This window comes from Paralichthys olivaceus, chromosome 20 (assembly GCF_024713975.1).
Source record: "Paralichthys olivaceus isolate ysfri-2021 chromosome 20, ASM2471397v2, whole genome shotgun sequence".
Classification (NCBI taxonomy): domain Eukaryota; kingdom Metazoa; phylum Chordata; class Actinopteri; order Pleuronectiformes; family Paralichthyidae; genus Paralichthys; species Paralichthys olivaceus.
The window spans coordinates 5,236,125-5,521,623 of NC_091112.1; the positions used below are offsets into that span (position 1 = coordinate 5,236,125).

At 42.8% G+C, this 285,499-nt stretch overlaps 16 protein-coding genes, 1 long non-coding RNA gene and 3 other non-coding genes across 28 annotated transcripts in view; 5 read left to right on the forward strand and 15 right to left on the reverse strand.

Annotated features, from left to right (window-relative positions):
* Positions 1-1,488: 1,488 nt before the first annotated feature.
* Positions 1,489-7,230, forward strand: ddah2 (DDAH family member 2, ADMA-independent). 4 transcript variants are annotated; one of them, XM_069515737.1, is made up of 7 exons: positions 1,511-1,630; positions 2,570-2,612; positions 3,264-3,801; positions 4,325-4,513; positions 5,332-5,451; positions 5,844-5,987; positions 6,535-7,230. In XM_069515737.1, the coding sequence occupies exons 3-7, from the start codon at positions 3,502-3,504 to the stop codon at positions 6,652-6,654; spliced, it is 873 nt and encodes a 290-aa protein (XP_069371838.1). In that variant the 5' UTR covers positions 1,511-1,630; positions 2,570-2,612; positions 3,264-3,501; the 3' UTR covers positions 6,655-7,230. The 4 variants fall into 4 exon arrangements, with proteins under 4 accessions (XP_019958050.2, XP_019958051.2, XP_069371838.1 ...); XM_020102493.2 differs by having other exon boundaries at positions 3,294-3,801; XM_020102491.2 differs by lacking the exon at positions 2,570-2,612 and having other exon boundaries at positions 1,489-1,630; positions 3,294-3,801.
* Positions 7,231-7,570: 340 nt separating this feature from the next.
* Positions 7,571-10,268, reverse strand: rps5 (ribosomal protein S5). The gene is made up of 6 exons (XM_020102494.2): positions 10,138-10,268; positions 9,195-9,298; positions 8,718-8,927; positions 8,328-8,456; positions 7,886-7,984; positions 7,571-7,683 (listed from the first exon to the last, which is right to left on the reverse strand). Coding segments are annotated over exons 1-6 (612 nt in total). The 5' UTR covers positions 10,139-10,268; the 3' UTR covers positions 7,571-7,614.
* On the reverse strand, positions 8,060-8,192 carry LOC138405970 (small nucleolar RNA SNORA3/SNORA45 family). Its single transcript, XR_011239641.1, has one exon. It is a non-coding gene; the product is annotated as a small nucleolar RNA SNORA3/SNORA45 family (small nucleolar RNA).
* LOC138405981 (small nucleolar RNA SNORA3/SNORA45 family) lies at positions 9,008-9,140 on the reverse strand. The gene has a single exon (XR_011239652.1). It is a non-coding gene; the product is annotated as a small nucleolar RNA SNORA3/SNORA45 family (small nucleolar RNA).
* Positions 10,269-12,712: 2,444 nt separating the features above from the next.
* On the reverse strand, positions 12,713-18,512 carry ppt2b (palmitoyl-protein thioesterase 2b). The gene is made up of 8 exons (XM_020102507.2): positions 18,023-18,512; positions 16,726-16,879; positions 16,109-16,204; positions 15,883-15,990; positions 15,697-15,780; positions 15,505-15,589; positions 14,982-15,036; positions 12,713-14,745 (listed from the first exon to the last, which is right to left on the reverse strand). Exons 1-8 carry the CDS (start codon positions 18,209-18,211, stop codon positions 14,602-14,604), a joined length of 915 nt encoding a protein of 304 aa, XP_019958066.2. The 5' UTR covers positions 18,212-18,512; the 3' UTR covers positions 12,713-14,601.
* Positions 18,513-19,109: 597 nt separating this feature from the next.
* On the reverse strand, positions 19,110-25,490 carry cratb (carnitine O-acetyltransferase b). The gene is made up of 15 exons (XM_069515742.1): positions 25,146-25,490; positions 24,411-24,632; positions 24,055-24,173; positions 23,311-23,364; positions 22,574-22,739; positions 21,996-22,170; positions 21,738-21,828; positions 21,490-21,577; positions 21,310-21,410; positions 21,101-21,220; positions 20,601-20,723; positions 20,369-20,504; positions 20,218-20,280; positions 19,999-20,136; positions 19,110-19,879 (listed from the first exon to the last, which is right to left on the reverse strand). Exons 1-15 carry the CDS (start codon positions 25,194-25,196, stop codon positions 19,676-19,678), a joined length of 1,851 nt encoding a protein of 616 aa, XP_069371843.1. The 5' UTR covers positions 25,197-25,490; the 3' UTR covers positions 19,110-19,675.
* A 782-nt stretch (positions 25,491-26,272) lies between these two features.
* ppp1r18 (protein phosphatase 1, regulatory subunit 18) lies at positions 26,273-35,966 on the reverse strand. Its single transcript, XM_069515741.1, has 4 exons — positions 35,825-35,966; positions 31,540-35,500; positions 28,283-28,502; positions 26,273-27,310 (listed from the first exon to the last, which is right to left on the reverse strand). Exons 2-4 carry the CDS (start codon positions 35,443-35,445, stop codon positions 27,267-27,269), a joined length of 4,170 nt encoding a protein of 1,389 aa, XP_069371842.1. The 5' UTR covers positions 35,446-35,500; positions 35,825-35,966; the 3' UTR covers positions 26,273-27,266.
* Positions 35,967-36,999: 1,033 nt separating this feature from the next.
* Positions 37,000-40,849, reverse strand: nrm (nurim). Its single transcript, XM_020102419.2, has 4 exons — positions 39,956-40,849; positions 38,941-39,134; positions 38,656-38,832; positions 37,000-38,260 (listed from the first exon to the last, which is right to left on the reverse strand). Exons 1-4 carry the CDS (start codon positions 40,104-40,106, stop codon positions 37,934-37,936), a joined length of 849 nt encoding a protein of 282 aa, XP_019957978.2. The 5' UTR covers positions 40,107-40,849; the 3' UTR covers positions 37,000-37,933.
* trnak-cuu (transfer RNA lysine (anticodon CUU)) lies at positions 39,698-39,770 on the reverse strand. The gene has a single exon. It is a non-coding gene; the product is annotated as a tRNA-Lys (tRNA).
* Positions 40,850-41,604: 755 nt separating the features above from the next.
* limd1b (LIM domains containing 1b) lies at positions 41,605-43,421 on the reverse strand. 2 transcript variants are annotated; one of them, XM_069516666.1, is made up of 7 exons: positions 43,049-43,421; positions 42,821-42,922; positions 42,543-42,610; positions 42,372-42,437; positions 42,156-42,286; positions 41,940-42,030; positions 41,605-41,811 (listed from the first exon to the last, which is right to left on the reverse strand). In XM_069516666.1, exons 1-7 carry the CDS (start codon positions 43,080-43,082, stop codon positions 41,728-41,730), a joined length of 576 nt encoding a protein of 191 aa, XP_069372767.1. In that variant the 5' UTR covers positions 43,083-43,421; the 3' UTR covers positions 41,605-41,727. The 2 variants fall into 2 exon arrangements, with proteins under 2 accessions (XP_069372767.1, XP_019958020.2); XM_020102461.2 differs by having other exon boundaries at positions 41,940-41,991; positions 43,049-43,409.
* A 1,503-nt stretch (positions 43,422-44,924) lies between these two features.
* cdcp1b (CUB domain containing protein 1b) lies at positions 44,925-55,572 on the forward strand. Its single transcript, XM_020102503.2, has 14 exons — positions 44,925-45,081; positions 45,214-45,305; positions 47,704-47,928; positions 48,283-48,621; positions 48,859-49,074; positions 49,471-49,821; positions 50,029-50,244; positions 50,467-50,823; positions 50,949-51,305; positions 51,524-51,718; positions 51,909-52,265; positions 52,602-52,955; positions 53,045-53,126; positions 53,636-55,572. The coding sequence occupies exons 2-14, from the start codon at positions 45,242-45,244 to the stop codon at positions 54,135-54,137; spliced, it is 3,615 nt and encodes a 1,204-aa protein (XP_019958062.2). The 5' UTR covers positions 44,925-45,081; positions 45,214-45,241; the 3' UTR covers positions 54,138-55,572.
* Positions 55,573-55,892: 320 nt separating this feature from the next.
* LOC109639153 (tetranectin-like) lies at positions 55,893-58,592 on the reverse strand. Its single transcript, XM_020102460.2, has 3 exons — positions 58,420-58,592; positions 58,158-58,256; positions 55,893-57,018 (listed from the first exon to the last, which is right to left on the reverse strand). Exons 1-3 carry the CDS (start codon positions 58,514-58,516, stop codon positions 56,612-56,614), a joined length of 603 nt encoding a protein of 200 aa, XP_019958019.1. The 5' UTR covers positions 58,517-58,592; the 3' UTR covers positions 55,893-56,611.
* Positions 58,593-59,924: 1,332 nt separating this feature from the next.
* Positions 59,925-62,710, reverse strand: exosc7 (exosome component 7). Its single transcript, XM_020102447.2, has 8 exons — positions 62,554-62,710; positions 62,289-62,390; positions 61,967-62,061; positions 61,267-61,432; positions 61,080-61,150; positions 60,844-60,967; positions 60,609-60,764; positions 59,925-60,092 (listed from the first exon to the last, which is right to left on the reverse strand). Exons 1-8 carry the CDS (start codon positions 62,608-62,610, stop codon positions 59,988-59,990), a joined length of 876 nt encoding a protein of 291 aa, XP_019958006.1. The 5' UTR covers positions 62,611-62,710; the 3' UTR covers positions 59,925-59,987.
* Positions 62,711-63,623: 913 nt separating this feature from the next.
* Positions 63,624-72,460, forward strand: LOC109639163 (palmitoyltransferase ZDHHC3-like). Its single transcript, XM_020102485.2, has 7 exons — positions 63,624-63,985; positions 67,010-67,341; positions 67,445-67,569; positions 68,162-68,258; positions 68,683-68,764; positions 68,945-69,075; positions 69,963-72,460. Exons 2-7 carry the CDS (start codon positions 67,039-67,041, stop codon positions 70,119-70,121), a joined length of 897 nt encoding a protein of 298 aa, XP_019958044.1. The 5' UTR covers positions 63,624-63,985; positions 67,010-67,038; the 3' UTR covers positions 70,122-72,460.
* Positions 72,461-72,749: 289 nt separating this feature from the next.
* Positions 72,750-77,881, reverse strand: LOC109639164 (transmembrane protein 42). The gene is made up of 3 exons (XM_020102486.2): positions 77,489-77,881; positions 75,885-76,031; positions 72,750-75,802 (listed from the first exon to the last, which is right to left on the reverse strand). The coding sequence occupies exons 1-3, from the start codon at positions 77,663-77,665 to the stop codon at positions 75,656-75,658; spliced, it is 471 nt and encodes a 156-aa protein (XP_019958045.1). The 5' UTR covers positions 77,666-77,881; the 3' UTR covers positions 72,750-75,655.
* Positions 77,882-83,856: 5,975 nt separating this feature from the next.
* On the forward strand, positions 83,857-131,033 carry LOC109639176 (oxysterol-binding protein-related protein 10). Of its 2 annotated transcripts, XM_069516821.1 has the most exons (14): positions 84,262-84,489; positions 85,221-85,287; positions 93,192-93,367; positions 98,923-99,002; positions 100,823-100,891; positions 104,918-105,115; positions 111,433-111,673; positions 115,690-115,820; positions 124,919-125,068; positions 125,146-125,644; positions 126,964-127,150; positions 128,047-128,229; positions 128,318-128,471; positions 129,185-131,033. In XM_069516821.1, exons 3-14 carry the CDS (start codon positions 93,322-93,324, stop codon positions 129,227-129,229), a joined length of 1,983 nt encoding a protein of 660 aa, XP_069372922.1. In that variant the 5' UTR covers positions 84,262-84,489; positions 85,221-85,287; positions 93,192-93,321; the 3' UTR covers positions 129,230-131,033. The 2 variants fall into 2 exon arrangements, with proteins under 2 accessions (XP_019958065.2, XP_069372922.1); XM_020102506.2 differs by lacking the exon at positions 85,221-85,287 and having other exon boundaries at positions 83,857-84,489.
* Positions 131,034-134,393: 3,360 nt separating this feature from the next.
* On the reverse strand, positions 134,394-196,169 carry stt3b (STT3 oligosaccharyltransferase complex catalytic subunit B). The gene is made up of 16 exons (XM_020102484.2): positions 195,598-196,169; positions 168,322-168,430; positions 162,425-162,712; positions 156,014-156,079; positions 150,178-150,277; positions 148,635-148,733; positions 146,890-147,036; positions 143,695-143,743; positions 142,879-143,033; positions 141,031-141,242; positions 139,922-140,109; positions 138,970-139,141; positions 138,288-138,461; positions 137,528-137,641; positions 135,592-135,798; positions 134,394-135,208 (listed from the first exon to the last, which is right to left on the reverse strand). Exons 1-16 carry the CDS (start codon positions 195,855-195,857, stop codon positions 135,134-135,136), a joined length of 2,415 nt encoding a protein of 804 aa, XP_019958043.1. The 5' UTR covers positions 195,858-196,169; the 3' UTR covers positions 134,394-135,133.
* An 11,276-nt stretch (positions 196,170-207,445) lies between these two features.
* LOC109639132 (TGF-beta receptor type-2-like) lies at positions 207,446-236,063 on the reverse strand. Of its 3 annotated transcripts, XM_069516823.1 has the most exons (8): positions 235,923-236,062; positions 229,747-229,905; positions 222,848-222,989; positions 221,888-222,078; positions 217,409-218,181; positions 216,069-216,210; positions 209,210-209,334; positions 207,446-208,547 (listed from the first exon to the last, which is right to left on the reverse strand). In XM_069516823.1, the coding sequence occupies exons 3-8, from the start codon at positions 222,982-222,984 to the stop codon at positions 208,368-208,370; spliced, it is 1,548 nt and encodes a 515-aa protein (XP_069372924.1). In that variant the 5' UTR covers positions 222,985-222,989; positions 229,747-229,905; positions 235,923-236,062; the 3' UTR covers positions 207,446-208,367. The 3 variants fall into 3 exon arrangements, with proteins under 3 accessions (XP_069372924.1, XP_069372925.1, XP_069372923.1); XM_069516824.1 differs by lacking the exon at positions 229,747-229,905 and having other exon boundaries at positions 235,923-236,063; XM_069516822.1 differs by lacking the exons at positions 229,747-229,905; positions 235,923-236,062 and adding an exon at positions 226,198-226,658.
* LOC138405948 (uncharacterized) lies at positions 212,447-215,056 on the forward strand. The gene is made up of 2 exons (XR_011239611.1): positions 212,447-213,342; positions 214,456-215,056. It is a non-coding gene; the product is annotated as an uncharacterized lncRNA (long non-coding RNA).
* Positions 236,064-253,110: 17,047 nt separating the features above from the next.
* The window catches only part of rbms3 (RNA binding motif, single stranded interacting protein), a 239,469-nt gene continuing 207,080 nt past the window's right edge, over positions 253,111-285,499 (reverse strand). For both annotated transcript variants that reach the window (XM_069516825.1, XM_069516826.1), the window contains 7 exons: positions 281,181-281,224; positions 278,987-279,083; positions 274,714-274,764; positions 262,077-262,187; positions 255,778-255,867; positions 254,064-254,188; positions 253,111-253,495 (listed from right to left, as the gene is read on the reverse strand). In XM_069516825.1, coding sequence (XP_069372926.1) covers positions 253,492-253,495; positions 254,064-254,188; positions 255,778-255,867; positions 262,077-262,187; positions 274,714-274,764; positions 278,987-279,083; positions 281,181-281,224 — 522 coding nt within the window. In that variant the 3' untranslated portion in view covers positions 253,111-253,491. The remainder of the gene's footprint in view (positions 253,496-254,063; positions 254,189-255,777; positions 255,868-262,076; positions 262,188-274,713; positions 274,765-278,986; positions 279,084-281,180; positions 281,225-285,499) is intronic.

Sequence of the window (285,499 nt, forward strand, 5' to 3'; positions counted from 1 at the left end):
AAATGTACAAATATCACATTTGCCATAAACAGGTCTGCAGGTTCATCAGACGGCACAACAAACAGCAGAGCTTCTCCTCTGGGGTCCGACGAGGGAACCTGTTTAATCTCAGTCTCTGCTGAGTCCAACGTCATGTGACCCGCATTTCCAGGAAAGCCAGATTATAATTTTTTTTGGCCATGTCACACAGACAAAAACAGACAGCGAGGGATCAGTAATACAGAGTACAGGCCTTAATCTATGATGAGTTTTATCAGAGGGAGAGGAGAAGGATGAGTGAAGGAGACAAGCTTCAAATTATTTATTCACACAGGTCAAATAAATCAACTGTGACCTGGTAAATTAACAATTTATTTAAAAACTACAATCTGTCATTAATGCAGTATTTTAACACAAGGTAAAGAGTAAAGAGAAGGAGTCAAAGTAAAGATGTTCAGAGTGGGGCCCTGTTCTTTTTATATCATAATCATGTTAAATTAACCCGGTCTCTTTTTTTACCTCAAATGGTTTCATGATTTTCTTGTTAATAACTCGTGGGTTTTCGGTCAAACATGGTAACAATGGTCAAAGCCAGGCACAATTCAAAGTTCTAACGTGTTGATGTTAACATGTTAACATGTTAACAGCCTTGTGTGTTACTTCACACTATCAAAGTTCAATAAAGTCCAATTCTAGACACAGTAAAGTCACAATACAGATTTAGATTTGTTTGAAATCAACTAAAGATAAAAGTTTCCTCTCATGTTCATCTGAAAGTGTTTTAGTAAAGTTATTGATTTTAAAGTGCTTGGTTGTGTTTGTTTTGATTAAATAAATGAAATCAGACAGTTTTGGTAAAGCTGACTGTGGAGGACACAACTCAAATCAACGTTGATTGGATCCGGACAGGACGTGTGGGGGATGGGGGGTGAGGGGGGTGAGGGGGGGGACTGTTGGGGAGAGATTTGTCAAATTCACTATTAATACACGAACAGGACCGGAAGCTGAACCATTCTATTTTACAAAATAAGAGCATCGTGTGATTCTGTGTTTTTACTTCACATCACAGTCATGATTAAATTCAAACAATCAGGAGTGGAGGAAACATCAGAAAAACACGGTGTAGTATTATTCTATATGCTTCTGTTGATGATTGTTTGAAATGTTTAACAAGAAGCAAACATGTCACAATTTAATGTATGACATCAAAAAATGTATTTTATAAACGTTTATGTATGTATGTGTATTTTTGCAGTAAAGTGTTGACACAATGTGTCAAGTTCATTAAGAGGAAAATACTTAAAGTAAAGTAGTCAAAGTAGGTCAAATATGCACTTAGGTACAGTTCTTGTACTAGAATGTACTAGATGCTTTTCAATATTGGACAAATGTTTATTTTTTTATATTTTATCCCCTTACATTGTAAGAATTGCATCATTATTATTATTATAAATATTATTATTATTATTATTATTATTACTTTACTGGTTCTTTTATTTTATTCCTGCTGTGACCGGAAGCACTCGGCTCCACGGCGGCCATCTTGACAGGTGTGTGGGGGCGCCCGGACTAACGGAGCGGGGTCTGTCAGGAAATTAAATCACTCCGGAGGGAAACGAGGTCGAGCGGCAGGAATCGAACTTTAAACCGGGTGAGCGACCGACACACCTTGAACTCGTCGTCATGTCAGTGACTCGTGTGAATGTTGAGCCCAGTTTGCTGCTGTTTTGTCGGGAGGAGACGGAGTTGGTCGGCGGGGCGGTGCTCCGCTGCTCCTCCGCTCCTCCAGATGCGTTTTGTTCTGGCTGATGTTCACCTCGGTTTCTGCAGCTGCACAAAACAAACACACCCTTTTTTCCCCCTCCAGAACCCAACGTGCTGCTGCTGAAGGAAAATCCCTTCTAAGTTTTTAAAACTCATTTTTAAAGTGTTTAAAAGTTAAAGAGGTCTTTTTTCCAGGAAACATCCTGTGTGGAAGTGTCTCAGTGGGAGTCTGGAGGTTTACAGGAACTTGATGAAAGAGTGATTGTCCCACACGTGAACCAGAGTCCAGAAGAGGAAAAGATCCGCAGCAGATTGTTGGAATAATGTTTCTTTATAATCTGAGTCTGCACAATGATCCTGTTGTTCAGGTTCAGCTCAGTTATCTGTCTCTGGTGTTTCAGCTGCACTGGGATGGTTTTATTATAATAATAGATTTTATTTAGCACCTTTCAAGACATGAAATCGTTTGGGTAAAAAGCATAAAACTAGTAAAAGGTATGAAATAAAGACAATGGTGTTTTTAAAGTGAATTAAAAGCAGGATCGTAGAAAAAGGTCTTGAGTTGTTTGTTATCGACAGAAGTGTCTTGTCTGATGTGTGGTGGGAGTTTCCTCCAAACCTTCGGTGCATTACATCAGAAAACTGCTTCCAGAAACCTGTTGTAGTTCATTTTTGTGACATTTAGCAAGAAGAGCTGAGGGGACGGTCAGACATGCATGAGAGTGCTGCACCATTAAGAGACTGAGGGTCAGTGTAAAGACACTAAAACCAGAGTAATGTGATGTTCTTTTCTTTGTCTCGTTAAAACCCTGGCTGCTGACTTTAGTACAAACTGGAGCTGATCACTGGATTTGTTTTCAGTAGTCCAGGTGAGAAAGTATAAAAGCGTGTTGTGAGTGATAAATGATAAAAGGCAAATCTTGTGTGAAATGTTAATGTGTGGATTCATATCTAGTTCTGAGTCAAGTGTAACATCCAGGGTCTTAACTTTAGATTTGTTTCCATGGATTTAATTAACTAAGTCTTAAAAGTAAATTTCTTCCACGTAATCTTCAATCTTACCACAGAAGAAGAAGCCTTTAGCTTATTAAATAAGTGTTTTGTTTTATAATGAATAGAATTTACATTGAAAACTTTCTTGAAATGCAGGTTTAGATGAAACTTTAAATTAGTTGATCAAACGTGCACAGAACAGCAACACGACCACATGTAAACACGTCTGGTGTCAGAGGTGAACGACATAAAACCACAACACAAAGCCAGCAGAGCAGGAGTGGAGGAGATGAGTCGACTGCTCTTTACGTCGAGTGGAGACGTTCACCCCAAATGTCTGAATCAGGACAAAACATGTGTCTCTTGAACACAAACAATTGGTGGATGCTAGCAGTTACTAGATATGAGTACTACTACTGACTTAATCAACAAGGTAATCATGGTGGTTAAAGACTGAGACGGAAAAACTGTCGGGAGTCATTGTGTTTGGCTGTTTCCTTGATGTGTCTGTTTTCCTCTCTCTAAAGCTGAGATCATCTACTTCCATCTCTCTGCAGACGGAGGAGCAGCCGGTGAAGTGGTGCGATGAAAGAGGAAGCACAGAGACGTAGATGCTCTCCGCTCCCCTCTGGACCTCCTGATTCATCCGATTAGCTTCAGCTACAGCTCGTCTCCCTTCATACACAGTCACATCTATCTCACTGGCTCATTTTGGCTGAACACTAACACTCGCTACCACTTTACAAACAGCCCCTCTGTAAAAACATGGCCAACATGTGCCCATATGGCCGTTTCACCCACGCCGTGGTGCGGAGCGTCCCAGAGACCTTTGGGAAGGCCGCGGCAGACGCCCGTGAGAACGGAGAGGCCTTGGTGGACCTGGCCAAAGCTCAGCGTCAGTTCGGCTGCCTGACGGGAGCCCTGAGGCAGAAGGTGGGCCTGCAGCTCATCGAGATCCCCCCCGACCTGGACCTCCCAGAGAGCTGGAGGATAGAGGATGTGGCGGTCATCCAGGGTGACACGGCGCTCATCACCAGGCCCTTCAAACAGCAGAGACGCAGCGAGGTAACACCGGGAGGGGAAAGAAAATGCTTTTAGTGAGCCGCTTCCTCTAATCTTCTGATAAAGCACTTAATCTTGCTTTGTGAGATAAACAGGCAGCGAGGAGAAGCCTTTTGTTTATGTTCCAGTATGAAGATGAACTGGCGATGAATTATCTTTCAAAGTTCCAGTATTGACACATAATTAAAAAGAGGAATGGGTGGATTTAGTTTCCTTTGATACTTGAGAGGAAAATGCAGAAAACAACCTGTTAAATACGACAGATTCATTATTGTGACACATTATTCAAAAGCTGTTAATCAGTGTGTTGGTTGTAGGAAATAATGGACCAACTACATAAAACATTAATAAAATATGAAAGCTTATTTAACACTAATATTTTGGACAAAACAGCAACAATTAACTTTGGGAAAAAAGCTCAAAAGCCCCAAAAACTTGAATTAATTGTTCAGCTATTATTGGCGATTGTCTTTTTTAATGTACGTTTTGATTATTTGCTTTGTTGTCCCTCTCTCCGTGTCTCCAGGCGGAGGCGGTTAGGAGGGTGATGTCGGAGCTGAACCTGACCGTGGTAGAGATGGGGAACGAGGAGGGCGACTCCGGAGGAGCCACGCTGGAGGGCAGCGACATCCTCTTCACGGGGAGGGAGTTCTTTGTTGGCATCTCGTCCCACACCAACCGCAGAGGAGCCGAGGTGCTGGCAGACACTTTCAGGGTAAGAGGTGGATGCATGAATGTGAATGGGTGAATGGCTTAGAGTCCGACCTCTGGCTGCGTCTGTGAAAACATCAGACAAAAGCTTCTCAATAAACCGAGAAACAACCAGTGGAGTTTCGGTTTGTCGTCAATGCAACACAGATGGTAGCCGTGCCAAGATTCGTGTCACAAGATGAAGCCCTACTGCCAAAGTGAGCAGGTGGCCACTTGCTGCAATGCATTAGGGGAATTATAGTCTGTAAACAGTGATGAATGAGGTTGTTCCATTGTCCAAATAATGGAGCTCACACAGAGGGACCCTGGGGCCCGACACGACCCACACATCAGTATTGATTCCCTCACTTCTCTTAAGTGCATGTCACACACTTCTGTTTTCAACACACACACTTTTCAGGAGTGTGTGTTGGGTGGGGGTTTGTGTGGGTGTTGTCAGTCTGGTATAAATCTGTGTGTGTGTGTGTGTGAGGTTTCATGTGGTCAGATCAGGAGGGAGGAGGTGACGAGGAGGAGCAGCAGATTGAACAGATCATGTTTCAGTTGTTGTCAGTTTTTCACAGGCTCGCTACATTTTCATTAATTAAGTGTCGGATTCTTCATGGATCTTAATTTTTTTAAATCAGGCACATGTTGGTGAGCGTTTCCAGTTTGGTGCATGTTCAAGTAAAAATCTGAATTGAACCATTCTAGTTATTATTGTTGAGGAATTAAAATTTGGTGGAAACAATGAACACGTGGCTACAAGTGGTGAACTGGGGGGAAAGCCTGTGCTCACAACCTGCGTGTGTGTGTTTGACCTTTCAATCTCCAACTGCTCAGGACTTTGCCGTGTCCACTGTCCCCGTCTGTGGTGGAGCCCGACTGAAGAACATCTGCTCCATGGGAGGACCAGACACGATCATCATCAGCAACAGTGACGGGGCCAAGAAGACACTCCGGGTATAATCATGCATGATACATACTGTATATCCTTTAGTATGGGGCAGAAACAAATACTGTGTGTATTTATTTGTGAATAGTGATTTAGAATACTGACAGTGCAGTAGTTTGTTTTGGAGATTAATTGTATTGATGACATTATTGAAAATCACAAGCAGTTAAATAAAATAACGAGTCATTATTTATGATTTTTTCATTTCATGAACTATTTCTCTGAGTATTAGAAAATCATTCACAAGCCAGACTCTGTTCTCCTCTCTGTCCTAATGTGAACCACACTCATCATCAGAACGCTGCTGATGTCATATTATTGATGGTGTTGTCCTCGAGTGTGTGTGTAATGCAGGGTGTGGTCTTCTGCAATAAGTGTGTGTGTGTGTCTCCGTCTCCAGATGATGGAACAGCTGACTGACCACCACTATGAAATCCTGACGGTCCCAGAGGAAGCAGCCGCAAACTGCGTCTACATCAAAGGTCCATCGAAACGTGACTTCCTGCTGCACCGGCCTGCAGAGGAGTGTCCTGAGAGCGTCTCTGTGAGTTCACACACATATTCAAATTAAAGGATTTTCATCTTCACTTCATTCTGCCCAACGATTATAGCTGCATTTCCACAGCTGCAACTTTCCCCAGGAACTAGGAACCTTTGCAGGAACTTTGTGTTTCCATCGCAGGCACCAGGAAAATCTAAAAATATAACATTCAAACACTACAGGTTATAATTTGACTACGAGGACAGATGTGTCGTCGGAGTATTTGTACAGTAGGAAAATGTGACGGAAACGGGAATTATCATTAAACGATTAGAAAAAGCTGAGTAGGTGTTATTGTTGCTCTTTGCAAAGTTTCTATTTACAGTCATCTTACTTTGACTCATGAAGAAGAAAAGGGGAAACAAAGGATTTACCGTCTATCGCTAAAGTCATGGTGTGATTTCTTCCTGATGCATCCTCCAATTCTAGCCAGTGAAGCATTTTTTCCTTCTTTTGCTGGACTTCCTTCTTTAAATCTGTTCTTCCAGCTTAGTGTGTTCCACAGCAGATGAGTGTGCGTCTGGATGAGTAACGTGTTTCCTCTCCGCAGGCGTTCCAGAAGCTGCAGGACTACACCCTCCTGCCTACGGCCTGCAGCGAGGCCTCCAAACTGGGGGCGTCTCTGTCGTCGCTCTGCCTCCTCATCAACAGAAAACACACGTATTTCTGAAAGGTTCAGAAGCTAAGTACATTGCACAGCATTTAACCTGCACGTGTTCATGTAGCAGTGGAGGCCTCACACACTTTCCACTCATCAAAATTCTTGTCTATTTATTGTTAAAGGAAACACTGACATGCAGTATTTGTATGAAGGAGAGTATGATCCAACTGTCGCTGTGGTAAACAAGCTGATTGTTGCCTCAGCTGCCCCCTGTTGGACAAAGTGAGGTCCGTTAGTCTTAAGACCACTCGATGAAACCACTGAACTCATCTGTAGTTTCTCACTGTTTCACTCACTTTGTAGAAACTGACTAGTGTGTAAAATAAAAACATTTTAATTTTGACTTTTTAATATCCCACTGCCCTTTTCATTTTGATGAATCTAAACTTGATGCTTTACGCTGTTTATAACCTTGTGGTACCCAAGTAAAATCAGTTTATAGCTTTAACATTATAATAGTTTGGTATTAATTTCATTAAAAATGACATGTAGCTGCCAAGTACAGGTTGCTTTTTAATCTGCTTTAACTTTCAATGTATGAATTTGTAGCTGCTGTAGATGTCAATAAAATTCAACTGCTAACCAGATACGCTCTTCATCTTGCTCCTGTTTAGTTTACTTGGAACATGTGACTAAAACAGTATAAATACAGATGTGCAGTTAATCCTGTTAAGTCTGAAGCGCTCATTCATCATAGCAGTGATTGAAGGCTGCAGTTTGCGTTTCTGTTTAAAAGTATTGCATTTTACCAATAGATGTTTATATTTGTCCCATTATTAATGAAGGTAGGCTAAATAAACACCTGTATAACACCACAAATAACTATATCCTTAAACTAGAAAACCCTACAATCAACATCCTCATTTCAATAGTTTGAGATTTTACTCCCTGTCAAAACATTTGAGTAAAAACCTGGAGCCAAACAGAAGTTTCTTCAAATTTATTTGTTTTGTTAGAAAGGAAACATGTTTAACGGTTGGATTTGGCGACTCTCTCCAACTCGTCCTTCTTCTTGATGGCGTAGGAGTTAGATGAACCCTGAAACGACAGATTCAAAGTTTAAAATACATCACAAGTCATGTTTATCAGACCTGATGTCATCTCTCACCACTTGTCATTGGGGACAACGAGGAAGACAAATACAGAATTTAAAACAAGGTTTGATGGAAAACGATGAGCCAGTAGGAATACGTTTACTCTTGTTGCACAGTGCTCATGCTGTAAGTGAATAAACATTCACCTTAGCTGCGTTGATCAGCTCATCAGCCAGACACTCGGCGATGGTCTTGATGTTCCTGAAAGCAGCTTCTCTTGCTCCTGTGCACAGCAGCCAGATGGCCTGAGACAAAAAACAAGAGGAGGTGAAACAATCTGACAAATCCACATCAGAGAAATAAAACACAGATTGTTGGTGAAATGTATCTGAGCTGGTGATTGACTGGGCCACATGAGACTACAGCCAATGAATAAGCAAAGACACGTTCCTCTGCGAGCACTCTAGCACACCAGAACAACGGGTTGTATCCAGGCGTGACTCTAGCCTCGCTTAGTGCACAAAGTAGTAAACAGATAAATGCGCATTGTAAAAATAAAGCAGCGAATAGAAGATTTTAATTTTAATTCCACATATTTGAAAAAAAGGAAAAAGCAGCTTTCAAAGTAAACAGGTGTGGTCATATCACCTGGTTGACTCTGCGGAGGGGCGACACGTCCACAGCCTGCCTCCTGACGGTACCGGCACGACCGATACGGGTGGAGTCCTCACGGGGTCCACTGTTGATGATGGCGTTCACCAAGACCTGAAGGGGATTCTGGGAAGGACATTTTAAATAGTATTTAGAAATTTCCAAATCAATACACAACATGTTGCAACACTGACACCATGTCTGTATTCTGCTTAATGTGGTGTTTCGCCAACAGTGATATTATTCAGTATTGCTCTCACACCAGAACAGCTTGTGGCTCCTGTTTACTCGTTACACTTTGACAACAGACTTCCTCGTGTCGTCTTCATCGTGCCTAACATAGTGATCAACAAAGAATGGAAGGTGTTGACCATTTGCCGTGTGTACCTCTCCGGTCAGCAGGTGGATGATCTCGAAGGCGTGCTTGACGATGCGCACGGTCATCAGCTTCTTGCCGTTGTTGCGGCCGTGCATCATCATGGAGTTGGTCAGACGCTCCACAATGGGGCACTGGGCCTTACGGAAACGTTTGGCGGCATAACGGCCTCCAGAGTGTGGCAGGTACTTGGCGTACTTCTCTTTCACTGCAATGTAATCCTGCAGAGACGAGGGGGCAGATTAAGTGATGTGGTTCATACAGGTTTGATTTGAGAATATTTTAGTACAATATGGAGACATCATGTATCTGAGCTGGTGATTGACTGGGCCACATGAGACTACAGCCAATGAATAAGCAAAGATGTTTTCCTCTGCGAGCACTCTAGCACACCTGAACAACGGGTCGTATCCAGGCGTGACTCTAGCCTCGCTTTGAACGATCAAATCAAAAAAATAACAATCAGCTGAAGCAGAGGGAAAGCTCACCTGCAGGGAGATGTCATTGATCTGGACATCATCGGTGCTCCACTTGCCAAAGAGCTTGATCTCCGGGGTCTCAGCCACGGCTGGGGCAGTCTCCCACTCAGTCACTGAAGATAAAGAGACAAAATGGATAATTAATGATTGGTAACAACATCCAGGCATGAGTCAGAAGAATGGCTCAATGACAAACAACTTCTGAATTCATGTTATAAATAACTGTACTTATACACAGAACAAGGTCTGAGGAGTAGCTCACCTCATCATTTATATCAAATACATCAACCGATATAAGATGACTTAGTGTCCCACAGGCAAAACAGTGTGTTTCACTTAATTAAACCAATTTAATCATATTTCAGGAATTAATAGTTATACATCTACGTGGATGAAAGCAGGAAGTGCAGCCTCACAACATGAAACAAAGTTACCAAATCAAGTAAAACCGTGAGTTCGATTTATCGTTGTGCTGCAGACAACATCTCAAACTTTACGACAAAGCAGAAAACAGTGAACGTGAGATCAGAGCAGGTAGAAGTCTGTGTCACAGCAGGGCCGGAGCCTGATTCCAACATGGAGGCTGATAAACCAGCGTTATAATGACGATATAGAGCATCTTTAACCGGCGGTGTGTTTTCATACACTGACTTTATCACAATACGGATCCAAACGAACAAGACTTTTTCGGCAATAAGCCTCTGGAGGTGAAATCTAACGACTTCTATCCCGCGCTGGTCGACATGCCGCATCCACACGTGCTAACCAGCTAGCCTCATGCTAACGCTAAGCGCCGTTGAGGCATTTAGAGGAAAATAAAACCTCGTTTCCGCTGAACTAACTCTTCCGCCTGTTTCTACTCGAACACCGGGATCGTTACGAAGCTTCTTCCACACGATCGCATTCGTTTCGGAGACGAATAAACCGAGTAAAAGGAGATTTTCTCACTCACTCGTGTCTGTCGCTCTGTACGACGCTGCTCACAGACGGGAAAGGGCCTCTGGCAGCGCCGCGGACTCATATCCGGTGGACTGGCCGGGCACTTCCGGCGAGCAAGGCATGCATGGAAATGTAGTCCTGGAGTTCAACGGGCCGGTAAATAACAAGGAAGATGAAATGCTGCTGGTGTTGTCCTTCAAAATTGAGCTCCCGAGCACTGACAGTATTATTGTGATTATTATTATTATTATTGTTAAACTCAATTGAAAATTCAAAAGTGGTGGAAATGTGTGGTTTCTGGAGTATTTTAAAATGGCAAAAATAGCGCCCCCTAGGATGATTCAAGATTCAATCACAGCACAACACATACAAATAAAACATAACATATATCTGTGGATCTAAAATACATAAACACAGAATCAATTTAAAAGCATTAAAAACTAATGTAACTAGCATCCTCCTGTTATTTATGACTGGGGGGGTTCAGTGCATTTATTCTCAATAAGTACAATTGTGTGGTACTTGTACTGCGTCAGAATAAAACGCACAAGCCTATTTGTGCTTTCAGAATTTGACTCCAGCATCTGTTGGTTTCATGCAACAGAGAGAATGTTCAGGAAGATTAACATGAGTTCATAATCCTGGTAAATATTTATCCACTATGTGACGACCCCCTCCACCCTCACCTGGACACTAGGTGTCGCTGTTCTTGTTTCGCCTGAGCCGTGGGTGGAGGTGACATCAGCTACAATCAGAGCACACCTGGGCCCGGTGTGCTCTGTCCTTTAAAAGGCCTCTTCTATGTTTGTCTCTTGTTGTCTGTGAGGGACAAGGTTGTCGGTCCCTGACGGCAGCAGCCCTTAGTTTGTGGACGCACATTGTGTTATGGTTCCTGTCTTGTTTCTTGTTTTGCTTTAATAAATGTCTGTAAATATCCGTCAACATGTGTCCTCGTCCTCCTTGTCACGGTCTTGTGAGCTCTGGTGAGTAGGCTGACGTGTGTCTCTGGAGCGTGTGTGCAGTGGTTGTGAGTCTGTGTGTTGCTGTACGGGTGATTCCTGGTGGCATTTATCTCGAGTGTGTATACCGTCGTAAGTTGCTGCTGTTCTGTCCCGGTTAGGCTGAAGAGCGGATTCCCTTTGGAGTTCGCTGGGGTTGGGTAGTGCGGTGTGAACGTGGTTGGAGCAGTTGTCTCGGGAGCACGTCCGAGGCTGCAGGTGGAGTCGCCAGTTTGGTTGCTTCACCGGGCCTGCGGGTTTTAGTGCATAAATACCCACCACAACTAGCACCTGAAGACTAGGGGGGAGCTTTAGTCAGGTTCTGGTCAGGCAGTCAGCGGGACAGCGCTGCAGGGACGTGTTGCTGTATGAGAGTGGCCGCAGGATTCAGTCCCAACCAGCTTGTGTTTGGTCAAACGGTGCGTGGGTCTTTAACATGGCTGCATGATGAAGTGGTGTTCTCTGAATCTGCTCGTTCAAGTGAATGGTTTTCGGCACAGGCTGTACCTGGCTGGGAAGAAGGCCAGGGGAAATTTTGCATCTGCTCAGAAGATGACAAATCATTATGACCGACCGTGGGTCAAAGACAAGTTCAGACCAGGAGACCAGGTTCTAGTTTCCATTAGTGTGTTCACACTTTCAGCCCAAGTTCCACGGCCAAGTGTCTGAGCAGAGTTACCTGCTCTCTACACCAAAACGTAGAAAGTCAACTCAGCTCTGCCATGTGAATCTGTTCAAGCTTTATTATACTCGTGAATCGCCATTTTGTGAAATTGGGGTGTGCCACAGCAGACTGAGGCCTGGGTTGGTGATGGACACTATGATGGAACTCCCACTTGCTGCTGATGTGTCTGTTCATGAGGAAGAGGTGGTTTCACATGATGGAAGCCTGCGCTGTGGGTGTTTGACAAATTCTGTGTCATTGTGTGATTTTAAAATCTGTGTTTGACCGGTGTGATGAACTGATCTGTTTTGGTCAACAATAATTTGTTTGTTTAATGATGTTTCAACTCTTGCACACTTGTTGGAGCATGACATTGATGTAGGTGATGCACAACGAGGTTTTCTCAGGCAAAATGTGAGGTAATGGGAAAAATAAATAAAATACATGCTAGACAACCACATGGCTGAACCGTCAGCTTCCAGTGAACTTGGCAAAGTGTGAGTTTGCCATGTTCACCGTTACCTGTCTGGCTAAGGTTGTGGGGAAAGGGCAAATGACACTCATGTTTTTTGGGTTTGGTGGGATACTACTGCAATTTTAGCAGGAACTTGACAAATATGTTGAAGGCTAGATTTTGCCTGATTAATTAGCTGTTCTACATAAGTACTTTTACTGTATCTTTATACAATGACATTACTGAGAGGAATGTACCTTTTACTCCCCTCTTTTATTTGAAAGCTGAGGTATGATCAGAATATTTGTCATGTTTCTGCTGCATTTTCTTTTTACTCATAACATAAGAAAATGTCTGACTGCATGATTCTTGCTACTGTATCAGTCTGTGTTAGTTTGGTTCATTTAAGGTATTCTGTGTCGTGAGCTGACCAGACTGTGACAGTTGAAATAAAAGAAACCTGGAGCAGATGTTCAAAAACAGCCTTTTATTGAGGACTTGACAAAATTTGACACATTTTCATTTTAAGATCAAATACTGTAGAAACTGTGGGATAATGTCAAAATAGCAATTTCTGTTTGAGTTTTAAAAAAGTTGTTATATCCACATTTAATACCTGCAAGAAGACTGAGCTGAGAGGACGTCCCTTAAATCCTTAATCCATATGCAGTGGCTGAGGGTCAATTCATTTTTAACAAGCATAGAATTACAATAATTCAAATTTAGAAACTTTAAATACTTAAAATCCCTCTTTATCGTTTCCCTTCATCTGGCTGAACATTGTGCAACAGTAGTTCACTTCTTTTGTTTTAAAAATCACATATTAGATATTTGAATTTCTTCTTTGACAAATATCTGCAAATACAACAGGCAGTAAATATAACATCCAACAAAATGCAAAGTTACAAGAAACAAATCCCTTTTTCTAACAGAGACAAACGTTGCTCAAACGCCTGAGATATATTAACGCGATGGGAGGTAAAGAGCGACACGTACAATAGTCTGGTGGCCACGTTAACACTGACACACCACTGCCGCTCTCCAGCCACTCCACGTCTCCATCATTATAAACACCGACACGAGGCAGTGGGTCGTAGCACTTCGGTAATGGACATGAAACACTGAGGCATGGGGGGGGGGAATATTAAGGCTTGATCTATGAAAGTGATATAGTACAGCTCCGAAGCACTGCATGATAATAACATCAAGATGTACACACTAAAAAAAAAAAAGGATTAAAAAGACAAATTCGTAAGATGAGTCTGTACATGTGGATGACAGTACGTTGCTCAGGCACTGTTGTGGGGGTGTTTCTGAGGTATGTGTGAGGAAACACACGGACACATGGGTAACTATGAGGGCTCGGTATTTGATAGTAAGAAACTCACTTCTATATAAATTAAAAGGGCACTCCACCAATTTTTTAGGTATTGTTTGAAAACGGGGATAGTGTCGCCCGTCTCTCCCGAAAGACATTCATTTTGTCGCATTTGTGTTCATATCAAAACTGATGGAGAAAATCGTGTAAGGAATAAAAAAGGAGAGCTATCGAAAGAAGCCTTCCAAGCATTAGACAGGTACAGTAGAGACACTTCTAGAATAGAAGTCTCTGCTCCGTGGATTTTTAGATCTTTATCTTTTTCATCTGTTTCTTCCTGAAAATGCAAATCCACAGAATGCTCCTTTAATGTCGGCTATGCTTTCCCTTTGCCGAATGTGATAATATGATCAAAGTCAAACCTTTACCAGGTTTATAAAAGTATTTTCATCTGTGTTCGATTTGACTGACATGGTCTTAAATTTAAATGATCGTGTTTTTGGTCTCAGAGTTGGATGAGAAGGTTGATATCGCTCATGTTAATGAAGTAATAATGAACCCACAGTACATACAACAGCTGGTTAGCTTAGCTTAGCACAAAGACTGGAAAAAGGGAGGTAACTGTTAACTTGGCCCTGTCCACCTAGAAAAATCCAAGTGTTAGCTTCATATCTATTTTACAGTTATGAGAGTGGCACCGACCTTCTCATCAAACTGCAAGAAACCAAGTATCGCACTTTCCAAAATGTCAAACTATTCATTTTAAAGTAACCCCGTAGACAACAGGATGAACATAAGAACAAAATGAATCTTGAAAAACATAAACAAGGATAAAAAATAGGAACGTTTGATTGACAGGAGATCTCTGTGAAGTGTAATCCAAAGTGTGTTAACGTCCTTAAAACTCACAAATGTTTGTGAGGATACTACAAAATGATTTCCAGACCCGAGTTTCATACAGGTGGAAAGTTTAGAGCTTATAAATCTGCAAACTGTGTACCTCTTTGTGTGCGTGTGTGTGTGCGTGTGCGCTGGAGTTTTGTTCACACCAGCCACTTCTCCATACACGTGTGGAACACAGTCTCGTTTGAGTGCCACAAAGTGTGCACGACGCCGGGAACAGAACAGATGATCAGATCCCCACGAGCCGCCAGCGTCTTCAGACCAAAAACATCTCTCAAGTACAACTGGAACGAGACGAACAAAACCCACAGTTAGTTTAGTTCGCAGGCTCCATCGAAGCTTTAAATTGAATATTGTCGGTCTCTGTTTCCAGTGGACTCATGATTGTACAGACTGACCAAAACTTTAAAACTGGGATGATTTCGAACCATGTTCCACACTTACAGTATATATTATATTAAGAATGTAAGAATCAGTCAGTGTTGTGTACATGTGTGTCTGTTGCATGGTGCACACTCACATCTTGCTGCTGCATTTCCACAACGGTCTCATTGTCGTCGTAAAATCCAAACTGACTGTAAAATCCGAGACAGGAGGAAATAATGTGTGAGAATCACATGAGAGTCATCAGATCATAAAAAAACAATCTTCCTAATGTGTGAACAGAAAGTGGAAAAAACAGACGACAACCACCAAACTGTTCTGTTTTCCTGTGGGAACCATGAGTACGGGCAACATTCAGTGAAATCCATTAACCCTGGTTTCTTAAGAGGTATTTAAGCATCATGTTCAATTCAATGCAACCGGCAACTTAATTCTATAGAGTAGAAAACAACTTTCATTTTGTCAAAGCGTGAAAATAATGAGCCACTATGTTGATTCTTTACAACTTAATCACATGTGCAGTGTTTTCACAGATTACTGGGAAACAGATTGGTCTGTAAGAAAGATCCAAACATGAATTCACAAAGTTAGTCAGGTTTAAAATCAATGAGAGCAAAACAAGTTTGCAGGAAACTAAACAGGAGAGAGGATGAACTCACCTCGACTGCCAGGGAGTGATGACGCCGTCGTCTGGTCCACCGATCAACACCAGCTTACTGATCTTGAGGAAGTTTTTCTTCCACTCTGAGATTTAGAAGTGAAACACCGAATAGATAAATGTACTGTTGCTGAAAATTACATGTGTTTGGTTTACTCTCAGGAATAATCTCCTACTAAACAAATGCGCTGACCTGTTGAATTTGGATTAGTTCTCTCGCTGTTGAGCAGAGCCAAATAATCACTGCTGTTCACATACAGGTCTCTGTGGTGAGGGTCTGGAGAGGGAGAGATGACAAACAACCAGTACGTCATCCTGTGACTCACAGGGCTTTACAGGCTCACTCAGTCTGTGTGTGAGATGTTCCAGATGGTCTCACCGTTCCAGTAGTTGCAGATGGATATTCTCTGACCGAACGCAGTGTAGCAGAGGTGGAAGAGGTTGGACTTGACAAACTGAGGGAAGAGGTACTTTAAGTAGTCTGTGTCTGAAAGGGAAACAAGAGACGAGATCAGGAGCTGGAGAGAAGAACTCAGTCCAGAAACAAGTTGACATGTCGTCACACAGAAAGTCAAAATCTCTTCAGCTAGTGAAGTTGAACACACCTCCATATTGCCCGGCCTGAGGCGAGGACAGAGAGATGAAGGAGTGGACGTTGTGGTTGGGCAGAGTGGAGAGGATTCCTCTGCAAACCAGCCCACCTGTAAAAACAAACACAGAATATTTCCCATCGGGCTTTGAGCATGCAAATAGGACACTGCAAAGTCCAAATGTCACCACGTCATGTACTTCTCTGTTCTATGCGTACGACAATTCAGTGTTTGAATCTAGTGAGTGTATGTTGTCTTTGTTAATCAACTTGTTTTTCCCACTTTTGATTATATTAAATACATGTAATGTTATTTTACACATTAATGTACCTGAAAATACAGGACTTTTTCACCAGGAAATTCATTTGAAATCCAAACTTCTTTGAAGAAACAAAGAAATCTCCTTTGTGCAAACATTTTGTTCCCCTGGTTTTTACAAACAGGAACATTTAGAGCTGCTGGCTGGGAATTTCCAACTTCTGACGAAAGTAGAAATCATAAAAATGTGTCATAAAAAAACCTTATAACAAAGAAAGACAAAAACAAGAATGAAGTACTTTAGAGTCTTAAGTGTCGTTCTGAGGTCAGAATAAAGTAATAAATTAAAAACCTGCACGAACACATTCACAGACCTTGAGAGTAGCAAATGAAATGGACGCCGTCTGCTGCGTTTTGCATTATTGGATAAATAGCTGCCTTGAATCCCTCCACCTGCTTCCACATGGGCTGCAGGCTGGCACTTCTGTCAAACAAGTCGATGATGGTCACATTTGTTCCAGGGTGAGACTGCAGGAGAGAGCAGGAGTGGAAGTTAATCCTCAGGTAGAATAAAAACACGAGCCTTAGCTTTTAAACACTTTCCCCACTGAGCATTTGTATTTTCAAAGATCCTCGGGGAACATTTGGCTTCTGGTTAACCAGGATGTGCTTTAAATATCAGTGATTCACAGACGGCAGGAGCGCAAACCAACTGAAGCAGAAAGAGCGAGGTCTGAATTTGCACTTTTTTTCTTCTTACAACTTTCTAATACAGCGGGGGTGTAAAAACAGGAACTGAAACTAGATTCAGCTTCATTGACCTTGTCATTGTCCTCGGAATTAAACCTCCTGCAGCGAAACATCACCACCCATTCATCTGAACCAGGCTATTCCCACCCAAACTGAGTTTCAGTGAGTTTCAAAAGGTGTGGGGGGGACGTGTATGTGTATTAAAGTACGTATCTGTCTCCCACTGTGGACGTTCTCAGATCATTGGTGGTTTTAATTTAGGTTTATACTGCAGAACTGCAACAGGTAATGAATTAGTTATATCAACAGGAAAAAGCCTCTGAAATTCTCAGTTTCATCGCATATTTAACTTTTATTTTTTCCTGTTGATGATAGTTTGGACTCTGAGAAAGCCTGATGGACATTTTTCCAATATTTCTTTCAACATTTTAAAAACAAATCAATGAGTTGAGTCAAGTATCAGCCGATTAGTCAGTGACAAAAAAAATACTTGTTGGCTGCGGCTCTACTGGGAAACTTGTGAGTTCCAATAAAAAGATGAACACATTCTGATTTTAACCTATAATAATACAGGATCATCTATTTGTGAGTGGAATGTTGTCATTTTAAAACTGCAAAGTAACTGTAGTCTTCAAACACCTGTGGAGTAAAAGTACATCTGCCTCTGCGAAGGCGAATTAAATGGAAATACTCAAGTAGAGAACCTAAATATTGTACTCGAACAAGGTACTTGAGTAAATGTGCAGGACTGTCTCCATTGCAGACCCATGGCTCCACCATCACAGTGGCGAGAACACAGTGTCTCTGAGGTGGTGATGTAAGGCCTGTGTTGTTGTTGTTGTGAGGAGAAACTGGACCATTACACACGTTTCTGCAACGAACCCCCCACAGGAGAAGCTCGTCTCTCCTCTGCCCACTCACCTCGTTGATGAACCGCTGTAAGTTTTTAAAATCCCCGGAGCTGTCGAACAAACCGTGGACGATGATCACCGGCTTGTATCCGACCACCGCAGCCCAGAGACACGCACCCAGCAGCGGGTACAGGAGCCCGGCCGCCCCGCTGCTGCTTCTCCTCCTCCGGCTCGACATGACTGAGTGTGAGCCCCTCATTTAGACTCAAAGTGATGATTTAAAAAATAAATAAAATTTAAAAAAAAAACCCGTCAAGGTTTAGGAAATAAAAAATAGAATAGGTGTTAAAATAAAATTAAAAAACATGAAATCCTGATGTTTGGCTAATGTTGTGCTAACATCTTCAGGTTGTTTCTCCAGCTGCAGAACTCATGAACTCTCACACACAAACACACACTCACACACACACACTCACTGTGAACAGTTTAATATTTAATCTGAGCTCTTCACGCGCAGCTCATCTGCTCCTGCTGCCTTTTTGTTTGTTCCGGTTTCTCACGACATGACGTCACATCCTGCCCAGGCTCGTCCAGTCGGCGTGGAGAGCGAACCTCCTCGTTTCCATTTCTCAAAGATTTAAATATTAAATATTTGATTCTTCTCTTTGGTGTTTTATCATCAATTTTAAATCAATTCAATGTCTTCGTTAATGTTTCAGTGATAAATGTGTGGATGAGCAGAAAAAGGAAAATATAAATATGTTTTATCTTTAACACAGTAGTTTTTTTGGTAGTAAATTATTATTATTTTTATTTGTATGTATATTGTATGTAAAGCTCTTGTATGAGAGGTGGTATACACCTAAAGTTCATTATTCTTATTTTTACATTCATTATATATATTTATCAGCCATTTTATTATTGTTATGTTGAACAATATATAAATCTGATTTCTAAATCTAATGACATATGAACATGTGGTGTCTGGGGCCTGAGGAAGTTGTCCGTTTCCTCTGGTTCTGCTGTAGTGAACGACAGTGACTTGTGGTTTTTCTGAATGGCTGACATAGCTCTGATTTTCATTGTGAATAAAAAGTCAACACAAAACACACACAACTCTAATATCACACACATACACAACAGGGTTTCAATGAGGATCAATGTGATAAAAGGCTTTATTAACCAGTCGTGCAGCCTCGTCACATACAACATACAGTAAATACAGTTTCTCTGTACCGTCACCGACAACAACCTGCTTTCTGACTTTTGGTCCTTTTCAAGAAAACTTGTTGATCCAACAAAATCATGGGGATTATTAATATTATTATCGCTGACGGCAGCGCAGCACATTTAGTCTCTGTAGAGGGAACTAGAAAGTATACGGGTCATTACATGACTCGGAAAAAGGAGTGCGGTAAGTTTCTACAAACACTTTGGCTTGATCTGATTAATGCTGGAGTGTCGGGTTGGCTTTACTTTTGCTTTGGATTCATCCACTGTAGCAAATATATAATGCTCCTTGCTTGTTGCGCTCTTGCTAGAAAAAATATCTACTGTTTCATCAAAAGCTTAAAAAAAAGCACCTAAGTCTGATTTCAGTGGAGTTCACAAGAAAACATCCATGTCAAGCGTCACCCAGAACTGAAGGGATATAAAGAGGTTTATTTCCAGGTGTAGGCGAGTGGGTTGATCCTGTTGGACATGTTGTGTGGATGGAGCAGCTCTACACAGTAGGCTGCAGCAGCTCCTGTAGCTGACACAACGTGTCCTTCAGCGTGAGCGCTAACGTTTCAGCGTGCGTCTCCTCGCAGCAGTTGAAGGCCGTGATGGAGAAGTGGACGTGGTCTTCCTGAGGGTTGTAACAAATCGCGTAACCGTCGGGAACAAGGGGCCCGAAACACATCACGCTGTCAGTGTTCGCAGGCACCTGAAGGGACACGAGAGGAGAATGTGACTGTTAAACCTGCACAGGTGTGACGGTGAAACCCAGAGTGAGGGTGGAGCGGTTAATGAACTTCTGTTTATCGGACAAACACAGGAACACACCTGCCCTGTTCGTAGTTTCCAGTGCGTCGCCAGCCCGTACGCCGTGTCCATGAAGATCTTGGGGATGGTCAGTCCTTTCTCGATAGACTGCAGCTTGAGCCCCAGCAGGTGTCGGTCGATGCCGAGTCCGTTAAGAGTCTGAACAGAGCAGTGGAAACAATAAGCGTCGTTCATGTTTGTACACAGTCTCTGGTCTGAGCTTGTTCACTCAGTATTTACCAGATTGGTCAGAGCGGTGTAGGCCTCAACAGCTTCTCTGAACAGTTGTAGTTTCGCTTCCCGCTGCAACACAAAAATAAAACACGATCACAAACCTCAGTCACGTTTCCCTCCTGTTAAATCACCTGACTGTCAGAACTGTTTGTCTCACCGACACAGTTGGATCGTCGAAGGCCAGAATGAACTTCAGCGTCTGGTTCGTTGGCGAGCGAATAAATTCCGTCCTTCCTCCTCGAAACATCCGCTGAGATGCGATGTCACAGGCCGGACACACCTCGTTGTGAACTCTTAAAAAATAAAAAAAGAGTGCAACATAAAAACTGCCTCTTTGTCAAGTCAACAACACACCTGACAAGGATCTACATCTTTCGATAATCTCTGACCTGTAGTAGGCAAGCTGCAGGGCCACCTGGATGAAGGAGTTCGGACTCAGGTTGTGCTTCTTGGGAAGCTCCTTACCGAACCTCTTGAAGTTGAACACGTTGACGTCGAGGTCGTTGATCAATCTGCAGGAAATTTGAAACATTTGAAACATTATCCTAAACTCACTGGCTCTCTCTAGAACGTCTGGTCAAAGCTCAAGGTCGTGGTCGTGTGATAACAGAAGCTGATGGACTCCTCCATTAACCTCTAAAACCTTCAAAATATAAAATCACATTTGTACAACCTGACATCTTGTGAACTCGGTGGAACAAGTTCTTTATTTTACTCAAGGTCACGTTAACGCAGAGGAGATAAATGTGTTTACCCTCCTGTGGCTTTTCTTTCAGTTCACTTCAGCTTTGTCAGGTTTGAAGAGCAAACATCCAGCTCACCCTGAGCAGCGAGTTTTCTTTACGTTTAAACACTCGCTCCACCCTGAGCGGGGAGACGAAGAGCTTACATGTCGAGGTTCTGCTTGGCGTGCTCGATGTCCCTCTTGATTTCCCGGTCGATGTGAAAGTAAAGCTTCTTAGGCATCGGCAGAGGGACCAGCGGCGCTCTCTTCGGGTCTGGTTTCTCACTGCAGACAAGAAAAACACGTCCAAACCCAACCCACCACAAAACATGAGGAAACAACAACCTGGCTCTGAATGAACCCGTCTGTCTCACCAGTACTGCAGGATGTGATCCAGCAGCGTCGCGATGGGCGGACCCTCAGCTGTGGCCTGTTCGTACAGCAGACCCCACGATCCGTCCTCGCCCACCACGAACTGTCCATACAAACAGACCGGAGTTACTCCGACTGCCAAACTTCTACGTAACCTGACATTTCCTCGTCAAACTGCTCACCTGCAGCGTTTTGTCGAACCAGCGGTTTCCACTGTTGGAGAACGTCCCGCCTCCGTGCAGGATCTGAGCTGCTTTGCGGCTGGCGTACCTGTCAGTCAAAGTTGGAACAAACGGGAACAAAATACAGATGGCACGATGATATCTGAACACACAGACACTATTCTCTCCACCCTCCACAATCTACACTCTGGTATTTCTGTGTTTGCTGTACGTTGTGTAATCCTGTGTGTCTGTGTGTGTGTACATACTTCTCATCTGATATCCTCATCACCGGAGAGTCCAGACACAAAGAGAAAAGTCCCGTCTCTATCATCCGCACTGACTCTTTGTTCAGTTTATCTGAGGCAAACACAGACGATAGAAACACACGTCTGACGTAACAGTTTCCCTTTTTTCATAACAGTGATCGATGAATCTGCTTTCTTTTTTTTCTGGTGAAGTATTGCAGAGAATCTGGGGACAAAATTCCCAGATTTGATGGGAGTGTATTCTGTCGTGGTGTCTACCTCTCAGCAGGCGGTTGTAGGCCTGTCCCCAGGTGTGGCGGTGCTCGCTGGTCAGGATGCCCATCGGCTCCTTGTCCGTCTTCCAGGACTGAGACCGGATCCTCAGCAGCTGGCTGTGGATCTGACTCTCCGTCAGTCGAGAGCCGTCACTGTTGTAAACCTCCAGCTGGAAGAACTAGGGACAGAAAGACATCAGGAGACAATCAACAACTCTGTGTTTCCAAAATACACACAAAGAAACCTGAAATGACCACGAGAAGAAAGTCTGGGACAGGTCACATAATCTTATGAGGACAAGAGAAGTTAATAAATCTCCAGCAGGATTATCTTAATTTAAGGGGACTGAGATCAGAATTTTTTCTCAAAATCTCCGATCCCACTGGACGACCTGCTGCCAAACCTCTGTCCAATCACAGAGCTCCTGGTGAGGCCATGTGACTGGTGCTTACAAGGTGTGACAGCACAAGACCCGACACGACTGCTGAGTCGTAGAACTTGAAACAGGCTGATAAATGATGCTGAGTCGGCAATAACAGAACAAAAGAGAGAAAGTGAATCTGGCTGCTGGCTCGTCCCACCTGGTAGTTCCTGACGACCGTGATGTGCGTGGGGAAGCGGCGCGAGCGGCCATAGTGGGCGATGTGGTCGTGTTTGGGACCAGGGATCCTGCAGGAGGAGAAGAGGAGCGGGTACAGCTCCATGCACAGAGGCTTCCCTCGCATGTACTCCACTGGCAGCTGGCCGCTGACAGAGAGAAGTTTAATAGTTATTACTCTGCACTGGGCGTGTGTAAAAAACCTTTGTGGGAATATTACTTAGGAGGATTTCTGCAAAAACCTTGATCTTAAAATATTGTGGGTTCTGTGACATTTATTTTTGGGATGGTAAAAAAAATGGCCCTAAAAATAACAACATTAGGACCTTTGAATTTGTTGAGGTTGAAAACGTTACACATCACCGGGTGTATTTACCGCTCTCTGCCTTCGCAGGGCAGCAGACTGTTACAGACTGTTAAACACCATTTGATGATGATACTGACACTGAAATCTGTGTGCAGCTTAAATTTCACTCATCGGGTCAAAGAGTTTTCATGACAAGTTGTGTTCCAGCGGCGAGCAGCTGTAGACTCAGCAACGATACAGTTACTGACAGTGTGTGCAAATAAATTTAGACAGAGATAAACTCAATACAGCAGAGAAATACGAGGCCATGCCAGTCGGGGTGAAGTTGAAAGACTTAAATAGAAGCCAGGCGGGCGACAGAGATTTAACAAAATAAATATAGAGATATTATTTGATTTATTTATAAAACTTACGTTTTGAGTTTGGCCTTGAAGTCCAGAACTGCGGCTATAAGTTTGGATGCAAACCTACGGAGATAAACATGAGGTCAGTTTTCTATTATCTCATTCAGTAAAATGTGCAAAAGGTTTCAAATAAATCATTTAGAAATCATTAATAAATAAGTAAACAGGATTAAAAAAAGGTTTTTATGTTTCTTCAGGTGGAAATTTGCAAGAATTAACCAAAGAACCAAATTTTAAACTCGACATAATGAAGTTTAAAGGTTGATTATTCTGCACACAGAGGGACAGATAGACGTGACGCAGCCTCTTTATGGGAACAGCTATAAACAAAATAAACAGGTGTTTGTATCATAGCAACACAGGCCGAGAACCTTGACTGCAAACACAGCAACGACCCTGTAACACAACACTTAAGTGAACTTGTTTTAATCTGCTCTCACTGTTCAAAACAAATATAACTGAAGTGGCTAATCAATTGATTTATTGGAAATATATGTATCTGACTATTAACAAACTCTTAAATCATTGAAACAAAGCAGATTTTAAAATATTTAATGTACTAACAGAATGAGCTGCTTTCCAAATCAAGGTTTATACAATATACACAAAGAAAATGAACTATCCAGTCAAAATGTCTCGGTCTAGTATTCAGTTTTCTCAGTAGGAACATGGTCTCTCTGTGTTGAAACAATCTTTAAACAGATTTAAATTGTGTCTTCTCTGCTGTGTCATTGTCAGTATTTGCTGACTCACACTAGCTGGCTCCTCCAGTCGTTATAATCTCTCCTGGGCAGAGAGATAGCCGGGTTTGAGTGCACGGGCAGAGGCTGTCTGCTCTCCAGGTACGCCCACTGCACCCACCAGTCTGAGATCTGCAGAGAGGACAGATATATCTTTTCCGAGGAAAATGTGTTTTCAGATTATCTGTCCTAATTTTCTTGCACCGTCACTTTGGGGGTTGGGGGCTGAAAGGGGGGGGTTATAGTAAATATCTAAATAATATCACAGCCTCCGACACACCACAGCAGCTGTATCAACATTTGAAAACACTCCCACATCCATCGCCAACACGTGTCCCGCTTCCCACACTGACGCAGGACAAAACAAACCCAGTTCTTGTGTCTCGCTCTCCTCTCCAGCCCCTCCTGCAGCTGAGCGCCCAGGCCACCCGGCCGGCCGAACTCCTGCACCATCCTGCGGGTGTGGCTCAGCTCCTCGGGGGGCAGCAGGGGCTCCAGGGCCCTCAGGTACCCCTGCAAGGTGTGGGCCAGCGGGGGCACCGGCTGGGGGGGCACGGAGGAGGAGTAACACAGCTCCTGCCTCAGTGAAACCTGGAATGAGGGGAAGAAGATTAAAGGCTGGACGATATGGCAAAAAACATTGAGATGAAAATGTACATATCATGCATTAGGGTGTAAACTGTATTTGTGCATTAGTATGTGGAGATAATAAAATAAGACCAATCCATATGCATAGATAGATAGAGAGATAGATAGAAATGGGTATAAATCACCCATAGTATGAAAACTTTAATTATTTGTAAAGTTTTATTTCTCAGTCCTGCAGAAGTTTACATGTTTTCTGCAGGTACACTCATGTTGCACAGTGAAAACCCATCTAAAGTGTACTGACAGAACAGTAAGTGTGTGTATCAGCACAGTGCATTGACAGAGTGTGGGCAAATGCCAGTGACAGGCAGGGCACTCCCAGGGCGGACCACGGGGAGGAAGTGCACGAACACGAATAGCTGCGTCCTCTGAGCTTCACGGGCCTGCAGCTGCGACACTAACACTGTTCGTGAGGAAGCGAGGTGTCAACAAGTCGAGCAGCTGAAAACAACTCACCCGGGACAGCCATGCTCTGCAGGATCCGGGCTGGATCCTCGTGAAAATCATGTTTGCTTAGATCACTCGTCCTGTGCACAGTTTCCTCCGGGTCTGATCGTCTAGGAGAAGCTCAGCCCTCCTCCTCATACTTCTCCTGATCCTCGGTGGCTCCGGATGAGAGTCCTCGGTGTTTTGTTTTGTTTTTTAGATCCTGGTTTGAAAAGACATGTGCACGAAGCAGAGAAGGAGGAACTCCCCCTTGTTTCTTCCTCCAAGCTGCGAACATGCAGAGATTCACGTAGCGAGCGGAGCTGCAGTGAAGGAGGATACAAGCCTCCACACGTGTTGACGTAAAAATATTTCCGTAAACAGCTACGTGACTCCCAACTTTGCCTGCAGTACCGCGTGTGGCCGCAGAGGGGCGCTGTTTCACCTCAGGATGCTGCAGTGTGACCCCCCCCCCCTTCTGACAAAGTCTGGTACATATACTGCAGGTACTTGTGAAATACTACTACTATTCTGTGAAGGTTGTAGTGGAAGAAAACAACAGTAGAGGGAACAAAGGTTTAAAAACTGGCTTCAGCAAAAATGGGCTTTTTAGGCAAATTTACTCAAATATTCACTCGTGCAAACCTTGAGAAATGCTGATGCCAAGATATAGAGAGAATGGTTCCTTGAGTTTTAAAAGCTACAGACAAAAAGCTGGAATGTGTTGAACTGAGAAGTGTTTGTATTTTAATGCAAAAACAACAGCACACAAAGAATTCTCATCACATTTCTGAATCTAAATAATCGTTATCATGGAAATAATGATTGGTCAATGACTGACCTTGTTTGATACAGTAAGGGACAGTGGATGATATTTTATCAAACTAAAGATTCACACATTACCGGGTCTAGAACTTTAAAAGTCAAGTAGCCCAGAAAGCTCATTTCTTCCTGTTACTTATAAAATACTTATAATTTACCAGTTTGAAGTCACTTAGCAGAGGAGGAACAGGCCTATAACTTATTATTATATTATATTATAAGAGTTTTGTCAGGTGTAATCTGCTCATTTTTAAATCAATATATCAATGTGTGTGATAACATGTTTGTGTATATCTGTTTTATATGATATCAACAAATGAAAGAAAACAGAAAAACCTTTTTCAGAATTATTTATTAGATTTTTTTTCTCTTGAAGCCAGCTTCTCTTATCCTTCATATGGGAACAATTCATCGTCAAAGACCGTGCACATACTTTATATAACACACATCTTCTTTTACCAATTAAATTATTCATTCACAAACAAGACATATTTGTACAGATTACACTAACAACATTATACAGCCAAAAGTCAGATCAGTTGTAATATGATGTCTATCCAGTTACAAAGACTTCCACTCACACAAGCCTCTCCACTTCCACAAAAATAACAAAACCTTTATTTAAATCCACACGCTTTAACCGTTTCTTGTTTATTGAACATTAAGGCTCAATTAAACCCCACGCGAGACAAAGACCCCACACATTGCACCGACACCCATCCCTGCAACGTTCCACGCGACCCCCCGCCGAGAGGAGGTTTTTCTGAAAGGCTTCAGACGTCTTCAGGAACTCATCTTTCATATCATCTGTACGAGCAAATCCAGCAGGCACATGAAAACAGATGATACGAGCGTCACCCTTCTGTGCGGAGGCAGTGCTGATTTCAATTTAGAACATAACCAACAGACAAGAAGCTATCGAATATATTAACTAAAAAATAAAATCTTATGAGTATTTCTGTATATTGCATAGACAAGCGACCCACCATCGCCCCTCAGTGCACACCTGAGGGACTTATTAAATATTACAAATAGGTTTTGTGATATTTTTGCAATATGTACCATTCTTATACATTCACATATATGCCCCCCCCCCCCCCCCCCCCCCCGCATTTCCCTGAAAATAAACCAGGTCATATTTTACCCAGTAGACACAAATATGTATTTGTTTTTACATCTGGAAAAATCAACTTTACATTTCTCACTCAACAGTCTTTCATTTTGATGTCATAGCCAGTAACAATGGAAAAGAAACACCATTACAAAACAGCCAATTATTCAAATGAAACGACACATGATAAAAATCACATAAAAATGTTGGTGACCTCATCACAAGGGCAATTTTGGCGAAGATGACCGAGCGCAAGACTCATCTGGAAGACAGAGAGATGGAGATGGGGGGTGAATAAGGTGAATCTAGGATTTCATTTTTCAATTATGAATCTGATTGGATCCCATTCACCAACATTTAGGGTTTTGTGTGAACCATAAATGCAACATGAGACCGTTCCATTTGTTCTCCAAAAATCATTATTTTATTTCTATTTTTATTTGCTGCTTTTTTTTAATATGCATTTCCTCACTACGCTGAGCTTGCCCACACTGCTACATGAAGAAAAGTCTGAACACTGGTCAGCTCATCTGGTTAAAGGACAAGGCTGGTGTTATTCCAAATGTTTCTTTTTTACCAACAAACCCCATGATTTCAATGTTTCACCTTTTATTTAACCTTCTCTGACAGAGTATAGCAAACAGTTTGCACTTATTCAAAATAGGCTTTGTATTTTAAATAAGCACAGTACAGAGAAAATAAAAGGTTTGCAGCATTTTTCCATTAACATGCTACTTTCTGAATTCACAATCCTGTCTGCATCAGTCCCAAGGTAATTGAAAACTTTAAACAAGTCACAAATATATTGTTTAATAGTTTAACAAATCTCAATATATGTTTTATTTTGACTGTTGTTGCCTGTCCCATGAGTAAATAGCACATTTATTAAGGACTTTACAGCCACAATTAGCAGTATCCTTGAGTTAGAACATAACAGACTGCTCAAATGAAAGAACATGTGGTTCGGCTTATTTATCTTTACTGGAGTCTTATGGCACAAAGGAATAAGCTATGTTAGCTTTTGGATACAGACGCAAATCTTGTTAGTTGGATGAATTCATTGTTGGTTTAGGGCTTTTCATGGGAGTTTGCAGAAAAATATAAAACACTGCCATCCTCATCCTTTAAGGAAAGTCTATGAGGACTTTCACAGCAGAGCACAGAAGACTGTAAGAAATGTTGACGAGCAAAAATCGTTACACGCTATGTTTTTTGAGAAGAGGGTGACACTGACCCACTCTTAGACCCCGTCCTGTTGCAGTCCCAACATTCCTTGTACTTTTGGTCACGATCGCTTCTCCGTCCACGTCGGCTTCCTTCTCCTGTGCCTCGTCTCCCTGCAGCTTCTCCGTCCTCCCCAGGTCGTAAGGATGCGGGACACACGCCATCAAGGAGGTCTCTGACGGGTACTCACAGACCTGCTCCAGCCGATCCTCGTTGAAACACACATTCCCCTGGAAAAAACGAGGAGGGGAAATGATCAATGGCCTGCGCTTTGACATGTGGACTGGAGGAGCGTGGACTCAAACCACCCACCGAGCTGAGAGTTTGTCTTTAGCTGCAGTCAACTACGTTCTTTTCATTTGTTTATATCATTGTGAACAAATCTGCTGCCACGTGTGAATCACTTTGGCTTCATTCTTATAGTGACATGGATGGAAAACCAACCAAAAGATCTTAAAATCAAGATCGAAGAATAAAAATAAGAATTTACAGGCGAGCGTGTCTGTTTCTAAAACGTGTGTACTGTGCAGTCATTGTACAGTTATTTACTTTAGAAATCAAAACCAAACATTGCGTGCAAGTAGCAAAGTAAATTAGAAAAACTCAAAGTCAAAATGATAAAATTGCTATACCGACACATTTTTCCACCATCCATGCTTACATGGGGAATTGTAAACAGTCTGGAGGCCCTGAGGAGTGCTTACGCTGTCAGTGTAATGTTAACTGACAGCAGGAGGCTTAACACAGCAGAAATACTCCCCCTGTGAGAGTGTTTACTGACGGAACACTTCATGCACTGAGTTATTAATCACTCAGGGAAATAATATCATATGGAGAGAGTATGTGACACGTGTTCAGTTGCAGAAGCAGAAACACAAGGTCTGTTTGCGGCTTCTCCTAAAGTGTTGAAAAGGAAAACGACTGGTTCGGCTCGTCTTTGCCTGCACTGGCAGATGCTTACGTGGAGTTTGTTTACTCAAAGGTCAACATGGAGCAAACTGACAAACAGGAAACAGCAGCTCAGCTCTGAGGCCTCGACTTGTGAAAACCCCCGGATGTACAGACACGGTCTGGAGCCTGAAACCCGCAGACACCAGACTGCACACGCTCTACAAGTTACTTCACCCTGTAGCCGTCTGCAGAGTAGTGCAGATAATAGCTCTGCATTAGAGAGGCTAGGCAAATCATGCTCAGGCACAGGAGGCTAATCCTCCCTCCCTGAACCTGATTAACCCAGGCAGCACAGCAGGACAGCAGAGGCGACCCGCGAGGCGCAGAAACTGAAACAGTAGAAGAGACGGAAAGAGGGAAGTTTGAAGCTGTATTCTAGAGCTGCATTAAAGTTTCTCTCTGAGTTCAGAGTAGTTTGTCACCTATCAAAATGTAAGAATCTATAACAGAAGAAGACACACTATCATTCCTTTCAACATGCACATGTGAATATTTAGAAAAAACTAATCTATAGATGGATTTGGACAGAAAATGCAGGATAATTTCAGGATTTGATGCCTGGATGTCCGAGATAAAAAGCACCATATGAAGGGAAACTTAAGAGAAAAAGAGGATGACAAGGGCGGGGAGGAAGCAGGTGAACTCTCCCCCTCACCTCCCATGATACCGTGGTTCGGTGGGGGGAGGAAAGGCCACCTGACGTCAAACAGTCTGAAGGGCACCGATGTGAGAGTGACAGGTGGTCAGGGAATCACCGAGTGGTCAAAGAGGAATTACCTGACTGTGTTCCTGAAACTAAAAAACAAACGGACTAAAATAAATGTTTAGTTATTTCATCGGGAGTCACTGCAGATAACCTACAACTGAAGAAGTTAATTTACACTGAATCCTTCTCACCACTAGTTTCTCTTTCTCTCTTGTAGTCAAGTCTTTTTAACCCTGATAAGAAGGCACAGATTTAAAAAAAAAGGAGACCACGTCACTTCCCTATGTTGATCTTTGTCTCTTGTTAGGAGGAAATGCAGAAGTTTTAAAGAGGAAGTGAGCAGAAACATGCATTGAACAGTGGGTTTCTGTTCAAACAAGCCTTTAATCGCCTTTAATCCTCTCAGTATGTCAGACCGTCAAACTGTCATTTTTCTCTGCCCTGCCTCTCCTGGCAGGTCAGACCTCCATCCTGCTTTTTCCTCACGTCTCTCTGCAGCACCGTTCTGTCTTCATTCTCTTTTCACTTCACCCGCGTCAAACTGAGTTGGCGGCCCGCTGTCAGAAACACTCAGCCGTGCAGGGAAAGGTCAGCGTGGTCAAAAAGTGTCTGCCAAGACTCCAGTCTAACAAACCAAGCCCCTGCTGAACAGCCAGGAAGATACAAAGACAGATTTGTCTGAGGGGCAGGGAGGGCTGACTCTGCAGAAAATGGCAGAATTGGGGTGAGGGAACGAGGAAGCAGCCTGAAACGCACTCACATGCAGACTGAGGGGAAAGTTTGACAACTCCCACTGTAGGAAAATGGTACGAAAAAAACAATGCAATTCTTCTAACAGGCGGTCGGGTGCAGTAAAAATAGTCAAGATAACTCCCACTCTTCCAAACACAAAGTTTGAAAGAATCACTTGCAGTTTCAGCTGCAAGGTCTCAGAGGGAATTTGTGTAAATCCAAGTGAGGTTAGGTACATAATGCAAAAAGAAGAGATGGAGGAAGGAGCCGGCTGTCTCTTTCATTGTGGTTTCCTACTCAACTTTTCTGTCTTTGTCTTTGTTTCTGTCTGCAACGTTACTGTGAACTGTCTTTTAAAGACGAAACTGTTTGTTTCATTAGGCCACAAAACAAATAGCTTCACTTACTGCGGACTAAATCTGTTGATGCCACTGATTGGACACGTTGGGGTGAACATGCGTACTGCGGCGAAGCAGTATCAGAGGGTAGAAGTCAAAAGTCTGCAAAGCATTAGACTGCACAACCGAGTGGAAAAGCAGATCACAGCGGGATTTTATGGCTAAGAATCAAGATGTCGTGCTTGATAAGGCTTTAACCGGCTTAGGTCGGTCTCTGTGATCGCACTTCTCAATCAAAAGGGATGTTCTCCCAGTGAAAGGGGATTCCGCTTGACGACCAGGGGCCGTCAGACAGGTGACACAAGGTGATACCGTCTGGACCACCTACGATAAATTGTAGTAGGGGAGCGACCATTTGTTAGAAAATTCTTCCATGGTAGAATTATTGGAGGAGCACCATTTGTTCTCTGCTTTTTGGTGACAGTGTTTGCATCACCAATAGGTCAAAGGTCAAAAAGAAAATGTGCAGTTTCTACTCACCCTTTTCGGGGTCCCTCTGTTTTTAACCAGACAGGACTTCTCCAGATTTAGATATCCACCGATCACCACGATCTGCTCCGCTGTCGGGTATTTCTTCCTTATCGGCTCAGCCGCAGCGGGGGTTGTCTGGGCCTTCTGCGATGGAGTCTTTGCAGGACTTGACCCAGCCGACGTTGATCCCGTTGAGGGTGCGGAGGCCGTCCCTTCGCCTCCTCCTCCAGCACCGACAGGCCTCTTTGGTTTGATTGTAATGGTGGCGCCTCTCTTCACTTGGACCCCAGAGGCACTCCTGATGGAGAAGAGCGTGGGCGACGGGGTGGGTGATGGAGACACACTGGGAGACTGGGAGGGAGACGGGGAGCACGGGGAGGAGGCTGGTGTTGGGGCGCTATCAGAGGGTTTCAGAGAAGTGTCTGGGGATTGGCTCCGGAGAAATGAGGGGTTAACAGTGATGGTTTGTTTGAGCTGAGCTGTCGGAGAACAAACGCGTAGAGACTGATCCTTCTCTTCGTCCTTCACCTGCTGCTTCAACACTGCTCTGGGGCTTTGCTGCCTTTGTGTCTCTTTGTCCCTCAGAAGACTGTTTGTTGACTTCAGGGCTTCCTGCTCCTTCAGCTGAAACTGCTCTATCTGCCGCTGTATCGTCTGAACCCCAGAGACATCTCCACCCGGTAATGTCCTTCCGTCGCCCTGTTGTGAGTTTGATATGCGGGGCGTCACTTTTATAAGATGCACCGATGGACCAGTCCTATCCCTCAGACACAAACCCGATCTTGAGCCAACAGTTTCCAAGTTGTAGATCCGGCTCATGGCTGCGAGGGAGTTGGGATGAGGGGGCGAAGGGGAGAGAGCTTGTGTGGGATCGAGGGGAGTTGTATATTCCTCTACCTCCTCCTCTGACAGCTTTTCCTCCTCCTCTCTCTCCTCTTCTCTGCTCTCTCGTCGGCCCTCGTGGCACCTCAGCTGCTCCTCTTCATGTTTCGGGGTCTCATCTTCATCCTCAGATATCCGAGAGCCGTCGGAGAGAACTTCGGCGGCAGCAGCGTCGCACTCACTTGACACTTCCTCCCCTCCAGCAGCTTGTGAGTGTGGTACAGAAACAGGAAGCTGAGGGCAGGTTTTCAACACTTCCTGCGTGACGTCAAATGCAGCCGTGGATGCCTGCGCTGCTGCGTCTTCCTGTGCCGTATCTGCGTCGACCAGCTTCTTCCGTATATGAGCTGCAGCTTCCCATTCTTGCTCTATTTCAGTTCCCCTCTCATCATACATGTCCCCAGCTGGGGGAGTATCACTGTCCTCTGCAGCCGCGCTCCCCTCTCCATCCCGCATCTGTCTCAGCCTCTCCAGCTCCTTTTGTCTGATTTTCTCTCGCAGGGACTCAATGCGGCTCAGGGGCTTCCCGATCCTCCAGCTGTCCCTCCTCTCGACCCCTTGTCCTCCTTCCCAGTCTCGCCCCTCGTCGCTTTGACCTGCCACCTTTTTTACCTCCACTTCTTCTTCGGCGACATAAAACACAGTCCTGGGGATTTGAATCTCGAGGGGACCTGGAGGCGCGACCCTTTTTGGAGATCTGGGTGTTGCATCCTGGACGAGGCTCTCTGATGCAACATCGCTGTAATGCTGTCCATCCTTCCTGCACTCTTTGGTCAGTTCGTGAACCGCTCTGGAAGGCCTTTCTCCTTTCTCGTTGCCATAAACAGTTGTGTCCCCTATTTTTTCTATTTTACTGATGAGCTCCTCTGTGTGCTGAGACAAAACGGAGTGTGCTAGGTAGGGTCCTCGTGGTCCCGTCCACTCTGCCCCTCGGTGGGGGTCTCTGGCCATGTCTGTGACTGTACACAGCAGACTGGAGCACTCTGTAAATGCTGATTCATGTCTGTAGTGACTCTCCGCACTGAGGCATGGACTCGTCGTGTCTGCTGATGCGGCCATGACGTAACTATGCATGGTTTCAGCTGGGATTGCACTTTCAATTCCATCTCCTCGTAGAAAATCCTTTTTGTCGCTAACCTGTGCCTCATCTCGTTCTTCTGGGTCTTTCTCTACACTCAGCTCTCGTTCTAAACTTTTCTCACCTGCCAGTCGCTTCGCTTCTTTTTCAGCTCTCGCTTTCCCATCCTGCCTGATTGGGACTCTTCTAGCGAATGAGATGCCCTCAGTGTTTTTGACGGATGCAACCGTGAATCCCTCATCTCCATCTCCATTACCTGACCTCTCTGCCGCCCACTTATCAATAGGCTCGACTCTCTTAACTTCACTCCTGTGTTGGATTGAAATGTCGGCGTCAATCCTCCTCAGCATGGATCCTGCTTTTATATCTGTTTTCACACACCCATCCTTGTGCTTTCCCAACCTGTCTTTATCTAACAGATGTGCGCACCCCATTTTGATCTTTGCCGTGGCGTCCCTCCCTAAACCTGCTACATCTACCCATGGTGCCACGATCTTGTCTGAGTGTGTCCTCTCATGCCTTTTCCACTCGTAACACCTTTCGTTATCTAAACCGTTCTCCTTCGCACAGATGACTCGATCAGAGAAGCTAAATGAGCGCTTTGGGATGCCTTTCAACAGCATATTCCTCCCGTCCACCTTCCTCTCCGCAGATTGTTGGTCATCCTCATCTGAGTATTTTCTCCTCCCAGGCCGGAGGAAGTTATCAGAGCTTTTGGATCGAGATGGTGGTTTAGGGAGCTGACCGAATTTGCTCAGCAGCTGGCTGACCCTCCCTCCTCTCTCAACAAACACATTATCCTCCAGGCTTTCCTTCCTGTCTTTAATAACTAACGCCTGGCCCCAGGGTCTTTCTTTCTCCTTCCCAGGCTCTTTCTCTTTTTCTCTCATCCAGGATATGTCTGTCCTGAGCTCCCTACTCTCCCTTCTTGCATCCATGCCGCACTTCATCTCTCCATCCTCTTTCTCTTTTCCTCCTGTACTCCTCTCCTCTGGGGTTGTCGAGGGCTTTATGATCAGAACCTCAGAGGCTCGGATCTCGGTGACGCTCCCTCCTCCGGCAAGGATCTCCCTCAGGTTCATCTTCATCCCTCTATTCCCCTGGTGGTCTTCCTCTGGCCTCTCCCTCTCCGCCTCCCTCCATTTCCCCCTCCTCTCGTCACTACCCTTCCTGTCCTGTTCGATGATGATGATGTTGTCGGCTCGGATGGTTCGCAGACAAGGGACGAGGGGAGAAAATGATCCAGGCGGTGAATCTGTTTCTTTCTCCTCCTCGTCTTTTCTTACTTTGAGGAATTCTCTCTCCCTCGTTACATCTTTAACTGACTCTTTCCATTGGTTTTTATCTTTTTCCCATCTCTCCCTGCTATTATCTCTTTCTCTTCCCTGACTCCTGTCCCTGCTTCTCTCTTTTTCTCGTCCCTCACTTAAATCTCTGAACCTCTCGATTTTCAGCTCTATGTCTCGTCCTCTTCCTGAGTCTCCATCTTGACCCCTGGGGCTGGATTTGTCTTTCTCCCTCTCGGACTCGTTTCCTACATCTGCATCCTTGCCCTTCCTCCATGCAGTCTGCGTGCGGATAAATGGGTTTTCATGGAGCGGCACTATAGTTTCCACAGACACCTGACTCACTGATCTGGGATCTGCATCCAACCATAGCCCCGGATCTGGACTGAGCGACGGTTCACTTCCCAGATTCACCGTTACAGAGCTGTCTGTGTCTGTGTCAGAGGGACATCTGAAATCCACCTGCAGGAAACACATGTCTCTGTCCTTCTCCCTGTCACCAACACTATCCTGCTTTGCCTTCCTCCGCTGGATGATCCCTCGCTTCCAGGCAGGCATGCTGGCAAGCTTCTCCTCCTCTTCTTTTTCTCTCCTTTCCCGCTCCTCCTCCTCTCGCCTCTTTTTCTCCAGCAGGAGTTGCTTCCATTCCGGCAGAGAGGAGACAGACATAACAGAAGATGTGCAGGTTTCTGGGCAAAATAGTCGACACTGGTCCTCGAATGGTCTGCATAAATTGGAAATGATAAAGTAAAATAACATTCATTAACCATGTGCATTAACCACAATAAAACTTTTGGTATATGGAACTGGAAACTTTAAGTATGACATCAAGTAATTGGTATAATTAGCAATGTTTAATAGCATATTGGAAGAGACACATCAATGCACCATCACAAGGTGTTGATACTTCAACAGTCCAACTTTATCTGTTGTCCATTGGGTCTAACTCTCATCTTTTGCACAAGATAATATCACCAACTTCTTCAAATTATCTTGCTGCACATGATGCACATACTCTATTAATAAAAAAACATTCAACGAAACTCACCTAAATCCCAAGTTTTTGCCTGGATGTCACTGCAACCGCTTCGTCTTTACGGTTGTCATCTCCACTCGTGCGTCCTGGCTGTGCGTAATGCGCGCTCCGGTGCTCGATGGAAAATAGTCCTTCTCCAATAACTCTGCGTCTAATCGAAGCTGTCAAAACAAGAGGGTTTAAAAACCTGAGGGCGGTCAAATCACCCCGTGACCCGACTGCGCATCGGAGCATGAAAACACCTCCGTCGTCGGTATAGTAGTAAATATTTGCAGCGTCGGAGCAGCAGCGCAGTAATCCGATAATTACATTAAATTCCGTCAGGAGTGTTTAGTGCCACACACCATATTGTCGGACCTAAGAAGAGGCGTTTAGAGAGCACAGCCGTCTGCCCGGGCACCAACCCCCCACTCTCCTCCTGTCCTCCCCCGTCTCATCCCTCCGTCCTGCGGGGGCTAATTGGAAAAGAGGAGGTGGAGGGAGATGGAGGGAGGTGGAGGGAGGTGTGGCTGTGAGCAGGAGTTTACCTGGAGCTGACCAGACACGAGCAACGCTCATGTTACTGTCTCACTGACTTCAGTCCTGATTGTTTGATTCCTGTCCAGATCTCTTGTATGACACCACGCCGGGGAAAAAGTCTGGTTACAAGTTGAGTTTGCAAAATCGTTCTTAAGTTCATGTGAGCAACATGTTAAAATGGAAGAAATCAAAAATACTCACTTATATTATTAAATATGATGTAATTTGATGATTATTATTACACATCCACAACGTCTTAAATGGTGTTTAATGTTGCAGCAGGTCAGGAATATTCACAAATAACAATTTCAGTACTATTCGTTATCTGTCTCGTGTCTTTTGAACGCGTTCTGCTGCTGCATTTCAAGAGTTTCTCATGATTTGTTCGACTGTTTCTCTCAATGACGGTCGACTCAAAAACAAACAGCAGCAGAACAAACCACGTCCTCTGAAATGAAAGTAGAGCTTAAAGCAGAACTGCACATTAAAGACTCCCAGTGGTTGGATCTATATTGTATCTTAATTTGAGCTCGCTGTATTAAACTGCCAACCCAAAGAACAGCAATGTTCAAAGTTTTCCGTTTGTATTATTTCTGTTGTGTATTTTTTGATGCGGATCAAGAGACAGTATTGATGCCTCTCTGTGTTAAAAGAGGATATATACATTATACCACTTATTACATTTATTCAACATAGTCTTGAAAACAATGAAAGTTAACACATGAAAACAAAGATGTTACTTCACGCAACATGAACTGGGAAACAAAAGAAATACATGAAAACACATGTAGTTCAATTTCCAGTGGCTTTTAACTATTGTGACGTTCCCACAAAATACAGCAAAATACATTCGCAATCTCAGAAATGTGGTTTCCATTACAGCTATAGGTTCGTTATCCAGTGTGAAATCTCAATTTTACATTCTCTTCCGAGGACAATTCAATTCAAAATCAGTGTACTGAAAAATACATTCAAATAAACTGGCACATGGTATTTAACAGCATATAAAACTATACTCTGACAATGACATTCAGTGTTGTAAAATAAAAAAGGTTTCATCGCAAAAAATATTTCAGCTTCAACTGTAAACTTATTATGCATCTTGGTGAAAATTTAAAAATAAATATTTAATGCTATATTTAGTTTTAATGTTAAGGCAAATGTACAAATATTATTTCTACTAATTACTACTAGAATTTAATCTCAGTATCAGCCCCAAACAACTGGTATTAGTGGAGCTATATGATACATGACATAAAATATCCACTTTAATTTAATGTGAAGATAAAATGATTGATAAAAATATAACCACTAGATGAAATTGGCTCAGAAATGTAAAAGCAATAGTGGCCAACCTAAGAACTGATCACCATCATTATTAGTAGAGGAGGTGTTTGTTATAAAACGTTCCCTGTCTGAAACCATTAAAAAGAAAATGTTGAAAAAATACAGTAAAGTAAGGTAAAGTTTTGTTTTTCTTATTCAGCACAGCAGATTTCAAGCTTACAGAGGATCACAGTCTCTGCTGAAGTCAGTTTTATACAAATACTTCTGGTTAGTATTCAGCAGTCAGCGTCACATGTCAGCAGTTACACCTTTGTGTCACTTCTCCTTGTAGTAGTCGTCGGTGGTGTCTGTGGTGTCGGTGCCTTCGGTGGTGCCGCACTGTGGCTTGGCAAGGAGCTGCATCTTGCTCCTAATCTGGACGCAGAGGTACGCTAAATCCTGTTTGTCCAGAGAGTGTGCCAGGGCCAGGTAGGTCGACAGAGTCCCCGCCAGCAGGAGCCGGTCCAGGGACAAGGCCGGCAGGAACCACAGCACGACACCCAGCTCCAGGCACACCGGGTGGCGGAGGTGAGACAGGAAGCGTTGGGCACCGGTGGACTTGTAGGAGAGAGGGTCTCCCAAACCGAGACACTCATAGTACACCTGAGAGAGGAGAGGGAGGAGAGGGAGGAGAGGGAGGGAGGAGAGGGTGAGACAGTGGAACCTAAAATTAGGTTGAGCAACAGCACCAGGAGTAAATCTCTGTTTACATTTGAGAGGTTTACTTTGCCACAGATTACACAGTTACACTTAATTACATCTTTTTATAAATATCTCATGTTGCTGTTTTTAATTTAAATGAGCTCATTAATCCTTTTGGTTGAATGATGTGGATTTTTGAGTTCGCTGCTGAATTAATTGACATGTGTGGGTTAGACAAAAACGAAAAACCTCCCTGTTACCAGAGAGGAGTTGTTTATTTTCACAAAGGTTTGGTGTCGTTAACATGCACGCCATATACTGCATGAACAAAGGTGGTAGTTTGAGTCCCTGGGTACCTGCTTGATGCCCAACAGCTCTGGGTAATCGAAGATCATGAGGATGCTGCAGATGATCGCCCAGCACAGGAAGTGCAGAGTGAAGCAGAGCAGGGGGAACCAGATGCTCCAGGGTGCATGACGCACCGACCACAGACAGGGGGCGCCAGTCACTGGCTGCCAGTACCTCATCAGGATCTAACACAGGAGGAAACAAATATAATGACTGACGCTTATGTGGAGCTATTGTTATTGTTATATATGATATAAATACAACAGCATTGCTGAGAGTGTGTGTTGCTGTACCTGGAGGGCCAGTGCCGTGGTGAAGCAGTATGCCGTCCTGTTCAGGGCCCCCAGCACCGACTGGAGAGCCTGTTTGACGGGCGTCCAGGCCAGCAGACTGTGCTGGGTGGTGAAGAGAGCCAGCAGCCCCATGTCCACGACAAGAGACCAGAGGACAGAGCTGTCCTGCAGCGCCACCGTCCATGGTATGGAGTCTGAGGTTCAGGCAAAGGACGTGAACAGGAATTATGTTTATATTCAACATTCATTACACTACAACTTAATAAGTTAGTTTAAATAATCAGACATTTACTGTACATGTATACACACTGTACTTCAACATACATACAGTAAAAACTGGTTATAATACATTACTTTGACGGTTTGATAGTGTACTTATAACACTGTAGAGTTGTGTACAGTCCATTCACTGCCTGATAACACATGGAGCCGCTGAGAACACACCACTACTGTTCACAAGCACTCAGGCATCAAACGTGCGGCACAATTTACACAATCCTCTAAATACATTTACATCAAAGAGCATTTCCTCTGCTGCACAAACGAACATTTGCTCCAAACAGGAAATTAAACGTAAAGTCAAATTAAATCGAATCAAACTTTTAAAAAAATGTTTGCGTATCCATTCAGGGGGGGTTGAATTCTGGGAAATCTAATTTTACTGTGCTTATCGGTGCGAAACTAAAACTTCTGTGGCCTTGAGGTGAATCGAGACAAATCACTGAAGTTAACTAATCTGGAAAATAAAAAGATTGTGCGCCCAACGTGGGGCTCGAACCCACGACCCTGAGATTAAGAGTCTCATGCTCTACCGACTGAGCTAGCCGGGCTGTGGTGCCATTGATAGGTAGTGGTATTATCAACACCGGGGAAGTTGTGTTTCTATAAATGTTCTTTTCATGGAGCTTTAACTTTGTAAACAACAACAACAACAACAACAACAACAGCAACAGCAGCAGCAGCAGCAGCAGCTGGAGCCGCGGAGGCCTCGTCTCCTCCTCCAGCTGAGTGTTACCTTGACACAGGCTCGTCTCTCCGGTGATGTTGTGGTAAATCGCTCTGAACGACACGAAGCGGATAAAGTCTGCGGCGGAAACGAAGACGAAGGCGAAGTTCAGCAGCGACACCGCGCCGAGGAAGCAGCCACGTCCCGTGAGAGACGCCATGTCAACCCAGGAGTCTTCATGTCCAACACCTCACACGGTGTCTTCCGGGAGCTGGAGGGCAGCACCGCTCACCGACACACGGTGGCGCTGCAGGCAGCAGTGGAGGAGGGGGGGGGGGGGGGGGGGGGGATCTGTGAGTTTGTTCTTCCAGAGTCAAACTTGTTCCAGAGGCAGCTGAGAGCTGATGGGGTCTTTGTTTTCCTGCAGGTGAGGCCTTTGCAGTTTCCCTCTGAAGTGAACTTGATCTACTTCCTGATTTAAAACAAATGAATCTGTATCGTTTGAATCCAGGGAAGTGAAATGCATCCCAGTGAAATACTGTTCTATGTAAAATACAAGGTTCCCCTTCTTCAGCGATGAGTTTTAAATCCTCAGTAGTGACAGCGGGCTGCCGGACTGGTCACACAACATTTATGTTAGTTCACATGTAGAAACTTTTCTTTAACGTTGAATCAACCAACAAATAAACTTTTCATGTTGAATTAACAACATTTGTGTCTGTTAACACACAGAATTACAATATACAGTTGTGAGAAAAGTCTGAATGATACAATAAAGAGTCCAGAGATCCACGAACAGACAAGACAATAATAGATATAATAAATAAATCATTAAATTTCTCAGACATGAGCAGAGTGAACCCTCCTTAAGATACAAAACTAAAAACACAAACTTTTCCTCCACCAGTCAAACTTCTGTCAAAGTAAAGTGACTGTTGTGCGGCCATCCCTCCACAGGGAGGCGCTATGACAACTTCTACCCCATGTTTAAAGGCGGAAAGGGCGGGATCATTCCAACGCAAGCTCCGCCCACTGCCCAATCAATTCCTCTGAAGCATGACCTCATTGGTCTCTGTCATTGTTTTGCATGTGTTTTGTGTATTTCGTGTCTGTTTGTGGTCACTACTCGTCACCTTTGTGTCTCTTGCTTGTGGTTTTGTGCGTCTCTTTGGACACTTTCATCGTTGTGCACATCTCTTTGTGTATTTTCTGTCTCTCCGTGTTCGTTTCACCTGGTTTTTGATCGTTGTGTCTCTTTGTGTTCACTTTGTCTCTCGTTTGGATCATTTTACATCACTTTGTGTCTCTGACGTGAGGTTTATGAAAGTATTAAAATCACTTCCCACAGAGGCCCCGGCCCTGGAGCCCCCTGGACACTTTCACTTGGGCCTTTACCAGTGTCCATCATACAGAAAGACATTCAGGGGTATTTATTGGGGTCTATTAAATCCTTGTCTGACATGGCCTCGTCCGTGGGAAACAACAAAAATCTTTAATGGAAATAATCAAAACAACATCAACATCGGTGATCATTTGTACAAGAATCTCTGTTTTCATGGAGTTGAACTCTCAACAAAAGTCCATTTATTAAACCAGATGTTGAAGTCTTCATCACAATCAAACATAAAGTTTCTCTAGTTTGAAACTCAATCGGACATTTATCATTTTCCACGATGTCCTCACAGATACAGAGAAATAAATGGTACGGGAGCTGTGGGTCTTTTTTCTGGGGATTTTATTTCAGACCAAAAATGGTTTAACCACTAACTGACTGATAAATAAACTATTTACATGTATAAACAAAGAGCAGCAGGGAGATGTGTGTCAGCCTGAGTCTGTCCTCACATGAGGTTCACGTCACCACTGTAACACTCCACATGGTAACTTCTGTTTAATGCCACCACTCGGATAGACTCTGTAGACCCCTGAAATATAAAACAACACATGGAGTGAAACTGTTTCTAATAATTGTCTTTGTTATAGTCTTTCTTTTTCTCTTGCATTAATCAGACACATGCACAAATGCATGAATTGAAATGTAGCTGCAGCTCACCTCAGTCGGCAGTATCGGTGTTCTGCAGGTGGCACAGCAGGGGGCCCGGACCCTGAAACCACGAAGGAGTCTCAATATTAAGTAACAGAAACTGAGAAGTGAAGCAAAACGTGGGTGTGACTCATCTCGTCTGACAGGCTTTTGAATTTAATCTCTTCTCCGGAGCGTGAATCAAAGGGTTTGGCCCTTTGTGTTGAGTCAGTGTAAGAAGGTCACCTGTGGTAGTCGCTGACACAGTAAACCCGGCTGTCTGCGTCCACAGAGAAGGGCTGACCCTCCAGGCCCTGGCTGCAGACGACGCAGCGGAAGCAGGACGGATGGTAGGACTTCCCACGAGCCTGCAGGACCTGACGGTGCAAGATGAGCTCTTCTTTTACACACTGTCACATGCACTCACACATACTGTACTAAATCAAACCAATCATCACTTACCACATTATCCATGATCAAATACCCACAGCTGTTACACATCTCTGCGGTTGGATGAACTCCTGAGTACTACAGTAGATAATATTTGAAGATGGTTGGAGTTTTTCTAAACGTGGATTCAAATTGTCACTTTATAAGCGACTTCACAGCCACGATCAAACAACACACACTCACCAAAAAGTCATTTTCGCAGTAGATTCCTCCCGACACTGTGTAGAACGGTTGACCACTCAGCTTCTTACCTGAACATGGAGCAGAGCACAGGCAAATCTCTCATTTCCCATAATGTGACATTTGATAACATCCTCATAATTCACTTTAATCACTACAATAACAAAAATATATAGAGACATTCAAATTTATTTTTCAGTCAATAAATGCATAAGATTCTAGTATTTTTAGCTGAGAATCCTCAAAGTTATAGAGTAAGAAGAAACACTGAGAGGACTCACTGCAAACGCTGCAGGTGAAACATGCGTCGTGGAATAAATGTCCCATCGCCCGGCAGGCTCTCCCTGCTCCGTACACTGCTTCACTGCATTTTGTACAACTTCCTGTACACAAAACACAAGAAGAAGAAAGAATAGAAAACACACAACAGCGTGGTTACTGCGAATCATCTGTCTTCAACCTACAGAGGGTTGAAAAGATGAAATACGTTCAGTTTATTTCTTCCTTACCAAAGTAAAGACTGGTTCTGTGACTCGGGTCCATCTCCTGCAGTGTTTGTCTCAGCTGTCCTGCTGGAGGCTGCAGTGCGACTGTGTGGGGGTCTAATTTTGTGTGACAGCTGTAAGGGGAGCTCCTATCTCAGTTTATGGGTGATCGGTGCTTTTGGTCTCAAGTGGGGCAACGAGTCTTCAGACGCTCTGACTCCTCTGAGGCCGAGCAGGCGACAACTGGTATTGGTTCACACGTGGAACCTCCATCGACGTTATGAAATCTCCATCCTGAAACTTCTCCAGGTCATAAATGATATTTTACCTTCATATGTAATATTCTAATAAAGCGCTGCAGCTCCAGGTTGCGTTTGGTTGCTGCCCTCACCTAGACTGTTCTTCATTTCACAGCTACAGCACCTCCTGACCTAAAAATCAGACCCGCCCAGATGTCAGTCATGTTGGTATTTGTGTTAACCGACTGTGCCAAGAGAGTGGGGGTGATGTAACCAAGAAGAATTCATAGGGTCTGTTTCGTCTGGTTTGAATTCTTCCACTAACTCAACATTGCATCACAGTTTGTTTTGTTCTTTTTCATTTTTTTATCGTCGTTATTCATAAGAACCAGAGGGAGGCATTAAACGATGAGAAACTCATTCTTACACCGATCACAACGCAGTGTAGAATATTAAATGGTGACATGTGATACACGGACAGCTCACAGTCTAAAGTGCTGCATCGGTTGTCATGACCCTGTGCAGCAAATGTTTGGCCTTCGTGGATCGACAGTAACGTGGGAGGGGAGGGGACGTCTGACAGCTGCTGATTCTTCTCTGAGCTCCTTTGTTGAGACACAGTGTGTGAAGCTTCACCACAACAGCCACTCTGCATGCTGCCAGACTGGTTCAGCAAAAATCACTTAGTGTCACCGGTGTGTGACTGTAAAGGTGTGTGTGTGTGTGTGTGTGTGTGTGTGTGTTTGTGTGTGTTTTGAGGATTAAACAGCTTTTACACAAAGATTAAGTAAAATTAAAGAATCTTAACTTCTTTCCTTCTTCTATGTTTTGTTGCTTAAGTGTAAGATTCAGACGAGAACATCTTACAGTTGAAAAGTTAAACTGAGGTCAATTCAACCATTGTGGATTCAGTTCATATGGAATTGGTGACAAAGATGTTGAATGTGTAAACGTGACAAAGAGTGGAAAGCGTTAGTTTACACATGTGTGTGTTTGTCAGTGGTCGAGCCCTCAGGTATGTTTCTGAGCAGGAATGTCTTGTGCCATGAGGCGTGTGGAGGCAGGTGGGAGCCTCTTCTTCAGGAGTGTTATTCCCAGAGTCTGCGATCACACACACAAACACAGACAATCACAATGATTGTCATCATCATTTTAAAACAGCAGAAACATGTCTGGCACAACCTGGATTTTTTTACATGAACAATTCCCCCATGTAAACTATCACCTGAATTTGGATTTAACCTCGTTTTCTGCTTTTTATCTCCACATTGTGATTCTCAAAGGACAGATTCTTCTATTTATCTGGGTTTTAATGGTGCATATAATACTATAAACTTACATTTGAGAGAAACCTCTGCTTGGAGCTCTGTTTCCACACCCTCCTCTGCCTCATTTGGGGGATACGCAGCCCCATGCAAACAATCCTTGGCATGTTTGAGTCCTAATGGATAAATTATTTTATTTTTATTGATGTTTTAATGCTGCATATAATACAATAAACCTGATGTGGTCAAACACAGAGAAACTTCTGCTTGGGGCTCAGCTTCCACACCCTCCTCTGCCTCATTTTGGGGGATACACAGCCCCATGCCAACAATCCTTGGCATGTTTGGGTCCTAAATAGGACACTCATTGTGGCGCACAGAGTCACACAAGGACTCCTCTCTACACCAGGAGTCCATATTGTGTGTGTGTGTGTGTTAGTCCTGCAGGCTCAGGGGCACCTCGGCAGTCCCTGATCCTCCACCACTAACCTCGTCAAGTTTGGACAGGTAACCGTAAACCACCTATAAGGTCCACGCCCTCCGCTGCGCACAGGTAATGTGGAACAGGAAGTGGCTGCTGTCAATCCCGTCGCTGTGGCTGTAATGTGGATGAAGTGTTTGAGACATAAAACAGCTGCTTTGGAGTTTTTTATTATTTAAAACGTCTTGATTATTTTTAAAACAGGAAGATCCTCGGTTTATTTTAGGAGAAGATGCGGCTCCGTGAGACGCGCGCGTTGCTGGGACTTTTGGTTTTGACAGTGTTCCGGTCCTCAGGTGAGAAGACACAGGGACATATTCCCCCTCAGCAAGAAGCATATGTGCATTTTCTGTTTGGTGAAGCTTTGCTGCTTGTTTTCAGTTTTTAATGTCAGAACTAAAGAACCGAATCATCATCCTGGGTTTGACTTGACAACATTGTGCCAAGTGGGTCAAACTGCATTTCTCTGTTACGCACGCGCTGTTCTGTGGGTTTAAACGTGCTCAGGTGGCGGCTCATGCAGAGACGCACTCCTGAGCAACTCCGTGGGTGTGAAGTGCAGCAGAGGACATTAAGGCAACGTTACATGTGATTGACTGATTGACAGTGGAGAGGAGAAGGCTGCAGCACATTTCCTCAGCCTTGACTTCTAGACCTCCATTTTCAAACGGTTTATGAGGCTTTTATGGAGCTTCCTGGAGGCATAATTTCATCCAGGCGTCATTAATGATTGACCAGCAATCTGCTGAGCTCTGAATCATAATTCTTCTCTCCACCGGCTTCAGTCATTTCTGTTGTGGAAGTCACCGGCAGCCTGGTGGATCCATAATATTTGTGGAAATGTTCTCTGTTGGCATCAGACATGACCCTTCAGAACTCTGTGATGTCCCCAAAACACTGACTGTTTGCTGTCAGGTCAAGAAGAACGTCAGCACACAATCCCTGTCCAGCAGATTTACAGGGATTTTCTAACCCGCACTAAGCAGATGTGTTGGTGTGTAGGTTTTGGTGTTTGTATGTTCGGAGCTGTGCATGTTTGCAATACAGGTATGTGTTTGCACTCAAGGCCATTTACTAAGAGACATGTGTCTGCAGGTATACTCTCATGTTGCTCCTCCTGTTCTGTCTACATCTTGAGATCATTGAACATTGTTAACGTTAGCGATCAGTTGTTTCTATGGTCGATTCGTCTGTCGAGTGTTTTCTTGATCAATCGATCAAAGACAGAAAACATTCACATTTAAGAGGCTGAATTTTTACTTTAAAATACTCAAACCAATTCATCGATCGTGAAAATAGATGGTGATTTATTTAGTTTTTCGATTAGCGATCGAATCATTGTGTCTTTTTCCATGATATACTCAATATTGATTTACATATTAGTTTATATACCAACATCATTCAAATATATGACTATTTAGAAGCCCATTCCCCGGTGGTGTTTCTCTAGAAACAGATTTTTGAGGCTGATACAGATAATATTGTTGAATGATAAAAAAAAAAACATCACGAAATAATAAATATGACCAGAACAACTACATTTAAAAACAAATACAGAAAATTAAAACATGGATAACGTTGAATCAGATGCCTTCAGTTAGTTTTAAATTGTCACCATCATAAACAGGCTATTGATTTTTGATCGCTATTTATTAAAATATGAATTGGTGGACAAACTTAACCTTAAACCTTCTTTTAAAATGTCTGCTCTGCAATTTCTGATTATTATTTTCAGCCAACAAGATACCTATTAACATCCACGTCCAGTAAGTTGTTGGCGTATCAGTGTAGTTCTAGTGTGAAATAGTAAAGACCATGTTTTTTCAGGCTGCAGTGAAACCACAGCTGGGTCTGAAACAGAGACACACATGAAACCAATGGTGCCAGGAAGTGTAGGTTTACATCTGCTGACGTATAAAATTACACAGGAAATAGTTTGATATGACTGTGTAAACGGATGAGGCTTCATATCAACAGGCTCTGAGAAGTTTGTTTTCAGCACAGGAGAATGTGATTTCACAGAAACAGTAGTTAGTAATGACTTTTAAAACTGGTTCCACTCAGACTCAGTATAATGACAATCCCATTCATTTGCTCTGATCTGCCACCACAGAGGATAGGTGTGTCTGGAACCACTGTGTTTACTCAAGCGTGCGTGTTTGTGTGTTTGGTGCCTTTTGTCCTTTTTGAACTGATGCTGTTCCTTCAATCAACATCTGCTTTGTGTGAGCTCACGTGTTCCTTCCTCCTCTGTGATGTTTCAAACATCTGCAACTGATGTGCTCATCATCGTGATACTGTAATGACAGGGAATCGATGATCGTAATTGATCCCAATTAAAAGTCTTATTATTATGGATTGAACAGCTCGTCTTTTCAGCCTCAGCTCTGCAGGTCATTCTGCTCATTTGAATTATATTTTTTATGAGATAGTATAATGAGCCTGTTGGAGTGTTTGATTGTGAAATATCCAAAATTCCAAGAGAAAAAATACGAGAATCTGTCGAAGCATGCACTCAGACATTCTGCTGTGCAGTTGAAACAGGACAGCGCTGGTAATAACGATCCTCTCTCTCATTTTACATTGTTAATATGTTTTAATTTCTTTCCCCAACCTGCTCAGAAAACAGATCAGTGATCCTAAGTTTACGACGTCTGCTCCTCGCAGCTAACTCCCTCTGATCTGTGTCCTCAGAGTGCCTGCAGACGGTGGTCCAGTCCGACAAAGGCTCAACGGTGACGGTGTCCACCGAGCTGCCTCTGGATCAATGTGCCGTGTGCACAGTCAGCGGAGTGAATGACACAGAGACTTCCTGCCACTCCTCTTTCTCCCTGGTACCTGAAGAGGAGGTCAAGCTGCTGTTCAACTGCTCGCAGCCGGTAGAACAGTCTTACACCGTCACAGTAACTCAGACCATCGGTGAGTTTACAGCTGGATCTGATGATACTGACTGTTAAGTCTTTGCAGGTCTGAGTGTTTTTAATTTGAAATATATCTTCTGGCCTCATTTAAAGCTTTTCAGGAATAGTTTTGTTTAAAGAAACACACACACACGATTACTCTGACAATCCCTGAAAAATATGGACAGATATCTGATAAGGAACACCTTCATAAAGAAACACCACTGCTGCACAACCCTGAAAACACCATACCCAAAAATAAGATGCTTACTCTTCAAGAAATCACAGTCGTAGGTTCTTAGGTTGTTTGGGTGCACCCCTTAATTCAGTACTTAAACCAATCTGTAATGTTTCTCCTTTAATTGTAATCCAGAATGTACCAAAGACGCCTGCAGCCCAGCGACAGTAGAAACTCAACCCATCCTCACAGAGCTCAGCAGAAGCTTCAGCTGGGAGCTGAAGGCCCCTGAGAAGACGGTGGTGAGTCTTGACATCCTCGGGGACGGACTGATGGAGACGTCGCAACCGTGCACCGATGGATTTGAGTATGCGGTGAACACGTCCAAAACAGACGGCAAGGGTCGGACTCGGTACTGTCGGGGCGGATCTGTGACTCGTCTAGATCTGGCCAGTGAAGCCGTCGTGTCTCTGACAGTTAAACCAAAGGCTCAGGTGGAATCTGTGTTGTTTCAGGCCTCTGCTGGACCATTAAGTAAGAAACGTTTACTGAATACACACTCCTTTTATTTTTTACAATGCTGTTTTTAGTTGGAGCTGTTCTAAAGTACCCAGGATATAATGGTTACTAAATATTTGCTCAACATATACACACATCACCATAATGGTGTATGCAGTCGGCTTTAAGACTTTACTTTAAAAGTAATTAGTACTTTACAAATAGCTTTTATAACCCTGTCCGTCCGTCTCCCTCTGTTTTCACCTCCTCCAGAGGGCCGAACGATGGTCGTAAGTGTTGACCCCAGCACCACTGCGATCGTCAGCCGGGATCCTGGCGGGACGGAGTGTGAAGTCTGCACCGTTGACGGTTCTGCTCCGAACTGCAGCCCGACAGAAAAGACGCTGACCAACGCTGACAAACTCTCGCTGGAGTTCAGCTGCCCCAAACCTCAGGAGATGTACAGTGTGAGGATGAAGAAGAAAATAGGTGAGAGCTCCGGAGATGTTCGTTTATTTCATCCACCAGCAAACAGTGGGAGTGATGCTTGAAATTTACTTCAAATTAAATGATCATGTATGGGAGACACAAAAAAACCATTCTACTACAAATTTTAGAAAACAACAAATATAAAGATATTTAAATAAATACAATCAGAAATGTAGAAATTTGTAGTTATATTTCAATACAATTTATATATTCATTAACTCAATGTATTTATTTACGCAATTTAGGAATGCAATCTGAAATTATTTATTATTTAAAAATTTACTATTTTCATTATTGCCTTATCTTTCAATTATTTTCCTGATTCAATAATTCTGGTTTTATAAACTGTTCAGAAAAGAAAAGTCTTCACCATTTTCGATTTTTTTCTTTACTCAGAATGTACACAGACCTCCTGCACTCCTGCAGCAGGAGACGTGGATCCCAGCCTCTTCGTGGATTTCAAAAGATCTCTAACGTGGGACATCAAAGTCCCAGAGAGAACCGTGTTGTCTTTGGATTTCCCCGGTGATGGACTGAAGGAGCTTTCTGGAGCAGAAAGCTGCAAAGATGGCTTCCAGTACTCTGTGAGTACAACGAAGAGTGACGGAAGCGTCAAAGCTAAAAGCTTCTGCAGAGGCGGGACAGTGTCTCACCTGGATCTGCTCGGAGCGACGACGGTGACTGTCGAGGTGCCCAAAGAAGAAAAACTGGAGCAGAAGGTTTTCAGTGTCAAAGCAAAACCAAGAGGCAAGAGGCTTTTCCAGCTCTTTGTTCACAAACACGCAATTCAATGTATTTGTACTGTACCAAATCACAACATACTATATCTCAAGGTACTACTACACAACCGCTACCAGTACTTTACGTATAATATTATGATAACACACTATTATACTAAATTGTTGTCTATGGTTCAGATGGGTGTGATCACTTTCTTATCGCGTTTTTCTCCAGGTAGCAGAATGATGTCCGTGACTCCTGACCCCGAAACCATCATCATCATCAGCAGGGTGTCGGACGAGCCCGACTGCAGCGTGTGTGTGAACGAGGCTCCAAAACCGATATGCAACCCGAGACATCTGAGAATCACTGAACCTCGCAACACCTCAGTGGAGTTTACCTGTCCTCAACCTCAGGATGTGTTCAGGGTGGAGATCAACAGAGACATTGGTATGAAGATCAGATTCTCGCCATTTGATAGTTATGTTGTTCAAAAAAATATGTTTCATCGGGATTCAAACGAGTGCTTCAAGGCCACTTTGCAAAAATGTATGATTGACAAATTAAAAATAGACTAAGGGTTCGATTTCCAAGTCTGTAATAATATAGAGTGGTCTTTAAATACTAGTGACTGTAAGTCACCGTCTCTTCCTCTAACTCTATAATCCCCAGACTGCACAGAGACGTCCTGCTCTGGTGACATCGTCCAGGCCGAGTCGTCGCTGTTCCCCGACTTCGACCGCACCTTTACCTGGGACCTGAAAGTTGTCTCCACTCGGGCTTTTCAACTGGACTTCCCAGAGACGGGAATGCGACAGATTCGCAACAAGGAGACGTGTCCGGACAACCACACGTACTCTCTTGTTACGTACCTGCGCACTGGGCTGGCAACCGTTGGGACCTTCTGCAAAGGGGGAAGTGTGAGCACCATCCTGGGTCGATACAAGGGCCGAGTGTCTCTGGAGGTGCCCAGGGACACGAAGCTCAACCCCGTTGACTTCAAACTCAAAGTTGGACCAGAGACCAGCAGTAAGTTGGCGAGTTTTTGTTCATGTTAAACATTTGGTCATGTTTACTGTCAAAGCGTATCTAAAGAGATAAACAGTAGATGTGTGTGTTTCTAACCACAATATTCTCTCGTTGTTTCCCTCCAGTGGTTGCCATAGTGAAAGTAAATCTACCACGAGGTGTATCAGACACAGACTTCATCACAGCCAACTATCCCGCTGATTTCCCCGATGACGAGCAGATGCAGTGGGACTTCACGGTGCCCGGCATGCACAACTACACGATGCATTTTCACGACCACACCGCACCGGAGTGTCTCAAGAGAGAAGTGGAGGTGGAGTACAAGAAAGAGGACAAGACGAACAAGCTGACTCTGACAGACGCTCAGCCGGCGCATCAGCAGGGCAACTTCAACATGGTGCTGAAGAACTGTAAAACCAACAAGACGCTGCAAGGACTCACCCTGAACTACAGCGTTTCTGTCATGAGGAGTGGTCATCCAGGTATAGTGTTCAAGAAACTCAAATTTGGTCATTCGTCCGGTTTGACAGATCGCAAACCAGTTTACATACTGTAGCAGCCTTTTCACTGTAAACCCACAAATACATGCAGTAGGTTTAGGACTAAATTAGACAAAAAGCAATTCCACATTTTTGATTTTGGGAGATAAAGTTGATAAATGATGTTGATGAATGTCGTCCGCGCTGCATTTCCCTCTCAGTTCTGTGCACGGTGGATCTAACCAGTCGACGAGAGTCCCTGCAGATAGAGAAAGTTGGTTCTGATCCGTTCTGTGAGATGAGCATCGACTCCAAGGTTGAAAAGAAGATAAACGTGGCTGCAGGCACAAAGGCCAGTCTGTCCTTCCTCGACTGTCCCAAGGAAGAAGTTCGCCTGACTGCCAGTGAAGTCATCGGTACGACAATTTTATCTTTTTTGCATAGCTACATGATGAAGATTTGAAATTTGTTTTCTCACAGTACATTAACTTTCAGCAAGCGAGTGAATCAGCATATTTCAAAAATGTCGACTTTCATCCTTGTATATTTGTCTGGATTGATCTCTAAGGTTGAAAACCTAATATCTTTCATCTCTTGTAACAACAGGCTGCCAGAATGTGTCGTCGTGCCCTCCGATTGTCCTCAGTGTGCCCAAACTGGTTTCCTGTCTACCGATGCCCCTCCACAGCTTCACCTGGCACGTGGACGTCCCTCAGGACGGCACAGTGAACCTGGTGTCGCCCACAGGGGGCTTCCAGCAGTCCCTGCCGGGCCAGAGGTGTAATCAGTCAGTCCTGTTAAATGTGGCAGAGAGGGACGCGTTTTCTCTCGGAGATTTCTGCTTTAACGGAATCATCCGGGAAATTCAGGCGAGAAACAACATCTCCGTCACGGCTACGGCCCATGACATCAGCAAGACCAGGAAGCCTCTTCTCAACGTCAGCTTCAGTCAGGAGATCCAAGGTAAAACAGGAATGTGCTGCAGCTAATGACTATTTTACTTTTTTCTAAAATACCTGTGGGTTTGATACTTGATACAGTTCAGACCAAACTTTAATAGATGCAAATACTTAATTGGATTATTAAGCAAATAATAATCAGACTAATCAGTGATGCAAATCAAATTATCAGGTTGTAATGTGGAATAAGCCCAGTAAAGCCCAGTAAAATATGTTCTATCTGTTTTACTTTGAAATTCCACCTGGGAGCACTGTTGTACCACAAATGCTGGACACACATTTTAAAAGTTTAGACCAGCAGAGACTCACAGTTCTGAGACTCTTTCCATTCTTTTTTCAGAGACCTTAATTTACAGAGTCAGCCCTGAGACGACGTCCCCGACCCTGCTGGCCACCCCCAACTGGCCCCAGGGTATGAAGCCGTCCTCCACCATGTCCTGGATCGTCACCCTGCCGAGCCAGTACCAGGCGCACTTGAATTTCAACGTCAGCCAACCCAAGTGCCTCTACCGGCACACCGCCGTGACGGTGAAGTTGCTGGGCTACGAGGAGGAGATCATGAGCCGCAGGGAGGACGAGGAGGTGGAGCTCAAGCTGCTGGTGCCTCAGAGTTTCTATATCAACATGTCCAACTGCATACCAGAGGGGGGACAGTTTGGTGCACTCACCGAAATCGTCCTGCAGAAGAAGACCAGTAAGAAAGCACGAGTCTCAGCCTTTCATGTACACAACAATACTTAATTTAAAAACTAAAATAATAATGTTTTCTTCATCCCGCCACAGATCTCCTGGCCATCCTCCTCGGGCTGGCAGGAGCCGTTTTGATTGTGCTGATAGTGCTGACTGTAGTATGTGTCGTCACAAAGTGAGTAAGCCTGTAACAGAATTATAACAATTATAACAACTTTGATTTATTCAGCACCTATCAAGGTACCTGAGGCTTCACAGAGTAAGAAACGAGGACAGATAAATAATAGTGGAAATGCTTACTGGTGGTCAGAAAATAAAAAAAAATGATTGCTGATTTTGTTTATGATGAATTATCTCTTATTTGTTTTCTCTGACGAACCTCGTCTTTTTGTTTGTTGGTTCCATTTCATCCAGTTTCCTACAGGATGAAGTGTCATCAGTCAGTTTATATAAACAGCTTTCATTTATTAAACTTTCTTTGATTGATTGATATTTTACTACATTTTGTCAGTTTTGAGGCTCCATTCTTAAGTCTTGAAGTTTGATGAACATGGACCCTTGTTTCTAAGCAGGTCGACCCTGTCTTATATATAAAGTTATATTTATTTGTTTGTGTTCAGTAACCTGGCAGCTTGTTTGAACTCCCTCTAATCGATTCTGCTCTGCATCATCTTTTCAAAACAGGAAAAAGAAAAATGAAAGAAACAAAGAATCCTCCATCTACATCGGCAAGGGGAATATCTTCCGCCCAAGTGACGGGCATTTCACCAAAAGCCGCTCTGACAACGAGTCCCACGTCTACGCCTCCATCGATGAGACGATGACTTACGGACATCTCCTGAGCAACACCAGCTACGCCGACAGCATGCAAGACCACTACAATGGGATGCAGGTGGACTCTTATCACACGTTTACAGGCCCTGTTGATGCACAGCTGCCGGTTATCAAAGAACCGGATCCGGAGCCCGAGACAGACCAGTACAAGACGTTCCTGGACCCCTCCGAGTCTTTCATCCCATCCCGTCCACGCACCCCCATCGACCGGCAGGACAGCCTCGGCTTCCAGGACCGCAGGATGGTGGATAACGAGCTGTACACGTTCAAGAGCACCGGGGACATAAACACCATCCGGCTCTCTGGTGTTGACCAGGAGCCAGAGCCGCCGATACTTGAGGAATACTTGTAGTTTGTCACAACTGGAGCTGCGTGATGGATGGCTGTTACTCCGTATCTCTGGTCCGTGCTGATGTGAATGTCCCTGCCTCTATCACACAGTGATCCTGAGCTCGATTACGTTTAAATGTGACGCTCTTCGTCGGTTAAATTTTTAAAAGCTTCTAAGCTTCAGGAGCAGAAGCTGTGATTTTCTTCTTTGAAGAAGAATATTTTGGGAGGTACTTTTGCTTTCCTGCAGAGTTAGAGAAAAGCATTGATTCCAAACTCGTCTGTGAAGAAAATATGCAACTCCTGCCAGTAGCTGCTTAGCTTAGCTTAGCATAAAGACTGGAGACAGGATAATAGCTTGACTGGTTCTACTTGAACACACTCACCTACCAGCACCTTGATAAATCGTTTATTTGTATGACGTGCAGCGACTTGTTTGTCATGAGGGAAATATCGATCTTCCCATAGAATTTTCAGCAGGAAAGCAAAAACATTTATATTTCATAAAAAAAGTCAAACTGTTCCTTTTAAAGTTTTGTTATCTCTGACCTTAACTGTGTCGTAAGTCAGGGGCCGCATCCTTTGGAGGCTGCATCTGAAGGCAGATTGCTTCAAAGCGATGTGACCAGGCTGTCCCGTTGCAGAGGCTCCTCCAAACGCAGCCTTTCATCCCTGAGAATCAAAGCCTCCAACGGGTGGATACATTTTCGCTTCGTTGACAAACCGTTTTTTTCAAAGCAGACCTTTCATTTTGGTTCAGCCCACCAAGGAGGAGGTCTTTGTGGGTCCTCCGGCGGATGCAGCCCCTGATTCTTGACGCGGCTCATGTGACATGGACTCAGGAGCAGGAATGTGTTTTTTGAACGTGTTTTTATAATGTTTGATAGTCTCTTTTAAATATTCTGTACTTGTAAATACTGCTGGGGTTTGTTTTTTTTTTTGCAATAAATTCTTGTTAAATGGCATGTTGGGGAAACACTTTGCTTCTTGAGGTAATGGCAGCCATCACACACTAAAGCAGTGAAATTTTATTTTCTCCTCCCAAGGTGAAACACTGAACTTTCGACTTTGGACGGTGAAAACAATTTCAACCACAGGAACTTTAGCCATGAAAAACAAGTGGATGGAGGGTGTGGACGAGTCGACTGCAGAGCTGCAGCCTGTGTTTACTGTGGAGAAGAAGTGTGTTTCACTGGAAACAACACGCGCCTGGTTGACTTAGTTGCTCCACATTTCTGTGAAGAGTCTGCGTTTGTCTCTGATCCTTTGAGACTTTAGGGTGCGACATGTTCAGTGTTAAATCTGCATCAGAATGCATATTAAGATGGATGACATGTCAGTGCTCCAAAAGTGAAGCCAAAGTGTCTTGATCACCCCCTGGTGGCTGTCTGCAGCATAGATCATGAATCCTGCCTCCTCCATGTTAGTGGACCCAATTAAAAAGTGCATGTCATATATTTTTTTCTCAAAGCTGGTTTCTGATTTGATCCAGACCAAATACCAGATGTAGTGAAGAGTACAAGTATCTCAAGTGTTTGGCAGTTTACACTCAGTTTTTAGTTTGAATCCACCAAACCAGATTCATCATATTAATTTGTGAGTTTTCTACTCAGCAGACATGACCAGTGCACAGAGCTGTTTCCAGTGTTTCTGCCAAGTGGAAAACTACAGCAGAGGAGACTGTCGGCTGGTTGTTGGCTGTAACTTCAAAATTGCTTCACATTCATATCCTTTCATATAAAACTCAACAAGAAAACAAAAAGGGTCAACAGAGAAGTATTCTGTTATATTTTATTGATTGTTTTCTTCAGCTTATATCAGGCTTGACATTATAGGAGACTACAAAAACAAGCAAATAATCTGTGTCGGATGTTTGTTTTCTTTATGCATCTTATATATTATTCTGGATCCATGTGAGTCTTGTCCGGAAACTACAGTAGTAATTAGTTGTGAAGGGAGGCCTGAGTTTAAACCAGCGGTTCTCAGCCAGTGAGTTGAGGAGCTTCTTGTAATCGAGATGTGTATTTGTGGAAAAGTGAGGTTACACCCAGTTTTTTAGGACAGTGAAAGGTGCCAGCACCTACAAACCACTTTTATAACAGGAACACTGGCATTTTGAATCAGGGTTTTCTAACAGCCCGCTCATGTTTTGATATAATTGGAGAAAATAGAATTTGCGTTTTTAAATAAATGATAGAAAAAGTATAATTACTGTTAACGAAAAAACTTCTTTGATTTCCTTGGTTTTATTGCGACCACGGAGAATGCTGCAAATTACACCTCACCAGGTCTGTTTTGTGAGATATAACCACTTCATGCCGCAGAATGAGACTTTTTCCGTTTGAATTTGGTTTCAGGTAAAAAAAAAAAAAACCCAGCTGAGAACCACTGGCTTAAAAACTCCTTTTTTAAAGTAGCAGGCAAAGTGGCGTTGCAGCAAGAGTACACAGACAAAGCAGCAATGACCATGCAGAGTCAATCGTGAGATAAATGTGTTCAAACAATGTTGAACTGGCAGACAGACGCCTTCTCGTCACGACAGTTCTCATCAGACCACTTCCCACGGGCGGCCCCAGACAGGCTGGCACAGTTCTGGGACTGGCCACCATCCGGCTGAGGGGACCGGGTGTTGGAGGTGTCCCAGTTTTTGTATGTGATGCTGGAGGCAGTCTGGTCCATCCAGGTGCCCTCGGTGATCATGTCATTGACGCCCAGCCAGACCTGCTCGTCCGGGCCGATGCTTTGGCGGACGTAGTCTCTGAGCTGGTCGTTCTCGTCACTGGATGTGGGCGTGCCGAGGACGCCGCCCATGGCGTTGCAGTCTTCACTGGCAGTGTGATAGCGCTTCTTCACGGGGTCAGCTAAGAAACACTTGCCATGGATCTTTATGCCTTTCAAACAGACTAAAGAGGGACATGAAAGTCACGTTAAGCTAAATTGTTATTCATTGTCACCTTTAATTCTTTCTGTAGAGATGATACAAGTGCTCTGTTTTCTGCTTTGTGATATGAAAGTAGCTCTGTGGTTGTTAAGATGTCCTCAGCACTGAAGATTTTTGGGATGTGCAGGAACAACTGGATGTCATCTATTGTTCCGCACGCTGGCGAAGGTTCACCATGTGCCTTCCACATTAAGAGATGTGGTTCAAACACTACACATGTATCCCATCTGTCTTTATTTTTAAAAGAAGCATAGCCCAGTCTGTTGGATTCAACTTGGAAAAACATCTGCGGTGCTATTGATGTAGCTCATGTCACAGTATTAACGAGCTTAACGATTCTGTTCTTTTTTTATGACTTGAATGTGCCAACAATCTGTTATCTCAACATTATTATCCACCTTGAGATAATTAATAGAACCTAACTAGCACAGATGTGACACATGCAGTTGGAATATAACAGGTGGAATGTGTTAACAGTATATATTCAGCTTACCATCATTTTTAACAGGGTAATCATTTTGTAAATGACATGCTGTGTGGGGTCTATTTTAATGATGTAAGTGTATAGCACATGGTTGTGAGGGAAATAAGGGTCACTGTGCCAGATGCATGATTCAGAAGTGTTGTATTTAGTTTAATTAATTAATTAATTTGGGTGTTTTGGGTGTAATGTGCAATGAAAGTAATATACAGGAACTTGCAGATTGGCCCACTGCATTCCAATATGTCTGCAATTGCTGGTTTTTAAAAATGCCGGGTGTGAAGCGCTGCTGCAGACAATGTACCTGGAAGGTGCATCAGTTCCAGCAGATACATTACGTTGATACTTACTTATACTAACTGCTAAAACCTCTATGCTATGACCGTTAATGATTATGCCTCTTCCTTTTAAAAGAAATTGCACATTTAAAGCATAAGTGGTTTTCATGCAGTTATGCACTTTGCCTGATAAGTAATGCATCTTGGTTATTGATCAGTCTAACACCACTGTTAGTATTCATGATCCTGGTTGTGTGGCACCTTTGGACATTAGATTCCCACTTAGAGGAATTATTTATCCTCTGTTTCTTATTTGATCAGGACCTTCGTGTCTCAGTGTACCTGTCTGCAGCGCCTGTTGCTCCTTCAGGAGGTTGAGCTCCTCGACAATGCTGTTGATCTGTTTCTGCAGCTCCTCGATGGCAGAATCTTTTGGTGTTTCTGAGTCCAACAGCGGCAGAGACACAAGAACATTCAAATCAGTTCTGCACATACAGTATAAGGAAAATCAAGAAAATTCAATTTGACAGCAGCGTCTCAACCAGCCCACAATAACCTTCCATTCTTCATAAAGGCTCTGAAGATCCAGATGTTTTCCATCTACCTTTTTTCACCGGCTTCCTCTTCGGTGGCGTCTGCTGCAGCGAGCAGTTCACCAGCAGCAGCGCTCCCAGCAGCACACACACTCCTCTGAGCTCCATGATCAGACCTCTTGAATGAGAATGTTCCAACGTGGACGTCTGCAATTTATCTCTCTCTCCCACAGTCTTGCTCTTTCCTTCTCACGCCCTCCCTCTCATACCTCATGTCTTTTGCAAGAATAACAACCACAGGAGCCTTAGAGGATGATGTGTGTGTGTGAGAGAGAGCGTGTGAGTGTGTGAGGTATTACTAATGTTGTAAGGACCTAAATCTGTTTACACAGTCACTTTATGAGGACCTGTCTTCCTTGTCTGCTTTTAAAAAAAGAACCCCATAATATAAATTATAAAAAACAAAAATATATTTCAAGGTTAGATTTTGGTTTAGTTTGAGTTTAGGATTATGCAAGTATGTGTGTGAGTGTTCCAGGTTTTACTTATGTTGTGGGGACCTAAATCTGTTTCCACAGTCACATAATGGGGGCTTGTCTTCCATATGGGGGACAAAAAACAAGTCATAGCACAAATTATTACATTTTAAGGTGAAGATATGTTTTTAAGGTTAGGTTTAAGGGGTTATGTAAGTAGTAATTATGTGTGTGTGTGAATGTGTCTCATCTGACTCCAGACACTTAACCAGAGCCAGGTGAGGCCTGCAGGTGGAGACAGGCAAACAGGGCGAGACCGTGTGGAAAAGGTTATGACATAACCTTGTGCAGCTTTCATCAAAGTGTAAGAAACACAAAAAAACACTGACTCATCTGTTGCATAAAAGCCTTAACAGTCGGGGTAGTTTATTTCTTACCTTAAAAAAGAATAAGACTTTCTTTCCAAATATCTGGCCAAGAGGCTCTTTGAAAACTCTAAGTTACCGGCCTTATGTGGAAAAAAATTTGATTTCCAGGTGTTTTTGGCAGCAGTGAAGCACTGAAATCCAAAGTTCTTTAATCATTACATGCAAAGTCTCTTATCATCTTATCAAGACTTTTTATTTTTTGTTTCAAGCTCTGCAATGAGAGCTCTGGCCACAAATATGAATTTGTTTTGGAGCTGTGCGCTGCACAACAGCCTGAGTGGAAACGGTCCAGTCACATCTGGTGTTTCTGTGAAGACTTCAGCTTCACACAATCCTCCACCGACACGTGGCAAAGACAGGAAGACTCAGAGAGGCTGGACTTTTACTGTTGTGGGACAGCACCTATTTCACATCTGAGAACTGCAGCTTAACTGACTCATTATCAGTGATGATAAAATCAATTAGTAGTTGCTGCCTTAAATCAGAGCATTACTAATAACTGGGACCCTGACGTCTTCTCATGTGATGACATATATAAAAGAGCTGCTGCTGCTGAATCTCCAGTTGTTTGAGTACAAACGTATTTGAGGTAAATCACATCTTTTTGTGTTTATTAAAACACTAACACCACACTGTATCCAAGTTTCAGCAAATACAAAAACAAGCAGACTGTACAAATTAAAAGTTTTATTAGAAAACTATGTTTACATGTACATACATCATGCAGAGACAGTATCAACCGAGGAAGCCGACTTTCTGTCCCTTCTTTCCCAAACTCTCCTCCTGCCGCAGCAGCTTCATGAGCGGAGCATGAAGAGACTTACCGACCCGTTTACCGGCCTGGAGACAGAAAAAAAACAAACATAAGTCCTGTTTTAATGTAGAGACGTATTCATGCACAATTAGATTTTTAAAAATGTGATGCAAGTTTCTCTCTGTATTTTTCATATCTTTTGTAACTTGACATCATTTTCTTAAATAACAGCAGAGTGGGGGTTAATGTTAGAGGAGTAGATTCATATTTATTGTATGAAATATTTATAATATCTGAAATAATGTATATAATTACACAAATATTTCTGACAACTACTGTAAAGTATTTAATATCAATAGAAAGTAAAAAGGCAGCTAAATAAATACTTTGACATTTTGGGAAATATACTTATTAAAATACAAATCACGCATCTGATTTTCTTGGTTATTTTAAATAATAATAACCCGGTTATTAGCTCAAGGTCGACTCTCACTGCTTTTGTCATGGTAACGATTTATAATAATATAATAAAAGCAAATTATGCTAATGTGGCAGCAGTGGAGAGAGCGGGCCAGATGGTGGAGGAGGACGGCCGGACTCACCTCTGTCATTTCAAAGATGCTCTCTGGATCCAAGCTGCCTCCGCCCACCTTCCTCGTGCAGGTGACCGCGCCCTTGTGCGTGACAGAGATGATCAGGCTCGCCACCGAACACGCCTTCTCCTGCAGCGTCGCGTCCACCACGTGTCTGTGGCCCACCTGCACATAAACAGTGTGTCTGTGTCATCATTTGTGTGACAGTGGGCTTTATAAATAGAATATCAGTACATGAGCTCACCTTGCACAAGGTCACGATACAGGGGACATTTTCTACATTAAGTCTCACGCAGTCATACGGGTCGTCCGACAGCTCAATTTCCTTCGCCCCTTCCTCATCTGCTGAAATGTGCACTTTGGGAATTCTGTTGGTAATGAGGTCAGAAGACTTTTTATAACTGAACAATATTATAGCGAGAGGGATCTTTAATTAACAATCCAAACTTAAAACAAACAGCATAATGACACTTTACTTACTTTGTGTTGAAGAGCGCTGCTTTGATAGCTACTGAAATGGCATCGTACAAGTTTCCGTCACACTGCAGGAGCTGTAGAAACATACAGGAGTGAAATATTACCCGAACCAAATAAGAAGTTATTTGAGCAAAAACTCTACAAAACTCATTCAAATTAGGATAGACGACGGCAATGTCTGAACACCCACCAGCACGTCCACGTAGAGCACCCAGCAGTGTTCTCCTGCACTGATACACAGACTCTTAAGGTCCACACTGTGTTTGTTGTTGAATACTTTGTAGAGAGTGTTGCTCAGCTCCGTCCCCAGCTCCTCGCCTCCTCTGCCCTCAAATTCAGGGGTTGCATTGGCCGAACTAGTGAGGGGAGGAGAAAACAAGACAATAAGCATGCGCAGTAACAGAATATCTATCCGTCCGAGAGTTTCTGTCCTTTCTTGAGCCCGTGGGAAAGAGGTGAGGAAAAATTAGCCTGCTACACATCTCCACATGAGTGTTGAATGTTTCTTGTAAATAGATTCACACGTCCCCTGGATTTGGTGAAGTTACATTTCACAGAGAACAGACTATACAACTCCTCCTAGTGGCAGAGAATACATTGAAACACTACTTAACCTGTTCACCTACAATTCTAATTGTATGAATTAGGAAATATATATTTTAAAAATAATACTTTTTGAATTTTAAATCTTTATTTTGTGATTTTTAAGACAAACTCTGTTTGTTAAAACAACATAACTCTTTTAGCATTCATTGCTGTCTGAGGACATTTCACTGTTTTGATCTGCTTTCCCATAACACTGAGGGACAATGAATTCATAACTTGAAAACTAAGTCTCATTTTCAAAACGCTTGATTCTTGTTATGCATGACTTTATGCACCACACGTACCAGTCAACAAAGAACTCCAAATAACCTTCATTAGGTACCAGGGGCCTCGGTTTTCCTATGTCAGCCTTAATCCCAACCAGCACTGCTGTGTGGCCCTGACGGAGACACAACATGAAATCATAGACAATCAGTCAGTGAAAATACACACATCCTAAATGAGAGAAGAAATTACATGTGCAGAAACAAGATGTGAGTTAGAGCCTGGAGAAAAAATAATGAATGTTGGACTTGTGCTGCAGATGCTGAGGTACTGTGTGTGTGTGTGTCTCTGTGTGTGTGTGTGTGTGTGTGTGTGTGTGTGTGTGTGTGTGTGTGTGTGTACCAGTGTGACTTTGGCAGATCCGTCAGTGTTGGACACCACGTCAGTCTCGATCTCCATGTGTCTGTAGTCCTCACAGCCTCGTCCATCCACCCTCAGGTCATCCTGGTGTCCACAATCAACATGTCAACAACAACAACACCACCGGCTCTGTTAGCATCGTGCTAACGCAGCTAGCCTTTCCGGGGTCGCACAGCACCAGCCGCTGCTCCACAGAGACATCGTTTAACATGGGGACTTAGGTGCGGACGTGTGAAAACGAACTCACCCGTATTCCGTGTAAAATGTAGACCTTCTCCGCCTCGCTGACTTTTACAGTCGCCATAATGTTGTAAAAACCACCGGCGGCGCGCGTGTGTGTGTGTGTGTGTGTGTCGCTCTTCTTTCTACGTCATCAAAAGACCACGGCAAGAAAAATCACTCTCGCTTGAGTTCGTCTGTTTTGCTCACCTGCGCGTCCCGGACGGAGGGACACCCCGCCCAACACCCTCTGTCACTGAGCATTTATGATGAATACATGCACAAATAAATAAAGATACACACATTTATTCATGTTATATTTGTGACACTGTGCTGGCTGCCTTGAGTCAAATTTAAAATAAATTAAATCCAGGCCTCATGACCAAATAGGTAAAGTGTAAACCTGCTCTAATACCACGCTTTAGTACCACAGAAGTAGAATATGTAGCTATGACCCTGAGTTTGAAGAAGGACCCTGTTCCAAAATGTACTCTAAGACCTCAAGTAAGTGGTTTTCTGTCCAGCTCATTGGCTCGTAAATTGTGTCTCTGTCAAATTTCCTTAATACTTTTCTTTGTGGAAAGTGTCAAACTAAGAAAAACATTGACAAGGTCTAAATAATCCATAATGGAAGTATTTGCCTTCAATAAATAGACGTAATATTTTATTTTCCTTTTTAATAATGAACTTGATTGTTGAAAATTCTTCATTAGGGTTTCATGACATCATGTGAGGAATCCTTGCCATGACACAAAATATATGTTTCAAATGAAAAGTAAGTGGTTGGTCTCTGGCTGCATGAGAAACAGCGACACTGCCATGTGGGGGCCATGTGGGGGCCATGTGGGGGCCCAATGACAGTGACAGTTTGGCCCCAGGGCCTCGGATGATTTTCCTCCTGCCATGTGTTTAAAAGGCTCAAAGTGGGGATGATGTTGAAATGAACAGATTATATTATGTATATTGAATTGTGATGTGAGAGCTTCATCCAGCGGTCTACAGAGAACGGACAGTCTCACTACCGAGGGTTTCATAGAGAGCGACCTGAGCCTGAGAGGAGCCGCTGCCTGTCAGACCGCACTCCGGGCTGCAGTGCCCGCCCACAATCAGGGAGACACTTCCGGGTTGGCTCTGCGGGGTTTTGTTGTCCCTCCGCCCGCAGAGCTGTTCTCTGGACCCGAGGCCTGTTCCGAAGCTCGGCCCTCGGCTGTAGCTTCCACGCGGACCACACAACCACAACCGGCTCGTTGAGACCGAGGCTGCGGCGGCGGCGAAGGCGGCGGCGGCGAGAGGGAGCGGGGGCCGCGGAGAGCAGCTGCCCGGGGATCGGTGAGGCTGGCTCGGGCTGAGCTATCGGGAGGAGACTCCCACTCTCTGGTTGATCTGTTTTAACCTCACAAGCCTCCAACACTACGAGGGCACTGCAGGAAACCTGTGCAGAGCAGCCCGGAGACTGCGAGGTTTGTTTTCTTACGACGCATAAAGCTTCCTGTAATTTAATGAAATGTTCAGGCTGTAGGCTGGATAACACCTGGGAGCACAGAGCTCATGTTCCGGCTGCACACTTACTTCCTGCTCCGGTGTGATTCACCTTCTGGAAGTTCAGTCACTGTGATCCCCGTGATAACTGTGCAATCATAGCAAGAGGTTACATAAGCAGCAGGAGAGCCTCTGCTCAAAGGCACTACAGCAGCTCATTGAAATCTCCTTTATGAAGTTTAACAACGTCGTTCTGTTTCCTTCATCCTCCATTAAATCAAACACAGCAAAACTCCAAAACGTGTGCAAACAAAGATACCATGTGTATTAACTTATCAGTATAATGAGATGGAATTCTGCAAACAATTCATTTTCACTAGCAAAGGATTAGTCGTTCATATGTTTGCTAATTATTCAAAGGTGAAAAACATTTAAAAAAAAGTGTGAAGGCTCTGTAAAGAAGTTCAGCATTAAAAGTTTTTTCAAGTGTGTTTGCTGAATGACAACCAGAACAACCGCAGCAGATGCAAGTGCTTACTCATTCATTTTAAAGGTGAGACAGTGGATGTGATAAAAATAAAAGGCCGCACGCAAAACAGCAGAGAACAGTGTACAATATACATTTTTACACTTCAGATGGTTTTTACAGAGAAACATCAAAAGAAAGAAAGAATGAAGGGCTTTGTTGATTAACCAATAACCATTCTTTACTCAATCATATCAATCAAACTCAAGTCTCCAGGTTGAAGCTTGACACACACAGGTCGCTAGTTTAACTTACGGTGTCACACTAAATTCTGTTCCCCGATTAGGAGTTCCCTCATCACGTACTTTATTTTGAAAGCAGCTGTTTCCTCCCTTTGATAGCTGATGTATTGGTCCATTAACACTTAACTTTCAAATCTGATCTGGTGTTTCTTGTGTATTTACCCGTCCAGTGTCACAGATAATTTCAAATCACAGTTATCAACATGTATGACCCTGTCTGAATACTATGGAGGCACCGTGTTTGGTTACTGCTGGAATAATGTGATGAAGTTGTATAAATACACCTGTGGCGGAAACATTAACGGTTTTCCACTTTTCAGGTCACAAACCTCTGATTTCACAAGCTGCCAAATGAAATTCTCAGTAAACTGACACCTTTAGTTAAACATTTATTTCACCAGGAGGTTTGGTCTATTACCCTCTCATCTCTACATCACACATCTGAATTCTTATCGCCCTCCCTGCCCATGAACAGTCCTGTAAATCGTTGACTGGATATATGACTGTGCTGTGTATACATTTGGAGTTAGCTCCCTGACACAGTGGGCTGTAAATCTGCAGGGACGTCATGATTAGTCTCATTTCAGCAGCTCTCAGATTTGAAACGTTTCTCAGGTTTTGTACAAATGAAGCAGGGCTGCTCTGTGGAGGGTTTCTGTTGCTTTCATCTCATTCAGTCGCTCCCTTAAGTGTAAACACAGTCATTGACTGAAAGAAGAAATCTATAGACTTTCACAAAGGAACCCATTCACTGGTTGTTAATGAACCCTGGTTGTTCAGTTAGTTTCATTCCAGGTCTCTTGTGACTGTGCGTGTTTCTGTCTTGTCTGATCATCTGCATTTTCAGTAAACATCCCTTTCAGGGTCACGTTGTCATCTTTTTTTCTGGTGGAGTGAATTTCTAAACGAGCAGTTTTCAAGGATCCCCCATCCTGGAACCAGTTTTACTTGAAATGGCTCCGCTCCCACCATCTGAATGGGTCTGACACACAGTCACATGGATGACTAACAGTATCCTGACTGATAAAATCAAAACCTGCTTAACAAGGATTTCATCCAAGATTTTGAAATTGTTTTGTCCGTTGGTGAAGTAGACGAGCGAAATTGCCTTGATGAGGTTTTTCTGTGCTGAAACTGGAAAAGAGAAGTTTATGGGTTGAACAGTTAATTCAGCAAAATTCTCCCACTCCATAAAAAATATGAATCGTATGTCTCCAGTAGCCTAAATGTGGCAGACATGTAAAAAAAAGATATAAAATTTAAGTAGAATACAATGGAAAGTAACAAACAAAAACCTTGATTCCAGATAGTAAACAACACATACACATTCTAGGGTCCTTTTTGTTTAATCCAGACCTGTCTTTGATTATTTTAGCTCCCAGCCGTGTTGTTTTCACTCCTGTTCAACTCCTGCCCTCTGCGAACACCGTCCCTGCCAGGACCATTGTCCGGCCCCCAATTGATTCGGACATAAAAGTGAGAGAGGTCTATCGCTCAGTTAAACCTAATGATTACTGTTTAGAACTACGCCGAGGCTCAGACGTCCGCGGGGAAGAAGCAGTATATTCTGTGTATAATAATGAGCCCCATTGTCAGTCTCTTCATCCACACACACTCAGACCGATCGCTTATTCATCAGCCTCGTCTCCAGACAGAACTGGACTCACACTCAGATCCGGTGCAGCTCTGGACTCAACTGTGTTTTAAGACCAAATGTGAATTTCAGCTTCTTGATCCAACACCATCTTCCTTTTGATGTGAGAGGAATCTGGATGGGTGGGTTCTCCTGCAGTGAAAGCCTCCTCCAGAGATTTGTCCTCAACCTCATTTGCTGATTTTCTCCTTTTTAGTCCCCATTCTTCACCATATTCCTCAAGGATGTCCTCATTAGTCTGTTAACACAGACTGTTAATTGTTGAGGGACAGCAATTCTACAGTTTGAATGCAGACGGCTCCTTTCCCATTGCGATGAGAAGAATTTTCTGTTTTCCACGGCGCAGACTCTGACGTATATCTTCATATTTGGGTAGTGGGAGGACGTGGAGATGCGTCGCCAATCTTTATAAACATCTTAATGCGATTAATCAAGAAAATAATCAGAAGATGAATACTCATTATGAAAATAATCAGCAGGAGGCAGCTCAACAATTAAACCACAAACTTAATCCAAATCCCCTGTGTAACTCTGTAATTCTCTTTTTTCTTTTCCTTTCATCTCTCTTCCCCTCTCCGCTCAGTATGCGGTCGGGGCCAAGGGCGTTGTAGGATGAAGAGCCCGGCGCACCGCTCCAGGGACATCGAGCGCCAAGCTGGCTACCTGAAGCCCGAGCACTGTGCCCCTCCCCCGCCACGCAACAGCTCCGACACCATGTGGTTCATCCGCGACGGCTGCGGCATCGTGTGCGGCGTCATCACCTGGCTCCTGGTCTTCTACGCCGAGTTCGTGGTGGGGTTTGTGATGCTGCTGCCCGCCAAGAACATTGCCTACAGCCTCTTCAACGGGTTGCTCTTCAACGGCCTGGCCTTCCTAGCCCTCGCTTCCCACGCCAAGGCCATGTGCACAGACCCGGTCAGTGAGACCATAACCCATAGGAAACGTATCATATGACACCCGACTTAACAGAAACTATAATTTCCTGCCCTGCCATGTCTTTTTCTCCCGTCTCACCCAGGGAGCCGTGCCTAAAGGAAACGCTACCAAAGAATTCATCGAAAGCCTGCAGCTCAAACCGGGACAGGTGGTGTACAAGTGTCCCAAGTGCTGCAGCATCAAGCCTGACAGAGCTCATCACTGCAGGTACGCTGAGTCAACGTGTGAGAAGATTCATTGCAAACCCTGCACCTTGAATGTGAATCTGGGCGTGCAGCGTTCTGCTGATGTGTGCAGCTTCCAGGGGAGAGTCCTGGAGAGACTCTCCCACAGGGACGCCTCTCCTCTGCGTTCCTGCCCCTCCCCCTGCTCCCTTCTGTTTTTTTAAGGGGTAGATATGAAGCGTCCCCCTGTAGACTCTGCAGCTTGATAATAGGGAGTTTCCTCTGTGGCTGCTCAGTGTGCGTCCTGGGATCTGGAGGCATGAAAAGTGCAAAAACACAGCGGAGTAATTGAATTGTAATGAAAGTGAATCAGTTTGGAAGAAGTGGATGATTTTCTTTTGCTTAAATATTGAATCATCTTTGACTGTGGTTCAGATGACACACTTGTCTCTAATGACCCATAACAATCATATATTACACACAGTTTGGGAGCTTTTTAAATGTGTGTGAACAAAGACACAGAGTCAACACTGCTGAGGACGGACTGACAGTCTGTTGTTTAAGTTATATTGATATTTCTCTTGCCTATATTTGTCCCATTTTCTCAGTGTCATGATGAATGTTTGTGTCCACAGTGTGTGTAAACGCTGCATCAAGAAGATGGACCACCACTGTCCCTGGGTGAACAACTGTGTCGGAGAGAACAACCAGAAATACTTTGTGCTCTTCACAGTGAGTCTTTGAGCATGACATGATGCAAAATAATGAAAGATCGCATTAATACTCACATCTTACATTATATATATATCTACTATATTATAATAGTACATATATTTTATAATGTATCTATACAAACAAACGACTCCCCTTTATATATTTTTAATATGAATTATGAGTAAATGAGCTCTGCATGTCAGAAAATTTGTTCTTTTGAATAAATACACATCCTCCAGGGCAGCTGAATGTTTAACTCGGCCTCGATAGCTCAAATTGGGATTTTTACGGCTGCATCTTGCTCGTGTGTGCAGCCGGGCTGACAGCAGGAGTCGTGTTGCTCTCTGGCCGACAGCAGCACCAACTGTGATACCACTTGTAAAAACTAGGAGGGCCTGATTCCACTTTGACATAATGTCTTGGTCTGATTTTGTTTTTTCAGATGTACATTGCACTAATTTCCTTCCACGCACTCATCATGGTGGCTTTTCACTTTGTGCTCTGCTTTGAAGAAGACTGGACAAGTGAGTAACAACTTACCACCTGTGACTGTAGGATTATAATTTTGATTTATTTAAAAATGTTTATTTAGGAAAAGGGCCTGCATCAGGATAGATTACTATATATTGACTGTTTTTAATGTACAACTCAATGTCCAAAGGTTTTAAACAAATGAAATGAAAACTCTTCCTCTTCTTCATCAGAGTGCAGTAACTTCTCTCCACCAGCGACCGTCATCCTCCTCATCCTCCTCTGCTTTGAAGCTCTCCTCTTTTTGATCTTCACTGCAGTCATGTTTGGGACTCAGGTTCACTCCATCTGTAGCGATGAGACGGTGAGTGAAACTGCAGTAATTTCACCCCCTCGTCGCTCCACTCTGACCCTCCTGAAAATGAATTTCAGCCGCACCAGTGTCAGGGATGATGGTTGGGTTCAGGCAGTCGGGTGACAACAGAAGTTGTCAGGATGTACTTTTATTTGAGAGTATCGAGAGGATTATTATGAAACAGACACAGTAAAGTGTCAGAGACTAGATTGTGAGTTAGGCTGCAATTTTCTGTCTGAACCCGACTGAGCCAGAGAGAAAACTAAAAGCATGAACCGAACCTGACGTGCATTTCGTTTGTTTGAACATGACCCAAACCCGACATTTTGTTGATTACAGGCTTTTGCAGCGTGACAGAACTCGACCCAAGCCCAGAATTAATTAAAAATATTTGACCGAACCCGGCTCGATCCATGGAGTTTAGTTAACCAGGCACAGGTGAAGGATTTATTAACAGAAAAACAGTTTGCAGTGGAGCTGCCATCTACACACTGAACCTTTAATGGTTCACACAGTTTGTTTTATCATTACTCGGATGTAAATAACCACAGGTAATTGACAGTCTCCAGGGAGATGAACTCATAACGTATCTGCTCAAAACCCCCATCAGGAGGATGAGTCACACTGTCATAATATTCATCACAGAGATCATCTGTTTCAGTCGACTTCAGTCTAATAGAGCCTGCTGTGTGAGTCACCCAGCTATTAATGTCTGAGCGTTTTAAGCTTCAGTTTCAAATCCCTTTTGTTATTTTCTGTTTGTGCGTTACATTTTAAAGACACAGCTTTATCTTCACAGTTGATACCGTCTGTATTTTGCATCAGCTTTGAATTTGAATCAGTGTTGGAGACTCTTTCTCTCTTCTCAAGTCTTTCATCGTATCTCACTCCTGCAGGGTATCGAGCAGCTGAAGAAGGAGGAGAGACGATGGGCCAAAAAGTCTAAATGGATGAATCTGAAGGTGGTGTTTGGCCATCCCTTCTCCGTAGCCTGGCTGAGCCCATTTGCAAAACCCGACCACGGCAAGGCGGACGTTTACCAGTATATAGTGTGAAAGCCGGAAACGAACTTGAGCTCTGCTGCTGTGGAATTAGACTGATCGGTCCCGGGTCTGACGTCCTATTGGCCGGACCTGAACGAGCATGAACTCCTTTTAACCACGTACACGTTTTCTTTCTTTTATTGAAATTTCAGGGTATTCTATTGTTGTTTTTTTAAATATTGTCACCTTCTTTACATTTTATAGTTTCCATCTTGGTGCTGACTGAGATTATCGAGGTGTAGCTCAAAAGAACCAACTTGAAAAGGAGCACTTAATAAGAGTTTGTGAGAGAGTTCCGCCTTCTCTCGAGTCTATGTTCCTGCATCATTTCCTGCTTCCAATACTAAATGGGAACTGAAGTACAGATGGTTTTTTGCACGGAGCAGCACTGTTAAGGTCACCTGTTTATTTTTTCATCTCTGTGATCCTGTTCTGTTTTTTTCTGTATTTCTCTTGATGCAATAGTCTATAGCTGAATGCTGCGGATCATGTTGCCTTAGAACAGTGCATTAGTGAACGGTGGCATCTATTGTTTTTAAAGAAATGTTATTTTTGCCTTAATGTGACAGTCAGGGTGAGACAGGATCACACCAGTTCATATTATTTAAAATCCCAAGTCCCATTGAAATAAATGGGAAAGTAGTCTTGACCTTTAGTGGATTTGTTCAGGTGATCTTTGTCAATTTATGAAGTTTTCTCTTTTGATTTACTTTGTGGAGTTTTTGTTGGAAGTAAACCTCCGAGAAAGTTACAACAAATCACATGTAAGAGCAATATGAGTATGTTTTTAAACCAAGTGCTGTCAGAGGCTGTAGTAGAGAAGCAGTGGTCTCACAGTGGCCAGTTAAACTCATAATCCTTAAGATTTCAGTCCTGGTTGATTTGGCCACGACCTGCTAGATTATTTACATTGCAACCAATCAAACTCATGCTGCTTTAATTAAGAAGTCGGGCAATAATCAGTAGCTTTACATGATCATTATTAAATTAGATCTGATTCATGCTGCACGAGTTGTTTACCGCTGTAGATTGTTTATAAAGATGAACGACGAGTGTCCACTTCTTCCTGCTATCCAGAAATGAAGCTAAAATATCTCGGATATAAACGGAAAATGTATTTGGTCCATGTCCCATCCACAAACATGGAGAAGGGTGCAAGTGGTCTTACTTAGTCCATGCTGCATGCTTGCCAGTGACAACTCTAGCGACAAATTCATTGTTTCCTTTGATTTCTTCAAAGTCAAAGCGTGTTTGCAAGTTGAGTGCTCTTAATGTGAAGAGTAAAGGAAAAGTGTGTCAGTTAACACTAAATCAACACTAATTCAGCACAGAGTTTAATGGGTTTCCAGAAATTAGTCAGAAGAAAATGTGAAGTGAGTGACCTTTGTCTTATTTAGTTTTTTTCCATACATGAACTTTTCCACCTTAGCCAAGCGTAAAAAACATTTAATTCAAGTTGCTCGTAAAATTACTATTAAATCAATTCAGGAAAAACTTAAGCGTTCCAACTTTAAAATCTGAGACATTGCAGGTGAAGTTTCTGTGGAACGAGCCGTTTTAAACTCCCATCAGGCAGTTTGACCTTTTGATTATTTGACACGTCTGTGCAGTAAATGTAGACGACCTCTTCGTTTTGATCATCATCACAGTCACCAGCTTAGATGGAAAAGTCAGGGAATAAATAAAGACATCGCTCTCTGAATGCACTGACCCTAAGTGTAATTGACACCCTCTCATTTGATGGAATCAGTTTATGGATAATCCAGTTTGTCATACTTGGTAGATGTGAGCCTGACTGATGGCAGTGGTGAAGCCTTACAGGATCAAATTTAGGGGCGAGTGGAAAATGTTTGCCTGAAAGACTGAGTTACCATTTTATTTGTCACAGCTGCGGACATTGCCGGGCCACCCAGTGTGATGAGGAGAATATCACGTGCACAGGAAATGCTCCACTTCCTAACATTTAGCACAAAAAAGAAGGCCTTTGCCCAGATGTGTCTGAAAGCCTTACTACTTCCTGTTTAATAGATGATGAGCAGAATCATGAGAACATAAACCTACATGTTGCCAAATTGAACCCCTTGATAAACGGAGGCAGTGAAGTGACCATTTGAAGTGTAGAGCATGCATTGTCAGGAGTGATGTTTTCTTAGATTTCTAAATCACTTGAGTTTTTTAATAAATGTAAAAAAGTTGCTACACGGTTCACACACAGTAAACCAGCGTTCAACTGTTTCCTGTTCTGTGTCGTCAGGTTCAAAATACTGAGGACCACATTTTGTTTTGGTTTGTTAATTTTGACTGTGGTATGTTTAAATGGGAATGAAATAAAACTATGTGACTGCTTTATAGTTTTAGTGATAGTTGATTGACTCTTATCACTTTGCTTTGGTTGATCATTTCTTGATACTAAAATGTCTGAAACAGAAAAACTAAAAATTGTAAGGAAACCTCTCTTTCTTTAAACATCACTGTGTTTGATCGCAAAGACAAGACAATGAGCTTAATGGGTTCACTTCCTCTTTGCTGCAGGAAAACCACAGACATTCACATCTAATTGTATTTATATGGATGAAGAGTAGCTGCTCTGTGCGGCGCCATCTTCTAAAAGCCAACGCTTGAGTGACGGAAACAGGAAACTTGTTTGTATGATAAGATGTTTATTTAATAATTTAACAGTGTTTCCTCTCTCGGCCGGAGACGACAATTCAAGCATCATCCATTAAGTGTCAACAGAATATATTTACACTTTTACAAACATCTGTAAAACCCATTGTCAGGTTTACATCAGAGCAATCAGTCTCTCCCTCTTATGTATGTTCATATGGAGAGAACCACCAAAGAAGAGCTTCACTTTAAATTCTAAACATCAGGACTGAACTCTGCTGTCAACAGAACGACTTCATATACTTCAAATCTTAATTGATTCGAGGTTTCTGATGCATTTACTTGTTTTCTTGCAGTGCAGCACATGAACTTGTCAGTACACTTTTATAATCTCCGTACGATCATCGACAGTCTATGTGCACATGGACATAAATACATCTCACTCAGGGCCATGCCTCTGTCACAGGGCTTTAAATGTGGCTACTGCAAAGCTCTGATTGGTTATAATACACAGAGTGGGTTCACAGGTCGATGGTTCCCCTCAGGTCACATCATGTCATGCCGTTTGGGTAAAGAAAAAGCCAGGCACCATAGCATTTTCAAAATAAAAGCATAAATTACAGATTAAAGGTACCGTATGTTAACAGAGTTGTTGGACATTTTGGGAAAATGTGCTTGTATTCGTTTTTATTGCCACAATTTAGATGATTAAACTCTTGTGAAGACATCGCAAGGATTATTTTATATTTAATTTCTGCCAATCGATCCCTTTCCCCGTGAATCTTACACACTAGAGCTTCTAATGATGCCCCTTGCAAGGTTTTGTTATCTTTGCACAGACTAGGCTACCTGTTCCCTCTGTTTCTAGTCTTTATGCTGAGCTAGGCTAATTGAGGTCTGGCTCCAGCTACAGACACAAGAGTGGTATCAATATTCTTATCAAACTCAAAAAAAGCAAATAAGCAGAATTTCCCAATTTGTCTGACAACTCTTTAAGTAACTCAACACCCCCAGGATCCCGAAACATGGAGGCACAAAGGACGGCTGAAAAATCCTGCATGGTGAGTAAACAGCCCTGCTACAAACACCACTCAGCTGATCCTTAGTATGAGATATAGTCACATTGTCACTGCAGTCACATTAATAGGGATGCATGTAAATCTCATGATACAATTCCTACACAGCAGCAGTTGGAAGGACGTGGGATATAAATGTTTGTGCGACGCTGCTGTGGGATATTACAGCCAGGTACGATAGCTACCATTATGCAGTTATATTATGATATGTATCCAATCAACAGCAAAGTGTGATTTTCAAAACGTCATTCAATGAGGCAGCCTCAGATGTCATGCGAACACAAACATCCGTCTTGTAGCTTGTATTGCCATTTTCCATGTTCTATTATTAATGCTCAAAGCTTCTTCACTTACACACGTCACAGTGTCATGAGATTTAAAAGAAAGGATGTTATTACACTCTTGCAGAAAACTCTAGGGATGAAGAGGGAATCAAGGATCCTAATAAACCCACAAAGATGACGAGCTATGGATTGGTATTTCCAACGTGCAACAGAATAATACGAGATTGCAAATGCAGGATATACAAATCTTAAGCAGCCAAATAGTCCAGTGTGATGTCTCTGACGCTTGAGAGACAGTTTGGCCTCCTGAGTCACGAGATAAATAAAACGGTGCAGTTCACAAAGGACGTCCCTCCGACGTGAAAATGACGCCGCAGGTTGCTTTGGTGTGATTTGTCACGAGTGCAGGCCTCGCGTAGAAGCATGCACTCGTCCGTCATGAAATAATAGACGAGCCGCTTCTGGATCAAAACACGTGTCATGCTCATATCTTGAGGTTAATATTCAAGCTGCCAAAGTAAAAGTAAAAGAAAGACCCTGGTGCTGGGTGAAACCGTCACACCAGGGACGAGCCTTTCAGCGCTACATTAGTGGGATTATTACTTGTGGAAATACACCTCGTTAGCTTCGTGTATATAAGAACGCTTTGAGCATGCAGACAATGGAATGTGAGTGTAGGATGTTTACAGTGAGTGTCTTAGTAACTTAAGGGAATGTACGTTAGGAAAGCTTCTGTGATGTGACAGCTGCAGTATATAATGCACAGTTCGATAGATGGTAACATGCCCTCTGTCAATATGAGTCCTCAAATTATTTTCAAATTATGTTTTTACTTCCTCCCTGAAATACTAATTATTTTTCCTGCTGAGAGTTAAGTATCAGTACCAGTCTCATGTGTAATTACTAAATATGAGACCACAGCCCAGAGCGGCAGGATTAAGGTGCTTTTCCTTATTTGTCAACAGGGTGACGCAAAAAGAACTGAAGTGATTTGCACCAAACCTGGTGGAAGGATGAGGCAAAGACCAGGAGAGACTCCCAGGCTCCAGAGTGGATCCGGTTAAAGGTTTGGATGCAGAATGTTTTTAATCACGGGCATTTCTCAAATAACAAACCCTCTCTATTCTCAGCAAGAAGACAAACGAAAGTATTTACCAAAATGTAGAATAATTCCTTTTAGTCATTCCCCTTCCTTCACATCTGCTGTCTTAGCCCATGAGTTCTGTTGTTGACTAAATAGTTTCCAAAACATAAAATAAAGCTAATGTAATTTTTGCTTTGTTGTAAGTCTCTGGACGAGGATCATTCAGGGGAAACTGGATGCAGGCGTCTGTTAGCTTGTCTCCACCAGCCACAGTGAGGCTGCAGCGTGGCCCACGGACAGATAGCACCTCCTCTGATTTTAGAACAGCTGAGCGAGCACAGCTTCACAAACTGAAGGAAACATAGATTTAGAATCTATTTAAAATCTAAACTTAATCGGACTGATTTTAAAATCGGAGGAGTTGCCAACTGAAACGCACCATGCTCCACAGCCAGCAGGAGCCAGGCTGAACCGAACTAGTGGAGACCAGACATATTATTCATCCTTCTTGGCGACGGCGCTCTGGTGCCCCTCCTGTGGTGAAACCCTCTGCAGTACCAACAGACCAGAGAAGGTAAGAGAGATCCCAACCCACCACAGAGTTATCTGGGCTTCACCAAAGATCAGCTGGCCGAGGAAAGCCTGCGGAGGAGAAAGTCGGAGGTAAAATACTTAGCTTAGTGTACAAGTAGTAAATAAGAGGACTTGAGAGGCTGCTACTTACGGAAGATATGAAGTTGGAGGCGGTGGTGGTCACAGTGGTTTGGGTGGAGGAGGAGGAGTACCTGAGAGCTTTGGCAAGGAAGGTCCACATCACAGCGTTACAGGTGAACAGGAGTCCGCCACACAGCAGCCTCAGAGGGATGTGGAGCTGGAAAATACAAACACCCGCTCATACAAAGGTTTTCTGTGTGTTCATTATTTGACACAAATTGATAAAACACGTTTCCAGTTAAAGGTTCGATGGTATAGAAAAGTAAAGCCAATGCAGGAGTGCCTGAAACCAGTAATCCCTCGAATTACCAGCAGAGGGCAACTCCAGTAGTTACACGAAAAAAGTTTGTTTCTACTTTATTGTCTCAAACTCTCGTTTCAAGTCTTCTTCAATTCAGCACGATGTTCATTTTGTAAATCACGGTCTCATTTAGAGTCAAACAGACGAGGAAGCGTTGTACGCGTCGGGGCGTGGATACCGTGTGATTGACAGCTAGCACTGTCCAATGGCTGCAGGTTGCAGCTCCTGCTTGATGGTGCGGGACAGACAAATGACAAACTCAAAGACAGAGGGTTGCCACTCGGTTGAAAAAGCAAAGTCGCTTGGTTTGTCCCTTCTGGGCTGCTCTAGAAACATGGCTGCCCCCACGGAAGAGGACACTGGATATAAACGTCCATTCTAGGACAACAAAACCATGATTCCCACAGTTTCACGTGATAATTACAATTTAAAAACATCCCTTTTCAAGCCAAGGACACAAGGACGACACTTAAATTGTGCAAATTTCTAAATTACTTGCGAAAAATCAAATTGTGTTGATAGAAACTGTGCAGAGTGTGAACCTGGGGGGTTGGACGCAGGCAGTTATTTAGTTCTCCTGCAGATTAGAGGTCACTGTTTGACGTCTCCAGTGTTTCATGCTTCAGACCGCTGCCTGCGGAGGGTTGTGACATCACTGTGTGCAGAAAGCATGAAGGTCGTTGAGGAAACGTGACCCCCGTCACCAGCTCCAACACTGGGACCAAGTAACGCGATAACACACACATCACACTGCAATGTCATTCAGCACGAGGACACGGCAGCTGCAGCATGGGGTCTCCTGCATGACGACTGGTGCTGATGCTGAGGGAGTCAGGGAGGAGATGGAGAGGAGAGGAGGGGGAGAGGAGAGGAGGGGGAGAGGAAATGGAAAGGAGATGGAGAGTAAAGGAAGGAAAGGAGAGGAGTCAGGGAGGAGGTGGAGAGTATAGGTAAGGAGAGGAGAGTAGGTGGAGAGTAGAGGGGAGGAAGAGGAGTCAGGCAGGAGGTGGAGAGGAGATGGAGTCAGGGAGGAGGTAGAGAGAGGAGTCAGAGAGGAGGTTGAGAGGAGAAGAGGTGGAGAGAATAGGAGGTGAAGAGGAGTCAAGGAGGAGGTGGAAAGGAGAGGAGATGGAGTCAGGGAGGAGGTGGAGAGGAGAGGCAGGGATCACCAGCACCTCCCGTCCCAACTTCCTCCAGGAGAACCCCCCCCCCCCCCCTTCTCTCGGACACATGCTGCATTATTCACATCACATCACATCCATCCATCCTCATCGCGTGAATAATTCACTGTAACCGCGGCGGTGCCTCCTCACCCGGTCACAGGTGGTGGTCTCGTCCGCTTGTCTGAATCTCCGCTGCTCTCCCCACGTCCGGAGTCCGGTTTCACACACTCCCTTCAGGTAGTCCGCTCCCAGGGACAGTTTGGCCGAGGACGACGCCACGGCCCCGAGGAAACCCGCCAGCAGTGCATAGAAAACTCCCGGGAACATGACGAGGATGATGGCGGCGGCCGAGGCTCATTATTCTCGAACAAACCTCCACATCTCTGCCGCTGGTCCGGATCGAGCTGCCCGCATCGTGCTGCGTGTGAGTCCGTGTGTGGGTCCGTGTGTCACCGAGCACGCTGTCCTGCACTTTCTACCCACAACCGTCCGGTGGCGATCACACAACACATGTTCAACCCGGAGCAGTGCAGTGGTTGGACCGAACCCCCCCCCCCCCCGTGGCATTCTGGGAATTGTAGTTACAACCTTAGATTAAAATTAAATTACTTAGTAACTGCAACTTATTAATATTATTCATAACAACCGAAATATAATAATAACAACAATAATAATAATCATAACACTTTTTAATGACATATTTATTTTTATAACAGTAGTGATAATACTTATATTTATTTATTTGTTAAATTAAAATACTACTTGTGCTACTACTGCTGCTCCTACTACTACTAATTATAATAGGAATACATTTTAATTGTGTATTCATTATTATAATTGTATATTACTTATGTTATGAATAAAACAAAGTCAATAATTAATAGGCCTAATGCTCAAATAAAACATGTAATAATACCTAGATATACTGATTTAATTAATAGATATATAAAAATATAAATATCATTGGTACAGTATTATTGTTTTATATTTGTCGATTATCGTGATTATTACTTTTAAGATACATTCATATTAATTGTTCGCCATGGGACTTTGACTCATAAATTTAGTATTTTTGTAGTATTATATATTATATATTAATATATTTAGTATATATCCCTAATGCAGTCACCTACTCTGGGAATTGTAGTTCAATAATTTCACAACCATGGCTAAATAAAAAATAACTTTGATGCAGTAATTATGTGTCTCCAAACATGCTGGAATCATACTTTTCATACTGACACTATAATAAAAAGAATAATAAGAATAATAATTATCTTTATTATTCTTATAATTAAAAGAGGGAGTGCAGGTATTCAAAAATAGCCTCCGGTTCCTCTGTGTCGTGATTCCGGTGGTAGAAGAGGGCAATCAGTGCTAATGTAATGTCCTTGACTGTAGGAATAACTCTATTTATCCAAACGGCTTGAATCTCAGGGACAGACCTCTGTTCCCTCCAGCATACTGATGAGCTGCATTATAAAGAATCATTATAGCTCACAACGTATAAAGTGAATGCGTGGGAGGTGAGTGTATAGGCAGTAGATGGTTGCACATGTACATCCACACATGATCCTCATTCTCTCTCCTCTGTGCCCTTTACAGAGAGACGAGCTCGTCAGAGAGGACGAACCAGAATATGACTGAATTATTCTTCTCATTAGGGAAGTGAAAGGAGCCATTGTCATGAATGCATGGGCCTGTAGTGGCTGTATTAATCAGGGCGTCACGATAAAGAGTCATCATCTCTTCATCAGACTCGGCAACTGAACATTTGTTCTGGAAATAATAGGATTGCATGTTATTCATTAATGTAATGTTTGCATTATAATGATAATGGGCTGGTGTCACATACCACAACATCTTTTGCTTATGATACTGTTATTTGAAATTCTGAAGATAGGCCTTTACACAAAACTGAAGGGAATATATAAATACAAAACAAGCATATGATACAAAATTACCATTAAATCAATGGCAAACAAGAATGGCTCATACCTCCGCCAAGGTCGAACAATCCTACTAACAATTGTTTAGTTCTTACAGTAGGACTATATTTATAAAAGAAGGGGTCTGAAAACCTAAATTATTTATTTATCAAAAAACATTGTTAAAAATAGTGAAACCCTGTATCCGCCCCGACATCCGCAAATTCACAAAAGAAACAGGTGAAAACACGACTTAAAAACTTTACATTCCAAATTTGGGTTCATTAAAAGTGCTCTGCAATGAAAAAAGTTTACAAAGGGAAAATAATCTATATTAGGAGACAGCTGCACAACTTCAGGGTCCTGAATTAAAAACAGACGGCAGAATAGAATTCAACCAATGTTATTTTTAGAACTATTGAGAAGTTCGCTTTTCCTTCTGTGCCTTCTGTCTTCTGAAAGTCTACCTGGCTCTATTTCAGTGAGGAGGATAGACCATCTAAATGCTCCTGGGAAAAATACATCACACGCTGAAGATGAGCTCATCATTTTCTCCATCAGACTAAATGTAACCAATTTAGTTTTCTTGCCCAGCAGATGTCTCCAGTGTGCTTTTGTAGAGAGACCCCTCCACATTTACCATAACTTGCTGTACATGTGTAAATTTGAGATTGTCACTGGTGAACATTTTGACCATTGTAATCAATAAATTTCCAATTAGTTCATAAAGTGGCGGTTATGGCGTCAGTGCTGCTTTTAATATACCTGCATAAATAAATGTGTCAGATTAATATGAGGTCACTTTGACCTTCGGAATCTAATCAGTCCATCTTTGAGTGACAGATCATCAAAATTTGAAGAAATTCTGTAAAGGCGACTTGAGACTTAAAGTTCAAGAGGCCAAAAAAATGTCTGTGAGGCCACCGTGAGCTTGATCTTTGACCTCTGACCACCCAGATCTAATCAGTTAATTGATGAGTCTAACTAATCGTTTGAGCCAAATTTTAAAATGTTCCCTCGAGGTGTTCCTGAGATATCGCCTTCACAAGGCAAAACATTTGTTTTGTGAAGTCACAGCGACCTTGACCCCCAAAATCGAATTATTTCATCCTTGAGTCCAACTGAAGGTTTGTTACAAATTTGAAGAGATTCCCTCGAAGCTTTCTCAACATATTGCGTTCACAAAAACGGGATGAACGGATGGACAACCAGAGAAAAATAATGCCCCCGGCCACTAACTGTCCCCCAGTGTGGAGGTGTAATAGAACACTGTAGAGCCAAATGCTTCTGTGTGTGTGTTTTCCTGTTGTTTGTGAAAAAAGGATATTAGAGCTGTTGTGACGGAGCAGAGAGTCAGAGGTTGTTGTCTCTGTTACAGTGTCCTCTGTTCTGATCTCTGTGAAACAAGCTTCAGGGGGGCGACCGCCCTCAGTCCGTCACACAGTCATCGTTCTGTCGGCTTCGACTGAAAAGTCTGAAATCAAACTGAGCCATTAGCTGTTGTTGCCAGAAGCTCCTCTGACAAACACAAGTGTCAGGATAGAGCACTAATTGGGATCCTCGTGCTGCTGCTCAATAGAGCGATAATTGAGCCCACAGAGCTTCAGTGACACTTTTACAGAAGGTCTGTCATTGTCCTTCTGTGTCTCTGTCCACATTTGTGCTTTTGGAGCAGTAAGGTGAATTAATTGGGGAAAAAGATCTAAGGTTCATTAGTGTAGGAACTTTTACTATGACCTTTAAGTCAGCTACTTAACGAAAAAAGAAAAATTCAGTGGTTTTAAAATGGACCTCTTATATTTGCAGGGTTTTTCTTTCCATCCATTTACCTAATTATATCTCGACCTGTTCACTTCATCTTGAGATGCATCGAGACTTAGTTCACCACATTTTTTTTGAAAATCACTCAACTAATTTCCATAGCATGGAGCAGCTCACGTTGGAGAGGCTGGAGAGGATGTTCAAGGACAATAATTACCTTATCGGTACAAACCTTTTTTTCTCAAACTGCAATAATCAGGCTTCTTTTGCTAAATTGAGTGTCTAAAACATAAGATAACTTGAATACAATGTTCTTTATCGGTTTATGGACGTACTGGTTCTAATTCTTCCCTCTTTCTTTCAGGTGTAAAGATACTCTGACCTTCAGGGAGATTCCTGAAAACCGAGGGTTCCCAACACAACAACTCAAAAACTGTAAGAATATACAGCCTTCATATTCATCTCTGTTCATCACTGAGCTTCATTCTGTAGCTGATCCAATTAATAGTCATGGCGTCATCTTCCAGCTCTGCATGGAAAGAGGCAGCACACAGAGAGGTACGGTCAAATGTTCAATTACAGGCCAGGCACACGTCCTTGAACTATAAAATCTCTCGCTCCTGCTATCAGCTACACACACACACACACACACACACACACACACACACACACACACACACACACACACACACTGCTGACCTTGTCAACATGCAGGGTCAATAGCCCCCCTCCAGTCCATTAAGTAGTTATTGGCGAGGTTGCTGCTCTTTGTCAGTAATGCAGGCTGTTGTGCAAACAGATCCAAGTTTTTGGCAAGTCAAGCATCCCCACACGTCGCTTATTCTTCCCACCGAACTGAGGCAGAAATGAAATCAGCCGAAACACAGTTATACCCCAGGTCAAATCAAAGTAAGAGCCCAGAGAGAAAGTTAAGCTTGTTTCGGCTTCTTCTCCAGACAGTTCGTGGAGCCATGTTGGCGGGCTGCAGAGTTCACATCGAGCAGATAGAATGTTCCCAAAACAAACAGACTCCAGATAACGTCCGTTCCTGCTGTTGCCAGGAACAATTAGAGCAGGTGAGATGCTAATCTGATCCAGCTGTTCTTTGGTAATGCAGCATAAGCAGAACGCTGAAACAATCCAAGGTCGGCCGTAGCTGTCTGCATGTTATTGTTGAGTTTCGTTTTGGACTCTCGGAAACTAGAGGACGTGGATTATGTTTATTTCTACTTAATGGGATGGACAGCAGCAGTGTGCAGATATCTGTCAGGGCCAAGGACAGCGAAGCTCACACGGCCAAACACTGAAGAGACTTCTGATGAAATACACCCATCCTTATTCAAATTCTGACAGCCTGCTCTAAAATGAACCTCTGCTACCAGGAGTTTCCAATAACCTTTGAAAATGTGCACCGACTGCACAACGATCGTCTTTCTGACAAACAGTATCAACAATTAAAACTCACTGTCCTGCCACTCACAGCGGATGTGCTGGAAATGCCAGGATCCATTAAAAACTGTGAAATATCATGTTGTGGATGCATTGGAAGTAAGAGATGGAGATGTGTGCTGAGGGAGAACTTTTTCACACAACTTTATCTTTAACGCTGAGTCTCTAGCTTTTTAGCTTTGTGATCAATCATCAATTATTTTCTTAAAGGCTGTCAGACGTCTAAATGTCAAACATGCTGGACAGCGGCTCGCTTTGATCAAGTAAAGTTTCGCTTGCTTTAAGTTTTGCTTGCTTTAAGTTTCGCTGCGGCGACATGCTGACATATTCTGAAACAAACTTCTTCTCAATGCTACTTCTTGTGGGCTGCACACGCAGACGGTTATGCACACATCACTGTGGATCGTAAACTAGTTAGCCGAGCATGCTAATGTTGACTGCTTGCTTTAGAGCAGATAAACTCACAGTTTAATCATTGGCTGCATATGTTTTATACATTTGCAATCAAACTATACATTGACTATGTGAAGGAAGGGTTTACCAAATGCTAATTTACTTTTTGTTGAAAAATGGACCTGATAAATTTAAATCTGATGACAAAGACCTCTGAGTGAAACTGCCATGACCGCTCATGGTGAAATGCAGCTGACCTTTGCTTGACTCTCAAGCACTTAACAAACCACTAACTCTCGGTTGCACAGGGATTTTTTTCTCCCTTGTATTGATCTTTGCTTTGTGGCTGCCTCAGCTGACAAGCAGCAGGAACCCAGCCGTGCTCTTCTAAGTGTCCTTTGGATATTCACGCCTTCGATTTGCTCAGCGCAAGATGAGGTGAGGATATTCAGCTGCTGCATTCGACTTCACCACTAGATGTCACTAAACTCTACGCCCTGAACCTTTAACGTGTCCTTTTCGTTCTGATTGTCAGGGTCATTTTGTTTGTTAGTGTGTAATAATAATAATATAAATGTGTAACATTTATATATCACAAAGACAAATGTATAGCCTGTATTGACAAATCGTGTCATTGGGCTTAACAAGACTAACATGTCCTAAACCCTCAACAAGAGTAAAGAAAAACTACTAAAAACTGGTAACAGGTAAAACAAACAACAACAAAAGAAAATGATTTTATCATAATGGAAAAGTGTGTCAAGTCTTTATTCACAAGAAATTGTCTGATAGAGATGAAGGGAGCGGGAATGATAATTGAAATGGAGGAGTTATTGTCAGTAATGGTAGAATATGTGTGTTGGCACTTTGTTTATGAAGCAGTCTTCTTCTGATCATGATGATGTCTCTTCTGGTGTGATGATCATGGACTGTCAATAAAGAGGTGATGATGTGTCCATCAGGACCGTAGCATCCGGGGGTGGGTCCACAGTGGAGTGGGCGTGTCTGCGCTTGCTACCAGGAAAACGCTGGAGGAGAACCGGACACACACACACACACACTGCAGAGGAGCGAGCGGGACACCAGGAGGAACATGTCCGCCTCCTCACGCACCGAGGGACGGTCACACCACCGGAGCAGCGCGGTCAAAGCTCGCCCTCCTCCTCTGCTGTAGCTGAGCAGACACACACCGCCTGGTTCCACACTTATGTTCTGAAGGCTTCTCTGCTGCTGCTGGTCCTTCCTCCTCCTCCTCCTCTTCCTCCTTCCTCCTCCTCCTCCTCCTCCTCCTCCTGCTGCTGCTGTTCACCGTCCCGTCGCCAGGATGGACAAGTCTCTCTGCAGTCCGCATCACGGGACCAACAAAACAAACTCTCCCTCCACGGACCGGGGGAGCTCAGCGAGGAAGCCCGGCGGCCGGACCGGGACGCACAGCCCCGGCTCCAGCTCCGGCTCCGGCTCTGGCTCCGGCTCCGGCTCTGGCTCCCTGGGCGGCCCGGCCGGAGCAGGAGGCAGCCGGGAAACGGTGCTGGGGAACAGTATGAATGTGCAGCAGAGGAGGAGGCAGCTGGAGGGAGTGTTGAGCAAATACACCAACCTGATCCAAGGCTGGCAGAACAGGTAAGAGCATGGATGGAGTTCAGGTGGAGGGAGGAGGTGTGGGGAGGTGTGGGGAGGCTTCATGTGTCTGTGGCTTCATGTTGTTTTGGCTCCGTCCACGTTGCACTTTTACCTCCACGTCACTGTGTGTGTGTGTGTGTGTGTGTGTGTGTGTGTGTGTGTGTGTGTGTGTGTGTGTGTGGGTGTGTGGGTGTGTGTGTTGTCCACCCACACACACAGGCCTAATGGTGAACTGTTATACCGATAACTATCACTAATACCTTCATATATGAAGTATTTACAAGTGAGTAAAGTCTAACTTCATTCTACATTGATCGGATCAGCAGAGTTGATAATTAACTTTACTTCTTTGATTAAAAACTATTAGATATCAATTAGTTTCAACTTTTTAACATGTAGATATTTGCTGCTTGTCTTTGGCATCAATAACAGTAATAGAAGAATATCTATTTGGAAAAATGAGATTTTCACTATTTTGACAATTCATAGACAGTGAGAATATTAAACACAGACTAACTGATAATGAAAGTAATCACCAGTTGCAGTAGTTGTATTGGATTGCATTTTCTCATATTAAGTTGCCTCATGTATGTATAGTGTAAAATGTGTTTATTCATTCCTATTGATTTATTAGATGATTATAAGTCTCTGATCTAAACATCATGTCTTATTGACGCCAATAGCATGAATATTAATTTAAAAGTAGTCATTGACATTTCTCCTTATGGCAGAATTATTTGTAACAATGGAGAAACATCACCATCCATGTGGAGTCGTGTTTCTGGCCACCTGATGAGTGTAAGTCCAACACTGACCCTCTCTTAAGTCTGTGTTTGCTTTCTCTGGCTCTTTAGCCGCTGAACACTTGAGTATGTTCACCATCTAATCCCTTGACTGTGTGTGTGTGTCTGCTGTTTGCTGCTGAGCAGGTAAAGCACAGTGGGGTTTTTAGAGCCTCTCCTCTGAAGACAGGTGCCTGCTGCGGCTGAAAATCACTCAGTAAGAGCAGCGAGTGTGAACCAGAACAGAGAAACTATGAGTCGGGAGTACAAAGGAGCTGCAGACGGCTTTCACATCGTCAAACTTCAGTGTGTTTCAACTTTAAAAATACAGATCATGGTCGCTTTAAGGGATGTTTATGTTCTGTATTTATTTAAAAAGATATGATGTCTCAATCATTTTCATCGAAAATGAATTGTAAGTAGAGCTGAACAAAGTCTGTATGTCGGAATGTGTATGAGTGTGAGTGTCTGAGGCTAACTGATTAATTGACTAACTACTGCAGATTGAGTTTTGATATTCATAAAGATAGAACTTATTCAAGTGCTGTTGCATTGGATTGGTCAGGTGTACCTAATAATATGGTAACATTAAAATGTATAGATCTGTTCATTCTGCTGTGTGCTTCCTGTGTTCCTGTTGTTGATAATATGACATATTGGTTTATTTTGCTTCTTCAGACACGTTTCCTGTGGTTGTGTAATATTCTGTTGCTCATGAAGAACAGAATATCTCGGTGCTTTGTTGTGCGACTGAATGTCATGTAGCATTTATGGGTTTCCTCCCTGATTTACTCAACTCCCACGCCGGAAACCAAGTTTTTATGAGAGGCTGTGAGTGAGCTTTTAATTGGAAAACATCACTGCGGCCTGCACTTGTTGCTGTGAGCAACACATGAAACATCTGGCTGCTGTTCAGGATTTTATTGTAATTGAAAGCCTTTTCTTGCAAATTTCCTGTGCACTGCTGAACACCTGTACAGTTGGTGCAGAATGCAGGATTTCTGCTCTGCATCTGTATTATTTGTGAATGGAACATCTTCTTCTTCTTTTTACCCGTATGCACACAAAAATAGCTAATGTACGGTGCTTTGCTGTAGTGGTGCTGCGGAGGAGACGGAAGCAGAGGCTGTATATGATTTGGGCTGGAAGCCAGTGAGTGTGAGAGGTGTGGGGATATATACGGAGGTGGAGGTGGAGAGAACGAACGGCTGCTCCCTGCTCTCCTATTAAACTGACAGATAGATGATGCACTGAACTGGATCACGATCTACACCCCCTGGGATACCTGGGTAAAAAAATATGTTCTTTTGAAAGAGGAAACAGCGAGGTGGCGTTGATCAAAAGAAAATTATGTCTGCGATGTTCATGTGGGATTTGTCGTCTGTTGATTGAACACACACGCAGCATGTGTGTAAACACACATGCTGTGCAGGCTGTTTTCTGCAGGGTTAGGATACTTCCTTTGAGATGTTGCCTTGTTCTGTTTCAGTGTCACAGAGCCTGAAGGTAAAGGTCTCACTTTCAAGGAATGATTTCTTTCAGTTCATTGACCAGAGCCTCGGCCCGGAGCTCCGCTAACTGCGGACATACAGATTGTGAGCATCGACCAAAGGATCCTGAATATGTAGCCTGAAGCTGAAAATGCCATCAGATCAAATGTTTGCACGAACCCTGATTTACTGCAGTACTAACCCACTACGACTGCTCCTGGTTAGAACTATGATGACTTGTACTTGTGAAGATTAATGATTATAACCGAGACTCTTGTTATCTCATCAGGAAGCAGTTTTGATCTCTCAAAGAGCAGCACACAATGACGGAGCAATCACGGTGTCATTTGAATGCAAATTTATGAAATGAAATTGACTTAGTTTGGTCTTTAGAAGGAAGGAAACGCTTCTTATTCATATTTTGTTGAAAGCTGCTGTTCCAAACATCCAATGCAAGTGTTGTTTACGTGTATCTGAATTGAAGATGAGTTAATTCCACAGTGCGGGAATTGAAATGACTCCCAGGGGAATGTTATTATTATGTTCTATAAAGCCATTATGTCATTCGCTGAAAGGAGCTGTAATTTGCAAAAGCAGAGATGTCCTCGAGATTCTAATCAGCAGCTTGAAATATGATGATGGCCACAAATAAATGGCCCAGGATGAATTCACTTTTGTCTTTGATCACACTGTTTTCAGAACTTGCCTCCAGACAAATGTCAGAGATATTGGGTCTGGACATTTTCTGGACTTTCACAAATAAAGGACACAGCAGGAGATTGTCCAAGTTCGGAAAAAAACCCAAAACGAAACATTCAGGCGAGGGGTGGTGTCTGGGTGGAGCATGCAGGACATGACCTATAAATTATTTTGCAATAATCACATGTTTTTGTTACAGCACATTGAAGATTGTGGGAGAAGAAGCTAATGACTCAGCAATAATTTTTGCATTTACAACAATATACGAGAACTGTAGCTGCAAAAATACATTTCAGGAAAATGTCTGGACTTCAGTGCAGATTCTTGTTCTGCCTCGTGGGATGACTTCGGTTCTCAGAAGCCTTTAAATAAAGAAACGTTTGAAGCAGGAGAGACTGCAGAGGTGCTGGAGTAATAGCAGTCGTCAGTCACGTTCTCAGTATTCGTCACGTGGAGGGACTCGTAGTGTGTGTGTTTGGCTGGAGGTGTCGTGGTGGGCAGCGGACCTGAGTGGAGCTAATTCTGCCACTGTGTGGGTGGCCATGTGTCAGTGTGAAGTGCTGCAAGGTGCCGTGTGTGTGTGTGTGTGTGTCAGAGAAAATGTGGGAGATAGCTGTTTTTAGTTAGCACGTTCAGACTCAGCCTGTGAAGACAGATGTATAAAGACTTATTAAATCAATTGGAACAGAAAGGCTGCATCACAAACTGGAGGTGTGGTGTTTCCTATACAGTTAGGATGCAGATAGGCTGCTCCCCAAAGCTGCTTTTCAATTGCTTTGTAGGAAATGTAGGATCCAGCATTTTTGGAGCTTGACCCAAGAATAGATGATAATGAAAAAATCCCCTCGGTTCTATTAGACTGGGACAGAGTCACATATGAAATGCAACAAAGCTTCTGCAGCCAGAAATCCCCCACCACACACCCACATTAAGGATACGGGGTATATCTACAGTAGATAGATAAAAGAAATACAATAATAAACTTAACTTTTTCGCATTGTTTTTCTGTAAGATAACACTTTTCATATAGTGACCAACAGAGACCCAGACACAATATGTGCGTGAAAGTCATATCGGACAGTTTTAATTGACCAGCTTACAAATCTGTCGGGCTGAGACCAGATTTATTTTCAAACTGATCAAACAAATGTAGGAGATATTCCTCTGCTTTCAGGTTTTCATCTATTTATCCCGAGGATTGTTTGTGGATCGGTGTAGTCCAACATTTACAGGCAGATCACAGAATCATGCAGAGCGCTCCCTCTGTCTCCTCTTTAGATATCACGTTGTACAAATTGAGGCTGTAAGTAATACTACACGTGGTTATTCTACATTTAAATAGTCTTAAGTGATCAGCGGGGTGGGGAGTATAGGATTGTGAAGGATGAATCATCTCTTTGCAGATGTGCTCGGTGGAAAACTGCACTGCTGCGGATCTCTGATCAAAGCTGTGAGTTCCGATAATGTGGCTCTGCTGTTTGTTTCTGTGGTAGAGAAGAGGAGGAGGAGGACGATTTGGATTCATGATTTCTTTTCTTATGCCGGTAGCTTCAAAACAACAGGTGTTGTAGAAGTTGACAGTCAAGGTTCACTTTCTCATTTGTTCTGGAGCTTTTGATCCTGTGTCTTTACTGGCAGATTGTGTTTTCTGTACATGTTTACAACTCAGTGTGGTGCAGCTAAAAGCTCCAGAACAAGCATGGATCGTGTTTTCAGCTGATGTTTCTAATGTCAGGAGTCCCCCGTCAAACAAACCTTTTACACCAGCTCAAAAGCATCCTGTGTTTGAGCTGTGATCAATATTCTTGATGTTATCTTTTAGAAAAATTTCCATTTTCTGGAGTTTGTGCCTGTGTTTGCTCAAAAAGTTTGATCTGGTGTTTCTTTGCCCCACATTGCTTAAATACCATCTAATGCTGCTTTAACATTTTCTTGTGATTACATGTGTGATAGTAAAACGTTTACCTCTTTGACACTGCAGTGCAACACATTTGACTCCAGGACGAGTTCCAGCCACATCTCCTGCCAATATCCGCTGTGATTCACAACTTTCCTCTTGATCCTCTGAGCAATTTTTGGAGAATTAACTGCCAAAAGAGCAGCGAGGAGACATCACAACAAATCCTGCTGACGAGCGGTTTCCTGCAGAATCCGTGTTATTGCCATTAGGAAATGGCAGTGTCTCTGTGTATGAGGGCGAATGTGCTCGACTAAGCTCTTTGTTACAGAGTCATTATTGTTCTGGTGTGTGTTTATTTGAATGATATCAGCAAAAATGTTCAGTAGTAGAAAGCTCTCTGTTGTTTCAGATGTCTTGAGTGGATGAGTGATGTCAGAGCTGCGAGAGAGGGATTAGAAGAGCCTCTATATATAGATTTGAATTTTCTTTGCCAGAAAAGGTTAGAAAGTGTTCACGTCTTTATAAGTTTGCCTTAAAAAAATAATGATTGCCATTAATGCATGTCACAGTTCCATGTAGCCCCAGGTGGAAGTCTTCAGTAGTTTAGTTTTTTTTGTTGCTGTGGGCATGTTGGACTGAAAACAGCCCTGCATCATAAGGAGCTGCAGTGGTTATGCTGCGATGGATCAGGAGCCGATGAGAAAACATTGGACCCAGTAAGTCCAGTTTGAGAAAAGCAATCTTGAGGTTTTTCATACATCAAAACCTGAATCATTACTCTGGTGTTTTCTCATTTACACTGAACCAAACAAGCATATTGCTTCGTTCTAACCCACCATGCAGACTCTCCTTTGCACATTCCCTTATCTCCCTCCCTTATTCTAGGACACGGTCGTGATATTAGATCTGTCCATCCATTCGTCATCTATACCGCTTATCCTTTGCGGGTCGTGAGGGGGAGGGAGTCGGTCCCAGCTGACAGTGGGGCGAGAAATAATGACAAACAATATTAATCTAACCTGAATGTAAAATGGTCTGTCTTCATTTAGCGCTTTTCTAGTCTCAAGTCACACAAACATTCATTTCACACACCCGGTACATTCACAATACAACCGTCAAGGGGCAATTAGTGGATTTTGACAAGACCCTACTAGCATGCGGACCGGTGGAGCTGGGAATCAAACCACTGACATTCTTTTTAGTGCATGACCCACTGCCTCCTGAGCTTCAGCCATCCCAACTGCCCCACATGTCTTTGGACAGCTGATGCTAAAGTGCTAAACACTGTACCACCGTGCCACCGATAGTATCAGATGATGCAGATTTGGGGCTCATCTGGTTGAGCGGCTGCCCCACGTATAGAGGCTTGAGTTCTCCTGCAGTGGACACAGGTTAGATTCCGTCCCTCGTTGTGCCTGCTCTGTCTCCTTTCTACCCTGTCAAACATTGAGGCCCAAAAATATCTTTAAGATACACATACATGCTACACCGTCAGTTCAGTTCGACACCTTGACACTTTGAAACTAATTCACTGGAACTGATGTGAAATCGACTGCTCTTGGCGTAAGTGGTGTAACAAGCTCAGTGCCAAACTTCATTGTTCCATCAGTCCATCATTATATTTCATTTTCTCCAGTTTGCTGCACCTTCATGCTTCCAAAGGTTAAAAGTTCAGCCCGAGCTCAGAGTGTGCAGCGTCGCTGATCGGGTAATGTCAGCACTGTTATGACACGAGCGAATGTAAGGAGCAAGCTTTGTTATCCAGTTCCATCCATCATGTTAAAGGTCTGCATTATGGTTTAACTGGTGCCTGGAGGTGGGTCAACATAACTGCTGACGGAATAAGGGATAAAACATCATACGTAGAGCAGTGTGTGTGTTTCTGTGTGTGTGTAAAAACTGACGCAGGCAGATTGTTCCCTGGTCGGCTGTGGTCGACATAAATCACCAGCTCTCCTGATAGAAGCGGGCAAGACTGTGAGTGGGGATCAATTTTCAGACAGCACCATTCACTGCTTCCTCTCCAGGGAACTCTAGAGGGTTCATGGGAAAATGCCTCCAGTAATAAGGATGCACACACACACACACACACACACACACACACACACACACACACACACACACACACACACACACACACACACACAGCGCTCTGTCCTCTTACTGCTGGCATATTCGAAAGCTAAAGCTATATCTGATGTCATCTGTCATCATATATAACAACTGCTCGATGTTCCAGTGCTGAAATATAATTGCTCACAGAATATATTTGGGTTTTGCAATATTAGTTCTCTGACATTTTATGGACTATTGATTAATTTAAAAAAAGATAATAGGACTGAACAGCTAAGTTGTTGGAATTTATCCTGCAGATATACAATTATCTGTAGCAAGGTTCATGATGATCCATCCGATAGCTGTGGGGGCAATTCACTCAAGGCTGCGAATCGTGGTCCTAGCTGAAAAGCGGCTTCATCCTCTCAGAAATATCAATATTGTCCGTCCATTAGATGTTAATGTATTTTAGTCTGGACCAACATGATTGAGACACACGTGTCTTCGCTACAGCCACAAAGCTAACATGGTGAGAAACTAGATATTCAGTGATCTTTTTCAGAATACTGATACCAGGGCACAATTTTTTTCCCACAAATGAGCTGCTTAGACGTCTAAAGCTGTGTCTTTTTCAAGCACCACATCCTTCAGGGGGCTTTGAGGACTTAAGTAGACCATGACGCATGAACCCAAACTGAATTTGGACATAGCTTAATCCAACAGGCACTAAACCCGACGTCCCCTGAGAGACCATGGGACGGACAGGTGACTCTCTTCAATTATCACATGCAGCCGTGATGTGGCGATAGGAAGAAGCAGTACAGTATCTCTGCCAAGGACGAAGCTGCTCGATAAACGTCTGATCAATACGGCAGCTTCTTTAATCGGGGGATGAAAGGGGAGCATTGATTGGTAAAATGGTGAATCTTGGGTTGGGGGAGAGAAAAGAGGGCGGCGCAGGAGCGGTGTGCCAAACGGAAAGACGCGGTCAAAGACGACCGCCGTGATCTCAGGTGTCCGTGCACAAACATGCAAAGGTTAGCCGAAGCGTCCTAGTGGCTCTCCGCCGTGTTGAGCTGCAGAAGCAGAACAAAAGAGTTGAGGGGAGCAGACTGGCCTGTTTCTTAAATGTCATAGAGAAACCTTTCTGGCAACAGGAAATGAAGTGTGCCTGCCTTTTTCAGTGTGTGTGTGTGCATATGGTTGTGTCTGGCTAGTGTTAAATCTTCCAGCCAGTGATGAGTGAGGCAGAGATTCAATTACACAGTGATTGAATGTGATTCATTAATCACAAAAGGGAAAATGTGGGGTCTAATTTCCACGCCTGGAGCTGCGGGTTCTGCCAAAGATGACCGCACTAATCGCTACCTTTAGTAATTTAGGAACGAGGCCTGCCAGCTTTATGTTGGTTAAATCAGACTTTAATGTGCACACAGGGGTGTTTCTTTATGAATCTTGTGTTGACAGACCTGTGGTGAACAATATCCCGCAGGCTTCGTTGGAATGAGATGTAAGAAATTTAAAAACCGTTTTTACGGAGGCTCCCTTCGGCGTCGTCTCACACTCATTCTTCGCTCTCCTCCTCATCTTTCCTTCTCCCTCCCACATCCTGGAAAGTTTGTGTATGTAGGAAATAAAAAAAAGGTTTAAGTTTCTCTAGTAAACAAGATAATGAGAGCATAAAACAAAATGATGATGACATTACTGGCACTTCTTATATTTCCCTCTCTGGTTCATTACTTTCTTATTTCCCTCTCTCTGTCTCCTCCATTGCAGGTACTTTGTGTTGGATCCAGAGTTGGGACAACTGCAGTATTTCGTCAACGAGCAGGGGAAAAGCCAGAAGCCCCGTGGGTCCCTGCCCCTGATCGGTGCCTCCGTATCCCAGAGCGACGAGGCTCCGCACATGTTCGTTGTGAACTCCGTCAATGGAGAGCTGTACAAGCTCAGAGGTATGACCTCACACTGTCCTCAGGCTGCCCGTGTATGGCAAAGTACAAACACTGACTGGAGCGTGTGTTGTACATTTGAGTCACTTGGAGAGCAGAGTGCATGCTGGGAGTTATGAATGAAGAATTGTGTTATTTGTGAATGTAAAGAACATGATTTACTTCTAAAGCTGCTCTAATTAATATTATCATGTGAAAACTAGTATGTGGTCGGTTATTCGTGATTCTGAAAGAGCATTTCATACTTTGCAGCTCATTATTTTGGTTTAACGCTCAATAACTTCACTGTTTTGGTTCGCCCAGGTTTGAGGTCCAATAGGCCAAACTAATTCCACTGTGTGGTTTGTCCAACATCAGACAGCAGAAGGGCAGCATTATTGATTAGCTGGTGAAAATAGTTTTTAGCAAAGTAGATATTTCGACCGGTGGAGAATAAAACAGAGCTGAGTGAATATTGAGCTATTGAACCAGAGACAGGGATCTGAATGAATAATAATGTAATAATTTACATCGAACATTATTCTCATTGGTGCCTGAGCATTTATAGCTATTTGTTAACTGATTTGTTGACTAATTAGCAAATTGACAGAAAAGTAGAATAGTGCAACTTGCTGAAAATAATAAAAATCCAGCATGTAGGCTATATTACATTATATTACACTCTGAGCACCTCTGCACTGAAGTGAAATATCTCTTTAAGACCTGGTGCCAGACAAAGCGCCTGTAGCCGGTCACTGTGCCGAAGGCCGCTGCTTTCACTGACCTGTATCCACTGATGCAAGAAAGACTCCTTTTCACTGTTGCACCACTTGAACCGCTGGAATGTCCCCACACACTCTCCAGGGGGAGGATATCAGAATAACATGGCCTATATTCCCTGTGCAACGCAGTGCTCCATGTGCACTGAGCTAAGAGGAAACAATGATCCCACAGAGGAGGAGAGGTTGTGGGGCTGAGTAGCAGAGACAGAGGTACTTTCATTTCCAACATTCCAACACTCGGTGAGATTCGGGAAATATAAAGAAAGTCTCCGAGGGAAAAATATTTATCTTTGAAGTTTATCTGTTTCGAGGATCAGCTGCTGCCACAACTATGGCAGCGACGAAGAAACAACCCTTAGAATGTTTCTGCTCTGAAAAGAATTGGAGAGAAATAATATTTTAGTGATTAAAAGCTTCAATTTATTTGAACAGCTGGGGACAAGGTGGTTTATATGGGAGTCCACTGCAACCTGTGATTACGATTAGCCATTACGCTAATATGTGGTTACCATGGGAACCTCCCAAAAGACCACCTTAAGGAGTAGGAGGGGGGGGGGGGACTATAAAGTTTCCTCGAGTCACTTTCCAGTTTTTCAGGCTTCACTTGTAAGCAGGTTTCATCTTACAGGAGCTTTAAATGCCACCTTTATTCTGTGGCTCCTTTCACAGGAAGGTTTTGAATGAATTTCCTTATCGCTAACTGTTGTAAGAAGATACTGGGCACGCAGAGAATCTGTAGCTAATGCAAAGATTTCCGCAAGGCAAGTGTGTAAGCCCACTCCTCACCTATATAGTTTCAATTCATGCACTAAAAGACCATTAAATCCTGCAACTCATAAACTGGGCTGACCCTTCACTCCTCCAACTATTGGTACTTCCTGTTTCAAAAAACCCAAATGGCGCTGCGCAAAATGCCAAAGACTGTAAAACAGCAGCCCACAAACTACATTGATGACGTCACAGTGGGTTTCCACTCGGCAATACATCCAGTCCATTTACCATCTACTACTCGGGGACCCCTTCCCCCACCACCAATACCTGAATCCAAACCTGCACAGTTGCCTTGAGGTGTCTCTTGTGCAGCAATTGATCTCGACTCTTAATGTTTCTCCACTAATACAAGGACGTCCAACTTAATCCATCAGGGGACTTTCATGTGACATCTAACACAGCTGTAAAGTAGCCTGAGGGTTTTTCTGGCTCCAAACCAAAGGAGTTCAGTGTAATTAGCTAAAGCCGAGGAATAGAAAGGGAGTATTTCATTATTGCATGTAGGGAGACTGCAGGGCCTTGGGTTTTCTGCTGCTGAGCAGAGGTGAAGAGCAGGGGGAGTTAAATCATGTCTGAATGCTGGGATTGTAAATTAAGCTGTTAATCATACGACATCTCAGTGAGACGGTCAGCCAGTGGAAGGGTCAAGTTGTGTTCGTCAGGGCTTATTAAGATGCATCAGAAGAATGAAAACTCAATATTTTAGCCTGTGTTTTTCGCGGCGTCCTCGTGATTGATGATTATAAACCTGCCAAGACATTAGAGTACAAATGCAATGTTCTGCAACAGTACGAGCCTGTTTTGCTGCAGACTTGACATTTTCAGCTGATGTGATTATCCACAGCGGCGTCCACCATGTTATTATCTTGCTCATCCACACAGACTAAAAGCGGCTGGCACAGTTTGCAAGCTACAAACATTTAAGTGTCCTCCGACTGTATTTAATGGATAGTTTTACATTCGAAAAAGCTGTTTTCCCTCCAGAACTCGGATGAAGATAATTGATACCGTTCTTACATTTGAACATTAAATATGGAGTCAGCATCAGGAGACGATTATCTAAGATTAGCATTAGGAATTTAAGGCAGTGGGACAAAGCTAACGCCGCTCTGTGTAGTAAAACAACATCAGCCTAACACCTCAACATTTGAACATTTAATCTGTAAGAAATTAAAATTATATCAAACTTCTCATCTTACTTTAATTATTCCTCTCAGTAAATTTTATATTTTTATTGTAGAAATGATGAATTTTGAATGGTAACCAACATTTTTGCTGATGTCAAGTACACCGCTATTGATCCATTAGCATCGAAAAACATCTTATTTTCCCAATTAACGTTTTTACATCTGACGGTGTCTTTTCTTCAAGGATGCGACTGCATTTCAGAATAAATTGACTGAATTCACAAATATGTGGCAAAAGCTAATTCTTCACTGACAAACCTGGATGTTTCAGGCTCTTGACATCGTTTTGTCACCTTCCGTGCTAATGCACTGTAATATCAGTGAATCAACATTATTCTGCTTAAATATGACATTTCAAGCCCATTCAAAGCAATTAAACCTGAAGTTAAACCTGAAATTACTACTATTTACTTTTAGTGTATAATATAGTGTTAGAGTATGAATTATCACAGGGTCATTGTCCATTTCCATTAAGTACATATGTTTGAAAGTGCCCTGCTCTTAATATCTCCCAGCACTTAAATCTAATCCAACTGCTGATCAATCCTCATACTTACCATTGTCATAACCACATCTCTCACAAAGCTGTAATAAGAATGGGTATAGTTAGATGATGATGGATGGTGATCAGTGATTGACTCTCCCTCTTACTCAGCAATGTTCTGATATCATTTGTGGGATAGATATTTCCAGTTAAATAAAAGGCACAGACCGGAAGGGCTGTCGGTTGTTTTTCATTTAAAACGTCATTGTAATCTCCTCAGTTTCCAGTTCAAGCCTTGTGCATTCATCAGAGGAATTGAACCAGGAGAACGTCACCTCGAGGTCCCTTGTAACAAAAAAACCAAAACAGCTGTGATTTTATTAAGTATCAGGATCCTGGTATTCTGCCTGAATGAGAACAGAGCGTCCTGCTGTCGGCGGAGCGGTGTGTATATCGTTTGCGTCACCACATCGTGAACAGGTGCTGATTAGCATAACCACATGCGGAGGCTGCTCTGCTCAATACAGACAACTAATTATCTTTAATCACTGCTAAGCTTGTGCACATCACAGAGGGAAATATCAGATTTAGATGCCTGCTCACTGTCAGGGTAAGAGGTCCCGTTTTGAGTCAAGAGGATGACAAGAAGAAGAAAAGTGTTACTGGGGATATTTTCTTCAGGAGGACGGTTGGTGCAGGTGTTTCTGTACGAGGCGAGCAGACACTCCCAGTGGGAGAGCGCACGTCTCGACTGCAGCACTCGACAAGAGTTGCCTCTTCACTAAAAAAGGACTTTTGTAGGTGTTCTCATGGTGGTGGCAGGCGTGTGGGTGATTGACAAGTGCAAATTGAATTCTCCATGGTTCTGATACTTCTGAAAAAGCCTCCATCTGCATGGGAAAAAACACTGAAAAATGCAATTTCTTCTAAATGCAATCTAATGAAGCTATCCATCCTCATTATAGAGTCGCTACTAAGGAGTGTTGAACTAATTTTCACATTTTAAACTTTTCTGTCCATGACAATTTGAGAAATCAGGAAAAAATGAAAGAAAAAAACTCACATATATTTTTTATAATAGATATTTTGTTAGGAATGCACCAGTTGGCATCGATACTGACCTCTCTTATAATTAGTCAGTGAAATGGGATCAGAAGGATTTTATTTTCCGACCTGGAGCGAGTCAGCACAAGCAGACAGTCAGTGTCCCCTTCACCTGGAGTCCTGCAGCTCTCCGTGCTAGTCATCAAGTTTTGGCTATTTGTGTTCAGACAGCCAGAATCTGTGCCAAGGTGGGAAAACACAAGCATGCAGAGGGAATCAATCTGCCTCGCGTGCGGCGTGCAAATCGGCCAAATGCGACGCCGGTGTTTGTTGAATACTGAATGTTCAATTTAGCGTGGAGGAGAGAATGAAGAGGGCTGGATGTGACAGCAGCCCTCAGGACATCATTCACAGGGAAACGAGATCAAATGATCAGGTGGACTGTCGACAAGAATAATAATGTGGCTGCAGGTGAGATCATTGACATCCAGCAGGACGTCCTCAGTCAAACACTGTCCTCGCCACCTTTTGTTCAAAGGGGGAACTTTCTTTAAATCACATAAACACTGATGTTGGCTGTGGTTACTCCTAAAAAGAGCCTGCTCTGTAATTATCACGCTTGTCCCCTGGTCAGTTCATGAACCCAACGGTTTCAGTTTGAAGGATTAGTTTGAGATTGGCACGAAAAAGTTAATTCACATTTCTTGCTGGGAGTTAGACAGCGAGGTTGAAACCAATCTCGCATGTTTCTATGGTAAATATGACTCAATTAGTTTACAGCTAGTTTCTCACATTTACACCTCAGTTTTTTTTACAGATTAAACAACAAACAATCTTCTACCGGGGAACTTTAGAAGGGCTGTTAGGGATATTTTGTTGATATTAATCTTTTCATTGAACTCATTTACTTCTTGGTAAAAATGAAGTTTTGACTCCAAAGTCAAACCTTCCTTGCTTAGTAAATTTGGACATCAAAAGCAAACTTTTAATTTCCTGGCATTTACAAATTTAACACTTTTATTATACATGAAGTAAATTGTATTTTACATCCCTAAATGCCAAATGTTAGAGACTTGTCTACACTACTAACATTTGAGTTCTAGTGGTTCAAATGTGTTAATCATTTATTTGTGGCTTCAGGTTTAGTCACAATGTGTTTACACTGTCTGCGGGTGTGGAGACACCTAAAAGACAGACATGAGACATAACTGTGAAGACATGTAAAGACTTATTCTGAATGTCATGTGTGCACAGGAAGTGATGTCTTGTAATATTTTTTTTAACATATTCTTGTTATGTGTCACTTTGCAGCTTCTGATGCCAAAGAACAGCAGTTTTGGATCAGTCAGCTCCAAGCATGTGCACGACGTCACTCCGACAGCAGTGCCAAGGTAAAACACACACACACACACACACACGTGAGTCCAACAGTCGGTCTCGGCCTCTTTCTTTCTGTTCTGCTTTTACTGAGTGTGAAGGTGACTCCTCTTTTTAAATGCCCTTTTTAGTCCAAATTATATTATCTCCTTTCCCTTGAGTCTCATTTAACACTCCAGAGTTTTAAAGCTGTTTAAAATAGTTCCAACATTTGGTCGTCTCTTTTCCTTCCTTCGTGTTTTTGGCCCGTGTAAAACGAGCTGTTTTGAATTAACACCCATTCTTTAAAAGTAAATGAAATGTGGTTGATATATCTAATCAGGTAATTGATTAAAATGCTGTTTAAAAGATTATATGAATCACTAAATCTCTCTTGTGCTAACTTGCGATGCTAGTTGTAGTACATCGCTAGTTTGAAATTAGACATTTACCAAACAGCTGTAAAATAGTGTGAAAAACATGTAGTATCTTCCTGTATCTTGAATTTCATGGAGCTAGTATAAGGGTGTGGATTTACCGATTACTTGGTTTTTGGGGGGGGGGTGGATGAATGAACTGAACCAGAGCGTGGAAGCATTTTTCAAATATTTTAGCATGCGAGCAGGAGAACTGAGTCAACTCGAGGGGGATTTTGTCTGAATGCACCACATGATTTTCTCTCATGTGCTGTTCAGAGGTTTCTTTAATTTTCTGACTCCCTTTCATTTTCTCCTCATGAACACAAACACAGCAAATCCACATTTCGCAGATGTTAATAAATGTCATCCACAGAAATGCCATGTCTCTGCAGACAGCAATTAATTAAATCCGTCATGTGTCTCTGACTTTATAACTCGGTGTTCTGCTCACAAAAGAAAAAAAAATAAATAAAGAGTGAGAAAAAAATAGTTTAACAAAATAATTTGACAAGAGAATTAAAAAAAAAAAAAAATACATAAAGATGTGGGGCTTTGTAAGCACTGCTTCTTCTGCACGGAGTGAAGAGCTGAGTTTCCACCCACCAGGTGAAACTTGTCTAATTCGAGAGTATTTTTAGCTCCTCCATCGACAGAAGGCGATTTAGGTAAATATGGTAGCATGCATCCATCTCACGAGTGGTTCGCTAAATGTCCCTGGTGTCACTGTCGTCCTCATATCTCTCTGTGGGCTTATTTCTGAAAGATTAGTGTGTTGGACGTAGTTTAACTACATTTATCCACAACCACTCCTTTTTCAACATGGGCTGCATGGATTAATATTTAGTCATGTGCATTTTTGGGGTTTAGCGTGGGTTTCAAGGGATTAGACAGTGTGTGTGTGTGTGTGTGTGTCTTTATGTGTGAGTGTGCACATGTGCTGACTTTATCTCTGTGGGTTGTTTCTCCATTCGCCTGATCCAGTGGAGAATGAGGCTTGTTATCGAGCTGCACCACAGCTCGTGACAATGTGAGAATCAGCAGCTCACGAGGAGGGAGAGAAATAATCCAGGATGTATCATTTCCATCGTAAACTTTTCCAATGAGGTTGATTGTTTACATTGACTTTGTGAAGGGAGGATGTACTCTTGCAGAATGAACGTTTGAATGAACGTGCTGATGTTGTTGAGCTGCTGGTAGTTCTGACTTTGTGTCCTCTGATGTTTATTTGGTGTCTCGTGTATATTGACGCCATGTAAAGATTAGATTTCATGCCACTGACGTTTATCATTGTAGAAAAATACGTGACTTCATCAGTATAAGAGCAAGTGTAGAGTTCATTAATTTCTTAAACCTTTCAGTGTCCACTTGTTTCCTGTTGGGATGAAATTCCATCTCTCTCTCTCTCTCTCTCTCTCTCTCTCTGTGTTTGATTTTAGGTGAGGAAACTGAAGGGCTCAGATGAGCACCTGAGTGTGGAAAGAGCAGGAGGAGGCCAGGAGGTGCTGGTGGGTCTCCACACGCACACACACACACACACTCTCTCAGAGCACCTGATGTCTCGGCACTTTAGTTTCACAAACTTAGTTTCACCTTCAGACAGGAAATGAAAGGGAACACTCCGTCCGTCCTCTAATGTCCATTTCCTCCCTCATGCTGAAACACCCCCCCCCCCCCCCCCCCACTCTTTCATGTGTCTTTTTAAACAATTAAATGCAACAGCCTCATTATAATGCCTCATTGCCGACTCGCTTATTCAACACGTATATATCTCCTCAACTCTTGAAACTGCTGCACAGCTGGAGCGAGGGGGGAAGTCCAATTACTCTGCTCAGCCGTGATGAGAAAAGCAATCAAAAGATGAGAGAAAATTGGATAAGCGAGGAAAAAGTGGAAGGAGAAAGACGGTCTCTCTCTGTCTTTTTTGTCTCTCCTCTGCCCTGCGGAGCAGAGTGGGCGTTTTGTTCCTGTTCGGTGACTGTGGGGCTTTTCCACAGCAGCAGCTGTTATGACGATACCCACTGCTGTGGTCTAATCCTTCCCTGAGCTGCACTGTCTGCCTCTCCGATCATTATAGCAGCTACTCTGGTGATGAGGCTGCCAGCGGTAGAGGCTCTGCACCGTCTCTGATCACGGGAGCTTGGGCAGAATAATTTAAGCAGGATTTATTTATCGCATAATAGGGTCCGAAACTGTACGAAAGAGCGCTGACTCATTTTATGCTGCTGATCGATGCAGGTGCAGTAAATGCATATTTCAAACTGTACTTTATTTTGAAGTTCATCTTGTTCAGTCTGATGAGATGCTAGTTTTCTTTTAGAGTTTTGCATAATACACTAATTCATCTGTGGATAAATCTGCAGGGGGCAGCGACACGGTGGTGCAGTGATAAGCACGGCAAATAGGTGCAGGTTGAAATCTTCGACTGGATATAAAAATGCACCTATAATCTGCATTTTCCTAAGGAGTAAATGGTCATAATCTCTAAAACAAAATCAAAGTCTTAGTTTAAAAGTAACAAACAAGTAAACATAAATATAAAAGTAAATATGGGACGGATTCATTCCACAAACAATTGAGTTTTGCACAGTTACACAGACTTTGGATCATGTGTCCTATGATGGTGGAGCAGTGTCACCGCTGCAGGAAGGAAAAAACTTGTGATAGCTTCAGACAGAACACTGTGGCTTTACAATCATGTGTCCTTGTAGGAGACACTAAATTACAGGCATTTGAGGTATTTGTCAAGGACCCAGGACGTCGGTTTACAGTTGTTGCTATTGTTATGTCCACACCCCCCACAGGCGTGTCGGGGAGCTCGCTGCAAGTGGAGAGACGGGGCGGCTCAGTCGGGTAGTTGTAGGTTATCGAGCTGATAAATCAGCCTTGAACCACGAGCTTGCTGTTTTTGTTGTAATGCTGAAACTGCACACACACACACACACACACACACACACACACACACACACACACACACACACACACACACACACACACACACACACACACACACACACACACACACACACACACTCCTGACAGGAAGGGCACATGAGTCAAACCGTGAACTTTGAGTTGCTGGTAATGTTGTTTACTTTCTGCTTGACTAAAGCATATTTCTGTGGCTGCTGCACAGCTCATGCTCCACTGCTGTGCTTTTCTTTTCTGGGCTTTAAACTCAGCTTGAGCTAAAATATGGGTGGAAAAAAGAAACCAGAGGCTTTTCCCATAGAATTACAGAATCACAATAACTGGAACTTTGTACAATCAATCATTAAACTATTTTCGAGTCCCTGAACCAAGGTTGTTCCTGAACAGCTCGCTGAAACGTGTGTAATTAGTTGTGTTCCCTGTTGTGTAGAAAATGACAGGTCAGCAGCTGACTGTTGTACGGTCGACCCACGCTGCCTCACACGGGGCCAAGTCCGCCCACACTCCAGTGACCACAGAGCACCTGTGACCGCTTTTTTTTTATACCAAGAGAGAACTTAAGTCACAGCAGTCCCTTAATTATCCACTGGACGAAAATTTAGGTGATAAGTGTATTTGAAATATAAAATTGTAAAGGCTGATTTCACAGCTATAAGTCTACTCTCTAACATGTTTTAAACAAGTTTCTACTGTAAACTAGAATAATTCTCTTGTTTGAAGATAATTTGGGTCTTCAAATTTAAATTTAGGCAAATGACTTTCCAGATCCTGTGACATGAGGTCGCAATCAGACTTTGCTTCATTTTAAAGGAGTCACAAACAGCCAAAAAAACAGCTGGACCCACTGCTGTGTGATAGGATTAGGCCTGAGTTTCAGTTTATAGCACTTATATTTTCTGTGTTGCTCACACCTGCACTTATCCATCGCTGCCCCTCTTTTCCTCGTCCTCTCGGTCGGACGTCTTCCAGTTTACGGAAACTCTCGGGGCTCTGTGCCAGTTTTAGAGGACAAAACCTCAAGAGTGTCGATCTGTTCTCAGCACGGCTCCTTTTCTGCTTACTCACGACTCGTGGCTTAGCCTCGCACAATACGACAGTGTTCTCTCATGTAAGCTGATTATTCTCTGTTAAAATGATTACACAAGGACCCACCTACTATAACTCGCTTTATTTACTGTCTGGCTGCAGCTAATCTAATCAGGACAATGTTCTTGCAGTTATATTAACCTCTGACACTTATATATTAACATGTTTGAATAAATGTGATGTTTTTGCCCAGAAAACAACTCAAACAAGCAGAATAACAATCAAGTTATTGTCCCAAATAATGATGTGACATGTTACAACCGCACAATAGCCATAGATTTGATTCCCTGTTTTACTGCAGAGCTGGCAGCGTTTCTGCAAAATGACAAATGCATGTTGCGTCCCTCTCGGTGAGCAGTGCGCTGGTGTGGAAGATGTTTATTGGATCCATTTTATTTTCACGGCTGCAGTGACCAGACCTCTGTGTGTCTTCTGGAGGATGAATCTCTGGTGCCTTTTCTCGCTGCGCTGCTGTAAACTAATGGAGTATGAGGACAGACGAGAGGGAGAGAGATGCTCATCTGACACGGCTGCCTGTGTGAGCGCTCAGGTCAGCGAGCTGAAGAGGAAAGAGTCACACAGGCGCAGTGCAGGCGGCGTCAGAATAAAGGATGTGATCTGACTTCTGCTTTGGCACAGAGGGAAACAAAACAACATAATGGATGACTACCTTTTTATGAAACTCAATTCTCAAACCTAGAAACCAAAACTACTGTTATAATCCATCAAACGTAGCTGCACAACACCCCCTGAAAAATCCTGCTTCTGCAGAACTCTTTGGTTCAACCTCTCACCTGCAGCGTCGTACATGTGTACAACAGTGAACAGTACAACGGCTACAGTCGCACATCTCAGAACACATTTCTGACCACGCATGTGAAACTTGAAACAGCAACACCCTGTTTCGGTGTTAAGTCTCTGTTTCAGTCATAAAATCATTATGTTATGAACCTTTACCCGCCCAAGTTGCACATATAATTAAAATGAATAACTAACTGCTCTATATTGAACCTTTTGACAAAAAGGTTATAAAATCAGAAGAACGCATTGTTTGTTTTCCAAAAAGTTTTAGTATTTGTGAACCACGGTATTTACACACACACGTAAAGTGATGCAGGCACATAAATATGATTTCATGTACACAAATAATCATTCTATTGATGATGCTGGGCTTTTTAAAAATTGTTTTATTGTTTTATTTCTTGCAGTACTTGTTTATTTTGTCATTCTTCAAGTAGATAAGCAGAACATTGACTCCCTGCCAGCTGTGAGTAATGATTGTTAGGTTGATAGACTCGTTTAAAAAAAACAGCATCATTTAAATTTGATTGTTTTACAGTGAAGGGCAGCATCGCTCTTAAATCCGAGAACCGAGAACAGTGCTAATGGCTAATCTTAGCCTGTTAATAAAAGATATCAAAATAGCTAATAGCACTTTATCTGTTTACAACATTAAAAGCTTATGATGTTGCTGTGCATTCTGAGTCACCCTCTCCCTCCCTCCATCCCTCCTCCAGGGCTACTCGTCCTCCGGTCGGACCCGTAGCTTCTCCCTGCTCCCCCACCTCACCCCATCCTCATCGCCGGGTTCCCAGAGGCACCTGGGCCACACGGCCGCACCCGGCACCATCGTCTCCATCACCCACCACAAATCTCCGGCTGCGGCTCGACGGGCCAAGAGTCAGTACCAGGGTCGGCTGCTGGAGGTCAAAGAGGTGGGTGTCGAAGGAATGACGGTATTTTACAAATTCAAAGCAGACAGGTGGTTTGATTCAGTGTTTTTGGTTTTTAAAGTGTCTGCACAGTACGGGAGTAAAGAAGCTGAGACCGTGTGAAAGGACAATTCTGTTCTATTACACCTGGTCTAAGATCAGTTGCAGTCACCACATATCTGCTGCTGGGATCTGGAATCACAGTCACGTTGTCTTTAGGTTACCATGGTTACATTTCAGCATGAAGTGATGCTACAAAAGCACCCAGGCGCTTGGTGCCTGTGCAGATTAGAATTAGATAAAACTTCGAAAGATCTCATAAACCGCAGTTAAGTCATAAAAGATTTTAAACGTGGACAGAGTTCGTCCTCGGTGACTTCAGCCGCACAGCTGCGTTGCATTTTGCACGGCCTGTGTCTTCAGAGCCGTGGTCTCAGGTGGGACTGTGGTGCAGTGAGTTCAGCAGATATTTGTGGCGTCCTGGCAGCCTTGACACTGACTGCAGAGCGCCCAGAGCTTTACTCTACTTTCAGCTTTGTTGGCATTTTCATGGTGTGCGGTATATCAATACTGCTCTACATGTCCGTGACAGAGGGAAGAGCTGGTGGAGTGTGTTCACTCATCAACATATGAGATGACTTGGCAAAGAAGACAAAGTGTGAAGGTGATGAGCTGAGAGAAGTGACGCGAGCTCGTCCATATGGAGCCCTTCGTATTATTTAATCCCTGAGTATTTGAAGCAAAGCTTGTGCAGTTTGAACAATTTCCATGAGCTGAAACATTTAGATGTGCAAGCAAATTCAGAGTTAATTAAAAATCTTCATCCATTTGTAATGTCCTATCAGTTTTTGACTTAGTTTGAAGTCCTCATTAATTCTCTCCTGCCTCAGTCACCAGACCTGTCAGTTGTGGTTAGCACTTTGTCCTCATCTACTACATCTCTATACACTCATCACAGTCATTCACCGTTCTCTGCTTATCTCTAGAGAAGATTGTTTTTCTCCCGTCTTTTCTTAATAGCCTGTCTTCAGTTGGGCTTCGGTGATTAATTACGAGCAATTTGACTAGAAGGCAGGTGAGAGAAAAAGATACAGAAAGAAGATATGTTTGTATACCTGGCCGGCAAAAACCGCAGAGCTGTCAGCTGCAGTATTTTTGCTTTCAACCTTTTTGTTTGGAGATGAAATGTGGTTTTCGGATCGTGACCAGGAAGCTTGTGTACCCGGCTTCTGAATTATGGAGATGAAATGTCCTCACAGGTGAAAGAACCGTGGACCGGTTAGAGACAAGAGGCTTTCTAAATGTAAAATGCTTCTGCTGCTGTAAACTGTTGGTGCAGATGATGAGAATAAAAGTTGACGTATGATCCTCACAGGGTGAGCAGCAAACCTTCACAAGTTAAAAGCTGGAATCACTGGTTTGTCTTTGCCGAATAGATGAATGAAATGAATACATATTTTTTTGTGCGATAAATTGTTTCAGCAATTAAATACCCGTATAACTTTGTCTGTTCACCGCTTATTTGTGCTGCCTTTACGTACTAAAAGGTCTGTGACGGTCCGACAGAGGTGTTGATGTGCTCAAAACAAAAACGTGTGATTTCCGTGAGAGAAATTATACGTCATGTCCTGTCTCCTGCTTCAGGCAAATTCATGTCTAAAAAAACCATCTATAGAGGCCCTTACTTTCTTACCAACTTTCATTTTCTCTCCTCAAAATTTCTTCCTCATGTCCTATGATCGTCTCCCTTGAACTATTCTGTTCAAAGCAGCTTTGCATTGCGTCAAAACCTCACAGGAACAAAAGAATTACACATCATTTATTTACCTTTAGTAAAACTGGAACAGTTGGGAACATTCTCAAACCACCAGCTAAACACAGAAATTGTCCCCGGCAGTTCATCTCGTCCCTCTACTCGTCTTCCTGATGACTCTTTGATGAGCATCAGTATTTCATGCAAAGCTCTTTCTCTCTCTTTGAGGACCTGCCTGTCTTCCACTTGTTAAATTCCCCATTCAGATGCGTCACACCGAGTGTCCGCGTCGCTCTGCTAAGAATATCTCGCCTAAATGATTCACTCTGTGGCATAAAGAGAGCAAACCAGTGATCAATGTGAGCGGAGACTAATTTCTCACCTCTCAGGGGCAGTGCCTGCCTCCTCAAACCGACCTGGGACAGTTTGAGTAAATACCGAGCAGATGGTGTGATCGTTAAGCAAAACAAACACTCCTCTGGTGCTCGTGTTCTCTCCGCAGACCGAGAGAACAAGGCCCCTCTGTGATGTGCGATCCATTCTTCTGTTCTGCTTCACGTTTCTTTTGGTCCAGACGAGCTTGGCTGCCGTTTCCTGTGACCTGATTCGTATCTGTGATTTAGCTCCTCTTGTCATCTCTCACTCCACATCCACTACTCCTCCTCCTCCCTCAGCCTTCTCTCCTTTCTCTTGTCATCCGTTGTTCTCCTTCCTTTATTCATAACAGGCCCATAAACTTGTCTGACGGGTCTGGCAAAGGGCCGGGGGATGCTGGAGTCGACAGTAAAGGAGTCTGCTTGCACTGTGATTTATGCGCCGCTGGACACAGCAGAGACCAGGAAGCTGCAGCGCGCTGATTATCAGGCGATTTATGGTCAAACAGAAGATGTTGTGTTGTACATCCATTTTATTTCCTGGTCACTATCGTTGATAATAATCATAAACACCACTCTGTTACTTCCCATCCAACGACTTTGGCCATGCAGGTAAAGTGGTTTTTGCACCTCAGTGAATCTCCACATGATCTCCGTCTTTAGATCTTCCCTGTTGATCCATGTGCCCGCAGCGCTCGCTGAACTGTCCTCACACCAGGCAGAGACACGACGAGAGCCCTGCCACACCACAGAGTCCGACTTCTCGAGTACATGATTGTTGTTTGCGAGTGATCATAGGTGTCAGAACAGCAATAACAAGTGGCCCAGTAAAGATTTTTAAAGCTACGTCCATACAAATATGTTTTAGCCAGTAATTATAATCCCCGTCCAAACTAACAACCCTGAAGATGCACATCCCCTGATCAATCACCTACACTGGGTTTTTGATTTGTTTACCTACAGAAAATACAATGAACGAGAAACGGCGCAGATGAAATGGAAGATGAGGGATTTCTGTTCCTTGACTGATGTTCAGTCACTGTTAAAGTCAAACGAGGGATTGAAGTAAAAGATATGAAAGTGTAACCACCAGAACCTTGTCATTGGTTTCCATGGTGCTTTCTTCTGTTGTGTGTTGTGTCCCTGATTCCGTCACTTCTGTTTCTGACACATTTGTGACGTCCAACATGACTCACCCGGGAAGAAAGACACTTTCAGGTTGTAACAGTTTTTAAAAAGCATAATTTGATCCAACGTCCAGTGTCAACTAAAAATATTCCTCATCATATTTGAAATCAACAGATTTAATGCCGACACCTCTGTAAAGCAGCAGCATGTCAGCGCGGTTTTGTGTTTTCGTGATCAAGTTGTTGTCGTGCTGTCTCCTTGCATCCGTCTGTCCATCCGTGAATGCATCTGTCCGTCCACTGAGTGTGTGACAGTGGGAGTCAGACCACATCACTGTCTCTCCTGCGCCTGCTTGTCACAGCACGGACTCATCAAACGCCTCCTGGTGCAGCAGCACCACTGGGCACTTACTCTGCTGCAGCCGAGCTGGATCACTGGGTTAGGCTATTTCTGGAAGCAGCCCTGGTCCCCTTGGCTCCAGAGGTGTGTGTGTGTGTGTCTGTACGTGTGTGTGTGTGCATGTCTATGTGTGTGTGTTCGTTTGTGCGTACAACACCACAAAAAAACGGCCTTTACCATCAGCCCTCTGACTCTTTAGCTCTGTAGCAGAGGTCTGCTGCAATTTTGTGTTCCTTTTAAAATCATGTGCACCAGAATAACCTGCTTTAAAACCAACCAAAGAAATGTGTATTATTAACTGCACCACCAACACAGGAATCAAAATCAATTCTATGAGTTTGTGTTGCAACATAAGGAAGAGGTCATTTGTTAAACATTTAATCTGAGTGTTTTTCGGTGGCAGTTTGAAGGTGACTCTTCTTATTCAGGACTCATTTATGATCTTCACCTTCTGACAGTTTTACACTCAGGACCTGTAAAAGGATTTGTGTTGTGTGTCCTTATTCTGTCAGGTGTACTAAGGGATTAAACCTTATTTCATGTTTAGCTTCGACTCTTTTTTTGTTGTTTGGGTTTCTCCTTTTTTCAGTAGCTGTTTATCTCTTTTCATCTCGTCCTCTTTATCTTATATTCTCGTCTCTCTCGGTCTAATAATCCTCCACTACAGGCGTTTTGTCATGCTTGTGGGAAAATGTCATGTTTTGCTTCCGTCAAGAAAAGGTGGCTGAGTTTCATTTTACCCGGCACCATAAAACTCAGCGAGCTGTGTTATTTTCGACTATGTCATATGGTGTGTTTTTTTTTTTTAGAGTTACTCAAGGTTGCATGGCAACACACTTTATGTCCTGCCACCCGCCAAAGGCCACTTTGGTGAATACAGGCGTCGAGGCAGCTCTGATTTCTGGTATCATTTGTAAAGCACAGATGCAGTTACACTTCCTCTAAGTCTCTGCTCATCACACGTCAGTTTCATGTTGCATGATGTCTATGCTACAGTAAATGAGAGTTTAACCTTTTAAATAGAGATGTTCTCATGTCGGCCAATACCGAGAACCGATCAGACACCAAATGAGTGATAGAGAGTGTTTTAACAGCTGTATCCCACTAACCCTGTATGGAATGATGATTGCTATCATTGTGGTTTGGCCTCAGGTTGAACCCTTCGAAAAACGAATACACACAGATAACGAATGCTGTAAAAATCTTCTTTAACAATATTGTTTTTCAGTCATGACTTGCAGTCATATATAGACCTAAAGCTGTGTTCAGCTCAGATCCACAGCACATGTAGAACACAGTCTGTATGAAGGGACTCTATGGACATGGCTTGGCATAACAAAGCTGGCTCATTATATCTACTGGTACCAGCTAATCACAGATGATCAATATCTTTGTCATATCGGCCAATGAGAAATTATGAAATTGCAGTACAGAAATGTTCAAAGAATTGTTTGACTGTATCCTGCACAGTACAAACAGATGTCATCGTTATCAGATTGTTAATAAACCTTAAAGGTCCACATCTGTCTCTGAAAATCTTATCTTGCAGTCTGACTTTTATTAAAGATAATTTTTCATGGTGAAAACATTCACAGAAACATCTGGAGCCACTTCTGCATCATAATCCCCTCCTCATCTTCACTCTCCGTAGTGAATGTTCCCATCATAAATTTGATCCTAAGCACGTATGATCTCATGCTGCAGCAGATCAGTCAGATTTAACTCATCACACCTGCATGAGAATTGTTATATGTTGTCATGGAGAAATCGTTCACTGTGCAAAGTAAAAGGAGTTAAATTATGACATTCAGCCCTGTGTGAAGTCCGTTCATCTGTCCATCATTTAAAGGCCACATAAACATCTGTCTTATAGCTTCAGATAAAAAAGAGAGCTGCATGAAATGAAAGAGCAAGTCATGATTATTTGAAGGGCAGTGAGAAAGCGATAGGGGATCAGTTCGCTGAACACCGAGAATCTATTTATAACAAGCAACGGAAACAAAAATTTGAGCTCCGTCTGCCTGAAGAGTTTAACATCCGACCTGAGTTTAATTCGAAAAAAGCTTGTTGCTTTTTCTAAAATAAACTCGCTTCACATGAACGTCTTCGCCACATAAGCTCAGCACAACTGCTGTCGGTGGCTCGGAAATAGCTCTGCGTTCTGATGCAGGGAGACAGATGTGCGACTGAAGTGCGTGTGGAGGACGAGTTTTTGTGAAGCCATACAATATTAATGAATACAACATTTCCAGGCTGATAAACAACCCAGATTCATTAGCTCGGGGAGAAGCTTATCACCTGCGAGCGAGAACTGACTTTGTCGTTTTTACTTTTGTGATGCATTTAGACTCTGCGAGGTTGAGACACATAAATAATTGTCAGAGTGAGAGCTTGTGGCCAAGTTTTATTATTTGAAGAGTTTTACCAAATTCTAATTCTGGAAACGTAGCAGTTGGTTGTGTGGATCACTTGTCGTCAGTGTTCAAGACCAAATTGATGCTCTGCACACGCACTGAACTACAAGTTTCTAGAGGGGCCGTATGTGAGAATGTAAACATCTGAGTCAGTTGCGGTTGAGATTCTTCTGAACTCTCATCTCACTAGTAATTTGAGTAATGATATTGTTAACTGTGTATTTTAATACTGTGCATCACTCCTGTATGCAGGTGATGTCCCAAGCCGAGGGCCAACAGAAGAACCTGGTCCAGTCCATTGACTCTCTACCCACCAAAGGCCCCCTCTCCTGCCTGGACCAGGACCTGCTCCTCCTCAAGGCCACATCTGCCGCCACACTTAGCTGCCTGGGAGAGTGCCTGAACATCCTCCAACAGACCCAGAGCCACAGCCAGGCGCCACCTCAGTCTCAGGCCTCCCAGCGCAACCACGCCTCCCACGGAGCCCCCTCCGGTGAGTCTGCCCCGGGCCCCGTTCCAGTGCTGCTACTGGAGCCCCCGACTCCTCCATCTCCCCTATCCCCCTTGTCTTTCCAGTCCCCTCCTCCAGATCCCATCCCCAGTGGCAAGGGCCAGCTGGGGCAGCTGAACTGCGGCTCTTGTCCCTGCCTGATCGGTACCACGAACTTCATTGTTTGTAGTAAATGTTGTTGAATGTTGAGTGTAAATTGGTTCCATTCACATTTTTGTCATAGTTTATAATTGTTTGTGCAGTTCTGTGTTGTGTTACATTCATTGTTGTCTCTTCGGTTGCATTGAAATGCCAGTAGTTCCTCCAAAATGGTTGTGCCAGTACAAGCTTGAATGTGAAGTGTGTATGAACATGAACTTTTTTTCGTCAACAATGTTTACCGAATCTTTGATAGCATAACTGTGAGCTTATGTGCATGTCGGAAAAAATCAGGGTTACGTGTGAATGGGTAATTATAATGACGTATACTATGCACTTCTAAATCTCCTCAAAGGATTACGTATTTGCCAAAGGATTCCACACTGGTGCCTAAAATGTCAGAGCTCTGCCATGTTTAACCCTCTTTGTGCCAGGTCAAGATGGATCCAATAAAGTTGTTTCGATTGAAACCATTTAAAGCCTGAGGGTGGTTCTATTGGCATAACACCAAGGATAGGGATGAGCAGAGTGTTTCCTAAAGGAGGAAGGTAGAGCCAAAATACAAGTGGAGATTAGACATCAAGTGTTGGAACTATTTTCATTTTCCAAAGTACAAAAGAACATTTGTAATCAACTAATAGTCTCCTGGTCACTACAAATCAACAGCAGCATAAATATTTAGAGATGATTTAAAGTAATACTCCACTGAAAATCCTAAAGCTCAATTCATGCTGCTGCGTCGAAGCTACGTCGTATCCTCCACATAGACGTGTACCCTACACAGACCACAAGAGCTGTGATTGGTCAGCTTGGTAGCATTGCGTTTCTGGCAGACTTGCCGACATAGTCGAATTGAGTTGAGGGAACGAACACGGGCGAAGTCTTTCTTTTCATCGTTGTAGTTCTTTAAGAAAAATTCTGCGCTTATCAACACTCACTGAAGTAAACAGAGACGCCAGAGAGTTTGTACATAAGCAAACTAGATAGCGGAATACACGCAACACCAGCATAGAAAGTCTACCACCACTAGTGTTTCGTCGGTGTAATTGCAGCTCCACTCACACACACCTTCGCATAACTATGAGTTCTCAGCCCCTTGCGTAGACTATGTGCGTACCTACGTTGTAGCTTCAACGAAGAAGCATGAATTTGGCTGGAATTTGGCTCTGGAACTTTAGAACTGTTTCCAACTGTTGTCCCCTGAGTTAGAAAACTACTGAAATTTCAGAGCCATCTTTTAAACCCTGCAGGTTCGTCTTTTCCTTGATTAATGTTGAGCGTAGTCCATCGATTACTTTGAGCAGGTATCTTTGGGATCTGGGTTTGGTTGGGTGCTGGATCCCATCCAGACTCTGCTGGTCCTCACAGTTTGTTGGTCTTCTCTTTGCACCAGCAATCCCCCTGCCCTGTGCCTGTTCATCAGACAGGGGGTGGTGTGGAGTGGGAACACCGGGCCGCAAGTACAAACTTCTTTCCTTCCGCTGCCTGGCTGATAAGTCCTGTGGGGGTCCAGCTGCTCCCCGCTTCCGGCATGTACCCCCCACACCTCAGTGAGGAGTCTTTTGTTAGGATCCTGGGTTCGGCCTGGGGGATGGGAATCATGGTTCACCGGCATGGGCAGCATCCAGATTTGCTGCAGCTGATAAAGGGCGTGGCTGGTTTGTTGGTTGGTTGGTTGGTTGGCTGAATGGTTTTGTTCCGGCCACACAGGAAAGCTTTGCCACTGCATGGGCAAGACAACTCTTTGGTAGAGAGCCGAGCATGAGGTCGGACTGAGTTTGGCCGGCACGCTGGTCCCTCCTGGCTCCTCTTACAACAAAACCAGAGCAGCTTGTTTGTGTCAGCTCTAGAGAGTCAAGGAACTTGAATGGATCTTCCCACCAAAAACCTGCCAGTCACAAACCAGTGTGTTATCAGCTGATGTCAGGGAGGATCTTTGCTGCTTGCTCCAGCTCTTTTTGAATCCTCATTCCCTCCCCTCTGTTATTTCCCCTGAAGAGCTTAACTCTCCACCACCCACACACATTTTCCTTTAAAGGACTGAAAATCCATAAAGGAAATTAACTTTGCAAAAACACCTTCTGCTGCAGCCCAGCATAAAGAATCTAAAGCAAGAAGAACGTGTAGAGCTGGATCACAAAATATGAACTGATGTCACAGCCCAGAAATGGAAGGTGAAGTCATTGGACTCAGATTCTGCATGAATGTTTGTCTCTTCACTGTTTGATCTGCAACAGCCTCTGGATTCACCTGCATGCTTTTTATCCAATGGCCCAGACACACACCCCCCCCCCACAAGCTCACTGAATATTTCTACTTCTGGTGCTTCATTGTGACATCTCTGAGAACGTAGATGTGTCTGTCATTGTATTTGTTAACCAGCCATTTATGTCCCTTATACCTACACCTCTATCCTGAAATGAACTCTCAGGAACCCATTAACCTCCGAATGTCTTGAGAATCACCTTTTCAAGAAATACCTCAGAAATTCAATCAATATTTGCAGCTCACTCACGCCTCACAGAGCCACTCGAGCTCATGTCTCCACTGTACCAGGTATCTGTAGAGGAGGGTTCGCTAACACTCGTCATGTTCCTGTCATTCTGACTGTCAGTCGACTAAAGTGGAGGCCTGGCCTGAGGGCTATTGCAGCACATTTGGTGGAGTCCGTCTGGCCTCAGGCTCAGCAGCGCCCTGACTTGTTTCAGTGCAGCTCGCTTCTCACTAATGGATATTAAAGAAACCTCCTGGTGCATTAGACTTTTAACCCAATTTTAGTTTTTGGGATTGGAGACGAGAAGGGGCCTCCGGTGCTGTTCCATTACCATTACTTTGAAATGGAATCAACCGTGATGCACAGAAAGTCCGCAGACTCAATCTCTTATGGCCCATTTTATTTATTGTGTTGTAAAATACATTTTTAGTAGATAAAATTGCCTTTCTGCCCTCCAATCTACTCTGGATGCCCAGGAAATGTAGACGTGTTATGTCTCTTGTTTACAGAACTATTCAGACTTTTTTTTGTGATGCTCCAAACCGAATTCAAGGCTCTGAATATGGTCATTCTGGGTTATTGATGGACAAAGGGGCAATTTTATCAATGCACAGTTCAATCTGAAAACCTGAAAAACATTGAATTGTCATCAGTTCATTCATAGATTACAAAAGAACTATTATCAAACACCTGACAGTACAATGACCCTGCTGTGTCAAAGTGCCTGCTCGTAGTTTGGCTGTAGACTCGAAAGCCATTTGTAGAGATTTAGCTGAACAGCACTGCAAACTATGACCTCAAAGAACAACCATTGTGTTGAATTATCACCTCTTAAAGTCCAGAAGTCAGTAGAAGTCGACTGCTGTCACATTATTTATTTCCTATATAACTGTAATAACTTCAGCTGTGGCTGTATATGAGACAAACACTCCTGGACGTAGGTTTCTTATATTCCTGCAGTTCATTGTTTGTTGCTCGGAGTGAAAAAGAATCATCATATTTAGTCTTTTCTGTATATTGAGGTGAATCTGTACATCGTAACAGACCAGGATATGATAAAGAACAAATATTACATTTCAACAGACACACACACACACACACACACAAGTGCGCGCACACAATTTCCTGTTGTCTAGCCTCCTTCCATCACACACCCTCGATAACATTTATGAGAACTTCAATATTGAATGTGGGAGATGAAAAGGAGGCGTGTGTCTCCTCCCTCGTCCCTCTTTGATTCTGTCAAACCTTAAATCAGGCATTAACACACACACACACACTACAACAACACAACAGTACCCCCCCCCTCACTGTGGTTAACTAGCAGCCAGTAATCGGCTCTGACCCTGCTCTGTCATTTCCTCAGATGGTGTTCCTGTGTGGACTGTACCAAAGTCGCCCTCAGGGGAGCAGCTGAAGAACGGAGGTCTGACCCCTCTGCGATCAGCCGAGCCCTCGCCGGCCCTCAGGATAAGGAGTCTGTCCCATGGTGCTGAGGTGAGGGACATGACGTCACATTGTCAATTATCATGGTCCGCTCTGCATCGTGCTCTTCTTCCTCTCTCTCTCTCTCTCTCTTCCTCTCTCCTGTGTGTTTTGCTGCGTTAGAGAGTTTATTATGGGTCACATGTGGGACTGAGACTCTCAGGCTGCACAATCGACCTCGGGGACACTGAAGTATTGCCTGGCGTGATTTCACGGTCGAGTGTTTCTGACAGGTTGCTTTACAGATGGCCGTCAGTCCTGCAGACTCTGAAACATATCTGCAGTAATGACGACGTTAAGGAAGGGAGGATTTTTCCCTCTCACTTTCTTCTCTTCTCTGTGGCCTTGTTGCGCAGCGAGGCAAGCAGTGGTGGCTTCTCAAAGTTTGAACAGAGCTACTGTCGGATAAGTGGGTCACACAGTATAGAGCTGGAACTGAGTCGATCCCAGGAGGGGGTTTCATTAATTCCTGCCTGGTTGCCTGCTGCAGAGAGCGGCTGTCTGACTGTCTAGACCACCCGGCATCAGTGAGGCCACTTGACAATGACGTAAACATGCGTCAGTCAGGTGGAGAGAACGAGTTGTGGGATGAAAGTGTGACGCTCAGAAGGAATTTGACGTTGGTGCTTTGGTTTTTGTCCAACATGAATAACTCCAACTCTTAAACAACTTGTTTTAATCCATTTGAAGCATTTTATAAACTGCTACGCAAATGATCTTTCCATATGTTGCATTTTGCATGTTGGTGGCGTATTTGGCTTGTTCCCTTGGAAACAGATTATTTTGAGTTGTGTCATCTAAAGCTAAAATAGATATACATGTATGCTCTAATATCAGAGACCCATGGTTTCATTCTAGATTCACACTGTCTGCACTCAGTCAGTTATTCTGTTATAAAAGGATTAGAGGGAACACAGAGGGGCCAAATCATAAATGGATGGAATCATAGTCACATTAATTGGTTAACATCATTTTCTTTATAGTCTCGGTGATTAATAAACTATTTCTCTAGCTTCGTCACAGATCTCATAAAGTGGGTCGCATTCTTCGGAGGCTGCAGCGTAAAAAAAGTAAAAACGTCTGACAAATCCGACACAGAGATGTATTCTGTCGTGTTAATGATCATTTCCGTTTGACATATGAGTGTAAAATGGATATAACAACGTCGCAGTGTCAACTAATCTACAGCTAATTGTCGAGCTGCTCAACATTCGTCAGGGTCCTCATCTAAGAGCAGAGGAGGGAGGGCAGCTCCTCACAGTTATTTGGCGCCTTAAAGACAATTCCGACGGTATTACTGCAGCTATGATTCAGGAGGCCACAGCCAAGAACCTGCAGTGTGTTCCTGCCAAATAAAGTAGGATGCTGTGCTCCACTAAAGTCTTAAAATAATAGAAATTAAGATATGGACGTTAAGGAAATTATAAAAATGACTTCGATTTCTCTTTTGTGTTAAACATTTGTAGCCACAATGAAGCATCAGAGACAAATCATTTCCACAAATGTTATTCGGGCCAGAAAGATTCTGTGTCACAGTAGCTGCCAGAGTTGTCTGTCAACTGAAAAAAAATAAATCTGAGCGATGCAAGAATGTGTGCAGCATATCAATTCACTGTCAAACAGGGATTTCACGGGTTTCCTGCAGCTGCTTTAGTAAAAAAATGATCAGCTGTTATGACACGAGGAAATATGTTGCTGTCTGTGCAAACATTGTTTATAACGTAAAGATTCTGGAAAAACCGCGAGGAGCTGGTGTCAAAGTGGTTTTGTTCTTTTTTACCAGGGGGTGTGGTCACCGCGTCACTGCTGAAGACAGTAAAATCTTTCTGGATGGTCACTGACCCCCAGACGTGCACACGCCCTTTATATGCGTATGTGTGTGTGTGTGGGGAGGGGGGTGTATTTATTGAGTAATTGAACCATGCTGAAATAGTACCATGACATCTGTGATCCCAAGTCAAAGAGGCGTCACCGTTTTAAAGAAGCAAAAACGTCTAAACAGATTTAAAGTCACTCATCGTATGTTCCCTCTGCAGCTTGAGGCACATTTCATCAGAGCCTTCTCAGATGCTCTGGCTGCTGTTTGAAGAAGCGGGACAGAGGATGTGCTCTATGCAGCACAGATTTCTGAGGCACATTAGTGCAACTTGACACTGACACTTTATTCACGTTTTAACAAGATCAGCAGCTTCATGCGTCTGATTACATCTTCCAGAGTGGAAGTTAGAACAGAGCAGGAGATGGAGGAAGGTCGAGGATTACCTTTAGTGATGAGGTAATGTTGGATGATGGAGTACAGTGATTTGTATCATCATTTATATGTTTGTCACTGTGAAGGTGGATCTGGTCGGATGGGTATTTTGCCATCTTGTGGCAGGGAAACACAATGCAGGGGATTAACTGCAAAGTGCTCTGAGCCGCTGAATCATGAGGTTTCTAATCAAGACGACTTTAAATATTGATATTGTGATATTTGATATTTATTCTTAGAACAAAGCCAACGACAGAAACAAATACTCGAATAAATGCTTTTAATCAAGTGTTCTCGCACTGCTGCAGTTCCAGCATTTGTGACTCAGGTGTCACTGTGACATTGTACCTTCAACATCAGAGCTGAAGGTCAGTTCCCTCAGATGTGATCGTCATTTTATAATCTTGGTCGTCTGCCAGTTTACCATTTTCACTGTAATCTCAGGAGTAGTCCTCAGAGCTGGGGAGAAAACGCATTACCCCGGAATAATAAAGGTTTTTCTGTTTGAATTATGTATCAGCAAAGTGTGCAGCCAGAGAGAGAGAGAGAGAGAGAGTAAGCACAGGGGCCGGAGCTTCACTGTGGGAAAATGGAGGAAGAATTGCTGATGCTGGTAGAAATCAGGAGGGTTTATGCATTTGGAACCAGCAGCAGCAAAACTCCCCAGACACATATTAGACCTGTCTGCTGTTATACTGTGGATTTAACCTGCTGCTGGAGAACAGAGAGCTCATTAAAATATCTAACAAGGAAACTGAGAAGAGTGTTTGTCTGTTAAAGTTGTATTTTTTCACCTTTTTACTTATTTTTTTGTCATCAGAGATAAAAAAAAAATTCTTTATGAGCGCAAAGTCTGTCAAACATCTTTACAAAAACAATGGGGCACCAGGTGAATGTCAAATCATTTCTAATTCTGAAACAAAAATCAACCTTTTTGATCTTTAAAGCATTTGGTAACTTCTGCCCCTAAATTCTTGATTCAGAAAAGTGGAAAACTCCATAATAACAAACCTTAAAACGAGGAGGACTCTTCAGGAAGAGCAGCACTGGGCAGATCTAGCTAGCTGGATTATTATCCAGCAACAGAATAAGGGCACGGTCTCACACGTGCAAAATGTGTGAAATAGTAGGCGAGAAAACATCTGCTTCCTGTGGCGCAGAAAATGTGCAGCGTGGCTTCGCTTTGAAAACTGGCTTCGGTGCAGAATAAACAGAAGGAACATATATAATAACAATCATCTAATGGTTGAGTCAGGAAATTGTTTCTCTCGTGTCCTTTTCCCACTCTGAGGTTTTGTCTGTGTTTTCCCAGCAGAGGGCAGCAGAGTCTGTATGAGTCAGTGTTTTCCCAGTGAGCACAACACACGTAAACAAAATGAATCACATTATTGAAATAGCATCCATGAACCCTGCGTCTAATAATCAGTATTTTCTGTAAAATAAAAGTTTTTATAACAGCAAGCATAATCACTGATTCGTTTTTATAACAGCTGTTAAAAAACACAATATGTGATCATAAAGACCTGCACTGTTACTGTTAAAGCTGCTGGAGCTTAAACTTGTTGCAGCCTGCAGATGACTCACCCCAAGTGCAATTAGTTCCTTTAATCTTGGAGTAGGCCCGAGTGTGTGTGTGTGTGTGTGTGTGTGTGTGTGTGTGTGTGTGTGTGTGTGTGTGTGTGTGTGTGTGTGTGTGTGTGTGTGTGTGAGCCTGCACCGGCTGTATTTCACATCCTCATTAGATGCTGCACTGATGTAACGGCTCATTATAATTTATATATGAAGCACTGGAACTCAACATCTCAGACCCACTTTCTTCTTTTTTATTTAAAGAAGGAGATGAGGGAGAGATTTGTCAGATCTGACTCTGTGTTGTTCCACTTTCTCCTTCATGGCTCACTCATTCATTTATATATATATCATATATATACTGCACCTATACCCTGAAATGGCTGATAGCTTTAAAATCTATTGTTGTGTTGTGTTGTGTCTGTGCTTCAGGTCTTGCAAGCAGACATCTGTTCATCACTAAAATCTCTTTATAGCTGCCAATCAACTTAAAATTGCTGTCAATCTTACTAAATAAAAACCATAAACATTCATGTACTTGATGTAAAGTAACAATCCAGGTAAAAAAATAACAGTGTCTTTGAGATGAATGCCAACTGAGAGCTAAACTGGAAACCTTGAGAGGCTCAAAAGCTTTTCAGTATCTCCCCGAGAAACTAATATTCAAAACCTACCTGACATTTAACAGGAAGGAAGAGGAGCTAAAAAAGAATGAAAGGAAAAAAAAAACTCCCACTTTAGTAGTTAACTCATCAAGTTATTTAAATATCTGGCTCCTGCAGGCAGCGATCCTTGTTTAAATGAAGGATGTGTTCAACACACGCAGGGATTTGAGTCAGTGTTTGACTAAATGTCAAACAGTCGAAGAGGAGGTGGATTTTTTTTAAGCGTGTTGAGATTTTTGGTGTTGGATACAGATATCTGAGAAATGATGTGAAACGAACCAGATGCTCCACAACAGCTGCAGAGTGTCTGATGTATCCGTCAGTATTAACAGGCAGGAGAATAATGTGATGTGTCTGTGTGTCTGAGCAGCAGTGACAGTTGATTTGTCGCTTTTGAGATTATTTCCTAATCAAATCATAATTTACTTACTAAGTAAAGTTGAATTTTGTTTCTATTTCCTCTCATTGAGCTTTGGTTCTGGTAAAAAACGACAGTTTGAGCTCTGCAAAATCGATCACAACTTTTTGTCATGTTGTGAAAATAACCTTGCATAGGAAACGTGTTAAAATGACCCCAAAAATAATGAAAATGAAATAATCCTGGATTCGCTACCTGAACCAGATCAGCACCAAAATGTTCCCGTCGTTTCCTGACTCCTTCCACTAAGTTCCAAGGAAATCTGCTGTCGATTTTGCTTGATCAAAAAAACCCCAAAACAACAAATAGGTGTAAAACATCACCTCACTGGTGGAGATGATAATTAATATTGTTCGTTGCCTTGACAACTCTCTACTCCTCTCTTCTGTTATTTGTCAGTATTGGAATGGACCTGTAGTTCTGACATGTTCCAGCTTCAGCCAAAGACTCAGAAGAAGCTGTTTCATTTATTCTGCTGCTCGTGATCCATGGAGATTTACAACCCATGAAAAACTGAAGCAGGTCGACTTCAGTGGGTAAAGTTTATGTCACCAGCCGGAGAAACTCGTCACGTTAGGACGCCCAATAGATTCCAATCTATTAGCCTCCCTGGCCTGGAGATAAGATTTACTTCTTACTGCTTTATCTGTTGACAAAGTGAGTGAGAGGAGATGGATAGAGGGATGAAGAATATGGATGTGAAGGAGTGGAGGAAAAAGGAGTCCTGGCCCATCTTCATCCCAATCTGAGCCTCCTGCAGCCGCCCACACTCTCCTCTGAGAGAGAGAGAGAGAGAGAGACACAAGGAGAGGGAGAGACGGAGAGGAAAGTTGATAGAAAAACGAATGGAGGTGGAGACGGATGACGATGAAACAGAATAGCGGATGGTATGATGTAATGAAGACGATGGAGGGAGGGTGAATGGAAGAAGCAGCGACGGAGATGACAGCACGAGGGCGGAGGAGGAAGAAGAAGAAGAATGAATCAAAGGCAAGAGTGATGTCAATTAGAAGTGACGCTGGCGGGATGAGAAGATGGTCACAGAGGCAGAGGGATGACAAAAATAAAGAGAATGTGTTGTCCATGTGTTCCTGAGAGAGAGAGAGTAGAGGTGGGAGGAGGGATGAAGGCAGGGAGGCCATGTCAGAGGAGAACAGGAGGGAGGAAGTGATGAGGAGAGGGAGGAGGTGGAGGTAAAAATGGAAAGAGATGTAGCACAGGGATGATAGGAGGGTGTAGAGGGAAACGTCACGGGGACTTTCCTCAGCTTCCTCCTCCCTCCTCCTCCCTGTTTCTGTCTTTTTTCCCCTCAGAGTGGGAGGTGGGTGAGAGAGGAGAGACGCTCTGTCACGCACAGCAGCTCACCACCACCTCAACTCACACTTTGTCTCCCTGGGCTCCGGTCAGAGAGCGGCTCACTCGCTCTGTGAAGTTGGGTTTTGTCTATCGGACCTTTGAGTTGACCTCTGTAATTGGATTCTGGTCCCGTCGTCCTTCCCTCCTCGTGCTGGATTTCACGGTTGTTGGCGTTCACCTGAGGCCGCTCTGAGATGAGATCCAGTTTTATGCAGGTCAAGCCTGTAGCTCCACAGCAATGCAGCGTGAGTGTTTATCCGCTGGAGTTTGTGTGAATGCACCGCTGCATGGTGAACTGGTTTCTGTTTGGATGTGGGGTGGATAGTGGAGTTGCAGCCTGTGGGCTCACTCTTTGCATTTTGGTAAAAAAAAACCCATCTCTCCTCTGAAATGTTGAGCCCAGTTTTTTGTTGACTTCATATATTATTGAGTAATCTCACCAGCGCTGCTCGTTCTGCTGCTCAACATGTAGAAATTATTTTTGAAACTGAAGATGATTAGGAAATGTGATCTGTTTCTACTCTAAAGCACAAAAAAATAATCAATAGAACAAGTTTTTCATAATGAACTCCTTCAAAATGACGTAATAATACTCAAACAATTATAAAATATGCTGAATTTATAGAATGAAAAAAAGTATATTTAATATATATCTATCTTTTATTTTACTCAATCAAAATGTTAAAACGTGTTGACATCTCAACCATGAGTTACAACTTCAACCCTTTAGTTTCTTCTGTAAAGCTAACATTAGTAGTTTTGTCTGTTCGTGACTTACGAATATTGTCACGTTTCTATTCGTGCGTGTTTTTACACTGTTTCCAAGATAAACATCGTGCTACACAGGAACAAAGTCGTAAAAAAACATCCACAGACAGAAACTGGATCCATGCGTGCAACACATTTAATGACGGAGTCGATCAAAAACTGTCAAAACTTTAGATTTCACCACCATTGATTCACGTAGCAGCCATCTTGGATTTTGAGGTGGGGGGGTGGTGAGGTTCCTCCGACGTGAGGGGGCGTTCCTGTTGCAACTTCCGACTCGGGGGTCGGACATTTCAAGCTCAGAGGTTTAATGGAAGGCTTAATGTGAAAACAAATTTCAAACAGACTCCTCACTGTAAAGACCAACGTGATTTGAACCTCTGGTGTTTTTTCACACCGTCTCTTTCTCGTCACAGTTTTAGTTCCTAAACCCAAACGCACTCTGGGCTCACGTGGGATCTGCAGAGACGCTCTGACACCTTCAGCAGCAGCAGCGTTGCCACATGGGAAATCTGGAAGTATCGTTACCAGACTTTTCTCAATGTCGAGATTCTGAAACGATTCAGTTACAGAAACGATCCTTTGAGCAGAAAGACGTGATGTCACGATCCAGATTCCAACTGATGATACCAAGTGTCACAAAATGATCAAATTATCGAACGCGATGCGTCGTCGATCGTACAGAGGGAAAAATGATCGAACGAATACGCTGTCGTACAACGGGCTTCACTGTTCAGCAGTAATTTCCGGTTGCTGTAAGAAGCCTCTTTAATTAATAAAGACCCAGTGGAATCATAACAGACCTCCCCCATCCTCCTTCTCCTTTCACTTCTATATATATCACTCTGCCACCCGCTCCTGTTCGTGTGTGTTCAAGCATGTTCCCTTGAGTGTGTGTGTGTGTGTGTGTGTGTGTCTTTTGTGCATAAACGTGTTCTCATTGTGTTAATGTGTGAGTGGATGTGTGGAGCTTTTGGCGTGCATGCATTGAATGAAATATTCAGGTGACAGGCGCTTCAGTCCTGGAAATCTGGTTTTCTTCAGCGTTTTCCTCTCCCTCTTCTCTGCAGGGCCGCGAGATGCAATTATGCTGCCAGTAGTTTCATCTCAGATCTTTGCTCAGCTTTTCTGCTTATTTAGCTCTTTCATACATCAAGCTGCAGCTGCGTTGAAATGAGATATCAAGATGAAAACAGGACACATGTATAAATGATTGTAATTGCTCAGAGACACAGATAGAAACGGAGGATGAAGAGCAGTGGGGCGGATGGGAGGTGCAGGGAGTTGTTGTTGCCCACAGGCTCGAGAGCACTTTCTGCATTATACATCAGCCTCATTCTTGTTTTTTTATTTCTTCCTCTCCTTCTTCCTTCCTGCCCCAAGTCACTGCAGGAGATATCAAAGACATGTGCTCTTCTTTAACCTCCACTGGATCCATTTCCAGTCGAATGCCGGAGCACAAATGAAACACGCTTCTCTGTGCTCCGACCAATGGAGGCATTGTGCGGATCGATGCTGAAGGCTCTCAAACAAGAGGCTGCTCGGAGAAAATACGCCGCTTCAATTGTCACATGAAACTCTGAGAGTGGCTTGAAAGGCTGGATGACATGGCTGAGCGGAGTATGAATGGGCGGCAGTGTCAAGTAAATGAGGTTGTGTCCTCTGGTATTTATAGGCTGCTTCTCTAACAGGTCCTCTGCTCGCCTCTAACCGAGCTGGGTGACCTTATCGCTGGTATTGACAGTTGAATGTTGGCGGAGGAAAATGGCTTCGTCTTCCCCCTTTTGGCCTTTTCTAGTGACAGGTCTCACGAGGAGCGGCGTCAGAGCTGTGAATGTGCGGAGCAGAGACTGTAGAGGATGATGTGGAATCATTTAAGATGTTCTGTACCCGTCCTCTTCAAAAGTCTGATTATTTTACTTTATTATGTTTTCTTAAATTCCCTTTCTTCTATTTGAGGTTGTTTTCGCCTCAGTCTGTTGGTTTGTTTGTTTCTCAGAAAGATTATTTTAACAGCTTTTGAACTGATTTCCATGAAACTTGGAAGAAATCTCTCTGACACGCTCTGCTCTTGTCTTCACAGCACCCCCCAGGGCTGGAAGACATCAGCCCCAGTGAAGAGGCGACAGACACGGAGGACAACGACGAGGAGGACCTCGGCGTCCTGGACGACCAGCGGAGCATCATCCTCCACCTGCTCTCTCAGCTCAAACTGGGCATGGACCTCACTCGGGTGAGAGCAAAGTGTGGATGGATGTTCTGTGTTTCCCTCAACAAATACTTTCCCTTTAACGTTTCTTTTTTCTTCAGGTGGTGTTGCCCACCTTCATTCTGGAAAAGCGGTCGCTGCTGGAGATGTACGCCAACTTCATGGCCCACCCTGACATGTTCCTGTCAATCACAGCCGGGGCCACAGCAGAAGACCGCATCATCCGCTTCGTGGAGTACTACCTGACCGCCTTCCACGAGGGGCGTAAGGGGGCCGTGGCCAAGAAGCCCTACAACCCTGTGCTGGGGGAGACCTTTCACTGTTCCTGGGAAGTCCCGCGGGACAAAGTCAAACCTTCGGTCAGATCGAACCAGGGGTCGACCAGGGAGCCGAGCAGGGGCCCCAACAACGCTCAGCAGGGCGACGACTCGCCGGGAGGCTGCTACAGAGTCCGATTTGTGGCCGAGCAGGTGTCCCATCATCCACCGGTCTCTGGGTTTTACTGCGAGTGTCAGGAGAGGCAGATGTGCGTCAACGCACATGTTTGGACCAAGAGCAAGTTCATGGGGATGTCGATAGGAGTGTCCATGGTGGGAGAAGGTGAATCCAAACACAACAAGACACAAAAAATATTTATATCAATCACTTAAAATCACCCTGATGCCAAACCTAAACCTAAACCTTAATCCTAGCTCAACACAAACCCCAATCTTAATCCTAACCTTCTGATGTATAATTTCTTTTTACATCTGAGGGATGTTGGAGAATCTTCTTTCTCACTTTTGACACATCTCACTGTCTTGGTTAATCAGCTTAATAAGACCTTAAATTAAGACGATTATTTATTTGTTCATTTAGGCTGCCAGTATAAAAACAGTTAGTCAATGAACACATATTTATTTATTTATTCAAACTTTATTTGTACAGAATAGGCTGAGCAGACGTCACATGTTCCTTCACAACGTATCAGTCACGTGTGAGGCTGAATATTGTAAAAGCAGCTCATGCTTGTTAATTGAAAATAAGTAAATAAAGTGATAATACATTACAACAATACTACTTTTTAATTTTTTAAACAATACTACAAACCTTCAAAAAATAACCTTTGAATTGAAGCAAAGATTAAAACACAGTTCACCCTCTCTTAAGTAAATGACTTGTTTTTAAACGATGACTGATAATCAATCGGACGCTCTCTTCACATGAGAGCGAACTGAAGCCTCCTCTGTGTCGTGCACTGGCTCGAGGACTTCCAGTAGATTTATCGCTCTGTGTCACGATGTGGCCGCAGTGATGCCACATGCACTTCAACCCTGCAGGCGTCAGTCGGAGAAACGCAGCTGCACAAGTCGTCTTTTGTAATCATGTGTTTATGTGAACAAAGAACATGTGAGGATCTAAGTGAACTCGTTGATCACGATGATGATTTGAACTGCACGAAGGAGAAGTGACTGTGTATTTACAATGTTCCTACAAGTGGCGAAAATCAATACTGAATATTTGACATCACATGTAATAGAAAACAATTATTGCTGCCTCCAGCCAGGTTAATAAATAATGTACATGTATTCCCTATGTACCCAGAACAAGATGGTTCATTTAGTTTAGGCAGAACATTAAGATTAAAAGCTTCAGAGGCAGTTTCCTGAATAATATTAAGAGCATTTAAAGGCTCTATAAGATGTGTAGTTTAGTCGTCACATTTAATGAGATGTTCATGTGGAATATTCAGCTGCTGGCTTTTACAAATGCATAATGAAAATCAGTGGCAGGCAAATAATAACACACACCAAGTTCATTGGTTGAATTAATGTTTATTACACTAATATTTCATGATGCAAGTTCTCCCCAGAATTGTGTTTTTCCCAACATGGGGAGATTTTCAGCATTTTCTTTTATTTGAAACGTCTTCCTCTCAGGAGTCCTTTGTCTGCTGGAGCACGACGAGGAGTACGTCTTCACGCTGCCCTGCGCCTATGCCCGCTCCATCCTCACCGTGCCCTGGGTGGAGCTGGGGGGCAAAGTCTCCATCAGCTGCGTCAAGAGCGGCTACTCGGCCACCGTCACCTTCCACACCAAGCCTTTCTACGGAGGGAAGGTTCACAGGTGGGAGGTTCTCCTCGTTTCTCCACACGTCCATGTCACTGAGAAAAGAAATCATCTCAAACTCCGTTACACACCGACACCGCTCCTCAGTGTGAACATCAGATATCAGGCAGATGATGTCACCTACGACTGATGCAGTAAAAACAGTCTGTCATTTTTAACATTAAATTCGTCTGTAAGTTTTCTTTTTTCCGTTTAAAAGATTAATTTTCCATTTCAAAGTTTTAATAGCTGTAGATTTAAAAAGCTGCTTTCTTCACTTGCTTCGGGCTTCCACACTTTTTTTCTAATTGCTTTTTTTTTTTTAATAAATTTGATAAAATACACAAAATATTTTTTTATGATGAGATTTGACTTCTTGTAAACGACATTTAAACTGTAACACACAAATATTCCTATGATGTGAATCAACAGAAAAATCTGATTTATAAAGTACAATTATATCCTTTCAGCATCTTGTCTAATTATTTAAAACACCAAACTCACTGAGATGTTTTTAAACTTTTAACTTCCTGAAAGTAAAATCATCACAAGCAGTTAAGTCAGGCTGATGCTCGCTGGCTCTGGATTCAATCCGGGGTAAAACTTGAAAGTATAATAATATAAAAGCATTTGGAAGCAGGAGAGTGATTGAAGAACAGTGACTCACCTCCTGACATTTGCTGTGAAACAATTTCCTCCTGTTCTGTAAAGCAATTCAACATGAATGAGTTTGATGGAGGAACAGTACAGATGTGATATTTTGCGTCGGTTAAAGCTGCTGAACTTTGAAAGTGATGAAATGATCGAGTTTAATCTGTTTTCAATTTTCAAAAATGTAAAATAAAAATGCTCAAGATAAAGTTAGCCGTCCTGAATGTGTGGGTCAGTTCTAACTCCCTGTGTCTTCATTGCAGAGTGACGGCGGAGGTCAAACACAACCCGACCAACACCATCGTGTGCAAAGCGCAGGGCGAGTGGAACGGCACGCTGGAGTTCACGTACAGCAGCGGGGAAACCAAAGTGATCGACACGGCCAAACTCCCCGTCACCAGGAAGAAGCTGCGGCCGGTGGAACAACAGAGGAGGACGGAATCCAGGTTAAAAAAATAAAATAAAAAAAAAAGACTTAATGCAACGTGTCGTCACTGACGGGGGAGCGTTTAATGCAACTGTGTGTTTTTACAGGTTGTTATGGCAACACGTCACCAAATCGCTGAAGGAAGGAAACATCGACGAGGCCACGGAGCACAAACACAGACTGGAGGAGCGACAGAGGGGAGAGGAGAGGAAGAGAGCGGCCGACAACAAACCGTGGACGCCCAAGTACTTCACTAAAGAGGTACAACTCAGTCTGACCCACTTTTTATTTCCCACCAGCCTCTCTTACATTTCCAAATATATCACAAACCACGTGGGACAGAAACCTGCTGCCACATAGGGAGTACTGAGAGGGAGAGAGGGAATATTTTTACTTTTACTTTGAATAATTAGAGTGATACGAGTTTTTATTTAACAGTTTCTCACGTACTTCTGGTAAACTTTTTAGTTTTTGTCTGCGTTTGTTACTTGTTTAGCACGATGACACAAAACTACTGAACCGATTTCTATGAAATTTAGTGGAAGGATGAAACGTGACTCAAGGAAATTCTGCTCCTGTCTTTCATTGAGATGAGATGTTTCTCAACATTGTCATTGATTTCTCAGAGAATAATTCATGGAGCTTAATAAAAAAAAAAAAAGTGTTTCTTCAGAAAAGTGATTGCAACAATTTCAGGATTTATCCAGATTAACTAATAATCGGTTCCTCACCAAAACGTTCCAGGAACTTTAACCACAGAATATAAACTTATAATGCCAGTGACTCCCACTGCTGTTTACGGTGTGAAGTAGAAGGGTGCATACTTCTGCTAATGCTAATGCTAATGCCCTGTGGAAAAACTAAAGACAGAGACAGACTGTTTTTATTCTGGGAAATCTATCTATCTTAGAAAACATCTGCCCGACCTCACACTGTCATTAACGATCTTATTTCCTTCCCCCCCTCGTGTGCAGGGAGACGGTTGGCTCTACAACAACCCACTGTGGAAGTCGACCTGACACCAGAGCAACTCTCTCCCCTCAACAACCGAGACCCTGCCTCCCCACACCGAGGACGGAGGTCAGGAGGTCGGACGCAGGGAGCAGCGCCTCCCGCAGGCCTCTGGACCTGAGACCTACAGACTCTCAGAGCGACACCACGGAGACACAATCATCAAACAAGCAAGGTGCCAAAGGGATCTCCACTGTTAGAACCGAGACGGGGGTCCAGAGCTCTTGGGACAGAAGTACATTTTTCTATACAGTTAAGAGTATTACTATTCAAAGTAGAGTATTTCTATTTTTCACCTTGCCAAGGCCTTTTTTGCACATGCACAGTTATGACGTTTGCCACTGGTGTTTTATGATCAATCTGTTTTTTCTCAGACATCGTTGACATTTGGTCCAGAGCTTTTAGTTTGTCATGCAGCGTTAGTGGATGGACGTTCCCTGTAACACATAATACTGTAGCTGTGTGTAAGTACGTGTAATGAGTTGTTTATAAGAAGCACTTTTATCATAGAAATAAATTTACTATTTTATATCAGTGGCTTTTACCAATCAGGGTAAATCAGGAGCTTTATGGAAAATACCTGATCGGATAGAAACCGAGTGTGTGCTACATTAGATTCTGTGTTAAAATATATTATTATTCAGTACATGACAGTGAGCTACTAGAAAGTAAAAGGTCCTGATTGTTTCGTCTGCACTATGAATGTATCTGGACACATTTGAATCCAACGTTAATTTCCCATCTCGTCCTGCGCACGACTTCACCACACGCTCTTTGTTTTTCCCTGTTGTATTTCACCCACTGAGTGAGACGCCTCCACATTCCATTACTACCTCTCTCACTCAGCTTCCAGACACTTAATCCTCCACCAGGAAAACACAGGTTTGTTTTCCTGGTGGCTTTGAATGACCTCAGCAGAAGAAGATAGTTTTCAAGATTACACAAAACCTACAGGACTGATTGAAACCAGTCCCCTGAACCCCGTTTTTTTGATTACCCTTCTTCCATTACCAGTAGAGTTTACCTTTCTGTTTGTGTCCCGTAAACTGTGTCTACTGTCGAATGCTACGAAAGCCTGACGTTAGTGGGTTTTTCCACCAGTGCAAAAGGAGGAAAATATTCCTGGATCCGCTGCAGATTTAGATAAAATCTTCCCTGACCCACACGTCATCCTTCTCCAAAGTTTCATGGTAATCTGCTCTGTAGTTTTTGTGTAATCTCGCTCAAAATCAAAACAACCAACAAGCAAACATGACCTCCTTGACCGAGGCGATCAAGCAGCCGCTGCACGTCCAGCTCAGCGCTTCCCCCCTCGTGAATATGGATGAGGGTTTGCAGGAGAGCGGCCATGTTCTCGCTGGAAGGTTGGTTCTGGGAAGCTAATCGGCCCGTTGGATAGAAGAGGAGACGCAGTGGGTCAGACGACTGTAAAACCAAATCCAATGAATCATGTTTTTATGGCCTTTTTAACATTTTTATTTTGTCCTGACTTTCACACTAACGCTTCACTGCTTCTTCCTTCAGTTTAGTTTTCAGTCGTATTGTAGTGTTGATATTTTTAGCCAGGTGAATTTACCAGATGCCAGTTTGTAGCCTCAGCCGTGACAGCACACGGCCGATTCCATCACACCGCGGGACAGAATAAGACCCGTCTCCGCTGTTCCACCCTGTTCTCCGACACTCGCCTTACGTGAAACTGTCAACAAGGAGTTTTCTATATTCCAGAGGATCCGGACTCACCTGAGTAGACAGTGATTGTGGATAAATGAAGGAAATGTCCATTAATAAAGACCTTGTACCTTTTTAAAACAATGTCCTCTCGTCGTGAATGTACATCTGACAAACTTTAAAATGATGATCTTCTTATTTATAATTGATACTAAATGCTTTAAATCAACAACCCAGGCTAGAGACGACTGTATGCTAACATGCTACAACAACCAAGTACATTTACCTATGAACTGTAAGTATGTTTTTGAGGTATTTGTATGTTGAGTATTTGTAGTTAATATATTTTACCAACTGCTTATGGTATGGTAAAGAAATAATTCAACTCCTTAATTTCAAAGTTAATAATCAAGACTTTAAACAGTGTAATGTTTGTTACACTGAAAACCTGTAACATCATATAATTAATTCCTCATTGACATTAAGTAAATATTGGAGCGATGGATTCATCATTTTAACATTTATCTTTAAAATTCTGCAACTACTTATCAATTAGTTCATCAAAAGAAGCTAAAGCGGTTAATTGTTTCAGTCATTGTTCAAACATAAATCTGTAATGTTTAGCCACAGAATGTGAATATCTTCTGCTTTTTCTCACCTACACGATAACAAATCAAATATAATCGTGTTTTGAACGAAGTGACGGACAAAACACAATTATTTTGTGATTTTTGTAAATTCAATTCAAGTCCTATCTTGAGGAAAGTGACGTCAGTGCTATTTCAGGAGCCGCTGATCCGCTGCTGCCAGCTACACTAAACTTATGTTTTATTCAGGGGTTGACGAGCGTTCGGCTCGCTGCTTTGCATAGCGTGTGTACAAGTACAACGCTTCACGAGTCGGTTCTACTCAGGGATTCTAAAGATCTACACCACCCGACCAGTTTCTTTACCCACATGTCAAGTGACTGCGTCTGAAACCCGGCAGCAGCAGCAGCTTCCCTCGCCACACTGTGCATTACGTCACTTTGTGGACAAACTGCTGCAGACTCACAGCGAACATCTTCATTTAAAGGCTAATGCTGCCATCAAGTGGTTCACTTGGTCTTCAGCCGGGTTAGAGAAGCTCTGGATCAACACCACAGCTCTGACCAACAGTGACTTCTGAGGAGGAGACGACAACAATAACAACTAACACAAGTGGGTTTTTTTCATTGAAGTGTATATTTAACGATGACTGAACAGAACAACAATGTAAAAATGTAAACTTTGAAGGTGAGCAGAGAAGCGGGGAGGGACTGCATCAAACAAAAGAACGGTGTCGGGGACAGACGGCACTGAGCTACTAAGAAATGAGCAAACTTAGTAGAGGAAAGAACTGTTCCACCGTTAGAAAAACAACCGAACAACTCAGAGGGTAAGAGGGCGACAAACTGTACATCACATTAAGGCTTAGTCTCAACTTTCTCCTCTCCACAAATGAGAAATCAAAAGAGCCTAAAAGCCTAAAAACGTGACACAGTTTCAGGCTTTGTGCGACAGGAGGAAACGACGCGGCACCGAGCGGAAGGTCTGACGCCTGAAACGGAGGCGTTCAGTTTCCGAGAAGATCAAAAGCAAAGAGAACAAAGTGATGGAGACAAGTTTTTTTTTTTTAAGTAGAGGAAAAAAAATATGAAAGTAATAAAGTCACTGTTTGATGTGTTAGTCGTTTGATGTGTCACTTGATAAAAAATAATAATAAAAAAAAAAAAAGTAAGCTGAAGCGTGCACGTACAGAAATTCCTCCCGTGTTTAACCAACAAAGAACAGTGCAGCGCCCGAACGATCAGAGGTCACAGGTTACTGCTGATCGGAGCCATGTCCCAACCCCATTCTGTTCATCTGGACAGCTCCAACGATTTATCGATTAACAGAAGTAAAACTATTGTTTATTAATCATCATTAAGTCATTTTAAAGCAAATTCTAAGAAAAATCTTCTACATTTGTTTGAGTTTTGGACAGAAACAGAACAACATTCACAATATGTCCGTCTGGATTTGGAAAATTAAATAATGGAATAATCGTTAGTTGCAGCTAAAGTTTACTAATATTACAAAGAATGGACCAAGTTAAGAATTATTGAAGTTTTATCATAGAGCAGATTTAAGGGTTTCAAAAAACCCTTTTTAATCTCGTATCTGTTCAAGAGCTGAAACGACGATAAAGACAATTAAAGGGCCATTCCACCATTTTACACATGACACAAAGTGATATCAATTTGACAATTTGAAAAACGTAATCATCACAAAGAGATTCTAGTAAAGTCTGGAAATGTCAGTCGCTGCATCTTAACGGAAAAATCCAATCATTCTCTTTACTGTCGATTAATCATTTGAGTCAAGATTTAGTCGAAAAAGCCAAATGTATATTTCTGTATTTCCAACTTTTTCAAATGTGAAGATTTCATATTTTTTAGGTTTTGTATTATTCAGGTTTTTTTTTTCTTTTTCTTTTCAACATTTTCAACAAAACTAATCAAATCATCGAGAAACAAATTGGTAGATTAAGAACAATAATCAAAACTCCTCTTTGGTTGTATCCCTGACACTTGTTAGAGACGTATTTGAGAATTGCTGTTAATTCTACAGTGAACTTAAAACTACATCTAGAAAAATGAATTGACAAGTTATTTAATTATAAATCATTTGAATCATTTTTAAATCATCAACAAATATCTGTTTCAGCTTCATACATGTGAAAACCTGATGCTTTCCTGTTGAATGTAACATAAATCATTATAGTTTGAACCGTTTTTCAGGCAAGACGAGACGTTTCAATGCATCACGTCAGGCGTTTGGACGTTTGCTATATTTTTTTTTTAACTCACAGACAGATGTAAGTGATTAACAGTTGCTTCGAATGTTTAGTGACATATTTGAGAACAGCAGCGCGACTTGTAGGACTTGCATGTAGTGTGGAATTGGGACACAGCTCTATCCTAAAGTTTTAGACGGCGATGGAAGTTCTTGCCTGTTTTCTTTTCTGCCGTCAGTTTCCAGACATTTCTAAAAACGTCCAGCTCTCGGCAGAAGCGGCCGAGGAGCCGAACAAAACGCGAACAAGGTCGACGGTTACAAATCAACGAGGTGATGATGACCAGGGATGAGGCACTAGGCTTCGCTCGCTGAACTGCAGAGCTCCCTCCGCCTAATTTATTAGCACTACTTTTTACACACAGTTGCGCGCGTCCGTCTTTAAAACCCTAGCAGCAGAAATATACAATCTACGCAATTCATGAAAAACAGGAGGGGGGGGGGGGAGGGGTGAAGGAACGTTGTAAAAATTCACATTCATTCTTTTCAACAAAATCTGGAGCCCCTCTGTACAAGAATTATTGCATTCACTGTTCTATTTGCTGTCATACAAAAAAAAAAAGAAAAGAAAAAAAAAACTCCGAAAAGAACGACAGAATGAAATTAAGAGAGAAACTGCATATTTAAAAATCACCACAATAATCCAATATATTATCATCCTTTTAGACATTTTCTTTACATCACATATTTACACATTCGGCCAATTTTTTTGTCTTAAGAATTAGTTGAAAAATAAAGGTCAGGGAGCCAAGCAGACAGAAAGGAGATGATGATGATGATGATGATGATAACGATAAAAAGGTTAATATTACAGATGAGCTGTGCCTAGACGGTAACGTTCCTCCATACCGCATACTGTCCTCTGTACACGTGTCAGGAACAAAGTCCTCAGCTTTCACTCCTGCACTTCCTCATTCTCAGTAATAAGTTCACATGTGCCTCGGAGCAAGGTCGATGGGTCTTTGGTGCAAATGTTCCTAAGTCTTCTTTCGTTTCCCCTTCACCCCCAAACCCCCAACTGATAAGCAATCGATTAACGTACCACGAAAAAAAAAATTAACAGACGCCAAAACCAAGTAGAGCAGCCCAATACCTTACCAAACATTCAAGTACAAAAGAAAAAATTAACAGCAGAAAAACAAAAACAAGAGGGAGGAGGAAAAAAAAAAAAAAAAAAGCAAGACAGCAGTCCTCAGGAAAAAACGGACAATAGTTCTGGTGCTAGCCAGACGTTACACTTCAACTTCCTCAACACACAGGGACGCCCTAATGAGAAGCTCTTGAGACCAAGTGCCACAGAAACGGCCCCCGTGTTCTTCTTCATTGGTTGTTAGAGGTTTCTTCGCATTTGTTTGTTTGTTTTCCTAGAAGAGTTCGTCATCGTCGTTATTATTTTTTCTGTAGCTTCTTGCCTTTCCTCAGGGCGAGCTTGTTCTTGATGTGTCCTCGCTTCCTCTTGGCCGTCTGGTCAGAGAGAGAGGGAGAGAGAGAAGAGGACATATATCGAAAATATCTGACAAAAGATTCTGTAACAGAAACAGCTTTGATACCGAATCCAGGAGAAATCACTGGATAATAAAAATCACTGTGTATGAAACTGAACTTTTAACATTAAAACAGCAGCTTCAACGTAAAACAGAAGGTTCAATCATGAGGGACATCCACTGTTCAGTTGTGTTTCAGTTGTGTGGGACGACGCAGTGTTTTTAAAGATGTACTTTGACCAATAACGTCACAATGATCTAGTTTTTATTATTAATCTTGTAATGAACCACCCACACGCTGTGATGTAACATGAATCATCATTAAAAAAATAAAACACAACAACACAGAAATATCCCCGTTACCTTTTTGGACGTGTACTTCTGTTTGGGCACGACGCTGCGAAGCTTGTGGTCCAGCGGCTCTCTGTTGTCCAGGTTCTTCACCTTGTAGATTCTGACCAGCCAGTGCTCCGAGGTGAACGCCTCCTCCAGGTGCTTGAACTTGATGTCCTTGTTGCCGATCTCAGCGTTACGCGTCCGGTCGAAGCCGGGCGGTGTCCGGAAGTCCAGCTGGGGAACGGTGAAGGTTGTTATATGAAGTCAGACTTAAATTCATATCTAAGATCTTTTTGCAAGTTAATACCTGGTTCGGACTTAAGAACATAATTAAATAAATTAATCTGTCTTGAAACTGGATGAGCAGCAGCATGGATTAATGGATTTACCAATTAAAAAGCATTCATTCTTTTTGAACTACAAAGATTAGTCAACGAAGGCCTGAGTGAGACAAAAGAAAATTAATTTTCATCATTAAAGAATCACGTTTGTGTCTTTTTGTGATAAAATATCAAACATTTTTTAGCCTTTTGCAGCAAATTGAAAAAAACTAAATGATCTTTTTTGGGTCGAATACAACAGGAGCTGAAATATCTCTGAGTTTCAGATTAATGTAAAAAAAAATATGTAAGACTTTAATATCTAAGACTTCTTAATACCTTATTAAGCTTATCACTGAGGAATACGAAGCTTTTGAAGACTTTAACAGCTGCACACTAACGGCTTGAAATTCCAGGAAAAACAAAAGTTGTACTGCGAGTTAGACGAGAAGTAAAAAGCTAGAAAAACTACACGATACGACTACAGTCGATATCCACAGCTAAAAACTAATCATTTTAACAATAGCATGTGGAAAAACAATTTAAAAACGGGAATAAAAGAGAAATAAACTGTTTTATAGAACTTAAATAATTAACACTGACATTCAAATGAGCCACTTACTCCCACTCTTTCCTATTATTCCGCTCCAAAAGCCTTTGACGTCTCCTCTTCCAGTCTCTCCTACTGTTAAAATGTCCTTCTCACATTTGATTTGCCCTCATCACCTCTATTCTTCTTCTATTTCTCCTCCAGTTCGAGGACACAGACTAGGAAATACTAGTTTATTATTAGCCACCAAAGTTGAGTCTCTTGACACGTAGTTATTAATGCTTCCACACTCTTTATTTAAATGATAGCGGAGGAGATAGATGTGCAGGTTGACTCTATTCATTATAAACTCTATACTCTGGACTTTATTATACATTTTCTCTATTTTCCTCCAATCTCCACTTGGCTCTAAACAGCTTCCTCAACCATCCTCTACTCACCCTCACTCTTCTTATTGTCTTCTCCCAATGTCCTCTAAGCCTTTATTTTCCCGCTAACTCTCTTTCCTCCCTCAGTGGACTCACTCCCTCCTGCCCTCTGTCTCTTTACCCTGAAACATCGCTGTGAGCTGCACAGAGCGCTGCCTGTCTGTCTGCAGATGGCGGCTGCATTGATTCTCCCTTCTCAGCCGAGCCGTTGGCGGGGCCACATCTACGGGGTAGGGGGGGCGGGGGAGCACCTGGCAGGAAGAATCCCTCTCATCTCTGCGCTCATACCTGCCAGAAGTAGCCGTGGCACATTTCAAAGCTTCTGCCAATCCTTCATATTCCTCCTCCATCCCTTTCTTTCCTCCTACTCGCGACTCTCTGAACCTCAGGAAATCCTAGAGGCACCTCCTTAAACCCTGCTCTGCTCCCCTGTCAGCCACCTCTGCCTTTAAGACACAGTACTAAGAGGTTCGACACCCTCGGTGGTGGCGGCTGCTCGTTCTTTTCTGATCCGAGCACAGACCTGGAACTTATCGTTTGTACCAATGAAGCGGATCAAAACTCTCGACACAAAATCCAGTGGACAGTTTATCTGAAGCTCTGACGGTTTCTTCTTTAAAATGCAGAGATGAGGAGGTTTTATCGAGAGACTCCTTGTTCCTCACCTGCATCTCACCAAACCGATAATAGGACATCTTGTACATGAGGCAGTTGAGTAGAGTTGGTGACCCGGCCTTGTCCACTCTGAACTCCCCCTGTGGGGTGAAGTAGTCGCTCTCCTGAGGAGGAAAAAGAAAGTGAGGTCCCCAGAGTTAGTACATGGATGTGATGAGGGTATGGGTAGGGTGGTGGTGGTGGGGGGGTTATCAAACAAGCTGCTTCCAGACATGCACTGAAGTCTGGACATTTTTTCCTCAGGGGCTGTATGTCAGATACCAAATGTCCAGGTCAGCTGCAAGGGACATTTTTCTGGAGTTTTTCCTGTCAACCCAAATGTAAAATGTCCGACTGAGCCCGTATGAGAACATAACGGCAAAATGTCTGGAAAACTGTTCCTGTTGTGAACACGCCTGACACGAACAATCTCCTGCTGCGTTCTCCACGTGTCCAAGACAAACGATGGAAGATGTTTGGACACAAGAGTCCAGCTACTGATCGATGGGTCTCTGTCAAATGTTCACACGGACTTAAATACGACAATTTCATGAACTTGACAATTTGAATTTGGTATTTTCTTGGAGTTACTCGTGGATCATCAACCTTTGTAATTCAAGTCAATGACAACATATAATGAATGCACAACTGGTTAAACAGAGTCTCCTCTACGCTACAAACATGTGTAAACATCATTCTGGTCCTGAAGCAACGGGACGTTTACCACATGATTTCCAACAGAACAGCTGCAGTGACACGTCTCACACTCACCCTGATGTCCTTTGGGTGCTCACCCTCCGCTATCCTCACCATCCACAGGAACTTATTTATATCGTCGCCCGAGTACCCGATAACTCCTCCGAAGATGATCAGCACGTAGTCCACATCCAGCGACCTCATGATTTTATAGGCCGCAGTCTCATTGGATGACATGGCTTTCCCCACCTACAAAACAGAGGTGAAATAAACAAGTCGTACTTTCATGGGGGGTTTCCTCCATTTCACCAAACAGTGCTTTAAAAGCAGCAGAGGGAAAAAAAAAACAAAAACTGGAATCCTTCAACAGAGATCCATCAGAGAAGAAAGCTGGAGGGCTTTCACAGAGTTAACGAAAAGAGAAATCATTCCTCCACGTTTGGCAGCAGAGTGAGAAGAAAAACACAAATCAATCAATACTGCAGAATCTGACAGCAATTAACTTATATCCCCCCACAGTGTAAATTCAATGGGAAAAAGTTTAAACAGACAAGATTATCTGGCTTGTTGGCAAGAGCAGTTTTATACGTTGTAGTGATTACATAAAAAAAAAAAAAAAAAAATCAGTGAAGAGCTCGCTAATCATCTTATGGCCGTTTGAAGAAATCTTTTTTTCTGTCTCTACATCTGAGTCAGGAGAGAACAACAGGAAGTGAGTGTAGTGAAAGAGAGTGTGATCAAAACTGAATGGGCTCACCAGTGCTATGTGACTGTTGTTCCAAGTGTTATTATCTACGAGCGTGGTCCTGTTGGCCATGCCGGCGATCTGGTAACCGTAGTCCCACCACGACATGACACGCGCGTGCTCGTCCGTGTTCTGTCTCAGCCAGTAGTAAGCCTCCCTGAAGTCATCCAGGATGTTGCGTGTCCTAACAAGGAGAATATGGTTGACAGGTAACGGTGTTGACAGGCGTACGGCTGCGGAGGCTATTAATATTTCAGCTGAGACATTCAATAAACAAGGGCAACAACTGTTGAAAATAGAGCATCCATGCATAATAATAAAAATATAAACACCTCACACTTTTGAAAGCTCATGTCCTAAATTCACCTCGAGCGGCAGCAGCAAGGTTTAAAGCCAGACAACCAATTAACAGTCGGAATGGTAATCATATTGCATCTGTGTGTGTGTCCGCGAGTATGTGTGTATAAGAAAGAGCAGCGCAGCAGTGATGCTGCACCCATTGGCGCAGTTAAACCCCAACTGCCGAGGTATCGCTGTGTGAATTTGAGTCTACCATTTAGTCTTGGCCTTCAATATTCCCCCCCTAATGCTAAAAGAGAATAATTACGCCTGTAAAGCAGCTCAGAGAGAATAATATATCTATATAGGAAATTCAGCGATGGTCCGCAGACGTTCTCTTCCCTGCGACCTAGAAACACTAAGTTAAGCAATCATATTGAAGCTTATAGGTGCACTTACCAATATTTCCACAAAACCTCTTACTATGAAATATACATGAACTCCGTCTCTATCCTGCTGCACTGTGTTTCTGCAAGCACGCACACACACGGGCTAATTTGCACACGAGGCGGAGCACTCCGTCCTCCAGCATTATGACCCATTACTCTGGGCTCTGCTCCACTCCTTGCAGTTATTTAAAAATCCATTTACACATTACAATGCGAGTGCGTGTGAGGATCTGTACCCGTCGTGGTTGTACGAGGCGAGCACCACGCTGGGGCTGGAGTAGGCGTTGCTGGTGACCCAGGTGCAGTGGACGGCGAACATCATCAGCAGCATCAGCATCAACATGGTGACGATGGACTTGATGTTTGGACCCAAACCCTCTTCTGCTTTCTCCTGCTCTGACACATGTTTGCGCACCTTTCCGGCCTGCAGGGGGAGACAAACACTCATGACGGAGGGGAAAGCCTGACACGTTCTAGAATTAGGAATTAATGCGTGGAATAAATTATTGAAATTAATTATTGAATGATGTAATTGTATCATAGTGTGTCCTCGAGCTTTTCATCTGAAGACACATCAGTGGGGATTAGGAGATGAACTCTGAGATAATTTCATATTATTTTACAGCAACTGCAGAGAATTGTGGAGAAAACGCTGATGAGATGATTTGCATAATATGAACGAGATTCTTTTTACAATCTCCTCCAATTACTTTCACTGAAACAATGTTTAAACATGTGCAATCATGCGCGTCAGTTAACATAACATCTGAATTTTGTCAAAAATGTGAGAAACAACCAAGCGCTGATTTCACTTCTGTTGGGCTGAATTACAAACCTAACTCATTACGGTAACATAGAAGTTACTGAGCTACAAGAAAAGTTTTCAAACATTTATATCCTGTATCCCATCTTTTTCAGATGTTTCACAGAAAACCCAGCGAGCCTTTAAAAAAAACACAGTCGTGGAGATCACAATGGACACTGAAGCCTTAATGTAAAAAACTAAACTGTCGTTTCACAGAATGTGTTAGAAGAAAGGTGTGAAGTTATGTAATTATGACACAAACTGGAATGGAGGGAAAACACACAGCTCAACTGTGAACACAGCAATCAGCTCAAAATTTACCAAAGTGAAACTAGCAACAGTTGCATCTGATTCACAGTTGAATCGCAGTTTACCAAAAGTGGTAGGAGAGAAGCTAAAAAATCCAAATCCCATTATGTACCAAGAAAAACATCTCAGCTACTGTTGTTTTATGACACATCTTGTTTTTCTAGCTTTTTCTAGACATGTCCTGATTTTAATAAACGAAACCACTGTAGACAACCGTTATTGTGCCTTGACCTTGTCATAGAGATTCCCAGAATTCCTCTTGTCGTCTTCGTCGCTGCTGTCTTCAGCGGGGGGCTTCTCCCTCTTTGTGTCGTCTCCCATGTAGTGCTCGAAGACGCTGGAGAACGCCACCGCCGACAGCATGCACACCACCGGGGTCAGCGTCAGCATTAGACGCACCATCACACCGGCAAAATAGACGGCGCTGATAGCGTACAGGGCCACTGGAAGAAAGAAGAAAAAGCAAAGCGTGGGGATAGATAATGAGAGAGAAAATGAAACAGACAGAAGGTCAGAGAGGAGAACGATGGTGCGAATGTAGAGGAGAGACGTGAAGCGAGGCAGAGAGTGTGAAAAAGAGATAAAGACAAGAAAAGGAGAAATTTAGTTGTTAAAGTAACGCTGCATAATCAGTCTACGTTAGCTGTGTTCTCAAACCACTCCATGGAGACAGAGCTGGTCGCTCTCCGTCCTTGAAAAGTGTCGACTCAACAGGTGCACGGCTAATCGATGGCTGGAATTGGCTGATTAGGTCTGAGGGAGAAACAAGCTGCTGAAGGACTGTGTTTCTAACGCTCAGAGCTTCTCTGCCCTTGATCCGGGCCGTCGTGTGGCTGCTAAGTTGTTTTGTTAAAAAAGTTGGTTCCCACTCAATGTTTTTTCTTTCGTGCCGTTTGAATGATAAGAGCTCGTCACACAGGAGACAGAAGAGAAATGGGTTCAGAGAGGAATCAGTCCCAAACCAAATCACCAGACAAGACTGACTCACTTCACTATGCGGACATGTTTTATGTTTATAGACTGTAAATAAAGATGGATGACATTTCTACCAGATAGTGAAGCCAAGCGTTTCAAATGCCCCCTGATGGATTCTTTCTTATCACACTAGTGTTTGTCCAAGTGTTCCTTTCTATACCGTTGGTTTTTATTTTGAATTTGAAGAAATAAATATGGGGTGAAACGGCTTTCGGCTTCAATTCTGGACAGTGGGAGGAAATGGAGATTAGTCAGTCATCTTTATATACAGTCTATGGGTTATGTTCATCAGTGTTTACTGTTAATAAAGCAGATAAACGACAGTAATAGCAGAACAATTAGTGAGTAATGAACTATTCTTGTTAAGCCGACAATTGATGAATGACACAATAGAGTTGTGAAGCAGGCTGAGCTGTTTGAGAATCACATTCATTGTTTCCACAGAGACAGAGGAAGTCAGGTGGCTGACGACTGGAGGGACATGAACCATGAATCAGCAGAACACATCTTCTTCACCCACTTCTTTGATAAAACAGTAAAACGCAAAAACCCATTGTTCATGAAACACTTGAAGAAGGAAGCTGCTTTTCCTCTCATGGCATATTTCTGATAGTACCATCCATGTGTGACGCTAACTAACAGCTGGAGGAAGTTAAAATAATGCTTCTGTTCCAGCTGCAGCTGAGGCTCATGGTAAATGCAAATGGATTGAATTTAATGGACCGTAGTTATATTACACTTTTCTAGTCTTATCGACCAGTCAAAGCACTTTCCAATACAATTCACATTCACCCATTCATACTTCTATACACAGCATTTATTCTTACACACACACTCATACACTCTTAATCTTGACAAGGACACCTATGCATGCACACTCAAGGAGCCAGAGATCGAACCACAGACCAGACTGTACCATCGGGTAATGCAGTACTAGAAGCTGCAGATCATCCTCTGCTGAGCACAAATAGCTGAAATCGAAAATAATTCTGGAACCAGCTGCTCCTTGCACCTTAGAACTCTGTGCCAAAGGGAAAATTTAAGTTTTGAAGCTTGGTGGGAAAAAAAATATAGAGCTGGGAAATCAGATTAAAATGTTCTTACCAAACACTCGTTCGTCATTGATGTTCTTGATGCAGAACCAGAGGCCTGCTGGGAAGGTGCACACCAGGATGTGGAGGTCAAAGAAGAAGGAGACCCACGTCGTCGGCTGGTGCTCCGACACAGACGCTATGATGGGGATGTGGATCTTGGCATAGCTGGAGATACGAGGGAGGGAGGGAGGGAGGTGGTGGAGGAGGGAGAGACAGACAGATGCAATTCATGTTGGGTTGAGCGCACTGGGAGTGTCGAGACAAATTATACAATAGATCCTCCCGATTAACGCCGGAATTATGAGCAGCAAAAAAAGATAATACAGCTCCCCTAGCATGCTTATGGTAAAATATGAAAGCATTTAGCTGCTCTGATGAGTAAGGTTCTTTTTTGCTTTTTAGTTTCTGATCTGCGTCTTCCCTCTTAATTCATAATGTGCTTTTACACAGCAGTTTCTATAAGATTCTAAATGTTTCTCTCTTAAGTGTTTTGTGATTACAGCTGGGAAAGAAAACACAAAGCACATTAACAAATTAGTATCAGTCTCCAAAGGACAGAAGAGGAAAAAACAAAAAAACATTCTTGAGTCAGCAAACGGTGGAAGAATTGATTGGGTGTGCTGATATACCACACATGTTGCGGTGCATTCTACTGAACACCGCATAGGAAGACGATAGTTCAGCACAGCGCAGAGACTGTGCTGTGCTGTCTTTGCATGGGGGATTGTGCAGACGGGCTTTAGAGCTGTCTTGGAAAACAAACGCATGCATTCGATTGAACAAGTGTTCCATCGATAGAGAGGCCGTGAAGGTCAGTGCAGCTTACCCGGTGTCCCAGAGAGAGTAGAAACGACCGCTCCAAGGAGCAATGTATCCTAGAGGAGGAAAACACAATTAGTAAAGAAAAATGTAAAATTACCCCCCTTAAATTCTTTCTACTTGAGCTCTGGAAAACATGAGCTGATGATAGATGAGCAGGAAGTTTGTTTAACTGAGGGAAGTAAAGAGGCAAGTGAGCTAAAGGTCAGTTACATAAAAATTTATTAAAACAACCTTAAAAATACTTTCATATCGTTTCTCACAACAAAGTTAAATTATTGTTATATGGCAAAATTCTACTCAACTGTGCTACTTTGAATGAATAAAACAAATTTGACCTAAAGGGCAGGAAAGAAATGTGAGGCAGAGATTGCCTGAGGATCATACATCAGATATCTACAGTACCCTCTTACTGTTTACTGCTGGAAAGTAAACTGGAATATAAACTTTCTATCTAATTAGCTAAAGCACCAGAAAATGAGTTTCTGAGATTGTTCTAATGTTCTGAGGAAGTAAATGTATTCATCATGTTAAAGGAAACAAACAGTGTGTTTCAGTAAATCTAACCATAACGTCTGTTTCATCAGAAGACGGCCAACAGGTACAGTTTCAGACCCGCCAGGTGTGAGAGGCCTCCGAGACCTTACATCGTCTGACCTCTGAACTCACAAATCTGAACATTTGCACCAGATTTAATGGTTTGATCCACTTTCACTTCACTTCCAGCACTGGCAGACACGCAAACAACCCCTCATCCACCATCACATTTGAAGTGAAATGATGCAAAGCTCTGATAGCCGCACACATTTCTATATAGTGAGAACTTGACGGAGAAAAACAGCTTCCAGAACATTCATGTGTTCAGTGACTAAGCTGTGAGACGCTGGACTGTGCCAACTGTGGTTCAAAACCAAGAAGCCCCTCAGAAGAGGCTCCGTCAGCGATGGAAATATATTCTATTGATGATACTTAATTACTGCAATTGACTTGTTTATAAATGTAACTAAAACCATTTAAGCTGCAAATGAGACTGCGCAGGGCATTTTATGTGCACATACAAATGTCTTACTTTGGTTTAGCTTTGATCTGGAATACATTTTAGCTGTGAACTGCTGCCTGGAGGCTCTCACAGACACTCACACACTCGCATGTACACAAACAACACAACAACAAAAGCCTCAGCTCCATATTTCAAAATTCCTCCAACATATAGCGCTGTATCGTGTCCTTTGTTATTTCTAAAGGAGATTGTGAAAATTACATTTAATCCTGATGATGTCATAATGAACAGCGTAAAAGAAAACAGAACTGAAACAACGCGGGCGAGAGAATCAAGTGTCAAAGCAGCAAAAACATGCGACGGAGATATTTTCGAGAGGTGATTTAAAGGATGACACTTATTCAACCAATCAATACTTGGCTCTGTGTTCACCAAACAGAGGAAACCAACCCACCATTTTCATCTTTATGAAATGAAAACGTCTGACAGACGGACGAGGGCAGGACGGGCAGAGCTTTGCTGCAAAACTGGCTCATCACCAAGCATTGACTGACTCCCCCCGCTCCATTCAGACAGCTGACAGACAGCAACGTTTTCAGGCAGTCCAGTCGAAGCCAGTATCCCCAACAGACCAGACGTCTGCGTCAGACATGAGCGGACAGTCACTTCTAAAACCAATCTGAGGACGCCGATATCACTGCAGATTTAACGTGCCACCGTTTCTTTTACCGTGTGGCTGCAGTGTAATCTGGATTGACATGTCAGATTTTTGTTTTAGGCGAGTAAATAATCTGCTACCGAGATCAAAGTGAGAAAACCAATATGTTTTGTCAGGTAAGAACAGTCACACTCTTTATTAAGGCTCATTACACACAGCAGGAACACTACCTAAGGGAATAAGTAAGTGCCCTTTCTACACAATAAACTATATTAGGTTTCTTGGGACCAGTCTGAGCTAATACACCACTAGATAAGAGAAGTAAAGCCAGTGAGAGGCTGTGGAGAGGCATTAAGAAATAGTTTCTTTGGGGGAATTTGTCCACTAAACTCTCTCTCTCTTGGTGCTTTTATAATAAGACAGAACGCTGTGTATATCTTTTAAGTAGTTCAAGAAGCCCCGTTTGTCATCCTGGATCAAAACGCCTCAGCAGAACACAAATAAAATTAATAAATAGCAAGGAGGCAACGCTTTGCCTGAAACCTCGGGGCCCCCCCACTGAGACCCCAAACCCAGACTGATCTGAAATAAAAGGCAGAGCTGGGAAAAAAATGGAGGAAAACATTAACAAGGACAAAGATCAAGAAGCTGACTGTGCACATCAGGGTTCAACAAGGCCAGTCAAAAACAAAACTACACAAGTTCACAAAAGGTCGCTGGATAATAGAGCACGATCCTCCACCAATGTTCAACACATCAGTTTAGATTTGTTTATCATTTGCCTTCTGGGCAAACTTCTGACAATCCAGGCGCTGATGAGCAGCTCTCTATAGCAGGGGACCGGAGGTCAGAGCATGATGGGATACATTAACCACATATATACACTAAAATATAAAAATGGCTGAAATCCCAGAAGTGGATCAACATCAAACTGAACTGATCTCTGCACAAAAGGCCATTTGCTTCAGAGGATATTTTTTGTCTGTTTATCTGGTTCATAGCACCATATGCAAATTTGACTTTTTTATTCAATTGTGAGTGTTACACACTTCTTGGAAAGTGAGCCTACATGGACAAGATGGAGAGAAATAAATAAAAGATTACAAATAAATATACAAATATATGAAAACTAATTCAAACGGAAATTTCCTGTGAAATAAACACTTGAACCTCAAATGAAAAAAAAAACTTCTTTGAGAAAAATTGATTTGACCTGAATTGTGATTAATAGTTTGGTCCCCCACCCATTAACAAGGAGGAGATGGGACTCATGACCTATACTGCAGCCAGCCACCAGGTGGAGATTAACATGCTTTGGCTAGACTTTTAGGGAGCCATCTTGTCCTCCATCTTAAAAAAAACTCTGTAATATGAGTAAATGTTTTGAATTTTCACTGAATGAGTAATTGATCAGGATTCCCATGGATCTTCAGCTAATCAACAAATCAAGTATTAATGGTAAATACTTCAAAAGATAATACACAGTTCACTAAATGAGATGGTCTTTACAAAACTGTGGCTACATGTGAGCAGGACATACAGACCTGTGTACGTGAGATAGATCACGGTGAGGAAGACCACACCGGCAGCCAGAGAGACTCCGAGGAAGAACAGCGTCTGGAACTCCTGTCTGGTAAGCCTGTCCTTCAGGTACTGCAGGAAGGCGTAGGCTTGCAGAAGTGCGAACACACCTGAGAGAAAGCCACAGTGAGGAGCAAAAGAATGAGCAAACATAAAAAAGGAAACTTGCATTGAATATCTGACAAGGGCCTGATTCATCTTGTCTCCTGCAGGGAACAAAATGGGTTTAGGTGGTGGGGAAGTGCCATTGTCAGTTTGGCAGAATCCCACACAAAGCAAATCGCAATAGCCCCTTTGGTTGCTCATACAGATGGGAAAGACAAATACTGGGGGACAATGCATTTCAACTGCAAGAAATAGATTTGTGTAAATAAGTTGTTCTCTTTCCTTCGCCTTGCTTTTCGCAGTTCCTTCGGTCACGCTTCCTTCCCCCCGTTTCTCTGCTCTGTCACGTTTTCTCTAGTAAGTCTTTTTTGTTTGTCTGGCGAATTCAAAATGAAAAATTGAGAAGAGGCCTGGTTTCTCCCCCGTTTCGTCACCTCCCATCCTTTCACAAACCTTGAGTGTAATAGCTTTACTCCTTCTGTGGCCCACAACCACCCCGAGCAGGTCTCACTCATTTTTAAGGTGAGACTCCTGGACGTCTTCTGGAGAGCCGCCATTGGGGCTAACACTCTTGTCACTCTCTGCCTGCCTGCCTCAGAGGCTGATATCATAACGTTACCGACAGGTCCACGGCTCTGTCACTCTCTTCCCTTCTCCCACTGAGCTCTCTGAATGCTACCACCAGATGCTCTGAGCAGCTGCTACCCTGGTGACATTAAAAAAAAACACACACACTTGCTCTTTGAGCGATAAGCAGAGATGATTTTTGGTGGTGCATTCTTCAAAGCCTCTCATGATGTTGTTTGTGCAGCCAACACCCAGGAAAACAGCGACACTTCAACATACGCGTGCTGCAGTGTAAAGAGAATTCTCAAAAAAGGTGTCAGCGACGGTACCGTCCCAATCTAGATGTATATGAACACGAGATCTGTGCACGTACATGCACACGTCCATGCTGTCAGGCAGCAGATGGGCCCTCTCTTGAGAGACAAAGTTAAAGCTTTAATCAGGTACCAACATGCCAAAACTAAAAAGTACTTTTATGCAAAACCTATATGGGTGACATGTGAAGCTACTTACTTATTTCTACTTGGTAAAAGTATTCTAGGCAGGTCCTGTTGTGTTCTTCTACAAAGCATGACTAACGGAATCAGAGCAAACGGATTCGAGTCTCGCTGCAGCCAACTAATCTCCAGTGTGTATCCACGCTGCTGTAAGGTGCTTTGGATAACAAGCAAGTGGCTTATGTAAAGTCACACCTTTAATACGTGAACTGCTGCAGTCAGCCTGAACCTTCTCCCCGGAGCTTTGTGTTAAACATTAGTTAGTGTTTCCTTTTTTTGGGTCAGTCGTACGTCGTGTAACAAGCTCCACACACACAACACTGTCCCAGTATCAAATATCAAATATAAAGATATAACTCAAGCTGCTTATTAAGACATTTAAAATACAAGTAGCAGGTAGCGTAGAGCGAGAAACCAAGTTGATGAGAGTGAACCAAAACAGCAAAGTTTGCCATTAAACCAAACTAATGAGTTGAAAGACACTAAAACACTAGGCAGAGCTGAGGGAAACTGCTGAGTCATGTTAGAGTTTCACTTACCGGCAGCAGCCATGTGCTCGCTTGTCCTGATTGGTTGGAAGCCGACGAAAGGGATCTGCATCGACAGTACGAGACCCACAATGTAGAAGGTGCTGTACGCTGTGAAGAAAAAAGACGAACCAGACCAGATTATAAATCAATTCATCAAACAATCCAGTTCACCACTGAAAATCCGCTTAACCATTCAAGTTCTGGTTCCGCTGAGGGAATAAATTCGACATCAATCTGCCGTTTAAAGTTGACTAATTTTCATTGTCGCACCTCAGAGGGAGTAAATACAAAATAGAGTTGGCTTGGCGCAGTGTGGCGGTGAAGTCTGGAGTAACACAACGGTGCTGAGAACATTTGAACTTGCACCTTTGTAGCTGACACGAACCGATTTGCAGATGCGGCAGCTAAATTAAGATTTCATACTCTTCCTGAAGAGTGCATCTCGATTTTGATTTACTTGTGACTGCCCTCAGCAATCTCTTCCTCACATCTGCTATTGACTCAAGACAGAGAGAGATGAATAGTGAGGGAACATACACTCCGAGGCATTTTATTAACCAGGATTTTCTTTTCCTCCATGTTCCTGTGTTGCAGCTGAGAGACACCTGGCTCTGAAATGAAGAGCTGAAAGATGAAGCGAGGAGAGAAGGTGAGGAGCACAGAAAGCGCTTGAAGACCTAATATCTGTTCCGTCGACAGAACATGTCTACAAATATATTTCTCCGGCTCTCATTTGCTACCTAAAGGTGCAAAGGGGTTGCTGGATGATGCTCAGGCAGCAGATATCCTTGAGTTATAGTGAAGTCAGAAGGAAATGTTCCACTTCATCTAACAGGCTTGTATCATCAAGTAGAATCTCACTGTTGAAGAACTGATGCAGCAGAGGTAGGTTACTGTGAAGAGGACATAATTCATTTTCAAAGCTCTCAAAAGACTCTGCTTTGCATTTACACTGAGTACGACGTATAATCATATGTAAATGATACTTGACATGGTATCATTTATCTTGACCACTGCAGCAGCGCCTGCTGCTAGCTCACGGCTAAGCCGTGTGGATGGTGGAGGGTCTGAAGGATTGAGCTTGAGTTCTCTGAGCCAACGGATCATATGCTGGAGCAGCCACGTGTTCTGAGTGACCAGGATGTTCAGTGGAATAACAAGCCTCTCCACTTCACCAGCCCTCCGTGTCTTGTAATGAAAAACTGAGGATCAGGTAGCAGGTGGCTGCATTTACTGTTAAGTGGTGTGTGGGTGTGTGGATGTCTGCACTGGCAAAGATGGAATGCTTATGGAAGAGAGAGATGAGCACAAGCATGACTGAGCGTTTGAGTTGTTTCAGGGTCAAACGCATGTGGAACAATACTGGGAGATGCACGGGAAGGACAAGCAGGTTGTCTGCTTATTACGTTCACTTCTATTCTAATGGAAGAAGATCTGAAAACACTTTTCCATTTCAGATACTGTATGTGGGGGAGTTTTAAACATCATGTTGAACACTAAAAATGATTGCCTGGTTTAATTGCCTGTGCTTGTGTGTGAGTGTGCCCCTTACCGATGTAGACTCTTCTGCTGTAGCGTTGCATCAGCAGCAGCACAAACACGTGCAGAGGAATCAGGTTGATAATAAACACATAGCCTCCCCATGCTGATACCTGGAACACACACAAAAACACACACTGGTAAACATACTGTGAACGTTCGTCATTTATTTCAGATTATTCAGTTTGTTTTTTCTGAATTAAATGAGCTAACCCCGTCTAGTGGAGGCTTTCCTCTGACAAATTAGCTCAGCAGGAAATGTGCTCAGGTCTGCCCCAGTGAAGGGAGCTATTCACGAAGTCCAGTGGAGACACGCAGGCTCTACAGTACCATCACTGTCAAAGGAAAACTATACCTGTACAATCTTTTAAAGCAAAACTGAAGGATGAAATAATAAACATAAACAGCAATAATAAGACAATTTATTTTGGCATCAGCTTTTTATTGTTCAAAAGATTCTGTGGAAAGAACAAATAAGATATAAAAACATCTTACAACTGTGCCTTCATGTGAGATCACATGACACAATTAGTGTTGCTTGTGGATTCACTGCTGTTCGCTCCTTTCTATTCCCGAGAGAAAACTTCTACAATCAATTTTTTAACCTCTGGCAACACTGAATGTTTCATGCAATCAAGCTGTCGGGCTTTTCTCATTTAACCACTTAAAGTCCTCAAAATGACTCATTACCACTAGAGGATCAATTAACTACCATTTTTATTTCTGATTATCCAAATGAATCAATTGTTTAGACTATATGTCATGTTATTATAAAACCTTTTGCAGACTAACTGCATTTGATTTGCTGATGTGCTGAAATGAATAGTTTTATTTTACAGAGTAAAAACAATGTCTTTCTGTTAAAACTTTGCATAGATTTATTTATATATGGTGATGTTTTGTATCATTTACATTAGACAAAAGCCGCTAAAACTAACTAAGTGATATAGAGAACATAGGTATTATCTATCAAAACTAGGCAATGTGAGACGTCCCAAACTGCTTTGAGATCCACACATCTACCCCTAAAACTGTTCATGGATAGTTTTCACTTGACTGCAACTTGAATCGATGAGAGCACCAGACTGAAAGGTAGAAGGATATCGAGAAAGAGTAAAAGAAAGCAGAAAAGGTAATATGTTCAGAAAGACAAAAGGGAAAGAAAAGAGAGAGATTAACAGCAAAGTAAAAATTAATTTAGCAAGAATGAAAGAGGACTGAATACAAACAGTTATTTGCAACAGCTTGTCAGTAATGCCTCCATTGCCCCTGCTAAGATCAGTATACACTTCCGGTATCACAGGAAAACCAGGAACATCGTGTCTAATTGATAAAAACATTAATGCGCTACATTAGCATGGGAAAAAAAAAACTCCTAAATAAGTTCCTTGCTAAATGTTTAGGTACAATTATGTTTTGGCAGCCATCGGCATCTGTTCCTCCAGATGGTGACTGTCAGTCTGTATCATGTGAACCATAATTTGAATGAATACCAGAGATGACTTTAATTTAAGACTGATTTTGGAACAGAGGCGGCAGAATGAGTCTCTGATGCTGACTGGTTGAGAACGTATTACCAAGAGGAGGTCAAAACCAAGTGTATGGCTCCGCCCCTCTGCCACTCAAAACAAAGAGGAAGGTGAGCGTCTCGGTCGCAGAGAAATACCGCCGCCAGTGAGTTTATCCAGGAAATTGCTGGATTTGTCACCTGAAAATGTCTCGAAAGGGTCTGAAACGTCAGTAAATCAAGCTGCAAAAGTGCAAAGTTGGCATCACTGTGTGTAAACACTGTCCTGATGATGCAATTCAAACTGTTGGTGCCAATTTACTTCCAAAGAACGAAGACTTGAAAATCACAGTGATAGAGGTCACCAGCAGCACCGACTGACCAAACAATCTAATCTACGTCAAACCTAATGTGACGATAAAGAAGGACTAAAGATAGAGGAGTATCCATTGGCTTAAAACCACTACATCTTTGTTACAAGAACATGGCAATCTCAGCAGATGTTCCTCAAGGTAAAACTAATAAAAAAAGCCCTTTTCAAACATTGACTCCCTGATATCAGCAGGTTTGTTATTGACTCAGAAATTCAAAGTTACACAACATTATTTTTGGCTTGTTTTTCCCCTTTGGATACTTAGCTGGGCACCAGTGTGGGAGGCTCAATGCCAGGTCAATGGGATGAAAGATACTGACTGGAAATGTTCCCATAGTCACGATTTGCAAATGTTCAGGGCAACAAAGCCACTCAGAATACAGATTACCACCAATGTTATTTGGATGCTGTCCTGAATGGTTTTCAAAAAACGAGTAAATACTTTGTATAAATTGAAGATGGTGTGATCGTCTGTTATTTAGCCAACTCCACGATGCACCTTGGTTACAGATTTACTTCCCCAATCTTCAGAATAAATGGTCCAACCAGCAGAGCGAACAATCGACTGGAGGAAAAAAGATTGGGAGGAAGTGGCCATCTGGTCACATTAGAGGACCATGCAAAGACGAATGCCTGTGACAAAACACCAAATACGTGTGTGTCTGCATGAACAGGCTCGTGGTTCTAACAGCCAGTCATCTGCCAGCTGAGGGCAGAATCGGAAAATATTGGGAGCAAAGTCTTTGCTGTTATCGCTTTCTGCATTTCATGCAGGGCTTATCTGATGACCATGTGACCACATTCAACGGTATATAGAGAACCCAGCACGCAACAGGAAGAAAGGCTTTACTGTGTGTGCTTCTGTTTGTCTGCACACATCTGTTACCAAACTATTTATTTGATTCTTCCCTTTTATCTATGACAGTGAAAATGAATGTCCTGTTTGTGTGTGTACATCTTTATCAAATGCATCCTCTCTGATAACAACATACTTTCCGGTTTGTTAAAAAGACTTTAAGTTGTAACAGAAACTTGCAGTGAATCTAGATGATACTGTTCTTCAGCAGGTCATGTATAAGTGTGTATGCACACAAGTCAGATGCTGATCGTTACACAGCTAAATTTGGTCAAAGGCTTTTCTCTGACCACAGTAATATTCTACTCTCCTGATAAGCTTGAAAGTTATCACTTTCTTATAATTAAACAGGACTATGCAAACTCCACAGCCATGTTTATAGCTCTGTGAGGGATTGTTACGAACTAAATGCTAATGTCTGCATTCTAACATGCTGATAATCAGCAGGTATGATGTTTCCCATGTTCCTCCTCTTAGTTCAGTGTTAGTAAAGTAATATTTTGCAATAAGCCAAACACAAAGTACAGCTTAGACTAACAGGAGTATGTGAATGACATTGGCTTTGCAGGGATAAAATGTGCATTAAAAAAAACTGGCAGTAGCATGGTGGTACAGTGGTTAGCACTATCGCACTAATAGCAGGAAGGCTGTTGGTTTTCTGTGTGTGGTTTGCAAATTCTGGTGAGTTGGTTCATTTTCCCCAGGTACACTGACTTCCTCCCACGGTCCACTGCAAACTGGGGTTAGGTTAGTCGAAGACTTTGAATTGAATGTAGATGTGAATGTGAGTGTGAATAGTTGCTTGTCTTTGTTTGTCGGCCTTGTAACATCGACATCTTCTCCATTTAAGTTAAAAACACACATTCATCTCACGAACAAGTTCAACTGCTACAGCTGAAGTAAGAAGCGGGTCTAAATAGTCTGTAAATGATCAGCGAGAAAGTTGCTTAAAGAGGTAGAAAGCAATGTGAGCTCAGCTAACGTAAGTTTAAATGTACAGAGGGTACTTAGTTGCTGTAATCAAAGGAACATCTTTGAGCTACCAGCGTATACTCTTCATACCCAGGAGAGAAGTGCACCGAAAGCAACTAATTCAGTTGCAGTCAAGCACTTTGCAGCCTGTGCATACTGATAATTACAAACATACACTGAGGTGGCAGTTTATTAGGTACATGTAGCTAATACTAATGCAGTCTAAAACAAGCCTGCAATAAATCCTCTCTTCATGAGGGCCCGGTTTTTAATCAGTTGTTTTAGAGCAGCTACTGTGAGATGATTCTGGGGGATGTCGTGTCTGGTTAAACTGTATTGCGTACTCCTCTCATTGCTATAAGTGGAACGGATAAAATAATAGAGACACTACAGCAGGGTCAATTGACTTCATGTAGCACAGATTTTATATTGGAGTTGGTATTATTCTAAATTTCGACACCACCGTTTAGATTTTTACTGCAAATGCATATTGATTCCACATATTCCCATCAGTCTCCCTGATTCGATTTTGTCCCTGAAAAAAACATCGTTTAAATCTGCTGTTTCAGTAGATTAAATTTTAGTGCCAATCTATTTTGCAGATGTTGAGATTTTTTGGCTGGACAAAAGAAAACTTTTTGAGACGCTGCTGGCGTTAGTAGAAGGCTTCATTTTGTCGTCTGTACAAAATGTCCTTTCTTCTGCTTTTGTTCTGTCCTCTGTTTTCTACAGCTCGCTCCACCCTCACCCTCTCTGGGGATGAAGAGTAGGAGGATATTGCAATGCCAACCACCCGTTTCTTGTGGCTTTCAGTGGTTATGACTGCTCTGATCCTCTTCTTAATCCCATCCCTCTCTTCTCTGATCATGCCAATATCCAGGTTGGAGGTCTCTCCCTCTCCGTCACCATATCTGCCTTCACATTCACTTAAATCCCATCGGAAAATCTAGCCTTGGCTATATCCTGCTTCAATTAACAGCATAAGTTGTCAGGGTTGTTAAAAAAAAGTAGGAAGGGTCAAACGAGTGTATGCAGCACTTTGTGTGCAGGTCCAACATGGAGACAGTTTTTACTGCCGGTGAGAGGAATCATCTGCATCAGTGGGTGGGCCGCAGAAACAGGACAAAGGAACATCACATCACTGAGGAAAGAAAGAGGGTGCGAAGGAGGAGAAGAAGTAATAAGGAGAAAGAAGCCTGAGGATTCATGTCCTCATTGCTTCTAACTGAGACAGTGTGGAACATCACAATATATTCTATTTATCAGTCCACACCCCTGCTCTCCCTTTTGTCTCCCATTCGTCTTTCCGTAACTCCCGTCTCCCCCCTGCTCTTGTCTACAATACTCTGCACTGTTACTGGATGCTGTGGCCCAGAGTGATCGATGAAGGTAGATTTCGGTAATCTGTTTCATTTGACATCTATCTCAGTGCTGGCCATAGAGATTTTGCCTGGAATGGGCAAGAAACTGGAGATCATAGGCTCTCACACTCTCACACACGACTAAACAATCTGTCGCTGAGGCACTGCGCCTGGATCATTTTTTTTAATCTAATCTCTCTCATCAAACCCTCGATGGGCCGGTGCCTGAATTTATAAATAATGCAGAAACCGCTGGCTAAAGTGCACAATGCATTGGGATGTGCATGTGACACAGAGAACCGTTGCTATTATTCTCTCAACTGATTTTTGTGTTAGAGAAAAACTTAATTTAGAAAGTTAACGCCTTGAAATGATTTCTTCTGTTTAACCATAGTGTAAAACACAAAGATATTTAAATTAAAATCATGCAAAACAGAAAAGAACAGAAAATCCTCACTAATGATAAACTAGAACTAGGATGTGTGGCACATTTACCACAATTTGTGTGAATTAGTGAAATAGAAATGAAAACATAAATTGCATTCACATCATATGTATGGTAGAAATATGTAAAAACAGAAACACAATTTAAAAGAATTTATATATTAAGTTAAATATGATGAATAAATGTACAAAATAAAAAATCTGATGAGAGGAATCCATACAGTCATTATCTGTACCACATATCCTTTTGGATTATATTAAAATCCCTGTTGAAATAAATCAAACAGTCTAATTCAGCCTGTGGTGAGCATAGACCCATGTGTTTGTTATTCTTACCATGTAGAAATAGCAGATACAACAGCCGATAGTCCAGAATACAGAGCCTGTTTTCACCGACTTCACCTGCAAGAGAGAAAGAAAGAACAAACAGTGATACAAGATTCACAGGAGTATATTTTCCACATACGCCTCAACATCAAATGAGACACGTAGAATTACAGTTCGTGGTTCAGGGACATTACAAACTGAAGCATCGCAGGGGGCAAATTTTCTGTGATGATGACATGTTCTCTTTCATTCATAGCAGCAAAATCTCAAATCTGCGTAGAGGGCTCTTTCAGTCGCCCTTTTGTTTTATAGTCCACTGCTGTTGCTGTTGCCAAGAGGCTTGATTGCATTCAACAATGCATGCGATTTTACTGATGAGGGGCCATTAATGATCACTGGACCTAAGGTAGTCTAGCTTCGCCCAAATACCCAGCACAGACAGACAGACCGTGGCTCAAACACCAATCAATCAGCTGCACAGACAGACACACATGCACACACACCACTTCAAACTGCAGATGCACGCAGACACAACTTAAGACAAAACAAGTCCTGGAGCTGTGCTTTCCCTGCGTGTTGATAAGGGCCACAGTAAGTAGGTTCGTGGTGACCCGGTTATCGTTCTGTGACATCAGGCAGTGGACGCTCTGCTTGTTGGAGAAGGAAATGGTAACATTTGGGCTCTTGTTGCTGTGTTCACATAAGAGGAGCAAAGCTGCATTCACATTTATTTCTCCAGGGCACACAGGGCGATTTTGACATTATGTGCACTGATCATTGATTTGAATTCCACCCAGAGTGCATATGTCTGATTTGATTTTTCTCTGCTGTCTCTTCTCTGATCACACCGATGACGGTGATGATAACAGTCAGTAATGACTGTTATTCACGGAACCTGCTGGTTCCTTAATTTAAGTCCAGTCTGGAGAGACTTTTTCCATATTAGAAGTGGATTCTTACAAAGAGCTTGGTTTATTGTTGCCAAGTTTCGTCAGCTCTGCAGTGTTACAAGTGAAGAAGAAAAGGATTTTTACTCAATAGATCGTTTCTTACAGGCAGGCAAATCAAACAGTGAAAGAGAAAAAAATAGACTTTATGAAACCAAGTACCTGAAATTGAATCAAAGATGCTGCTGAAATGTTACATTAAAGATGATTCTGTTTTAATTAGTCCAAGTTTGCTTTAGTTAAACTGATATCATTTGTTATGAGTTCATTTTATTTATAATTTTGTTGCTGTGCCTTTCTTACAATTTAATATAGTTGACATTTAGGAGACACTGAATTACTTTAAAAGTGCTAATAGCCTGGAAGCTTTTTATTTCACTCTTATTTCATTTTGGTATTTATAATGTCTTAATATACTCCCTGTCTCTTTTTTAGACTGCAAACCAACCGGTAACATGAACCTGGTTGTATCACACACCTGACTTGACTGTCTTGATGGTGGAATGTATTGCTTTATTCTTGTCTTTGGCTACATTAGCTTTAGCTAAACTGACACTGCACTTTCCCCACGGGGTCAAACCGCATTATGACTGAGTAGGAGACAACAGACTGCTGTGTTTTCCTCAGACGATATTCACACTCAGGCTGGGTCACAGCCAGCATTCAGCCCCGTGTCACCCCATTCAGTGCATGTGCGAGCCGTGCTCAACTGGTGCCTCAGCTCGCCTCTTCCAACTGCCCTCCCAGCCACCACTCCTTTTGTGAAGACACAGAAGTCACAGCGTGATACCGGTGCAGCTAATTAAATGTGAGCTGAGAGAAAGAGTGGAATTACTGTTACAACAATCTAGGCATGGTGCATGGGGTTAGAGCAAACGAGGAAGGCAACGCTGTGTGCGTGGGTGTGTGTTCATGTTATGAAGAGCTATGGTGTTAAAAAGAGTAGCTCTCCTGGGTTAGGGAGGATTCAATTATAGATTATGGGAGGGTGAGAGCGTGTGTGTGTGTTTTGGGAGAAGGGGGGGGGGTAAACACAGATTAAGCGGCTGGAGTTGGATGGGTTATTAGTGGATAAAATGAAGGAGTTGGATAATGAAGATGAGCTGAGACTTGAGAACGACTTTGTGCATTTTTCCATGTGGAGGAGAGGACGGGTGTAAAGAGATGAGGAGGAGAGCGGGAGAAAAAGAATGAGCAATAATGAGTTACAGAGAGAAAAAACCAAGGCAGGAAGAACATGCAGGAAGACAAAAAGCAGATAGCAGAACGCAGCACAAGCTAAATAATGGCGAGGACAAAGGGAGACAAAGACAATTAGAGAGAGATGAGATGGAAGAACGACAGAGTGGGGGAAAGGAAAACACAAAGACAAATGTGGGTAAATGGGACTGATAATGGGAAGCAGTGGTGCATGACCAGGATGATTGTTTTTCCGGGCCCTTGCCAAATAGAAAGGACGACGCAAGGGGTGGTAGGTGAGCGAGGGGGGGGGCCTGCTCTGCTGATGACACATCTCCTTGAGAGGCAGTGATGAATGCAACAAGCAACACCTGCCTACCTGTGTTTTGTGCATACACACAAGAGGCCATTAGAATAACAAAGAGACAAACAGACGTCCCTACCACCCTCTAAAACACATTTCCAGGAGGGAGATAAATAATTATGGTGACAGTTTTCTGGATGAGCCCTAAAAAGTTAAATGGGAGGATTTGAAGGATCCAGCCGAATTAAAAATGACTTCGGATTAGGGTTCACACATCTACTCCAAATCATACTCAAGGACTTTTCAAGGATTTTTCTCGGTCCAATTCGCATAAACTAAAGAACCCAGCAGAGAACATTTTGAGACAAAGGTTGAGGTTAATTACTGTTTAAGCACTAAGAATGTTTATTAAAAGGAAGGATTGATTTTGCTGTGCTACAGTTATGAGGTCTCTTTGAGCAGCACATAATTCAAACCATTTGCCTTCTGTTGCTACAAGGGGTGGACAAAGAAAAATCTGATAGAAAAAGATTTTACTGTTACAGACATTTTTGGAACAATCTGATATCAATTCTTAAAAATCTAGAACTCAGCCTTTTCTCACTGTACATCTGATCCACCCTTTATGAAGTGGTTACTTGTTGTAAATTGTTCAGTCAGGGCTGGATGATGTGTGAAGTGGTTTTTTTTTTTGCCAAAAGGTAATTTTAGGTTAAAAAGAAATATATAAGAAAGCTGCCAGCTGTGAGTTATATCTACAAAAGGGATGGAATGTGTAAAAGACACTGATCAGAGCATGGTTTGTTAGCGTCTGAAGATGTCAGACCGATGTGTAATCCACTCGACTCTTGTCTATCCACACAATACATATCTGCACAACTGCTCACTGCTGGATGCACCCATCGTCACTCTGCTATATACAAGCTTCTGCCTATTTGCATTTCTTGAATGCAGCAACGTTTCCCCGGCAACATAGTGTGAGTGGGACCTTGATGGCCCAACATTTGTTTGTTTGGTGTTTCTCTGTATGTGAATGACTGTATATTTGTGTACATACAGTTGCTGACTTTGTTTTTCTCCCAGTGAGTGACAGTCTCAGCTGCTCGGTTACGCTCGGTTGCGCACAGTCCCACAGACGCTGATCCAGTTGTGTTCGGACTTTAACTGTAGACACAACAGGCGCGCTCAGCCAGCCACCTGGACACTAAACTGTGGGTCGTTGCCAGATCAGTGATAGTGAGCGAATTGAAAAAGCCACAGAGCTGTTTGCAAGCACACTCGAGCTTAGTGACTCATGCTACCTTGAAACCACATGTAGCGATGCAGCTTTACACAAAGTGACATAAACTGGGGTTGCTGAATCCTTGAATGGATAAAAGGTCCCTTGCAACCTGGCGCAAACTGTACTGCAAAGCTTGTTGTGGTATGCCAAACACCAGTAAGGCATGGCATGATGAAATACCTGCTAAAATACCTTTCCACCTGGATGAAAGCCACTGTGCAGCATGTCTTTACAATACTGAACTAAGCAGTACTGTGAAAGCCTAAAGTAAAAATTGGACAATAGCCAGAAAACTGACTGAAATAGTAAATAGTATATATCACAGAGTAGTGATAGTGACCATGGAAACTAAAAATAAAGGTATATAGCTATATTCACTAATGAAAAGTGTCTTTGTATTGGCTGTGTAGATAGATTATGTGTTTGGTATGTGCAGTAACTGGCTCACCAAACTTTCAGCTTAGCCAGAACATTTATCCTGAACGCTGACGTGCACCGTTGTTTAGCGTCTAAATACACGTCTGCACAAATGTGGGACTCCTGCAGGTCTTGCACTGTTTTGAGAAGCGATGCTATTTTGCTGCAGCTGCAGGCGATCACGTTTGAACATTGTGGATATAATGAAAAAGGAATCAATCTAGTTTAAATAAAACTGTAGTTGCATTTGTATGCATTATTTGAGCAGCTCTGGCTCACTTTTAAAGCAGTGAATGATATATCTCCCTACAACTACACAGCTTCAGTGGGTTATTATCAGACATATGGCTTATTTGCACGAGTCTCTTCTAGTTCCAATATCACTGCGGCATCGTACCACGGAGTAATATCTATAAATAATAACATAGCTTCTGAGCTAGAAAAAACCCCCCACAGTGTCCTTCTGCAAAGTAACCTGAGCAGCAGGTGCAATGAAAAGGCAGAGAATGTAAGCACCAAGTGATTGGCATTTAATTTTTTTTTACTTCTGCTCTTACAAATTATTAAACGTATGGTTTAAAACACAAGTTACTGGCACAACTGGAGAATAGTATTAAGAATAAATAATTTCATCAGTGTCTCATTGTTGAGTGTATTTTTGAGAAAGGGTTTATAAGGCGGGAGTGAATTGCTCTAAACCCTGTGTAAATTACAAATCATTTCCTTAGAATTCATTTTATCTTTTGCCATATGTCTTTTTACATCGATAAAATCGACAACATTAAATCAAGTATTACTTTAAATATGCTGCCATATTCATTTGACACCTGATCCAGCACAGGTTAACTCTGCTGCGTTTAAAATTCTTTTAACAGCAATGACTCTAATTGCTCTAACTTTATATTCCATCACTGCCGTTGACAAAAAAAAGGAGGCAATTTTCTTAATAGAAAATCATTTTATAGATTCAAGAAGATGACATGATGCTATATAAATGAGAAGTATGCCCACTGCGCTCTAACGACAGGCAGTAATATTTATACATGCATGGTATCTGCAGTTTTCATCCATCAAGCCTCTCCAGCCTCAGAAGAAGGAACAAGATTATCATGACAGTTACATTATCCTGTATTGATCACATCTATGATCTTTATGCCAGAAGAAAACAGATGTTTGAAATCCACAAGTGTCGATTTGTCGTTTTTATGCAACAAGATCATTTTCTACTGTTCTTATCTGTTGATGTAGCAAACGGGGGGGGGGGGGGGGGGGGGGGCGCTGATTAAGCTTGTTATCTGGATACATTAAGTTCTTCTACAGAAAATGTCCTTTCCTAACTTGTATTTTTACTTGCATCCTTTCTCTGTGTTATCATATTAAGTAAAAGATAAAAGCATGTGCCACTGAACGGATAGAGCTCAATACCGAATGAAAAAATTCCTCAATACTTTTCAAGGTTACCTCCAGTAACAAGGAGGAAGGGAATGTTAATAAATGTTGAAATGTTTGAAAAGCTTTGCGCTTTATTATATACACACACAAACACAGTGATCTTTCTGTAGTAGCGAGGCATCTCTTTTCATACATAAAGGCAGCATAAACGAGCCCCAACTCTGAACAGTACCTTTGAACAGTCTTAACCGGTCATGTGAGGTTAGTTCACAACCATAGAAATGCATTAATACACAAACACACACGCAGCATTCAAAGTGTGATGGCTGGAGGCTTGCAAGGCAGCTGCTGATGCAACTGAGGAATGAACAGAGGTTGAGGTAAAGACAAGGTTGAACTGGACAAATTACCAGTGAAGGGAAAAAAAACATCTAATACAAAATGAATGTGTTGAAAACAGTGATGGCACAAATTCAACAAGGTCAGGTAACCTGTAGCGTAGCCTGCTGTGCTCCCCTTAAATATGTTTGGAAAGGACAGCAGAAGGGGGGGGGCAATTCAACCTTTAACCCAAGATATTTTTGATTCCACTCTTTAAAAGGTCACCTGACTGAAGGTTTTAGAGTGCAGCATGGCGTTTCCTGGGCTCCACGTGGTCAGTGTGCCTTTCAAGGCTCTATGATAAATAATTCAACATCTGAGGCCAGGCTACATTTGAAAACTGGGCTTCTTTTCTTGGCTTCATAAAGCACATCCCCTACAAAGTACAAAAATATATACTGAGGTTGACTTTGACATATTTTTCACAGTCTTAATACCTTAGCGAGCCTCGTCCATCATGCATTTACAACAACATTCTCTCTCATTGCAGTTTTCCATCAAGTAAAAATTGTACATACCCAGAGGTAGTAGGTGAACTGCAGGGCGAAAATGGCGATGCCCTCATTGTCGAAGGAGCCTGCCACAGAGCGGGAGATATAGCCAGGGACGATGGCAATGAAGCAGGCCGCCAGCAGCCCTGCACCCTGGTTCCACAGCTCCCGCGTCAGCAGGAAGGTGGAGATGGCGGTCAGACCGCTGAACACCGGTGCAAGAAAGACGCATACATCACGGATGTGGACAGTGATGTGGAGCAAGTTGAGCACATAGTGGATGAGGCCCGCAGTCACCATTAACCCTGGGTATACCTGAGGGGGGAAGCAAAGAGAGGTTGTAAGACGAAGCGCAACATTAAAGTAGGTGAGATGGAGAGTCAGACATGAGAAATGGTGGCTGAGGGAAAGAGACAGAGAATCGAGGCAGGTCAAATGAGAAAACTAGAATTACCACCTCACAGTTGTATGTCTCCACCAACCAGTCAAGAAGTGGGTTATATTTACACGCCACATCCTTCTCTTGTCTGATGCATTGATAAAGTCATTAGTCAGTCAATAAAATAAATAATGCAGAATCTAATTTTTCCAGAGCCTGAGGTTGTCTGACTTACACTCCAAACCAATGGCTGGAACAAGCACATTCTGCTTGCTTTAAAAAATAAATCCTTGAAACTGTTATGTTTGTTTTCTAAAACAAAGTTAAGGAATAATTAAACCCTCCAATCAGTTGAAGCTGGGGCCTGAGTTGGTGAGGCCTCATGGCCCTGTCTCGTTTGTACATGAGAGCAGACCCAATTAGGGCCCGGTGCAGTGGACTGGCTGTCTGAAGTAAAAAGCGAGGCTATGTTCAACGTGTGAGTGATGTCCCTGATGTGTATTCACTGTAGCCGCAGTCCATGCACTTTGCCTTGCCGCTAATAAACTCAGGTTTTCACGTCTCTAATTAGCCAGTGCCTAGGAGACCTGAGCTTCATCAACCAATCTACTTCAATGAAAATCAACCTCGTCTTTCCTCTTGGCTCTGAGGATTGAACTCTGTCTAATGGTGCAGGATCCTGCCATTTATAAAACAGCTCTTGTAATTTTTAGTCATTTTGAACTCTGTGGTGGGGCCAAGGTCCCCAAAATGTGAGAGAGATGGTTGAGATCTTGATTCTTCACAGCAAAGACATTTCTGCGCAAGCTTGGGCTTGATGGATACAAGTCTATGGTCTCTAAATTGTTATTCAAGAAGCATTACAAAGCTTGTTCATTATGAAAATGTCATCAACTAGAAGTGGCAAAAGCTGTTAACAAAAAAATGCACTTGACTCATTGTCCTCATGGCAAGAAGGAGAGGCATCGGCTGCGTCCTCTTATGGACCGTCACATTAGAGAGGCCTTCATTTGTTATCTCTGGCTCAGGAGAAAGAGCTACTGACAGTCGTCCTCTGGGGAGCAGAGGGTGGGTGGGTGGGAGTGAAAGGCAAATAATAAGGGAGAGGGCAGCTGGACCGGTCACATTAATTGATACTGGCTCGTCTGTCTTGTGACCTAGACGAGTGCTTAAGAGACTTGACGCTATCATACACAATTAATGACGAGTCGGCATTATCCGTCTGAATTGGAATAAAAAAAGAAAGTGGTAGCGTATGGATATGGGAGGGAGCAACGATGGGGGTGAGAAAGGACAGTGACACATTAGAGAAAGGCAGAGGCAGACTGTAGAGGAGAGATGATAAAAGATAAAGGCAGAGGGAGAGAAAAGTGAGCTACAGGGTTGAAGGAGGAGAAAGGGCGTGTAAAACAGAGTGCAGGCTGGGTAAAAGGTCGAACAGACAAAAGGCTTGATCACGGCCCTCGGAGCAAAAGTGGTTCCTACAAATTCCACCTGGATCTGGAGGGGTAACAGACCACCACTCACACTGGCAAAATGTTATGACAGGAGAGAAGAGAAGCTTGTATTCTAAGTTAGGTTCCAGCATAAGGCCGTGTATTTTTGGCTGTGCAACAAACTGCACCAATCTGAGATGAACCCAGTGCTTATTAAAATCTGCTTTACAAGCATATGCTTGATGCAAATAAGACCTCTCGCACCTTGACTTTATGTTTCTGAATGCAGTGTGGGAGTCAGCTAAGTGCCCTCCTTCCCCAAAGTCTGTTTATGCCTTGAAAATGATCCAGCTCAGTCATGCAAACAAGTGGGATTTAGACTATTAACATATACAGTAAATGAGTGAGTGGCTATTTGTTTCTGCAGCAGCTACATTTGTAGTGCCTCTGAGCAAAGCATCAGATTGTTCTGGCAACCAGTCCCACCCAAGCCTCTCATAGAGTCAATTTCAGGCTTTCAGGTAAAAGCCAGAAATTGATATGGATCTATTGCTGAGCCAGCTGGTCAGGTCTCTGCAGTAGCTGTCAGATCTCCTCTATGCATCAATCCCTGGATCTTGCTCTCTTTTGCATAGATTAGCATGTTATAGGAATACATTTGCATTTACTAAGGCCGGCAGAATAACCCGTCCACCTGCTACTGAGAGGCCAGTTAACGGCATAAGGCAGAAAAGTTAATTTTCCATCTGGCACTTAACTTATTCCAAGTCCACTGTGGGCTACAACAGACCTGCACCCTTCAAGAATAAGATATTTTTCATTGACTTCCCCACCTTTTCTGTGGCGGTCACACCCATTGAGATAGAAATACTTAGGACGTTAAGAAATAGCCGTACACACAATACTTGACTTCACTGTCAACAGTGGTCTTATCACCTGACTGATCTGACACCTTCTCAGGAAATTCTCTACTACAGTGGATCCTTTTGGGACATTGTTGGTTGAGTAAAGTGTCATATAAATCAACACATTGAATCCAAAAGACCATTCCTACTATTTGTGTTTAACATATCCATACAGTATCATCCTATAGCGTCTAGAATTTAAAAAAAGGTGTAATTTGTCTTAGTGGCAGCGGTGTGGAAAGATTCATCCACTGTTCAAAATAACACTTGTTGCAAGGACAACATGACCTATGTAATGGCTTTGTAATTGCTAAGAGACGTACCCTGGGCAGAAGAATCGCTCCACAAATTATACCCGCTGAAACCGCTCAGCTCACACTCCGATGACAGGGGCATCAGGATTCACACAGCTATGCCTCAGAGTTACTTTTACTTCTGATCTCTTTGTTTTAAAACGGTATTCAAGTCATTGAACATTGTGTGTTGGTATGTTATTGAACAGTTTTCTGTTTTTACCTGCCTGATAAAGACATCTAAGGTCAAAGCAACATTTCAAGTCTAAGATAATTATTATACTTTATGGCAGATAGTTGATGTTCAGAGCAACATAGTCGATGTTCATAAAGAGAAATCATCTACAGATAGAAGTTAGTACCTCTACAGACAGGGTTAAACATTAAACGGACTCAGCACTGCACCCATTTGTCTCTGTACCCCACACAGCTCTCATCTTTCTTCTATTTGCACATTGGTTTAGTTTGAGGGTAGTCTGGTGAGCAAATTTAAATATTTAAAGCAATGATCAAATGAAAAATCTAATGAATTTTAAGTGAACTTAAATTTGAGCTCAGGAGAGTTTTTAAACAAAGAAATCTGGACTTGCTTGAGGGTTTTAAAGACATCTCACCTCTCATCTGAAAAGGCTCCTTCATGAACATGGTTAATTTGAAGGAAAGTATTCCGCAGTGGTTTCTTTTATTTCTTTACACATTAATCTATGAAATGCCAATACAAGTTTAGAGTGGAAGGATATTCATATTTGCATGCAGAAGATAAAAAGTCGTTCTTCCCAGGAATCTCGTAAATGTCATGCAAATTAACACAAAACTATATCGCTTCCAATTCTGATTACGAGTCTAATCATGAGTTTCAGTTTGCACCTTGTGGGTACGAGGCCTAACTCAAGTATCCATGTACAGAACCAGCACATCCATTATTATAAGCCAGGCTTGTCATATGCAATTACAAGTATCTGATAGTAATTGCTTAGACGGATGAATGCTGATGGATGGGTTTTGGATTCCAGTGCCTTGGGTCTTCTATTCAGTAATGAATACTATATTCTAACATCAGAATGTAGAGCAGCTACAGCTCCTGCCCTGCACCATCTGCTGGGTGCTGTAATGGTAACAACATGCAATGCACAGCATTAACCGGCCTCCCTGACTCAACTATACAGAGAAACATTCATATCAGTCAGCAGGTCTGAGTCTATGCAGAAACAAGAAGCAAAAAGAAATAGCTAACCCATTCTTAGCTGGACCCAATAACAGAAACGCATGTAGGGAGAAATTTCAGCATTTATCTGACACGGAGGACTCGGATTATGTAGTCCTGATGCATCATTAGCTGGTGCAATTACAGCTCTGGTGGGTCCGTGAAGCTTGGCTGAGAGAAAAGAAGGCAGGTGGAGTTGTTAAAGACGAGAGGGAGATGGAAGGCCAAAGGTATTTTACTCACACAGACCTCACCGCTCACAGGACGCAGGGCTGAGAAGATGAGGTTGGGGGAAGGAGACTCACAGAGGAGAGGAGATGGGAGATAAATTGCGTGGAATCAGCGCGTTGTATTTTTCACAGAAAAGGGTCGATGTTTCACAACAATCGTTACTGCAGGTAAACAGGGAAACAGCGGCGGCCGAGGGGGATCTGTCAATTAAAAGCTCACTGTTGCTACTTGACAGTGACTTCAATCCATGCCGCCTAGCCAAGTCTTGGAGGAATCTATCTCTGCACTGCTTCACCTCAGATAACCTCATGCTCCAACAACACACTCCCATAGCAACAGACTGCAGATCTACTTCACACTTCCTCGTATTAATCATACAACATAAATAATGTCTGTATATGCTTTGTGGTGCACAAAGCACATTCTACCTTTATCAAAACTACTGTTATTTTGATATTGAACCTGGCCATACTGCAATGTTGATAAAATCTTGATTAATTGTTCAGCCGTAATTACCAGCATGTATAATAAAAATATTATTTTACGTGCTGATTATCTGCTCAGATAAGTGCACTTTACAACTGTCAACCGCAGCGGTTTTTCTTCCATCCATCCCTTGTTTTAAAACCAGGTCAGAGTAACCATGCCGAGGCGCATCAGATTTCCTTATTCCCAGCATGCACCTCCTGAGGAATCCCAAGGCATTTCCAGGACAGGTGAGTAATCCCTCCAGCATGTTCTGGGTCTCGGCAATCTCCATGGGGACATGTGTAGGTGTTTTCCTGACCAGACTCCCAAAGTGGCCAAACAGTTTTTTCTTTTTCACTGGCAGAATAGCTGATTCTCGGCCCAACCACTTCATATTATCATGCAAAAAACACTTCACCCCACAGGTCACAGACTGATTAAGCTGACAGCTGTGCTTCATCACAAAAAATTAGCAAACCAATCTGTGGATGACCAAATTAGGAATTCTCTACCTCTCAGCTGTACCTTCAGATTGTACCATAAATACTAGAGGAAAATGTTAGTGGAGTCCAACATCTTAGAAAAACATTTTTCTTTATTGCATACAGAGCTCTCATTCTAGCAAACAACTTCCTCTATCAGTGGCCTCAGCATTTCTTATTCCCAAAATGCTCCCCATCATACCACTGTCCAGGAGGGCTGCACTGCTGCTCGTCAGTCAGATGGAGCCTCCTTTCCATCTTCTTTCCATAAGCCCTCCGGGAGAGGACAAGCAGTGCGATAACGCAAAAGCACAATTTTTGTCATCCCTTATTTGAAAAGGGCAAACAACCTCTCATGTATGTGCTCCTTGTCAGCTAATTCGACCTCAACAAAACCTAATGGGCATTTTGATAATTTAATTTCCTTCTTACTTCACAGGGATGACATTGTGACTGAATCTGCATTCCACTAACGACGCCCCGGAGATGACGAACGATGAAACAAATGAATGTGGGAAAAACTTACTGTGCCGCCGACGATCCTGCCCAAGGGGTACCAGGCCCTTTCATCAAACCAGTTGAGAAACTCATAGAAACCATTTGTAGTGAGATGATGTGTTGATCTATAGTTGAACCTGAAGCAACAGAAGAGAAAGAGAAGAGGCATAGCTCAGTAGATTGTAAGATATCAACCACACACAGACGACTATACATTTCCATTTATATACCGCACTTTGAAAGGATGTTACAAAAAAACACTTAAATCTAAGAAGAAGGGGTAATTTTATTTTCAGATTTTCCGGAGGCAGGAGGAATGGGTGAGCTGCGGAGACGTTGCCTTGTTAGAATTGGGAAGATAAAGCCTCAATTCGCTGTGTGAGCTTTTGTGCTCACGCCAACAACTCCAACACATGCTGGCGTTTTTCAGAACAAAGCCCACTTATTGTACAGATAATTCCAACAGCAACCACTTGCTTGTGCTGAGGTGACAAAGACATAAATGGGTCTGGTGTTGGAACAGAGATATAACGACTACAAAAAACAATAAAGATTAAATATAAGGAATATCACTGCAAACAGGCCTTGATTCACACTGTAGCTGTGGTAAGCTGAGGGGGTTGGAGCACTGTCAAGAAGTGGAACGAAACAGCTGACAGTGTTAAGAGGACTGCTGCCAACTAGAATGAAGCAAGTGTTAGGTACATTTTTAGAGCCACCTTATTCCCTACACAACTCGTTAATGTGGGCTGCTTTATGTTCAGAGGACCATGTACCCGATACACTTAATGCATCAGAACTTACAGCATAGCTAAAAAAAGACAGCTGGCTTTGTCTAATAGGGATGTGCATTATACCAAAGAGGAAGTAAGATAACCTTGCATGTGTGACTAATCGGCTCAGGAGAGGATCTTTGATTCGTATTTCATATGTATGACAAGAATGTCAACCAACAAAAGGTAGGAATATAATAAGGAGCTTATGATTCTTCCAAATAACAGTGAAACTCATGCATGGCTGGTGAGCTGTTAATTCTCACTTTCATGGTATGCATTTGCAAATCATCTGGTTACCGCAACTTGCTCAATACACTGCTAACATTTCATCACCTGTCACCAACAGAAAGGATTATATGGCCCATTCGAAACTTTCTAAAACTATTTGACAAGCATTTTATCTCTTCATCAGTTTTAATCACTATCCATACTCAATACAAACAACACGCATATTCAGATACATGGGGAATGCACTGGTTTAAACAAGAAGGAGATTTTCTAGCAGTTGGTTTGCTCGGTCACATAAAGACACAAGAAACAGTAATTGTGAAAAGTAAGACAAAGGATCGCTTTCTTGAACCAAGGACAAGAGCTATGACAGACAGTTTGTTTTTACAATGTTTTGTCTTCGCCTCTGGAGGTCGACTGAATGGAAGTGAATGTGTGTAACTGCGTCATCGTGTCAAAATGTTTTCAAAATAAAACTGAGCCGCTTCCACGCTTCTTTGCTTTAGGTGCCGGAAAATGCTGCAGTTGTTTGGAAGTTGGGGGTAAAACTAAAACTTTAAAACTAAAACATAGTATAGATGGAAACTATGGTGCAACAAAAGTACAGTTAAGTTTTTTTTAACTTTACATCATACAGCAAAGATTAATGTAGAAGGAAAGAGGTTAAGGCTGCTGTTGCAACCCATATCTGCGAAAACATGGCCTCAATTTACAGTCGAGAAAAGGCATGAGTAATCATATGTATCCAAAAATGGAAACTTGCATCAAGTCCACAGAGTCACATGTTTAACGTGCATCTAAATCTGAATCATGCAAGGGCCATGATTTATTTAAGAAGTTGCAATCGTTAATGAGAATATCAGAGAACATTTTGCAATGTTTAAATACCTTAAATCAGGAAATAAAACATGTTGGACTTGCATCAGTAGTAACATTCTGCAAATTTAATTTAAAGCTCTACTACCCTTAAATACTAACAATTAAATGGGACCAACACATAACCTGCTTAGTAGAGGTAATTATGAGCAAATAAATTTTTACTGACATTCTGGCAATTAAGTCTCCTGGTACATTAATCATGGCCTGAAATAAGAGACGACTCAGACCCACAAGCAGGAAAAAAAAGCATGGCCTCAGAAAAAAGCACAGGTGACTCAAGTCAACAGCCCAAAACCAAATCACCACACTTGAGTTTCAGCGGGCACTTATTCAGTTTATGGCTGTGTGTGTTAGTGTGTGTGTAAATACAAGTCAGACAATGCTAGAGGCAGAGGAAGCAGTCATCGTCACAAAGCAGCAGCAGCAGCGGCCGCAGTGTGGGCTGCTCACACTGCTGCGATCAGGACAGTGTGTTTAAAATGCTGGCATGAGGTGAAGCTCATTTATCATCACAAGGTGCTTGGTTTTCTAATGCCTTCACATTGCACCTGAAGCCCTCCTCCATCATCCAGAGCCTCCCATCTTGGCTCTCTTCTCCAGACAGCGTGGTGTGGCCACTCGCTTCAAATCCAATAATGGGAACTGATCTCGTGTCCATACTGAGCCCACTGTTTCATCCTTTAAAAAATGTCCACTTTTCCCACAAGTTTTTTTTATCCCACTTACAATTTAAGTGACAGTTATTATTATGTTTGCTGCTGTGAGTGAAGAGAATAGAAATTAAATGTGAAATTTTCTCTATATATTTTATGAAAACATGGGAAAAAATAGAAAGTGCTACTTTAAAGGGCACTGTGTCTCTTAAAGTGATCTTGAGACGCTATGAGGAGTGTTTATCCTTGTGGCTCCTCAGACAATCATATCATATCACTCAACAACCTGAGGCCTGAGGGTTGGAATCTGGGTGCAGGACGGTCGAGGACAAACAAACTGCCACACAGACACAAATATACTTCAGTGTTGGTGAAGTAAAATTATATTTAAAGCTAATAAGCCATTAGAGATTCAGTCATGTCCTTCACAATGTAATTCTTTTATCCTGAAAAGCTTAACTGGCTTCGCTTTACTTGCACCACAAACTAATCAAATTGCTCTTTCATTCCACTGATAGCGTTCGAGACCATACTATTGTTCTTCCGGTGAGTGAGTCTGTTTCCTTACATGCTGAGGTGTGCAAAGAACCATGGTGTTTCTAAGTACAAAGCTACAGAGTCAGCCAGCTGTGAGAAAGCTCTAGCACAGTGAGATTTTCCAATGCAGGTGAAACTGTCCACTTCTGCCCCATCTTTCGGCATCTGTCAAATCAGTGACGCGGAAACAAAGCAAATTCAAAGAAAATTTTATAAAAGACAACTTTGTACACTGCCAAGCTTTAGCCACAAAACCCATTTTCCAATGATCTCATGGACAGCCAAGCAGAGTGTTTTATTCCTGCCCTTGTCACTTTGATGGTGCGGATAATGTAGCTCTGCCAGCCACATTAGCAATTTAATGTGCAGCTGCCAATATGGTCTCAAGCGACACAGCACATGATTACTAGTGATGCTACTGCACCACCTTCAACCATTGGCAAACGAAACTTCAAGCTGAGCAACATAACCGTTACACCACAAATTTCATGGCTTGATTCATACTCTTTTCCCCCCGAAAAGCAAATGTGGTACTAAGTCAATTTTTTTTTAAATAAAATGAGTGCACAACAGAATCAACACAACTAAACCAAGATGAAAAATTGTTGAATTAATCTAAATCTACAAGTACACAAGTTATAACATTTCTGCTTTAATAACCAGGTAATTCTTAGTTCTACAGGCTGCTTGGGCTGATTTCTTAACAGCACACTTGCTACTAAATAGATTTCTACAGCATACTTCGATTTTTAGTATCAAATGCTAGTAAAATGGTGGCACTGTCGAGCCCTGGGATTAATAGCAAGGAAGATGATGGGAGTAAAAAGGGCCCCTGTATCAAATCCTCAGATAATATCTCAAAGCAAAAAAAAAGACAATTAAGAGTGGCATATTGTGCACTTTCGATCACTCGAAGCCTCCTGCAGGCATCATAATTCACTTTAATCAAGGTCTGTTTCACTGATTATCAGATTCCTGTTGAGACAGGGCCATCATCAGCAGCATGACTAAGTGGGCTCCATTGCTGTTTACAAGCCAGTAATGCCTCACTCCGCAGCGACTACATAATCAGATGCATCATTGCTTTTCCCCCACTTGTTCTCAATATGGTGAATGTCTAAATAGACTTTAGGATCCAGGGGTGTAATCACCGGCTTGACTAATTAACCACCTCTGTTCAAAGCCTGAATGAATAACCTGTAAATGAGGGCCTGCTCGGGGACCCCGAAGGAACAGCAGCAAGTACAACATGGGCTTCACACATCAGATGGGCAGGTTTGATCATCTCCACATGTCATGTTATCGGGATTTTTCAAAAGGCAGCGGTCTCAGAAGTCTTTAATGAAAGGAGCACAGCACATGACATCTCTTCAAAGAGTGAGCCATGAGAAGAGGGGTCCTCAGATGAAGATGGGGCGACGATGGTGGCCTGGAACATAAAATGCACAGGTTTGCTGGACAGCTGCCAAAGCTTTAATAGTGTGTCCAGAATTCTTGCCATCGCCTGACAAGATGAGGCATCCTGGCCATCGCATCCTTTAAAGGTGGAAAAGTGTGACTGCAGGTAACAGCATTTTGTGGATGTGTGATTGCAATGTTGTGGAAATGCTGCAAGATATGACTTGCTAAATATGAAATTAAATATTGGCTGTAATTACTGACTAACCAGAATGTGCAGAAGGCTCATTGTGGCTCTGTCTTGGTTAATACAGACTTGTTTCCACAAACTGGCAAAGGAAAAAACACAAGAACAATTATCATTAGGAAATAAATAATAAATATAGAGCTAATTACTCTGCCAGGTCAACCATTTTCAAAATCCCAAATAGGAAAAAATATAATTATCCTAATTTCATTGCATCTCCACTTGCTGACACTGCAGTGAGCAATGTTCCCATTGAATATTGAGTGTAGAGCTGCTCTTTTGAATTAAAAATGTCCAGGAAGAGAAATGCTCTTGTAAATTAGGCAGCGCTTTAAACTCCAACATGAAAATATCTCAACACTATGATAAAGCTTCAAATGATTTATCTAACAGTCAATCTTTAGAAAATGGTTTGGATGATTAATAATTATTTTTAGCTGAGATGATGTGCTGCTTTTCTTTATCATCCTGAACATCTCCGTGTTGTGGATTGCTTGCTGAATATAACAATTTGAATACACACGATATCTTGGCTTTTAGGAAATTATAGTAGGAATCTGACATTATTTTTTGCTGAAAAACGAATTAATTGTTAAACTAATCAGCAGATTAAATCAATAATAAAAATACCTGTTAATCACAACAATATATTAAGCAGTTGTCCTGCATGCTTGAAACTCTATAAAGGTTATAATTTATTCCTTTAACAGATCAGCAGCCATCTTTACCATGAATTATTTTAATTTAAATACAGACAATAGAGAAAGGTTCATAGTACCCACATATTTTATGTAAATAATTAGTTTGTGGTCATGTGGAGATGAGTGTGAAGCCTGTTAGGGTTCCTGCCTCACCATTTGGTTCGGGTGACTGCATGGACAAAAGCAGGTCGAAAGAAGTGGGTAGGGACACCATGTGTCTCAGTGGAGTCATATAACCTTCCATAGCATCCCAAGGACAGCAAATAGAGGACTGCAGCGCTTACAGCAAGGGTATTCCAAATTTAATGAAAACGGGGCCAACATTTACAAATATAATGGGTACTATGTAGGACATACTGAGAACATTGCAAGAGAACACAGTGAACAACCAACACCAGGAATTTCAATCACAATGTTGGACTGATTAAATATGTATTATGAACAGTCTTTGCTGCTGTGTTGGTACAAAAAATATCCCTTTAATCTTAACTTTTAGAATTAACCAGCTGGCAATAGTAACACAAACAGATGGTTTTGTTTTTTTATGTCGGAATGGGGTGTAAGATCACCATGTCAATGTGCACACCGCCAAACTGCTGCCTGTGTAAACTAATGAATCAAAATTGAAAAATGCCAATGCATCTTAAGGTGAAGAGACATAATGGCATAAATATTGACTTGCCTGGGGGGGTACCTTCAGTACACATTACTTGAGCTGTAGCTGGGACCATTAGACACTGAACAGCTATAAACTACATTGTTTATTTGCACCAATAACTCCGCATTTTGACAGTCAAAATAAAGATTCACACATAAAGAGAGGGCTATAGAAAAGGCTGTTGGGAGCATAGTTATTCAATTCTGAAATTGAGCACAGTCTGACAGACTTGTCCGTGCCTTGGTGCTGTTCTGTGGATGTGTTTATTTAGTCTGTGGTTCAATATATTGTTTCAGTTTTGAAACATGCTGCTTTTTGTACATTAAGAGTTTTATGATGGCAATTGGCCAATGAGCTTGACATATTCCTAATTTGCAGCTTTAGAGAGGAGTATATAGTCACTGCTATTGACATCCTAATTGTGTTTTTGCAGACACATAGGTTCTCATCACACCTGTGTGAAAACAGCTTGGTAATAACTAACACAATGGCAGAGACTAATAATACCCTCTGGGTCTAATAGAACAATCGATCTGAAATTAGGCTATTTCCTTAGCCAAGCTAGACAAGATGCTTACACAAGCTATTCACAGACAAGGAGAAGCATTGAATAATACATTATCCAAACAGGGTCGAGAATGCAGTGATCATGGATGCAGTAGGAGCAGTTCTAAAAACAAAGAGAGTCCAAGGCAAGAATGTAAAACACTGTCTAACTGTTGGATTCATTTAAGTGGCTCATTCATTGCTGAACAGGACTAGAGAAGCTGATGAAAATCCTGTTTTGGCTGCTTGTAAACTAAAAACGTGTGATAGGTCCAGAGTGATGAGGAATGGGCATGTAAGACATAGTGATAATTAAACAAGCTTAAACAGAGGCAGCAGAACTCTGTAGTTGTTCAGAAGCAAATGACCTAATGCATGTGTAGAATACTTTAACATTGTGGTGTAAGCTGGAGGTCTGCTGCTGCTGCGAGTGGAGTTCTATTAAAAAATTAAAGAGGTTTTGTAGAACAGAGTCATTTCACACTCCATAGCTTCCTGCATTTTGGAAATAAACTACAACAAAGAGATTTGTGATGGCAAAAAAGCATTTGCTCACTGTGATCACCTGATGTCAAAGAATGTGCCTGCATTCAATGAGGCTGACGAGACAGAACCTCCCAATACAACCACAACATGGTTTTGTCCCAACATAGGAAAGACATCTAAAAAGATGTGAGTAATAGCCTTGTTTTACTGCTTGGTGTGAATCGTTCCTCCTCATTACTTTGTTGATACCGTGACCTTTCTTCTAGCGCCACCCGCGAGTCACAAGTTGTCATTTATACTATAAAAATATCTGATTGATGGTTTGGCACAGAATTTTGTACAGGCAGTAGAGGCAGAACCCCCCCCCCCCCCCCCCCCCCTTGTCCCCTGTATGTATCTGGGTTGGCCTAAAAATATGCCACTCTTTCCCTACAAAGAATCACAGGCACTTAAGTCACACGAAGGTATATTTGATTCATCGCACAAGGAACTCTACTCTTTGGTCATTCAGTATGCAACGGGGAACAGAGGGAGGCAGTTGGCTCTACTTTCTGAAAAGAATCTGAGCGTATGATGATTGTGAAAAGCTTCATAAAAAAACATGCTGAAAATAGTGTTGCAGACACAAAGGACAGAGACTTGGAGGTCAGCACTAAAAGGCTAGTTTAAGATTATCCGTACTTGTACTATGTACCGGAAATCTATCTATGACAAAACCACGAGGCAACTGTGCTTTCTGTCTCCAATAACACTATACAGAGGGAGCTATGTGTGGTATACAATTAACCAACTGCAGGCTAGGTCAGTGTTGATCAGTAATTACAGATGAGGTATCTGAACCCAAACAATTAATGGTTAAACCCAACAGTATTTACTGTGAAGAAAGTGTTCTTAGCTAAGACAGGAGGTATAAAAAGATCAGCCAGACTCCCTTGCACCCTTGTAACAAAAAAGTGAACTACAAAAAAAGAAAAGTATCTCCTATGATAGCTTTAATATTCCCCTGCATGATAGTTAAAATGACGGTAAGTTCGAAGCAAATTGAACATCTTTTAAAAGATTAAGCTTCTCCTGCTGTGGGCTGTAATACTCTGAATTTCCCACAGAGATGGCTTAGCTTCTCATCAGAAATATGGACTAAGACTTCAGTAAACAAGCAAAACATTCACACTTGAATTTCTCTCCAACGGATTGTCAAGATAAAAACTACAGCCTTACCTGTAGCAATGAATACTCCTGCTAATTTATGGAATAAATTTAGGTCACCTTAGTATCTACTTTTGTAAAGGGCAAGACTCAGAAGCGTGCTGTATTATTTGCAAGGAGCGGCTGAAATATCACTCCACAACAACTAATTTTATACCGAGCTTTCAAAATACACACCAGCAGGCAGAGCGAGAGACCTAACTTTTCTATTCAAGAGTTAGCACTTTGGTACAGCTCACGAAAACAAAATGTCAACTCTTTCCCAACAGATAAAACTGATTGACAGTCCATTAACATTTCACAAAGACTTCTATTTATTGGGAAAAATCAATGATATTTGCAAAAATCTGTTTTCAGGCACACAGTTATCCATATTCGTATACAACTCCTCCAAAGGAACGCTCTGAACATTGGGTTGACAACTGATGGGTGGACTTTAACTGCAACAGATGCTGCTGTGCCAGTTGCTGCATGCTACTAATATGCCAGAGGGAAAATTAGAAGCGTGCATTACTAACAGGAATGTGCAAGCTGGGGGTTTGATTTTGCCACATATGTAAAAAATTCAATATTCAAAGCAGTCATGTCAAAATTAACTTGTGGTTCAAACTTATGAAAAATTATATAGAAAATACCTGTTTGCACCATATGTTCAGCCACATGCTTCACTTAAATTTAAAACACCAAGCATGGATAACAGCCTTGAAACTTATAGTGTTTGTGGTTTGTTTTTAAAATAAAAATGTATGAAATGAGAAAGTAATGCAAGTGTGTGAAAGGGGTTTCTCCAAGTGATGAAACCTTCAGAGAGTTATTGCCCGAGTCTGCAGCTCCCCTCAGCTTTAAGTAGCTTTATAATGAGTTTCAGCTCATTGTTTTAGCTGTCTGCCTGCTACTTTACTGTTCAGGTTCTCTCTCGCTGCTCTCATAAGAGTTATTTTCAGCCACAGTAGAGAGTTATTGAAACTTCAAAAACTCCATGTTCACTACCTGCTCAGCACCAAAAAGCAGACAGACATAGTTAGCGAAAGTCTAAGAATTAGAGTGTAGTGGCTCTGATCCGCTTGGTGATAATACACCTCTAAGTTGGTTTACCAACGGCCAATAAAGCCTAAGTACGAAGCAGCACCACTATCAGCAGGACAAATGAGTGATATATTGTATTAATATGTTGCACAAAAACCATTTCACCTTGTTTCCAAAACTTTGTTTTCTTTGAGATGTGAGGTAATGGTAATCAACTTTGAGTCTGGCATGTCTCTACTCAACGAATCCTCAAAAAACATGTGAAAAAGGCTTTTTTGAAAACAAACATGCCAGAAAACTGTCATAATAACACATTTTAGTTTCACCAGTTTACATCAAATTAAGCTCCAACAGACAAGACCAGAAATGGACGAACTGTCAATGTGGTGAAGTATTTCTCTGCTAAAGAGCCTCAGGACACGATAGAGACCAAAAATGGAGCTAAAGTAGTGTTGTGTTATGTAGTGATGCTAGGTTATCAGCAACAGTTAATAAGCAACTCCTTAATAATAACTTAATTGTGTAAATTTCAGATAATACATGTTATTCACTTCTTCTTTCGTCTGCTCCCAAGAGGCCAGACACAGTTTTGCAGTCCATGTGTTTAAAGGCCTGTAGTGTAATGTTAAGGAAATTTAGACTGGACTCAATAAGTTTTCTCCAACTGCATTTCCCAAGCCAGCCCTTCAGGTAACAAAGCTTTGCACAATGCCGGATTTAAAATAATGTTAAACGTCTTTGTCACAAGAACGATTCAAAGTCAACTAAAGATTTGTACTCTCAGTCAATTTAAAAGGTAAGGAGGGGATAAGACATGTGACGTTCCCAAATGCTCAAGTCACTGAAATTCAAACTGCAGCTTGTGAAACAAAGGGAATGGATGAAAGGAATGCCAATTCTACATTTAGCAAAAATGTCCACTGGGGCAGAGGCTTCTGTTTTATCAAAACCCACTGTTACCATCGACCAAAAATAGGGGAGGCACTGGGAGAGTCAGGCACCAACAGCAGGCAGGAGTGAATACCAGAAAATGGGAGTAATTACTGGCATGCAAGGAGAATTGCTTTCATAACGAACGGCTAATCAATTCAATATCAGAAACACAGCAACAACAACAGCAATAATTACAGGCCTAATCATTACAGGCTGAAGTCTCTATTGAAGCCACTCTCAAAAGAAATAAAGTCTTGTCATGTTTCATCATGATTTGGAAAATATTGCTTTTAGGTTTCAAGTAAAACTATTCACAAGGTGCAAGCACACATGTACAACCTATGATCATTGCTTGTGTTTGCCCTCAAAATGTCCTTATACTTCAAATGTGACTGAATTCAACTTGAAAGCTTAAGAGCTACACTCCGTGAGGGTCCATGCTTAAAGTCCTGTAGTGCTGGTAAACTCAGGGCAGCGGTCCACAGCCGCCTACAGCTTAAAATCATCTTCTCTACAGCCAAACATTCACCTGCTGCACTAGAGGGCGAAGCTGGAAGAAAAAAGAACACAGCTGCAGACAATTATTCTGTCTAAATGTAACTGATTCCCCTGGACAAAAGGTTATTATTGCTCTGCCTTTGAGCATAATGCCTTTGCTATGAGCTAGAGAGTCACTTGGAGACAGTAGAAAAAGCCAGTAAGACATTTACGCCTCATTGGCTTAAACTTCAGTGCAAGATGCTCAATAACACTCCAGTCAAGAAGATACTAAACACTCTGCACAACCCCTCACTGCAAACTTGGCAATCATTAAGACAGTGCACCTACATCATAACAGAAGTTACTGGTGCCCCAAAGCTGCCATATCTGCATGAATGGGCTTGTCACTCTGGTTCTGAAATCCTGAGGGGTCAAGATTTAGTGCCAAGGCTGAGTAATTATACACTTTCTTATGTACCTCTGTGGTCCCTCCATCATTATTTCCAAACACATTGCTGCTTCTGCCATTTCATATTCTATAGCTGTGAGATAATGAAAGATAACAGAGTAGAGTGCTTTGCTCTCCCACTCTCCCTTTTCTCTACAGTGGTGACAATGCAATGTTTCATTCTCCCACAGGGGACTCTTTGAGGAACTATAAATTCCCACATCCTACAGCCTCAGTGCACAGAGAGAGTGCAAATGCATGAAGTATGCACGACCTACTGTATCTATCCAGTTAACTAACTAGCCTGGGGTATAAGCTGTTTTTGCATGGAAATTGAGATCTTTTGCTATAACTGGTTAATTCACAATGAACTTTCAAGGGAAGGACACTGCTCTATGAATAGCAAAATATGCCTGTGAAACAAAAATACCCTGCTAATAGACAGGGCTCTGCAATGTACTGCTGTAGAATCAACAATTGAGAAGGACATACAGAGGAGACCTCAATCTAAGTCAACTGCATTCTTGCAAGTTTTTTCAGTTTTAAAATGAATTCATCCAAAGTGCATGTCATTCACACTACAATTGAACTTGATCTTTGGACAAGAGGACAGCCTTTGTTTAGACTATTACTAGAGACGCCATTTTATTGACGGACCGCACAGACGTCCTCTGCATACTGAGCTTTTGTTAGGGCTTGAATGACTGAACTAATGTGATGGAATGCATCGTTAACGATGACAAAAGATGCTAACAAAGATCTTCAGTAGTTCAGTGACTCAGTGTAAACAAGCGATTTTATAGGTTTTACTCGGTTCCTTGGATGGATTGGAAAACAGTTGCAGGCACTGTTACGCATTTTAAAAACAAATGTCATCATATTAGATTGAGTTATAATATTAATTGCTGATGAACCCTACAATAGAAAATAAAAACAACATTCAAAGATCCACTGTCAGATCAGCTCTCCTTTGTAGAAGCTGAGATAGACACAGGCAACATGAGCCCAGTGCATGCAGCCCAGAGAGCACTTGTTTGATGTAGCAAACCCCTTAATGATCCACGCAATCTAATGAGCAACCATGTCGAATAGACATCAACGGGGGGGCTTCCCAAACTTGTAAAACACAGAAAAGCGACTTTGTCGTAACTGTGACTCTGCATGCATAATTGTAAAGAGGGAAGAGGACATTGCTTTGTTTAGAGGGGTGTTGAGCAAAATGACTCTGGTAATTTCCAGTCGAGGAAAAACAATTAGTCATTTGCCATTCCTCCAATTGAATATAACCCCAGACATGGCAAAGCTTGCAAGCTTAAGGGCCTCAGTACCAAGGAGGAAGGATTGCTTGTGGCTAAATGGAGAATACTGTAGCTGTATGCCCTGCTGCACATCATTTAGGTCGAGGCATCCCAAATGCATCTCAGCCGAGGGATGAGTTTTTTTCTGCGACTGCGACGAAGCAGCAAGAGATCTTCTGTCCCAAGCTGAGTCACTGTCCAAGTAACCACAATTTTATGGAACCTTTGACATGTGGTGCCCACAAAAACAGCTGCATGACCAATTTTAGTCACACTGGAGAAGAACTGAGAAACCTTTTCCACGCCTCTCCAGGTTGCTGTAATGTGGATACAAAACATGAAACATGATGAAAACATCCAGTGGTTTATAACAGTCAGTTAATGTCAAGTTGTTATGCTGCCTCTGGTTCTCCTCATTAAGGATATCAAAGCTTTCCATGGCATGTGGTCAGCACTGCTCCAGTATGAGCATTGTGTCTACAAAAGCCCCACCAACACAAATCTAATCATTCATTCCTCACTGAAAACACAGCTGCCCTGATCTGACTTTGAAACTTCAGCAAAGATAAAAATCAAGCAGCAGAAGCACTCAGATAATGTATCTGTGTGAAATGCGCAGTGATAGCATCTTAGTAGAAAACGGGGCTCCGGGCAAACAGAATACATAAGACAACAATGAGCTCATCCTGGATATAAACTCCACACTCTCTCCCCCACTCCCAGCAGATTTGGAGTAGTGAATGAGACCAAAGGCTTCCGCCCGCTCTCTTGTCTGGGTAGCAAATCTCCAAATCCCAGCCAGAGGGGGAGATAGATCCAGCACCCTATTACAGGCAGCCTGAGAGATGGGACTACGTTTTATTCGCAGCCAAAATCAGCTTTGGTCTAAAAAAGGCCCCATCAAATAGGACCCAGTCTTCCCTAGGAGTGTTGTAATGCCATTATGCCAGCTCTAGCTGCAGTAGTGTGTGTTTTCAATGATGAGAGTGGCTGATGGAAAAGGAGAAAGAGACAGATGACTCTGTCAGCCCAAGACTCCTGATTGAACTGCAGCCCAGAAATGCAGAAGAGGGAACAGACCCGTTGATTTCCCTTTGCAAGTTAATGATACTGATGCAGACAGCAAGACTAATGTCACAGACCCGCACCTCTAAAAGAGACAAGCTTAGTGCTAATGTCAGAAATCTTGACAATTGTCTTCTTTTCATCAATGAAGAGGTAGAAGTAGTTATACTTTGAATCTTGAAACATGTGGTTATAGCTCTGGTGAAGGTTAATTTAATCTTATTCTGGATTTAATGAACTCAACACCTCAGATGGACAAGAGCGGCCCAACTTCTCTCCGTCTGAATAAAAAGTTACTTGGTTTGATCCAACCATCCCGCTGGCCATCTTGTGGCCAAAAAAAACCTGGTCTCACCACAAGGCCTCATTATTCACCAGAGCCAGAGTTTGGCTTTTGTGTTGCATCAACAAAACTAAAGGACTATGTCTAATACAATTCTGTTAAATCCATAAGGAGAGAAACCTTGCAATGCATATGCACTTAAAATGAAACGCTACTCAAGCTTAATTTGGCTGTTTTGAATCTTCTCTGTAATCGAATGGCCCCAATTTTTCCAATGACATCATATTACAATAAAATATACAACCAATTTTCTATGACTCAGGACAAATAAAAGCAGCAAATCCCTGCAGCTAAGGTTGAAGCATTTGTTAATCAGGGCAGCTCAAAATAATTAAAAATGTTATAAAAGCAACAGCTAAAATAGCCAAAAACTAAATTTATTATTTCTCTGCAAGACAAGTTCTACATTGCAAAATATTCAAAAACACCAAAGGTTTTAAACAGTCCACATTGACATTTTTAAAGTTAAACAGCCTTAAAGGCCTGAAGAAGAAGAGAAACATGGATGGATTTTGGCAGCTAAATCACATGGGAAATCACTTCAAATGTGACCAGACGGCAACACTAAGAGCTTAGTCAAAAAATAATATTCTTTGACAAGCTTGCCGGCACACTGACTGCAGGGGGTAAGCATGCAATCAAAGTCAGCAGAACATACACATAAACCAGAAAGACAACAGTGCTTCTTGTGATACACTGAGGTTTAAAACTGTATCATTTTCTACACCATTGGAAGGGTCCAAGTTTATGTGACTTTTAAGACAAGTAGGATGACAGGTGACAGAGCTGTCCAGGGTCTCCACAAGTTCATCTTGTTTTGGAATGAAACTCTGGGCTGCAGGGAGGGCCGGCTGGGAGTTGGATCGCAGATTGAGTACAAGACTTGCTTGCTAAGTTACAAAGACATACTCATGGGGAGAGAGCAGAGACCCATAAAAGAAACCAAAGAATGTAGCGAATAAAAAAGTGAGAATGACAGAGGATAGTATCTCCCCCAGATTGCCACTTGAATTGAAAAAGTATGTTTCAAGGTCAAGATAAGTAGTCATGGTAAATGAAATCTTAATGACCACAGTAATTTCCAAATTGCTGGAACTACATTGAAAGGGAAATGTCGAAGTCGGAGGTCACTTAACTCTCCTGAGTGAAATCATATCAAGGGCCTAATGATCTCCTTCATATATTCCGATGAAGCTTTGGGAGCACATTTAATGGAGAGGTGTCATCATCAGAGCTGGATTCAATGCTTAAGTGTCAGAAATGTCCTCCTTGATCACGCTAACTAGAGTGTATCTGCTCAAAAAGAAACAAGCTCTGAAGGTCACAGGTTGAGATGAAAACCTCTCAGAGAGAAGACGACACCATCACAGCCCCACTTTAACTTCACAGGCTTTGATTTTAGTGTCAAATACAAAGGACCAGGAGGGGGGAGGCAGGAAGACAGTGATTGTCGGAAAGAGAAAAACCACAAGAAGACAAAAGTAAAATAAGTGAATAAGCCTATTGAAGATCTATAGCTAGAGTTGATGATTTATTATATTTCCAAACAGTGACATCATTACATTGAGGGTCAAATTAACAACTGGCTATATTTAATTAATGTCACTGTGACATTTACAGAGAGCCAGAAGTAACTTTATAGTTTATGCACTAATAGCAAAAGGAGACTTCCTGAAAAACATAAATCATCTCAAATGAAGCAAGCTGGTCAACCCCAAAGACCTTGTCATGGTGGATCCTTAAGAGATAGAGCGAATGTAAGATATAGTGACAAAAAAAGAATTCAAGGGAGTAAAAGAAGAAGTGCCGCCTTAAGACCCTATGATTATTGTATCATTCAATTTTACAAGGACTTGGCAGTAGTGGCCTAGAACACATGGTAGTCAGCCAAGCCTCTTTACTATTTCTTACACAGCAGAAAATCTCATCTGGATTCCTCTCACTATTCCTGCAATGCTCTTACATCACTCAAAAAATCTTTGGAACGTGGGTCCAAAAAGAAGGAAGTCAATCAAATTTGTGCTTGATGAAAAATGCAAAAATGAAAACCAGGGAAGAATGTATAATATCCCTCCTGTGCTTAGATAAAAAGCTAATTCTAAATTATACCTTCAGGCTTTGCATGATGCAAGGGGTTTTGTTTGGGTAGTTTTCCCTTACTCTTCTTAAAGGTTAATGATGTTGCACCTTGTTAAGCCCCGTGAGACAAATTGTGATTTGTGAATATGGACAAGACAAATAAAATCTTACACAGTGTGTGTGTACATGGATTTCTTAATCTTTGTATGAACAAAACCCAGTCCAAGTCCTGTTGAAACAACATACAAGACACTGCATCATCACCAGGTTTTCTCCTGACAAAACAAGAGGAAGATGTGAGGCATGCAAAGGATATGTTGGCATCAACATGACGTCCATATGGTGGCTGACTCGGCTCTGACTGAGTAACTACAGAGTCCAAGACTCATTGGGTTTCTTCCTCCCTACTGAGCAAAAACAGCTTGGCAGAAATGTGAACAATGAGACCAAGAGCTTTTGAGGATGACAGGAAGTTTCCAGCGTATCAGTGGTAGGCAGAGACTAAACCTCAAAATCAAGTGGGTCAGTCCATCCTGTGGTTGGAAAAAGCTGAGCAAACACAGCACACTTGGGGGACTGAGGCATTTGGGACAATGATTAGCATTTGGAAGGAAAAGCTCTTCTACTCCTGTGGTGCTTCGTATCTCAAGGACACATTAAATTGAGGGGTTGGGGGGGTCGTTTTATTTAATAACATCAGAGAATCTGTTCTCAAGGCTTGGCTGGATTGAGTGGAGGGATGTTAAAAGGTAAAATGAGACGGCAGATTTGTTGTTTCTGTAGAAATGGGATGTGGGATGAGAAAACGATTATACTTTATATTATCTACAATTAACTTAAATTGGCCAATAAAATGGACCTGTCGATGCATGTGTCTGCTTCGACTGTCAATGATGCAACATAAGTTTTTTGTACATGGTGACAGACAGAGGGAATTACACATCTTGTTCTGCCTCATCTTGTTACTTCAGTCCAACAGGGTCAAAAAGCATTGAGTGATAAGCCTATAATCTTTCACTTGAATTTGAAAGGGTTGCGTTTTAAAATTGGAAATGTCTTAAGGCCAAACAACAAACTGTGTATCTAATGGCCTGCAATTGCACTGATGCCTGCTGCAGGTTGCCTGGAGCCACAATGACTCATGCTATTCTGAAAGCACTCCTTTGACTTTTTATAGCAGCAGGTTAGCTGCATGCCAACAATGCCCACAGTTTCCATGAAGGAAACAAGTTCTCGGCAAGCTCTGACAATATATTATGCCTTCTGTCACTCTGACTGGCACGGAGATGATAGTGGAAGACCAGTGCTTAAAAATGACTATGACCTAAAAGTTTGTCAATAATAAAATATGACTAAAATGCTGAATAAATATAGACCTGTGGCTCTCAGGGGTTAAAAACCTCTCACATGGGGTATTTAATGCCTATAATGGATTTTTAGGGACTTTCAACTTTCTTGAATAATTTGTTTCAGATGACTACTTTTAATCTCAGTTTCCCTCCACTTCTCCCCCTCTTGAGCAGAAATGTCACCTTTGCCACATAGAGATCCGGAGCTGTCATTGGTTTTAGAGGTCAGTAAAAATAATTGCACTAAACAACTAAGTTCAGACAATTTTGTGAAAAACAACGTGCAAAGGTAGGACCACGTGTGTGTCCGGCATTCCTGTATTCACTTGCAACCTGCATGTAATATGATCTACACATCTCTAATGGGGGCTTACACCAGGCCCATTTCAGACTTTTCCGTGGTCCAAGCTCTACCTTACTTTATAGCTGGTGCAGCGCGCCTAGACTACCTGCCAGCTGCTCTGCTCGATAATCACGATATGACAGCCTCCTGACAGGCTCGTCTTTCTCTGCCACTCACACAGTGACAATCTATTCCAGCTGTCATTTTGTCCTGCTTGACACCACTCCATTCGTCCAGCTGTCATTTCCCATCCTCTGCCCAGACTACTCTTCTGCCCACTCCGCCGAGAAACATCCCCCTTCAGAGGCTCCACCGTTCCAGACACAAGCATGCAAGAATCCTCCAGCCGTCGTTTCAAACGTACGCATGCACTACCAGTTTGAGATACACAGAGAACCAGGACAACAAGTTAAAACATGTCTACACACACACACATATATATGCGCATGTGTAGGTCTAAAACGGTTGCGGGCAGGGGCTCTCCGGCACTGCAGGTCGATGACATTGAGTCCGCCCCTGAACAACTCCTCTATTCATCTGTGCCCCGCAACAATAGAAAGCTACCCTGGGCAGTGGTGTCCTTTCCTGGCTGTCATCTATTCTGGTGACCTAAAACAAAACTGTAGCCTCAGACCATAATGCTTCGTAATGTCACACCAGGTGGGCTTGCCAGTGGCTAGGCTGCGACAATTAAGTAATCCCCCCTCTCAATGGGTTGAAGAGAATGACCATCAAGACAAAAACATTTGAACAATGGACACATCTGAATTTGGAGAAAATGAGAGTAGGTTTTGCCAAAATGGAAAGATGTGATAATCTGGACACATTGTTTTCAGAACAAAACCAAAGCCACTCAACATATTAAGGAAATAATCAGTACTAATTTCTTAAATTTAAAAAAAGAGTCAAAGAATAGACTATATATTTAGATGGATGAAACACCTCCAGTTCCTCCTGTAGTAAAAAATGAGGCTAAAATATCCTGAATAAAGTGCAACCATATTGCACTTTGACCTGTGCCACCCATCCATGCACTCAACCAATCATGAGTCAGTCTCAGCTATAATAACACAAATCTAAATACGTCACATCTTAGATCAAAATTGTGAACAATAATTGTTTAAATTAACAGAGCAGACTGAAGCGGATTAATCAGTCATGAAAATATTCATTAGTTCCTGTCCTCAACATAGATTCATGATTCCATTAGTAAATCTTCTTCTGCATTGGATACATCCTGATTTCTTCAGAGTTATGGGAAGCCACCGTGTGGGTCCCAAGGACCAGATTAAGTTGTGAGGTCGGTGCCAGAATCCCAAAAAGACGACAGCTCCACCAAAGTGTATAAATATTCTAATTAACGAGGACATGGTAAGAGATTTACTGTGACATTAAAAACAGAGTGGTGGAAGAAGAGACAGCAGACACATACACATTTCTAGGAAATACAGTAATCAGCATTAGTAATGGATTTAGTTTATCTGCATAGCAATAAGACCAAAAAGGATTGTGATGAGCAGCAACAACTTTATCAGAAAATCTGAAAAGAAAATATCAGATTCAAATGCATAAGGTATGAACACATGCAATAGGCTCACAGAAATCTCACCTTGAAACAAGGAGAGGGAATAAAATAACTCCAATAAAGACGGAATAATCTAAATGACAACAGCACAAAAGGCATTTGAAAGGTTTCAAACTGAAAGCTACCCAGTCACCTAAGCAGAGATCACACAGAAATAAGCATACAAACGTCAATGTAAAACTTGCAGTGGAGACTTAATATAACACAAACGGCTCACTGTGAATAGAGAACACAAACACCACGGGGTGGCTACAAATACCTAACCTTCATAATAACCACTACTTTGGGATTTATTTGATTAAGCCCGCTCTTAGCCATCTACCTGGGTTTGCTGCTGATGCTAAACAGGGAATTTCTAGGGACTTTCCGCAAAACATTGGAGGGATTAAATTGGAGGGAGAAAAATTACTCTACAGTAAGCTGCGTTGAGCTATTTGAAGTATTCAGTAATGCTTTAGAGATGCTTTAAGCAGCTGATCTTGTTAAATTGGCTCTGCTGTAAGTAATCTATCAAATACAGAAGACATTCAATTTAACCTGAGGCAGAAGCTGACAAAATAACAATAATATTTAAGAAAAAAAGATGTTCTTTGCATTAAAACAGACATCAAACATGAAAATGCACACAAAACCATCTGATGAAGCAGTTTTCTGAACAATTAAATCCTCTTTGGCTCCACCACCAAAACCTCCCTCAGATTGGATGTCTGGCAGGCATTCATTTCTTCTCTTCCTTTACGCCTCCTACCATCCTACCACTCTTTCTCTCACTTCTCCTTTCTTCTCCTCTCAGTATACAGGTGCACTCGCCCACAGAGTTGCACACTGACTCCTGTCAGTAAGCGGACAGGGATGTATGATAAGCACAGATCCTCTCTGTTCCTTCTGCCCCACTTGCACCCCACCAATCCCTGCCTTCCATCCAGAGGGCATCTAGGACTACTTCAAAATTAACATGGAGGAGAACTGAAGGGGGAGAAAGCGAGACAGAGCCAATATTCAGGAACTGTCAGACCAACAGTAATCTACAGTAACCACAGACACAAGAGTGTGTCATAACAAGCAGGTATAACTACATTTTATTTCCCCTCAGGATAAGCCCTACTTTAGGTTTGGCTCTGCACATCATCTACACCTGTTGGTCTTTTGTTTTGCAGCCCCTTTCAAAAAATATCTAATATTCAGAGCATACCCTGTAAACTATGGGTAAAATTACTTGTTCAAAATGTTCATTGTGATGGTGGGTTCTGCTTGGTAGTAGAACTGAGTAAAAGCATGGGGACCGCCTGCTGACCGGTTCTACTACTGATGTACACAACAATCGCTATAGGAAAACCCAAAAGCTTGAAAGGAGCGACGTCAATTACAGCCTCGCATTTGTTAAGCGCAAACACCGCTCCTCCAGCTTTTCCCTGGACTGATGGGTTCTGCAGGCTGGGTGGTCATGGAACAACAATCACATCAAAGTACCCATGACAACACAGAACAAACTGCGAGACAAAAGCTGCATCAGCCACACATCCCCACGCTGCCCGACACATACTGATGTGCCAGTCTGTGTGCATGAAGTTAGTCCAGTTGTTCCTGTGCACTGTCTGTAGATGAGAACACGGGGGATACATTTTGTTTTATTATCCAGGTTTGTTCATAGGCCCACACACACAACAGCAGTTCCAGTTGTGGATACACTGAATGTTATATCAAGACCGTTTGTGTTCTTAACAAAACAAGGAAAACTAGAACGCCCTACGTTGCTATGTTAAAAAAGGCAAAAAAATATTCCTGGATCTGCCTCTTTATCCAGGTTCATCCATGGGTCGCGCCCCACCCTCCCCAAACATTCATAGAATCAGTTCAGTCGTTTTTGAGTAATCCTTTTTTACAGACAGACAAATGGTAATGAAAGAATAACCTCCTTGGCAGAGGTAAAAACAGCCTTTGGTGTAAATATCTAAATATCTGCTAAGCCTTTTGAATTTGAACCTTGTAACAACTGTAGCACGATAAAACTATTAGACAATCCCTTCATCAGAGCAAGACTCGTCTTCCTCAAAATAACAACCTCTGAAAAAACATTATCACAGACAAACATTGTGCCATGGCATGTGGGCTCACATTTTGACATCAATACTCTTCTCAGTGTTTCTCAAATGCAAGTATTCAAATCATAACGACACATTTATTCAGAGGCAGATAAGCACTTAAACGCAGGGGGTTGCAGCATAATTTTATTTGGGGGGGGTTAAATTTTAATGGGTTCTTTCGCCCACATCCCATCCTTCCATAAAGTTTCATCTGTTCTGTAGTTTATGTGATCCTACTGACAAACAGACGGGGGGAGGGGGGGCATCAGTGTTTCTCCAAGGATTTCTTTAGCAGCAGGGACTCTTTTCTAATCATTCACACGAAGAACTGATCTTTATAAACACTGAATTCATATTGATGTTCCTGGATAAATGGGGCGTCGCTTTCTTTTGCAACAATGAAGTTAAAACACAGCGTTGCGTCATGATCTGCACAAAGAACTTCTCTATTGTCTGCAGGAGTGTCTGCCTGTCTCTGTTGCTAACAAGAACAATCACATTTATTTAGTCATTAATCGGTGAATGAATAAGGATCATTCAAGTCTCGTCGCTTTTTTAGCACATGAACAAAATATTGGACTTTTGCTATCAGTTGCTGGTGTAGCATTGCTGTCATATCTGAAAGATGTAAGAGCATAAGATCACACTCCTTCGACTTCAATAAAGAGAAAATAGTTGTAATACACAGGTCGAAGCTGTCAGAGGACATTGCTCTTACAAGCTCATTAGTGAATGACTGCCAACATGGGCTACAGGACTGTCGTTAAGAAAGGTAGAGCAGAGGACAGACTAAATGTAATTTGCAATGAATAATAGCCATGGCAGCATTGTACTGTATCTTATGCAAACAGCGAGCTATGCTAAGCCTCTCCCACGTAATTAAATGTAAAGTTTAAAAACTTAACTTATTCTGTCGACGCCTATATTGTGCTGGTCTGCACACAAATATTGCAGAGGTAATTCATCATGCTGACAAATTGTGCTACCATTAAGGTGTCGCCATCAAGGCATCTGTGACTTGTGTGGCCTCAAAGCTGCTGAAAGGAACCCTTGTTAGGTGGTAATTTTTCCAATACTTTCAGAATGGCCTGCACTAAACTGGCAGACAAGCAAGTTGGGACCTAAAAACTAGGCCATTTTCTACCTCAATTCAGCTAAGATGGAATTGACCAGTGCGGTTCTTTATACTGTAGGTTGCCTTTTGTTACTGTCCTTGACAGCATCCTAGAAAAGCCTGCAAAAACCTGAATACACAAATGTTTGCACAGCAAAGAGGATAACCCCAGAATAAAGGGTATGAAGAAAGGAAGACATTCATTTAAGCAGGCATAAACAGTTATGCAATATAAAAATGATCCTGCTGGTGTTTTGAATAATTAGCCCACCTTTAATATAACTCACACTGTAAAACCAGGCTTCTGTAGAACAAACAACAGCCATCCAAATCTGGTATTAATGTGTTTGTGTGCCTTCTATTTTGATAGCCAGTGGCTTCCTCAAGCCTGATGCTTCTTCCCGTCAGAAGCCGCTCATCCACACATGCCCCAGGTGCCCTGGAACAGATCTCTCACACATGCAGCACACCTCAGATTCATGGACTCCCCTGTTATGCCTGACACTAGTCCGCTGGGAGGCCCCGTCTGGGAAATAGCACTTAATCATCGGGGGCTTGACATCAAGCCCCCTGAATGGGGAGAAACCAAAATATAAAACAGTTCTGCAAGGGGGGGGGGGGGGGGGGGGGGGGGTTGTTTTCATGTCTCCTACATGTTGTGATATGACTCCTGTGCAAGAGAGCCTGAACTGCAAGGCTGAAGTGGAGACAACAGAGCATGAGCCAAAACAGTCATTGGCAGTGATGTATGCTGTGAAATGGCTAATAAGTTGCCGTGGTAACTACAATCTATTAAACAATGATCAATGGGAGTCGAGGAAACCTGTCTATTGTGATGACCAGGGAAGGGAGCACCCTGAAATGTTTTGTGCTGCAGGTAACTGGACACTGTATCCACACTGAATATTTCATAAGCTGTTGGACAGTCAGTCGGGGGGTTTAAGCAGGGATCACAGCACCAGCCAAGTGTCTGGTAGGAAGATCAATCACGACTTATTCTCCATTTTCCCACACTACTGCTCTGGCTACCGTGTTGCTGTGCCAGCAGCTGCTACTGGGATGGCCTAATCTACTTTCAGCTAGAAGTCATGTTTTTAGTGTGTGGAAAAAGACAGGATGGCAAAAACAGGATGTGTGTGTAAGAGGGAGAGCGCGAACACACAAAAACCACAAACCACACAAATTTGCCAGCTTACGAAAAAAAGCTGAGCTTGTAAAATCACTTGTGAGGCAATTTCATTTTTTGCAGCACTTTACACATTTTTGCAGCAAAAACGATTTTATCAACGAGATCAGCATCCTGTGTGAGCGGTAAGCAAAGTGTTGTTTGAGAGAGTGGAAGAATTCTGTGAAGCAGTTGACATTTTAGGTGTAAAATCTCACTTGTTGGTTTTAGTTTGTGTTTTGCCTTAAAAGATGTTCAAACCTGTGCATCCTACATTTTGCAATATACGTATTGAGAGGCAGGTGAGGGAGAGAGCACACGGGCGGGATTAGCCGAGGAACAGAAAGAAAGACGATAGTTTTAGAACAGGTTAGGTACTTTCCACTGATGGTAAGATTAACTCATCCGGTTCTAATACCGAACAGCAAACACAAAGCAAATCTTCCAAATAGTTGTGATTTGCAACTTTTTAATATTCCCACATAATAAAAGATGATTGTTTGAAAAATTGACTTATTGATTATCAACTCAACTCTCAGGTGCTGTCGGGGTTCGGGGGGGGGGCAACAGTCCTTCCTCTGCTCTACGCACACACACCAACATTGTTTTGTCTTTATGAACAGAAATGTGTGTGTGTGTGTGTGTAACATCAGAAGATAAGAGCCATTGTCAGTCAGGCAGAGGACTCAAAAGCTAGCACGTCCAAACATGAGAGCAAAATATGGTCACACACTGCGTAGTTTTTTCCGCTGTTCAGTTAAAGTGCTGTGAATGAACTCTTAGCTGCTGCACTGCAGTGTCATAATGCTATGGGAAATCCTGCATAATGTCCGTTTTAATGGACTTGGCTACTAAAAGCTAACGTCCTGTATGACACATAAGAAGATAGGAAGCATCCATCTAGATCTTAAGCAAAGAACTGGTCATGCAAGAAGCAGCAGCTGCAGTTGTGATGCTGACAGGCTGCGGTGAAAGTATAGTGAGTGTAAATGTATGTGTCTGTCCTGCTATACCAGAGTATCCAGCTCATTATTTGCCTGCCAGAGATGCTTCTCCTCCCTTCTTTCTAATGTCAGAACGGACTGAATTGTTCCCTGACATAGCCAAGGTGGAAAAAACTCAACTGCTTCCAATGAACCTTCACCATACAGCTTCCAGTCTAATTAAATTTTCCTGCCGCTAACTCAATAAACTGGACAAAGAATTTGTATAAAAGCCAACACAGGGAGCAGGAACACATATCACTCTTCTGAGGGGCAGCAGTAGCAGCTCATACAATTACTTCAGAAAGGGGGTGCATATTTGTACCTGCACACTTGGGAAGTTAAACCTCCACAAGGCAAAGTCTAGCAGGCAGCCATAACAATATTCTTGGCAGAAACCATCCACTGACTCTTTGCCTGCAGAAGACTGAGCATTAATATGGAGTTGGTTTAAGACAGTGAAATGCATATGACACAATTTTGGAATTTATTTTTGTCCATGAAAGAAACACACTTGTCTGCCAACTAAAGCCTGCCTGGTTTTAAAACAATTACATATTAGGAAATTGAAATGAGCATGGCTAGATAGCTGGAACATCTTATCAAGGACTCGCTTACACTATCAGTACAGTTTGTGGTGTTTGCATATTGCAGAATAAGCTTGTTATTTGGGTGCTTGTAAATCAAATCTCTTCAAATTGCCAGCTTGTTTAATGTAATGGTTAACTGTAGATAATTTGGAGCTCTGTGCAGAGGAAAATCACTAACAGCATCCAAGCGTTCGGATGACAACGGCACTAATCATGCGTGCCTGGGAGTGACGACCACTTCTAATCAGCCACCGATTGTGCCTGCAGACGTAATAAAACGCGTTGCGGCACAATCATAGAAAAACTTGCTTTTTGAGAGATAAAGGCTCATTTCTTGGAGTCAACAGAATATATCAAAACAGAGAACACGTATTAGAATAATGGCATATTTAACATTCAGGGCAAAAACAGCACTCTCTGGAGTCAGGTTTATGTGTTAATCTGGCACTGGTGCTGACATACACACCGAAGAATGCCCGAGAGTGTTAACTATTGCAAAATAATGTAGGCCAATGGTTCTCAGTGAGCTGATCAGGATTACACGCAGGGTCAGAGGATGGCTACAGGGAGAGGGTGATTGTTGCAAGATGGGTTTTTTCTCATTAAAAAAAGAAGCACTTGGTGACTGAATTTCACCATGTTGCACATTTAAGCCTGCAACAGAAGGCTCCATTCAAGCATGGCTTTGTTTTCAGGGTCCAAGAGAAAAATGTTGGAGAACAACAGATGCAGACCACTCATCGCTGTGAGGGCTTTTTTTATATCAAAGAATGCCTTTGCTTTCATTTCTGGACATATTTCCGAAGAGCTAAGCAGTCCTTGCTCTGTAACTGTGGAAACTGATGCCACTTTATAGCTTTCACCGAGGCAAAACATCTCCTAACGTGACTGTGAAGCGTGGCAAAATACCATAGGTAAGACGCTGCATGTACCAAGTGTGTGGCCACCACGGATAATAATCGGATAAAGTAGGGCTTGTAAAGAAAGAGCACAATTCCTAACAAGCGTGTGACACGTGGAACTGCTCATTATCTGTGCTAAGGTTAGACCCTGATGCAAATTTCAGCCTTGGAGCGAGATCAAGTTCCCCTGAACCATGCGGAAGCGGTAAACCTCTCCTAACCCCGAGGTTTGGCCCTCGGCTATACAACGCAATCAAGTTATCAACATAATTGAAAAAGGTGAATGTCACCCTGAGAAAGACTGAGCACCTGCCCTTGAAGATTAATACAGGAATGCATCAGCCATGCTGTGCGGTTGCACGCGGCGGAAGGATGCATGTGCATGAGACCTGCAGGGAGTGACAGTGCCTTCATTTGACAGAACACACACTCATGGAGCCCATGTGACTACAAAGCGGAATAATCCTGCATTGTAACGACAGACACACCAGACCGGATCGGTTGGCTTCCGGGTTACAAACAGCCTGCTGGTGGGAGGAGCACCGGCTGTTTGGTGCAAAAAAACTGGTTTGGTGCACTTATCTCAGAAACACATCAATGAAAATGGATCCAAACAGGGACAAATAATCATGGCATCAAAAACACTCTCGAAACCACATTGAATTCACTTTCCAATGAATCGAAACTCGCCCGGCCTGCTTGTTCACACACGTTTTTTTTTTTTCCCCAGCATCTAAAGGGAAAAGTTGTGTCCGCAAATAAAAGGCGCATCACGTCTGTATTGTTTAAACTTGAATGGAGGCTACACCGGAGCACACTAGCTAGCTGCGTGATTAAAAAAAAAATGTCAGGGTCCACCCCGGCACAGAGAACACGTCAGGCCGGCGACCCCCCCATGTTCACACGGATTGTCCCGATGAGAGCCCGTCCTTGTTCATTGTGGAGAAACTGTTCCGCATGAGGAGCGAACATACGGTTTACCAGAACATGCGTGTACGATCGAAACAGAACCGACTTCTACATACTAAGATAAAACAGTGGATTTTATTATAAACTGGGTTTAATTTTAATCTAATCAACAAAAAAAAAAGAAAGAAAAACCGACACCGCCCGGGGGCCACTCAGACCTGGATCTCTATGAGCGGCTGTTACCGGGAGGAGGGGTAACCCACCCCGGCCCTGGCGGACGTTAGCTAGCTTACCATGGGTCAAACTCGTGGATGATGCTCTCGAACCGGATCACGGCGAAAAGTCGGGAGCTGAATCCCGCCAGGCAGGCCAGGAAGAGAATGCTGAAGGAGAGCAGGGACTGCCACCCCGCCGGCTGTGTCAGTCCGCCGGACAGGCCTCCCTTGCCCGCTGCTCCACCCGCGGCTACGGCTCGGCTGTTCCCGTGCAGCGAGCCCCCGGCGTTGGCGGACGCTTTGTGTTTTCCGTCGCTGGCTGCGTGGTGCTCCGCCATTTCTGCGCGCGGTGACGGGTTTTTTTTTTTTTTTTTTTTGCTCGAGCGTCTCTCCTGCTGCTGCCACGCTCCCGGTCCGTGCTGCCGTAAACTCCCCCGACGTCGATCCCGCTCTCCTCCGGTATCCGACCTACCGAGGCCCGCTGGTCATATATAACCGAGAGTGCGGGTTTGAATTCAGTGTCGTTCCACCGAGAGATCGCCGTTACGTCCCGTCACGCACGCTCATGCGCCACATCGAGCCCGCAACAGTCAATCTGCTTCACGACTGAACCGGCGGAAAGGGGGCGGGACTTCTGGGGTTGGGCGACGCGTCAGGAAGCGGTCTCGGCCACTCACGCGCCGACAGGTACGCGAAGGCGGGACTTTGCGTCTCCGAGCCAATCGGAATCGCGTACCCACTCGAAAGACAGACTAGCCCACCAATCGAAACAAACCAAGTGTTTGCGGCTGTTCCTGGTTGCAATTAGAAACCTCCCCCTGTTGTGTGTGAAGTGGAGTCATGCTCGCTAGTTATTGCTCAACTTAAAGTTGTCTGTCGAGCAGAATTAGTGATTCTTCAGAGAGATTAACAAAGACGAGGTCATGTTCGAAGATTCAAAGCAAGAGGTGGTAGCCAGAAGCTACAGGAGGCTCTGTGAAGACAGATATGCAGAGGCCGAGAGAGCACGATGCACTGTAAATACAGAAAAACACATGCAAATTGAGAATACACATGCAAATTAAACCAGCAACTTCATCAATTTGACAACACGTGCTCTGCAAAGAGTCACAACACATGCAAATACAGAAACGTGCTGCAAAAAAGTCACAACACGACCAAACTCACGACAAAACATCTACTTCAGTTTGATGAGAAGTGCTGCAAAAACTTGAAACATGCACATACAGAAATGCACTGCAAAAAGTCACAACATGAGCAAATACAGAAAAATTCTCATCAATTTGACGACACTAAGCTGCAAAAAGTCAAAATGTACACAAATACAAAAACGTGCTGCAAATAGTAACAAAATTATGACGGAAATGTTTGCAGAGGCCCTGAAGAAGTGATGAACCTGTCTGTAGTTAAATTCCTTGTGTAGTTATTGAAGTCTGCTACTTGTCAGTGGTGATGGAACCTCACAAATCATTGAAATACAACAGTTTGCAGTGTGTTGCTGTATTTGCATGTGTTGGTACTTTTTGCAGCGCAATGTGTCTTCAAATTTATTTTGTATTTGAATGTGTATTGCGCTCCCTTATATATGTTATCTGGGAGTGCAATATTTTCTGTTGCCCTTGGTAGTTCTGGACTGGGTGGTGGAGTGGTAATAAAGATTGATGTGTTTCATCATTATTATGTCCCCCAGCAAAAACAAGAGCACAGCATTCATCATCCGCTTAAACTTGGGATGTACTTTTCACAACTCACCCCCTCTTTCCAGAACCTTGAAAGCCAGTGTCAGAATAAGACACCTTTTTCTTTTTCGCACATTTATAAAGAATCTTCAACGTTTTTTCTTGTTTTTGATTGATCACATGCATTCATTTTGCGCTTGCACTTTTTCATAGAACCCAGAGACAGTGGCAGGGAGTGTTATTGATTTATCTGAGATGTGATTCAGTCCCTAAGGAAGAAGAAAAATAGTCCAGCATTTCTCTTCTGTACTGCATCATATAGGGAAACAAATTTATCCTGAAGTCACTGTCTCTGCTCGCATTTGTTGCACATAATGCTGCTTTATGTAAATCGTACCTGCTGCTCTGAGGTAACCCCTGGAGCCTGTTTCTGCACAAACAGCATTATAGTTCAATCACTGACCTCCAAGACATCATTATAAATTCAATGAGGAATTTACAGTTTGATTTCAACACCTACTGCATTGTGCAATTTCTCAGACATGTATAAACAGATGCTGGATGCTTGGGCAAAAGCTGCTTATGTTTAACAAAGTGTACTTTTTTCTGTTTGCAATATAAAGCCAGTTGTTGATTATATCCACTATGAGGACACTTTCACAGCCTCACTCTGCTTCAACAGTGTTTACAGCTTCCCTGTCAGCCATAGGATTGTGATTTAGAGGAAGGAATATAAGTGAAATATTCATGTAGAGGAATTGGACAGAAGTTTGAGGCATCTTATAGCCCAGCTCTGGATCGGGGCTATCTTCTGAGGAGACGAGGAGGAAGATAAGAGGGAGAAGAGAATACAGCATTTGAGAGACGGGGAGATGGAAGGCAGATAATAAAGAAGAGTAAAAGGATGATTATGAAAATTGATGGGGGTCATCATGGAGAGAAGATGGAGTGGCAGAAGTGGATAAGACTTCTGAGTTCATGAAGAGATCAGAGACCAAAGCCCCGACAGGCAGCATTGCAGGAATGTGTTGAAAGCTCATTGCCAAAAAAATAATTTGTGCACAACCTCACAGAACGCACCCACATGAGCCCATGATACTGATGGTTGCATTTTTATGCACGCACAAGTACACAAATTTAAGTATTCGCACACGCACATGTGCACCCAACTCCTTAATCATTCATCAAGGCCTACCGATGCTATGATGAACATGCCACTGCTTCACCTTTTCCCCTGGACCTCCAATTCTTTAATGGATGACCTTTAAGACAAATAGAAATACAGACTGTAAGATTACTTCAATTGCATCTATTGTCAAAAGGCCAAGCACAGATAAAAGCCAGCCAAAATGCAGTTGCCAGGCAGGGCAGCTTTGCTCTTCTTCCATCTCTAGGGGCAGACTTGAATGTTTTTATTTGCTTTGTCTTTCTTTTTGACTTTTTTTTCTTCTCCAAAGGACATTTAAGACTTAGTTTACACTTGGCAATCTTGGATGTGTGCACTTCTTTCCTTTGCCAAAGGCCAGTCATGCAAAAAATAGCTTCAAATGCCTGACATGAGGCCCTCTTTGCACCTTTCTCTCTGTCATTGGCTCTCTGCTTTGAGTGCATGTACAAGAGAGCCAGAAAGTGAGAGGTGTCATAACTGGTCAGGAAAATGATTATCATTATGCCCATTTTTTTTGCACTTTTTGCATCAATTGATATCTGAAATATGGTGCAGCCTGCAAAGCCTCAGAGCTAAAAACAGCTACGGTATCATCTCGCTGCAGAACGGACTGGATTCGGCAATTTGCCACATGATGTGTAATAATCTCAAATCTCTCAATCAATTGTGCACAGCGTTATATAAGCATATGGGACAAAGCAGAGAATCCTCCATGAATATGCTGTCTCTGATGAAAGTGACGTTGCCGCATACTTTTAAAAGAAACATCCAATCCAATACAGATGGAATGTGAGGTGCACAGTAGGAAGGCATCTGATGTTGTGTATTGTGTTTTTTTATGGCAGAGACATCGTGCAGTGCGAGGGATGTCTGGGGAGCCGGCACATCGTGTTCTCAGAGTCCTGACATTGTTGCAGCACACTTCCGCATCACAATCGAAACTGGGATTTTTCACAAATGAGAATTTTAGGCCTACATATCATCCATACCCACTGATTCCTATTGACAGTCAGTGGTATGCAGGCTTGGCTTCTTTCCCCACAATGCAATGAGAGGAAGGCAGAAAAGCACAGTAGATTGATTGCCAATCCATCTCTGGGACAACGCACAGTGTCAAATACATTTGCACACCTATGTTGAGTCTTTGATTCATCAGCTCTCTGTCTTCCTAACTACACACAGAAAAGGAAAATTGAGACATTGATTTACTTGGCATTGCTCTTCACCTATTGCATAATGCATCATCTTCCTGCACAGCACAATAGACAGGAAATTCATACATCTATGTGTTATGTCCCTGAACATTTAGGGGGTGAGGGGAGTAACAAAATGATGTAATTCAAAATGAAAAGAAAAAGAGAGATGTGGAAAACTGATATGCGGACAAATCGAGAATTTATTAACGCTTCCTGTTGCAAAGCAAAATCAATGTGGCTTCACGTGGAATTCAACTTCGACCTGTGAAATTCACTCCACGTTCAAACCGAAAATAATGACAACAGGAAGTGGGCTTCACAGAGGAGGAAGATTGATCTAAAATGGAAACAAAGGGAACAGAATAGATCAGTTCAGGCCAAAAAAAACCAATTAATGTCTTCCTCTTTGTCAGGAGTCATAATCACGTACTGACTGCAGGTCTTTGTGCACACATACAGTTCCTTTGGCTGCAACAGGCCCACTGGCACCACTGAAACGCTCCTCCAGGTCTAAAAGGGTGAGATAAGTCAGGAATGTGGATCCAGGTGGTGGTTCCAGTTTTTATATACCATGCATGGGCAGGGTGCAACCTGGAGAAAACGAAAGAGAGACACACAAGACAGCACTACAGCTGTAACACTTATATATATCCTTTAACAAATGAGAAGAGAACAGGTTCGCTCATTGTGAGAGGAGCGAGATTTACAGGCTCCACAGAGTCTGGCTGTGTGTGACCCAGGCTAACAGGATGATGAGCTGGAGTCGGGGGGATCACCGATGCATACATCACATCACAGCGCCACAATCATTCACAGAAATGAGAGCACTTAAACCATTCAGCATCCCGACAAGGTGAGAAGTCCAACTGTTATGAACCTTTTATTTACCTGAAGCCAGCAGAGAGTTAGAGAGCCTGGTTTTACTCCGTTCAGCATCATGATAATTGGCTCAGGGTCAAGTTTCTCATCTCGTTAAAAAGAAGTCATTATTTGATTGTGAAAAGCGAGGAAGAGGTTTCTATGACAACAGTCTTAATGATACGTCGAAGGATGAAACTAATAACATAAATGCACAAGTAAAGGACCTGAGCTGTTTTGTTTTTGATGACGTGGAGGCCTCTCGTCTCAGGGGTTACTGTGCTGCCTCATCAGTGACACACCATTACACTGAGCATGGTTCATTTCTCCAGCAGTCAATGGGGCACAGAGAGACAGTTAAATCCACTAGATGTGAACATGACCCCCTCAGTCCCAGGCTATGCATTTAGATGATATTCTACAACCAAACAACATCTCCATCTCGACTTTGATGGAAGGTGTGCTGGCGTGGGATTGGCTTCGAGGTTCATTTTAAACGATAGGCCTGTCAATCTTGAGCCTCTGCGATTATCCATATCACATTGCTTAGCTTTTAATAAGCACCACGGAGCAGACAAGCCCAGACTCCTGCTTTAAAGAAAAAGCGACTTGTTGTGATAAAATATGAAATAGTGCGATAAGCTGCAGTATTTTGTAACAATGTGGTGTGATCTATCATCCTGGAGATCACAGGGCTTTTGCTCAATTCACAAGGAGGCTGCTTCTGCCTCAGGACGCTCTTGCATTCATCTGTCATTTTCCAAAGCGTATGAAAAGTTATTTCTCTCTAAAATAATGCGAGCTACCGACACTATAACTGCTTTGATTGATTCAGATTCAGATTCAGAAAACTTTATTATGGGCAATTCATTTTACAATCCGTCCCATTCATCGACGATATCTATTCCTTATAAATTGCTTTTGTCTACCACGACTGGGAACAAAGCAATCAATGCAATAATGGCGTCAATGAAAGCTCTGAATTTTGACAGCTTAAATAAAAAGCAAATATGTTTTTGATGAAAGTCGGATCTGTATTTCTTTATTTAAGTCGGAATCACATTTTTCAATAATAGCACAGTTGCCGAATCTATCGTTTTTCATTGCATTTTTCAATCACAGTAATTACACCATGAGAATGCAATTGAATAAAAACTTTTTCAATCAATAAATTAATCACAACTTATTTGTATAATACTGCCAACAATAGTTGTATATATGAGTAGACACATTGTGAATCTAAAATATCCATGATGAGCTGCCACCACGATCTACGATCCACGATGTGGCCGCAGCCGCGATGCTGGCGATGAAGTTAAACACACAAATAAAGAAGCACAACCTTTAGTTTATCCTCTTTTTTTCTGAGAACATCTTCTAAAATGTATCAGCAGAGAAAGACGCGCTGTAAACTTTCACCACATTCATCAACATTGATTCTGACCCGTCGACACGGCTTCAAGTGCCTGAGGTAATTCTTCAAATCCTATTGGCACGCTGCATGAAAACTTTATAAGAAAGTTATGATTGATAGAGCGAGTGAACAGGGAGCGATGGAGGGGGGAATAAGGAGGAGTGAGGCACTAACCTGAGCTCAACAGAGATATCAACTGTAGATATCTACCTCTTCAGAATTACAGCTGCATTGTACACATTTCTCTGGCTTTGGTTGCAGCCCCTGTGTGATGTCTTTAGAGGTGGGCTTGCCGTTCACATGTGAGAAAATCAGTGTGAAGAACCCAGTTGAACTCGTCTGACATGATCACCAGGGGGGGGGAGGCTCGGAATATATGGCTCACGTGTTGGAAATTGAAGCATGCCTCGCTATTTCCCAGCTGCCTCGGCTTGACAAATGACCCTGTCTTTACTTTCCTGAGTGGCCTGGCCTGTTTCTGTTCGGGAGACAACAGATTTATGTGACGTGGCTTTAATCACAGCTGAAACCCCCATGGCAGCAAAATGATTTTATACATCATGTGACACAAAACTCACAAAGCGTGTCTGTGCAATTCCTTCAAATTTCCTCCAGAGATCAATGTATGTGTGAAGACTCCTGTGTAAGAATTGAGCTATTTTTTCACACCCTCGCACATGAGGTTATGTTTCCATCTGCGTTTGTTTGTTAGTGAGCAGGATTACGCAAAAACTAGAGGACGTATTATCACGAAACTTAGACTATCAGTCAGGGAAGTAGTGGTTAAATTATGGTGCAGATCTGATTCAGGGGTGGATCCAGGAGGTTTTTTCTCACTTCCTTTAACACATGAAATAGGACATGTATACAATGATTATATCCATGAACTGGATGATTATACTGATTTTCCTCATTCAAATAAATCTTTACTCAGTTACTGAACGGTAACAAATATTCCCTGAGGTTCAACTATATCACAGACTGGACATTTTGCCTGTGTTTGGTGTGTTTGTATAATATTTCTGTTTACATTGTATTTGTATCTGAACTCAATGTGGTGATAAAGTGCTTTGCTTTTTGTTTGTATGATCTTACATGTAAGGAACGATTTTATGGATGCTGTTAACTTTTCTTCTTATTCGATCCCCAAATTGATGAGCATGAAATGCATGAAATTAGAGGCTGCTCTGGTGTATTTTCTGAACAAGCAGCAATCGGAGAAGGCCGTTCAATATCAAAGTGGCCCCTCCGTCAGGACTATGCATCTCTGTGCTTAGCCTGTGTCCAATCGATTCTCCTCCTGGTCGCCCTCGATCGGTCATCTGACCGAACACGATTCACACCTCCCAAATAAAGTTAAACTTAGCTGACCTCTCCAGTGAATAAGCAAGAGATGTGGAGGGGGGGGGAGAGGAGCCGCAGGATGAGTGGAGAAGGTGAGGAAAGGACAGAAGCAGGGAGGAGGAGGGAGAGAGAGCCAAATGTCTGTAGGCTTTTCAATGATGGGCATCACATAACTCATCACCATGATCCAATGCATTTAAAAATACATTCTTAAACACACTAACAATACAATGAGGGTGTGTTGAGGCCATCAACACAATAATATCTATGTCAAAGAAGGATTCCAACTGTTGTTTACAACATTCAAGATGTTTTTCCAGACAAAGAACGGGCTTAAAGAGGTAAAACAAACCTTTTGATCTTTTAAATTATTTCAGAATAAATAATTATCTTAAGTAAAAGTGACAAATATATATATATATATATATATATATGACATTATTAAACATGGGGAATTAAGAAATCCTGGCTCAACAGCAGCAGTCTTTGTTGCTTGGTTGCATCTTTTGTTATGCAAGTAGTGCAGTGAACGTTGACAGTGCAGACAAGCAGGCAAAAGCAGATTTGCGATGTGGAATATTTAGATATGAGTTGAAAAGCACGATGACCTGACTGTTGGTTCAACAGCCATTTTTACTGCATCGCCTGCCGGACAGTAACAAGGAGAACAGTCTGCGTGCCGGGTGGCTTCAGTCCTTGATGATGCTGTGTGACTTTCACAGGTAAAGCTGTATGAAAGTTGTCCTTCACAACCTGGAGTCTGGTGCCAGTGACGTACCACCTCTCTTTGGTGATCTGGAGCTGTATGAAGAGAGATAGTGACCAAGAGAGGACCTTGGCGATACTGACACTGACTCCTCATCACTGTGTGGACAGATGTCCACCCCACTGTTGTCTTCTATTGTCCCAAGATCATCTGTACTATTTTTGATGCTGAGAAAGAGCTTTGTGTCCTCATCTTCCCTATGTTGACTGTCTCACTGTTGTTTGTGAACAGGAGTGCGCTGAGGACACAACCCTGAGAAATGCCCACGTTGAGGATGATGGAGGAGGCTGCAGATTCACCTGGGGCCTCTCCCTCAGGAAGTTTAATAATCCAGCTGCAGATGGAAGTTTCCACTCTGACATCAACAGGAACGTCAGGGATATGTCTTATTTATTTGTTCTCACTTCTTTGAGGAAATGCGTAATTTAATAATGAGTTGACTGCAAAGTGCCGACAGGTTTTAACTGTGATGCAGTAGATTATTATTGTCACAGCAGGACCGTGGCTGTCTCTTATGGAACATTAACTGGAACAGGACAGCAATCAGCAAATTATTACTAAATAGACACATTAATATGGAGCATGGATTAAAGGATATACTGAGGCGAATTAGTCCCGAATCATCATCACACCCCACAAGCAACTAGAGGATGATTGATGCAGGAAATTAAGTGGACTGGCATCGTCCTTGTCGGCTCCAATGATCAAATCATCCCAGCTTTTGTTGAAGGGGAAATTGCGATATAAGTGTCGAGCGCTGGTCTTGTTAAATGTGAGCAAACAAGAATGTCAATGTATCCTCCAAGACTAACGCTGTCAGATCTAACATAGCCCACTTCCATCTCTGACACAGCTGTGTTTGATGGGCTGCTTTTTCCTTTTCTATCGAGCTGCTTTCTAGCCGAGACACAACAGTTCGCTCAGGCGAAAGGAAATTAAAGAAATATCGGAACTATCATGTTTTGTGCTGTGAGACAGAAACGTCTGAGAGGACAGCGGGAGTAATGGCTCCTAATACACCAGTGGTCTCATCTGTCCATCGCTGGGCCTGGACTGCCTGCTGCTCGTGTCCTAACAGGCCCATCATCCTCTGGACAACTGCTGCACGCGACTGTGACTCTTTCTACAGTAACGTGACTCCTGCTGCTGCTGCCAGCAACAGTGCTGCTTTGTGATACGTCAAGTGAACATCTAAATCAAATGGGTATTTGGAATGAGGAAAAAAGACGGGATCTACAAACGCCAGGGCCGGTGGTGGTGGTGGGGGGGAATGGCCTCTGACGTTTCCTAGACCCGTAGAGCTAGGAGAGGAGGGGATATCGCAGCGAGCAGTAATTCGTCTTCCTTGTCATCTTTTTACTGGAGCTTAAAATATTGTTTATAGCCCTCGCCAACCAACGCAGCGCTCGGCAGCTTTGATTGATGTACGAAGCGTCGCCATGGCAACCAGCGTGCGGGGCGCAATGAGTGACTTTGGCATGGGGAGTATCTCCTTCTGGATTACCGAGACCACCTGGGGGTACGCGTGCGAGCGCTTGCCTCAAATGTCTGCTGGTGCCCCCTCAGAAGGAGGGAGTGGGTTGGAAAGTACCAGGATCGAGGAGCTGATAATGGGCTTTAACCAGTTCTAATGGAGGCCGGAACACACGTGGCTGTGAGCTTACACCTTCTGATGCACGGTGACAGCCGACGGAGGGAAAGTGCTGCGGAAAGAAGGAAGAGAGAGAAGCAACATGAGGAGGGAGGGAGGAAGAATTAGATGGAGGGAGTTATGCTTGCCAACAGCAGCTGTTTGAATGCAATCAGGTTCCACCAGGGGAGAAAATGACCCCAGTGTTTTGGTGATTGGTTGGTGCCACCGAGTCTTGGAAAAAGGAAAAACCCGTCACATCTCAGGCCGAGCGCCTTTGTTTCCTCTGCACCGCTTCCATTTCTTTCACCCTCAGACAATATATGTAATCTCGGTGCAAATTGCACCTTAGCAGTGAAACCTACATGGCTGCAAATGGTACAAATGGTGGCTTTGTTTGTATTATCAGTATAACCAGTGTGCCCTCTACTGGTCAAAATATAAAATGCAGAGCAGTGGGCACATCCAGGGCAATGTGTGTTGCTGGGAATTAATTTAATACATGTGCAAGAGCTTCCCTGTTCCCTTAATTAAACAAAATAACATATAATAAATCTGTTCTATTCATTATTATTCACTATTCTGTAATAATCAATTTGTAATGCAAAAATTATAAATAATTTATTGACAGTATTTTATCTCCCACGGCAGTGTCTGATTCATCTGCAGAGCAACCCACACTAACAGTGCCCGTGGCATAGTTTATGTAAATAGAGCATGTAAAGCGTAGGAAGGGCAATGGATATCTCCTTGTGAGATGACAACCCAGCACCGTGGAGCTGATAAATCACTTTCCTATTGTTCCCAAGTGCATCTCTTTAACCGTTTGTATATCTTCGGTGTTGCTGCCTCACGACGGCAGCAGGTTTATGTGTTTAGAATTAAGCGGAGACAAATCTGACGTGATAAAAATGAGTGTTAGTTGCAAAAGAGTTAAATCATACATATCACACACACATACTGACACGACCACTTACACATACATACCACCGGATTGTCTTCCTGGGGATTCTCATGCTGTGGGAACAGATTTAGAGTTGAGTCTGAGCAGACGTTTTTCGTTGCAAGGAGGAGTTGTTTTAACAGCAGAGATAAGAGAGTCATGAATAAAAGCCTGCAAGACACAGACAGACACACACACAGACAGACAGACACAGACAGACACAGACAGACTGATGAATTGACAGCAGAATATTCTGAACATGCACCTTTCTTATCAACAACCACATTCACTCATTCATACAGCTCCACTATAATGTTCTTTTTTTTGCACAGTATCTTGCACAATAGATGGAAAATGTAATTGTGAACATGTATATGTGTTGTAAGTAAAGTATGTAAGCATTCACAAGCTGATATGATTTAAGTTTGTGTCACAGTGTGCAGGGACTGAAGCACGGACTCCCTGTTCCAAGCCTGACAGCAGCTGATGGACCAGCACAGTCGTGTCACATCAACCTTGTCAACCTTTAGTGACAAATTGAATTACATACTCTTAAGCTCAATGTATACATATTATAATTATAAGTATTTTCAGTACATACAATATGTAAGTGTCCGATTTATCACATTAAAGGTTCAATCTGTAGGATTTAGTGGCATCTAGTGGTGAAGTTGCATATTGCAACCAACTGAATAGCACTTGTCTCCACTCCTGTAGGAGAATATAGTGGTAATGTAAAAATAAAGGTTGTGTAGTCAAACATCATGTTGAAACAGTTGGAGCAGAGCTGAAATCACTTTGTTTTGGTCTGTGAAGCTCAGACTTTCTATCAAAGTGTAGAATGAAAAGCTGTAACCACTCATCTCATGTATCTTTACTGGGGGAGAAATCAAAAGGGACAATGAAAACAGCAAATGGACACTCCGAGTACCTTAAACATTTTTAATGATGACTTTACAGTTCTATAGAAATATTATTTTATTTTTTTCCTGAAAACAAAACCAGAGTTCCCTTCTCTGTTGAAAAATATCTTTAAACAAGTTCAGCGTTATTTTATAGGCCGCAAGCAGTTTAAAATCCTTTATACTGTACATACTGTATCCCTGTCCCTTATTGTCTCTCTCTCTCACACACACACACACACACACACACACACACACACACACACACACACACACACACACACACACACACACACACACACACACACACACACACACACACACACACTTCACTGTCATTGAGATTTGATTTCCCTGTAGAAAACTCTCTTGAATGGGTTTTTTATACCTTTGCTTTGGGGGGATTTCCATCATTATCTGTCTGAAGCCACCAAACCAATAAATCCAATATTTATCATTAGTGTTATTAACCGGTCTTTATATTTTTGTATTTTTCCCTTTTACCCTCTAAATACAAAGAATCCCTTTAATTCCTACACCTGAAATGTATTTTCAAAACAAGAACAACACTGAATACATATATATATATATTTATATATATATATATATATATCATTTGGTGTGCATAGATATTGATAAAGTGCAAATAGTATTTGGTTAAAAAAGCTTAATAATGTGATTTCCCTGTTTGTTTATGACCCAGTCTCTGAAGCACGAAGAAGAAAACAAATAAAGTCTGTGGTGTTTGTGTTGGTCCTGATGAATATACTGCAGTAATCCTATCTGTGGTTACAGTTCACTTTCCTCTCGACGATGTTCCGGTTTGCTGCTCCGACACTGATCTCTAATGAACCCACGGCAAAGCGTCCACTTGGGGATCTCTCTCTCTCTCCCAGCTGCTTGGCTGTAATTCCTCACCCCTCCTGGCGGGGGTGTTTCTGCTGCACTCTACTTCTCATCCACAACAAAGATTTCCTCAGGGATCTTCTCCTCCGAGTCGGAACGGTCCGACAGCTTGTCCAGGTACTCCATTTCGTCGAAGCGCTCGGCCACGCACTGGGCTGTCAGACGGGCCTCTGGGTCGTGGTCCCAGCAGTCCTCGATGGAGGCGCACACGATCTGGATGCCCTGCAGGGGGAGCAGTGGAGCACAGGTATGATCAGTCAGGGACCCTGACACAGTCTGCGGCTGAATCACTGAGCGTTCATGTGAGTTTATAAATCTCTGTCTGTTGACCAGTATGTTTGCCATTTATGAAAAAAATAAATATGATGCAACAGAATAATAGATTTTTAATTTAACAGCTGGCCTGTTCTTGACTTTATGATTAAATCACTTTGAATATTTAATTTCTGCATTGTTTGAATAGGAAACATTATTCAGTAGAGAGAGTTTCTCAATGCAGAAATTCCACAAAAAAAAAAAAATTTGCTGATTAGGAAATATGAGCTGCACTGATAATAATTTATTAACGATATTAATGCTAGTTATATGGGTTTGCATTATATGGTGCATTTTGTTGGTTATCTAATTGCTGTCTGTTGCTTATGTATTCTTAGCTCATCAGCTAATGTGCGCTTATAGTTGCTACTAAAGCTGACAAATGATAAAAAGCATTAGTACATAATTAGGTTGCGATGAAAACCACATATTTTCATAATCAAACTCAAAAACTAAAAGAGCGTTGAGATCGTCAGTAGTCGCTTCATCCCACAGGAGATCATTAAGTTAAAACATGGAGCCGGTTTCTGTTGTAGACTGCATGTCCAGTAGGTGCTGGGGCCTCTTACCGGGTGGTTGATCCAGCTGTTGGGGATCTCAGGTCGTCCTCTGTCACGGAGAACGCTGTCCTTCATGCTCTCCACACACGGGTGCTCCCTCAGGTTGCCGAAGGGCGGCTCGTACTCTTTCACCTCTGCACGTCAGCACAAGACACAGGTTCAAAAAACATCATCAAAATGTTACGCTTCAGTAATGCACTTCAGAGCAGACTCGCATGTACAGGACTGATGCAGCTCTCTTGAATAGAGCAGCTGGATCAGATGGCAGCGGCCCACATCGCACGCAGCCACAACACCTGTCAAAGGAGCCACTGTTCGCTGGAAATTAAAAGCTGCAGGTTGCAAACTGTAAAAAGCAGCACAGACAACTCCACTGATAGAAGGGCCGAGAGATTTGCTGAGGAGAAACACTTTTTCACCACTTTTTCTTTTTTTTTTACCGTCAGCATTAATACGCTTTAAGTACCTCACCATCGCAGCTCTGGCGTTGTGTCCGCTCGCATGCACAACAAAACGCAGAGTGCTTCTCAAAGGCAAATTAGCAGTCAGGTTTACTCGGGGGCAAGATTTCAGAGCACCGAAGAGGAGGATGCAGTTTGCAAACCTCGGGTCAAGAGTTTGCAAAGAAAATGTACTCTTACATAATATATCCTTGAATAAATAAACAACAAATACTACTCTGTTTCACTTTGAAGTGCGGAGGGCCTGCGTGAGGAAGGGGAGCCGCTGAGATGAGAAAAGCCTGACGATGTACGTGACTATAGAAGAAGTATAGAGGTAAATAATTAGCTGGTTTTCAATAATTAGGAATAGGAGTGAATAGTTTGTTTGTGAGCAAGAGTACGCAAAAAAGTACTCAAAGGACTTCTAAGAAACTTGATAGAAGGATGGGACATGAACCGAGAAGGAACCCATTACATTTTGGTTCTATTAATTTTTTCAAACCTAAATAAACCTAAAGCTGGACCTGCATCTTTTACACTCTTGTTTATTTGAACAGTTCACCGACAAGAAAGTGTAATTATTAAATCAGGAACTAAACAAACACACATAAACTAACAAAAAGTAAAAGTAGATTTGTTCTGCATTTTGCTCTACATATGAAAATCTGTCCCTGAGAGTTTAGAGAACTGGAACAAAGCAGCGACTGCTGGGGTCAGCGAGTTGTGGAGGAATCAGCTCAGTCACGAGGTAAACATGTCGCTGTAACGTATATATGTCAAAGTTAAGGAATGAAAAATCTACAACTGCTGCTGAATGTCTGGAATGCTGGAACAGACAATCCACTTCTAAGTAAACTGTTTGTAGGATGAACCAGTGGATGGTTACAAAGAGGCTCACAGGAAGTTATGAAGCCTGCAGACAGGAAATGGAGACTTCTGGGACACAGACTAATACAACAGAGGGCTTTTCTCAGAAGTTGAAACTTATTTTGTGAGCAAAATTCCTCTGGTTCAAGGGGGAAAACATCTTAAACAAAGCCCCACCCAGCCATTGGTCAACATTTAAGGAGAAAGAAAAAGGAGACAGATGTTTGTCTTTGTTTTGACAGGTCTGAGCGAGTGTTTAACCATATTCTGGACTTTATAAACCATCAGGCAAACATGTTTACGTGTTCATCCCCAAACAATGGGCCCAGAATATTTGAATCATACTAGTGAGCTCTCTGCCGTGTAAACAATTGTGTGTATTCTAGGATGGAGGGACCAGACAATCCCGCTCGAAAAGGAGCGGTGGTTTTTCCGGGGCGAACCTTAAATTAAACTGGGCAAAAAGCTATTGAAAAACACAACACAGGGTCAGAGAGGAATGCTGTGGTCTGCAAAAGTCACACGCTGCATATTGACAAGATTTCTGCACAGAGAGAAGAACTTCTGCTGTGTCTCCGGCGACAGCTGACATGCAGTGATGGGAATTCTGCAATGCCGGCATATATTTTATCCTTAAATGTCTCTTTCTCAGGACAGTTGTCAGGAATCTGCAGACGAGAGAAGCTCGGCTGAGTTTAGCTTCAGTGGCCAACTTCTCAACCAAGTTTCCAAAGTTTTGCGATTAATGTTTAGATATCGGTGCTCAAAGAGATCTGCTAACCCTTTTACATCATCACAAGCAGATATTTTGTTTGATTTTCTTGTGCCGCTGCTTCTCAGAGTGAACATTTTTGTCTAATTATCCTCAACAAGGCATAAATAAAGAAAATCCCATCACCTAAACACATAAATAATGCAGGGAAGCTGATCCAAGCCGAGTTTGAACATGCACTTGGAAATAAATTAGTAATGTGATCACAATAACATTGTCTGTTTTCCAAAGTCTGCGTCTGGAGTAACAGCTTGACTAATCCACTCACAGCCGCCTCTGCTGGTTTTGATTAGGCTGCGGTGGCTGTGACACTTGTTTTGTGTTGCTCACAGGCTGTTAAAGACATTTAGTGCAGATGCATACATGTGCGGGGCGTACTTTGGACATATGGCAGTGACTAACCCTGGAGGCTAACCCTAGCATTAACTATAGCTGATACATACACTAACCTTCACCTAACCCCATTAAAACACCACCAGAGCTATTTTGGCTGGATGAAGGTTTAATGAAACCGAATTGGGCACAAACACAAATTCTGTCTCTGATTCATCCCCAATCAAGACACAAGTTCCCCCAATTGTGGGATATGGCAGAAGCACCACACACACCCACACACTCACACACACACACATACCCACACGAGTCCACCAGGCCCTCCAGTTCTAGAGGAGCTGCTGGTCTGACATCTGGAGCACAGCTGCCCTAACCTCTCCTCCTCTCCAGTCTAGCCCAACCTCTCCCTCCAGGGACCGAAGGTATTTCTCTGTCTGCAGCTCCACGTTAAACACCACTCCACTATTATCCCACTACTTAGCCCCACCCGCCAGAGGAACGCCCTCGCAGTCTTTTCCAAGCCCTAAATCTGGACCAGCTAAATTATACAGGAGAACAGAGGCGGAGATAAAAAGGCCTGAGCCTTGGATCCAGCTTTTCCCTTCTCTCCGAGGTGTGTTAATCTCCCTGTTTCCCTCTCGTTCCAGCCTTTCCTCTGTCTTTACAGTCTTGGAAGATAAAGAAAGCAAAGCGACGGCTTGTGGCTGCCTGGCTGACGGGCGCTGTCGACAGACGGCTGTGTTCTCCTCACCATCTGAGAGCAGACCACAGCCCGAGGAACCGTGACAGAGCGCGAGGTGGCCGCCTGCCACCGAGACGCTGAGATAGCTGATCAGACATCTGTCCTCTACGAACAAACACACAGACACACAGACACACAGACACACACAGTCACACACACACACACACAGGCAGGTGGCATCAGATACAAGAGAGACGAGTGGAAACTTTTCCCAGGTCATTAAAATTTTGCTCTGGGAGTCGTGCGTGTTTCGTCTCTAGCGAGGTGAGTTCTCAGAGATTCAAGAGTGACTCATCGACCTCCAGGGACAACTTGGCAACTTCAGGACGACTTTCTGAGAAATCAGTCAACATCAGTTTCCCTCTCATTCATTCCAGACCTCTGCCATCATACCATCACTATCTGCGAGGACAGTTTTAGCAGCCAGTCGAGCCTCTGGGCCCATCAAGGTAGAAAACTTTCTGCGTTTATTCAACATTTTAACCTTCAGGATGAGAACCGTCTCCTTGGGTTTTCAGCTTAATGATCCACAGATTTCATCCCCCACTCGCCTCGGAGAGCTGCCAAGGCAAGAAAAAAGTGGATGGAGATATGCAGAACATGGGAAAAACACATGCACTACCCCAGCGGCTTCTATCTTTAGTCCCTGCTCTGGTCCAAGGGTGGGACGGGAACCAATCTGCTCCCCTCCCCCCTCTTTCCAGTAAATCTACACCGGCCTGTCCTCCCTGTCTGCCTGTGCCGGCCATGAGTAACGCTGGATGACTGTCTGCAGCGTTGCGGCGCAGGGAGAGAGTAATTAATTGCTGTCTCACCTGTCTCAGGGTAAGAAGAAGAAAGAAAGAAAGAGAGGGGGAGAGAAATGTGGAGAAGCTGAGCAGAGAAAGACGAGTTCAGACGACGAAGAATGAAGAATTTCCGTACAGTACAACATGTACCTTGCCGGTGCTACAAAAAAAGATATCGATGAAAGAATTTAAAGCGGGTGCATCCATGGGATACATTTCTGTGTTTGAAACAAAATGTGTATGTTTGTGTGTGTGTGTGTGTGTGTGTGTGTGTGTGTGAGGAGTGTGATATAAGGCTTTGTGTACTTGCTTGTGTGTGAAGTGAAGTCATTGCTATCCTACTGTAGTCTGTTGTGTGAGTAAAAACCATATTGTAGAGTCCATACCAAACACCAAACCCAAATGTTATGCCTTTATTTAATGTATCTATTGCATTTAATGTTTGGGTTTGAAGCCAGCTAGCTTTGTAACTAAGACAGAGACGTTACAAACTGGTGAGAGAAGTTTAATGAAGGAGAATGAAGCGGTACTTTCACACTGTAGATCAAACCCCCAACAAACAAGCGTGCGAGGTTGAATGCACACGTGCACCCACACACACAGCGTCACATGTTTCAACTGGGTCTATAATAATGTTTGCTGTCTACCACAGTTCCCGTTTGTTGAGATGTAAATAAACACTAAATAAGCAGCTGCAAGCATAAACTCAGAGGTGAATAAACTGGATGGATGAGTAGGATGAATAAAGCTTTTGTCCCTCAAGAGGAAACAAAGTGAACTCCGGACTGATCCAGCTTGGATTAATTTGGTCCATCTCTATATATCCTGTCTGGTCTGCTTTCAGGAGACACTCGCCACAAAACATCATCCACAGAGTTAACTTCCCTCTAAAAACAGTGCGTCCTGGGACTGCGCTCTTTGCAAAACAGGAAATCGTCTGTTTTGTTTTCAAAGGTGTACCCACAGGGCACACACTGTATATTCTTACTGTTGGGAAGGAAAAGCAAAGGGGATTGTGGGTCACATAACCATGTTTTTTCTCTTGGGCAACATAACTGTGCGATACATTTCAAGGGGGCCCCCTGGGGGTCGGGTTCTGGGGGCAAAACAGGAAAAAGCCAAAGTAGAAGCGTTCATGCCCAAACACTGCTTTCAATCACAACGCTGACACAATGGAGACAGGAGCAGTCACAGAAACAAACTGGACCACAGAGACACTAAAGGGAAGTGAGAACAAACGACTGACTGTCGACGTGAAATACTGCCGCGCAGTTCTCCTTCACGTAATCACCCATTTCTATTATTTGCAGATATCCTGGCCTTGTTTTTGCTTCGGCAAGACAAACACGAGGGACGCGACATTAGTGAAGTGAAAGCTGATCCTTGAGACGTCGACGAAGATGGATCGTGTCCCTTTTAGGTTTTGTTCCCACAGTGATTAATGGATCATGGAGGACACACACATAGGTGCAGTCACACATCCAGTGAGTGAGCTCGAGGTGGAGCTGGTCACTGGGCTTCTAATTGGTAAAGTCGTCAATGTGCTTGTTCTCCTCAGAGGTGGAGCGAGCCAGGGAGGCGATTTTTGTCTTTACAGTATTTCTGAGGATCTTTACACACAGTCCAAAGGGAATTTCCGTAATCAGTGCTGCGACTGATTTCCTTTCCTCTCAATCATTCGGGCTAATCTCTAATTTACCAAGGAAAAACACACTTATCTCTATTTTCAACTAAAGGTCACCAGTGATGTTTACTGTGTGAACAGTGAGGGCAACACATGATGGGTTAAGAGGTAAAAATATATTTAGAGAAGATGTGCACACAACGCAACTGATCATGATCAACAAAGAGAAAACCGAGGGAAGCATGTTCTGGTGAGAATTACAGCAGACATTAAAAAGCTCTCCCATGTTCCTGTCTTGTTTTTTTTACAAGGATTTATGTGCTAGACTATTATTTTTGGCTGACATTCCTGAAACTTTTGTTTTTACACTCGCTGTCTCTATTTGTCTGGCTGAAGTTTGATTTGAAGATATGAGAGTGGCAGCGATCTTCTCATCTTACTCTCCCGCTGCGTTCTTCATATGTGAAAGACATAAACTCCAGAGTTTGTCTTTCCAAGTTGACGTCTTCGTCGCCGTCTTCTAAGTGTATGACATCTCTTTAAATAAGACGCGGGCATTTGTTCTCACATACAGCCTCTCTGGATAATTTCAGGACAATGTCCGTAGTTCAGTGCACATCTGAAAGCATCTTAAGTGCATCTCCCTCAACCCATCAGGAGGCGTTCAAATCCTCAATGAAAGCAAATATCCACTATAGTATTTGAGAGACACTGCCGTCAGCCCTGCTGTTCTCTGTTGACTCAGAATCTCTAAAGAGCGACAAGCCAGATGGATAATATAAATACCTATTCTTATATTTCCTGTGTGGTTCAGTTAAACTGCCTTTGGCCTGGATACAGGCCCAGATTGTTGTCTACATCTTAAGTGTTCTTTCTTCAATGCAGCCAACTTCAACACAGTTAGAAAGGTCTGCAAACTGTAAACCTAAATTTGGGTTTTTCTTTACTTACAAAATCCTTCATTCATTTTAATATCAATTAATTATTCATTCAAAGCCTAATTTATCAGTTTACTTTAAGATGCTCAACCTGGAAGAGCAAAATATTTTGATGAGGATTCAGAGGAGGTTTTGAAGTCCCCGGATCTGACGGCTCTTCTGGATGAAACTATCTGGCATAAAAAAATAAACAGCTTAACAGTTTACTCCACAAAATGTTTGCTGTTAGCAGCTTCCATCTAAAGCCGACGCATCAGCCTTCGATTTCAAATACTGATCAGATGACGTCATTAGAAGAAGTGTTAATTTCTCTCATGGAGGCATCATAGAAGATTATTAAGAGTCGTGCACTTTATCTTACCTCCGATTGCACTACACCTGGAAATGATCTCCCACAGTACGAGAGCCATGGAGTAGACGTCGGCCTGTTTAAAAGACTCAATGTTTTCTAGGTTGATTCTCGACTCCAACACCTCTGGGGCCATGTACCTGGCCGTACCCACCTGAAGGGAAAAAAAAAAAAGAAAGGGTCCGCTGATGATAACCACAATTACACACAGTAAACATACCTGATATTTTCCATCAAGATCCATAAAACATATCTCTTTGAAGTCTAAGAACATTGTTAAATCTTGCAATGGTTCCTTCCACTGAGTAAACTCGCTCACAAACAAACAAAATGACAAGTGAAAAGAGTAATGCCGAACTGCATATCAGTTAAAAAGACTTTAAAAATGAGCATTTGTATCCAATATTCAGGCAGGAACGTTTAAAATATGAAGAATTTCAAACAGAGTTTGGTGGATTTGTTACAGGAACCAAGGAATTATGGGTAATATCCACCATTGAGTTATGTTTTAGTCCAGTGAGCTGGACTTCACACGCAGAGCAGCTGTGAACAGAGTCATACACTGTGTTTTTTCTCGACAAGAAAACCACTTAATCACTCAAACACGAAGCCCAACAGAATTAACCACCCTGTCTAGCTGCAGAGGGCGCTGTTGCTCAGTGAAAGTTACACAGTGTTGCTTTAAACAGGGCAGGACATCTCTGCAGTATGAAATTATAAACCAACATTAACCTAAGGTGGTATGACAGGTGGTTATTTTGTGCTTTAGTAAGATGTGACATCGTATTTATGAGAATCAAAACATGTTTGATTTATTAAATAACTTACAAAACAAAGGGAGCTCGGAGCTTAACAACATGTTGATTGTCTTCACAAAATTACCGCTTTGGAAAATGTGTTCAATGGTGCTTCCTCCAAGGGCAGTGCAATGCATTAGGTGTGAGGCCATTTTTTTTATAAGGAGTCATTTTCATAATGGAGTCTAATATGACTCTGGTCTATTCAGCGTAATGAGTCCATTAAGAATCAATCAAGCCTGTTTGCCTAGTGACTATAATAAAATGACAACCTAGGAAGAATTACAGCATAATGTCTATCAACACGATCCATCTGGGGATAAGTTACAGAGAATGGCAAATCTTTAGAGCTGGTTTCCCTGAGCGATGATGATCAGAAATGAAAAGTTTGATTGATGGTGTGGCTCGTTTCAGGGTCGAATAAATACCTTCACAGAAATATATATATGACAGGGCTTGGAACGGCCTGTGTCAGGGGTGCCGGTGCAAATTATAACAGGAGATGATTTATGTCTTATCTCTAAAGGGATCAAAAGCCAAGTGTGAAAGACTTACCTGCCCACTGTTGGCCAGCTCATCCACTGACAGATTGTTGTCCAGGCGCTGTGCGAGGCCAAAGTCGCACAGGCAGCAGGTCAGATCGCTTTTCACCAGTATGTTGGAGCTCTTAATGTCCCTGTGCGCGATAGCCACCTTGTAGCGACCGCAGGACGTATGGTCACTGTGGAGGTGAGCCACTCCGCTAGAGAGCGAACTTCCGAGCAGCCACAGGTCGCACCAGCTTATAATATGATGAGACAGGTACTCCTGCAGATTCCCCCTAGGGTGATAGGCCGTGATGAGCCAGTACTGTCTCTGCACCTTCCGCTCCTCTGCTGTCAGGAAGTGAAGCACATTCTCGTGTCTCAAGTCTGCGTCCGAGAAGATGTCCTTCTCGTTTTTCCAGGAGGCATACTCCTCATAACGGAATATCTTAATCGCCACCGTCTCGAACCCCTGCTCCTCGCCGCCCGACGAGCCCTGCTTCAGTTTCGCTTTGTAAACCTCTGCAAAACGTCCTTTTCCAACCTGAACGTCCAGCTCGATGGGCAGCAGCTCCGTGTTGTGGTTGAGATTATTGGCGAGCGTGGAGCTGCTGTCTGAACCGTCGTCTATCATGATGGCGTGAGCGTCACTGAAGTCCAGAGGGGGGCCCTTCTTGCGTCTGGAACTGGCTTGCCGCTGGCGGTAGACCCGGTAGCAGTAGAAGGAAGTGATGACGACAACAGCCATGACCATCAGAGGCACCAGGCTCACCAAGATGACCGCTACCACCTGAGAAGCCACGTCTGAGGGAACATAAGTGAAAAGACTGAGATTATGAGGTGCCCGGATACTTGAGATTGAAGCTACAATCGTGAATATTAACAAAAACACAAAGAACAATGTCCCCAGAGGATGATCTCTTCAGCTCTGCACAGGATTTTAGCATTGTTTAGCTCATTTTTGTCTTTTTCTTGAAAGCTGTAACTTTCAAATGGTTGCTAGCTGCCATTTTCAGTCACATCTCTCTGTACCCACACAGTGTCCGACCTGGTCAGTAGCTGGTGAACAAAGTGCAGCATTTTGCTGTTATGGAACAAGATGTTCTCCTAAATCATAAATAAATGACACAATCAGAAGTGGCCAGGAAAACGTAGATTGGAGCATCTACAAAATGAACTGTGATCATGTGATATGATCAAAACTTCCAGAGCAACGATTATAAAGGGATTTGAATAATTCTCTTGGGTTTCCTTCTTTTCTCTGCGTGAACAAGGTTCTTTCAAAACCTTGTGCTTTTCCACTTGTCCATTCTTCGGAATGTTGATTAACGGACAATTTGTTTCCCACAAGAAAACAAATTAAAGTCTAACTTGTTTCTCGGTAGATTGTATCTGGTCAAGACTAAAGCAGTATTCTAAGAGCAGCAGGGGAGCCTGACCCTCCCATGTGGAATGTCTATAAGCATCAGAAAGCTAAAGTTAGCGTCTCTGCCACAAATGCAAACAGCTCCAAACCCTGACCCAGTCAACCACATATTGTGTCTCTTTATAGTTTACGTCTGATTCTTATAATTTAGGAGGCGGTGCGTCTGGTAGCTGCTCCAGTCTTATAGGACAATAGTGAAAGTTTCATAAAAGAAGACCTATAAACTGTATATAACCAGACAACACATACGAAATTAGAGCACACCCACTGGTTCACAATGTGACGAGATCTAAATGTAATTATCTATACACTGTGTTGTCCAGATGCTCCCAGTGCCACATGGATTTGCTAAACATTTCCAATTTCCAGGTTCAGGTGTAGAAGAAAATAGTTTCTAAACAGAATTGCAGACAGGTGAATAAAAAAAATGAATAAAACAGATTTTAGATGAATCGTAGATGAAAGGAGCACAGTCGGGTCAAAATAAAGGAGGAGAACAGAATCTAGACGAGTGCCCAGTCAAGCCCTCTGCTTCTCTCTGAGGTTTTTTTTTCCTGAACAGGAAACCACATGTCTGAAATCCTCAACATGGCCCCAACCAGTTTGTTTTGATTTTCGTAGAGTGAGAAGCTCTTTCTCACAACAAACCTGTCACCGTGCCTCTGCCAGACAACTCTCCCAGACGGCTTTGGCCGGAGCGTCACGTTATATAACTTCACGTTTGAGGGGAAAAAGGAATCTGACGTCCAGCTGGTTAAATTAAAAACCATCAAATTAAGCTTTTCCTTAAACTGAAGTTTGTAAACTGACATTTTTTTTGAAGAGTTGGAGAAAAACAAAAGTTTATTTGCTTTCTTGCCAAGACTTGGATGAGAAGATTGACAAAAGTTAGAGTTACCATAGCAACTCTAAATATATTTTAGCGAGTATTTGAAAATCTTGGCTTTTCCTCTAAACTATGAATTAGCTTTGTTATTTTTGCAGCGTGTTAAACAGTTTAGAAAACACCAGTAAATGAGAAAAACACGTTGTTCACTAACTAGTAAAACATCTACTAGTATATGTGCTTTCGATTTCTGCTGCAGCTCTTTCATTACAGCACAGACTCATGTTAAACACAGAGAAGTTACAGAAAGTGCACAGACATTCTCGACAGTGAGCGAATGGGTTTCCATGACGTGGTTTTCACTGTGCAGATGCTTTCAATTTGGCTCCCTGCTCAGAGCCAGGTCTCGGAAATGTACCTCTGTGTTATTATTGCCTGGATGTTGTAGTCAAAATACATTTGATTCCAGGACCCGTGTTGTAACCGGAGTCTGAGGGTCAACGTCTCCAAAAAACCTGTTTGTGATCATGTAGCTGGAGAGAATTAAAGTGCGAACGTGTTCGCCTTCATGCATGACGCCTTACATGACACGCTGAAAGGAACTGGCATTATAATATTAGGTTGACCGTGACTATGACGTTACCATGTTGTGTTGTGCAGATGTGAGAAGTGCCACCTCGTACATGTTAAAGCTGAGTGTCTGTACCACTCGTCCACTCCATTCAGAAAAGTACTCATTATAAACATGACTACAATCTCTGCTATTCTGAAGAACACAGGAGGCCCTACATGACTATAAATGGCTGTGTTTTTGTTTGTCTGTCGCGTGTTACAAATGTCATCGATGATCCAATTCGCCTGATTTCCTGCTGTATTCTCCCATGGGATCCCTCGGACTTTCATTGGACATCGTACTCGGGGGCTGTAGGTTCCGGAAAATGTGCGGGGAGACCAGGGCTGGACTGGGAGAACAAAACTGCCCGGGCATTTTTTGGCTCAGACCGGCCCACATAATTAGCGGAGCACATCTGCCATTAAATTGACGTAACTTATGTCTTCTAAATGTACAAACGTTCTGGCCTAGTGGAAAAGGTGCACAATTTAACTAAAAAAACTCTCTTTCAGGTACCAAAAAAACACCAGGAAATGTGCAGTGACTTCACACTCAATTGTTTATTTAAAATGAATCTATAAATTTGTCGTGATAGCTGGCAGAAAACTTGGACGTTGAGAGAAGAGAGCCCCTGGCAGCTGCCGATGAACTGGCCTTATCTGCTCTCTTCAGTCCAATCAGCTCCTTGGACAGAGAGGGGGGGGGCACATACCCACTCTGATGTTAGGCACATACAACATCAGATTTTTAACGCACAGATCTTCATGTTATTTCTTGATGGAAGTAGTCAAGACAAGCAGATTCTACGGACTTTGGGTCCTTGAAAAGCACATTATAAAATAAAGGTATTATTATTATTTATTATTAGATGGCGCACTTGTGCACTTGACTTCAGCAGGCACCGTTTCAGTGCGTATGGCGGCGTATTGGTTAGGTTACCCACCGAATAGTGCTGAAGTGACATCTGAGACACAAATTTAGTGTCCCCCCCCCCCACATGCATGGGCCGAGGGCCGTCAAAATGACATCGTGGGCCGCCGGTCAGTTTTTTTTTTTTTTGGAAAAAAACCCCAAAAAAAACGGGGGCGGCCGTCGGCCCTCGACCCTCGACCCTCGAGGGAAGTCGGCCCACCGGGAAAATGCCCAGTAAGCCAGATTGCCAGTCCAGCCCTGGGGGAGACTGACCTCGACATTTGTTATCTCACAAACAGCCCCTCATGATCAGCAGACTGCAGCTCCCCTCAGCTCTGGGGAGTGTTTTGGCATCTTCTATCTAATTGCTCTGGTTTTACGTCCTGCAGTTTCACTGCTTTGGTTCAGTATCTCTGCTCTCATCAGCCTTGTTTCCAGCTGTTTCAGCAAACAAGCTCTGATAAACCCACAGTGGGAGACTCGCTCTGCACCAAACAGCAGAGACACAATGATTCACCTAGTTTGTGAAAACACTGGAGCACGAGCAGCTAATGAGCAGGTCCCAGGTCAGAGGGGAAGAGATGGTGAAGATTGGACTAATGTTGCTTTGAAACTGCAGGGAATTATTTTCTATTATGTTCACTCCAGCTTTATATGTCAGAGCTGTGCCCCCCCCGAAAAAAACAGAAACAAAATCAAAAGAAGAAAAAACACAGCTGCTGCTTCAACTTACATGAGTTAAAAATGATGTGCTCATTGCACTCATCCTCCGAGCAGGAGCAGATGAAGAACTCGGCACCCATTCCCTTTCTTTCCTTCATCTCACACTTGCTGTTGTTGTAATTTTCCAGGACGAGGCCGTACAGCCTCTGAGCTGGGTTGTGACAGACCGTGTCAAAGGTGACGTTGTCGTCTCTCTTCCGCCTGAGAAAGAGAAAACAAAAGCATTGAAAACACTTCCACTGATTTGGTTTGATTTGTAGTCTTTGTTTTGGACAAAATTAACAAAGAATTGTTTTTTTATTTTCAGAAATCTGTATGATCATGAAACAATGGCAGGACTGAAGTTGTGCAAATAAAGCAGTTTTTTAGCCATACAGTGATAAAGTGGTAGTGTAAAGGCCAGAATTGTCCACAGTCTCAGCATTATGTAAATCACTGCAACACAGAGGTCACATTTACAAACAGCGTGAGTCTGAAATATCATTACAAACAGGAAACAAGGAGAAAACCCTGAACCTGCACAATACATGCATATTTAAATTCCGCCTCCCTGCAGAGCGGCGTTGCTCTGAGTGGCATTTTCAAGAGGTGCAGCCGTCCACGTGCCGTTGGCTTTCTGCTCACCTCAGCGCCTAACATGCCCATAACGTCCCTAATATAATTAGAACCAGCAGCGTGGCCTTAAGCCTTTAATACCGACACAAATCTGCTTCCTGCTGCTTCTCACATTTGGAGTCAGATCTGATGCTGATGGGTGGTTAGAGGCTCTTGTGCTATCATCTGCCCCAGAAGTGTTTAAAGGAAAAGGTCACTTCAAGCAAAGGAAACTGGTTCGAATAAGGAAAGATAATTCCCTCAGCACTTTTCTCTCCATTATGATCTAAGTTGTGAATATAATAACCTTTACACAACCCACTTTAATACTTCACTAACTATAACTTCTTATAATGCATATCCAGTGGACACTTACCATACACTGACGCACACGTCGTCCTCCTGGGGGCAGATGGCCGTGCGGTCGCACTCCACCTTACACCTCCCTTTGCCTGTGCAGTTGGTTGCCTGCTCATCACAGAACTTGCAGAGCCTCTTCACCTTGATTATCATGGCCTCTGAAGAAAGAGAAGGGATTTGAGAGAGTAAACAACAAAGGTTCAGTCCAAACTGTAACATGGAGTCTAACAGCAAATAACAGGTTCAATTTAAGTGTTTTTAAGACAATGGAAATGTGATCTAAGACCAAATCTGTGATGGAAACACAAGCACATGATCCACATGGTTGAAACGCTTTCGACACACAGCAGTTTGTTTGATAACCACTCTCAAGCCACTAATCATTAAACTTGTATACTAATATATAACATTATAACTGTCCTTCTTTGATCTGGCAGAGTCGAGACGTTTTCGCAGTGATGTGCTTGAAAGAATTACGACCCATGTAATTCAAATTCAAGTAAGTATAATACTATTTAAGGCCTTTTATTTGAAAAACGTAAAAAAAACGCAAAAGTTAGTATTTCAACACACATGGAGGCAAATTCCTGATGAAAAAATACCAGCAACTATTTCCCAACACATCTGAGATCACAGAGGTTTCCATAGGAATGAATCCTCAAACCTCAAACCTGATGCCTCGTAGGTTTAACTGGTTAGTTAAGCAACATTTGACATTAAAATATTAAACAAAGGCTCGACCAGTAATGGATATGTGTTTGTAAAGTCTGAGATTCATTTTGAATTTGCCAATATATCGGAGCAGACGCTGTATGTCTTTCTACTGCTCGGAGAGATTTTCTCCCTGTGAAGTGGGAACAATAAGAGCAGCGTTCAGTGGCATCCACCTCACTCTGGTCTTGTTCAGACTTGACTTTGCTGCAGGCAGACCCATATCAGTGAAACAGACAGAATTGTGTGATGAGCGCCTGTGGTTTTGATAATCATCTGAGGAGACAACTGCCAGACAGGCAAGAACAACAAACAAAGAAAACACGGATTCATCTCATCTGCTTCGCTGGGAAGTCTCTAATTTGTCAAGTCGGCTCCCCAACAAGAAAGGTGCTGCGCCAACTCATGAATATCAAAAAACAAGGGAGGAGGACGTTATGTATCAGCGTCTATGAATGTTTGGTGTGTGTTGTTAGGTTTGCTGTTAGTTCTTGGAATGATCAAATCAGCCAGGTATCATGCCTCTGTTTGAGACAGAGACGACAGACTGAGGGAAAGGAGGGTGAGCAATCCCTCTACAGAAAAATCCCACATGATTTTTGAGGCGTATACAATGTGGTATGATGACGGTAATGATGATGATCATGTGTACTTTAGCCTCTCGCTGCGAGTCTACTGAGTAAACAGAAAAGGAGAAGGGAAAAAGAGATTTCCACCTGGTTGGAGCTGGATCACTGAACTCCACTCCTCTTTTTAGGTTAATGTTTAAAAACTGAAGAATAGACAGGAAACCTCTAAATTATAAAAGCAGAGGAAGAGAATGACCATGTGTCTGCACTGCTACAGTTAAACCACTTAACCACACTTCCGACTGTACGCAGATACCACGTGAACAGGAAGCTGTTCCTTCCATCAGAATTATGCATCTCAAGAGCAAGCCGAGAGAGAAAGTGGGTTTGCTTCTACCGACGTAAATACCTCCTGCACAAAAACACCGCAGAGATATGTGTGAAGTGGTGGGTGTGTGTCTGAAGCTGCAACACAGTATTCAGTCACATGGAGAGAGACGCTTCAGACGGGAGAGTGTAAGTGAAAGCAGAAATCTCGACAGTGTCAGCAAAGGAAGTCTGCTCAGTATCTGTTTGCCCCTGAATTCACACTGACCTGAGGAAAAGGTGCTGTGGTGTGTGTGTGTGTGCTCTTAACCTGGCACAAAAAGCCTACTGTGTCATTTCTCCCGAGTCGGCAGGGTGGGGTTAGACCGACAGAGCAACAGAAATACTGTACAACCTGCAGCGTGAAAGAGCAAAATCTTTCACACAAATATTTCTCTCCGGCCTCTTGACTGAGCAACTCCCCCGAACAAATAAAACCCATCAAAATATTACACTCAAACTCCGGCCTGAATAATTTCAGAGCTATTTACGCCTCTTCAATTCTGCCTGGTGGGCCAATGGAGGGGTTTTGAAGTAAATCAGCAGTGAGGGGATAAGTCCAGCGGTGTGAAGGTGTTTGAGCCGGAGTAATTATATCATTAGAGCGACTCCTCCGAAGGAAAAGCACGTCATTTTAAACCCAGGGGGCGGGCTATTGAGGGGATGAATGGTAGTAATTGTCACCCGGGGCTACACATAATTGCAGAGAGGAGGGGGGGGGAAGAGGATTAGGAGCAGCCAAAGCCACTTGGTGCCGTTGGGACCGAGCCTGGGACAGATGAAGGTAAAACCCAGTCTTCCTCGGAGGAAGTCATGTGGCTGCCACATCAAAGATGGAGACAAACTGGGGCAGAGCGATACGACCAAAAATGATATCAAGATGAAAATGAAAGATATCGACGATTATCACCATAAATGTCACATTATTATCACTTTAACGTTTTAAGTTGAAGTTTCAAACTTGTCTTTATGGACTTAAGTCACAATCATAACAGGTGGTATCAGACAGGTAAGACACTTATAGAGCGGTGTCTGTTGTTTTTGATTTATTTTGTTAAAATTTTAAATTGCCTAACCCTGGAGACAACCCATGTGAAGAAGTAGGACCATGAAGATATATCATTAATTATCATGATGTGGAGTGATACAAACATTTAGTCTTGATAGAATACTTTCTTCTTCGGATTTGTAAAATGTTTTGCTGTATGTTTGTCATCCTCTGTCCATAAATAGAATATGACATTTATCGTGATACTTATCGTCATATGGGCTGATGGGATCATTTTCGTCTTGACATAATGTTTGGTAGGTAATATCGCAAACATTCAACATATAACACGAGTGCTCGCTATTCTCTGCTCATACAAACGATTAAACCACAAACTTCTCTCAGGAGCAAAAATCAGTCTGGAAGCTTAAAAGAAATAAAAAAAGTTTTTCGCGATACTACTAATAATCGTGATATCGCCCGATATAAACATTTCAAACTTTAATCGTATCGTCCGGCTCTATGTGAAGGAAGACTACAGGTGACACTGGAAGCTCAATAACCTGCGCACCGGAGCGGTTTCTCTTGTTTTTCATTTATTATTTTTTGAATGGTTACAAGTGATTCATAAACTGCTGCAGCTCTGAGGGAAATACAACTTCATTAACTTTAGTCCTGCTCGGTGTCGCTTCACCTAAAGTCGTCCAGAAGTGTGCGTAAAGTTGGACTCACCCGTCTCCTCCAGCAGGAAACTACCGAACAGTATCGTTCCACACCAGAAAGCGGAAAAGCGAAGTAGCTCCATGGAGAAACGGACAACACACCTCCCTCTTTCTCATTAATTCACCGAAGACTTGGTTTGATTTCCAAACTTAAGAGCTGCTCCACGACCGGATAATAAAAGAGACGCGCACACGGCTCCGGGTGGAAGTAAACACACGCAGGCAGGAGTTGCTCTATACGTCTCACAGTATGTGCACGTCTCATGAAACAGGAAATCTTCAGAGGGGCTGGACGCTTTTTTCTTCCTCCCCTTCTTCTTCTTCTTCTTCTTCCTCTTCTTCTCAGTCTGACTCCTGTGGCAGAGTTGAACCCTGTCATTAAGAGGCTGGGACTTGAAATGACACGCTCTCACATAACCAGAGGCTTCACCTATAGCCTGCGAGTAAAAGCAAAACACCCTGATTCTCCTCAGAGTGTCCTCACACCCCTCAGATCTCATTCAAAGCTGCCTGCTCTCAAAGAAAACTGCCTCTTACAAAAAAAAAAAAGAAACATTTATTTTTACATGTCCCTTCATCAGGTCCCTCTGCTCCATGTTTTCCTGGAGAGGGTCCAGGCCTCTCAGTTAATCAAGGGTGACATGAGTAAAGCCGAGGGCCCCTCCATATCTCAAAGTGTTGCTTTTTATTGAAGACACACAGAGGTTAAGTCCACCGTGACACCAATAAATCGCACCCTCTATGGCCCACATGTGTTTTTGCTCTGCATACTCCGGCCGTGATGTCAGGTTTCAGTCCTGACCCTGTCTCCGCACAGGATGTCAACTCCTCACACCGCCTGACTCACCCGGCTTTATCAACGGCCTGAGAATCATCCAGTTCCTAAAGAGATGCGGCGCGTACATGTGTCTTTTAGAGCCGTAAACTACAGTGTGTGATTGTTCTTTGATTAAATACAACAACACCGGTTTTAAAATCCCATTTATAACCAAATTAATACTAAAATCTTCATTTATGGGTTGAACATGGGTTTTAACTCTCAGGTTTCAAACTGTTTGTGACCTTTCAGGGCCAATGCTAAAGTAGCGTCGATCCTCTACATTTATGTAAAAACTGACATCCTCCTGCCCCTCGACTGTCTCTCTCTCTCTCACACACACACACACACACACACACACACACACACACACACACACACATACACGCCCTAACTAACCCTTATGACTGTCAGGAAACTCAGAAGGCGTGATGCCGTCTACTTGATTTGACATGTCTGTGTTAAAAAGTGTCGTAGCTGGAGTCTTGAGTAATAGAGAGACAATATCTGAACGACAATAAATTAGCTTTAGCAAGTTACTTGGTGTGCGTGTGTGTGTGTGTTTTGGCAGTTAAGTTGTCTTCAATATTAAAGTAGTCCATTGATACGTATACATCCAGGATACATAGGAACTGACAGTGGCTAATTCAGCATACATTTAATGGTGCATATTCGCTAGAATATAAACAAGTATAGGCAAAGAAAACAGGCCTCGCTGTCCAAACTCTGAGTCTCTGGTCTACAAGGGAAGGATTTCATTCAGCCCATTTCACTGACCTTATTTTACTTCTGCCTCTGGGTGGGTGTGGACGGTGCGGATGGTTGGATGTGTGTGTTTGTTCAAGCCCGTGTGCCAGGCGGCCATTCAGCTCTGCAGGATGGGGTCCAAGCCACGAGGTGGAGATCCGACAGCGCTGCGAGCCCAAAACAGCCATTCCCCGCTGACCTCAGCACATGTGGGCTCCCAGAGGGTCACAACATCCTGCTCGCTGACCACAACACCCAAACAAACTCTATTATAACTCTACTTTATCTGCCTCACTTCAGCAGGGAATACACAACACTCCAGTGTGTCCAGGGCCTATTTCAACCTGGTCTTTTTTAGTGTTGCTTCATGTGTCACTTTTAGCTCTTCCTCTGTCGCTGGTTCCTTGGTGTCCCTCTGCCTTTGAACAGTTTTTTCTCTTCCCTCATTGCACAAACACAGATAAACAAGTACCAGGCAAACATCCTGAGTCGTATTATACTCAAGAGCAGGTGCTTGACGTTCCTGTAAACTACTTTGGTCGAGTGAAAAGCAAACAGAGAAACCTGATGACAAATCTCTGGATGCACGCCTTGAGATAACACCGATGGCAAACAAACGCAGCATGCAGCACATTGCAAAGGCGCTCGGGGGTGTCAGTCTCTCTGCACTTGTCTAAGAAGAAAATAAGAGGTGGCTCTCCCACACATTACATTCACATAGTGCACGCACACTTTTGATAAGTTCTCTCCCCCGCACTAAGTGTCAGCTGGATTTGTGCCACACAGGAATATTGAGTCATCACTGAATACAGAGCTCAGTCACGGAAAAGTCCTGCAAAGTGAGAAAGATGCTGAATCGCTGTTGGAAACTGTGAATTCATGGCTCTTAACAAAGACACTTGAGTGTTCTGAGAAAGTTCAGCTCTGACAGGGTTTGAATTCATTCTCTCTGGACATTAAGTCGGTCACGTTGGATTTAGAACTTTTGAAACTGTTAGAAAAAAAGGTGCAAGGTTTACACTCCCACGGCATTTTGAATTTTTGAGTCTAGGTTCTTGGTATTTAAAATTAGACACGGTAGCATGTTACACAAGGGACGTCTCCCTCAACTGCAGCGGATTATCAAGAGTTTTTTGTGAGCAGGTGTCTTCATTTTATTCACAATAAAATACTGTGATTTTTAAAGATTTCTTTAGAATTGGCTAAAATATTAAGGCTAAATCTTTCTTCTTACTGGGAAATTGTTGATATCAATTTCCCAGGTTAAACAACTGTTCATAACGATCAGTTTAGAGTCTCCAATAAACAGAACCCTGTAGTCTGCATGTCTTTGGATTGTGAGGTGAAGCTGGAGGATCCAGAGAAAACCCACGTGGTGAAAACTCCTCAAAGAAAGACCCCGGGCTGAAATGGGATTCAAACCGGGAACCTTCTTGCTGCCACCACCCTGTCAATAATCATAGCCACTGTTGGACACCACCATCTTGAGGCCGCTCATGTCGGGAGTCAGAGGAAGAAGATTTCTCACAAAGAACAGAGAAGTATATCGAGCCTGTAAATCTCCACCTCAGATTATATTGAGATTTCTGGCATCATCATAAGAAATGTGCTTCTTCAGGTGCCTTTTGAACACGACTGATTTGCAAACACTGCACACCGTCTACTCTTTTAGCCACCTGGAGTTATCAGACAAGCTGCTGAATTACTGCTCACACAGCCGACTCATGTCATTGTAAACCACCTACAATCACGTCTTTGTTACGGGATAAAACGCACAAATGCAGCTCACACCACAAGAAAAACACCTTTAAACTCGGCTTTTTGAGTCCCATAAACCGGGGCGGGGGTGTTTGCACACCAGATAGCAATGTAATACAACTTGTAAATTGCTTGTGAGAATAGTGGCACAAAACAATTTTGAATCAGTGCCTTCTTCAGTTACACTGCACATGATTAAGGTGCCTACGCAACAGGAATATGAAATGTTTCTCTCACCTGCCGCGCTCCCTTTGGATCCAATCTGTCTGCTGAATGTGCCTCTTCAGTGCTTCGTCCCAGGAGAGATCACTTCACTTCTCATAATGTTACAATAACACTGTAGTGGTAGCTTTGTAAGGATTTAAGATGAATGCGCATTCATTATAGGGAGATGGGCTGTGGGATACAGAGAGCGAGAGGTGGAATCAAGTAAGTGAGAGGAGGCGAAAAAACAGCCAAATAAACAAGAAAAGCACAGATTTGCTCAGGATGCATCCTCGTCCTGTTTCTTGTTTTCTATTTCATGTGTCAGGAATAAATGCCTGTGTCAGGATTTGTGTATTTGATTTCCTTCAGAAATAATAAAATCTACTGTGCCCTTTCTCACAGCAACAGTGACTGGAAGCTGACAATGTGATCTGTCTGTAAGGAGGAGCGTTGGACAAGAAGATCAATAACTCTTTCGTCTTTAAATATTAAGCTTTGCTGAGCTGAAACTGTTACTGCGTAAAAAAAAAACAAGCCTATAGGTTGTCTACGCCAACAGCTTCTTACAAACCAGTGATTATATTGTTTGATGAACTTGTGCAGAAGCAGGTATGTAAAGCTGAAGGAGGAACGTTGTTCCATAAAACAAGAGAGGATTTTAATGTTTCCCCCAGTAGCCTCATCAGGAGTTTGAGGGGGTCACATGAAAATCAGGTTTTTTTCGGGCCTGGTCACACATATGTGAGTGCAAATCGAATACCGCAGGTAAAAGTTCACCAAAGTTGAACCACGCTGCGATTTGCTTCACCGCAGCAAGTAAATGTTTTGTCTCCGGGAAGTGAAACACTGAAAACATTTCACGAATGTGTGACTGAACCCTTAGTCTCTCCTGTGGAGGACTGGACTTCCGTTTGTTCGTACCTGATTGGTTCTAGGTGTTCATGTGATTTCATGTTCAGGACATTTCCGGAGAGACTGTGAAGTTGTTGTTCTGACTTTTGGCTGCGTTCATGTGCTTTGAAGTAGGAATGCAGCAAAAAAAAACATGAATGCGTTTAAACAGCACCTTGACGCCTCTGTCCAATATTTGCATTGAAATGAAGAGCAAAGAAAAAGTTTGACAGGCAAATAAGTTTATGTCTGAATTTATTTATGCATGTTAATCATAAAAATGTCTGTAATGGCTAAAAAGTTTCTTTCTGAGACTTTCTGAGTTGTTGGTCGGACTCAAGGTGACGCTCACATGATTATTCCAAATGGGAAATATTTTTTCAGATTATTCCGAGTGCAAGACTCCAAGTGGCTCAGAGATGATATCATGGTGGAAAACAAAATAGAAAGGCAAATGAGAAATCAAAGGGGAACTGTAAGAACTTAGTATAAAAATATAGGACCGCTAATGTGTGTATGGAGTCACAATTGTATATATTCTGTATAATTAAGCCTGTAACAAATTTAAAACCTCAGTTTTTGGACAGATAAAATAACACATTTTGAGTTAAATTGTGAGTTTAGTGGGACTGGTGGTTTTTGTCTCCTTGTTTTCAGTCTCTTCATATTTAGTACCCACGCTTGAGGAGGGGGGTTGTTATTCCCATCTAAAGCTCAGAGAAACACTAGAGCTCCCCACAGGAACATGACTCATTATAGTATGCATACAAACACATACGAATAATTTCAAACACACACACACATACACGTGCAGGAATCCAGGCCATGCACGCTGCAGATACAAGTGCTAAACACAACCCTGTGGTTTTAACTTCCTTGCACGCACTTTGCAGCTCGATCCACCGGAACAAAAAAAAAAAAAACAGAGGAAAACTGACTCATTGTGGCTTGCATGAGGGGCTCAGTGCACAAACACACACATGAGCATTCTTAGTAAACAGCCATGCACTATATCACACACCCCCACACAGTAATTTGGCACAATTCTCTTGGTGCCACTGGTAAACCTAAGGAAGCTGCAATGGCTCACTCCGACAACAACAGCTCTCTCTGCCTTCTGCTGCTGCTGTGAACAGACTTTGTCTCCCAGCGTGAGCCAGGCACTGGGAAGGAAGGGAAAGTTTGTCTTAAAAGCTCCAAAGGTTACAACCTTTGGTATCACAACATGACCGGGACCATTGTTCTCTGGCAGAACATCGATAGGTGTCCGAAACAGTGCCAGACGTTGTTTTAGAAAGTGAATTTATCGCAGGGGGGAAGCAAAACATGTGCATGAGCAAACGCTGCAGCATGTGACTCTCATCGCTGTGTGACAACATCCTGTTTCTCGAGGGGTGAACAGACAAAGTGACAGATACAGATGAGAAGTTTGTATCCGTACATTGTGTATACTTACTTAAACATTAACTGAAGCCTCACAAACCACAAAAGTGTATAAGAAGCATAAAATCGAAGCAGTGTTGTTGAATGGCTCAAACTGTAAATGTAGAATAAACAAACCGAAAACAAAAAAAAGCTATTGCAAACAAACAGGCTCTTTCTTCTCCTATGGAAATAATTTATAAAGCTACTCTTTCCTTTGTGCATAATGTCTCTCGTCAACCACTTTCAGGCTTTTACCACAGATCAGATGAATCCAAAGGATCTAATTGCTTCAAGGGGGAGCAGGCTGTTAACTGTGCAGTGTAGGGTGAAGCCAGTCTGAGGCCTGCTGGTCCCCGACTGCTGCGGTGAGGGCAGCGAGAACACGATAAAGATGATGGTCGTGCTATTCACCAAACCTAGATTACAGAGAAAAATCTATTTAAGCGGAGAGAGTAACGATTTAGTTTCCCTGCCCCCAATAAAATGTTCCAACATGGGCCTGCGATGTGGTCGAGGATTGTCGTGAGGGAGCGAACAAAGCAAAGAAATTCATGCAAACCGAACGAGAAACATTTGCACTGCATGTGATCTCTGCAGCAATAAAATTCAGGAGAAATATATTGTTTTGAAACTTAAGGTGAAAGCTAACGTTGCTCCTTTTCTGCTGGGTACATTGTAGAATAAGTGTGTCACAGCGTCGCTGATTCATCAGGATCCTATCACATGACAACCTTCCGGGAAAAAACCATCATTAACACTATCAGCATTTGCTCCCAGTGTAGAACGCAACATGGAAAATCAATTACAAGCGTTCTTGACCCATCGTCTTTGCTAAAAGCTGATGCGCAGTTACATTTAACAGCTTACATACCTAGAAGACAGATATTAATCTGTTTACACTGGCATGCACATGCCCGGTGTACGTGAGTGGTCGCTTTATATACGCACTTGGTACGGTTTGTGATTTAAACCTATATGGAGGCAAAAAACGGTGTCTTCTGTGGACAGAGATCTTACAAAACATATGAATGTAAATCAAAATGTACAGTTTGGACTTAACTACATGTTAAGTATCGTACATTGTTCCTTGTAAATCAATAAACATAACATTTCTTGTAAGAGTGGTTTCTGTACAGCAGCACATGTGGCTGTAAGACCATTTGAAACTGCAAAATGCATGCTTTTGATTTTTTGATTATTTTTTTTTGTAACTGAGATTAAGTTTCTGTTGCCCTCTACTTGATGAATTCAAAGTCTTCCAGCATCAAGCCTCGGGACAGAAATAGGCGGCGGTCCACTGAAGGTTGTAATACACAAACAGCCCGTACCGATTTATAGTCGGCTCATTGTGCGATGCGTCTCGGAGATGCAGGGGATGGGCGTGTGCAAAGAAAACCCGATCGGTAATGACATGCAACAGGCCGCACTCCAAAAAAACGTGGAGGGAGCGGGCCCAGTGATCATGGTTTCCCGAGGAACCCACTTCTAATAAACATCCAACATCAGAGTGTTTGAAGGGCAAGTCCTCCCTGGTCCCAGCAGCCACATGCGTATTTACAAACATCTGCAGATTCCCCCTGATGAGACCAAAGATTCCTCCGTGCACTTCCCATGGGAAAGACGGCTGCGCTGTGATCGGGATCAAACAACATTCCAGGCAAACAGGGTTTCCACAATACAGACGTTTGCAGTGTTTTAATGTCGGAGGGGCCCGTTTGGAGTTGGTGGATGTTAAAACCAAAGCAGAATATCAGACGGCAAAACTAACGGATAATTACAATTTCTGCCATTTATCTTTTTAGTCACACACTGCAGTGAAAGTCTTCCTCCTGTGAAAATATGTGCATGATAGATCTTGATAACACATAGTTAGATTAATAATGCACATTTAGATTGTCGTCAGAAGGACTTGAATATTAACCGACATTTTAATTGGATAGCACCACTTTTCCTCTCTTCTCTCCATCTGAATCATGATAGATTTAAGTTTTAACGTCCTGTGATCTGACATCTCCGATGCTGTTTGACTTGATTTTCTGTCCATTACACAGAATTTTTAAGGGTTCTGACGATATCCACTTGATTAAATATCAAGAGAAATCACTGACTCCTTTTCACAAGTCCGTAAAATTCATCCTGTGATGACCGAGGCAGACCGGAGCCTCGCTGAGCTACACAATCATTTTGCCTCATGTCACCTTTTTTCCAACATTTTGTCCAAAGAGCACAAACACAAAACAAAACATCAATGAGTCAAGTAAAGATTGTTTGACTTGTGAACCACTCGTCAGCTTCATGCAGCTGATCTCAGGCAACACACGTACGTAAATCATACTGTACATTCACACACACACACACACACACACATGCAGAGCGGCGTGGTCAGGCCAGTGGGTACATGTTGGGTGTACCGCCACAGGAAGCAGCACTCATCCTGTGCCACCTTATGCTCTTGTTGCAAGCAGGAAATACCCCCATGACCCAACACTGATAAGAGCCAGAGGCTGAACCAGGGCCACGTGGTAAACAATAGAAGAACCCTATTATACAACACATGTGTAAAACTATGTGTGTGGAGGGAGAAGGTGAAGAAGAGCTGAATAGAGATGGGAAAATAAAAATTGCAAGGTCATAGTTTGAGTGTTATTTGGAAATGCTGGTTACACTTCACTTTCAATCCCTCATATATATAATGAGCTTTCATCAAATTATTTATAACCTACAGATGGATTCATGATAATCGGTCCAGTCTGACAGAAAAACACAGACGAAAAGCAACATAACCTCCATGACGGAGGTAAAAATAAAAAAAATGAAGCCACCTGGACATATTTTACGTTGTAAAGCCCAAACCACACATCGTACGATAAGGGATGTGTTTAATCACTTGTAATACTCCAGATAAGTGTAATATCACTCGACTGTCAGCCAACATGTTCCATCTCTAGGCCCAGTGAGAAATATGCCAAACATTTTAAGATGCAGCTGAAAATACAGAGCGGTGACGTCAAGAGCCCAAATGGATTTAATTTAACGCCTCCTTCCTAAAGTCTTTTCTCGGCTGAAGCAGTCATTTCTTCCGTTGCCGGGTTTGTAAATTCACGGTGACTGCGAACATGCCCCTTTTTTTTTCAGCCACTCCATGGAAACTGAGGCTCAGCTCTTGTGGACGGCTTTGATCGCTGAAAACCTGCTGTCAGATTCTTGCCTATTGAACAAACTGTACTTGACGTAGAGTGAGATTGAATCTCTGCATGTTCCCATGTAGTCTGTGCATCAACACAGCATGTAAATGATGGGGAAATTGCATCCCTCCTCTCGAAGAGCCATTGAGGGCTTTGTTCTGCACACCCACTGCACTACAGCCGCCCACAGTGCAGCTAACGAGAATTAAACAATGCTACCGGATAAAATCATTTTTCCATGTGCATAAAAAGGCATCAATTACACATTTACTCATCAGATCTAATGAAGTTCTCTGTGGCTTCTGGAGCCAAACCATGTCTATCTCTTTGCCAGGTCCCAGTGTGCTGATCCAAACAGAGCGGCTGCCAGCTTTCATGCTAAAAGGAATTTCCTCACGGAGCGCTCCCACCACCTCCTCTGACACCGGGATGATTTAGATATTTCAGGAAATCAAACGTTAGCGCTCGGCTCTGCTCTGGTGCGACTTTCAATCATTTATTTGTTTAGTTGCTGGGAATTTCATCATGAAGTCCGAGCTTAGATATGATGCAATGTCCTGGAAAATCTGACCGAGCAATGGAGGCGTTCCAACCAAAATCTCATCCACCCAAAAGCAACACAATGCTGGTATCCTTGTTTGTGTTGTAGCAGTGATGTAGAATCTGACAGAATACATTTAGAAATCAAAACAGAAGTGAACGTACCTGGAACTTATTTCCTCACACACTGGGTTTAAAATCAATTCTTTTCTTTTTAGGTTTGCATCTGGTTGTCACTGCGAAGGAGGGCTGCAGAGAAAAATGGGTCTTACAACATAATCAGCTGCTGCCTGCACAATACCAACACTGTCACTGTCTGTGGTGCTGCATGGCCGTCACTGACACAGATAACAGAGCAACTCTTTTCTTCCTCTCAGGCTGTTTTCTGTCCCTCACTGTGGAGACTTGAAATTTTTCTTGAGTGAGCAAAACAGTATTCTTGACTTATTCAAAATGCAAGATTAAGAAATCCATGAGAGGGAGAAGTGGAGTTCAGAGCTCCGAATGTGTTAGATTGAATTTGCAACATTTATACGTCTCTTTCAGGCAATGGAGCAGACCAGACCTCAGCCATTATAGAGTAGCGAGGGAGGAGGGGGGAGTTCCACAGATGTGCTCTCTGAGATGAAATTGTGGGAGTGGGCAGAACGGTCCGCTCCATTCAGGACGATTTATTCTGGAATAATGTGATCTAAATAAAAGCCCATTTCCTTCGCAGCAGCACATTTCCATGCACACCGGCCCCCGTTCTGAGGTCACTGCATCCTCCGCGGTCCAGCCTCATTAAAATGCATTGCCATTATTGTCCAACTTATACCTCAAGTTGCTGCCTAAGGTCTTTGTTTCAAGTGCAGCTGCATGGGGAGGTGAATTTTTCCCTTCGCTGTTGGACGACCTCTGCACATTGTTAGAGGCACATGAGGGGAAAAGGTTTGACGTTTCCAATCTGATTAGGGTGACAGAAATACAGAGTGCGTGTGTGCGTGTGCCTACGTGTGCGTCTATGTGTATGTGTGTGTGTGGTCCATGTATAACTCCTGTTGTGGGGACCTAAATCTGTTTACGCTGTCTATGGGGACTTGTCTTCCTGGTGCAGACAAAAAGCAAGTGTACTGTTTTTGAGGTTTGTTACACAATGTACTGTTCTGCAGCTGCTGTAGCACTTTGGCCCAAGAAAATATTCTCCATGTGGACAAAAGTACATTTGATATTTGAGTATATTTTGAGGCTGTGTGTTGCAGGCTCATTGTTTTGTACTTGAAAGAAAACTTGGGCTGCCCAGAGGAAAGAACGCCATCACCTGAAATCAGCCTCAAAACGACGGCTCACTTTCAAGGCCCGGATTTCTCCAGAGGGTCTGAGGCAATCCATGGTGTGCAGGGAAAAAGAAAAAGGAGCGAGTAAGCATGTCAAATATTTTGAATTGAAAAGCATGATTATGAATTGTGATCTTCTAATTTAGAGCCGCAGCCTGTCATGTATCATGTCGAGGTACTGTTTGGACAGTATCCTACTGGAAGCCGGAGAAAACACATGCAGAGCACAGCAGAACCCCGGGCGGCTCGCAGGTTTGAACCCTTGATGTAAGCCGACAGTGCAAACCACTGTACTTCTGTGCCGCCCCAGATAAATATCATTCAATGAAGAACTCACTTCAACAGGGCTTTCACTGAGATAAGGCCTCACCTTTCCAGGCATTTTCTGAGTAACACTGCTGAACTAGTGGATGTTCTTTGGTTTCGTGGTCGATGGACGGATGACATTCAGCAGAGTCAGAAAATAAAATAAGAAGGGTTGAATTTTCTACTGCCTGGTTTCTGTTATAGTAGAGTCAGCATGACTCAAACTTGTTGGATAGTCAGACACCTGCAGAATCAGCCTTCAGGTTACAAGAATGACTTGGAATTGACTCTTTATTGGTGTCTAGTCTGTGGCTGCTCAACAGAAAGTGTGTGTTTTAAAGAAGATGCTGATGTCTGAAGGAAAGAATGTAAAGTTTGGCTGGAAGTGAGTGGTTACATGCTTACCTGCATTTGGCTCAAACAGAGGCCCCAGGAGCAGCGAACCCAACAACGCTGCTGATGACCCTGAAGTTCAAGAGAGAAACAAACCTGGAGGTGGTTGACTTGAGAAGAAAATATCAAGCGTCGGCTGTCTGCCAGTAAACATGCTACACACGTGCTCTCAATACTAATCTATGTATAAAAGATGGATGAAAATCAAACTAACTGGAGAAATAAACACGTGAACACGTGTGATAAGAAGCAGCTTAAATAATGGAAAGTATGTTTGTAAACTTGATTTGACATGGACTTTTTTTTGTCTTGGCTCGTGTCCGAACTGTTAACGTGGAGGAGGTAGTATTTATAACCTGTACTGTAGCTAGCCACCAGGGGGCCATCAAGACTTTGGCTTCACTTCTTGGGAGCTGTCATGTCGTCCACTTTAATATCCAGTCTGTGGAAGACAGCTCTCACACTCGCCTGCACTTTGTTGTTTTTGTGTGGAAATGAGAAACATGTTTGAAGTGAACTGACAGAGCTAGGCTAACTGTTTCCCTCTGTTTCCTGTCACTATGCTAAGCTAACCGTAGATTCATATTCAGTGGACAGAAGGTATTGATCTTCCCGAAATGTCAAGCTCCTTTCAAACAGAGACGTCATGTATCAGACAGACTTTAGGCCTCACTCAGCACCAGTGTGTTTATCATGTTCCAGTCATCTGTTGTGCATAAAAATTAAATACCTCATGTTCCCATCAGCAGTGACACACAAAGCTCCACAGAGTCTGAATGTGCTGCATTTGAACTTTTATGGAGACACTCGTCCAGCCCCCATCTTTCATCTAATGCAGCCCTTAACTCCAGATGTTGCTGTTAAAGAAGCTGCCAGCTTTGTCCACCGGGCACACAGCGCATCACCATCGCTCTTTCCATGCTTCCCTCTCTCATCTCTCTATTCTTCTCTCTCTATCTGTCTATTTCAATCCCTCTTAAAGCCGTTTTGTGGAAAAGCTGTGAGGAATGTCTTGGCACCCTAATACGGCATCATTAAGCCACAGCGGAGCCCTGCCAGCTACGGCCTGCACGTCTCAATCTCACACCGCTGTGTACACTTGTTGTCCGGTTGGTGCCATGGCGACGGGGCTGCACACTGTGAGGCGTTTGCAATGATATCTGGAGAAAAAAAGACAAACACACGAACAAGCACACTCATTTTTGGGCGGAGACCAACAGGAGGAGCAGCAATAAAGAGCGAGCATTAAAATGCCCCCGAAGCAGAGCAGAGAAATATGGATGTGAGGCTCTTCTGCGTGGCTCTGTTGGTCTTGGCCTGCGCTGTTGTTGCTGCGATGGTTCGACCATAACTTCTCATCTCAGTGCTCAAATAATTCAATTTATTACAGTGATAACGGTGTTATTAAAGCAAACCTACGTGGGTATAGCAACATGGCCGGGCAGATGTCCAAACACATGGAACAAGACAACGGCACAACACAGTCTTCTAATAGAAACTCCTCATTTGAGTTTTTAAAACAGAGGTTTTAGGCTCCGTTCCCTTGATGATGGCGAGGGCTGTGACAGATAAGTGGGATGAGATTTAGCAGCACTGCACGTCAGGACCTCAAAATCCTATTACCATGCCAGCTCTAAATGAACAGAGTGAATGAAGTTCTTGGCTCAGTATCATTAACTTTTTTTTTTTTTTTTTTTAAGTGAAGGGAAGTTAAATGTGTTCTTTTGCGAAGTTAATGTACCGTGTTCTTTAACTGGAAGGGAACATGAAATCTTTGCTTTCTGACAACAAACAAAATTAAAGCTGCAAGCAGAGGTCAGTGGGCCCTTGCACAAGCGGCGGGGATGCAGGCTGGAAGCCAGCTGATGTAGATGTGCTGTTTCACGACCATCGGACAGTCTGCGCAATCGAGTCAGCTGTTATTTCTTACTTGGTGCCAGATGTGATTCATTGCACATTGTCTATTACTTACTTCCTCTGTCTACTAGGAGAGCAAACATGCAATTTGATGTGGACCAGACCATGAACATTTCATGTTTTTTAACATTTCGATCTTTACATACAGCCCACTTCCTGTGGCGCTATGACCATATCTGATTATCAGCTTGCAGATGTCTTTGGGCCAGGTCTCTTATCAAACATGTGAAACTTGGGGCAGATTTAATCATGAACATGTGAGTTAAAACAACTTCCTTCTTCATGGTAAATAATTTAAATTCAGTTTCATGAAAATAACTAAATGTTCCCGATGACTCATCATCAAGGTCTTGAGGCTTTTCTGACGAGAAAAGCAAAAAAAAGCAAACAGCTCTTTGATTATAGTTAAATGCAACATTCACCAGTTAGTTTTTAACTTTGTGTCGTGTGAGGTTGACTATGAAACAAAACCAATGTGCTGAAAGAAGCTAAAAAGCGTCATATTATCATTGATCACAAAAACATATTGATTACGGTTGCTTGAAAGAACAGTGCGTGCATTTGTGAATCAGCATTGTGACGAATTACCATCAAACTCCACCCCAGCTCTGGACCCTGAAGTGTTGATTCACAAAGTTTCTTTGAAGAAACCAGATCAGAGAGTTCTCAGGAAAAGATTTTGGGACAGTTAATCTCAGCTGGTGACTGTTGTGCTCTGTTCTGTCTTCAGGCTTCATCTGTGGATCATGTAGACGCACACACGGACTAAAGCCGATGCTGGAAGGATACGTGCCAGCATCCATGTGACCAAATTCCTAAAAATCAAACATTAATTGCATATTCACAGAATTCAACACACACACATTCATACAGAGTTAAATACTTCACATGTGGGAGTGCTTAAGAGGGTTAAGGCCCCTTCTGACTTTAACTTCACCTACGCTGAGTTTCTTTGTAGTGGAGCAGAGGGGCCGTCGCCTCAGTCACAACATGTGTAATGTACCATAACACTGGAGAGATTAGAGATTAGGAAACATTCTGTGTGTATGAATGTGTAAGGGGGAGAAAAATACCTCGGCCTCTGCAGAACATCACCTTAAGCTGCGTGAGGTTTATGGGCACATGGTGTCTGTGTGCGTGTCGGGCTCGGACCACTGACCCAGAATAAGCAGCGCTCATTCTTTCTTTCCTCTGCTTACAGTCCACACCCCTTCGCAGCGTCTTAAATCCAGAAGCGCCTCAGTCCGTCCGTCAACACCGACCTTTCTCAGACTCAGACACAGCACTTCTAACGTATTTATAGATTGGTATTTCCTCTGCTTGTTGCCGTTAACCAAGTCCACCTTCCATTGTTATTCTCGCTGGAGAGGGCATGACATTTGTGGTATATGCACCATTCTTTCACTACGCTTTCATAACACGCAGCCTGATGAGGGCAAAGGGTTATCCAGCTGACAGATGAGCTGAACACCAAGGGATGTGAAAAACAGCAGGGCCACCCGTGGCCTTATACTATATCAGGAAAAAAGAATATTAAATATACTTGTTTTAAAGTAAACAGTCTGATAGAAAAGTAGTGATAAGAAACTTTTTGGATTTTTGGATTTCCAGGGACTTCCCCTGGTGAACTGGACCAAAGTGAACCCCCCTCCTCAAAAGAATCACATTATACCAACAACGTCAGTCCTGTGCATTCACATAACTAATAGTATCATTTAAGAGCAAACTTCATTTCTTTATCCTAGAATGATTCATTAAATTTAAATACTTTATATTTACGGGAGCCGGTCCACTCTGCAGAGGCCGCCATGTTTACCGTAGACCAGACTGGACAAACGAAACACCTTTCGAGTTTTTATGACAGTTTAAAGCTAATAGTATCTCCTTAATGTTTGGAAGGGGAAGGTGATGTGAGGGGTATTCAGCTGCAAGATGCAACTTCACCACTAGATGTCACTAAATCCTACACACTGAACCTTTAAAATAAAACTCGGCAGGAGTCCAGTGGTCCTACACCAATTTATGAATTCAGTTTTATTAAAATATATTTAGTCTTTATGCTAAGCTAAGCTAATCCTGCCTTGGCTATCCACCACAATGTCTGTCTGCCTTTATATTTATATTAAGCTGTTTTGCTAAAACAAACCTCATTCTTCCCGTCGTATATTTTCTCTCTCATCAGCATCACGTCTGGACGGGCCGTGGTGCGTCGGAGGCCCCTGGAGCAGGAGGCGTGTTTTATGGCCCCACATGTCGGTAGCTTACACTTATTCCCTTTACGGTCCCACAAATCTGCAGCAGTGGGGCGGGGGGGCAGCGGGGCGGCCCCTGGAGCGTGTGTGGTCTTTCCCTTGTTACCACGAGGGCTGTTTATCCACCTGCACTCTGTTGCTGTGGATCACATCACTCGGCCTGGAGTTGACAGTGAGTTATGAGGACGTCATCCTGTCGCCCTGCAGGTCTGACAGGCTGCAGAGGATGTCTCTTCGTCTCTTCTCTTTATTTTTCTATATTCTCCACTGTCTCTGCTCGTCAGCGGTTCCAATCCTTCTCCGCCACTCTCGCTTTCATTATAACCTCAGGGCAGGAGCCTCTTCATGCTTCCATTTCTCTCTCTATACCTTTGCCCCCATTTTTACATCAGAACCTTTCCTCTGCTATCTAGATTATGTTTTCTTCCCTGGCTCCATCTCTCCCTCTATCCTCCCAACTCTGACCTCTCATCTTCCTCCCTCTGTATCCATCCTTGCCTTTGTCCTTCTTGCTCTCGCACACTTATCGCATTTACACAATCACGAGGAACACTGGACAAACTGCGTGTTCACTCAATACCATGAGCATTCTTCTCTCCAAGGTAAAGTTCATGGCTTAGGATTCCTGTATGGATGCTTTATTTCATTCAGTGGCTGGAAATGGAAAAATATGATTCATCCATTCCTTAGTGGAAACTTGGATTATGGTATGTAAAGATTTATTAGAGGAAAATGTACAGATGAAGATCTCTGTGACATTTCCGTGTCGGGGGAACGGAGAGAGTTGCTGCCAGAGGAACCTGCTTCAGTTTCAATGTGAGTGCAACAGGAGGCTACGGATCATTAAGTTGCTCACACAGTATAGTCAAGCAATAACCATGCAAGTATTATAATATTGACTGACTTTGCCTCCACCATTAACTCCAGAGTCATACGATGTGTTCATTCATTAATGGACCTCTCGACAAACTCTGGAAAATATCCGCACTTATTAGAGTTCATGTCTGAAAACGACTATATTCACTCACACAGGCACGACTGTTTAAAACTCTTCAAAATTCAATGATTGCCGTCAGATTTGATCTCCAGATTAGTTTTCTGTTCGACTGACTGCAGCAGCTCTCGTCTCTATCTGTTGGCTGAGTGTTGCTGTCTAAGCTCCCTCAGTCAGATACTGGTCCCGGTGCCACATGACTCTGGCAGAACTCCTCTGAACACAGACCCAAATCCCACAGATGGCACCAGCACAACAGTTCATAGACTCCGAACAGTTAAATAGTAAATAGAGATCTTCAATGTGGCTGCAGTTATGTTAAAAAAACATGGACTTCAATCATGAGAATCTTGAATCCTTCCTTTCGTTTGCTGTGAATCTTTGTTGCTGGAGGAAACACCTGCTTCCCATCAAGTTCCCTTTATCTGTAGTATCCTGAATGTTTTTAGTTTCACATTTTGACTTCAGATTAGCAGGGAAAGCACCACGTTACTGTGTCCAACAACACAAACCGATCGTGGAGGTAAGTTAGGAAAATGTGTGAGAAATGTGTGAGAACTCGACCGCATGGCTCGGATTATTTTCAACATGTTTTCAGTCAAACTGATCGGAGGCTTAATAACAGGAAGAGGGTCATTCTTCACATTCTGCTTTAACACCTATTGTCAGCAGAGTGTTGAGAACAGAGCGGGGGCCGCTGGCACCGACCCGCTGCTGCACCACCTGGGGAACAATGTCTCCTGGCAGCCCCCCTGGATCTCCAAGGACACAATTGTTCCTCTAATGTCCCTGTAAACTCCGGCAGGCTTTGGCTGTGATCCCAATTCCTGCAACACAATGACAGTAATTCATCATGGGCATATTGAAATGGAACCGCTGTCCGACCTGAGTGTGGAATTCTATTGTGGACGTGGGGCAAGCAATTTGTGTTTTTTATTTGTTCTTCTGTCGGCTTAAGAAACACATTTGGTGAAGATGTTCACAGTTTGTTCATCAAAGTGCTGAATTTACTGAAGCTCTTTATTCAGTTACAGCTGCATAATGGTTGTTTTGGCCACTTGGGGGCAGAACATCCACAATAAATAATAACTTTCATAGAACGCTCACATGGTGAATGTGTTGGAAAACTATTGGAGTCGTGTTTAAGGCGTGTTTTTCTGAGCTCTGTTCAGTAGCTAGTTGCTAAGTTTCGCATTCATTTGGTGCTAACTATACAGCGGGTTAAACACAGCTTTGCTCCATTAAAAACAAGTGTGTGCTTATGCTGGAAACAAATAGAAGCAGTGAGGATGAGAGAAAGCTGTTACATCGAGGGCTGTAAAACCAAAACAATCAGCTGAAAGAAGCCAAAATGTCCGTTAGACACGGGGAACTACAAAGTCCGGAGATAATCTTTTTGTAAAATAATTCCAGTATTGAAGGAAAGTTCAGAAACCAAAGGTAAAGCTGTTTTTGATGTTATGCGTAATGTGAGTGAGTTCACGGGTTAATTACCAAACATCTGCCTGTTAAGCAGCTAATTATGCAGCTGTTTTATTTGGTGCTAACTTCACAGTGGGTTAAGAAGAGCTTTGTTCAATTTAATGTCAGTTTTTGCTGGAAACTTGGCAAAGAGAAGTTGTGAGGATGAGAGAAAACAGTCAACAAATCAATTAAAGCTGAGTTTTTTTACTACTTTCATAGTTTTTACGGTTGCAACACAAAAAGTACAAATGTGCCAGAAGTCAGGTTGTCACCAGTTGAGCCAGATAATCGTGATAGTCAACCTTAACCCTGGTGAAATCGTGAATCCATAGAACTGTGGCAAGTGCAGTGGGTAAAACCTGAACATGGAAATCAGTCTGAAAACTTTATCCAGTTTGCCAAAGCTGGAGATTTGTTTCAGTTGAATCTGAGTGACCCGTTTCAGTTTGTAGCCTCCAGTGACATCACTGCAGTCCCACATGTCGAATTCATATCCTGAAGTCGTATCTTTAATGATAAATCAGCTGAAAACATTTAAACAGACGTTTGTTATGAAATACTGCTTCCTGAATCTAACAGACCTACATATGAGTAAAATGTGAATCATGCATTTCCCACTAATGAGATTTAGCTTTTCGCAATGAGGTTTACTGGCCTAATGTTGCATCCACATATTTCTAGATTAAGCGAATAATGAATTCCCCACTCAAAACACAGCGAAGCCCTCCTGGGCATTTCTTTCGACTGTAGCTCAGCAGTGCACATCTCCCCTTTGGTTAATTATGAGTCTCTTAGTGGAGCATGGGCTAATGAGGGAGCACCAGGTGTGTTTGTGGTTGCTGACGATCACAGAATGTTGATTGGATGTGAAATGACGGACTGCACCTGCAAGCTCAGGGTGGACGTGGAGGTCCCAGCTCCGATCAATGCAAACGCTCAGTCGTCACCGTAGATCTCAGTCCAGAACCAAAATCACGATTACAGCTAATTACTGGAGCTTGTTTTCTGCCATTTTACAGAGCTCCCGCTAATGACGCTACAATGAAGACATGTAGCGAAATGAATTCCAGCTGTAATTGTACTTTTATTGTGCCGTGAAACACAAACCACTGAAAGAAAACTCTGCATCTTTAAACAGGATTTATTGGTTTGTGCCAAATTTACCCTGGATTCTCCTTCAGTTTCCTTATCGACGCTAAATGCAGCAACTCCTCAAAGAGCATGCATTAAAAAAATCCACATCAATCAGGCTATTTGTACAGCGAGTACGACAGATACTTTTTAATGCACACTTAGGCCTCTCCCTCTTAATCCTCGTAAATACACAGCAGATGGAAAAACGCTCGATGGAAAGGCTGGTTGTGTTGTCGTGTCGAGTTTCCCTCAGCAGAGTTGTCCTTGATCTGTATCCAGTGGTGGTTGTGTGTGTTTCAGTGGAGTGGAAACCTCTCCCCACACACACATACACACACACACACACACACACACACACACACACACACACACACACACACACACACACACACACACACACACACACACACACACACACACACACAGCAGATAACATCTGTGTTGGTTTGCTGCACCCTTGTGGTGCTCAGCTGCTACATCTCTATAAGTCCAGATAAGGAGGCTGCTTTGGCTTCGAGGGAGTGAGATTGAATCTGTGGCATTTCACTCAATAGAGGATCCCACTGCATTTATTTCCACAGATTTAACAGGCGTACAGTGTGTCATGGAGGAAACCACGGCACCGCGGAGACGTCTCTCAGAGCGGTAAAATGTTTTAAGCTGCTGCAAATGCATCACGTCGACAGTTATCTCTTCTGAGCGCGAGGTGCTTCCATATATTCACAGATCAGCAGATGCAAAGATGGAGCTGTAACTCCTGGAGGCCAAATCATGTGCACACACACACATGAACACACACACACACGCACACAGTCCAATCCAAGCAGTCAATTGTTCTCTATTAAGATGTCCTTTGTCTTAGAGTGGGGGCTTTGTTGCCTCGCTGAGACGTCCCAGGCAGCGGTGACTTGGCTACAGTGCAGCCGTGGCGTATTGACAGCACAGGCGTCCCTAGGAGGTGACAAGGACTGCAATGGATTGGGCCTAAATGAGAGTGAAGAGGCAGATTGATTGTCATCGATCCTCTCCTTCCTCCAGCGGGCTCCTCCATCTTTGATTATGACCACTTTACGCCCAATCAAGTGTGTGTGAGCCGCGGCGGAGGAAAATCCCTTTGAGAGGTATTAGCTCCATTTGTGAAAGGCTGTAATTATGAGAGGATGTGAGGGCCCAAGGTCAACGTGCAGCAGGTGCCATCAGGCTGCAAGATAATAATAGGGCTTCCTCCTGCTTCCCACTGCAATTTAGTCATATAGATAATAGGCTATGGAAGATGGTGAATGTGTGTGTGTGTGTGTGTTCTGCAGAGGATGCTCAGTGCATAATATATGTTTCCATAATAATGGCCCGAGGACAGGCAAACATCTAGCTGTGATGAAACACAATCATTAGCCATGCAGATTGAAAGATAACAGCACTTCTTGATGCTTTTTTCCACAATTTTTTTTATTGAAAGCTTCATCAGAGAGAGAGAGAGAGAAAAAAACAACTCATAAAACCCAAGTCGAATCTTAACATCCACAGATGTACAGATAGTTTCTCAAAGATCACACACACTGAGCAGCGTGTGCGAGGCATGACCACGTCCTCCTCGGCGCCGACACAAAGAGAAAGTGGAAAAAACAAGGGAACAGAAACAACGAAAGAGAGAAATCTAACAAAAAAACCAAACAAATTAAAACCGCTCTGCTGTCCTAATAAATAGTTCCTCTATTTGTCCAGTAAATGAGTCCCATGCCTAACACACTCTCTGCGCTGGCTGGCTCTAAACAATTTGGTCGGCCATTTCCTCGTCGGATAGTTGTGATTTTCTCAGGGAGCTGTATGAACTCCACGTTGGCCGGCTGCACTCCTGGGGCTGTGTGGCCAATCGATAGCTCTCATCAAAGGTGGACCGAAGCATCAATTAAAAAGCACAGGGCCTCGCTCTTGTGGTGGGGGGGTACTTTGAGCAATTTTCCCATTGCATTATGTGTGTGAAGAGTGTGTGTGTGATGAGTTATTGAGCCACGGTTCTCCTTCACTGTGAGAGACAAGCTGCAAGAGTAACTCTGAACTACTGTTTTCCTAACGCACGAGAATCAATGTCAGACGGCTCCATTCAAGGATCAATCTGCAAAGAGCCTCGCAACCACCGAGTATGACGTGTAATGCATCTAATGAGCGGACCCGTGCGACGCAGGGCAGGCCGCGCCACATACACGCCTCACTGGGTCACGTCAGATGTAAAGATGGAGGCAGTGACTGTTCAGAAACAGTAAGTGATGCGAGGAGAAAACGTTTTTTTCTTTTCTTTTAAAAAGGCAGTTAAGTAAGCACCTCGCCTCGAAAGACTGACACCGGGGAAAACAGGGATGAAGGTTAAATCTCAAGATCTGTATTTATCAGGTATCTGAGTGGAGGTGAGCTCACAGAAAATCTGATTTACCTCGTAGAGTGTGTGAGAGGTATCCGGAGAGAAGGAATGAAATCTACAGGAGGCTTCGTTCTCTCTGCATCAAGATTTCCAGATAAATATTTGACCACAAAACGACGCTTTTAACTACATTTTAAATTCTAATGACATGATTGCATAAACTTTACTTTCTGGGCAGAAAATAGGATCATCCAGAGCACCAGCGTGGCTCATGTTTACTCCGCAATATGAACGACGTCCCTGCGGAGTGAGACGACGGCAATTTGACCTTTAATCCAGGACGCTGTTTCACAAAGGTTATGTGCAAACACTGTGACCACGGCTTCTGTAGCTTGTGTGAGCGCCATGTTTAAGAGGTGATGTGTGGATAAATCTTCTCCTATGCTCAGTGTTTCTGTGTTTGAGTCATTTATCGAAACGTGTGAAATGAACTTGAGAAATTATGGCTTGTCTTTTGCAAATTAGGTGAACAGAGACCCTGGATCTCTGGTCCAGTCAGATGATCAAGTCTTTCACTTTGAGGGTTTGTCTTGAAGGGGAAAAGGATGCTGAGTGAAACACACTAAAGTGTGTTAAGCACAAAACACATATGGAGAAGGTGGAAAACGATGAGTGACGGGGTAGAAAAGATTCTCTCAGGGTGCAAGACAGGAAGAGTGTGTTGCTAATTAGTGAGAGGTCAAGCTCGTCACCTCCTGGAATTCTGCAGCAGGGACGTACGGCTGCAGGAAGACGGATAAACTCCAGGATATGACCAACAACAGCTAATGATCCCACCCCCTCCCTTTCTCTCCCATGCACATGCACATGTACACACAGACTCTCATTTCCTGCAGACTTACTTCGCTCTACTTGACCAACCTTAACCATAACCCTTAAAACATGTCTTCACCTTAAAAATGAATGATTTACGTTACGGAGTGTGGCCTTTAGTCTCAACAATTTGACTGTGTAAAAATTGAAGTCCTCACAACATGAGTTATGCCTCCACCACACACACGCACACACACACACATGCACACTCTTTCTCTCTTGGCTCAGCTGGCTTCTGGTTTGTGCTGACACACGGGCTGACTGGGAGCGCTGCGTTTCTGCTAAAGCCTCCTTAAAATTGCAGGCATGCCTCTTGTGCACTTGCACAAAGGTATTGGTAATCTGCACAGGAGCAGGATGCCATTGTGCTATTAAGAAGAAGCCATTTTTGTTTGTTCAGTCTGGTTATCTCTCAGATCTCCGTGAAATATTAGTACCGTGCACCCAAAGCAAACACTTAGAGAAGCACTTAGAGCTGATAGTCTTTGTTGTGCGTTTTTTCTATAATCTCATGACTATTTGTAATCCTATTTCCCGTGATGCCATTACGGCTGAATCTCAGGCCATTTGTGGGATGCTCTGCTCTCCAATGTGCAACCCCTGCATTACGACTCCTATTAAGTGCCAAAAATGTCTTCTGCACTCTATAAAACAGCAGCCGTAAAGTCTGGAGAACTTGGGTTATTATCGCCATATTCATAAACCTCGTTGAAAGTTGAACTGTTAACACGCACACAAACAAATACACACACTAGCTTAAAACTGGTTAAGTTATCGTGTAGCAGCTCTGTCGTTAAATCAGGACACTTAACGATGATTACCAAACAATGAGTTCATGCATCGATGAGCAGATGAGCAGTGTGGGCACGTCCAGGGAGTTCTACACCCCGACATTTGTCAGCTGCTGGCTGCTAAACACTGTAATGTGGCAGAGACGTATTCATCGGGAGATAAGAGCAAATCATAGCCTGGAGGCGAGTGAAAGCAGATGTTGAGCACCAGATCAGATTAAATGAAAAGGGCAGGTGTTGATTTGATTGGACAATAAATGGCTGAACGATCACTGAGAGACCGTTTGGCTTTTGACCTCCGCCGGCAGGTGGAAGACGTGAATGTGCAGCAGGTAGTTTGAGTGTTGCTGAGGAAAAGAAACCATGTCCCTGTTTGTTTTGTGTGTGGTCATGTGGAGATGTGGCCTAAATGATCGGCAGATACAAGCCCGACGCAGCTTCCTCTTTAGCACCATGGAGCAGCTTCGATGTTGTGTAGCATCTTGTTAGCACGTTCAATCAAGCTCTCCTGTGTGCTTTGCTGTTTTTAAACCATCACGTTGATCATTTGGAATCATTTGGAAGCTTTGGTAAAAAGGCACTCGATGTACAATTTGATTGTTACGAACAAGCGTCGCCACACGTCTTTGCCTGATGTGCATCTTGTCAAACAACTCAGCGCTGGACTTAGATCTGAAGGAGTCGCATTAACGGCAAGAGCTCAATTACAATCGTCACCAAACAAAAAGCTCCTTCTCTGTTTGGAAGAAAAGGGTCTTTTGAGGGACACCAGAGTGGATCCTATTGCCCCGCAGGGAGACAAATTGGGCTCCGTCAAGCCTCATTGCCAGAGTGACTGAAATTGGTTTGTGGTTCTGCTTCTGCACCATCCAATAAAGAGAAGAAACCTCAGAGAGAGAGAGCGAGAGAGCAAGGGAATGACAGCGAGGGAAAATAAGAGCAAAGGAGCCCGGCCTGGCCATGGCACATTAATGGTGCCAGTGAGGCAGGGAGAAAACTGGGTCTTTTTAGTGCCGGAGCGGCTACAGTCGGGGCAGTGCCCGACACACACTGTTCCTGACACACACACGCTGCTGTAATCGTGCCAGAAATGGCTGCTGTCCCACAGGCAATTTCTTCAGGGTCAATCCTCGGATGAAGCTGGCGACAATCTCGCACAGCTCCGGGATAGAAGGACCAGATGAGATGGGTCGGGGGTTGTTTGTGCAACAAATTGGGACAACCAGAGGTGTAACTGACACTCAGAGGTGAGGGGGGGGGGGGCTGCCATCAACATGTTGTTATGGCTGGTGAGGAGCCTCCTTAGTTCCCACAGGTGTGCCGACCCTTAAACAAACTTCTTCGCAGCCTTGTTAGTGTCACAGAGCGAAGGCAAAGCAACCTGGTTTTTAGATGAAACCTGCTGGAGTCTCTGCTGGTTTTCTATCAACGTCACAAAGACGACAAGATGACGTCGCTGGCCAAGAAATATCCAAACACCAAATAGAGTCGTTTGACAATTAGGTTTGAACTAAACAAACTATGTCTTGATCAGATTTGGGTGTTTCTCCTTGTTTCCAGTGTTAAGATTAACAAACCAGCTGCTCCTCCAACAATTCCCTCTAAAGCAGTTGTTTTAATGCCATAAACATGTAGATGCCATAAAGTTTATGCAATCGTTGCTGAAGCCTGTGTTTGTGATTAACAATTTAACCTGGAGCGAAACATGCAGCAAACACCACTCATCTGGAAATCTGAGCAGATAAATAAGTGAAAAACACGACCTGGGTTTGGTGATGACTGCAGAGATTGAAATGAGGTCAAACAGCAGCAGGGAGATTCCCAGTTCAACACTGACGCTCAGTATGTTGAGTTAGTTACGGTTGAGTCAAAGAGATAAAGAGAGACTGAGGACAGACGTCACTGAGAGGACAAAGCCGGAAGCGATGCACTGACGACCACGTGGAGTGTAGCGAGCGACATTCTACAAAAAATGTTTCCTAAGGTTTTCCCTGCAGGATCTGAGAGAAGGAGTGTGTGTGTGTGTGTGTGTGTGTGTGTGTGTGTGTGTGTGTGTGTGTGTGTGTGTGTGTGTGTGTGTGGGATAGAGAGAGAGAAGCGGAATGCACCCACAGTGTGTGAAAGCATCGTAAAAGTGACGAGACATAAAGAAATATAAAGACGAGAAGAGGAAAGGATGTTTGGTAGGGCTGCCAACGGTTGTATCACACATTTAAATACTGTCTGATGGGTGTGTATGAGTTTGTAAGTGTGTGCACGTGTGTACATACTGTATATGTGTGTGTGTGTGTGTGTGTGTGTGTGTGTGTGTGGCGGTAGCTTGGACAACCGTGGAACATTAGCTTAAACCCGGTGAGAAGATGTAAAGAAGAAGGATAGTAAGGACTGGTCCGGCCATCAAGGTCAAATAAAAAAAAAAACCCAACGACAACAGCAACAACAACAACAACAATATCAACATTAACATCAGCAACAACATCAACATCAACAACAACAAAATCCAACTGAAAACGAAAAGGAAAAAACAAACAAACAAACCAAAAAAAACTCTGGTTCAGAGTGTCTCTTCATCTTTGGTATAAAAATGGCCATCCATGGGCTGCATTTGATCCACAACTAGGAAAGACTACAGAAATTGTCAACAATTTCTTCTATTGCTTTTGCACTGATTGGTTTAAACCGTTTAAGCTCCTACTGAATCTACTGTTTTCATTTCACTGCCAGAAATTTTTTTTTGTAGTTTTTTCATTTTTATTGTTTTTTTTTTTTAGTTTTCTTCCTCTTCTTCTTTTTTTTTTTCTTTTCGCAGTGTGACAAGCAAAGCGGGCTAAAAACATCTTTAAAGCTCATAAAAAAGGTAAAATGTGGCAGATAAAAAGCACTAATGTCGTCGACAGCAACTTTTGCCATGTAAAATAATAATTATGATAATAAAAACAAGTTCAGCATTTTGCAACAGACTGCATCCACAGTGCAGCGTGTTTTCTTATGTTTTCATTTTTTCCTCGTGTGTGAAAAATCTCTTCAGAGCTTCATCTCCCCCCTCGAGTCTTTATCCCCCAAACAGACACTTTGTTTTTCTTCTGACACTTAGTTACCTCTGACATAATAATTATCAAAGTTTTCTTCTAATGAAGAAAAGAAAAAAGCTCTTCTCTATTAAATCTGTACAGCTTATGTGATAGATTCTTTTTTTTCCTCTTAACAGCAACATCGCCCAGTGTCTTGTTCCCTCCAGATGGTGCAAGACACTGATTCCGTTTGCTTTTTTTTTTTTTTGTTGTTTTTTGAAATCTTTTCCCTAACCAGACGTCAGAGTTAAACTCTGTAAAAAGTTTCTGGCGCCCTTCAAATTAAGGCCATGAAGATTCAAGAAAGAAAAAACACTTTGTTTTCAAATATATCTAGAAAACTAAAATTTAACACTAGAACATAAAAAAGAGTGAAAAGAAACTGTAGCTTAATATCTGAGGAAGACAATCTCTGTGTGTATCTCAAACTTGACTCCCCTTTTCCAATTACAAAATAAACTTCATCACCTACCTGCGCATTCAACCTTTTTTTTTTCTTTTTTTTTTATTGGTAGTAGAGAATTTTCTTTGAGAAACTTTTCAAGCTTCAGCCCAGCCCCTCAGGCAGGTTCCCAGACTAAACAATTTCACTTCTTTGCACTGTGCCCCGCAATTTTTTTTTTCCATCCCCTCGCTCAGCACTTCGCCTCCTTCTCATGTTTTTTTTTTTTTCTTTCTTTCTTTCTTTCTTTCATTCTTTTTTTTTTTTTTCTCGTAGGCCAGGTAGGAAATGAAAAAATTGTCTCTTTTTTGGTGCCTGGGCAATCTGGAAGCAATCTCTTTCTATTCTCTTTTCCTCACATTCACAGTGCAGCCACCTTCTGTCTCAAGGCAACGCTGTCACAGGAACATTCGCTCAGGCCGTTGCTATCTGATGAAAGAGGAGAAAACAGACACGGAGAGAGAGACAGAGAGAGAGGGTGAGTGGCTGTAATCAAAGCACAATATTACAAACACACGGGAGTGAGAGAGCTGACAGCGCAGGAAGAGAAGTGAAGCAGAACGAAACATGTTTAACTGTTGTGCAGTGGGTCAGAAAAGCTGCCAGCATGATGAGTAAATGACGACAGCTGCCAGGACGCATTAACGTCATTTTACAACAGCAACATTCATTTTGAGATCAGCATTAAGCGCTAAGATACTTAAACAAAAACATTTGTCCAAGAGAAATTCAGTTCATCATGATTTTCGCTGCCTTTGAAAGTTGAAAAACAACTTTTTATTATGTGTGATAATATGAGTTCAGCAAATAATTCACAGGCAGGAAACTGGATTTACTTAGAGAATGAAAAGGTCACTTGTAATTGGAAAAATACCCCAAATGCTGAGGTTCTTAAAGTGGGTGACACTTGTCATATCATGTCATCCTCTCCTCCGTGTGCTTACAATTTAAAAGTATTAATAGCGAGAGCGTGGCGTGTCTCAAAGGTTGAACTTACTTGGACTGGTATGAGTAAGCAGGAACATGGTCGGCAGCACTGTCCACCTGGATCTGTTGCTGCTGGCCTGCCACCTCCTGTGATGAGGGAGCCACAGTCTGGGGGGAGGCGTCCGTCACCACTCCCTGAGGATACACACACACACACACACACACACACACACACACACACACACACACACACACACACAGATTTTGTTTAACACAACTAAAGAAAACAGACTAGAAACAATATCTGTCTCAACAAAAATAACAATAACTCCCAGAGGATATTGAAAATTATACAAATCATATTGTGTACTCTCAATTTGATTTATATGGAAATATATGTAATATGGAGATTCATATTGTACATTATACCTGCTTAAATATATATTTATGTATACTCTTATGTATTTATTTACTTCAGTATCTCCTTATGCATATGCACAAATCCAGTATACATCATACAGTTCTCTATATAATATTATGTCTGTAGTGAAATGAGTTTATTACAGTTTATTATACATTTTCTCTGTATTTTTATTTAATTTTTAAATTTTCTGTTTTATTGGCTATTTTAATTTTAATTTATACTTTCACGTGTCTATCTCGTTTTTTGACTTTCTGCTGCCGTAATGGGTGAATTTCCCCAGTTTTGAAAAAAGTTGATCCTATCTTCTCCGTGTTGAGACGTCTTTAAGAATGGCTCTGTGCGCTGCATTCATCACAACAGCCTCTCAGCCCTCTTATGTGTGGAGCATTACCAATAGCCGCCATCATCGAGTCATCTCAATCACTTTTAACAAGCTCTCAAGGATACTCCGCCCTGTCCATACATCAGCCCTCCAGACACGGGCTGATCCAGTGATGTACGCCCCGCTGCTGACGCTGGCATTGAGAGCATGACAGCGAGGATGAAGTAGGTAAGAGCCGCCGTGGGCTACACTACAACTACATCTCTCTCCTCTGTCCGACTCCTTCACGAAGGAAGACTGCAACTTTCTGCGGAGGTGGTGGAGCGGGGGGAGTCTGAGTGGAGGGGGAGGAGCGACTAATGGCTCTGTCAGGGGAAACTGTCATTGTGCCTGGCTGGTGGGCGAACCAGAGCTGCATGGCTGACGGATGCGTGTGTTCCAGCTACCTACCAGCTCCAACCGGCTGTGGTGGGGGGGGGCAGAGAGAGAGAGGGAGAGAGAGAGAGAGCACCTCGGGCACTGTGTCTCACTTCAGCTCCTGTCATCTGATACACGACTGATAGTCCATCTGAATACGACTGCACTGTCAGCCACCAGACAGCGGCCGCTCTGCTCGCCGGCTCGCCCGCCTGCCTGCTTTCCACGTTCATCATTTCTCAGGCTGCACTGCCCGAACCTGCCAGGAGCTCAGACAGCCGCCGAAACAAGTGACAAACTCTGCACCACACTTCAAATGTCTTTCTCGAATACTGTAAAACTTCTGACTCATCCGGCCTCGCTCGCAGTTTTCGTTATTTGCTGCTGGTGCCGGGGGCCATTTTATTTTGGTAGTGTAAGAGCAATTTACAGCACACTTCAAATGTCATCCGTCTCTTTAATGACTGTTTCAGTCTATTGTGCTGAGCAGCGTTTAGAAACGGTAGAGTGAGTGCTTGTCTTTGTAAGTAAGTGGGCTGTCAGCTGTAATGATGTCCTCCTTTGGGTAAATGTCAACAGATTTCTGATTATCGTTAATCACTGCGTGCATGTGCGTCTTACTTCGACAGGGACGGCTGTTGGAGGCACAGGAGTGTACTGGGGAATGTAGGTCCCTTGCATAGGCGCCGCGGCAGCTGCAGCAGTCATGTACTGAAACACAAAAAAAAAAACAACACACACACACATCATAAGCCTTGCATATAAAACTCCTGCTGCTAACATGAAAACACCAAATGCGTATCCAAGAAACACTTTACAGGTATCAGACACTGATATTGCGATTCCCTGCAAGTTTCAAAAAGAAGAGCATGCTGTGCCCTCAGCATCCTTTGGAGGGCGCTAAGAGAATATGCTCAACGGAGCAGAGTAGAGGAGAGTATGTGAGGTAGATGGAGGAGATGGAGGAAGAGGAGTCCTGCTGTTCCACCAAGACTTCACAGGCAGGCAAATACACCAGGCCACGGCTGAGGAGAAGATAAAAAAAAAACAACAGAACTCTGAAGGGAAAGAAGGAGAGAGAAAGAGAGAGGGAGAAAGGAGGAAGCAGGAGGTCTGTTGCCTGTGGCCTATATTCCTTTAGTCATGCCTGCTCTGGCTTTTAACTGGGTGCTCGCTCGCTCCATGAAGGCCATTTTACAGATGTGACACAGGTTTGGTTACATGACAGCCACAGGGCTTTCACATGCAATATGAATGAGGACACGGCACTTTGTGTGAGGCTTTTTCTTGGACTCGCTGTGAGTGCACGGGGTGTGTGTGTGCATGTGTGTGTGTGTGTGCGTGTGGTGAACAAGCCTGATTTGCCAGTGTGCGAGTGTGCTTCTTTTTTAATTAACACATGTCGGCGCATAAAAAATGACTTATCACTATTTAGCTGCCCAACTGTGCATGTTGGGCGGTGAGATGGGAACCTACGTGCATGTGTGGTGTGTGTGTGTGTGTGTGTGTGTGTGCGTGCGTGCGTGCGAACAAGACAGACAAAGACAAAGAGGCTTGGACTGATAATGCTGCAGTACGGCTCTAACGGATGTGATCCCAGATAAAAGCCACCAGGCTGCGTCCCCGCCTCTCTTCGTCTTCCTGCTGCTTTTCCGGACCGAGGAAAAAAAGGAAGTACAATCCCCTATTTTCTGTCTTATTTTTTCCTCTGCCTCTCAGTCTCTCTGCCAATGCTAAAAAAGCGTGGCGGCAATATGCAGTAGGAGGCAGTAATGGAGGGGTTGTGCCGGGCTGCGGAGCCTTTCTTGGCCGTGGGCCCGGCGGTGGTGGTGAAGTGTCATTACCGGCAGCGTTGCTAATGGATCGGGTACGGCTCCACCGCTCACCGCTAATGAGAGCAGCTAAAGGCCATGGACATGGGTGATTAACTCCCCCACCGTCGCCACACATGGCCAGGAGGACGCCCTGGGATGGATGCTCATGTACGTTCGTATGCGGGTGTGACTGTGTGGGTCCGTGCGTGTGGATTTAAGGTTATCACATCTTCGGGGCTGTCACACTCTGGACGGGGTGAGGCGACACATCCAGACTTCCTGACACATTACCACATTACCTCCCCGTGTCATCCCTTTTTCCCTCTCACCTTCCTGTCAGCCCCTCCCCCCTGCTCTCTCCCTCTCAACCTGCTATCGTCTAAAAGGGCCTATCAGATTGTTGAAGTGACCTTCTCCCTGGAGAATCTAAACCCTGCATACCAATTTTCGTCCAGACTTTTTTTTTTTTTTGTCTTTGCCTCCCGTTCCCCATTAACTTATACAGCCGACTCACCTGTAAGGGGCCGCGTGAAAGCAAATGAAGGGAAGAAGGAGATAATTAGCAATATCAAAATCTCCCTGTCAAAGTAGAATGTCGATTTGAAATGTTATATTTCTCCGAGGGGCTGCAGAAGGAATTTAAATTAGATTTAACAAGAAATTTTAATAAGATAAGATTTTTTCTTCTACCATAACCATTAGTTAACCTATTTAATGTGGCAGGTTGAGCAGGGGCATATCTCTGCACTCGCTGCCGTGGATGTCAAGCCTGGCTTCTGTGAATGGGGTTGCTATGGCGATAAAGATGATTTTTGTCCAATTTCCAATCTTTTAATATTTCCCTGTCCAAAGTCAGGGAGCAGGTTTGTGCAATATAAAGCATCCCTAATTGGCAATAAATGGTGTATCACACACACACACACACACACACACACAGCTGTGCCTGAAGCAGATGGCACACGTGTGTGTGTGTGTGTTTGATGAACAGGAGGATTGAACAGTTCCTTAACGAGGCCGGTGTGAGGAGACTCCTTAAGTTTCTTCTCTGCCATCACTCTCAATGACACACACCTATAACTACAGTATAAAGTCAGACCGCAATGCAGCAATGCTCGGATGAAAATCCATAGAATAGCCCGCACCACTCCGGTGCCACGGTGGTTTGGGCTTCTGCACCTCACTGAAGTACGAGACGATTTATGTTTGGTGGCTACGAGGACGGTGGGGCAGTTTGCTTTGTGCACGTCAACATGAATATTAGTTCTTCTCAATGTAGCACAGCACGTTAGCATGCTTAAATGATAAAATAAATCACCGCCCTCTCTGTCTGTCACCCTGTCTCCACATCCATCCATCCCCGCTGTGTTGACTTGCTGTTCTGTCACATCGTCTGCAAGGTGGAGGATAACAGTTGGTCAAGGCGAGAGCATCCAGCCACTCAGCTGAGGTTATTAATGGCAGGGCGGCGTGGGGATGGGCTCTGATGACTATTGATCTCAGCTATGGCGCTCGAACACGATGGGAACTATTGGAGCTGCACACCAGCGGCGGTGAATCACACTGCTGAACCACTTAAACCATAATAAGCCCTCCATATCTCGGCCCCTCGACTTTGTTATCTCCCGGTCTGAGATTAGAGAGATTTACACTGGCAAAATCAGTGTCATCTGTTAAATCACCTCTTCACAAACACACTCTCATCCGCAGGGTTAATGTTTATCATTCTACAATTTAATATTAACTATTACTTCTCCTTTTAGCTGTTTTGATCTCCACTTCAAAATGTCTGGCTAAAAAAAACGATGTCTGTTGCCGCTGGAAAGTTACGATGATGTTTGAAACCTTTTACGTTGCACGGAGTCATTATTAGTTACTATAATGCTAAAAGGTAAAGAAACACAAACTAAGCAGTAAACACTTATTATCTGGATCCCGCGTTTCAGGCACAAGAGACTGCTGCATACTAACCGGGGACTTACAAGACAAACTTTAAATTTACTGCATTCATTTTAATATCAAAAGAATAAAACTTATTCAAGAGCAGCCAGTTCTTGCACCAGAGTTCTTGGCTACAGGCCTTTAAACACATTGCGGACACATTGTAAATTAATATATAAAAATGCCACAAAAGGTTTTTCCTCGCTCAACAACTACTTTCAAGGTATTCGGCATCAGCCAGGTGTCAACGTGTGTTACTTCTCGAATGTGAAGCTGCAACGGAAGAGAGCACAAGCCCGTCAACTTCCACGAGCGAGTACAGGTTAAATTTAGCCGTGCACATTTAGGGAAATGTAGAATAACACGCTACAGTTCCACTTCCCCCCCAACAGAAAACCAAGGGAATCCGCCCGGATAATAGAGGCAAGCGCTTCACACAAATCTGTCTTCCAGGGACACAGAAGCTGTCAATCACCGCTGTCACCATGACAACGGAGGCCTGGGTTCTACATGGCATGACAGGAATAGGATGGAGAACACAGAGGGAAGGTCACCTCTTGTCATGTCAAACACTATGTCGCTCACACACTAGCGCACACACTGACATACAGTACGTACATACACAGACTAAAGTGACAAACAGAGCGAGGGAGCATCCAACTCATGCACAACAAGTAACGGGAAAGTGAGAACACAAGGCACGGCAGTCCTGTTAAATGGCGAGAGCTGTAAGATAGTAAATAAATCAGTAACGGAGCAATATGTACCAAACACGGTGAAATAAATCAGCGAGGAGCCTGGATGGCATGTTTATGTGTGGCATCCATAAACAGGGAGCCTGAGGTTCTTTAACATTCAGTAATCAAGTCGTTCAGCACACACAGACTGAGCCGGGTGACGACAGATGAAGCAGCTGAATTCCAAAGCAGTGACCATCAAACTGGCACCAATCCATTCTTCCTCCTCGCCACACCCTCTGTTGCCGATCCGTGCTCGCGACCGACGCAAAATAACACGCACTTTCTCGGAAAGCTACGGTCACCGCACCAGCGTCGCTGCCTGGGCGGACCGGGAACATTTGGTTCCCGGTTGAGAGAGGAAGAAGAAAGCCACAGCCAAACACAAACAGCCGCAGAGTCGTGGAACGGCCAAGAGTATTTCTGAGGTGTGGCTTCTCCTCAGTGGCCACAGGGCTGTTGTGTTAAGTTGTTGACTTTGGAGACGCTGCTCGTGGCAGGTGCAGGAAGCTTCTGCGGCGAAGGTTAAGTCACGTGACCGGCGGGGGCGATCAAAACAACTTCACATGTGCACACTTGAGGAATGTGCTCTAAGAATATGTCAAGTCCAGTTTACTACACAGTTAGTTACAGACGCTGGTTTCTTACCTCTCGCTTCACTTTCTCAACCAGGATGTGTGAAAGGGCTTCCACATCTGGCTTTAGAATTAACATCATAGGAAACATGTCTCAATTCCCAAGGATGATCAAGTCTGGCATAACGTGTGTGCAGCAATTGAAAAGTTATGATACACAGCACATTGCCTCGGGAAAGCTAAGCAGGCAGAAAAGGGGGGCGAGGCAGAGAGGAAAAAAATAAGAGAGAGCGCCTTAACCCACTTTCTCCTATAATACAAGCCATCAAACATCAGAAGCCATCATCATAGATTAGCCTGTCTCTAATCCTGGTTGTTAGCACAGCTGGGGCAGATTAGGGAGGGGGCATTCCTGACAGAGCCAACATGGCGTCACAGTCGCTGACAGCTCACCTGGAAACACATGGGTAACTGTACAATACGGCACTGTTTCATTCACGCACGCTCGCACAAACACACAGGGAGAGATCAAACGTAGTGCCGGAGCAAAGCTGCCGGCTTGCTTGCCCCCGGGCAGCGGGGTTAGGGCAGGAAGTCGGGCTTCAGAACTGTGTGACACCTCTAAGTCGACTTGATCCTGAAAGAGGGGATGGGGGCGGGGCGGGTGGGTTCCCGGGTCTAGGGGCCGGTGACCGCTGGCTTGCTCGTGTGTGGAATAAGGAAAACTGACGGAGTGATAGACTTGACGTGTGATTTAGAGAGCGAGGGAGACAGAGAGTGTGAGAAAGAAACAGAAATTAGAGGGTGAAAGTGAGGACGGCAGAGAACTGAGGGCCCCGTCCCACCGCTAAGCTTCGCAGGAAATCTGTTTAATGTGGAAGATCAGGGAGGAAGTATGCTCTCTCAATGTCTGGCAGCGGATGCATGCAGCGTAAAACAAATGATACGGCAGCTCCATGGCAGAGCACATGTGGCGACAGACTAAGAAGGTTTGGCTCGCTTGGAAGGGAAATGTAGAAAATCAGCCATTACTCGGCGTGTACTTTGTTCCTGGACTAAATGAACGTTTGTTTCTCAGAGATAAAAGGTCTCCACTGGCCGCTGCTTTAACAAAAACCAACAGTGTAAAAGACACAGACTGCTTTTATTTCTTGAGTGGGTGTACCCAGATATTAAATATTTTTATAGTTGAAAATAATAACAGCAAAGGAGCGAGAGTCCATGTTTAAATTGACTTGTAGTTCTGAACCATGCTGGTGAGAAAAAAATGGGTCTGAACATTTTCTGCACCTTTCACATGTGAAGAACATTCAGTCTGTGACATGTTAGAAACCAACACGCCCACTTGCTCGCTGTGAATTTTCAGGACATTTTCCCACTTGGATGTTTTCCGGATATTTTACAAGGGAATTCACTGGAAAATGTACGAAGCAACTGACGTTTGCGTTCTCACATACAGCCCCTCTGGGAAATTTCAGGGAAATCGTCCAGAGTTCAGTGCAAGTCTGAAAGTGGCTCATTATACAACTGGCTAGTGGGCTTATAGGTAGGTATATACACAGATCACACAAACGCTCAGTGATGCTGTGTAAACTGTTGTATTCAGGGCTACAATGATGCAAAATGACATGAATGACATCTAGTTTAATCAAAAGAGACCTAATTCTTTCAAATATTACAATATAACAGAACCTGTCGAGGAATTCTTGCTATTAAATATAAAGTCCTTTACTGCCTGGACTAATTGTAGCGTGAAGTTTGAGGACAGGAGTTGGAGGATGTAAAACCAGACGGGCTTGTGTTTGGATGTTTGTGTACTGTGAGTGGTTCATTGCAGCACGGTGAGGAGTACTCACACTTCCTGTAGTGCCCAGGGACAGATGGTTCATCTGCTGGGCGAGAGGACCCATCATGCTGGCAGGCTGCATGGACATAGTGTGGTCCATGGCTGGCGTGATCACTGCACCCTGGTGGAGAAGAAGGGGAGAAGGTGAGAGGAACGCAGGCGTGCACATTCATTTTCATTTAATTTTACACATTTCTTAATTCAAATTCTATATATTTGTGTGAATTTTTGTTTTATTTGTTTATTATGTTTTCGTCTTTGTTTGTTATTTGGCAGGATTACGGAAATTCTACTCCATGAAAGTTTGTGCAGGGGTGGTGCAGATCTGGATCAGGCATCAGGCGGTGCCATTCTAGTTTCTAGTGAAACTGTAACATATCATACCCCCGACATCCATGTAGGTCAGGCTAAAGTTAAACTAAGCCGAGTGACTGAAGAAGCTTCTTGGATGAGAGCTCAAACATTTTAACTCGTCGACAACAAAGTCCAGTTGCCCTCGAATCAACTTTTCTTGGACGGCCACAGCAAAGCAAACATAAGAGTCAGTCAACAAGCGAACTGACTTCACAAGTGACATGAAGTGTGTATAAGAGCATATAGACGAGAGATGAGGTGTAAGGGAAACCTGCGGTGGCGTTCGGGGTTAATGGAGGTGACGCAGGAAGCTGCTGGCTGAGAGAAAGTAAGCAGGGATAAAATCATCAAAGACAAGTATAAAATATAAAGAGGAAGATGGAGGTGTGGCTGAGACGAGGGTTGACATGAGGACAACACATGGACATTGTCAATAAACGGCAACAGCACACAGGATCAATGCTCGCTATTGTCTTTGGTCCGTCACAGCGATCAATATCTGCTGCTGATTATCAACTATATGAGTTTGTGAGGTTTATTGATTGTTGAACCAGGAAGCTCTCTCTCTCTCACACACACTCTCTCTCTATCTCTCTCACACACTCTGTCTCTCTCTCACTCTATCTCACACACCCACCCACTCTCTCTCTCTGGCCTCCCCTCAGGGCGTAACGTACGGCGTGTTTTCCCTGGCGGCCGGACGAGAATGCTGGAAGCCTGTTTTTTCACGGTGCAGTGGAACATGAGGGAAAGTGATGAAACCATTGTTGCTCTTTCATCCCTTGTCATGATAGCTCCATTTCCCTGGCACTGAAGCCTCGGGAGGAACGCATTAAAAACCAAGCCTGTTTCCTCTGCGCCGGCTCCTCTCTCTTCTCACTCTGTGTGTGTGTGTGTGTGTGTGTGTTAGTGTGTTTGTGGGTGAGCCTGCAACACACTGTGTGTTACAGCATTCGTGCACGAGTGTGAAAGTGCTTGTGTGGGTATATGAGCGTGACTCTCTAATGGTGTATGTTTTGCGTGTGTGCGTGCCCCACTGGTGACTCTGTGTGGGCCTGTTGGAGAACAAACTGTGCGGACGCAGCCTGTCAGAATCGCTCTGCCTGTCGACTCCCTGCATTCACAGCACAGATAACTCTCTCTCCTCCCTCCTGTCCTCCCCCGTCTCCCTCCCTCTCCCACTCCATACGCAAACTTCACGCGATCCTTCCCAGAGTTAAAACTCCACATCGTATAAAAAATAAATTTGACTCTATTCTTGAAATTGTTTTCATCACTTTTTCTGTTCATACTACAGATGTTCCAACAGATTTACACAAAGTGCCGCAGCCTGATTTAGTCAAACTACTTAGTATGGCCTCTGCAACCTCATACAGATCCTGTATTTATTTAAATAAAGTGTAATTGTGTCAAGTAAAACTCTACTAGTGAGTATAAGGGCTGAATATGCAGGCAGATTGGCCCCTGCCATTGCTATGTTATTATACATGATTGCTTTTTTATTCATGCCTGAATGTGAGTATTTTGAGGTTGTCGCTGCTAGTCGCTATAAATTGAACAACTTCACATGGTGTTTATCGTATAAAAAAAGCATCATATTTTATTAAACTGATCATCTGCATTTCTGAAACAGTAAAGTACAGTAAGTCCAAACGATAGATGTCAAAGAAATGGAGTCAAAACTCTTTCCCATCATGAAATCTAGTGAAGTAGAAGAGCAAACTTGCACAAAATGGAAATAATTAGCACTCAGTCTGGTTCCATCACAGGCTGCGATGGATGGAGAAAATAGGAGAGAGAGAGAGAGAGAGAGAGAGAGAGAGAGAGAGACTGTGTGGACAGGGGAGAGATGATTAAGGAGAGAGCTGATGGAGGTCATGAGGAAGACGAGAGCGAGGAGAGACGACGGGGGGGGGGGCAGGAGGGACAATTAAAGAGAGGGGACTCACGGGGAGGGAGCGAGAAAAGACAAAGGAAGAAAGGGAAGAAAAAAGAGAGAAGGTGAGGAAGAGGGAAGGAAAACGAAAGAGAGGAGTGGGAGGAAAGCAGTCGGGCTGTGGGCTACCTGTTACTGATTCAGCCTCTGACAATGCCTTTTATAATGGGAAAGGGAGAGCAACGGAAAGGCTTAATTCACAGACGTGTCAGGGAGAGTTAAGCCGATTTGTGATTTCGATTTTCTGTGTTTGTGAGACTGAGTGTCTGTGAGAGAGGGGGTTTTATTGTGTGTGTGTGTGTGTGTGTGTGTGTGTGTGTGTGTGTGTTATGTCTGTCTGCCCACTGACTAAAGAGGAAGGAAAATGAGAAAGAGACTGACACAAATAGACAATATATGTTTTTGATTTGTCCTCCGTGTGCGTGTTTGTGTCTGTGTGCGTGTGTGTGTGAGAAAGAGAAGAATAATCGATGCCGCAGACGAATCTGTTCAAAATATATGTATGAAATGACATTTTGGTGCGTGAGTGTGTTTGTGTACGAGTGTGTGTGGCTGTAAAAAAAAACCCCATCTTGCTTAAGCTGGTATTGATCCTGCTCTGGCCGGAGGACAGATGATATCTGCCCCCTCGTTGTTAAAGACGTTGATATGCACTCTACGACCTGAGACAATGTACAGTAAATAAGAGATCCTGTAAAAATCTTACAGCCGGCAGTGTTTTTTAATGGCCGCTCATTACAGGGTTAATAGTGACGCTTCAGCTGATGCAACATTGATCTGTATCAGCTGATATCAGGAGATTTGCTGAAACGAAACAGCAACTGTAAAATAGGTGGGACAAACAGAAATGTCACTCGGTGGTGAGTGTTTTTAATCGTCTGATCAGCAAAGCTGGAGCTTCTCCTCACTGGCTGCAGGTGGTTAATGTTCCTGTCTCTCTCTTCATGGAATAGACTCAGACAGTTTGGTTACCAGAGGTGCAAGAAGAGTCGAGATCCTTTACCAGAGCGATTAGTACCATTGAGTTAAAAAGACCATGAAAACTAAAGGTCCTGAATTTAATGATTTCATCAAAAGTACTCGTATTACAAAAGTACTGAAACCACTCATTATGCAGAGAAAAATGGACTGTGAGTATTTATTATATCTATTATACTACTGGACTATACATTAATGTATGAATGGTGTTTCTCTTTTGTTTTGACATGGAGTTAATATTAAGCTCTGTATATATTTCTGGATACTTAAAAATCATTGCATTTCATCAGGTTTTATTATATTAATTCAAATGTGCAGCACATCCCAGTGAATTTTAGAAGCAGAAATGCAAACTAGGATAAAAAACTGAAATAATCAAGCTGCAGATATATTTAGTTTCTCAAACAACTAGAATTTTGCTGGGGGACCGTGATAGTATGATATGAGAGGCAGGAACTTATTCAGGCCTCATAAAGTTTTGCAAAGTTTAAATATTGCTGTAAAACTATGTGTGAGAAAGAAATGCAAAATGATGTATTATTTTGATATATTATAATTATACTATGCTATTTATATATATAATATCTACTTTGTGAAGCAGTTGAGGGAACATACTGTTAATTTTGGACAGAATAACCTTTTTTTTAGAGTAATTAAACATGTAAAGAAGTATTATCTTTAAAACGTAAATTAAAATGAAACTCGAGAAAGAATTTTATGTAATATCTGCTGCAGCAGCTCCCGATCATATTGGCTGAAAACTGTGCATCAGCATCAAAAAGCCAGACCAGAGCCTCCCCACAGCTCGCCATTTTGCTCATCTACATTACTGCTGCAGGTAATAATATCCAACATTATTGCCTCCCCACACTGTTGCTTCAAACCAGAGTTAATATATCGCTACCTTCAGGCGGTGGCAGTGCCCTCGCTGTAAGTGAAAACAGCCCGAGGCCACAAAGAGGAGCTCAAACGCTGATTCCTCCCGTCACAAGCCCTAAAGTTTCACTGCTCGCTTGTACACATCTGGTTCTTGGAAGACACTGTAGTGCACTATTGTAAAAATCTATCACTAATCTCTGAAAGTCTGCTGCGCAACAGAGTAATTACATTTTGTGAAGTGAAATGGTGAAGTGACAGGTGAAATGTAAAGGTTGGGGGGTAAAAAGACAAAAGCGAGGGGGGCAGCTGTGTCCCTGTTTCCTTACATGAAAGTGGACCCTCGCTTTATTTGACAGTTGATTTCTCTGCATGTGAGCCTCTGTGGTTTGGATACCCATGGCGGTGTGTGGTAGTGTGTGTTAAAATGTGACGTGCACCCTGCAGGACACTTGCAGAGGTGTTCCAGGCCCGGTGTCATTCTGCCAAATCCCCAGAACTACATCGTGACACACGCAGAGAGGCTAAGCTTGTTCAGTCAGCGGTTGCTGGTGTGGAGATCCTGGTGTTACAAAACATCTGCAGATGATTGACTTGTAACTACATGCAGCCATGAAGCCTTGTACTGCAGGCCTCCCAGACTGTGGCGTATATAGTGTAGGTAATGAAACTGTGACAATAGAATAGTTTCTAGTTATTGAATATATTTTATGAGTGTAGCTGTTACGTGAATATCTTTATTCATATATTCTTGTGCAATCTGAATGTGTGTGTTTCTCTGCTTGTATTGATCTGAGTAAGTGCTTTGTTATAACTTCACAGTAGCTGCCCATAGCTTTGCCGTCGCCTCCCTCAAGTTAGACCACAGTTTCCAGGTGCCCCCCCGGCACCTTTCTATTCGGGTAAGCCCAGAGAGGGGAGCCAGCATCCTGAGTCTTTAACTCTAATCCACAGCATGAATCCCTCTTTGGGCCCGAGCTGCTTTCAGACATGCACTGAACTCCAGACATTTTCCTGAAATTTGAGAATGCAAACGTCCGAGTCAGTTGCTCCAGACGTTTTCCATAACTGTTCCCACCAAAGAATACAGTGGGTGAATGTGAGCCAGTGGGCGTGTTGATGGCGTTTCTAACAAGCAATGGACGCAAAAGTGAGAAGAAATAAAAGAATGCAAATATCTCAGGATGAGACAGAGAGATCTGAGAGCTTTGGGTGAAAAGGGTTGGCACTGGTGTCAATGTGCAGTAAATGAAAACCCTTGATTTCCTCAGAATTTCATGTCCCCCCTCCTTCTGCTCAACCCAGACGCCAACGCTTACCGTCGTTATTCCTGTTGTGACCTTGTCTGACCCCAATTGTCCAAAGTTCATGTGTGAAAACGGCTTCAAACACAATACACCATAACTAGGAAGGTGCAAAGCTAATTTTACCCAGCTGAAGAAGCAGAGAAATATCACTACACACTGATGACTGACGATGAATGAGGCTTCACAAGTGGACAGTGATGCAGACACGAGCTTATCTCGGCCTTCGCCATCGAACTGTAATTTGAGAATCTCATTTTCTGAGGGTTTTGAAAAAGCTTAATTACAAATGCGAGACAAACCTACAGGGGAAAGAGAATCATCACGGTGACAATGAGGCAGCTGAGGGGGCTGTGGGCGATGTACGTTAACAGATTAACATATGGAGCCTGAAACTGATGAAGGATTTCTCACCTCTGGCAAATATGCTTATCTGCTGCGCATCTATTTGTCTTCCACCATGACGTGAAAATGAGACGGATGATGGATCAGCCTCCTTCCACGTATTGATTCATTTGTCTGTCCTCACAGAGGATAAAGATGGAATTACTGTAAAATGTTGTTCCACAGAAACTTTACATTTCGAGTGATAGACTTAGTTCAAGATTAAAAAATAAAGGGACATATGTTTTGATTGCATATGATTGAGATTGTTCACAGCAGGTATGTCAACTCAAGAGCTCCCCTCCCCAGAGTCTTCCATTTCCCCTTTGTTGTGAACACACTATCTCCTGCTGCGTACTTCATATGCAAACTTGGAAAACATTTTCTGGACTTCTTGTCTGAAAAGGGTTTCTGTCTTTGAGAAAAAGAGATAAAATTACTTATATAATCACTATTGAAAGTGTTTAAGATGATTAAATGCTTGTCGTAATGAGGTAATGGTAAAAAAGGAACCACAAAGTTGAGGGTGACGCAAAACTAGAATAGATTTATAGTGTGTGTGTACGTGTGTGTATTTATCTGTGTCTACGAGAGAGGATAAGACGCTAGATGAAGCATGTAACAGTATTTGTCATGTCTTCATGGGAGGTCCATTCCTCTCCACGCTCGGACTGCGCTTGTTTATCAGCCGCTCTCTGACAGACTCGTGTAGACAAATGGATCATTTCACACACGAGGATCTCTCCAGAATTTTTACTCCATTTACAAAAGTAAAAAAGATTAGAAATCCAATTAGAAAACAAAGCCAGTTAATAAAGCTTGTCCAACCGAGCGTATCGGCTTTTGTCTCGAAATACATTTTTTGCTGCCACTGCGATTTGGATTTTCTCAAGGTAATATCCAAAAGCTTATAGCGAAAATGCAGCCGCTCCATCTCTCTGTCAGTCACCCTGTGGCACTCCGACAATATCTCTCCTTTATGTATGAAACTTTAACCCTGAACAGGCAATTTCGGCTGGCATCTGCACGGCAAAATAAAAAAAGATTCTGTTTTACTCTGAAAGGGCAAAGTAGACAGAGAGGGGAGGAGGGGGAGAAATGAGAGGGAGGTGTACAGAGAGAGAGAGAGAAGAGAGGGGAAAGGATGGGATGAAAAGACAGAGAGAGGAGCAAAAGAGCAGTCAGAGCAACTCAAGGACAACTGTAGCCCTGTCTCAAATTCTGCCTCGCCAGTCAAATCCATGAGAGCGACATAATGTTCTCGCTCTGAATCCGCAGAGCGTTTTTAATGTCAAGCGGAGAGATGGGTATCACACACTGCACCGGTTCACCCCCGTCCGATCACGGCAGATAGTTATGCTTCAATTCTAAGAGGCCCGGCGAGCCTCTATTCAAAGCCAGAGAGCTCAGGGAGACGCTGGCCGGGGTGCAACGGTGAGGAATTCAATAATTCACCTTCAGTGTGTAAGGGCCAGTGCACTCCAGAAAATACATACTTGAAGCACATACAGTTCACAGAGAGGAAAATTGGGAGGGAAAAAAAAAAGGGGAGGGATAAGTCAAGGGGAAAGACAGCAATGCTGCGCTTGACTGGCACTGCAGCTACTCCGACACTTTCTGGCAGCGGGAAGTGAATTTGAGCGTCTGCGTGTGTGATTGATGATCTGCACATAAGTTAGATTTATCATTAAGAATAAGAACGTGTTTCCGCACTCAAACAATGCATGGTGTGTGTTCATGCAGTTGTGAGTCTGTGCAGTATTTGTCTTTCAGGGGCCCTCGGCATCTTTCAGTTTTCACTTCTCCGAGGTCCGCTGACTTGTGTTGCGCCGGCCGACAGACAAAGTGCGAGAAGGCGAGCGGTCATGCTGCTCTGACATCTCGCGCCTAACTGCCAAACAGAGCACAGTATTAGGAGATCTGAGAGGCAGCGGGCGAGGAGAGGAGAGAGGGATGACAAGTCGGGGGGGGAAAGAAAGGAGGAAAGCGGTTGGGAGTACAGACAGAAACCTAATTTCGCTGTCCACTTTAAAAACACTGTCACTTTCTATCAAGTTTCACACAGAGTGCATCTAACCCATTAATTGGGGATAAACAAAAATTTGAAAACCGCCCCCTTCCTCTCACGGCTAACAAAGTTCAGGCTCCTCCACGGGATTAGGTTGGGTTTCGAGCTGGCAAACTTGTCAAACTTAATCTAGTCAAAAGAAAATAAACACCTTTGCCAAAGCGTTTCATACAGTAATGCTCTGCTTAATGTGCAATAAACAAACTCTCGTCCAGGTTGTTAACGTAAAGGTTGGTACGCCAGGAAGATCTAGCTACACTTTAAAAATAAGCAACCAAACAGGGGGCGAGTCAAAGGGTAATCACACCCTGAAATTCAGCTGGACGCCTCTCATGCAGCATATATGGAAACTTTGGGAGTGCAGTGGCGCAAAGGTTGTAGGAGGCGTCGCCTTGCAGCTACTTAGCGTGTGACGTAGAACAGGTAGTCGGCTAAACAGCAATGAGAAACTTTTGTTGTCACTTCCTGGAGCTTAGAAGAGCGTTTATTGCCCCAGAACAGAGTGACTGTGTAGATATCTGTGTTGTAGCTGCACTAGAGTTTTTAATATGTATAACCAGTTTTAACCAGTTTCAAATGTTTATCAAAAATCTCTCCCACTTACTTAAGTCGTACTTCGTACACTTATGAATCATAATGTTCCAACACCCCTGAGGAGTAAAGAATTATTTTTTCAAATATATGAAATCCAGCATGTTTAATTGTAGCGTACAGGTCACGGTATGAACTTTTTCTAGCGGACTAAGTAGTCCAATTCAATACAATTCAAAATGGTTTAACCATAACTGTTATAAAAGTTAAAATACTTCTGTCTTCGTCTCCATGTGACAGCTTCAGCTACAGCAGATCACTCTGCAGCACCACAGGAAACATTGCAACATGTGAACTTGCTCAAATCAATATCTTTTGGGATAATGAGGGTTCCGCGTCTCTAGCATGATTATTTTGGAGGTCGTGGGCTGAAAAGAACCTCAGATATAATCCATACGTTTTTTTTAACACATAATACGAAGTTCAACAAGATTTCGGACACAACCACGTTCTCCTCTGTTCTACACAGTCTGAATGGCTAGCTGTGACCTCTTCTCGCACCACGCTTGACCGCCTCCATATTGCTCGGACAACAGGAGCGCCATTGCACAACGCTCCACTGGCCCCAACACGAGGCATGTGGCGGTAGCCGCCAAATTGCAGCACAATCAATTGGTTTTTAATGCTTTGAGTAGCTCCCGGGGCTCTTGAAGCTAACACGCTTGGCTAATTCGATGTGATTCAGTGAGCCGGTGGCAGGCTGTGTGAGTGTAAGGGGCGGTCTGCTGTGTATGTGGCTGGTAGCAGATATAAGCACGGATCATGAAGGGAGACAGATTGGTAGCTATGATCCATTGATGGCTGCGACAGCTGGGGTTAGTGCCGAGCAGCCGTTTGGTGACAAAGAACACAATAGAGACAGGGCCACGGGGACGGATACAGCCACGTGGCTACTGCTGGCATGAAGGCATGATGCGAAATACACCACAGTACAGTGTGGCTACGAGCTAGTGGCTAATGCCAACCGTTTCAAGAGGCCTCATGACAGGAGGCTGGAGTCGTCAAGCTGGTTGAGAATGACCAGTATCGACCACACACATGACAATAAATACAACAACATACAGAGCAGTGACACAAACTACAATCCAGCCCATAATTTGCCGTACGCTGTTTACAGTCCGAGTAGTTTCTTTTATCGGACGTTTCTCCTCACACAAAACAAGCAATTATACTTTTTCTCTGTGTATTATTCCAGATGGCATTTAAACTAATCTCTATCAACAGCTATCTGCACATGAATGCAGAGAAATTAAAAAGTCGATAGCTGGTGCATCACGGTCAATGTGTTCTTCCTCTCTTGCTCCCAAAAAAACTAAATGAAAGGGAACCAGGAGGCTTCCAGCCCCCAAATCTTGTCCTCGCCTACAGATTCTGCATATTCACTTAAAACAATTACACAAATTAACTCCCATGACATCCTCACTGTCACAACAGGTAGCGACACCAGGAAAGTGCTGCCCTGATTGAAAAATGTGTACAACACTGGCGGGAGAGGGAGAGGCAGGGCTGGGTGTAGCGTGAGTGTGTGTGTGTGTGTTTGGGACTGTCTGGTGGCGTACTGCGACCAGATTACATGTTCACTGTCCCACAGCGGGGCTGGAAGTGAGATGGGTAGGAGCGAGTGGTAAATGGCCACAGTGGGGAGCCCTGCGGCTGGTTGAGTACTCCTCCAGTGAGTGCTGGGCCATCGGCTGCTGAGTCCAGTGTTTCCCAATGTGTTCGGTCGCAGGCACTCACAAACAGTCGTCCTGTTGACTGAGCCCGACTGTGTTATCGACACTTTCATGGATTGCTTGAAGCAAACATAACTTTGCGCTTTAAAGCAGCAACAGCATGAGCTTAAAGAAAATGTCAATTCATTTTATTTTCAGAGAGCCTTTAAAAGTCTAAGGGTGGAATGTTGGTGAGGTGGTCGGCACACGTGTGTCTGCTTCCTCCCACAGTCCAAACACGTGTAGACTGGGGTTTGGTTGACTGGAGATTCTAAATTGACCAAAGGTGTGAGCGTGAATGTCAGCTGTGATTGGCTCCAGCTCTCCCTGCGACCCTCAGAGGATACGCCGTATAGATAATGGAGGGATGGATGGAAATTAACATCTACATCAGAATATATTTATCACTTAAAACCTATTTTTTCTTTTATCCCCAACATTTGCCTTCAAATTTTATAGCTATAATTATTTATAAGAAACTGCTTCATGATACCTTTTTGAAACTGACAATGGATCAATTGTAGATCAATAAATAATCAAGAAATATTTCATAGAAATAAACATTTTTAAAATATATTATTATGAGGCTTTCAGGTTATTTACAGTCTGTTTATACTGTGTGTTATATCTTCAGTTGTGTGTTTCTAAGCACCATATATCTTAATTAATTTCTAAAACATTGCGGGTCATAACTCATAATTCACCTGCATGCATATTCATCTGCTCATTAGAAGAGAATAGTGAACTTTGATACTAAAGCATGATTTAAATTATGCAGAATGATTCATTAGAGGTAACTTTAGCAGAAAAAAATAAATAAAACCTCAGGTTACCCTCAGGGTGGTAATTTATTTTTCAAAGAGAAAGTAACTTGCTGCATCAATAAAATTATAACCGCAGTATAATATTGACATGCTTGTTATACAATGAAGCCAAGTCATTTCTGCAGCAACTAACTGTGTGAATGAATTCTTTTGCAGACTATCAGTCGTTTATTAAGAAATCCTTCCCTCTGTGATGGAGTGAGACTGTAAAAAAATCAAATACAGGAGACCTCGACTGGGTCCGAGCCTCGTTCAGTGAATGAAGTGAGAGCAGAGAACAAAGTACACTGAATGTGCTTCAGGGGCCACAAAAAGCCTCAAGCAAACATTAAAGCCTCTGGCAGAGCGATTTAAAACCTCTAAGCAACAAAATGAGAACATTTATGGTGCTAGGATCAATTAAAGCTAAACCTTAAAACAATTTGCTTAAGTACAAATGCTTATTTTTTGCTTTAACATTAGGGAGACAGATCTGGGAAATATTCCATGCAATGCTGTAGGTACATTACAGAAAAATATTGATCTGAAACCATAAAAGCACGCAGGGCTGCTTAAAGTTTTCCAAAACATATTCAACGTTTGGATTGGAAAAGAAAAACATCCATCAAATCACATCTAAAGTGAATTTTCTCTGATAAATGGAAAATATGATTTTTGTCAGTGATTATAATATTAAATAATTCATTTACAGACTCTGTGACCTAGAAAAACAGGATTTTTTTTGGGACTCGCAGAAAGTGAACGCTCTGCACTCTTCAACAGAAGATGACTGAATACTGTCGGATGCAATGCAACTACCTCACTGGCGCAGACTTGGTGAGCTAAATCTAATTACTGTTCATTCTTTTTTCCGCCTGTCTCGCCTGGTAACCCAGAGCAACAGTCTGCAGCCTGTCTGTGTTGTGTGGCGGTCTGGTTAATGATGCTGAATGGCTTCCTGGCACAACCGACACCTATAAACTTCCAACAGCCCCCCCAAAAAAATCACCTCAATATTATTGTGTATTTAGGGAAGATGGAAACAAGTGGAACAATTTGGTTTTTTGGAGCTCTGTATTGTAATCACAGGACAAAAGTAGTGCAATCATTTAGCTATCATAAGTTTATATGTGGTGCATGTGTGCAATTTAGTTTAGCCTCAACACTTGTAACAGAGGAGGAATGTGTTTTAAAATGATTTCCCTGTTACTTTTCTGAAGAATCATGTTCCTCTAAATATAAACTATAACTACATATACAAACTAAGATGTCACTCAGTAGAGAGTATATATATATATATTTCCACCAAAACTCAACAGTTCACTAAAATTGAATCAAGCTGCAGCAAATAACAAACACTCATAGATGTCAGTTCCCTAAATGTGTCCAAATAAGTTTCTGGGGTAAACTGAGAATATGTCAAATAAAATAAATAAAAATCTTGTGGGTCCGCCCTCTAATCTGCATCCACATAATGAAATCTAACATCTTGTGAACTATTCAGCACAAACTTAAAGAAGAATCCCTTTTAAATCCTTTTAACAACCCTGGGCAGAATGGAGAAACATAGATTTTCAATGAAGCTGGGTCCCAAAGGGGAATCAGGGCGAGCTACTACATGGTGAATGGTAGACTACTTACTGTAGGTTGCATAACATATTGTTGATGAGGCATCCATGACGTACTCTGGACCTGAGGACAAACACATAAAATGTAATATTATGGTAACAACATAAATTCTCCTCAGTTTTTTTTATTTTTTGCCAGATTCATGTATTATCAATCCCACATTAAGATATAAACGCTGTTCAAATATTCACAATATGTTCGAATACTTTTTCAAAATGATTGCGGCGTTTTTAATGCAGCACAACGTCTGAACTTTACACAGATTAAGCTGAGCCAAAGACTTGCATAAAGAATTGTCTGGAGGCAGCAAATGTCTCTCCTGCCTCATTATTTAACACTAGAACTTGTGCACATAGAGCCGATAAATTAGGCAACTTCACTTTATTATAATTATAATAATATTAAAACTATGATTTCCAGCGGAATAATTTATAATCCAGATAATGTTACAGCCACAAAATGTCTTCAGTTAAAAATATTACAATAAAATTATGTATTTCTTTTCCTTAAAAACGTTTTACATATCTTTTTCAGAGTAGCCTTGTGTTATGGAAGTCAGTAATTTCCATATTTTCATATATTTGCCATGTGGAACAGTTACACTTTCACAAAACATTTTAAACATTAAAGTGGTTTCGATGCTGAAAATGAAAAGTTAACATATCACAGACGGTCTTTCAATTCTTATCTTGAAAGAATTTTGCCTTGTTAATACATTTTGAAAGTCCTCAGGTCACGATGTCTCCACTTTTACAGACAGGATTCACTGGTCACGCTGAGATGTGTTTCAGTTCTATCAAATTAAAAGTCTGTCTTTTCAAAACTGAACAGTAAAACATGGATTCTTTATCACTTCCTTTCAGCATGATTAAGATAAAGTGTTTGTATATAGCAACACAGGAGAGGGTTAATGCTCAGGGCTTCGAAAACTCTGGACCGTCCACTAGACAAGACAGACAAGTTCCTGCTGGATAATTATTTATCAATAAATAAAAGGTGAATAGAAAACATACAAAGCTAAAGGAAATGAAATACCGACATGTACATTCACAGGTGTGCAGGAGGAAGTAAAAGCGATGGTGAAACAGTGACAGAGGCCATGATCAAGAGACTGGAGGGACGAGGGAACAAACACAGCTTTCCAATGGGCTGCAGAGAGGAATTAGACAGCTTGTAGCAGACAAACACGCAGGCTGGCCGCTGATCCTGGTAAAACGATTAGATTAAACAAAGACAAACATGGATTCATTTGCTATAAGAGCAATCAATCCTCTGAGCCAACCCAAACGCGTGATCTGGATCCACACCTAAACAAGCGTCAGATCCCATAACGTCAAGCCAAGTCCGTTTGTTTGTACAAGGCAATATTTGTTCTCCCGCAGCTGAGCGGGACAGCAGAGGGACACAGAGGAGGCTTATCTTCATTCACTTAACTTCAGCATTCTCTAACCAGGATGCTGCATGACCATCATGCGATTTATTTAATAGGAGTGTGGCGAGCAGGAGTCTGGAGATTTACACAAAGGCTCCTTTACACTGGGCACATTTGGGCCGTTCCAGATGAAAGGAGATGGAAAAATAGTGGTAAAATATTTGCACATCACATTTAGTTTTGTATTAAACCCAAACTCATTTGGCAAATTGAACAGGTCATGTTTTCCCTCCTTCCTCTGGTCGTGTGGCTGGTTTAAAGATTTGATACATTTTTTAAATAAAAGATTATTTCAGATTCACGATGCGAGTTGACGACGTGTCTCTGCTTATCTGTTTTTTTTCCCATTTCCACAACGACCTACCAGATATTCATGGCACCGCCCGACATGCCTCAAAACCGATATTAAATAATCTGTGAACGAAAATCTCGTCAGATCAAATGAATAATTAATGAGTAATTAATAGCAAGTTTAAAGCACATAAACAGCAGCGGACGTGCAACTACTGACTCAATAAAGATGTAAGCAATCACAAACTGTCTCTGATGACTGGTTATCCCCGTCTGCTCGGGGATATTCTGCCGGATTTAAGATTTGTTTACACAAGTCAAGAACAGGTCAGTCGATTCAGATACACATCTAAAAACCTCCATCCATCCCGATTCTCTGATGCCAGCCATCAGCACATCAACCGAAACAGCGCCCCCCTACAGCTTTGCGACGTTGATCGTCATGGTTACAGTACGTAAAGATGCCCATCCACCTCATATCGAAGACTCTGTCCATCTTTCCACCTTTCTTCCTCCTATGTGTCATGATTGCAGCAGCCACTAGAGGTCAGCGAGGAATAAATGTGAGTATGGGTCATAATAAGCTGCTCGCACACATGACATAGATCTTGATCTTGTGAGAATGTGCGACGTGTAACAAATGATGTTTTGTAACATTATGTCATAAGATGGATTTTATTTGGCTTGGGACTGAAATTGGGCCTTGACTCAAAACATAAAAACATTGAAGGAAAAATTCCGAAAAAATTAAAAATGAACCACGGATCTGTCATCTGTTATGTTTCCTTTTGTATTCAGAGACGGTTCATGCCAACTTTCTTGCAGATGACAACTTGATTTCATCTCCTCTTGATTAACTCGAGACTTTGGACCCAAAAACATCGATGACGGAGTGAGTTTGTTTATTCTACATTACAACAGTTAGTAAGGTAACAATTATTCCACATCTACAGCAGGTTCAGTGTGACTGACCTCAGGAGCTACCTCTGGCTGAACCTCACTGCTTGTGTTACCATTTAAAACAGCCTGCAGCCACACATCCACCCACCCAGCCAGTCACAGTCACATACTGTATTTAGTGCCCAGTGAGCCAGCCTGCAGAGCCGGTGATGTAAACCAGGCCGCGGCTGGCTGGCAGCACTTGCTGAGATCTTGGTGGTGATCTGGCCTAGACTGGATCCTGTCATGCGGATGATCAAAGCTGAATTTCCGGGAAACGAAGCCAATCGTGATTCAAGCTCCTCACCGGAGCCAGGCTCCAAAGAACACCGTAACCCTGCCGCTGGCATGGGTCATTTCCACATTTGATAAATCAATGCCGTTAAAATAGAAGCTCAAAAGAAAATATCCACTCGCCATAAACATAAAAGTATAAATGACATATACAGTGATTTCTATGCACCTTGAGATTTTCATGACAAAGGTAATAGTTTCCATCATAAAAGAAAGTGATTTCCTTTTGTCTGGACCGTCTGTCTTGTCTTCCCTTTTTCTTTTTCCTCAGCGCCTTTGTACTTGAACAGAAGATGAAGGACTCACCTTCGCGCCGTGACTGGCTGAAGGGCAATATTACAGGAAGCGGCGGCAGAGCTGCCCGATATTGAAACTGTGAGGATTAATATTCCTCAAAAGCCCGGCCATTGTTTTTGATAAATCAATTTGGGAAGCCTTCCGAGAGAGGATTAGAGATGCGCCTTGGCCCACTTTTCTCCCTCCTCCTCCTTTCCCCCTAACCCTCCACCGCAGGTACTGCACCAGAGTTTTAATCAAGCGCGCCTCAAAGACGGGGCGCAGCAACCTTCAGCAACACCCCCCCACCCGAGCCACAGCTATCACCATCACTCCCTCATCTCCCTCATCTCCCTAGTTGTCTTTCTCTCCATCTGTCCCTTCTACCTTCTCATCTACCCTTCATCTCGCTGTCTCTGCATGCCAAACACAGCCGATGTTAAACGATAGCGTCTGAGCGAGAGGCCACGGTGGCAGCGCCTCTTGATGTTTAGATGTTTGGCAAAGGGTGCCGCGTGAAATGCGCGGCAACGTAAAGCGGGTAACGCTCTTGACATCTCAATTTTCACGTTCCCTGTCCTGTTCTGTTTCATTACGCAGATCACAGCCGCGAGGAACGTGGAAATTCACTTTGGGAAGAGGAAGCGATCGTATCGAGGTTGGCAAAAAATAAAATAAAATTAAAACAAATTCTTTCAAGGCATTATCAGCAGAAGGAGCACAAAAGATTTCAGGGAGAAAAACAGGGAGAGGGAAAAAAGTGTTTGTGTTTCCAAGACACATTCATTCTTGATGGGTGATTTTCTTTTTTCTACCCTGTCAGCCTTTTTTCCTTATCCCTTTTTTTCGTTGCTTGTTTTCTGATGCCTGTTGTGTTTGCCGCCTACGAAACAGATGTCATCGAGCACAGCTGGAGTGGCGAGGAGACGATGAGAGAAGAGGAGACAGCCTCACGCTGTTTCGCAGCCCACCCCCTCTCTTCCTTCCACAAAGTAAACCCTCCGATTACACGTACACACAAGTCTATCCATAATGCAGTGCATTATGGCCCACCTGATATGTGGAAACGGGGGAAGCAGCGATGAAGGGCGTGATGGAGGTCTGTGCGATCATGCGGTTGGTGGCGATGCTGTAAGGCGAGGAGTAGAACCTGAGAAGAGATAGAGAGAGGGAGGGAGGAAGGGGGGGTGGGTGTAAGGATAAAAAGAGGAGTAGAGAGGGAGAGAGGAAAGTAAACAGCAGAATAAGTGTCAAACCCAGATGAAGTATACAGAGCGTAATATAAGTTTTATATTTTGTTACCTTACTTTACCTTTACAAACTGAGTTATTAACTGTCACATATTTAAGTGTACAAATGTTTCTCTGTCTGTATAATCAAGACAAATACTTTGCAAACTCTAACACACACACACACACACACTGGACTCATCCTATAGATTGCTCGGAGCAAACACTTGGCCGTATATATATATATATATATATATATATATATATATATATATATATATATATATATATATATATATATATATATATATATATATATATATATATATATATATATAAGACTCCACATAAAAGTTTCATGACGTGTCTCATAGCGTTCTCAATTGAAAAGTCTGGTTTTATCATCGTATAAAGTGGGAGGTTGTTTGTATTTCTTTCCCTCAAATGTTCCAGTGCCGAGGCGACACCGTGCACCGGGCGGCTTAAGTAGCACGCCTGTTTCGCAGAGTTGGAGAGAACTCGATGCATTAGAAGAAGCCGAGGTTTGACAAGAGCTGCGGAGAAGTGAGTCGTCGGCTGCGCTGCTTAATCTTATTGCTGAAAATTTATAGCAACTGAATGTTGCTGAGATCCCAATAGTCTCTGTCACCTGAGCTGAAGATCATATTACTGGCCGAGGATATGAGACATGTACTCGGCTTTGGGAAACTACACTGGATTTGATCGTACAGAATCAGCTGTTCAATGTTGTATCACAATTGATTTCACCCCTAATGTTTGGTTGGAAGTCCTGGACAGCCGGAGCTCAGTAAACATTCTTAACATTAGTTTATCATTTTATACACTGACTGACTTTTCTCATTTGTAAAATAAAAGCTCATGAAAAGGTTGTTTTTTGACCTGAGGACATTTTCAGAACTTTACAGCAGAGGGAGACAAGGGATTTTCATTTCACTCTGTTTGTGATGTTTACAAAAGCAACAAATTCCACGTCCGTCTGTTTGAATTTATCTTATTGTTTTAATTATAGTTCATTCATAAGATATATATCTAAATATTTTCAGACATTAATAGAATCTAGAGCATTTAAATTCAGCCCACAATATAATATAATATATATATATATATATCCATTAAGAGTGGGTGATTTACATTATAATTATATTTTACATTCACTTATACAATATGCAATTTAATTTTTTGATGTATCAGTAAGCACAGTGAAGTGAAGTGAAGTTTTTGCTTTAGAATTTACGGCTTAGTTTAAACTAAATCATATAATTCTACAATTCTCGCAAGCTGAATCACCATATTTCTTTGTGTTAATGTTTGAATAAAGTTGAATACTTTTACTTTCTTTGCTACTTAATTCACCCTATTTCCCCTTTCTCTCTGCGACACGATCATTATGCTAAACTTTAGGTTGAATGTATTAAGAGTGAATCATTTCTTTCCCTTCCTGTTAATATCTGTGGGAATATAATTTGGCGGATTTGCAGCAAAGCAGGCTTTTACATGGCGGTTTGTGTGTAATGAGTGATGCTATTCATCCAGTTTTATGGGTGGGGGGGGGGGTTTGAGGTTGACTCCGAGTCACTGGGGGATAAGTGGTTTAAGAAGTGGGAAGTGAGGAGCTTCCTGTGAACGACTGAGGCCACAGGGAGACGGAGGGGGAGCCTCGGCACTCTCCTTCCTGCCTCAGTACTGTGGGGAAAAATAAAACACGCTGCCGGGTCGTTTATTTCCACAGCACCATTAAGTCATGACATAAAGACACAGGAACACACACGCATACGTTAAGACACATGAAAACACACACAGGCTCTCTTAGCCGCCCACTGCAATTCCTCACCCGACCCCACCAATGAAAACTGATATTTCAAGTCCATATAGATTTCCTTAATCAAACAGTAACAAAGTGCCGACACTACATTCATCTTCATGCATGACACTGGTATGGAGTCAAGAGGTGAGTGTGGTGGACGGTGCCGGGGATGGATTCACCATCATGCTCTTACCCATTCTGCATTGCAGTGGGATCGTATGTTAACGCCATGCCAGTCTGGAAGAGAAGAACACATCATTAGAGAGTTGGATAAAAAGTAAATATGAAAAGCAGATTAAACTGCTACCAATGAAATTGTGACACGGCAGAAAATGTTGTTCATTAAATATCAATATTTTTCTTCTCATTAAATAAATCAATTTTTCTTTTAACTCATTTCAGTAAAATATTCCAATAACCATCTATCAGCTGATACAATGGGGTTCAGAAGTCTAAGACCACAGTGAAAAGCTACCATATTTTCACGTTAACTTCTAAATTTATTAGAAAATTTGAGGATTCTGAAATATGTCTCTGTTCACGAGGGATGACAGATAGAAAGTTGTCATGTGTTACATATTGAGCAACATACAAATCAATAAAGATATCAGTAATAAGTTAATATGGATATTTTGATATCTATATAATGATCGGGCTCTAATTTCAATCACAACATTTAAAGTATAAGGTAAGATTAATATTTTCTAAATGGCACATATATATTGATAGGTTATATATATATATATATATATACATGCATAGGACATATACATGTTCACTGGTCTGCCTTGTGCTGTTGAGTCCTGTGTGTTACCCTGAGCTGGTCCGCACTGTTTGTCTCTGTCGATATGTTCTTGCACCAATGTCAGCAGGATAATTCGCTGTACCTTCATTGTACTTGGGGAGTAACATGATTTGGCCCCTGATGCTTTTTGTTTGTGATAAATTAAATCAAATCAAGATCAACTCGTTCCAAATTGGAAAAACTGACAAGTGACAAAGCCAATGTGAGGAAAATCTTAGTCAATAGGACAAAGTGAATTAGTATCGAGGACGCCTCCTTCTCCATTTCAATCACGTACAATCATGTTTTTATGAATGAGAGGAAATGAAGAAATGCCCTTTGGAGAGGAAAGGAGTGAGCAGAAAACTGAGTCCTTTGTCTGGCGATGGTGTGTATGTGTGTGGTTGTATGCGTGCATGCTTGTGTACGTGGATATGTATGTGTGTGTGCATGAAGCCCTCTTAGAGACCAGGGGAGAAACCTGTGCGCTGCAATCCGTCATCTGCATTCCTGAAGGTTCTCCCCTGGAGGAGAGCTAATCCGATTTCTTTTAACGGGAGGCTGCTGAGGACGGCAGATTTCATCAGTGTACACACAGGCTCACACTAACACGCACACACTCCCTGCCCTTCCTCTCTCTCTCTTTGCTCTCCCTTCCCCTTCTTCCGCTCTTCATCGTCTTGTGCTCTCTTCCTTTCTTTCTCTCTTCACCCTCCGCACCCTCCTCATCTCTTAATCTACCCCCCTCCCATCTTTCTGTACCACTCCTTTGCCCTTGTTCCTCCAGAGGACTACGTACACTGAGCTTCACTGTTGTGGGAATAGTGGCTCAAAGGAGCAGGAGGAGGGTCAGTGCCCCTGGAACCAACCAACGGGCGTGAGCAAAAATGGAGGAAGAATAAGACCTTGCTGGCAATTATAGTGTGGACGTACGTATGTGTGTGTGGTGGTCGGGCATTGTGTTCAATTATTGTGAGAGTGTTGAAGTGGTTAAAAACAACTCAGACACATTTTTGTGAAGCTGCTGGATGCACCTGTCCCCGTGTTTTATAAATATCTTCTACTATTATTTGTGTATTTTCACCATCACCGTACTCATGGTTTCCCCCTTCTTCACTCTAAATGTGAGATAAAGAGATTCTTAGAGCATGCTTATGTGTTTGCATGTGCACGTGCATGTTCACATGTGCGCTAATAGCACGGGCAGACATGGCCAGCTGTCTGGCGCGGCTGATAACTCCCCTAAGTGCTGCCCTTGGTTCCATGTGCTGATGAATTCCACAGCAGAGAAGCTGCTGGCCGGGGACCCTGCGCGGCCAATGACTGATTACTGACAGAGTCAGCATTTGGCTCTGTCACACCGTGGGGAAAGGAAGAGACAGAGACAGTTTGTGTATGCTTTCGTCTGAGCTTGATCCAAGACTGGAAGAAAATTACCCTACGCTGTTTATTGTACAGGCTCACAGAACATGCTTGTTCTGGAGAAAAGCTGCCACAGATAGAGCTGGTGTGTTCTTCATGTACTGAATAAAGTCACACATCCTCACCTGATGCAACGATTCAACAGAAACATTTCACATAATAATATCAAAATTAAATGTAAATGAATCTTAAACTCAAGTGGTAAAGAGTTATTTTTTGCATTGAACAGACAATATCTAATGTCGGTTGCTAAGTCTCTCAATCAAAACAATAGCAAAAGACCTGATGACGTTGTGAAGCAGTGTGGGATCATAAGGGTTGTTGTCTTCACCACCATTAATAATGAAAATCTCCCTGATGTGACTCAGGCGAAAATTATGTTCAGAGATGAGGTAATCAATTCAAGTTTGACTCAGGTTACGCAGCAAACAACAATGAATAATCACGATCTTCTGGGTTTGAACGTTGTTGGAAACATTTGAGATCATCAGGTCAATAAAATAATAACGTAGGTCGAGTAGTTAACAGACATCTTAATGAAGAATTTCTACATTTTATACCTTTAAATATCTTCATCTGTTATTGGGTGCACAGAATTTTGGTTATCCACTGAATTTCCAATGCAAAGCTAATTGTACCAAAGCATAAAGATGTTGAATCATTCTTTCAAAATGTGTACTAGTGTGTGGATAATACATTTTAATAACACACACACACACACACACACACACGGACATCTGTCAGGCTTTCACACAGAGTGGAGAGCCGCATGTTTTTTTCATCTACACTCATTCCCCAAGAGTAGGTGCTTGAGAAGTGTGACTTTGAAAGTTTGTGTGTGTAGGAGTGTGTGTTGGTTACGAAGGAAATGAAGAGAGAGAGAGAGAGAGAGAGAGAGAGAGAGAGGCAGAAAAGAGGGAGCACCCATGGTGTTTATGTCTACGTGTGTGTTTGGCAGAAAAAAAAAAAAAAGTGCAGCGATTTTCAGCATGAGACAGCGAGAGACAGCACTTTGTAGACTCCCACTTCGGGTAGTTTACAAGAAAATCTGTCATATATTCCTCAATCCTCAGCACCAGCCATCGCTCAGCACTCAACCCCTCGTAACTCCTGACTGATCATGCAATGTGTTCCCCATCCCTCTCTTTCTCTTAGTCTCACTCGCTCGCTGTCTCTCCATATGCTGCTGTGGGATCTTGGACGACTTCAAACGAAGGGAGGAAGAGGCAGAGAAAGAAATGGCGAGAAGGAAAGAGAGAGAGACGGCTTAAGGACAGAGAGGGAGAGAGGGAGATATGCAGGCAGAGTGAGATAAACTGTAGAGAAGGAGAGGGAGACGGTAGAGGGAGTAATGGATGGTGTGCTGCTCCTCTTCATCTCCCTGCCACAGCGAGTGAGGTGAGGAATGGCCTCAGCTCTGATAAACAGACTAACACGTGATGCCTATCTCGCATCTCCCTGCCAGTGCAGCTGATCAATGGCCACATGCATGGCACAATATACTCATGAAGGGTCTTTCTGTTGACACAAGGCTCTGTAGACGAGTATATACTGGTAAACCCAAGATCTTAGTAGCGTTTCAGCAATTTATAAAGACATCAAATAAAGAAGACCTGTGCTTTTCAGTGCTTATACTCGAAAAACACAGTTCACAAAAACCTGAGGAAAAACAATGGATTGACATTTCCCCCGAACCAAACCTCAACAAGGTCTAGTTTGAACCATAACCTCAATTTAAAACCTAATCCTTAAATATAACCCTTAACTAATTGGAACTTGATTAAGCAGCTCTCACACATGACATCATTGTCTGCGTCTTCTACGTGTATGTGGACCTGAGATATTTGAAAATTCTGGAAAATGTTCAGATCAAGTGACTCAGACATGGTGGTCTTGATAATTTCAGGAGTATTCGAGACTTCAGGCCACATCTAAAGGCAGCATCAGTAAAAAACCTGTTTGCTTGGAGGTCTAAATGTGACATTGGCCCTTTCAAGGATAGCAAAACAACAGAACACACACACACACATATACACACACACACACACACACATACACACATATACACACACACACACACTTGAGATTGTTCAGTTACAAATATACACATTCACACTCACTCTGCCTTGAACCCAGGCTGTTAAACCTTGGCCTCTCAGTCAAACCCCGGTTCCTTCAAGCAGTGTAATGTGAAACACTGCTGGAGCGATGGGGTCAGAGAGCAGGGAGAGAGAGATGGAGGGGAGGAGAGGGGCAGAGTGCACACAAGGGATTTCCTCCCACACAGGGACGACCAGAAGAACTTT

Excerpts from the sequence above, each read along its gene's own strand:
- cratb (XM_069515742.1), bottom strand. The coding sequence starts at position 25,196 with ATGATTTTCACGAGGATCCAGCCCGGATCCTGCAGAGCATGGCTGTCC. Across the intron at positions 24,174-24,410 it reads GAGCGAGACACAAGAACTGG|ATCTCAGACTGGTGGGTGCA; the intron begins GTTTGTTTTGTC and ends TCCTCTCTGCAG. Across the intron at positions 20,505-20,600 it reads CTGCAGCTTGCCTACTACAG|AGTTCACAACGAGGTGTGTC; the intron begins GTCAGAGATTAT and ends TTATTTTTTAAG.
- exosc7 (XM_020102447.2), bottom strand. The coding sequence starts at position 62,610 with ATGGCGACTGTAAAAGTCAGCGAGGCGGAGAAGGTCTACATTTTACAC. Across the intron at positions 62,391-62,553 it reads ACATTTTACACGGAATACGG|GATGACCTGAGGGTGGATGG; the intron begins GTGAGTTCGTTT and ends TGTGGACACCAG. Across the intron at positions 62,062-62,288 it reads GATCTGCCAAAGTCACACTG|GGCCACACAGCAGTGCTGGT; the intron begins GTACACACACAC and ends TGTCTCCGTCAG.
- LOC109639176 (XM_020102506.2), top strand. The coding sequence starts at position 84,194 with ATGGACAAGTCTCTCTGCAGTCCGCATCACGGGACCAACAAAACAAAC. Across the intron at positions 93,368-98,922 it reads AGAGCTGTACAAGCTCAGAG|CTTCTGATGCCAAAGAACAG; the intron begins GTATGACCTCAC and ends GTCACTTTGCAG. Across the intron at positions 115,821-124,918 it reads GTCTGTCCCATGGTGCTGAG|CACCCCCCAGGGCTGGAAGA; the intron begins GTGAGGGACATG and ends TTGTCTTCACAG.
- rps5 (XM_020102494.2), bottom strand. Across the intron at positions 8,928-9,194 it reads TCAATGACATCTCCCTGCAG|GATTACATTGCAGTGAAAGA; the intron begins GTGAGCTTTCCC and ends TCGTCTCTGCAG. Across the intron at positions 7,684-7,885 it reads AGCTGATCAACGCAGCTAAG|GGTTCATCTAACTCCTACGC; the intron begins GTGAATGTTTAT and ends CTGTCGTTTCAG.
- LOC109639153 (XM_020102460.2), bottom strand. The coding sequence starts at position 58,516 with ATGGAGCTCAGAGGAGTGTGTGTGCTGCTGGGAGCGCTGCTGCTGGTG. Across the intron at positions 58,257-58,419 it reads GAGGAAGCCGGTGAAAAAAG|AAACACCAAAAGATTCTGCC; the intron begins GTAGATGGAAAA and ends TGTTGGACTCAG. Across the intron at positions 57,019-58,157 it reads GCAACAGGCGCTGCAGACAG|TCTGTTTGAAAGGCATAAAG; the intron begins GTACACTGAGAC and ends GTCCCTCTTTAG.
- limd1b (XM_069516666.1), bottom strand. The coding sequence starts at position 43,082 with ATGGACCCGAGTCACAGAACCAGTCTTTACTTTG. Across the intron at positions 42,611-42,820 it reads TTTCACCTGCAGCGTTTGCA|GTAAGAAGCTGAGTGGTCAA; the intron begins GTGAGTCCTCTC and ends CTCCATGTTCAG. Across the intron at positions 42,287-42,371 it reads ATTTGATCATGGATAATGTG|GTCCTGCAGGCTCGTGGGAA; the intron begins GTAAGTGATGAT and ends TTGCACCGTCAG.
- LOC109639132 (XM_069516822.1), bottom strand. The coding sequence starts at position 226,270 with ATGGAGCTACTTCGCTTTTCCGCTTTCTGGTGTGGAACGATACTGTTC. Across the intron at positions 222,990-226,197 it reads TTTCCTGCTGGAGGAGACGG|AGGCCATGATAATCAAGGTG; the intron begins GTGAGTCCAACT and ends CTCTTTCTTCAG. Across the intron at positions 208,548-209,209 it reads ACAGCTGGATCAACCACCCG|GGCATCCAGATCGTGTGCGC; the intron begins GTAAGAGGCCCC and ends CTCCCCCTGCAG.
- stt3b (XM_020102484.2), bottom strand. The coding sequence starts at position 195,857 with ATGGCGGAGCACCACGCAGCCAGCGACGGAAAACACAAAGCGTCCGCC. Across the intron at positions 147,037-148,634 it reads CGAGCACATGGCTGCTGCCG|GTGTGTTCGCACTTCTGCAA; the intron begins GTAAGTGAAACT and ends GCTTTCTCTCAG. Across the intron at positions 141,243-142,878 it reads CAATGACGAACGAGTGTTTG|TGGCCCTGTACGCTATCAGC; the intron begins GTAAGAACATTT and ends TCTTTCTTCCAG.
- ddah2 (XM_020102491.2), top strand. The coding sequence starts at position 3,502 with ATGGCCAACATGTGCCCATATGGCCGTTTCACCCACGCCGTGGTGCGG. Across the intron at positions 3,802-4,324 it reads AACAGCAGAGACGCAGCGAG|GCGGAGGCGGTTAGGAGGGT; the intron begins GTAACACCGGGA and ends CCGTGTCTCCAG. Across the intron at positions 5,988-6,534 it reads AGTGTCCTGAGAGCGTCTCT|GCGTTCCAGAAGCTGCAGGA; the intron begins GTGAGTTCACAC and ends TCCTCTCCGCAG.
- LOC109639164 (XM_020102486.2), bottom strand. The coding sequence starts at position 77,665 with ATGTTCCCGGGAGTTTTCTATGCACTGCTGGCGGGTTTCCTCGGGGCC. Across the intron at positions 76,032-77,488 it reads AGACCACCACCTGTGACCGG|CTCCACATCCCTCTGAGGCT; the intron begins GTGAGGAGGCAC and ends TGTATTTTCCAG. Across the intron at positions 75,803-75,884 it reads CCTCCAACTTCATATCTTCC|GCTTTCCTCGGCCAGCTGAT; the intron begins GTAAGTAGCAGC and ends TCTCCTCCGCAG.
- LOC109639163 (XM_020102485.2), top strand. The coding sequence starts at position 67,039 with ATGAAGAGCCCGGCGCACCGCTCCAGGGACATCGAGCGCCAAGCTGGC. Across the intron at positions 67,570-68,161 it reads GACAGAGCTCATCACTGCAG|TGTGTGTAAACGCTGCATCA; the intron begins GTACGCTGAGTC and ends TTGTGTCCACAG. Across the intron at positions 69,076-69,962 it reads CCATCTGTAGCGATGAGACG|GGTATCGAGCAGCTGAAGAA; the intron begins GTGAGTGAAACT and ends TCACTCCTGCAG.
- ppt2b (XM_020102507.2), bottom strand. The coding sequence starts at position 18,211 with ATGAGGGGCTCACACTCAGTCATGTCGAGCCGGAGGAGGAGAAGCAGC. Across the intron at positions 16,205-16,725 it reads TTTCATTTGCTACTCTCAAG|GTGGGCTGGTTTGCAGAGGA; the intron begins GTCTGTGAATGT and ends TTGTTTTTACAG. Across the intron at positions 15,590-15,696 it reads AACTAATCCAAATTCAACAG|AGTGGAAGAAAAACTTCCTC; the intron begins GTCAGCGCATTT and ends TCTAAATCTCAG.
- cdcp1b (XM_020102503.2), top strand. The coding sequence starts at position 45,242 with ATGCGGCTCCGTGAGACGCGCGCGTTGCTGGGACTTTTGGTTTTGACA. Across the intron at positions 49,075-49,470 it reads GAGGATGAAGAAGAAAATAG|AATGTACACAGACCTCCTGC; the intron begins GTGAGAGCTCCG and ends TTCTTTACTCAG. Across the intron at positions 49,822-50,028 it reads TGTCAAAGCAAAACCAAGAG|GTAGCAGAATGATGTCCGTG; the intron begins GCAAGAGGCTTT and ends GTTTTTCTCCAG.
- nrm (XM_020102419.2), bottom strand. The coding sequence starts at position 40,106 with ATGGCGTCTCTCACGGGACGTGGCTGCTTCCTCGGCGCGGTGTCGCTG. Across the intron at positions 38,833-38,940 it reads CCACGGCACTGGCCCTCCAG|ATCCTGATGAGGTACTGGCA; the intron begins GTACAGCAACAC and ends CTCCTGTGTTAG. Across the intron at positions 38,261-38,655 it reads AGCTGTTGGGCATCAAGCAG|GTGTACTATGAGTGTCTCGG; the intron begins GTACCCAGGGAC and ends CTCCTCTCTCAG.
- ppp1r18 (XM_069515741.1), bottom strand. The coding sequence starts at position 35,445 with ATGTCTGTCTCCTCTCTGCCGGAATGGAAGCAACTCCTGCTGGAGAAA. Across the intron at positions 28,503-31,539 it reads ACAGAGGGACCCCGAAAAGG|GGGAATGTGTGTTTCAACGA; the intron begins GTGAGTAGAAAC and ends CGTTTTTTCCAG. Across the intron at positions 27,311-28,282 it reads AGGACGGGGTCTAAGAGTGG|ATGAGTCTTGCGCTCGGTCA; the intron begins GTCAGTGTCACC and ends TCTGTCTTCCAG.